The following is a 288,358-nucleotide window of genomic DNA, read 5'->3' as shown; positions in this document are numbered from 1 at the left end:
TACCTTTTGGGATGATACATCATATGTCTTGGTTCATTGTATGCTTATGAGCTAAGTCTCAGTTTTGGATCCGTATCTTTGTGAACTGACACCTACTTGTGTCAAGTTTTGGTAGTGACAGGAACACTTTGCCCCGTTGCTTAGGGGGTGTGCCTACTCACTGGCAGATGTTTGTATGACATACTTGGGTGTTTGATTCATGCTTATAGACCATCGTATGCTTATGCTATGCCCGCATGATGCCGGCTTTGGTCTTGGCAGTATCTGATTGCCTTGGGATCCGATTTTGGCACTGTTAGCTCTCTTTTACTGAAATCTGAAATTTATTACAGCAAGCATGTATGTATGGACTGACATGGATTTTTCATGCTGAAACACTCTGAAATGATGTACTTTCACTAGTACTTGGTGGGCAGCAACTTTGGTTCCACTTTCTTTGCCATTTTTTCTCGATTTTGGTGATTTTTTTGTCATTTTCTGCAGTAAACAACAAGTAGTTTTGAACTGTCTACAATCTTCCAGCCTGCATTATGGTGAGTTCGTCCACTGATCATGCTATTTTCAACATCACTAAGCTTGATGGTACGAATTACTCTTATTGAAAGAGCCAGATTTGGCAGGTGTTGGTGCAGAAATCGCAAATCAACCTTTGAGGTTAAGCGGGCATCTGCCTGTAACTATGCCAAATGAGGAATGGCTTGAGCTTGATGAGTTATGCAAGTCCACTATTGTATTGTCTCTCACAGAACAGGTTCACTATAATGTCTTTGAGGAAGAACAGAGTGCATGGCAATTGTGGGAAAAGATCAAAAATCTATATGACAAAATAAGTCTAGCGAGTTGGATGTATTGGCTGAAGCAGCTTATGGATCTGCGCATGAAGGAGAATGTGACTATGTCTGCTCACTTGAGCCAGTTCCATGCTATACTCAAGAACTTGACTTCGCAGGACATCACTTTTGCAGAGGATGTCACTCCTCTTTTCTTACTTGGTACTCTTAATGAGTCATGGGATGTATTTGGCATTGCATTATGTGCCTCTACTGCTACCTTGAAATTATCTGATGTTGAGAATGCTCTTCTGCAGGAAGAGGTTAAACATAAGAATTTGGATGCCTCTCGTGTGTCTCATGCTATGACAGTTAGAAACAGGAATGATGGATATGGAAAGCATGGCATTGGTAGTGGCGGTGGACGGAATTCTCAGAAATCTCGGTCCAAGTCTCATGGGGAGTCACATAGCAAATCTCGTGGCAGGAATGCAGATGTTACTTGTCACACCATTGTGGGAAAAAGGGCCATATTAGGCCACAATGCCATGAATTGCGCAATGAAAGGCGCAAAGATAAGGGGAAAGACAAAGTGCAAGATAAGTCTTCTGATGATTATATCCTAGCAGCTTCTTCTAGTGCTTCGCAGATGACAGAGGTACACTCTATGTATACACGGTGTTGGCTCTTGGACTCAGGTGCGTCCTTTCATGTGACACCTTGTCGAGAATGGTTTCATTCATATCGTACTGTTTCGAGTTTTGTGTGCTTGGGTGATGACAGCTCTCTTGATATTGTGGGCATTAGTGATGTTAGGCTGCAGTTTCCTTCTAGCAACAGTTTTGTTATGCAGGATGTACGTCATGTACCTACTTTGACACGCAGTCTCATGTCAGCTGGACAGCTTTATGATGCAGGATATCATGTATGTTTTGGAGACTCTGCATGGAAGATCACTCATGGCAGACTTGTGATTGCGAGAGGTGCCAAGGCTGGCAGTCTCTACCCCTTGATTGTATCAACTTCTTCCCTTGATCATGTTTTGTCTATGCGTTCTATCCCACATGTATCTCTTTGGCATGCCCGTTTTGGCCATATGTCTTTGAAGGGAATGAAAATGCTTTCTGGTTTGCAGTATTTACCGCCCCTTGATTATGCATGTTTTGATTCATGTGAGCATTGTCTTTATGGCAGGCAGACTAGGTCTACGCATAAGAAGTTTGGTAGGCCACACATGAGTGAGCCCTTGGCATTGGTACATTTGGATGTCTGTGGACCCATGCCTTGTCAGTCTATGGGTGGTGCAAAGTATTTTGTTACGTTCATAGATGATTTTTCATGGAAATTTTAGGCTTATCCCATTAAGTTGAAATCCCATGTCTTGGCTGTGATTCAAAGATGGCTTGCATTGGTTGAGAACCAGTCTGGGTATAGGCTAAAATGCCTAAGGACAAATAATGGGGGTGAGTATGTCTCACGTGCTTTTGAGCAGTTATGTGATGAGAGGGGTATTAAGCATCAGTTGGCCGTCCCCTACACCCCCCCCAAAATGGTTTGGCTGAGCGGATGAATAGAACCATCCAGGAGTGTGTACGCAGTATGCTTAGCCATGCAGGCCTACCACAGAGATTTTGGGCTGAGGCAGTTAGTACGGTTGTGCATGTCATAAATAGATCACCCTCTAGTGGTTTGGATTTCCAGGTTGCAGAGGAGGTATGGACTGGCAAACCTCCCTCTTATGCGCATCTCTGTGTCTTTGGATGTGAGATATTTTGCCATGTGCCCAGGGATAAGAGAAGTAAGCTGGATCCCAAGAGTGTCAAATGCATTTTCCTTGGTTATGGGGATGCAGGTGAGATGGGTTACCGTCTCTGGGATCTGCAGGTGCGAAAAGGCATCCGCAGTCATGATGTAGTCTTCCATGAAGATAAAATGCATAGGCAACCTGAGAGAGTTATCGAGATCGGCAGGGTCGTATCTCAAGAGGAGCAGAGAGCTCCCGCACAGCTAGTTGGACAACCTACAACTGCAGTAGATGCTCATGGTCAGGGTGTTGGATAGGCAGCTGGGTAGGCAGCAGAGCCTGCCGTGAGATGGTCTACTAGAGACAGACGTCCACCTGATAGATTTCAGCCCTCGATGCATTATGTCTTGGTTACAGATGCAGGAGAGCCTTTCACTTATGATGAGGCTATGCGCAGGGGTGACAGTCACTCCTGGAGAGGGCTATGCAGTCTGAGATAGACTCCCTGCATAAGAATGACACTTGGGATTTGATTTCCTTACCTACGGGCAAGAAGGCTTTGCCATGCAAGTGGGTGTACAAGCTAAAAAGTACCCCTGGACACCCCAAGCTGGCATACAGGGCTAGATTGGTAGCAAAGGGTTTTAAGCAGGAGCATGGTGTGGACTTTGACGAGGTCTTTTCTCCTATGGTTAAGATGACCACCCTGCGCTTAGTCTTGGCTTTGGTTGCTCAGCTTTACTTGGATTTATACCAAATGGATGTCAAGACGGCTTTCTTACATGGGGACTTGCATGATGAGATTTATATGGAGCAACCTAAGGGCTTTGCAGAACCTAGCAGGCAGCACCTAGTGTGCAAATTGAAGAAAAGTCTTTATGGCTTGAAACAGGCACCTAGGGAGTGGTATCATAAGTTTGATGCCTTTATGCAGTCACAGGGCTACAGTCAGAGTGCTATGGATCCGTGTCTTTACACAAAGAAAGCCCATGATGGTTCTTTATTGATTTTGGTACTCTATATGGATGATATGCTGATAGCAGGGAAAGCTCATGATGAGCTAGATGCTCTTAAGGCTCAGCTCAAGAAGAGCTTTGAGATGAAAGATCTGGGACAGGCCGCTCACATACTTGGTATGTGCATTAGACGCGACAGGCATCAGGGACTCCTCTACTTGTCATAGAGTAAGTACATTCATAAAGTCCTTGAGTGCTTCCGTATGCAGGACGTAAAGCCTATTGGCTGTCCATTGCCTTCTTATGTGAAGGTATCACAGGTTGATTGTCCGCAAATAGATGAGTAGAGGGTTGAGATGGCCAAGATTTCCTATGCATCCACAGTGGGCAATCTTATGTATGCCATGATAGCCACTCGTCCAGATATTGCCTTTGCAATTGGTGTTGTGGCACGGTATATGGCTACACCTAGCAAGAAGCATTAGGATGTCGTGAAAGGTATCATGAGGTACCTAAAGGGCACTGCAGATATGTGTATATGCTACGGCAGCCAGGATACAGGAATCGTGGGGTACACTGACTCTGATTATGCAAGACATGCAGATAGTAGGAAGTCCACTTCCAGCTATGTATTCACCTATGCTGGAGGTGCTGTTTCTTGGATGTCTAGGGTGCAAAAATGCACGGTCCTTTCTACTATACAGAGGCAGAGTATGTTGCAACCACTGAGGCTTGCAAGGAGGCCATTTGGTTGGGTCATTTAGTTGCTGACCTTGGTATTGATGCTATCCCTATACTACATTCGGATTCTATGAGTGCTATTCAGTTAGCCAAGAATCCGGTCTTCCATGCGAAGACGAAACACATTGAGATGAGGTATCACTTCATATGTGGGGTCATTGAGGACAAGTCTGTTGATCTTTTCAAGATCTCGAGACCAGGATCCTGCAGATTTGCTCACGAAAAGCCTCTCTATAGAGCGCTTTGCCTTCCTCAGGAGGCTGATGGGCGTGGGATGAGATGACATCTTTCCTCATCTTGTTGTACTATCTTTTTTCTTTTTCTTTTCACTCCTCACTGGGGCAGATTCGCCTTTAAGTGGGAGGTTGTTGGGGGTAAAGGCGCCTCTGCCTAGCCGCTTGTGTATTACTACACTGACAGTCACCGCCACTGCACACTGCAGGTGGCGGGCGCCCGTCACCATCACTTTATTCTTTATTCTTTTAGTGACAGTTTGAATAAAGGAAGGCTAGATCACACATTGTGACTATTGGAGTTCCAATTTCTAGTATCACCCTTTCTTGCTCTTACTCTCCTGCCATAGCTCTCGAGTCCAACCTTCGATCCGTTGCTCCCTTTCACATACCAACTACTCATCTCATCAAAAATAACATCCCTGCTAACTTTGAATTCACTTGTGACATGGTTATAACAATGATACCCTTTGTTCTCCAATAAAAATACATTTTTCAACCTTTGGATCAAGCTTCTTTTGTAGCTCATCTAGCACATGAACATATGTAATACAGCCAAATACTTTCAAGTCTGACACATCGCGGCTTCTTACCTATAAAGCATTCTTCAAGGGGTCATCCCACTGAACTGCAACTATGGGAGGGAATTTTATTCATAATATAGACAGCAGTATGAACATCTTAAAATAAAAAATATTTAATGCCCATGAAACTTCTGCAATATGCCTATTTTTTCTTTCTGCAACTCCATTTTGTTGTGGGATATACCTATAAGTAAATTTTCTATTTATCCCATGAGACCTCAAGAAGCCATTAAACTCATTAGAGAGGTACTCTCCCCATCCATTTGATCTCAATCACTTAACTTTCAAGCATGTTTCTATTTCAACAACTAACTTAAAGGATTTGAAGTGCTCAAATACATCACTCTTTTCATTCATGAAATATACCCATAGCTAGTTATTTGCTACCACCAAGAGATACATTCTGTGTAGGGCCCCAAACATTTGTATGCACAACATTATGTATATTTCTACTCACTTCTATGTCATGCAAAAAGGGTTGTCTTGCCTGCTTACCAAACTAACATGCTTCACACACTTTATGAAATTCTACAACTCTAAAAGAAGGCAACCCTGTAGCCAAATCTTTGGACTACATTGATTTCAACATTTGCACATTTGCATTTCCAATATATTTATGCCATATTTCAATGTCTACAACCACTCCTTTTCCTTTAGCATATATAGCAGCATTCATTGTAGGAATTCTAGCATCTAAAGTGAACATACGACCAACCCTACTTCCTTTTGCAACTAACCTGCACTTGGCATTAAACTTTTCTACAAAACAACCTTTTGTATTAAATCAAACTTGCAAACCTTGCTCTACCATTTGGCCAATAGACACTAAATTGTTTGTGATTGATGGCACATGTAATACATTTGTCAGACTTTTTGTCTAGCGGTCATGCAAAGACAAGGGAATCTTTCCAATGTGTGAAATTAGGTGGCATGAATCATCACCCATCTACACATAACCTGGATTTTGTAAGCCATGCATCTCTCCAAACCATTCAACATGACTGATCATATGAGTAGATGTACTTGAATCAATATACCATACATCATTATGTGTTCCCTTTCTTATAATAGCAGTCATCATATACTGCATAACAAGCAAATGCTCATTTTTGTCATCATCCTATTGTGAAGACGATGCATAATTTCCTTACTACAATTTACCACTACGAATATCATCCTTCTTAGCATAACAATGGGCTATAATATGACTCATTTTGCTACAATAATTGCAAACAATAGCAGAGTTTCCAGAACCTGTGTTCTTCCATCCACCTCTTCCTCTAGAGTTCCCCGTGCCTCTAAAGTTTTCAGGGCCTCCTGAAACCTATATTTCACCAAATTGATGATTTAACCTATTTTGCTAGTTATCACTAGCAAGTCCCATACCACAGTCTCTCAAAGAAGATCTACCACGTCCCCTTCTTCTTGAACTTGAGTAAAATTATTTGACCTATTCACCATCTCTTTCAAATGAGTCACCCTATGCATATTAATCTCTTCGGTAATCATGAGGGAGACCAGCTCATCAAAATTTGGAAATGGCTTTCGTACATATATAGAAGTGACGAATGATTTCTAAGCCTTTTCATTATTAAGACTACCCAAAGTAGATCAAACTAAATCATCATCACTAGGCATTACATCAATCATTAAAGCATCATTTGCAATGCTCCTTACCTTCAAAACATATTCAGTGATAGAAATTTTTACTTTCTTCAAGGTATTCAACTCTTGCTTGAGTTGAATCTTTCGTGCCTTTGTATTTATTGAAAACATGTTCTCAAAAATTGCTCTTCTTACATGTTTCTTGCTTGCTCAAACAACATTTCTTCTTCTGCTTCACTTCAATCTTCAAACCATCCTCTCTTAGTAGCACTTCTCTAATACCATGTCAAGAATCACGTGGTGGGGAGACTTGCTTGAGCTGCAGCCCAAACACACACTATACACACAAGAGAAAGCTCACTCAAGAACACAAGAAGAGAGATGGAGGCCAAAACATTTTCTTTCTAGTTTTTTATTCTTCTTCCATATGTTATACAATATATACCAAGTATAGATAAGATACAACATAAAGGAAAGTGACCTACTAAGTCAAACTGTGCATAACTGACTATACTAATCGACTAGCACTATATCTAAGCCAACTGTAGATAGGTGTAACAAACTAAATATAATAAGTGATAAGTTAGTGGCCATGTGAGGATATGAGGTAGATTCCTTCTCCATCTTCTTTCTCTCATTCTTCTCCATCTTATTCTCTTGTCATTGGCATACTTAGTGGTGGATGGGAAGGAGTCACAACATTGGATTGTGTTGTTTGGGTTGTTGTGAAGACATCTTTGAGACTTTAAGCTTTTTGACTACAACATGAGAAGGTAAGTTGGTGAGCTTCATGAACCTCAAAGCTAGTCTTGTATTCTTGCTTTTTTATGTTGGGGAGAATGGCAATGGTTAGTTAGAGTGGAGTATTGAGAGGACAAGGTAAGAGAGTGTCACCAAAATGAGTTGCGACTTCTGAAAGAATAGAAGTCTATCCCCTAACTATTGTGTATTTAGTCCAATACTCTCCTCTTTCTATTATCTACTTTCCTCACTATATTCTCTCTCTTTCTCTCTCCTCTTTTTACTCTACTTTCTCTCTTCTTTCTTTACTTTAGTTATCCACTATTTCCTCTCTCTCCTCTGTATGCTGCTTTATATTCTCTCTTCTCTCACTTTTCTCTCTTGTCTCTCTTATGTCTTTTTAACTCTCCTCCCCCTTTTATTTCTCATCTCTCTCTACTCATCATCATAGGCATTTTATTAAAAAATTATTTAATATATATTTAACTATTTAATATCTATTTTGTATTGAAATAATAGTAAAAAAAAATTATTTTTATATTACTTATTTAATTTATTTAACTAATAAAAATATTCATCTCACATTTAACTATAAATTCATTTAAAGTATTTAATTTATATGCCTAGGTATGCTCAAAGATAGAGGCATGGATACAACATCAACTAGCTACTCACTTAAAGAGCTCTCCTAACTACCTCATCAATTACACTATGTTCCTATGTCAAACTCATTTTATATGTTAATATAATTTATATTACTATTTTCTCTCTAAATATTCTCTTCTCTCTTTACTCTTACTCTCTCCACTTTCATTTCATATGCTAAGTTAATTTATATTTCTCTTTTCTCTCTAAATATTCACATCTACATCTACTCTCTCTTCTCTCTCCCTATCAAGTGATAGAGTTACTAAAAAGCTATCAGATGTATTGTCTATCCTAGATATAAAGAGGAACTTACTTTCTATTGTGGCAATCACCAATCGTGGCATGAAGGTCCACTTTTATAAGAGTGCTACAAAAATAACAAATACTAATGGTATAATTGTTGAAAGAACAACTTGAAGTAACAACTTGTATTAGTTTACAACTTACACCATAGAAGTTGGGATTCACACAAGCAAGATTTGGCATAAGAGGTTTGGTCATCTAAGTATTTCTACTCTAAAATAAATGTCTAAGTATAAATTGAATGCAAATTTACCTCTAGTAATAATAGATTTGCTAGATACATGTGATGGTTGCATGATGGATAAGCAGTATTGATAGCCCTTTCCATAAGAAGTAAAAAGAGCACAAGCTCCTCTAGAGCTTGTACAAACATATCTTTATGGAAAGATGAAGACAAAAGATGTGGGAGGTTTCTCTTACTTCATAACATTGATTGATGGAACTACAGTAGGAGGACATAGGTATATTTCTTGAAGACCAAAGATGAAGCCTTTTTAAAATTCAAACAATGGTATGCTTTGGTAGAAAAATAATCTAGCAACAATCTAGGGAAACTTAGATTGGATATACGAGGTGAATTCACTTGACATGAACTCATAAAATATCACAAGGACCATAGATTAATAATCAACTCATTATGGCACATACACCTCAACATAACCAAAGCAAAAGGATCATGTCATAATGGAGATGGCAATGGTTATACTCAAAAGAAAGAATCTTTCAAACATATTTTGGACTGAAGTAATAAACATTGCTATTTATATCTGAAATCACAACTATAGCTCTACAAGCCTTTATTGGTAAGAAATTTAGCTGCTCATTTTAGAATCTTTTGAAGTAAATCTTTTGTGCACATGCTAGATGCTTCAAAAACCAAGTGGAAGTTAAGGAGCCAAAAATACATGTTCCTTTATCCATCTACAACCCTTCTAAAAAGAAGGTCATCATAAGTCATGATGTGGTACTTGTTGAGAAGCCATATCAAGTGGAGGAGGAAGATTCTTCTTTAGTCACCCAAGAAATCCCTAGTTACATCATCCACAACCACTAGATGTAGGTCAATAAACCCCTGCCATGCTTACAAGGTACGAACACCTTCAACATGATAAGAATGAGCATAATGAGCCCAAAAAAAGGAATTCTTGAAGTAAATCTTTTGTGCACATGCTAGATGCTTCAAAAACCAAGTGGAACTTAAGGAGCCAAAAATACATGTTCCTTTGTCCATCTACAACCCTTCTAAAAACAAGGTTATCATAAGTGATGATGTGGTACTTGTTGAGAAGCCATATCAAGTGGAGGAGGAAGATTCTTCTTTAGTCACCCAAGAAATCCCTAGTTACATCATCCACAACCACTAGATGTAGGTCAATAAACCCCTGCCATGTTTACAAGGCATGAACACCTGCATCATGATAAGAATGAGCCTAATGAGCCAAAAAAAAAGGAAGCCATTTGCTAAATGGGTAATTCAGCTCTTAGATAGCAAGGATCCACTAGTAATAGAGGACAAAAGAAGCTTCAAACCTTGTTGCCCTGCCTGCAGACTCTTCACAGTGAACTCTTCTACAACAACCAACTTCAAGCTCTTGCACTGCAGAAATCCCAAGCTCCCGATTGCTTGAACCAAGCTCTGATACCACTTTGTTGAGTTAGCTACAATGGAGCTTTTGTGTAGAGATGCACGTTGAGAGAGAGAAGAGACAGAGACACACGATTTGTGGTACTAAAGAGTGTACCTCAATAATGATTTTAGATAGGTATATGTGCTATGTACAACCTGGCCCTTACATGTGGAAATATGGAAGATCCAAAGTGGATAAAAGCTACGCAAGTGAAACACAATCCTCCTATCCAAGATTTCCAATGTTTGATACCTTTTGGATTTCATTACAACATTTTGGAGCTAATTTTGTAGCCAACTAAGCCTTCGAACCATGTTGATATTGATTGCCAATGTCAAATCATCATGAGAAATCTTAGAAGGTTTTGGTGTCTTCAAAAACATCCTTGGAAATATCTCGCAAAGTGCAAAGTGCTTAGTGGAATCATGCTTCATTGGTGAACTTCATGTTCAAAGTGCAATTCGAGATCAATGTCGTGCAACCAATCATGCAATGCAGCATAGAAAAGGATGGATGCATATAAAAGGATCATACCTATCCTAGCTAGAGTGCATGTGTGAGATGCAAGAATGCAAGCATAGTTCCTTGATGAGAATTAGAATCTTTACTCTCATTTCACCTCTCAATCAAGGAAAATATTTCTCTACTCCACTCCCTCAAAAATCATAGTCACTCCATAAAAAAACCAATCATTTGATGTTTGACCATGAGAACAACACCTAGGCTCATATGGATGTTGAAGTCATTCATGACACTCCATTCACCTTTTCACCTCACCTTCTCTCAATCAAGTGTTCTTGATTGAGCGATGGAATTCCCAATAGTGCATGTGCAAGGAACCTACATGCTCAATGTGAATGGTATGCTTGCCACATTGTTTGGATTTTCTTGGCAACTCCTAACATGACCTTGTGTATATGTAGATGATGTGATTTCAGAAATCTTATGAGTGCTCGAGTAGCAAACTCATGTACTCATTATGAACCCTACTAGCAATGACATTATGAACCCTACTAGCAATATCATTATGAACCCTACTAGCAATGACATTCAGACTTATGTATGGCCTTGATTTTTACTCAAATATTGCACTTCTAATAACAAGGCTTCTAATAGTGATAAGTATTGGAATTATGTATCCTTTCATGGATGCATACTAGTCTCACATCTCTCTCACATATATAGAACTATGATTGGGAAGAACAACCTCATAATGTTAGACTATGAAGGCAGTATTTCTAGTGTGTTGGTACCATACATGTATGGGTTCTAGCTACAAGAGGTTGTATTGTATGCTTTGTTCACTCCCAACATGGTTTGGTGTCCCCACTAATAAGTCCTCTTAGATTCTTCTAGTTTCCCTTGTGTATATTTATTTCCTATGCAAAATGGCATCTAATTTACCAAGGTTTTGTGGAAAATGTGGAGAGGATGCCAAAAGATTTTTTGAGACCTTAGAAACATGTTTACTCAAAGGTATCAAAGACCCACCAAGGTTTTTGCAAGTCTTTGTATTTTTTTATAGAATGAAGCAAGATAATGGTGGCTAAGATATGAGGTAGATCAACATGCTACTATGATGTATGATGCTATCAAGAATACTTTTCTAGAGTGTTTCACAGTGTGAGAGGATCCTAAGAGGAGCTACATCAAGAAGAAATCTAGTTTGTGGATCATTTTGCAAGGCCTTTTGATAATTTGTGGTCAAGATAGTGTGACAATCTAGGGGAGGGCAAACCACCCTCTATATTGAAGAAAGCCAATCTATGTTAAGTCTAAATAAGAGCCTACATGTAAATGTTGAATTAAAATGTCCCAAGAGTTTTGAAGTTGTTGTATCATTGGCTAAAGCAAAGGAGTTCAAAGTGTTGAAGCTACAAAAGCTATTTTCTAGTGACGAGCATTCGACATCTTTCTATTTTGGTAAGCAATGTGTGGCACCTAGGCCTAAACCACCTATTTTCATATGAAGTGATACTTATCTTTCTCAGACTATGTTCATGAGAAAAGAGAGAAACCAGCTTTGACTTTTGGTCCATGATATCTATCAAGTGAAAAATGTAAGGGATGTAGTCCCTACTAGAGACCTATATATGTGTAAGGAAAAGAATGGAGAGCCTTTTGATGAGGCAAAATCAAACGTACTAAATATTAAGGAAGAGAACTAATATTGATGTTCCTTCTATTTATGCTTGTTTTATACCTAAGTCATGTAGTCTTGATGATGATGAGCATGTTGCTAACATGTGTTTTCTTGATCCTGTTAATGAGAAGGTAACTTTCACAAAGCCTCTATCTTGCTAATATGTGTTGTCATGATTGTGTTAATGAGAATGTAACTTTCAAAGAGCCTCTATGTTTAGAAGTCATGGATGCAGATACACAAGTTGTGGATGAGAAAGAGGAGGAATTTGATATGCCTAACAATAGAAGGATCACAAGAAAGAGCTTTTGTCTAATGATATAGAGTAAGGAAGCAATGTTCTTAAGGAAGAGCGATGCCATAGCATTGCAAGGGAAACAACAAAATTCAATGTTTATATGCAAGAAGAAGATGTACATGTGTGTGTCTTTATGCAAGAGTTGGATGTTGTACGGCAGTCAACATAGTGTCCCACAACATGTGCAAGGATAGAAGTGTGTAAGATTATACAAAGGAAAAGTATTGCATTCACAAGGAATCCAACCTCTAATTGGCATGAACAAGCATGTGATATGCTAGATAGATGTCCTTTTGATGCAAAGAAGCTGATGGTGAGTCAAGCAATGAGGAGACCAAGGTTTGTGTTTGATTTTAACAGAAAAAGTTTTAAGGAGATATGTTGTGCAAGTATATACATGTTTCAGCAACTAGATGTCACAAATAACATGGTGGGGGGAGCATAGTTGAGCTACTACGTTGTGAACACACATAATACATAAAAGAGGAAGCTCTATCAAGAACACAAGAAAAAAGATAGAACCTAAAGCGTTTTCTTGCTAGTCTTTCTTCCTTCTTTCACTCATAATATAGTGTATACAAAGTATAGATAAGATATAACATAAAGAAAAGTGGCCTACTAAGTTGAACAAGGCATAACTTACTATGTTGACTAGTGTTATAAGTATGTTATGTGTAGATAGGTGTAACTAACCAAATATAATAAGTGATAAGTCAGCAACCATGGTAGGATCATGGATGTGTTGTGTATACATGTGGACTCATCTAACCAAGTGGTCCATTATCAATGTCCACACATGTTGAGCTTGCCATCTCAACACTTCCCTCAAGCTCAATTGCATCTTTGCAATTCCATGAAAGCTTCAAAATCCTTGAAGTTTGTTGGCATCTAGTGCTTTTGTAAAAATGTCAACTACTTGATCTTATGTACTAACATACACCAAGTCAATCTCACTCACAAGTACCTTCTCTCTCACAAAGTGGTATTGTACCTCAATGTGTTTTATCCTAGCATGGAACACTAGGTTTCTAGCTAACTATATGCTACTTATCTTGTAATAATGAATGACAATAGGACAATCTTCATGTACATGCAAATCACCTAATAACTTTTGTAGCTATACGACCTCACACATGGCCATCTTAGTCCCTCTCTATTCATCCTTTATACTTGATAAACCAACTATTGGTTACTTTTTTCATTTTGCTCCTACGAGTAATCGCTACACTACCAAGAGAAAATGGCAGTCTTTTAATTAGCCCTTCTATCAAAATATAGTGTGCATTTGTATACCCAAACACCTATATACCCTTGCCTACCTCATAAAAATTTCCATAATGTAAGGTGGACTTCACACACCTCAACATATATCTAACTACATCCCAATGAGGCTTCCTCAGTACCTATGTAAATTGACTCACAAGACCAATAGCATAGCTCAAGTCTTGTCTTGTGGTATTTATATATATTAAAATCCCTATTATCCTCCTAAACATAGTAGGGTTTTCTATCTCATCCCCAATATCAACACTCAACTTTATATTTTGCTCCAATGGAATTGAAAGAGGCTTACATGTTGTCATGCCATACTTGAATAATGTATGTTGCCTTGGAACAATCATATACCATCATCACATCTAATCACCTCAACACCATGAAAGTATTTGAGCTCACCCAAATCCTTCATCTCTAACTTTTGCTTTAAAAGGCTCTTAACATTATCAATCCCACTATCACTATCACTTGTAATAATAAAGGCATCCACATATATGACTATGATGACCAAACTTACATCACCTTTCTCACATAAAGTGAGTGATATGCATCATACATATAAAAGCCAATGTTGACAAGATACTCTCCGATCTTGTCAGACCATGCTCTAGGTGCTTGCTTTAGCCTATAGAGCATCTTTTTTAATTTACACATATACATGAGATGCTCTAAATCCTCATAACCTGTCGGTTGCTTCGTATATACCTCTTCTTAAAAATTACTATGCAAAAGAGTATTCTTAACATCTATCTGCAATAAACACCAACCTTTGGCTATCAATTGTTATCTTAGTAACTAGACTAAATGTCTCTTCATAGTCTACACCATATGTTTGTACGTAGCCTTTTGTAAACCAACCTTGCTATATACTTTCTAATAGAATCATTTGTATTATGCTTTATTTTATAGATCCACTTATATCTAATAGCTTTATTTTACTTGGCTAATGATGCTAGATCCCAAGTCCTATTGGCCTCGAATATAGCCATCCCCTCATTCATTGATGCATCCCAATAAGCATAACTAACAGTCTCTTCAAACTAAGTAGGTTGAACATTCTAAACTATCTTTACCATATAAGTATAATGATGAGCTACATACCCCTCAAACCTAAATATTTTAATAGGATATCTCATCCTACTAAACCTACATACCATTGGATCACTCAATGGAGCCTTTACATTACCATGTGCCCTCTATCGACTTGGTTTCCTCACTGATGGAATATCAAGCTCATAATCCAAAATATTTGACCATTAGAGCCTCCATCAAGAGAATGACTAATAGATGTATCAGTATCATCTAACACTTTCTTCTTTCCTTTGTCATTACTTGCAACTAGTAAAGACACTAGAAGATATAAAGCTACTCCTTAGTCTCCCAAACCAAGGACTAAGTATAGACTTACTACCAAATGATCTCTCTGGCCCACTAAGGCTCCGTGATTCTTGATTTTCTGTATGCATATGTTTATCATAATCATCAACATCATTCTGTGCATCTCCATTAGTAGATGCATACCAACTTTTCATCTCATCAAAAAAATCATCCCTACTCACTCAAAAATCACCATTGACAAGGTTATAACAATAATACCCTTTCTTCTCAATAGAGTATCAAGCTCTCAAACACTTCACTCTTTTCCTTCATAAAATAAACCTATAGTTTCCTAAAGAAATCATTAATGAATGTAACTAAATACTTACTACTACCAAGAGATACATTTTTCGTAGTCTCCCAAATATCTATATGCACAACATCAAGTATGTTCTTCCATACATATTTATCATGTGAAAATGATTGCCTTTCTTGCTTTCCAAATTGACATGCTTCATAGGCTTTATGTGATTCTACAACTCTACATGACAAGTGTGGAACCAAAACCTTTAGGCCATATTAATTTTAGCCTTTGCAAATTTTCATATTAATATATTTGTGCCATATTTCAATGTCTACAACCAAACTTTTGGCTTTAGCTTACATAGTACCATTTATAGCAAGAACTCCAGTATGTAAAGTAAACATCCAGCCAACTCTTCTTCCTTTTGCAATCAATCTACACTTATTATTAAATTCTTCAACAAAATAGCCCTTCGCATTAAATCTAACCTATAGTCCTTCCTCTACCATTTGATCAACAGATACCAAACTCTTTGTGATGGACACCACGTGTAATATATCTAATAAATACTTTGTCTAACCATCATCTAAGGACAAAGGAAATTTTCCAATGTGTGGCATTGGTGATTGACATGAATCATCACTTATCTCTATATAATCTAAACCTTATAAATCATATATTTTTTCAAATCATTCAGCATGGCTTGTCATATAACTAGATGCACTTGAATCAATATATCATGTATCATCACATGCCCCTTTCCTTATAACAACATTCATTATATGTTGCATAATAAGAAAGCACTTATTTTTGTCATCATTCTATCTTGAAGATAATACATAATTTTCTCATTATAATTTTTTGTTATAAATATCATCATTTTTATCATAATAATGGATTGCAATATGACATCTTCCATAGTAAAAATAAATCAGATTAAAATTACTAGAACCTCTATTTTGCCATCTACCTCTTTCTCTAGAGCTTCCCTCGTCTTTAGAATCACTAGTCTCCTAAAATCCGCATGTCACCAAACTATTGATTTCACCTATTTTTGTCGGTTACTACTAGTTAAAACACATATTATGGCATGTTGAAGAGGATCTACCATATCCCCTTCTTAAACTTTAGTAAAATACTTTGACTTGTTCACCACTTCTTTTAGATGATCCACCTTGCATATTGATATGTTAATTCATCAATGAGAGAGACCAAATCATCAAAATCTAGAAATAGTTTTTGTACATACATAAAAGTAATAATAAAATATTTTGAAGCCTTCTCATTATTAAGGCCACCTAAAGTAGATACAAAATTATCATCATCATCACGCTTTGCAACAATAACTGCTAAGGCATTCGTAATGCTTCTCACCTTTCAAATATACTCATGTAGAGATATCTTTCCTTTCTTCAAACTATTTTGAGTTAAATCTTTCATGCCTTTGTATTTATCCAAAATATATTTTCAAAGGTTGTCCAAGTTTTATGTGAGTCTTCTACATTTTTAGTATGCCCCAACATAGTATTATCAATAACACAAACAATCAATACATTACTTTTTTCTCTTTTACATTCTATTTTTTCCACACATGTATTTCTTCTGCAGTCTTGCAAGATTACTTAGCTTTGGTTTCTTTTCTTCGTGTGAAACAAACTTGTAGGGGCCTTTTCCAATGACAAAGTTCATCACATAGAACTTTCATGATGGATAATTGTTCTTATCTAGCTTCTTAATAATAGGATTTCTACTATTGTCAATTATTATGACAAAATTGAGTATTAAACAACAAGCAAGTCTTTTGCAACCTTCCATAAGATGTGCATAGCAATAAACTAGGCAACCTTTTTCACTAACTTTTCAATAGTACATACAATTTGCAACCTATTTATTGATAAACTTAGTGTTTACTTCCTGAAAACCATCTCAAAACTTATATATTTGAAACTTGTAGCATGTATATGTGAGAACAACTGACACAACTGAAATTATCATAGACCCTAAGATTTTATTCTATAAGCTTACAAATCTAAAATTAGGAATGAAATTGCCTTGGATAGCCAAAAACACAACAATCCAATGTGTTTTCTCTGCCTTACTTTCAATGCCTCCAAAGGCACTATCCAAGGGAAAGACACAGAGAATGGGAGATCTTCTTACTAATTACTTCTTTACTTGAATCTTTTCTCCTTCTCCTTCACTTTAGCCTTTAAAACTAGCCTCTCTTAATGGCACCACTCTAATATCGTGTCACAAATCACGTGGTAGAGAAGAGACTTGTTTGAGCTATTGTATTATACACAATATATATAACAAGAAGCTCACTTAAGAATAGAAGAAAAGAGATTGAGTCCAGAATGTTTTCTTGCTTGTTTTTCTTCCTTATTTCACTCATAATATAATGTGTACAAAATTAGATAAGATACAACACAAAGAAAGTGGTCCACTAAGTCGAATACTACATAACTAACTATACTATTCAATTGGTACTAGAATTATACCAATTACTATAGGTATGTTTAACTAAACAAATATAACAAGTGATAAGTCAATGGCCATGTGAGGATTATAATGACCACTAACATTCTAAGTGTGGACATGCGGACTTATCTAACTAAGTGATCCATCATCAATGTCTATATGTGTTGAGCTTGCCATCTCAGCATTATGGGGGGAAAGTTAATGATATCAAGACTTTTATGGAAACTCTCAATTTATCCTAGTACATATATATATGACATGATTTTGGAAATATTAAGTGCTCTAGTAGTGAAAATGTGTGTACTCATTATGAACCCTAGTGGCAAGGACATTATGATTTTATTTTTTAGGCTTATATATGTCATTGTTTTTTATTGAATTATTGTGGCTTCTAATAATGCTTTTAATAGCCAAAAGTATTGGAAATATATACCTTGCATAGATGGGCACTTGTGTGGCATGTACATACTTATGATCATAAAGAAAAGCCTCATAATGTTAGTCTATCAAGGCATAGAAAAACAATCTCTATTAGCCTTAATGAGTTGAGCTTTAGAAGGCATGTGTATGGGGGCTAGTGGATGATTTAAAGAAATTATTTTAAGCCTTATAAAAGGCTAACAAAAATAAATAAACGTGATTATATGACGAAAATTGTTACACTATTGATGTGGAATAATTTCATGGAGTGTTGACACTTGGATAGTAGATTACATTTGGAATTGAAATAGAAAGCTAGACAAGTAGGTTTGAGCTATAGAATATGCAACATAACACATGTTATTGATATGGATTAGATAGGTGTATCTATTTCCTATTGCTCATGATTGTGTAGGGTGGAAGAGATGCTCCAATTTACTACAAATAGCATGCCATTTGAAGAGAAAGGGGAGGGAGAAGAGAATGGTAAAAGGACAACACTATAGTTATACCTGGCTACTATTCTTCTTCATGCAATGAAATAGGCTACTATTATTCTTCTCTTCCTTCACTCTACATGAGTATGTGGTTGCCATTATTCTTCTTTACTTTCCCATTTAGAGTAAATATGTTGATCAAATGGGATGTCCCTTTTCCTCTTCATGCTCTCTAAAAACAATGTGAGTTCCATGAAATGACGTACTATCCTTTTTCCCTTCACCATTTTCCCATGAGAATTGGTTTGTTAAGAGTACAAGAGAGTGATTTGAAGTACCTTGAAGACATAAGCTACTAAAAGAACAAATATATTTTGGACTTTGAAGTCCAGGATTGAAGCGTTTACCTTCTCAAATGTCATGGAAGGAGATGATTGTTTTTTAGGGATATATTTTATGAAATCATGTGGGGTAAGAGCTTACAAGAAATTAGGGTTATGCATTGCAATTATTATATGACATCCTGCAACTTGTATCAGCTAGAGATTATGTTTTGTAAGATGGATTAATGTGGTGATCCAAGTGCTGCTAGGGTTACTTCTTTTCTATTTTTGGAAGTCCTGCTAGGGCTTTTTATGGTGGTTCGTGGGCTGTTGGCCCACAAGTTTTTGTGATATTTTGATGGTGTTTTGGTGGGCTTACAAAGCTCACTTTGAAGAGTTTTGTCGTAGATTATATCAAACATTAGTGGCTTTTGGCCTAGTTTTTAAAGATATGATTAATTTTGTACTTGGTTTAAAAATGTACTTTTGATGGTCTTAGTGTAATGCCCAACATCTCTTTGTATCAAGTTGGCCTTGGGCCTTGTGCATAATATGCTTATCCCCACTACTTGGAGCTTTTTGTGGCTATGAGAAGAAACTTGCATATGTTCTTTCCAAAGTTGCTTAATCCTCCTTAAGGGACTCTTTCCTTGTTAAATGTACCTTGCATGCTTACATGCTCATGATTCTTGTGAAAAAACATCTAGCATATTCCAGTGTTCACATCAGTACCTACTTTCTAATGTAAATGATTTCCTTGAAGATAAAGAAGGATGTACCATGTACCTTACATTGCCATGATTATCAAAATGATGTAAATGTTATCCAAGGATAAGAAAGAAGAACCATGAACCTTTGCCTCATTGAAATGAGTTGCTTTGACGTATTGTATAGGTTTTAGTTTGGAACCTTGCAAGTGTAAGGTGGTGCTTCTATTCTAACATGCCATTAGTGAATTTGGATATTTCCAACAAGTTTAAGACTCATGGTTAAAACTTTCTCTTTGCTATAACTCTCACATCATGGCTCTTAATTTGGTGTTCAATAGCTCAATACATTCCATTTTTCATAAGGTTTCCAATTGTGTATTAGATGGTAGCTTTGGGTGACTTGAAGGCATCTTTTTTTTAGTTCCAATATTCTAAAAATAAAAAATGGGACTTGACAGTTTCCCAAATTCACCAAAATTGTGTTTTCTTGGGTTGGTTGGGTGGGTGAGTGGGAAGAGATACATGTTACCAAGTGTGCTATTGGTTCACTATTGCTAGTGTGTTAGTACTATACATGTGCATGTTCTAGAGATAAGAGGTTTTGTTATGTGCTCTACCGACTCCCAACAATATGTTGGAGCAACTAAGCTTTTAATGCATATAGCTACATTAGGCCTTATGCATACAGTGCTCAACTATGTTGTGTCATGGAAGTTCCAAAAAAAGGAAACGACCCTCGAGTGTAGTGAATTGATAAAATATGCAACATGATGTGCACATTAACCTATAATACTATGAATATGCAAGCATAAAGGCAAGAAAATTTGCTTGATCTCTAGCATCAAGCAACTCTATTCAAAAGTTTAGCATCTACTTGTAAAAAATTTTGAAAATCTTGACCAAAATTTTATGTGCATCACGTAAAACAAAAATCATATCAAAGCATCCTAATCTAAGCACTAAACAAAAAATCCTATGCTACATAAACACAAAACAAGTAACCATACATGCAACCAAATAGCAACCAAATAGCTCTACCACAAGCAGTACAATTTGCATGAAAATGCATAACAACGTCTCTTTTTTTAGTAATAGATTTTTCTTTTTTTTCTAAATGAATGCAACAAGCTAAGGTGTGTTTTAACACTAGTTTTTCATCAAGAGCTTGGAATATGTTCTCATTGGAAACTCATAGTCATAATTTCCATGCTCTCCACAATCAAATGCCTCTTGGGTTCCACCCATATCATCTCAAAGCTAATCTCGTGTCAATGAAATTGGTTGAATCCATGGTAGTGTTTGAAGCACATAGCTTAATGAACCATCAAAAACATGATGCTTTGATTCTAGAAAATCCTACTACATGGTAGACAAGAGATCGAGTGTCTCTTTGGAGTCTTCAAATACTTTGTTGCCTTTAGATGTACATATTTTATGTGGTGTGCCTACCCTAAATTATGCTTTGGAATGTACCATGTGCTCAATCACTCATGCAACTCAAAGAAGTGCATATTAAAGAATAATGCTATTATGCAATCCAAACACTTAATGTAGTACACAAAAAGATGGATATAATCAAAAAATCACATATAGCCTATGCTATATTTTGCAATACTAAATGCAAAATGCAAACACATGATTAAGAATTAAAGTCCTTTATGCTTACCTCTTCACACTCATTAAAAGGAAATTATTGCTCTCCACTCCGATCTCCCAAGAACTCATATTGCTCATAAAGAAGAAATGGGCATTTGATGATTGACTAAAAGAACAACCCATTATCATGACTGATGGCATTCTTTAGGGCCCTCAAAATCAACCAACCTTCTTATTTACTCAACATGGAATTTGTATGAGTGGCAAAATATCCTAATTATGTGCATGCAAGAACAATACATGTACAATGAAAGGTGCTCTCTCAAGTGTGCATACATCTAATACTGCATATGGATGGAGTGGCACAAATTGCATGTTGGGGAAACTTACTTGAGATGCTACATTCAACACACGTAATCCATGTAAGGAGAAGATTACTCAAGAATAGAAGAAGAGAGATAGAGGCCAAAATGTTTTCTTCCTAATTTTTTCTTCTTCTTTCTCACACAATATAATGTTTTCTTGCTAGTTTTTCCTTTTTTTTCTCATACAATATAATATACACAAAGTGAGAAAAGATAAAATATAAAGAAAATAGCCTACTAATTCAAATAGTGTATATTAACTAGTTATACTAATTTACTGGTGCTATAACTACACCAAATGTATAGGTAAATGTAAATGTAACTAACCAAATGTAATAAGTAATGAGTTAATGGCCATGTGAGGGTCATACAGACCACTGACTTGCTACGCATAGATGTGTGGACCCATCTAACTAGGTAGTTTATTATCAATGTCCACACTCGTTGAGCTTGTCATCTCAAGACTTCCCCTCAAGCTCAAGTGCATCTCTACAACTTCAAATAAGCTTCAAAATCTTCAAAATTTTCTACACTCAATGTCTTTGTGAAAATATTAGCTACTTGCTTATGTGTGTTGACGTACATCAAGTTGATCTCACTTGCAAATACCTTCTTTCTCTCACAAATTGCCAATGCATCTCAATGTGTTTTTTCATGGCATGGAAGACAAGATTCCTAGCCAATTTTGTGCTACTCATGTTGTCATTATGAATTACAAAAACTAGGGCATCTATCTACACATCCAAATTAGCCAATAACTTTTGAAGCCATACCACTTTGCATGTAGCTTAGAATGCATCTAGCTTCCTAAGTATCTCAATAAACCAATTCACAAGCCCAACATCATAACTTAAGTTTGGCCTTGTAATAGTCATATTAATCAAACACCCTATACTATCTTCCAAAGCATAGTAAGTTCTTCTCTCTCCATCTCCAACATCAACACCAAACTTTGAATTATGCTCTAATGGCACTAAAAGAGACTTACACCCTCTTATACCATACTTGGATAATGTATCCATGCCATATTGTCTTTGCGGAGAACCATATACCATCATCACATCTTAGCACCTCAATACCAAGAAAGTACCTCAACTCACCCAAATCCTTTATCTCAAATTTTCACTTCAAGAGGCTCTTGACATCAACAATCCCGCTATCATTATCACTTATAATAACCAAGCATCTATATAGATTACTATAACAACCAAACCTCCATCTACTTTTCTCACATTAAGTGAGTGAGATCACATATGTATACAATTGCTCTAGAATTTATGTAAATCATTGCCATGTTGATATATTAATTACACTCATTTTTCTTCACCCTTAAGTAAGTCATAAGTGACTGGATGATTCACAACAAGGACAAGGATTTTCTATTTTCTCGCCAATCCACTCATAAAAATATATAGCCTTATGAGCTCATTGGGACCAATTAAAACCAAAGTGGCCCGCAAAATCTATGAAAAATGATAAATTGGCCTATTAGGATTTCTTCAATCTTGTTAAACCATACTCTAGGTGATTAATTAAGCCCCACAGAGAATCTTTTTTTATGTTCACACATACATGGGATGCTCCACATTCTCATAACATGTTGGTAGAGTTTGCATATTTTCATATGTACTTAAAATTTTATGTAAATAATTACTATGGTGACATGTTTACGCTTATTTTTGTTGACCCTTGAGCAAGTCACAAGTCATCTACTAATCGATAAAAGCTCACAAGGGTCTTTTATTTTGTTGTGAGGTCTAGTAAGAAAAATATATAACCCAATGAGCTTATTGTGCCCAATTAAAATCAAAATGGCTCCCAAATCTATTAAGAAGGATTTTGAGGGTCGATTGGGATTTCATTGAGAGCTTCTAGAGATTCTCTCTCTCTCTCTCTCTCTCTCTCTCTCTCTCTCTCTCTCTCTCTCTCTCTCTCTCTCTCTCTCTCTCTCTCTCTCTCTCTCTCTCTCTCTCTCTCTCATGGTAGGAGGGCCTACTGATTGGCATACATTATGCATTTGGCATATGCATGTCATGAGATAGTCCTCTCTTACCATTCAATATGTGTTTATGTGTGTGTATGCATGCAAGTATATGCTTTGTGTGACAAGGGGAGCCCTCTCATTGGCATGCATTGTGAACCTAGCATATGCATGTGATGAGGACTAGTAAGGCATTCCTCTCTTGTCACTCACTGTGTATAGGTACATATATATACATTATTCCTCTCTTGTCACTCATTGTATGTGCTCGCACACTCCACGCACACATGCATAGCAAGAGGAAGCACATCGATTGGCATGCAATATGCATGACATGCAATCATTGTTCCTATGTTAGGGTTTATATATATGTGTATTGTGTTGGACACATAGATTGGCATATGTCATGTATTTGACATATACATGTCATGTCATGACACCTTAGTCTTGTGAATGGGTATGCACACAAGTTGCTTCTCAATTAGGCACTTAGTCATGAATTTGACAAGGGTGTGTATGGTGAACTCCACATAGATGTGACCTTTTAGTTATGACATCTTCTGTTTCTTCTTGGGATATTGATAGACACCTAGTCATGAATTTGGCCAAATAATGTCCTAATGGGATACACTAAGATAATAGAGTAATAGTCATTTGGTCGTGCATTCAATGAGATAATGTTGCAATTGTCTTGTATTATTGAATGGGATGGGTAATAAGGTCAAATATTTGGCTACCCTCAATGATGTATGATTTCAATAAAGACTTGTAATATTTTTATGTTTTTGACTTAAAATTGTGTTGTAATTTATTTTGCACTTATGATACTATTATATGAAGAAATAAAAAATTAATAGAAGTTATACAATCTAACATTGAATATAGAATGTGATACCTATCAAACATTTCATGATAACCATGAATTCCAAGTGTGATTAACTTATCATAATTATATTCAGTATCTTGGACTCTTAGCTCCACTATATCCATATGAGGTATCACACTAGACTTTGATTCTCTCTCTCTCTCTCTCTCTCTCTCTCTCTCTCTCTCTCTCTCTCTCTCTCTCTCTCTCTCTCTCTCTCTCTCTCTCTCTCTCTCTCTCTCTCTCTCTCTCTCTATATATATATATATATATATATATATATATATATATATATATATATATATAAAATCATAATGAGAAAAAGGAGTTAAAACAAATGCCATGAGGCATATTCTTCAGTGGATTCCATGAGCTTTTGCGGTGGATTTCGTAAAACTATATTTATTTACCGAGACTCGTACACAAGGTGGATTCCTTGTGCGAGAAGTTGACGAGGACATCTATCCTTTTCGGGTATCATGTTAATTTAATGTGCACATGGGTGATTCCACAACGGGTGATTTCGCAAAATACATATTAAATTAATGTATGTTTACGAGTTTAGAGTGCACTCGTATTAACTTAAGGTTAGGACAAAGTTCCAGCCTATTTATTTATTTTGTAGCAATAGACTGCTAGGTATTCATTTTTATCGATTTAATTTTATTATTTTCTAACAGTTGGGAATGCTTTAGTTGATGTGTAGAGCAAGCAACGGTGGCATTGGGAAGCATCGGGCAATGGTGTGTATTCAGATTACCTAGATGAAATTTTCATTTTTTATGGGCATGTGCCTTATCATTAAAGGTGTGGCACTAATATTTATTTAGGCGCGCTTATTTATTAAAGCGTTGGACAAACATTTATTATTGTGTATGCACATAGACGCTCGATTTAAATATTTTATTATTGGACATTGTATTTGGGCACATCCCGATATTTGGGATGCCCAGCCGATTTATTCTTTATTTGGACAAAAGCAAACACAAAAGCCAAAAGCATGCTAATTGTAAATTGGGCTATTTTTTAGCTTGGAGATTAATAAATTTATAAATAAATGCCTTGTGAAGCACTCACACAAGGCATGGGGGAAGATTGTACCCAATTTGTCTTTTTGTCTCATGTCGTGCAAACTCTCTTCTTGCTTTATGGAGTTTTAGTAGAGTTCTTTGTTCTTGGGGACCTTCCGGCGTTCACTACGCATACATCATCCGATTTGCGCACCAAGGATCTTGAAGTTAATGCTACTTGGTTACCACTCTAGAATGACTTCTTCACTAACCATCTAGCCCCCTCTCCTAACATATATTCTTTGGCCCCTGTTGAAGTTGAAGAATGTTAACTAGTGATTATCAAGGTCGCACCTTGGGTTGTGGCTTGATAATTGCTATGTTCTAACCACACATTTGAGAAATATGAGTACCCTTGTTTGGCCTAGTAAAAGTGATTGAGGTAAGCTTAGTATACATTGTGTTAATCAAATCATTCAAAGATTGTTCTCTCATTTAGGAGTGGTGATTGTTTAATTACATAACTCAAAATTTTTGTTCATTCAAGATGGTGCCTTATCTTAGTGCGACCTTAGGGATAGGGAACTCTTGACATTGGGGTTGAAGCTTATCATTCACCATCTAGCCTTAATGCACTTTCAGTTGCAACCTTCAATTAACAAATGGTTAGGTTAAGCAAATGAATGGGAGCTAAACGAACATGGATTCTTCATTTTAAGACAATTAACATAACCTTTAAAATAGAAATGAAAATGCTAGGTATGAAGATATTAAAAAAATAAAGTTACAAGTGACTTAATTGTTTCGTCATCTTCTAAATGATATACCCTCACATTGACAAACAAGTTTTGCTTGCATCTTGAATCTCTTTGTGATTTTACATGGAAGGTTTTATAAATTCACACTCACTATTGCTATCATGTATGCTTACAAGTAGTACCATGTAATATAAATTTGATAGTTCCTTAATGGCCCTATTCAGAATAAAGAAGTCAATATAGAAGCTATAACTAAGGGAATAAATATTTTAAGCATAAGACTTGGCTACAATGCCACAATTGACTATTCAGCCTCTTTAGACATTCACCTTCAAATAACATATAGTTTTTCCAAAATGGCCATCTTCAAGTTCCAATTAGTGGTTACTAATTTAAGCCTTTTTAGCTTTCAAGATCTATTAGTTATCCATAGACAAAGTGACTAACAAAAAAGTTCTACCATAACCACTCGATCATTACAATGTACAACATTCTAGCCCATTTCCTCATCCAAATGCATGGATATTTTTCAAACACGGAATTATGAATTTTTAATCATTACAAGGAGAATTGATATATTTGATATTGACAATAATAGGACACATTTGGGAATGATTAGACATCCTAGATATGCATAATTTACGAATGGAGTACATAACAACTTTGAGTAGTGAGGTAGGAATGCATGTAATGATGTTCTATAGTTCTTTAAATAGGGGGATGATTTATATATTATGCTTTTACAATAGGAAATTCCTAAGCTTCCTTTCCTTCTCATTTTGCCTCTCTTTGTCCTCCTAATGAAACATTCATATGGTCAAATCCACTTATGTGGTAAATGTGCAAGTATGATAGCCACATAGATGGACTAATTTAGACTTGATGAAGAGCAACATGTTATAGCTTGTAATGAATGCTTAGGAAAATTATCGTGTGTATTAGCATTAATGGATATTGTAGCTGAACAAGAAGGTTAAACTTCTATACAAGCTAACAATTATAGAAGGATGACTATACAACCTTGTTGGTACTAATAATGTTTAGTAATGAAGCAATATATTGTAGGTCAAAGATGCCTCGAAGAGAAAATATCTCAACTATAATGAGGTGGTAATATATCAATAACACGCTAGAACATGTAGAGATAGACAAAAGTTTGGTGTTCTAGATTTATACTTGTAGAAAGAAGCGATGAATATCTGGCACCCATCAATGAATATCTGGCAAATAATAAAAACAGCCAATCGGCACACATTTTTTATTTTATTTTATTTTTTTAAAGAAAAAAGAAGCGATAATTTAGAAGCTAGATTGAAGATTTTTGATGTAGTAGATTAATATCTGTGTAAAAGAAGCGATGCAGGGTGGTTGTAAGCATAACAACCTCTAATACCCTCCGAGGATGTAAGACTGTGTGGCGTCGGCGTGGCGCATTCGAAGGAGGGCGTCCGCGGGGTGCATCTCTTCCTTATCGTCGTCGTCGCCGTCGTCGTGGGTTATCTGCATCAGATTCTCTTCTACCAGCCCCACACCATCCTTTACCTTCCATTGCTCGTCAGAAGCCCACTGCAAATTCGACCCTGCACTTGCCATCGTTTTCACCGGATAACAATTATTCACAGCTACATTAATTTTCCCGCTGCTGGGCGGCTAAATCCATTACCCTACTCGCCGCAGCCAGCAGAAATATACTCACACCATAGCGCTTAACGTAGCGGCCGTGGACCTCTCTGCATTTTGATTACCTTTCTCCCTCAATTGCAGTCGAAACAGCGCAGACTGATCATCCTGGCACATAACCAGCTGCCTCGTCTCTGAGCTCATTCCTGATAGAGGACCATAAACAATCAGGCGAGAGGAAGAAAGGATTCTGACAGAATCACAGTACTGAGAAAATGTATGATTGTATGTGTACAGATCCTATTCCCGGTATCGGAAGTGAAAGCGCATGAGTGTATGTGTACAGATCCTATTCCCGGTATCGGAAGTGAAAGTATCTGCGGATCCCATGGAAATTCTACCTAGCAAATCGCTGATTATCCATGGAAAGAAGACGGCAGCCATGGCCAAAGAAGCTCCTCTGCAGACCTTCATGGTGTGTGGGATAAAGATATAATGAAATGGGGTTCACTTTGTTCAATTGCCAAGCTCGTCCATTTTGGCAAGGCTGTAGGAGGAATATGTGCATTACTTGAATTTTGAATCACAGAAACAGCTAACATATCTTATCAACTATTCAAAAATAACCCAAGAAAACCAACAACAAAGGAATTTACCATGCAGGGAAAGCTCCTCAAACAGCAAGGATCGAGTAGTTTTTCTTGCTGTACCTTCTCTTTCTCCTTTAAAAAATCTATCTCTTTTAGTGATAGGACCCTCCATTGCTCTCCATGCCACACCTTTAATCCTTAGCCTTTTCCAAGTCAAAAAGGCTACGTGCACTTGCAAAGTTCCAACTTCCAACCTTTTATTTTGTTTCTAACATAAGATGCACATTGGAATGCCACAAAGAGGAGAGGCGGCCAACCCCCTCTATATGTCAGCCCAAAGAAGCAAGCAATAGTCACATTCGCATAGTTCCTATCGACAAATATGATAGCTCATAAGCTAAACTAGGCGCTCCACACCTAGACTCAGTCCAGCGCTTCGCGCCGGGGCGGGCGCGATTTTTGCAAGCGGGGGCGGGTGCTGGACGCGTGGCACCCACCCTCGCGTTCTCTTTTTTTCTTGTGCGGGAGGTGGGGGCTGCCACGTGGCACCCACTCCCCACCTCTCGTTAACTAATAGTAAAGATGAACAACATAGCTTGATAGAATCCAAGAGGCCCTACCAAGGGGGGAGGACCCACTTGGGTAAGAGAGCAAATAACTTTTTATATCCCTTGATATTTTAGGTCCCTTCATTTTTAGCATTGTAAGTATCAACATTTCCCACCATAAGTTCATGATCTCTACTAATTACATTCATGAAAGCCTAATGTTCATTCATCCTACATTGGGAGAAGACATAGTATACCATAATCTAATTTTGAGTGTGGATTTGTTCACAAGTTGAGATGTGAAAGAGAGGAACATGAACATGGAAGAGAAACTAAGCTATACTCAATGTCTTGTGCTTCCATTTATTAAGGATTATATTAAACTAGCATTGAGCTCGATTACAACACCAAGTATGAAATCACCATCAACTTGATATAACTTCCTACAAGTAGATCTCCTATTGACTAGTCCAAGTTGTGGACCATGGTGAGATGACTTACGTACTGTTGTTAAATGGCCATGGCTCACTATATACAACCAAGTATGAAATCAACATCAACTTGATATAACTTCCTATAAGTAATTATTTTATTGAATAGTCCAAGTTGTAGACCACAATGGGACTACTTAAGTGTGGTTAAGTGTCAACTTCCATGTAGCTTTAACCAAATTTAGTATTGTTCATTATGTAGAGTAAATGACAAGTTGTTGCATCTTGATGATTGCAGTAATGTTATTTCCTACCTTACAATTCTTATAGTGGAGAACCCAAGGAGGTCCTTATAGAACACATTTGTAAATCATACCACTTCATATACTCCTCCATGATGTGAACATTCTCTCATTGAGTAATACCCATGTTTTTTTTTTTAATGGCTCAAGGTAAACGCTCACTATATTCCTTCTTTTTAAACTAGCACCATTTCTTTGGAATGCATGGCAAGCTAACCAGTAACGTGTAAAATATTAGGCATAGGCTAGGTGCTCAATGATCACTTGATCCTTGCTTCAATCTATGCACAACATGATCATATTGTGGTTTCTTTGTATCTCCATGATGGAATCCTCAATATATAACCATATTCCAATGATTAAGAGTCCATCAATGAATACATCTCTCAAAAAGCTTTATGTGGTTTAACACAAGTCCAATGTTTGTTAACAATTTGATACACAATTATCAAATGGAGTTGCTAATGACAAATAAACAAGTGAAAATATCCACATAGCTAAGATATGGGGTTTTACTTGGAGAAATTAACATGCAACTTAAGTTCCTTGATGAAAGGGGTAAATAATGGTTGGCTTGAGGTAAGCAATTCATCCAAGTTTGATAAAGGTAGTAATCATTCTCTCACATGCTCTCATAGTCTTCAACTCTGGATCCAATCTTCAGTTGCTACTTTCTTTGATCAAAAATCTAAGAAGCACTTCTATTCACCTCTTTCTAAGGAAGTAAGACATCTCTAAGGTGCTAACCCATTTAATGGAACCCATAAAGATATATATAGAAGGTTGCAAGGACGTACAAGAGCTTAGAGAAGCTAGAAAAGGCAAACAAAAGGTAATGAAATCACATAGTCAATACAAATCTCATATCAGTCAATCAAAAACCATCCAAAGAGTCTCAAATCACAACTAAACATATCCATCCATAATCATAAGACCTCAAACAGAAGGGAAACATGGCTCTCAAGAAGCAATTAGAACCAAATAGGACCTAGTAGTTGTCAAACAAAACATATCATAACATTGTAAACCACACAAAAATGACAATGAGCTTTCAATCCATCCAAAATCTTTCCAATACAATCAAAACTAGTCATAAAAGAGGAAAATCCCACATAAATTCCCATCAAATAGCTAAGAAAGCTTCAAAAATAGCCAAAAAATCAAGCATTTAACATATCCCCACACTTAGCTAGGGAGCATCCTTGTGGCCTTCTAACCTTAAAAAAATCATCATTTCAAGCATATAGCATATCCCCACACTTACCTAGGGAGCATCGTTGTGGCTTTGGAAAGAGGTTGAATAAAACCCTTCTAGCTAGTTATCCTTCCATCTAGAATTTATTAGCACTAATGCGAACATGACCCTAAATAAATCTTCAAAAAAACATGTATCTTAAATAGGAATGGAAGGAAAATGTAGTTATCCATTAACCATCAATCATTAATGAAATGTATCAAAACAAACTTTTAAAGGATATTATAGCTTTCTTTCACATTTCCATCTTCAAAAATAGCATATAGATGTCCAACTTTAACCACCATAATCATGCTTATCGTTATGGAATACCATGATCCTCCAGAAAATCCACACTTTCAAAGAGGATCACACACACACACACACATACATAAAGGATAGATATACATTCACAACAATCTAAATGGCATCCCAAACTAGGGGAAAATGATATTTGCATTATATCTCAAAAAGAATATACAATTAGGAAAGTTCAATACAAAATTCTCCTTTTGAAAGCTTGATGGTTTTTGAACCACTCCAAAGAATGAGTCTCATCTGTAAAAGATGGAGGACGGGTTTGAAGAAACTGCAAACAACACATCCTTTTTAACATGACAATATAGTGGTAAGAAAATGAATAAGCATGAAAATACGATATATCCAATTGTTTAAGATGAATATCCACATTTACATTCAAACAAAGATTTGACACATTGTTTTGATCACCATGAGGGTATTTGTACATAAAGGCCAAATACCATGAAAAATGGGTAGCTAGTCAAACAAAAGATCTATAGATTCAGAATGAAATCATGTGAATTAGAGATAATTATGGAAGGCATTAACTAGAGTGTCTCAACACCCTAGAATAATTGGCCAATTAACTTAAGGACCATTCAATGAATCTTTTAGGCTCCATGCTCGATGATGAGGCATTGTAGAATCAAATCCTTGATACCCAAGTAGAACTGAGGAGGATTAGAGAGAAGGGAATTGGAAGGAGAAAATAGTACTGAGGCTAATGAATGGAGAAGGGGATAGGAAAAATCATAAAACAAAGACAATTATAAAAAAATGGATTTGGGAAGACACATTGATTTGGAAACAAGTGCGGTTAAGGCATAAATCGGGAAGGTAGATAGAACAAGGGAAATAGGTGAAGGAATAGGAGGAGTAGATGAAAAGATACGATTAGCAATATAAGCACAAGGGGTAAAATTAGGTATGTGGGATTCATGGAAAGGTTGAAATAATAATGGAGGAATAACATGGGATTGAGACTAAAATAAAGAAAGATAAGCTTCATAATGATGACAAAACTGCTAATAAATCATCAAAGAAGGTACATCAAGACCTAGAACAATGAGAATAGGCCTCAAAGAAAGTAGAATCAAACAATGGATGTTGAAAAGATAAGAGAATAGATCCATCCTTAGTTGGTTTTGATCCTTTGGGCTTTTCCTTGGTATTGGTTAAGTACCAAAAAATCACAAGAGGATGCTAAGATACTTGAGAATAACTCTTCACATTAGACAAATAAGATTGAAAAGCTTCATAAATTTGCAACTTAAGGTGACAAACATATACAACTACTTGAAGGATGGCAGATTCACCCATATACCATGAAACCATCATCATTCAGAATAATCAAATCACCTCTAATATACATGAAGGACATTAGCATGTAGTAATAGAATCTTCAAGTACCATTCTAAGCACCTTAGTCAACAAAGAAGATGACCAAGCATCATCCCTCCACTGGGGTAGTAAGATCCATAGTAGACAACTTACTAGAAAATGCTAATCTTTGTTAATAATAATGGATCTAGAAAGAGTCATTTGGGGGAATAAAATCCACAAAATGCTCAAAGTACCATGAAGAATATCCACATGATCTTGCAATATTTCAACCTTTGCTTGAAAGAGGGGACAAAAAGAAGCACTACGTGGAAGAGCAACAAAATCTACTAAAGGAAGTGAATGAACTAGTAGAACATTTGGACTTTATTGAGGAGCTGAAAGGAATTGATTTAACTATTATTGCAAATCCTGAATCTACCTAGCCTAATTACAATAGTGGCTCTAGTAGATTGTAGATCGACATCCTAAGTAGTCATTTGAGACTTTAAAGTTTAAAACTCTTGAGCAAGGGTATCATGTTCAATAGTTACAAAGGCTAGTTGAGTCTATGGTGCAATAATTTATGCTTATAGAGAAGCTATCTCAGCCTTCTGAGCTTCCAAAAATTTACTTGAAAACTGATTTTGGCAAGTAACATCAATCAAAGTCTCTTGAGTGGAAGTTAATTGAGTGAAAACATCGTTTAGACTGGCATGAAGATCATCAATGGTTTAGTGTATTTCAACATAAATGGAAGAGTATAATTTTTGAAGATGAGATATAAGTTAACTCAATAGAAGACTAGATATCCCTACATAGAAATGGAATAGAATTGCCTACCACAAGGCCATGGAGGGAGGGATACGTTACTTCAACTATACTCCCACGCTATGCTAGAAACAAATTTGTATAGTTAATAAGGCAAGAAGATAACTTTGTGATGTAGCAAGGATAGAAATAGGAGGGACTATAGTAGTTGTTGAATGAAAGACCCATTTTAAGTGTTTGGTACGTATGAAATCACCAAAGGTGGTGCAAAATTTAGTATCAATATCCATTGGAATGGGATCAAGATGCTTCAAAGGTGCTGCAAAAGGGTTAGCAACAATAGGATAGGCAAATCCTCTAAAGGAGCTAAGAAAGTAAGAAAGACATACAAATATGAGCCATAGGTGATATTAACAACATTACCTTGAGTCACTTTCATGAAGTGCTAGTTCATTTTAGAGAAAAGGTGCCTACACTCCAATTTATCACATGGCCCTTCAATATCCATTGAGAGGCATTGAATAGTTTCTTAGATGAATAGTTACTAGGGGTTTTGGCAGGTATGCTTGTAGTACAAGAAGGATATTTCCATGCAGGCGTTCTTTTAGACAACAAAGGATTTTAGTCTCTATATATACCCTACTTTATAGCCCCAAAGTCTCTATATACCCTACTTTCAATGCTTCAAGATAGCAAAGTGCTTCAAAGTCAACAATCAACCAAGAGCCTAAGCAAGATGATAATACCCATAAATAATTCAACAAAAAATGGCAAGTTCGTACCTATGGATCTTTTTAGAGAGCACAAAGAGAAGGGTCTATGTTTCAAATGCGGTGAAAAATATATGAATAATCATGCATCTAAGTGCACTCACAAGAATATCAAATCCAAAAAATTACAATATCATGGTACTCAAGGATATGGATTAAGAGACCATTAAAGAACCAACCATGACTACACAATATAAATTTGAAGAGCATGATGAGGATCTTCATCCAAATCAATATTAAGAGATTGTTGATGGATTTCAATTTGACCCTACTGGGGACAGATTTACTTATTGCTACCACTATCTTTGTTGTATTTCCACATATGCTTGGACAAGTTCTAAGATCCCTAATGCACTTCATATGAAGGGTACCATTCATGGAAAGGATGTGTTTATCCTAATAAATGTTGGTAGTATGCATAATTCTATAAATAAGCCAATTGTGAACAAGTTGCATTAGTTTCCCACTTATTTATAGCATCCATAAGAGTGCAAATATCTAATGGTGAAGAGGATATTAGCCCTCAAATGCATCCACACATTCCCATATAGTTGACTGAAAATTATGAAGCAAAGGTGAACCTAATTACATTGGAAATGGGACCCATAGATGTTGTACTTGTGTGTGATTGACTAATGTCCTTAGGAAATATTTCAATGCATTTCTTACAGTTGCACATGGAGTTTGCCATTCATGAGCAGCCTATCTAGCTTCAAGGAATCCCTAGTAAATCTCATTTTCAACTTATTACCATAAAGCAACTCAAGAAGGAGTATAAGAAGTGCTCTAAAATTTTTATTTTATATCTAAATAAAGAGGTTGAGGATAAATCCAAGAATTCAACTAAGCATCTAGCTTTGAAAGCTCTAGTGAGGAATATAAGGATTTGTTTGAAGTGCCTAGTGTGGAAAAATAGAGTGGAAGCAAAGATTGAAGTGTGCACAAGAGGGAAAGAAGAGCTCACAAGTACAAGAACAAGTCTTGTTTATTCAGTTGCTCATGAAAGTACAACTTGGGTCACTCTGACTCATCAATTGATGTAGACCCATGGACTATTTATATAGCCCTAGCTGGCTAAGGCTAGGGTTTTCCCTTTCCCTCAGGACCATTCACACTCAGCTACCCTTATCCCCTCTAGTATAAGGAGAGTTCGCATGCTTACACTCTCAACACCCCCCCTCAATACCAAGTGGCATTGGATAAATCATGACTGGATTCCCCCCCCTTAATCCACAATGATATGCCTTTATAAATTAGGCTACAAAAGATGGTTATAGGTAGAGAGTTAACAAGGCTCAAAAGAGTTTATCTTCAGTGGATTGGGAGGCAAAGTTAGCCTACAATTTCTTAGGTGGTTCTGGAATACTTGGACACTTACTAGTGATATGCCCAATCTTTTTGCATTTATTGCAATTCATTTTTTCTAGGTGCTTCTTCCAGCAATTACTTACAATATGCCCTTTTTTCTGATAGAAGGAATATTTTATAGAAACTGTACGAACTAACACTTTCTCACAAAAAGTAGATGCTGAAGTGCCTTTATTATGGTTCCTCTTCTCTTCATCTAGACATGACTGGATGGTGCTTGCCAAAGTTGGATTAGGGATATTGGTAAGGGTAGTAACAAGGGTTGGAAAGACCTTCTTTACAGACTTCAAAAGGATGGCAATGGCATCTTCATCATGAATTGGTGCTTGAACGGAGGCCAGTTGTGCCATGAGCCCCTTCATATGTGAAATAAACTTACTTAGGTCTTCTCTTTTTTTATACTCCAAGCTAAAAAATTCAATCTTTAGAAAAATCTTGGAGTTCTTCCCTGTAGCACCATAGAGTCTTTCAAGCTCATCCATTTCTCCTTTGGCAGTGGAGAGTTGGTCAATATGACGAATCAGGGATTCATCCAAATGAAGCATGATAATGGCATGAGCTCTTTCATCGTCTTCTACATCAAGGGGATTTGATGTATCAATAACTTTGGTCCCTTTTATGAAGGGCCAGTAGCCCCATTCCATCGTTTTATATTTCACTAGGACTTGCCAGGGATGGAAATCTTTTCCATTAAACTTGCGAATTTGAGGCCTTACATCTACATAAGCCATGGCCATAATAGGAAGGTCTTACCTATTGCCCTAGACAATGGCAATGTCTAGTCCTTTACAGATGGCCAAGTACATATCAACTAACAAAATTGATGGGCTTACAAATGATAACTAGCTTTAAAACTGTAAGGATGAAAAAGGTTGGAAATCATACATATGTAATATCTCAAGGTAAGATTTTGGCAATCCTTTCCTTCGAACAACCCTTGATTTAAGTTTTATTATTTTCTTAGGTTTCAAAGAGGTGAACTTTGATTGTACTTCTATCTCCTCTCCACCTTGTGGTTTAGTGTACGAACATTTGGTTGAGCAAGGTCGATTAATGACTTCGACACTTGGTGAAGAGTCTGAGGAGATTTCAATCACATCAATATTCATGTTTCAACATATGGCAATAGCACTAATGTCACTAAAGGCCTTTTCAGTGCTTAGAAGGACTCATCTCAAGATTGAGACGTTTAGGTATTTACCTTGTCAAGCATGGTGAGATACTTGACTGATTACCGATGTTGAGAGAATGCTTCTCGATGAGCTTATGATGTCCTCCGAGTGTTGAAGCTATTTAGAAATCAGAAATACACTTTATAGCATGTGCTTCAATTATTAAAATCACTGTTAATGATTCCCAGATTGAAAAAAGTGAAAAATAGGAAGCTTGAAGCTTCTTGGCTATGGCTGCCACAAAACCCACAATTAGGGTTTTGGTCACAGTAGACAGTAGGAGAAGAATTAGGACAAACCCTCTTACGTGAAGATGGTCCACTATAAGGGCTACAATAGCCCTATGATATCCAAGAAGATTGCACCGCCTATAGGTCATGCCATGCTCTGGAACTTCACATTGTCCAAACTACGCCATTTCCTGGGAATTGAGCAATGTTGCTCTCCACATCACCTAATCCCCACATTTAATGCAACATGCTAAAGTGCCCTTAGCTAAGGACAATATCTCCAGAAGGAATCATGAGCTGAAATCCTCTCCTTTGCTCTCCCTAGATCCTCCAACAAAGGTGGGTCTAGCTGGCTATGGTGGAAAAGAAGGTAAATGAGAAGGAAAAGGATCTTCTTGTGCACTTATGTGTGTAAAGAGGTTGAGGGAAGCTGAAGGATCAGATATGGCTCTAATATCATTTAGAAAAACAAAGTGGAAGCAAAGATTGACGTGTGCACAAGAGAGAGAGAGAGAAGAGCTCACAAGTACAAAAACAAGTCTTGTTTATTCAGTTGCTCATGAAAGTACAATTTAGGTCACTCTCACTCATCAATTGATGTAGATCCATGGGTTGTTTATATAGCATCAACTGGCTAGGGTTTGGGTTTCCTCTTCACCTCAGGACCATTCACACTTAGCTATCCTTACCCCCTCCAGTATAAGGAGAGTTCACATGTTTACACTCTCAACACCTAGTTCATTACCTCTCAAGAGAGGAGTGGATTACCTTATTGGTTTGGAGTCACATTCAAAACTAGTCAATAAGCCACCCTACAAATTGTCTAATGTGTGTATGAAGAATTGGCCAAGAAAATCAAGGAGCTTCTAGAGATGGGTTTCATGCAGTCTAGTTCTTCATTATACACTTCTCCAGTCTTGTTACTGAAGAAAAAAGATGGATCATTCAAGATGTGTTTTGATCATAGGGATCTAAATAAGATCTCAATGAAGAACATGCACCTAATTCTCAGAGCAGATGATTTGCATGATGAGCTCAAGGGGGCTAATTTCTTTACCAAAATTGATTGAAGATCAAGATATCATCATATCCGTATGTAATGAAGCTAAAACAACCTTTAGGATTGATTGTGAGTTTTACCATTTCTTGGTGATAATATTTGGGCTTACCAATGCTTCAGCTATCTTCTAGAGTCTAATGAATAAAATTTTATAGCCTTTTCTCTTTCAGTTTTTCCTTGTTTTCTTTGATGAGACACTAATTTATAGCAAGACACTAAAATATCATTTATTACATATGCAAAAGGTTTTTAATGTATTGAGGCATCACAAACTCTTTATTAAGGAGAACAAGTGTTCCTTATGCCAATAGAGATGGAGTACTTAGGGCACATTGTTTAAAAAAAAGGAATACATGCTGATCCTAAGAAGGTGCAATGTGTCAGAGATTGACTAACACCTACCACCACTACTTTGCTTTGACTAATAGGTTGAATAAGCTAACCTTCTTTTGGGGTGCACTTGCAAATTCAAGCTTTAATCAATTAAAGGAACTTCTTACATATGTTCTTACTTTGGTATACCTAGATTTCTCTAGAGAGTTTACCATATAGTGTGATGACAGTGGTTATGGTATGAGGACTGTATTGCTACAAGATCATGGAGGTATTGCCTTTTGAGAGAGAGTCACAAGCCTACAAATAAGGATATGGCTATGCATGTCTATGACCAAGAGATGTTGGCTATTCTTCATGCAATAAAGAATTGGTACCATTATTTGTATGGTAGTTGATTTAGAGTGCAGAGTGATCATAGGGTCCTAAAGTACTTCATTACTTGATCAAATCTCACTCCTAAGTAGTGTAGGTGGGTAGCTACCTTGCAAAATTATGATTTTGACATCACTCACACAAGGGGTAAGGACAATGTGGTAGTTGATTCTCTTTCTAGAATGTGAGCATGTAAAGTTTTTGACATGTTGTATGATTTATTTGGATACTTCTATCAAAATTTATGGCATATTTTGTTCAACAAGGCTTATTTATATAGCAAGCTATCTATTCATTACAAGCATTGCATTCAAATGATTGTCAATTCAACTCTTTTATAGTTATAAAATGGTACCGCTTTTCCTTACTATGTCTATGGGATACAAGGTAATTCTTCTAGGCTATTGCATGTCCCTTACCTTGCTACTCCATACAAAGAGGCTATCATAGGAGTGTGAATGTATAATTCTCAACACCCCTCCTCAATCACAACCATTTAAAAAAACACTAAGTATATAGAGATTGTCATAAGTAGAACCTTGCTAAGTGTAGATGTGGGAAAAAAACAACCATATAAAGCTAAAGGCTGTCACAAGGCCCCACTAAGTGTGTAGAGTTTGTAGTGCACTAATTACATAAGGATTATAGGGCTTATGATTGGAGCATTAATCCAAGTACATACGAGGCTTTAAAAAGTCAATCTGAATAGTGGGAATAGAAGGACTAATGAGGCTTGTTCTGCTCTTGAGTGTCTTCTTCTTCTTGGTCTTCTTCTTCTTTGATAGTACAAGGTAGACCTTTTGTGATCTTTTTATAGCATGGAAAAAAAATTTCAATGTGTCCAATTCTTTTGCACAAGTCACAAACAATATGTTTCTTTCCTTTGTACTTGTTGTTGACATAGAGTAGTTTTTCTTCCTTTGCAATGCTTACATCTTCTTTACCTTTGATCTTTTTCTCTTCTTCAAGAAGTGATGTGTTGATGTTTTTAAACTTTGGATTCAACACATTAATTAGTGTGGTGGAGACATTACCAAATTTTGGAGGAATACTCTTAAGCAAGACTCCAATGTATACATCTTCATCCATTTTTAAGTTAATCCTTGCAAGTTGAGTTAGCAGACTTTCCACATAATTAAGATGGATTGCAAGGGATGTATTAGCCTTTCCATATAATTAAGATGGGTTGCAAGGGATGTATTAGCCTTTGTATCCAACATGAAAAAACTCAATCAAAAATCCATATTTTGAAGATTTAGATTGGGCACCAAACAATGTGTCCAATTATTCCCAAGTAGCATGAGATGTATCACATGTGTCTACATGGTAGATATAACTATCATCAAGTTCGAGCTTGATTATTGCTTAGGCTTTTGTCATCACTCTTTTTCCATCCTACTTCAAGAGCAACATCTCTAGGTTTCTCCTCCAATCCACTAGTTATTGGCCATAGACCTTTCTTCATGAGGATTAGCTTTATCCTTGACTACCATGTGTGGAAGCACGTTCTTTTGAAGCGACATGATGGTGAATCTTTGCCCATACTGGATGGTAGGAGCAACAACAAATCAACACCAAATATATCAGATCAGAACAGCAAATGAGTTGACAAGGATTGTCTCAAGAGACACAAGAGTTATTAGTGTTAAACAACACTAAATGAGTATCAAAAGGATATTATGCTTGAAGCTTAATATTGTTGTTGATTTCTCCCCTCCTTGGTAATTTGAAATCTAAATCTTGCTAGAGACTAAGTGGTATAGTAAATCGGAGTGGTAGTGACTTGGTTGAGCCAAAGGAAGTAAGAAAGTGAAGGGATTTATAAGCTTGAAGAAAAGTGTCTATGGTTGCCCCACAGTTAGGGTTTTGACAGGGGCTTGGTTTTCTCCTTCTAGCAGGTTGAGCATCACCATTGGGGTTGATGTTTGGTAATAAGAGAGCTTAGATACCATCTCCAAATGCCCTATGACCACAGGATAGATTGTGGCTTATTCATGTTGTTCAAGTTGTATGATCAGATGCATGCGCAATCTGGGCAGCGAGCAACAATTTCTTCAATGGAGTGGGAGGTCACCAATGTCAGGGATTGAGGTGCCAATCTAAAGTGCCTTGAGTCAAGGAACAAATCCCCATAAGAAAGCTTGTTGAGATATGGCTTGGCTGAAGAGATCCAAGAGCTCCAACAAAGCATAATGCTGGCTAGCTATGGCAATCAAGAAAGGTAGAGTGAAAATAGAGTGAGAGATGAGATCATCTTGTATAGTTGAGTTGACTAGAGGTTGTGGAGAGTTGAAGGAGCAATGAGCTAAGCTGAACCATACTCACCATAGCTTTGATACCATGTTGAGAGACATGGATCCTTGAGCAAGGTTTAGCTATGGTGGTTGGAATTCATGGACAGGAAGCATGATGACTTAGAGTATTACTCAAGTGAATTAGGTCCCAATAATAGTTAGCTTGGACTCATAAATGCAATCTTGAGTAGACATGGAAGAGACTAAAAGTACAAAGTACAATAGTGTTTGTAGAGGCGAGCTCAACCATCAAGACCCACAGATCGTTTATTGTTCAAGCATTTTAAGCTGAGCACTAATGGCTACCTCTCACATAGCCAATGTGCTATCTATCTCTACGAGTGTAGTGAGCTTACCTTTATGCCCAATCAAGTTTCCTCCTCTCCCGAGCACTCCGGTAGCTCCACAACCCAAGTGCAAGCTTCAGGCAAGCTCAATCCTCAAGCTCCACGCTCCAAGCTCCATTGCCGTGAGCAAGACAAGAGAAGAGAATAAAAGAAAAGAAAAGAGGAGAAGATGGAGAGCTTCTCCACCACGGTCCCTCACCCTCACATACTCACTCCCTCACACTCCCTCTCTCAAGCACAAGCTCAAGCAAGCAAGAACAAGAAGAAGAAAAAGAGGAGGAGGAGAGCTACTTTTGGCCACATACAAGAATGAGCTTCTCATTCATTTTTCAACTTTATATACAAAACCCTAAATCCTTTTTGGGCGGTCATCCCCTTATCCCCTTTTTTACATAGTTGCTCCCATTGTCCTCTTATCTTCCTAGCTTCCTTCCTACCACCCATCTACTTTTACAACTTGCACGTGTGAGAGCCTGTCACTCTTAAAATAAATCATGGTGCGCCTTGCTCTCTTTTACAAAAGTATTGACTTGCTCTTTTTCTTGTGCGCCTTTCTCCTTGATTTAGGACTTTTTTACACTTCTTGTGTTTTCATATTTTTTTTGGCACGCCTTCGTCTTTTGCTTTAGATTTTCTAGATTTTTCACCTTGTTCATTTAAGGGTTAACATTATCCCTCTCCTAGACGAGTGTCAGTCCCATGGCACTCACCGTCATAGGTACGAGACTTTGGCATATACACCAAAGACGTGGGTGAGGGACATCTATGGTTTGCCTTGGAGGATTTTTGGTGGTGGTACGAATGAAGGTCATTGGGGGCACGTTGTTGGCTTGGTTGACTGATGGTAGGGTTGTCAGAGTTGGTGACATGGCTGTTCTTTGTTGGGAATTGAACTGATTGCTGGCACATGTGTTGCTTTTTGGGGATTTTGCACGTGACAATTCCTTGGTGGGCTTGCATGATGATAAAGGACAAGAGTTCATAGTTGAGTGTTGATGAGGAGCTAACGATACTTTCATTGAAGTCTTCAATACCTGCAATTGAAAACCTCTCATATGGTCTCTCCCTACTAGGGGTTAGTGCAAGTTTTTTTATCATGCACAAGACGTAGTTTGATTAGTTTGGGAGACAGATTGACAAGCCAAGAGTAATGTCCTACACTTGAGGACCCAAACTGTGTATAGATTGTGGTACAGATATTATGTGAGTGCACGTGTATACTTAGATATTACATAGTTACAAGACTGTTGGTTTGGTTCCTTGTAGCAATGTGTGGAGGAAGCAAGGGTTCATTGGGGTGGAAAAATTTGTTGAAGTTGAAGAGAAGTACACTTGAAGGCTTGTTGAGACATCATTTGTGATTTTGTCAACACGATGTAGCATAATTGAGCTCATTGACGCCTTAACTTTTGGTAGTGGTGGCTACTTGTATTGTTTGAAGAGTACAATGTACTTTCCATGGTCTTTCATGCCTTACTCACCATTATTGATTGTGATGGTACTGAGATGGAGTGCAAAAAAGAATCGTGCAAATGATTCATGGTGACATGTCTAACCATAGGCGAGACAAGATCCCTAGGTATGTCCTTCCCTTGATGTGCCCTGAACAATTGTGGGGGATGTGTAAAGGGCTAGGGGACTAGGGATGGAGCTAGCTGACCAAGGTCACTAGACATACCTAATTTGAGGACCCCTAGGTGCTGTGCTATGATCGTGGGTGCCTTTTTCTTTTCTTTTCTTTTCTTTTTCTTTTCTCCCCCCCTTTTTTTAGACAATCAATGCAATACGTTGAGGCTATCAACCTTTCATTTGGATTGAGAAATGTCCAAATCCCAAGGCTATGAAAAATGGATATTACAAAGATGATTGTGCTACTAGCCTCGATGCTAAAGGAACAGTTGTTGAGATGAAGAGATACACTTGAGATTTTTTTAACCTCTTTTTGTAACATAGAAGACATCGGTACAATTGAGGTAGCGACTGTAGTGAGCTAGATATAGAGTTTGGCCAAGAAAGAGAGAGTAGCCAATGACTATGCTTTTGACCATTCTCAAATGCAATGTGTGCTTTTTGCAAGGGTTATTTTCTCTTCTAGCACAACAGGGCTTCCATTATGGCTCTTTGTTCTTGGTATTTTTGTTGTTTTTTGTGTAATGGCTCTTTGTGGGGTTGGCGGTCTTGTGGTGACTTGGACATTGAACGCTTTCATATAGAGACCTGTGTCATCCTATATCCACTTGATAACTCATGAGAGCGCATGCAAGTCATATGCTTCAATCATAATGAATAGGTGCAGCTCAAAAAGACATCACTTTTGAATCCCATAGTGTTGACCTCGATGCATGTCACCTGCACTTAATTACCATTGCTTGTGTGTGTGTTGGCATTGCTTTTTTGGTATTAATATATACATAGTCATAGAACACATTGTTTATTTATGTACACATTTATGAATCTATGTCACTTCGTGAGGATAAAAACCAATTGTAGAACTCATGATTGTATTGGAGTGTGGCACATGCATCTAGTAATCATGGCAGCCTACTTAAAACAATAGATATTTTGCAACATCGAGTAGAATGATACCTTTTCTAAGTCTACTCGCAACATGTAGCTCCTCCTCAGTGAGAATTTTATCAATCGGAGAGTTCTCTTGGCTAGTTTTGGCTAAGTCCATACCCGGAACGATAGTCACTACTCGAAAGGAAGTTGACAACACATAGGTCGGTGAGTCTCTTTGAGACTGCCATTTGGCCAATCACTCCTTTGAGACTGTCATAATCTGGGCTCCAAGTTCGGTCATTGTAGCATGGTTTTCAAATCAATGTTTTTCAAATTGACTTTGACCCTCTGATTATTGCTTTAGTTTCTCTATCTCGAAGAGATTTGGTTTGCAAAGCACTTCGTTGAATGTCACAACTAAGTGTAACTCGTCAGCTTCCTCGTCAGAGATGAGTCGCATGCATTCATGTAGGAGCTTGTCATAGTGCTCGTTAAGGTATTTTTGCTCTTCCCAAGATATTGGATGACAAATATTTCTCAAGTTTCTCCCTAGGGAATGTTCCCATGTCGGCAGGGACATAGGCACATTTGAATAATTTGAGTTTAGCATCCAACTCAGTCAAGCACTCTGTGACACTTCTATGTTCAATGAGGGCTTGCTCAGTTGCTATCTCATGTAAGGTTCTAGGAGATTCCCTAGGCTTTAGCATAGTTGGGGGCTCAGGCCTAGATGAGCAAGATTAGTCACCGCTCAGATTGCTCCTGTCCTCCGGGTTTCCATGTTTCTCTTGAGGCTTTGTTGCTATTGTTCCATGGTTCTCCTCAGATGTGACTAGTATAGTTTTGTCATCCTGTTGTGACAGTATTATATCCACTCTTGATTGGTCAATGTAAGTCATGTTGTTGGTGGATTGAGTGTTGCAAGAAATCGTAGATGGTAATGGTTGCTTTGACTTATCAAAACACACGGATGTGTCTAAGGTTTCACCACTATTATGAGAGATGGCAATGGGTTCATTCGTGGTGGGTGGACTCGATGCTTTATTCCTCAGCTCTTCAGCACTCTTGGCCTCAATCTTCTTGGCGTCTACAACCACTTGCAACTGCCATTGTTTTCATTGTTTTCTCCTCTTTTTCTTGGGCAATTGAGGTGTATCCTTTAAAGATTCAGGACCATGAACTAGGTCAGTCGTTGATGTGCTTGGTTGGGCCTCAACATTCTCTTTCTCTAGTGTGTCCTCATGGGACATAGCTACGGCCTGCTGAACAGCCTCACTAGCTTGTGAGGGTACAACTACCACTCTTTGTGGAGAGTTTAGCTCTTTAGCCAATTCTCTTTCGTTTAGCCCCTCATCTGATTGATTGCATTGGCAATTTCTCCTGGTCAAGCATTTGCTCTAGACTCTTATCCTTACCCATTGGAACATGTCTCCATTGCTTCTTATTAGAGCAGGTGTTGTGTTTAGAGCTGTTTTTCTCTTACTATGGAGGTTCGAGTGACTCTAGTGTAGAACCAAGAGATGGTTTAGGGTTCCTGTCATAGGCTTATTAGATGAAGCCAACTGAAGAAGTCAGGGTTGTTTTGATGGGAAGCATAGATATCTAGGATTTTAGGGTCTTGAGTGAGGCAAAAGACATATGCGCTAACATCAAGTACCATGCTTCCTGCTCCTAACCTGCTAGCCACATGTAGATCTTCTTCTAGAAGCAGTTTATTGTACAAGGGATGTTTTTGGATAGTGGTAGAAAGCTGGACCTCATGGACCATTGCCAACACTCTTAATGAGGTCGGGGCAACGTATGTGGGATCATGTATTGATGTCCAAAGGGCTTTCCTTTGCTCAGCGAGTGTCATTAGTCGGTGGCCAATTTTGGCTACCAAACTCTGGTTGTGGAGTACCATTTCTGCACAAAGTTACCTTGTCTTTTCCCTTTTTGTTTGATTACTTCAAGCTTTTCCTCATTTATCTCACATTGAGCAGTATAGAGTGAGGGTATCAAGTGCAATTCCCTAGCTGTGGCTTTTGGGATATCCTCCATGACTTCTTCAACAACAGCTACATAGCAGGAATAAACATGTTATTGCTTATCCCAAGCCAAGTTAGGAATTCGGCTATGAGCTTTGTGTGCTTTGGTATTGGCCTTCCAATGTCCACATGGACGTATGCATGCGTGATGGCTATTAGCTTGTGATCAAGCCTAAGCAAGCACTTCATTTCTAGTTCATTGGTCAGATGTGCTATCTCTTTGGCCAAATCTTTGAGAGATTTCTCCTCAAGCTTAGGCTTTAGATGCTTCAAAAGTGCTAGAGGTGTCAAGGATGCTGGTTGCGACACCTCTTCCACATGTGAATTGTTAAGGACACGTTCTGCAAGGAGCTTCATCATGGCCAAAGGCTATGACTGTTGTGATTCCTAATTGGAAGTAGTAGTGGCTAGTTCAGTGGACTCTAGCCACTATTGGTAGACTGCAGTGTCAATTCCTTAAGCAGATCAGAAGTGGTCATGTCTTTTGTTGCCCTTTGCACATTCACTTGTGCAGATCGAGCATCAATTAAGCTAATCACGGTGGATTGCACGGGCATATCCTTAGGCTAAGAGCTAAGGGTGGTATCATGTCCCGCATCTTGGACATTTGGAAACCCAAATGGAGATAGAGATTGGGATTGAGCAGTTGCACTTGACGACTATTTTTGTGCTTCCTATGTCTAGTTAGAGAAAGAGGGTGTAGGAGATTTAGGACTCCTAGGTGGACTTGGCAATGGCTGGAAGATTTGCTCATGGCTGTTCGATGATTCTGCCATTTGCTTTGTTGAGCAATAAGCCTTATCATGAGCAACATTGCGCCTGTGGTGCTCATTATCCTCTTGGAAAGTCAAAGGCTTCTTGGGCACTAATGGCCTTTATGCACACTCAACAGTTACATCTGATATCAGCTTGTTAAGCACGCTAGGTTGAGGATCTACCTTTCGAATAGTCATGTTTGGTTTCTTGATTTCAATCGTGAGGGGCTCAATCACTCTAATATTGTTGACTCGAGACTTGGATTTTCATTTAGATTTCCTCCTACGCTTCTTTGCTTTTGATACAATTTGGCCTTTAGGTAACAGAGGTGGTTTAGTAGGGGTTTTTGGTACTCAAATCCATCAGTTACCTACGTAATACCCTTGAGCATGTAGCAACACTTTGGATATCCATCATGGTGTTATGATGGCTCTCCTTCGACACCTTCGTCTATGAGGCTTGGGCTTCTTTTGTGGTCTTCTATGATATTTGTAAATCCAAAGCATGTCCTTAGTATTGTCTCCTAACCTTTTTGTTTCAAGCATTGCCTCACTTACTGGTTCTCTCTGTTCAACATGCACTTGTATCAACTCTTTTAACAAGTCCTTGCTCTCATCAATAGGCTTGCCTGGTATGTCAAAATGTTCCTTGTCTTTCCCTCAAGGTTTGATAAGGTTGCCCTTGCTAAAGGTTGTGATTATCCTCACACCCGGTAGTGTCAAGTGTATTCTCTGTGCTACATAATCAGCCTCACACTTCATCGCCCTTTTGAAGGGTCTTCCTAGGAGGGTTTCCTTTCCACAATTAGCACTATTTGGAGGAACAAGGAATAGGATAGGCAAGCTTTCAGTTTCAATAGTTACAAGGATTTTGCACGTCCTTATAAGTGCTTGTGGCTATCCCTCGTAAGGACTAAGAGTTGCATTAGTTGGTGTGAGCTCTGATTGGCCTAGAAGAGTCCATGCTTCATAGGTCAAGATATTAAAATCTACTCCTTCGTCAATGAGAGCATCAACACTATGCTCTGTTTTTGCGGTGAGTTTGACCCTAAGATAAGCAAGCAGTACTATGTCTTCATCTTCCGAGTCTTGGCTTATAAATTCAAGTCTTTTGATACATGCTTTTGAGTCCCCAACTGCACAACCAAATGTGGATTCTCCACTGATGTCTTGGGTCATCGATGTAGTGCCATTCAAGGTGCATCTATCGTCAGGACTGTCATGTCTAGTCATCCTCGTAGTTGTAGCTTGATAATGTTGCATTTCGCTTTGACTAGATGTAGTCCGAATGCAACCTATACATGTTTTTGTGGTGTGGCCTTTTTGCCCTTGTTGGCTAGGTTCTCACTAGGTTGGCCCATTGAGGTTCTAAGGTCTCTGTTTGCCTTTGTTTGGGTATGAGTTTTTGGTTGTTGTTTTGCAAGTGAGAATCTATGCTTGTGCAAAGTCATTACTACACTAGGATCTAATTTGGAGGATCTGTCATGGCGCGAGTTCTCTCTCCAACCTACTTGGGGGGTGCGGAGAGGGCAACCTCCTCTATGGGGGTCCAAGGGTCCAGTCCCCCCCGGCCCGTAGGGCTATTACACTATAGATACCATGCATGATTTGAAGGATTGTTTGTAGCCAAGTTTTGAACTACTTGCTCTAGATTTCAACCCAGTGATAGATCTATGATGTGCCTTCAGCTCTATATGGTCTCTGCGTGGATTTTAGGGTCTACATGTTAAATATTTGAAAATTTTGAAATTTGACCAACAACAAGTCCAAATTGCAAGGGCCAAATATCCAATTCAGCCCGTCCGAATGGCTGATGGCCAAATGAGAAAGGGTCGAATGTAACTAGTCTGAATGTCAAATTCAGCCAATCTGAATATGGTTGTCCCATGGCCGAATGGACGAACAGTAGTGGGCCGAGTGCAAAGTTGGTCCAAATGGTGAACTTGGACGTGGGCCACATGTTAGCTTGGTCCGGATTGAGTCAATAGGGCCAAGGGCCAAATTTTCACGTGTCTGAGTAAGATGGATCGAATGGTTGATTTGGCCGTGGCTAAGTCCTAAGTGTCCGAATGGTGGTGGGCCAAATGGCCGAACATAAGAGGACCCAGAGCCAATTCTAGGTCTCGGCCCAGAATCACCATTGCTCGAACAAGCTGAACACGGCACGATTTTGGCTGACACAACAATAAATCGCTCAAATCATATGATTTGGGTCACGGCCTATCGCACGCAATTCCAGATCAAACCTATGGATAAAGGGGAAGAGTTGTATATACTTGGAATAACAAATAAACTCCAAAATGCAAATTGTTAAACAAATCAAACCCTCTTGCCTTGTTATGATAGCAAAAACCCTAATTCTTATTTTCCTTCTTTTTTCTTTGTTTTTTTCTACCCTAATGCATCCAAATCACAAAGAAAATACCTAAGTTACTCCAACATGCTTTTCCAAATCCAAAAAACCAAAAATTTACTTGCTAAGGAGATTGAGTACCTCTTCAAACACCCTCGCTTCCTACCTATCTACCTGAAGCACCGATTCAGGGAAAACCCTACTTCGATGCTCGATTCCGAATGCACAAATGCTTAAGGCTTGAATCCATTGGTCCCAACAATGGAACCAAAATATAGACGTGTAATCACCAAGACCCACAGACCACTTATTGTTCAAGTGTTTCAAGCCAAGCACTAATGGATACCTCTCACATAGCCGACGTGCTATCTATCTCTACAAGTGTAGTGAGCTTATCTCCATGCTAGATCGAGTTGCCTCCTCTCCCAAACACTCTGATAGCTCCACGATCCAAGTGCAAGCTTCAAGCAAGCTCATCCTCAAGTTCCACCCTCCAAGCTCCATTGTTGTGAACAAGACAAGACAAGACAAGACAAGACAAGAGGAGAGGAAAAGATGGAGAGCTTCTCCACCATGGTCCCTCACCCTCACACACTCACTCCATCACACTCCCTCTCTCAAGCACAATCTCAAGCAAGTAAAAATAAGAAGAAGAGAGCTACTTTTGGCCACACACAAGAATGAGCTTCTCATTCACTTTTCAATTTTATATACAAAACCTAAATCCCTTTTGGGTGGTCATCCCCTTATCCCCTTTTTTACATGGCTGGCCGTCCCGTTGTCCTCCTACCTTCCTAGCTTCCTTCCTACCACCCATCTACTTTTACAATTTGCACATGTGAGAGCCCGTTGTCGAAGGGGTTTTGGTTGAAAGGTCGTATCCATGGGGAATCAGAGATGGAAAGAAGTAGAGATAGGAGATGGAAGAGAAGAAAAAGAATAGACATGAGGTAAACACGATAAAGACAAAGCACGATGAATCAAATCAATATGTATTAACAAAACCTCAAATCCATTGTCTAGGACTACTCAGAAGCAATCTCCAAGCATTAGATATCCTAGAGCTCCCTCGTAGACCAAAAACATGGATCAAAACAACAGATTCCTCTCTACTTCTCGAAACCCAAATCCGATGGCTCCATTGGCTCCACAAGGGGAGTAAAACCCAAGGACACCCAAACACCTGGTCTAGAATCTCCCAGTTCTCTTCTTCTTCTTCTCCCAATTTAAAGTGTTGTTTTCAACCTGTCCACTGCGATCGCAACCAACGTGATTTTTCCCATCTTTCTTTTTTACAAAAAATCCAAAACTGGCTAAAAAAGTAACTTGCTTTTTGCATGCCATCCTAATCTAGAACCTTTCCTAAATTTTTAGGCTTTTTACAATTAAAAATATCAAATATAGGCTAAATTTGTCCAAAAATCTAGTAGTTTTGGACCATCCATACCACAGACACTAGCACTAATGACTCAGATCACATTGACTCTCTACATCAATAAGAAAGTCGGATGATGATGCACTCCAGATTTTTTCACACTATGCCCGCGTAGTGGCACGACATTGGCACTCTTAAAATAAATCATGGGACATCTTGCGCTCTTTTACAAAAGTATTGACTTGCGCTTTTTCTTGTGCGCCTTTCTCCTTGATTTAGGACTTTTTTGCACTTCTTGTGTTTCCACATTTTTCTTGGCATGACTTCATATTCCGTTCCACTTTTGCCTTGGACTTGTCTTCTACTTTAGATTTTCTAGATTTTCCACCTTGTTCTGAGGGTTAATAGTGTTGCATTCAAATTATTGTCAAGTATACTCTTTTATAATTGAAAGACGGTACCACTTTTCCTCACTATGCCTATGGGATATAAGTCAATTCTTCTAGGCTATCGCATGTCCCTTTCCTTGCTTCTCCATACAAAGAGGCTATCATAGGAGTGATTGCATAATTCTCAATATCTTGGAGGATAGTATGGTAGAGGGATGGCTTGTCCAAGAGTCATTGTATCTATATCACTAGTATTTTGATTGCATAGCTATTAATATCCCTCTTTTCTGGAATCCAAATATAATCAAATAGTTGGTGAGACATGAAAATGCATACCATAACATTGTGGAAGCACTTTAGGGAGTTTGTCTCAAACTATGAATTTGTAGCACTTGAGTTTATATGGGAGGTTTTCTATTCTACATTTTAATACAAATGTACCTTATTTTGTAGATTGGTTGAGGGGGTCTTTAACTCAATTGTCAAAAAAACCCTAAGTTTATGAAGAAAAAGAATCATTGAACATATGTAAATGTAAGGGTTTTTATATGTCCTATGAGCTCATGACATCTAAATTTTCTTGATACAACCCCACAAGGAAAGCATAAAGAAAATGGAGTGAACATAAACAAGGTCAAGTACAAATAACTTAGGGCTTGGCTATTCCTCTATTTAAGTATGACTCAAGAATGGTAACATGACAGATTAACTTTGGCAAAAGCCATTGGTATCGAAATAAGTATAGATGAGTGAGAGTTTGTATGAGGATATGATTGGCATTTTCAAAAGTATTTTGATTACTGGTACATGGTCAAGACTTTCATGTTATGCACATTGATGAGATTCCATCAACATTTGATCATTGGTGGGTGATGACTAAATTCAAGAAATAGTGCCTAAAAAAGTTTGGCATGTATAAGATCTTGCATGCAAACATGATAACATTGGGTTGGAAATTGACTAAGAATTAAGGACAAGTTGCATGTAAGCCTAAAGAAGTGTTATTAACACTTTTTTAGCTTAATGATGTATATAAACGTGGAACTAAATGGTTCATTCTTTTAAAGTTTGAAGCATGGGAGCATATATTATAACTATCAATACAAAGGTCTTCCACTATCCCTTTCTTATAGCTAAGTTTAAGAAAGGATTGGATCATACCCTAGCAATGCTACTAAACCAATTTCCTTTCTTTTAAAAAAAATTGTGGCATGGGAGAGAATTTGTAAATTGGTTAATAATGAACCTTGTTAAGATTATTTACATTTGATAAAGTGTACCACATTTAAAAATCAAAGGGAAATATTCATTGGCACGTTCAAATAAAAAACCTTGCTTTCTATAGCTTTGGATTATGTTAATTATGTATTGAAATTCATCTTTACCTCAAGACTAGATAAATTTGAGCAAACTCTCTCCTTATGTTTATGTAAAAAACTCATTATGTTGCAAGTTTGGAATTTGAGGATGTGCATCTATTTGAATTTGATATTGTGGGACATTTTCTTATATGATGCATGAATTTCAAATTCAAAATCTTGCCAACTTCTAGTGATTGATGCATGTGTATGGATATGACACTAGTTACATTATGCTTGGTGGATAGATGGGATTTAATGTGCTTTCTATTTCTCATAAGTAGATTATTAATAGTTGGAGTAATGTAGAAGTAATGGTTTTTGTATTACTAATGTGGAACTTTTGGCACAATGATTATCAATTTATTGCCATTGGTGTATGGATTATTGCTCCCCAGTACTCTTATTACTTGTATACATTGGACTATTCATTATTTTTTTAACCTTTATATTATGGCCTCTTAGTAAGAAAATTATTTTTGTAAGGTTAGAATATGGTTTAGGCCTTGGCAATAACTAGAGAAAGCAAGGCATTCAAGCCAAGAAAAGCAAAATCTAAAATTAATGCATACTACTATTTTGAGCACAAAAAGCAACTCAATTCACTAAACACATGCATGAATGAGGTGCTTACCCCTCAATCTTGTGTTGCGCACTCTTTTCTCTTACTTATTATCCTACACAATGTCATGATATATTAGGCAGTTAAATTCTATCAAAATAAGTTGGTATTCCTTACATTAATTTTAATAGTTATTTTCTATAAGCCACATGATAGTGACTTGTTGCATGTGTGTATGTGTGACATTGGTCGCATTCGCAAGATTTGAATTTAATGTGTTTCGTATTTCTAGTGGTGAGCAAATTATTCAAAGTAGCTAGGGTAATGTTGATGCAATGATTTCTGTATTTACCAATGTGGCATTGACATGCAAGTGGTAAGAGGGGAAAACCCCACCAGACATAGCTCGATGAAAGAAGAACAAGAAGCACCTTCATAGCCTTAGCTTTTTCCTTTTGTAATATTTTTTTAAATAAATACAAGCAAGAAGATAAGTCAATATTTTCTTTGGTTTGTTTTATGAAGACATACAAACTAAGGGATGTTCCTAAGCCAAATATCCTTTGAAGCTTGCCTCATAATAAGTGCCCACAAGTAAAACTCGAGACGACTAAGATTTTTTAATGACTTTAGATGGGGAGCTACATATAGTTGTTTGCACTCCTAGATGTGCTAGGGACATTTTTTTGATTTATTGAGATAGATACAATTGTACTAACAAAAATGTGACATATTTAGCCCTCCCCCTAGTCCACAAGCATTCATGTGCCATGGCTAGCATGGATCACAAATAAAAGTAAGTTTTCTCACCTTGTACTACTTTGCACTGGCACCCCTCTGAGTGCCTAGATCAAAGATATAGATGGCATCTTCTTCAACCCATGCTAGATGCATTTGAAGGATTAAAGGAGGCATATTAACTTTATCCAAATCATAGGCCCATGAATTCTATGATTGGTCATTCCAACTACAATGCTATGCATAAACCACATTAGCATAGACTTCCCCTTGATTTGCTTGAAACACATACATGTCCCCAAGTTTTGTTACATGCCTTTCATATCTTGCAAGAATTTGTAAGCTTCCAAATACCAAGAACAAAGAGTTTGTGATATACCTTCACATCTCAAGAGAATCAGAACTCTTGAGAATCCAAGCATTGATTTCAATAAAGCCTTAAAAGTACCTTCACATATTGCAATCGACATATGTAGACCAACAAGTGCCATTGCTTCCTTCGACTTGATCTCCTTATCCATAAAGGAATAAAGGAATAAGGTTGATCATACTTTATTTGCACCATCTTTCTTCTCATCATTAAACATTGTATATCCTTCCTTGCCATCTTAAACACCATATGTATTTGCTTCAACTGTTCAACAAAAGTACATTGCGAAAATTAGAGGTAGACTTATCCCTTTGCATACCTTGGTGCTCCTCATGAGAGAGAGATTTTAGTGTCTTATGCAACATAACCATAGAATCAACTCTCTCCATAATAAGTGCTAACACATACTCCACAAGATAAGTGTCTCCATCCCATATTGGCCCTTGCTTCCATTGCTCACATGGATAGTTAGTTTTAAATGTGCAAGGAAAAGGATTAGGTAGGGATTCTGCCTCAAGCTCATCACTCTGTAGTTGTCTTTGCTATACAACATGCTTGGGAAACTCTTCCACATCAATGCACATTCTTGAATACAAGAAATTGCATCCATAATCAAACAGTGCTCTTCCTGTCCTTAATATAGCTTCCTCAACAAATCCATTTTTGCCTCTTCCAAAGTACCAACATCCTCCTCATCTTTCTTAAATGCACACTCCTTTATATCAACATCATTAAAAGAGATATCAAAGTTAAGGTCCTCTTCCTCCTTGCCATCATTATATGCATCCATTAAAGGTATATCTTTCAAAGTAGGAGAGATCATGGATGCATTCAACTTAGATGTACTTGCCACATCATCAACATCTACATACTTGTATTGTTGATTATCAAAAAATACTTTTCCAACACAAAGGACATCATCTAAAGTACCCTCATCTTCTTGCATATAGTATTGGTGCTCAACTTGACTTCCATCATCAACTATCTAAAACCAACTCATTAGTACCAAACTCAACACCCATTAAAGTATCATCAATTGAGTATGTAACCAACTCATCAATACCAAACTCAACAACATCACCACAATCACTATACAAAACCCTATCAACACAATGATATGATCCATCAAACTCGAAAGGCTTGGAGCTTTGAGTTTGAAATGACAGACTTGGGCTTGTTTCACTATATTGTCACTTGTACCAGAAGGACCTTGGGATGTTGCCATTGACTATTGTCGAGCATCCATTGATGTGTATACTTATGCATGCATGCATGTCTTCCTTTGAACATTTTTGGGACACTTTGCTTTGTTTTATGAAGACATATAAACTAAGAGTTGTTCCCACACAAAATATCCTTTGAAGCCTTAGAGTATGTGTTCACGAGTAACTCCCAACTAAGAGTTTGTGATGACTTTAGAGAAGGGGGCTATAGATAGTCGTTTACACACCTACTTGTGCTATCCTTACATCACCTTAGGAAATTTTTCTTCACTTATTGAGATAGATAGAATTGTAACGAAAAACGTGTGACAACACCTTTGGTACACATATTATTATTTTACCATTACTGGTGCATGTATGATTAGTATGCTCTTTTTTTGTATACACAGACTGTCCATTAGTTTTATAACCTTTATATTATGGTACTTTGGCAAGACAATTATTTTTGTAAGGTTAGAAGCATGATCTATGTCTTAACAATAATAATTAGAGAAAGCTCAACTTGAGAACTTCACCTAAAAGGGAGAGAGTGTTTGAGTAAGAAACCATGGCCAAGTGCATTATGAGTTTGAGCAAGAAACGCACTCTCCCTACTGTTGGGGGTAAAGGCGCCTCCGCCTAGCCGCCTGTGTATTACTACACTGACTGTCATCACCACTGCACACTACAAGTGGGGGGCGCCCGTCACCATCACTTTATTCTTTATTCTTTTAGTGACAGTTTGAATAAAGGAAGGCTCAGTCACACATTGTGACTGTTGGAGTTCCCATTTCTTGTCTCTCTTTCTTGCTCTTGCTCTCCCGCCATAGCTCTTGAGTGCAAGCTTCGATCCTTCTCACCTTTCAACTAGTATCAGAGCACGGCTTCCCGACTCTTGAGCTTGGCTCATGGCATTCTCAACTTCCTATTGACTCCCCACTGGCATTGGGTCTCCTTCCCGACAGCCATAGCTCATTTTCTTGAGCTCCTGTCACTCCCCAGCTTGCCAAGCTTCTTCCCGGCCTATTGAGGCACCATCAAGACATTGACATTGAGGTTGTGGGCAACCATAGCTCTCACCTCTTGGAGCTTCCTTCACCTTGATCTTGCTTCCAGTCTATCAAGGCTTGCTGAGGCTTGGTGTAGGCCTTCTTTGGCCCCCATTTGTGCCCCCTTTAGGCCCCATTGTTGACACATGGGACAGCAGACCCCCCCAGCCAGCTCACGTTTTTTTTGCGCGTGTTTCAAAATCTGGCCCAAAAATCACTATTTTTGTCATATCTCGGGCATTCAAAACCCGATTCAGGTAAGGTAAGAGTCTAACTTGGGATTTTGACACGCTCCAGATGCAATGGTGATGTCGAATTTTCCAAATTCTAATAATATAATATTTTGCAATATATTTTAGGTATGAGACAACATGTATTTGTATGCCTATGGCTTATGTGATGCTTCTACTGATGTCGATTGATTGGGGGATTGAAGCTACATGTAATGCTATGATTTTGGCCTGATTGTAGGGCTAGAAATACTCAATTTATAACAGTAAATGCATGCTAAATACTCTTGGATTGAAGCTATTTTTCATGCTTTGACATATGCCTATTGGTTCCAAATGTATGTCTTAGGTTATGCTATGATGTACTGATCATTGACGGACAACTTCGAGCTTGTCATTGGATCCAGATGCTTTTGGAAGCTTGAGCTTATTTCACCCCACACTTATTGACATTGGTTTATGCTTGACAGTGGTCAGTGCTTTGACAGTTACACGCTCTTTGGGTACATGCTTACTCGACGCCTACGGCTTGGTGCATTTGTCTTGGCACAGTGTACCATGTACTTGTTGAGCTTCAGTGCTCTCTAAAGACTTGGCTTGGATTCTCATTTGCTATTCCAGAATTTTGTATTGGATGTCACTTTGGTTGTCATAGATATTTATTGGGATGTATGTCTTGCTCATGGATGCTACCTACAGTTGCTTTGTAGCTGTCATGCTCTTGGGATGTTACTGAGGCATCGTCTTGGTTACCTATCTTTGGTACTCTGACTTGGTTTGATTGAGTTTTTGAGCTCATTTATCCGCCTCTTGTGCCAGTGGGAGCATCTTGTATGCTTGACCAACATTGAGCAGGAGGTTTATGCTATTTTGAGCATTTTGCATATACTTGAGACTTTGGAATCTCTTACACTGAAATATTCCATGGTTCATGCACTGATCTCTTGGAGTTTCTTTTGACCTAAGCTTGGGCTTTGCACTCTTGTGAGCATACACCTACTGGTGTCAAGTCTTGCCAGTGTTATGTATACTTTGCCCTATTGTCCAGGGGGTATGCCTACTCATCATCATCACTGACGAATGCTTTGGTGACATGTTTGGGTATTTGCTCAGGGTCCTAATGAATGTTTGGTGCTGATTTATGCTCGTTTATGATTGGTCATGTCTTGGTTGTCATTTATTGACTTGGTGTAGTGATTTGGTCAAAAACTGACTCTCATAGTACCCTGCTGTCATTTATTACAGCAAGCATATAACTCTGGATTGACATGGATTTTTCATGCTGAAATATTCTGAAATGATGTACTTTCACTAGTACTTGGTGGGCAGCAGCTTTGATTACACTTTTCTCACCATTTTCTCTCGATTTTGGTGATTTTTTTGTCATTTTCTACAATAAACAGCAAACAGTTTTTTGAACTGTCTGCAGTCTTCCAACCTGCATTATGGCGAGTTCGTCCACTGATCATGCTATTTTCAACATCACTAAGCTTGATGATACGAATTACTCTTATTGGAAGAGCCAGATTCGGCAAGTGTTGGTGTAAAAATCGCATATCAAACCTTTGAGGTTGAGCGGGCATCCGCCTGCAACTATGCCAGATGAGGAATGGATTAAGCTTGATGAGTTATGCAAGTCCACTATTGTATTATCTCTCACAAAACAAGTTCATTACAATGTATTTGAGGAAGAATAGAGTGCATGGCAGTTGTGGGATAAAATTAAGAATCTCTATGACAAGAAAAGTCCAGTGAGTCAGATGTATTGGTTGAAGCAGCGTATGGATCTGTGCATGAAGGAGAATGTGACTATGTTTGCTCGCTTGAGCCAGTTCCATGCTATACTCAAGAACTTGACTTCACAGGATATCACTTTTGCAGAGGATGTCACTCGTCTTTTCTTGCTTGGTACTCTTAATGTGTCATGGGATGTATTCCGCACTGCATTATGTGCCTCTATTGCTACCTTAAAATTATCTGATGTTGAGAGTGCTCTTCTGTAGGAAGAGGTTAACCGTAAGAATTTGGATGCCTCTCGTGTGTCGCATGCTATGACAGCTAGAGGCAGGAATGATGGATATGGAAAGCATGGCAGTGGCAGTGGCCATGGATGGGACTCTCAGAAATCTCGGTCCAAGTCTCGTGGGAAGTCACGTAGCAAATCTCGTAGCAGGAATGCAGATGTTACTTGTCACCATTGTGGGAAAAAGGGCCATGTTAGGCCACAATGCCATGAACTGCACAATGAAAGGTGCAAAGATAAGGGGAAACACAAAGTGCAGGATAAGTCTTCTGATCGCAGCATAGTGCATGCAAAGTCCAGTGTTAAAATTGAAGAGATCAATGTTATGCAGCCTGAGGATATTGATGATGATTATATCCTTGCAACTTCTTCTAGTGCTTCGAAGATGATAGAGATACACTCTATGTATGCACTGTGTTGGCTCTTGGACTCAGGTGTGTCCTTTCATGTGACACCTTGCAGAGAGTGGTTTCATTCACACCGTAATGTTTTGGGTTCTGTGCGCTTGGATGATGACAGCTCTTTTGATATTGTGGGCATTGGTGATGTTAGGATGTAGTTTCCTTTTGGCAGCAGTTTTGTTATGCAGGATGTACGTCATGTACCTGCTTTGACATGCAGTCTCATGTCATCTTGACAACTTGATGATGCAGGTTATCATGTATCTTTTGGAGACTCTACATGGAAGATCACTCGTGGTAGACTTGTGATTGCGAGAGGTGCCAAGGCTATCAGCCTCTATCCCTTGATTGTATCCGCTTCTTTCCTTGATCATGTTTTGTCTGTGGGTTCTATCCCACATGTATCTCTTTGGCATGCCCGTTTGGGCCATATATCTTTGAAGGAAATGAAAATGCTTTTTGGTTTGTAGTACTTATCGCCCCTTGATTATGCATGTTTTGATTCATGTGAGAATTGTCTTTATGGCAAGCAAACTAGATCTACGCATAAGAAGTCTGGTAGGCCACGCATGTGTGAGCCCTTGGCATTGGTACATTCGGATGTCTGTAAGCCCATGCCTTGTCAGTCTATGGGTGGTGCAAAATATTTTGTTACTTTCATAGATAATTTTTCACGAAAAGTTTGGGCTTATCCCATTAAGCTAAAATCCGATGTCTTGGCTGAGTTTCAGAGATTGCTTGCATTGGTTGAGAACCAGACTGAGTATAGGCTCAAGTGCCTACGGACAGATAATGGGGATGAGTATGTCTCACATGCTTTTGAGCAGTTATGTGATGAGAGGGGTATTAAGCGTCAGTTGACCGCTCCCTACACCCCCCCCCCCAAGAATGGTTTGGCTGAGTGGATAAATAGAACCATCCAAGAGTGTATACACAGTATGCTTAGCCATGCAGGCCTACCAAAAAGCTTTTGGGCTGAGGCAGTTAGTACAGTTGTGCATATCATAAATAAATCACCTTCTAGTGGTTTGGATTTCCAGGTTGCAGAGGAGGTATGGACTAGAAAACCTCCCTCTTATGCGCATCTCCGTGTCTTTGGATGTGAGGCATTTTGCCATGTGCCCAGGGACAAGAGAAGTAAGTTGAATCCTAAGAGCGTCAAATGCATTTTCCTTGGTTATGGGGATGCAGGTGAGATGGGTTACCGTCTCTGGGATCTGCAGGCGCGAAAAGTCATCTGCAGTCACGATGTAGTCTTCCATGAAGACAAGATGCATAGGCAACCTGAGAGAGTTGTTGAGATCTGTAGGTTCATATTTTAGGAGGAGTCGAGAGCTCCCGCATAGCCAGTTGGACAGCCTATAGCTGCGCTCATGGTTAGGGTTTTGGGCAGGCAGCTGGGCAAGCAATAGAGCCTGCTGTGAAACAGTCTACTAGAGACAGACGTCCACTTGATAGATTTTAGCCCTAGATGCATTATGACTTGGTTAAAGATGCAGGAGAGCCTTTCACTTATGATGAGGCTATGCGCAGGGGTGACAGTCACTCCTGGGAGAGGGCTATGCAGTCTAAGATAAACTCCTTGCATAAGAATGACACTTGGGGTTTGGTTTCCTTGCCTACGGGCAAGAAGGCTTTGCCATGCAAGTGGGTGTACAAGCTAAAAAGTACCCCTGGACACCCCAAGCCGGCATACAAGGCTAGATTGGCAGCAAAGGGTTTTGAGCAGGAGCATGGTGTGGACTTTGATTAGGTCTTTTCTCCTATGGTTAAGATGATCACCCTGTGCTTAGTCTTGGCTTTGGTTGCTCAGCAGGCACCTAGGGAGTGGTATCATAAGTTTGATGCCTTTATGCAGTCACAGGGCTACAACAGGAGTGCTATGGATCCGTGTCTTTACACGAAGAAAGCCAGTAATGGTTCTTTATTGATTTTGGTACTCTATGTGGATGATATGCTGATAGCAAGGAATGCTCATGATGAGCTAGATGCTCTTAAGGCTCAGCTCAAGAAGAGTTTTGAGATGAAAGATCTGGGACAGGCCGCTCACATACTTGGTATGCGAATTAGATGCGACAGGCAGCATCAGGGACTCCTCTACTTGTCACAGAGGGAGTACATTCATAAAGTCCTTGAATGCTTCTGCATGCAAGACGTAAAGCCTATTGACTATCCATTGCCTTCTTATGTGAAGGTATCACAAGCTGATTGTCTATAGACAAATGAGCAGAGGGCTGAGATGGCCAAGATTCCCTATGCGTCCGTAGTGGGCAGTCTTATGTATGCCATGATCACCACTTGTCTAGATATTGCCTTTACAGTTGGTGTTGTGGCACGCTATATGGCTACACCTGGCAAGAAGCATTGGGATGCCGTGAAGGGTATCATGAGATACCTAAAGGGCACTGCAGATATGTACATATGCTATGGCAGCCAGGATACAGGAGCCATGGGGTACACTGACTCTGATTATCCAGAACATGCAGATAGTAGGAAGTCCACTTTCGGCTATGTATTCACCTATGCTGGAGGTGCTATTTCTTGGATGTCCAGGGTGCAGAAATGCATGGCCCTTTCTACTATAGAGGCCGAGTATGTTGCAGCCACTGAGGCTTGCAAGGAGGCCATTTGGTTGGGTCGTTTGGTTGCTAACCTTGGTATTGATGCTACCCCTACACTGCATTCGAATTCTATGAGTGCTATTCAATTAGCCAAGAATCCAGTCTTCCATGCGAAGATGAAACACATTGAGATGAGGTATCACTTCATACGTGGGGTCATTGAGGACAAGTCTATTGATCTTCTCAAGATCTCGATTGACCAGAATCCTGCAAATCTGCTCATAAAAAGCCTCTCTCCAGAGCGCTTTGCCTTTCTCAGGAGGTTGATGGGCATGGGATGACATGATGTCTTTTCTCATCGTATTGTACATGTGTACATGTTGTGATGTCTTTTTTTTCTCTTTTCACTCCTCACTAGGGCGGAATCGCCTTTAAGAGGGAGGTTGTTGGGGATAAAGGCACCTCCGCCTAGCCGCCCGTGTATTACTACATTGACAATCACTTCCACTGCACACTGCAGGTGGCGGGCGCCCATCACTGTCACTTTATTCTTTATTCTTTTAGTGATAGTTTGAATAAAGGAAGGCTCAGTCACACATTGTGACTGTTGGAGTTCCCATTTCTTGTCTCTCTCTTTCTTGCTCTTGCTCTCTCGCCATAGCTCTCGAGTGCAAGCTTCAATCCTTCTCACATTTCACCTACCACATACATGTCACACATGCAAGGAAAGAGGACATGCGAGGACTATCTAGAGACTCGATCTCAAGAGACTCGATCTCAAGAGACTCTGAGGTTTAATGGGACATGTATGGAAATGAAGACATATACTACTCATCTAAAAATGTAAAAGTTGATTATGATGAAACTTTTAAAGCCTTTGCATTGACATATAAAAACCCAACAAAGCAAAGAAAGACCTCATGTTGGCTACTTAGATGAAGGTTCACAAAGCTACTATGGCTCTCCTTATGGAGGCTCTATGTGCTCGCTATTTTGATTTTTCTGCTTCATGTATTTCATGGGAGGCTACCAATGGAAAAAGAGTTTTTGAGATGGCTTGCCTCTTCATTCCAAGCTCATTTTTCCTTGCTACATTTTTAAGTTCACCAAAAGAGACTCCTTCCAAGTGGTGATTGGCTCAAAGGTTGAGCAAGACAAGGTGCTCTCTTGCTTTGTGGGATTCAAAGGGAACTCGGTGAAAACTATGCCATGGTCCATTGGGTTCTCTTTGTCAAAAGTCTTGTTGTTTGATTGCCTAATCTGGGTGTCCTTTTTAGGCTTTCACTCATAATTTTTGATACCAATGTCAAGGATATTCCTAGGTCCCTTGGTAAGGTATATTATATGACCTTGTGCTCATTATCAACTCAAAGGGAGATCACAAGGCTTGCAACTTATGGGGCTGATGAATTAATCCACTAGAGATACTTCATTTTCTACAAGATCCAAGAGATTTGGAGCTTCTATGTGAAGTTAATTTTTTTTAATCTCCTAATTCATGTTACTTGTCCCATCAAGTTGAGCACTTTGCAAGAGAATGCCCTAAGAAACAAAAAGAGAGAGATAGCAATACCTATCAAACCACTCAGGTTTCCAACCCCTCAAAGGGAGAGCAACTATAAAAAACAAGATCAAAAGCCTCAAAAAAGTAGCTAAAGCCGAATGTTGCTAAGAAGTCTCCATCAACCTCAATGAGACAACCTTTGTAATAGAGAGATGGCAATGCTCATTTTGACATTGTTCTACATATAAAGAAAATCAACAACCAAATGTATGGATGTGGTAAAGATCACAAAGATAAATTGCAAGTTAAAGACAAGGTTGATAACAACAAGATCTCCCTCAAGAAGTTAGTCAAGAAATTTATGGGGGGTTCACAAATTTGTACACCCCTTTTGAAGCCTTGGGCTCTATATTTGAACATTCCCCATTCATATGCTATTGTGTTGCTCATGCAATATAAGAGGCATGGGTAAATTTGCTGTGCTTTATAAATTTGTACACCCTTTTGGAAGCCTTGAGCTCTCATATTTGAACTTTTTTCCATGCACAAGCTATCCTATTGTCTCTTGCTTACTATCCCACAACAAATCATTTCTTAAACATAGGCTTGTATTTATGAGTGGGATGAGTGAATTTATTGGAGTTAGTGTAAATTTTAATGACCTTGATTGGTTTGGCATAAGTACATATGCTCCTAAATGTTAATGACCTTGATTTGTCTAATATAAGAGTCTACACACCTAATCATAGTAGCGAGAGGGGGGGATCTATGGCTACACTTAACTAAAGTGATGGATGTAGAAGAAGCCCTTTATAGATTGGAATATGGCTTTAAATGAGGGGGACAAGTCGCATGGAGGGGATTTGTTGATGGCATCCAAAGACAATGCATGGATTGAGCTACAAAGGAGATTGGAACTAGTTGATGTGGTAGCTATCTCCAAAGGTGACACCTTGAAACATTACACTTGGATGAATAAGCAAGAGGTGGTTCATGGAGAGCCACTTGCTTGGATTGTGTTGTCACCATGTTGGGTGGTTGGTGGATAGCTCAAGTATGAAAATGGTAGTAATAGCTTAAAATTTTAATTTTTTTTATCACTTTCTAACACCCTTAAATTTTCTGGAGATATGTTACAAAGAGGTCTACCATCATTCACCTTAGTTGTGCGTCCCTCTCTCATTAATTTCTGGAGTCAAGAATTATCAATGTTTGGTCAAGAACCCCCCTTGTTGAAGATCTTATTGTTTGTTGGGATTGATATAGCTATATGAGTTTGTAAAGTATATGGTAGATAATAGGCCTAGAGAAGAAGAACGAGATTCCTCTTTGCAATGTAGATTCATGGTACTCTTATCGTTGTTGTTGGTGTATGCCATTAGGAAAAAAATGGACTAGAAAATGGGCTATTAAAAATATTATAGTTTTGGGCCCTTGGAATTGTCTACTTTAACCTTGGGAGGCCATGAGAATAAATACAATTTGTAGAGGAGGGAGCCCCACTCTTGAATTCATATTACAAAATAATAATAAAACTACTTGATTGCACATTACAAATGATGATATCTAAATTATGTGATGCAACAAAAAATATAATGTTTTTCAAATTAATGCCAACACACTTCTATTTTATACTCTCCTAGATGAGTGTTAATTCCATTGCACTCGCTGTTGTAGGTAGCATGCTTTAGCTTACACCAAAAACATGGATGCTAGGGATCTTATGGTATTAATCATGGAGGATTTCTAATCTTTGTTGATGAATGATGCTTCTTAGTGATTGGCAATTGGAGGCATGTAGTGCTAATGGGTAACAATGGTACTAAATATTATGACATTCTTATCCCATTCTTAACTGGTAGTTAATAAATGGTGGATTACTATTGAGCGACAAGAGGATAGAATTGAAGGTTATAGAAGAAGAAAGAGTTGGTGTAGAAGAAGAGGTGATGGCACAAAGGTATTTGCAATCTTATGTACCTGCAATGAAAACCCTCTCGTGTATTCTCCCCCTTGGGAAAATTGCTAATCTTCTTCTTGTGCATAGGAGATATTTTGTTAATTTGGGAGATGTGTTAAACTCAAAGCAAGCTTGGAATATTATCCCACACTTGACAACCGTACATAGGTGGTTGTGCAAATATTATGTGAGTGCATGTGTGTACTTAGATATTACTTAGAAGACGGCTCCATTAATTCTTCATAGTTATGTAGTGAATGAGGCAAGGGATCCTAATAGTCAATGATGGGAAAATTTGTTGGTGTTGAGAAAATGATTCTTGGAGAAGATTATGGGGAGATGCCATTAATAGATTAGACAAAGCATTATATCCAAGCTAAATGATTTTGAAGGACAAGGTTCGTAGTGGTCAACTACATGTGACAGTTGAAGAAATTGGTTTCTTTCTAAAGTACCTTTTCACCTTACTTTGTTGTTATTGTGATGGCATTAAAATAGTTGGGAAGTAGAGAGAGAGTTCAAGTGATTTAGGGAGACATGTCTAACCATAGGTGAGTCAAGCTCCCTAAGTATATCTTGCCCTTGATGAGCCTTGAGTAAGTGTGAGGAAAATAGGAAAAGGGCTAGGGGGTTAGGGATGGAGCTAGCTCACTAAGGCTACTAGACATACCTAAGTTGAGGACCCCCATGTATGGTTCCATGATTGTGCATGTATATTTATTTATTTATTTATTTCTTCTCTCTTTTTTCTATTTTTTTCATTTTTACATAATAAATAAACCACTATCATACGACAATGTTTTCATCCTTAAAAGAGTGATTAGAAAGTATTGGAGATTGAGAGGCTAATCTCGTGAGAGTGATTTTAGCTCGTCATATCGTCGATACATTAAAACATATAAGTATAAGTTGAGTGTTGAGCCAAGAAAATTGAAGTGTGAGCCCTGATGTGGAAAAAATTGTTGTTGATAAAGAAACATAATCAATGATGAGGATTGAGAATTTTGGAGGTGCCATTACACATCCTTTCCTATAGTAGAAAACTTGAGGTGGTTGCCAATATAGGTTTTTCTTAAAGAAGTTAGATGCTTAATATTGATTGTCTTCTTGTATGCTCTTGAGGTTAATCAAGGCTCATGAGCATCCTTGTGTCTTCAACATTTTTGCATTCTTAAGCTCTTCTTAAGAATCATTAACTTTGCTGCTTCATTTGATATCTTCTTTAGGCTTAAGCATATTACTTGTTGCCCTCTTTTGTCCTGCAGTCACTTGATGAAACTTGAGAGAATATGTGTTAAGTTCAAAAAAACAAAAATTTGAAAAGTTGAATGAGATTTTTACCACTTGTTGGTGCCAAATTTGTTAGTAGCTCACCTTATTGGCTGTTGTTGATCACTGATCTTGCCCCACACACAAAAATGTTGCAATGCTTCAGAGCATCACACGGGCTGGATATCTTATTGTATGTAATTTTTTGAGCTAAAAGTAACTAGTATACAAAATCAGTTAGTGTTAGATATGTACAAAAGATAATATTCTACAATGTTATGACTTTGCTAGTTGTAGACATTTGGTTTGTACTCCAACACTACAAAAGGTTCTAAATAAGTTGGGTTGATTGTTAAGTTACAAAGGTAAGTAATCTAATTGCTAAACAAGGAGGGTCCTACAAAGCAACTAATGACATATAATTTCTCTTATTTAGAAATGGGCTTGAGAAATTTTATTTTTATTTAAGTTTGTAGGTTGCTAATTATTCGTTGTTTTTTGCAATAGAGGTGTACAATGGGATGAGTACATAGGACTACAATTGCTCCTTAGCAAAGGTTTTCAAGAATTCTTATTGGATTACAAAAAAAATGCTCATTTTCCTTCAAAGTGGATACTACTATGAGACAATCTTGACCATGTCATCATCAATGAGACCCATGTCAATCATTGCAAAGGCCATGCCAAAGGTTTTGAACATTGAGTCTAGTTGGAGGAAGCATTTGGCAACATTGATTTTGGTTTACTTAGCCACATCCTCTACCATCTTGTAGATAGAATGACACTTGTAACTTATTTTAAGGCCAACAAGAGGTGATGGCTTAAAGGTGCTTACTTGAGCAACCTTGTCAACATTCTCCTAAAGTTTAGCCTACTTAGCTTGTTCTAACTAGTGGATTGGTTGGGTAGAATCTTTAACAACTGTGGGCTTAGGATAGGAGACATTTTAGGTGAAACACTTTACTTTATATCATTAGATGAATATGTGAGTTGTGTAGCAATAGTGGAAGTAGTAGGTAGATTAGGTTTAATGTCACTCAACCTTGGATTAAAACACTAAAAGAAGTTAGGATTGTATTGAAGTAATGCATAGGTATGCAAGTCCTAGGTAAGACAAAAAACCCTTGAGAATTGGCAAGGGTGCCTTATTGAAAGCTATGATTATTTTGACACTTGGTAGAGTTAAGTATATATAACGTGCTTCATAAATCATGTTAGATTTAGTGGTGTGCTTGAAAGTTCTTCCAACCAAGACTTCATTCCTCACATCTTCTTAGTTTCGAAGCATGTGAACCATGATGGGTATCCTTTAGTTTCTATAGGATGTAAAACATGATCGGTATGCTTTTAGTTTCTATAGTTATGAGAATTTGGCATTTGCCTAAGAGGGAATATGGAAGCATGTAAAACATGATGGGGATGCTTTTAGTTTCTAGAATCATGAGAATATTGCATTTGCCTAGGAGGGAATATGGATATCCTCCCTAAGGTTTGATAGTTGTATTTGTTGGTATGAGTTTTAGTTGTCTATCCATGTATCATAGGTTAGGATGTTAAAGTCCGTTCCTTCATTGCTGAGAGCTTCAATGATGTCTTGTTGTCTTGTGATCAATTTGACCCTAAGATAGGCATGTCGTATTGATTTATTTTTGAGTCAATGTTTATGGCTTTGATCTTCTAGATTGAGATGTTGAGTGCAATATGCCCAAATGGGGTGCTACAATGCCACTAGATGCCTTGTGTTTAAGACAATCTTAATATATATGATTGAACCTACACACTCAATTCATTTGGGGTCATTTGTGTTGGAATGGCTGGATTCTTATCATTTTGGATAGTAGTCGGTCACATGGCTTAGTTGATGGGAGGTCCAACAAGTTATGAGTTTGCATGACCATGTGATAGATGACTTTTGGAGTTGCAAGTCATGAGATGACTACATGACATCCATGTGTATGTTGGCCACATACTCTCTATATTTTGAGTTGTATTTGAACCATATTTTTGCGGAGTTGGACAAGGACTTCCATGCCATTGTGTATGAGTTCTATTTCTGAGTTCTGGTCATTTAAGGAGTCCAATGGTTACTAGTTCAAAGTAGAGGGTGCTCTTATATCCAATGGAAGTGACCCTCATAGCCCTTAGTACTCTTACATTTTGATGGTGCATCTTCCTCATCTTGTTGTTCTATGTGAGTCAACTAGTTAATGGAATTATCTCCCATCTAGTTTTGACAAACTACTCAAGAAAGAGGCCCTTGAGAGCTACAAAGGGTGATTGCTGAGTAGGCTTGCATCCCACACTCTTTTTTTTCACCTAGGCATAGACCTAGGGCTTGAACTTACTTTGTAATAGCATCAACCTCACTATCCTGATTGATTTTTCATCATATACTTAGAGTATTGTCCCAAATCTAGTGGCTATTGAGTTGCTTAGCTAGAAGGGGAAGATCTAAGATCAAGTCCTGAGATCATCATGTAGCTTTTATGTTTAGAAGCATTCTCCTAGTGCTATCCATTTTAGCTTGCACATTGATATCACCTAGCCTATTGAGGGTGTTAGTACCCTACTTCTTTAGTTCTATGATTTTCTACTTCATTACTTTAGGCATCAAGGTTGAAACATTGAACTTTGCTACATTTTTTAGGGTATCAAGGGTAGCCATGGAGGTCATTTGAGACCTCCCCAAAAAGTCCAACTCTAACCATAGTGCTATATAAGACACACATGGTTTCTTGATTGACTAGTTCAATGACCTTGTCAATCCATTTTGAATTTGGGGTATACTTGATGTTGGGTGTTTCTATTGATAGGCTAGGGCTAGGGCTTCTAGTTCCTATGGGAGTTGGGATTTCTAAGCTATTTCGTAAATGCATGAACTTGCTTGATTCTCTAGTCTCATAATTAGTTAAATAGGTCGTGTCAGGCTCAAGTTTCAAGGGTTTATAGAGCTAGTTTAGGTTTGTTCATGTAGTGGTTGTCCTTATGCTTAATCAAACTTTCCTTCTTTAAGATATGTTGAAAAATGACAAATGATGTATGCTCAAAGAAGAGATATCCTGAATCCCATATACACAATGAGGAGAGTGGAACAACCCAACTACTATAAAGCATTGTGCTTAACTATTACTTTCAAGATGAGTAATGCAATATCATGATACTTTGTACTTTCAATTAGTGTCATTGTCATTATTAGTCTCTTACACAAGATTGTGTTTATGAGTACGATCTTCCATCTTGGAACCTAATTCACTTGTGTAACATTTGGTCTGGTCATTGTCCATGTCACTATGAACCTAGTCTTCATTTTCCAACCTTCATAACTACCATGCTCTAGATCCATGTTTTCAACATGGTATCAGAGCTCAACTGAGCATGGCACAACTCCATACTCCGCTTTTCTAGTCTCTCTTTATCTCTCATCATCTCTATTCAGCTCACACCTAGCTCATGACTCCATTTTTCAACTTCACCTTCATCTTAACCTTGTGTCTGCCATAGCCAGCCTGCATCCACCTCTATTTGAGCACTTAGATCTCTCAAACCAAAGCATATCTATTCATGCTCTCTTAAAGAGAATTGTTCCCCAGCTTGAGGCACTCCTTACTATTACATCAAAGCTCAACATTGTGCCCTACAAGACCCGACATTTCAAAAAATCTCAATCGCCACCCAATTTGTGCATGTGCTTGTTCATACAGCCTACGCCATGCCTACAATCCGTGATGTTGACGATTATCATGGGGAATTTGAAGCTTCACACCTAAGCTCTCTCCCACTCAAAGGGTTTCCCAAATGATCACCTGTATGAGCTGCACCAAAAGAAAATTTAGTCTCCTGTCTACAACCCTAACTGTGAAAGCCATAGCCAAAACTTCAAAGCTTGACATTCTCACTGTTTCTTCTCATTGAAGATATCAATAGTGATTTTAATCACTGAGCTACACTCTCTGGAGCTCACTACAGATTTGGAAGTGCATGAGTCATCCACAAAGATTCAAGAGAAGACCAAAACTCCATACCCATTTCACCTCAAGCTTTCTTTTCACTTCATTTTCACACCTCTCTTAGCTCAAGGAAGTTCTTGCAACTCTGATTTGGTGACTCACTCAGTTTTCAACAAGTTCTTTCCCATCAAATCAGAAAGAAGGGGAGAAATCATCAGCAACATCAAGGTTAACATAAAGATATTCAAATCTTTAAGCATAGTATCTATTGATACTCAACTAGTGTTATTTGGCACTAATCTACTTGTGTGTTCTTGGGCAACTCACTTTCTGGTATTATCTTAGCTATTTGAAGCTGATCAACATGATAGAACTCAAGCAAATAGCCAAGTTTAATGGACAAGGCTTTCATGCCTAGAAGGATAAGACCATGTACCACCTTATGTAGAAGGACTTGTGGGATTTGTTTGAGGATGATGCAAATAGCAAGAAGGAAGATGGTGAAGATGGGTTCATTGAAGAAGATTAGATCAAGACAAAGGAGTGGAAAGAGATGAACAATAAGGCTCTAGGCATCATTGCATGGGAACTATTTGATGATGTATCGCACCATATCTATGGTATCAGAGATGCTAAAAAGGCTTGGGATGAGCTTGACAAGATCTTTGGAAGTCAAGCCAAAAACTCTAAGGTCAAGTTGTTAATGCAATTCTATAAGCTTGACATGAAAAACATCACTTCAATGACTATGCATATTAACAAATTCAAAAGTCTAAAAACTAAACTTGCCACTTTAAAGAAAACAATAGGTGAAGATGAAGCCATTGCTGGACTCTTTGCTAGTGTAAACCAGGATTCTTATGAAAATCTTGTCTCTATTCTCAGAAATGTACCTAATTTATCATAGAAAGATATTGAGCACTCTCTTCTTGATAAAGAGAATAAATAAAGAACAAGAATGCAAAAGATGGTGTCCCATCATTTAAGGAAAATCTCTTATACACCAAAAGAGTTGCTGGAGCAAAAGGTCAAGGCCAAGGATTCAACTTCGACAACAAAGATCAGATGACATGTCATTATTGGGGTAAGACTGGCCATATAGCCAGTGAATGTTTCCACCGTAAAAGAGCACAATAAGTGTAGAATGGTAACTGCCATAATCAGTTCATGAATGAAAGAGAAGAAGAAGAAGATGCTTCTGCCATCAACAACAACTTTGAAAAATTGTTTTAAAGAAATTATCTTTCCCATAGTGGATCTTATGTTTTTCCATAGTGGATTTTGTTTCCCTTAGTGGATTTACTTTGCAAAATAAAACCCTTGCCAAAGATGTAAAGTTTCAAGCTTTAACTTGACTAGGCTACCTATGAGCTAGTCTCCCGGGCCATGTCATCATGTAAGGGAGGCAAAAGCCAACAAGTATAGGAACTCATCATTTGAAGGGGGGTGTTGAGAAATGACAAATGATGTATGCTCCAGGAAGAGATGTCCTGAATCCCATATGCATAGTGAGAAGAGTGGAACGACCCAACTACAATAAAGCATTGTACTTAACTATCACTTTCAAGATGAGTAATGCAATATCATGATGCTTTGTACTTTCAATTAGTGTCATTGTCATTATCAATCTCTTACACAAGATTGTGTTTATGAGTCCAAGCTTCCATCTTGGAACCTCATTTACTTGTGTAACGTTTGGTCTGGTCATTGTCCATGTCATTATGAACCTAGTCTTCATTTTCCAACCTCCATAGCTACCATGCTCTAGATCCATGTCTTCAACAAGATAAAGATGTGGGCAACAATGCTTGAAGGTGTAGTAGTGCACAATTAGACTTTCTCCTTTCAAAAAAACAAGTGAAATTCAACCAAACTATCTCCTTTCAAACAACAAATGATATTCAAGCAACCTTTTTCAAATGAATGGAATGTGATCTTTGCACAGAGTTGCAGTAATGGCTCCTTTTGCTTGGTCTCAACTTCTTTTGCATGGGTGGCTTATATGTGTAACCCTAAGCTATGACTCTTGTTGATACCCTAAAGTGGATGCTCTATTGCTTAGCACTTACATGGGTTGATGCACTTAGTGCTGCAGACCTAATTAATGTTGGATCCTTGAGTGTATATTCTCAGCCTATGGTGTGCATGAGTGATTGGTCTCACTTCTTGGCTCTAAGGGAATTTGATCTTGGGTTATGTGGTTCTTAGGGTATGTTATGGTGAGCATTGTAAATCTAGTGGCTTTCTATATAAAGTTATGCTGTGGTAATGATCTAGAATGCTAAGATGCCAATTGAACTACATGATGTGAAGGCTTGTGTATATACTAACTTAATGCATGGTGTGGTTAATGTTATGAGAGTAGTTCTATCCTAAGCGGTGGACTTACTAGGAGTTATGGTGTAGCTTGGAGACTCATAAGAGTCTCAAGTGAAGCAAAGAGGTGTCTCCCTAGTTGCCTATGTGAGATGGCTGTAGCTATGTGATGTGTTGTAGATCCTAGCTCCTAGCTAGAAATAATGCAAGTCCTAAGGGTTCTAGAGTTTAGTGGTTGGAGCATTCCTAGGGTATGACCTAAGTTTGCATAAAGTGGAGGACTGAAGGATGATTATATGAAAGTGTAAGTAGCAGGAGGAACTTTTTTCCTTACAACATTGGGCCTAACACCAAATTTAAGGATGCCTAAGTTGTATTCATGACCTTGAATTCCTCACACAATTTGTCTAGGATTTGAGTTTTGGAAATGGGATCCATATGTGGAAAAGTATCTTAAATTTGGTTCATTGCTCCATTACAACAACTCAACATTGGTCCAATACACAAATGGTCTAAACTTGACTTGAAAACCCCAGATACCAGATTGGGTTCAATACTCAAATCTCTCTACAATTTGTGCTAAAAGTTCTTATCATGACATGGGTAATATTTGTTGAAGGGCCACCATTGAGCGGCAAACCAATTGGTTGGGAGTTTGTGTGAGTTGTGGGAGGTTAGAGGTTCAAAACCTGCAATTGGGTGGATGTGTGAGTTGTGGGATGCCAAAGGTTTAAGGGGACCCCCAATTGGGCACTTTAGTAAGAACGATGGATGTTATCTCCATCAATGAACATAGTCACAAGGCACAAAAATCTCATTAGAAAATAGAATTGTTGAGAGGTCAAACATCATTCATGTGATGGGGGGGTGGAAGCAACACGTGAATGCCCAGTAAACCTCAATAAAGTTCAGAAATATCTGGAATTCGGCTCCTGATATATATTTAAATATAAATATGAAAATATTATAGGCAAAAGTTGGGACTTGCTTACTAGTTATAATGCAGCATCCGTTGTAGCGATATACAGTTCAACACCTTTGCCTTAACCGAATTTTCTGTAAGCTTACAGAAGAGGAATGGACTCCTACCTTGGCAGGTCTGTCAGCTTGCACTTAAGCCCAGGCTTCAGAGCTCCCTTGTTCTTCCCCTGCTCCTGTGGAAGAACACTGACCCAAGAGAAGAGGTTCTCCATTGCAGAAGCACCTGGCTCGTCTTCCTTCCTGGGTGAGATTCTTGTGCACCGTCTCCACATTGATCTTAAGGTGCCTCCCAGAGCAGTACACAAGCTCCATAATCCAGTGCTTGCTCAAGAAACGGTATGCTTCGGACTAATTAGTTTTAGTCATTACTTAGAGTCCAGTAATTAGTTCTGATCGTTACTTATAGTCCAGTAATCAGCTCTAATCATTACTTACAGTGCTTGGGACTAGTTAGTATTTATCATTACTTACAGTCGAGTGATTGTCCAAGAACACCATTTTGTATAGTTGCTATGTATCAATCAGCTTTCATCACCATTGTCTACTTACAGTTCAATGATTGCCCAAGAAACTGGTAGTTCTAATCATTACTTGTAAACATTACTTACAGTCAAGTGATTGCTTGAGAGTCATGGTAAAGTAGGGAAGATTGTGGACTGTCATGGGTTTTGCTTGTTTTATGTTGGGGGTTCTTCACAACATTACTTTGGTGTGCTCATGGTGGTTCATGAGAGATCTCAGCAGTTCCTTGTCAAGAATGATGTGCATGGTCACTTTCTGGTGATTGAAATTTTGTTTGAAGAAGAGATCCTATTGCTGGTTGGTCTCTATGCTCCAAATGATCCCTCTTCTAGACGTGATTTGTGGGATAGATTGACACCATGTTTGACTCTTCGTAGATTGGGTTTGCTGATGGGAGATTGTAATATGCGTGTTGATTCGTCACAGTCTACTTTTGAGCATGCGATGATTGATACTTGTGAAAGCAGTGCTTGGCACAATTTTGCTTTGAATATTCTCAAGCAAGATCTTTGGTCTTGGCTATGCCCATTAGATTTAGGATTCACTTTTCATTTGGCATAGCATGTGGCTACATGGTCTAGATTGGATCGTAGACCATTGTTCATATGTGCAAAAACTACTTTTTGGGCTTTGGATCCTCGTACAACTTTTTTGCTTTGTTCAAGAACTAGGTTTTACTTGACATCCATGCTGGTTTGGAAAGTAACATTTGTGAGGATGAGGTTACGGATGTCATATTGCATTTACCATTGCATAAAAGTTTGGGTTGGGTTGGCCTCACTAATGAATTATTTGAGACCTATGCCACTCGTTTCGTGAAACCCTCAATCGCCATGTGTCAATAGGTTTGGGAAATGGGGGTTATGTGAGCTGCATGGAAAGAGGGAGCTATTAGATTGATCTTGAAAGTACCTTCTCTATCAATGCTAAAACAATGGAGACCCATCTCCTTAATGGGGTTGATGTATAAAATTTTCTCAAAAGTGTTAGCCAACCACCTTCATAAGTATCTCCCTGACATTGTGCACCTCAATTAGGATGGATTCATCAAGGGAAAATAACATCTTGCCAAATGTATTGAATGTGCAGATGGGAATTGACTATGCCAAGCATTCCAATCAAGAGGTGGTATATTGGTTACTTGGATTGGTCCTTAGTTGTAGAGCGTATGCATATTATGGGTTTTGGTCCATATATGCCTCACTTGATATACACTAATAATGCTCATGCTTCCTTGTGGGTCATGTTGAATGGTGGCATCATTGACCCCTGTTCTCTTGCACGCTTGGTTAGATAGGGCTGCCCCTTAAGCCCTCTATTTTTTGCTTTGGCAACCCATTGTGAACTCACCATGTTATTCCATTTGGTGGTCTCTGGGTAGTTGACGGGTCTATCTCTTTCTTTTGGACAACATTTGTTGCTCAGTCATTATAGCAGATGACACGTTCATGATCCTACATGTAGAAAGGGATAATCTTTGTAAGGCATTGGATGTTTGGAATCTTTTTGGGCATTCTTCTGGTCCCCATGTTAATGTTGTGTAATCCTCCCTTATTAGTTGCATTGCATCTAAGTTTCAATCCTTGGGATGGTGGCACCTTGTGGTAATGTTGCTAGACACCTGGGGTATCCCTTGGTGTTGATGATCAGCCTAAACACTTGTTGGAATGGATCTCAAGAAAGTTGGAGGTTAAATTTATTTATTGGAAATCTCAAGCTTGGCCCTTTCATGTACGTCTTGAAGTTGCACAGGCCATCATACTCCCCATGCTCACTTACGTTTTACCACTCTTGCCTTGGAATATCACTTCCTTCAATGCTCTTTCCAAACACATCTGTTTCATATCGTGGAAAAATGACTTCTTGCATGTAGGTATCTCTTGGATCTCTTGGAGTCATATTTGCACTCCGAAAAGCATGGGTGGTGGGGCTACTTTGCGGAGACCCATATGGTGGCTCTTCACGTGAGATTGCACAATGGAAGAGGAAACACGAACCTAGAGAGAAGGGAAGAAGAAGAAAATCTGCACTGAACAATGAAGGAATGTTGAATACAAGGATTGATCAGTCCCTGCACATAGCCCAAGGTGTCAGTGAGTGCACTGAATCAAGCTGATGACAGATGGCAACACTAGAAGATAGAGGAATACCCAAATGTTAGAGTGTATTGGAGTCTGCAAAACAGAATATGAATAGCCAGCTAGTTGAAAGTGGCTATATATAGCCAAATATGCCATAAACTAGCCAACTGCCATAAATGCTGGCAGCCCTGCTAAAAATGCTGACAACTAATTAGAAAATGTTGATGTGCCAGATTGCAGCCATCTGGGGCAGTGTAGGTGCCAAACAAAGGAAAGAAATGCACACAAACTTGACAAGAAGAAGAAATGCATGCTCTGGAATGAGCTGCCTCCTCTATCAAAACACATGATAGACATGTCAGAGCTCCTAATGTCCCAATCATCAATATCCCATGTAAGCACAACTTCGTCATGGTTGATAGGCTCCCAATCATTTGGAAGAGGAGTAGGAGGTTGGGCCACTCAATAGCTCCTAAAACCATGTACCATAATCACTTCTATACAAACCATTCTTTCATAACAATGCTCCAAGTTAAGTTATTAGAGCCATGAATTGCAAGAAAACTAGCTCGCAGGCGAAAAACGGCGCAGTTTGATTCGTATGCTCTGTATAGTCACCACGTCTCGCGATCGTGCCCAGGTTCAGAGTGCTTTGGAAGCTCATTAACCAAGCTTCATTCTCATATAAACATTTCTTGAAATGGTTGAGTAAACAATGCACACTAAGTAAAAACCAGGCTGCTCTCTGAAACCCTAACACAGTCCTCCATAGCCAAGAATACTCATGCTTTTTCCTCTTCTTCATTTTCTCTCTCCTACCACTTGGATTAAGACTTGGGAAACGGAATCCATATACCAAACATGAGATAGTTGCGTATAACAGTGAGTCATTGACTGTATGAGCATTGGCACCGACTCCCTCTCTCCAACAAGAACTGCTCTCGAAGAGTGCAAGTGAAAAATGAATCATTGAGGAGGAGGGAGTTGTTAGCAGTCATGTTTGTCATGCCTTGTCATCTCTTGTATGTGCACCTTGGTCTGAGTTAGATGAGGGCTTTAGGAGCTTTGACGTGTATGTCACTTGTTTTGACAGAGGAGGTAGCTCATTTTGGAGCACTTAGTTTATTACCTTTCACTGCATTTTTTCTTTCAATCAGAATCTTGTATGCATTTCCTAGGCAGTTTTTGCATTTGCTAGTTTGCCTCATTTGTCAGACATTGTCCACTATTTTTGGGATTTTTTTGTGCATTTCTGGCATTTTTACCAGCATTAAATGCTGGTTGGCCATATTTTTGCCCTAGATTGCAATCGGCTAGATTTGGGGTTAGTTGGCTATATATGGCTTGTCCCTCCCACATTCATTCATTTATCTTTCTCCTTTCTTGGCAAGTCCACACTCCAACTTCGTCATCTTCCTTTGTCTCCGATGCTACCGTCATCATCAGCTTGATCCGGTGCCCTCACTGATGTTGTGGGCTGCTTGCAGGGACTGATCAGTCTCCTTTCGCTTTCCCGTTTGTATCAACATTTTCTCTTTTTTAGTGCAGATTTCATTATTCTTTTCTTGTAGTCTCTTTCTATTCCTTTGTCTCTGTGTTTCCGTTCCTTTCCGTTGCACACTCTCACATGGTATCAGAGCATGATATCATTGCCTAAGAGAGACACAGAGGTGATTTCTTGCAGAGGAGACCACTCCAGACTGCCAGGTGGCATTGCCATATCAGTGTTTTACTGAAAATGCAGCTTTCTTCTTGAAGGTGACGGCTTCTTTGTGCAGGCAACAATGTTTCTCCCCTAGGTGGACCCTCTACAGCGACTGACTTGTGATCCTATAGCTGTTTTTTTTTATTTCAGGCCTATCTACTGCCAAAATGCAAATTTCTTGTGGGTGTCCAACCACCAATTTTGTGGCTTTGATGATATAGATAAGGAGCTTTCTCAGCACTCCTCCGAATGATGGTGAGATTATTGTGCGGATTGTGAAGAACGGAGGTCACCTAGTCCGTTTGTTCAGGAACCCTCTCCGCCCCATTCTCTCCATGTCTAGAAGGCTTGTTCTGCTGGCCTCCATATGCCATCCATGGCACTCTATTTAGGTGTCCGTACTCCCTTCTTTACCCAAAGAAGACCAGCTTGATGGTTCAAACTACTCGCTTTGGTCGTGTAAGGTGAAGTGTATCCTTGATGCCTTCGATCTTTGGGAGTTTATTACCCACCCTATTCCTTGTCCTGTGGAGGATCCCATTGTTGGATCATGGATGGATCGTGCGGCCTTATGGTATTGGCTCAACTTTGTAGCGTGATCTTTCCATTTTATGAGCTTACAAGATTCTGTCCTAGTGCATGTGCGCAGATTGTAGAAAGTAGCGGATGTGTGGTCAAAGCTTGCTTCTTTGTACCATCATAAGATATTTGCTCACTGGATTGCTCTCGAGAAAAAATTACGGATGTTTGCTATTGATGATTCTTCTTCCATGAAGGATCATCTTAACAGGTTGGAAGATCTGAAGGATGAGCTTGCGTCCCTTCGTAGGATGATCTCTTTAGAGGATATGGCTATGATTCTTTTGAATCAGCTACCATCTCCCTTCTTTGATGTTTTTCTACACGAGCCTTCTTACGTCAAGGACCTGTGAGAAGCTTCTATGGAAGGAGCTTGTCCCACTTGTTTTGGAGCATGATGAGCGTGCCAAAGAGGTTGCCAGTGGATCCACCTCCATTAAAGCTTTGGTTGTAGGTTTAGGAGGGGAGAAGATGAAGAAAAGAGAGTCAAAGTCTAACAGACATGAGAGTTCTTTAGGCTCTGACTCTGATTTGGAGAAGCCTAAATGCCCATACTGTGAGAAGGGGATACATCAAGAGGAGAAATGTTGAAAGAAGTACCCTCACCTTCATCTGAGAGCGAAGCCCATGCGACCCCGATGGTCACCCTCATGTATTCATCTTATTCTATAATGAAATGACTATTTCCACTTTAAACATGTATTCTATGATCTATTATTTAATGATTTATGGTTTTTGTTATTTAAAAGATCATCTTAAATTTTTTTCATACTAATATCGTACCATACCTTACAAAATCATAAGGTTTTTGTTATTTAAAAGATCATCTTAAATTTCAGCGTGGGACCTATATGTTCAAACAGCCCCTTCCAAAAAAATTGGTTTTTCGAGGGTCTCAATCTCTGATGATCGACTTTGGCATGCCATGATACTTAAACATACATGGCAAAAATATACGTGCTGTCAAAAGATGATGTATCAGCGAGACAATAAGGTTTGCGGGGAGGAACAGGAGTGGACTCGGCAAACATGGAGAAGAGAAGTGAAGAGAGAAGAAACTTTGATAAATGGAATGATCATAGTTACCAGGAACGGGGAACGGGAATGGGAACGCGACCCCCCGGAACGGGGGGAACGCCTAAAGTTAGGGAACGGGAACGGAGGGAACGGCATATATATATATATATATATATATATATAAAGAGAGAGAGAGAGAGAGAGAGAGAGAGAGAGAGAGAGAGAGAAAGACGGAGAGAGAGAGAGAGAGAGAGAGACCTGGGAAGAGCGCGAGATCTGACGATGGCGTCCCTGCGTCGCGCCGTCCTGCCCTCGCCTGATCCTGCGCGCCCGCTTGTCCCCTTCATCTGCGCTGTCGCAGCGTGAAGTCGTGTCCCTCTCCCTCGAAGCGCCCGTGTTCCGCCCTGTTGCTGCCCGGCGTGACGTCCCGCCCAGTCGCTGACGTGCCCAGTTGCTGCTCGCGTTCCGCCCAGTCGCCTGCAGTCCTGTGCCTCCTCGACCTTCTTTGTGCTTGTTCCCTGCGCCGCTAACGACATCCATCGCGACCTGTTCTTCACGCCCTACGCCTGCCGCCGCCTTCTTCGCTTGGCGCCCTGTCCACCACCGCCTCTGACGCCCTGCTTTAAACGCCCTGTCCACGGTCGCCCTTGCTGCCCTGTCCCTTGACCTCGACGGATTCCTGCCCGGCACCTCAGCCTGTCCCGTCGACCTTCCGCCCCTGCACGGTGCCAGGTACAGCTCAGCTTTTATTAGCTGTCTTTGCAGAATACACCCCTGGACAGCGCATCTGTACAGACCAGCGGGCGAGAGAGAGAGCGGGCGAGAGACAGGGTCAGTCCTCCTTCAAGATCAAATTGTCATACGATGGCTGGTTTGGATCTGGATTTCATCGACCAAACAGTGGCAGCACTTGGCCCGGATTCTGATGCCGAGGAACCTGAGGACATGGTTCCGTGCAATGAAGAGATGCCCCCTGGTCCTGATATTCAGCCTGCGGGTAAACGTCCCAAGCATACTCTGGAAGAGATAGGTGTTCCTCAGGATCGTTCGTATGCTCAGGTTGCCTCGGATCCTGTGGACTCCCAGGATGTTGACTGGGAGCATTTGCTGGAATTTGCCAACACGTTGCTTGGCGATTACGTTCAACATAATCAGGAAGCCTTTTCCGACTCAGCGCCTGAAGATGTTCTAGACGCCACCGTGGACCCAAAAACTGTCCTGCGCTCCTTTTCAGTATTTTATGATCGCGCTGTGATACTCTTCTTCACTGGTCGAGTCCCCCTGCTTTCCCGTATTCGCCAGTGGCTGCACAGTCTGCTCCAAGGGGAATGTGTTGAAGAGATTTTTGTTGGCTCCCGGGGGTTTTTTGAGGTTCTGTTGAAATCAGAGACGCACCGTGCTGCTCTCCTGTCTAAACTGCCTTTATTTTTTGAACGCCGGTTGGTTCATGTGGTTCCATGGCGTCCAATGGCAGATTTCCAACGTCTGCTGCAACGTGAATGCCCTGTATGGGTAGAAGTGGAAAATTGCCCGGCTGTTTATTGGCCACTCTTGAAGGATGCTATGGCCGCGGTGGGCACTGTTCTCGTCCCTCCCAGTCTCCGGACAGTGAATCGCAACCGCTTGTGTATGCTATGGGACACTGCAAGAAAAAGGCCTGCTTGGTTGCGCCTTAATTGCTCGGGCATGCATCCGTTACACTTTCGATTGAAATGGGGCAATTTCGCAGGGCATTGCTTTTCCTGTGGACAGTTGGGGCATTTCATGGCTGAATGCCCGGAACAGCAACATACCTCCGATGTTGGCCATGCAGCGCTGCCCACGGAAGATATGGTGTGTGATGCCCCGTCACTGGATACTATCCACCAGCCCCAGTTCAGGCTAAAGGTAAACAACAGCTTTCGGGTCTAGATTCCCGTGCCACTGATTGGGTGGAAGTACGAGCAAAAAAAGGCAACAGGGTTGTTGCTGGCATGGAAAATACTGTGTCTACTCCCTCACAAGATTCCATGCGTACATATATGCGGCGGAAGGAAATGTTGTCTTCTGAGCGCGCTGCCCCTGCTATGGTTTCCTCTGCCCCACGTCATCAGCCTGCCAGGAAAATGTATTCAGATCGTCCAAAGGGTCCCCCTGCTAAGCTGGCGTTTGATGCCAGAGGTAATGTCATTACCCCATGGGACCGTCGTTACCCCCGCTTCAACCCCAAGCCAGCAGATATGCCGTCTACTTCCAAATCTGGTCCTCAGAACTCTTTTGCTGTGTTGGCGGATTTCTTGGACGAGGGAGTCCTGGACATTCTTGCTGACAAGGTCAAATCAAGGCAAGCGGTGCCTCGTACATGATTTGGTTTTAACTACACATGAAAATAGCCACGTGGAATGTGCGAGGCATTTGTTCTCGCCACAAACAACATGCCATGTGGGCGGTATTGCACGAAAATCAGTGGGATGTCCTGTGCGCTGTTAAGCACAAGAGTCACGGTGAAGCCGGAAAAGTAGTGGATTGCAATGGCTTTCGACTGTTCTATGCAGGGACTAAGGCCATGCATTATTCGGGGGTGCTCATGATTGTACATGACAAATATCAGCCTATGCTTATTAAAAATGATGTTCATGGCCGCTTTTTGGTGATTGAAATTTTATTCCAAGGGGAGATCTTATGGTTACTCGGCCTCTATGCTCCGAATGATTCGTTATCTCGTCGGGAGCTTTGGCAGACTTTGCAGACCTCCTTGTCACTTGGTAGACGAGGCTTCTTCATGGGGGATTTTAATATGTGTGTGGATTCTTCCCAGTCCACATCGGAGCATTCGGTGATGGACGCTCCTGAAAGTCGTATGTGGCATGAGTTGGCTCTTTCTGTTCTTAAGCAAGATCTTTGGTCCTGGCTACACCCGTCTTCTACAGGGTTTACTTTCCATTCGGCTCAGTATGCAACAACATGGTCACGACTGGATCGTATGTATATCATGCAGAATGATGACTTTCTTCCTGAGATGCTCGACATCAAAGTGTTGCAGCAATATGCTTTGTCAGACCATTTCCCTCTGCAGCTTGAGCTGCATGCACAACCCATTGCACCTTTCAAGCGATTTCTGGACCGACTCCCTTTGCGCTTCAACTCATCTTACCTGAAGCATGCACTCTTTCAGGGCTATATGCAGCAATTGATTGACCGATTTCTCTTGGACTTCTCTTCTCAGGGCACTGCGTCTTTTGAAAGATTGCTCTCTAATGTACAACGGATTGCTCGACAGTATGGGATTTATCATGCCTCTCTTTGTCGACAGCGTCGCAAGGCAGCAGAGGATCTGCTGGCTTTGGTTCGTTCTCTGCTGGTCGACACTCCGGATGATGCATTTCTGCTTGCACTAGACATGCGGGTGGCTGATCTTATTAAAGCTTTCCAGTTAAAATCATATCAGCAGGCCGAATTGCAACATCTGACGGAAACTTTGCAAGATAGTGCATGTCAGACCCATAAGTTCTTTCGAGCGCTCCATGCCTCTCCTGCTCGAGAAAATATGACCAGACTGGAGGATGTAGAAGGCCACCTTATCCTGGATCCGCAGACTATTGTGCATATGTGCAGAAATTATTTCCATGACCTTCTCGGTTCCACCTCTCCCCCTTCGGCCCAAATTACTCAGGCCCGTTCGGCTTTTTATGACCTGGTCCGTAATCAGCTTCCGCAGGACATGCAAACTACTATGGAGTCCGATATTTGCGAGGCAGAGGTTATGGACGTCTTGTTACACTTACCCAAGGATAAAAGCCCGGGTTGGGATGGTCTCACTAATGAGTTCTTTGAAGCTTTTGCTACCCAACTGGTGAAACCTTTGCAGGCCTTGTTCCAGCAGGTGTGGGAAACGGGGATCATGCCTTCCTCATGGAAAGAAGGCCTCATTAAACTGCTTCCAAAAGTTCCTTCGCCATCTAAGTTGACACAGTGGCGCCCAATTTCTTTGATGGGCTCAATATACAAAATCTTTTCCAAAGTAATGGCGAATCGGCTCCATAAGCATCTCCCGGCCATTGTGCACCCTCTACAGTATGGTTTTATTAAGGGCCGAAATATCCTGCACAATGTATTGAATGCTCAACTGGCAATTGATTATGCCAGGCATTCCAATCAGGAAGTCGTACTGATTCAACTGGACCTGGAAAAGGCTTTTGACTATCTAGACTGGTCCTTCGTTGCTGAACTTATGTCTGCTATGGGCTTTGGTCCGCGGATGTCTAGTCTCATATACACTATCAGCACTGCAGCGTCTTCGCGGGTCATGCTGAACGGAGGTGTTACTGAGCCCGTTGTCCTTGCCCGCTCTATCCGGCAAGGATGCCCTTTGAGCCCTCTATTTTTTGCCCTTGCCACACATCCAGTTCTTTCGATGTTATCTCATATGGCAGCCTCTTCTCAGTTGGCAGGACTGTCACTTCCCACAGGACAGCACTTCATTGGCCAATCCCTGGCGGATGATACTTTTATGATTTTGCGTGCGGACAGGGATAACCTTCGAAGAGCCTTGGATGTTTGGGCCCTTTTTGGTCAGGCGTCCGGCCTTCGCATCAACGCACTCAAATCAGCCATTCTCAGCTGCACGGAGTCCGATTTGCACTCCTTGGACTGGCAGGGTCTGGTTGTTCCTCGTGGCTCCATCGTCAGGCACCTTGGGTACCCTTTGGGTGTGGATCTTCCCCCAAAGCAACTGCTGCAGTGGATTTCTCAGAAAATGGTGGCTAAGTTTATGTATTGGAAATCTCAAGCCTGGCCTTTCCATGTTCGTCTCAAAGTGGCCCAGACTATTATGTTGCCAATGCTCACATATTTCTTACCTTTGTTGCCCTGGACTACTACGACTCTCAATGCTCTTACTCAGTCCATTCGTTTCATGCTATGGAAGAAAGACTCATTGCATGCAGGTATTTCTTGGATCTCTTGGTCGCATGCGTGCACTCCTAAACGCATGGGTGGCGGAGCTATTTTAGATGCCCAAACTCACATGCAGGCACTCCGTTGGTCGCTTTTCCGCGCCATGTGCTCGGATCATCATCCATGGGTCGATATAGCCCGTTATTTCCTTGAGGGCCAGGGGCTTCAACATGGCAATACCCAGATCCGGAGTTCTTGGTGGCATGTTCTTAATGCTGATTCGCGATTCTCCAGCTCTTCTTCGTTGCTGCTCACTCATTTGGTGTGTTCTTGGAAACACGTCCTCCAGAAGGCCCAGTGGCATCCAGCGGAGGATCGCTTGGCTGCTAATTCTTTTCAATTGGAGTTGCTGGCAGTTTCCCGTTTACTTGCATGGGAAGGTAAACAGGACCTCAGACCACAATTCAACCGGATGGCCCGTTTGGGTTTGTCTTCCGTTGCGGATGCCACCCTTGCCAGTCGTAATGTGCTTATATCTTTTCGTACAGCCAGGCGGCTTTTCAGGATCCCTCGTGGTTACAGGCCTTTATGGGAACAGCTTTTGCGGGTGCTCCAGTGCAGACAACCCTTTCCTGCCCTTGCTTCAGATCATCCCTGGCAGGATTGGGACCTACAAGGCCGGCTGACTTTAAGCAAAGCCTCTGCTAACCAAGTGTATCATATTCTGATTAAAGATCATCAATGGCTCGTCACCAAAGTGAATGCTTTATGGGGATTACGTAAATCCCGGTCATGGTGGAGGGAAACTGTCATGGCGGGCTGGTTGAACAAGACACCCTTCAAATGTAAAGTTTTTCTTTGGCGAATGATGGTTGGTGGTCTTCCGCTTGCTTCGGCTCTCTCCAAGCGACGAATCTCCAATGGCCACTGTTTCTTTTGCACCACTGCTGTGGAATCTGCCCGCCACCGATTTATTTCTTGCCCCATCGCAAAGAAAGTCTGGTTATTTATGTCGGCTGTCTGGCAGGGAGTGGTTGGTTCCACCCTGCGCCCCTTTGATTGGGTTTTCGGTCAGCCCAAATACCCCGCTCCTGCACAGCCACATATGAAGCTCGTGTATCATTTTCTTCGATATTGGGGCTGCTGGCATAACTGGACCGTCCGGAATGCTTTTCTTTTTGACTCCGCCTATAATATTCAGCGGCATATTGCTAGGCTTAAGGGCCTCTTGTATTGGCAGTTGGATCTTCTCCGGCATTCTGATTTGCTCTCTAGGGAGGACTTACGCCCCTGGCATAGGGCAATTTCCTCTGCATCTTTGCCATGAAGTTGTAACTTGTAGCACTTAGAACCTCTTCACATGATGACGTAGACTGTCGTCATGTATCTTGTAATCAAGTAGTCTTGTATTTTTTTCGTAATTAATATAATTACCTTTTACGAAAAAAAGAGAGAGAGAGAGAGAGAGAGAAAGATTTACGAAAAAAAAAAGAGAGAGAGAAAGAGAGAGAGAGCTCATAGATTAAGTTAGTTGGAAGATTGCATGGTGGAAGTGAGAAGAGTGGCATGATATCATTGTTGCATCTTGCTCACACCAAATCTGGACAAATCCCCAAATTTTCCAAGTCCTGCGTGCACTAATTTCAGTGAAATTGAAAGAATTTCACTAAAATGTGAAAAGCCCCAAAATTCCCGGGTAGATGTGCACCGACTTTGCAATTTCTGAGTCAAATTGTCCAATTCTGTGTTAAGATCCCCAGATTTGAGAAAAGCCCCAAATTTTTGAGCCGATTTTGAGCAGATAAGAGATCTTGTGCTCACGCATGCGAAACCCCGTCAATGGGTGAAGGAGATTTCAAAAAAAAAGATTGAAATTTTGAAAAAATCTACGGGTCAACGGACCCGTCAGTCGTGCGCTGTGACGCCCGCCTTTCGCCGTTACGTACTGGTCGCCATGTCCACCGTGCAGTCGCCCTGTCGCGTGCAACTGTTGCCTGTTATGTATTGCACAGCAGTCGCCTCCAGTCGTCTGTCCACGCTTGCTGCAGTTCCAGGGAACGGCCGTTCCAAACAGGGAACGGTTGCTGGAACGGCCCGGAACGGTGCGGAACGGGCAGGAACGTTCCATTGGCGTTTCGCTGGTAGACACATGCCGGAACGCGTTAATCCGTTCCTAAGGCCCGGATCGGGCGTTCCCTGTTTCTATGGGAATGATAAAGTTCCGAATCATGGAGTGAATGTGAGCCACGAACCACGAACCGTAATGTTCTCCTGAAGGGGTGTGTGGGTAGTGGAGAGGTTGGAGAGAAGAGGTGACAGACTGAATGAATAAGCCGTGAGGAATGAATGAGAGAGTGGCCTATAAATAGGCATAGTCAGTCTAGGATGGCGCCCCTTTTTGGGGCTGCAAACCCTAAACGCAAAACGTAGAAATGTAAAAACGCAAACTGCGGGTAAAGGGTGAAGGGTTTCTCAACACCCCCCCTCAGGCCCAAAAAGGAAAACAAGAGAAGAGTGAGGTGGAGATGCAATGCTGAAGAATGCGCATGCAACAGGTGCCACTTGGACAGTGTCCCTCGTGGGGAAATTGTTCACTTGCCCAAGCGCCCTAGTACAAAGATGATGAAAACATGCAATGCATAGGAGGAATGTCGGACTTTGTGTGGTGCCAAGAACCATAAGGATATGCACGTACTCGATCTCGGAAGGTAGCTCCATGCTAACCAAGTGACCAAGGCAAGAAGAGAAGAGGAGGAAGAAGATGTAGAGGATCCCTAAGATCCACGATTTCCACCGGAAAGGGAACCTGCAGTAAAGACCAGTAGACAGAGTGAATTAGAGAACTCGAAACATAACCTCGGGAGAGAAGCCACTAGCTCCGTGCATCCATGCTGGAAGGAATACGAAGGCCTCGTCACCAAGTTGCGGCTGAAGCTCCGAGGTCCCGATCTAGGTGGTACCTGAAGATCCTGGGTATCAATAGAAGCGATGACTAGCCATCCCAAGAAAGTAGAGGATGGGTGAAGAACTTCATGTGGAGTAGGTTCCCCCTTTGAGGTGGGAGGTGGAGCTGAAGTCGAAGTAGAAGTAGATGCCCCCTCTGAGGGCAAAGAAATAACATCCCCCTTTGAAGTAGATAGGGAATCCAAAAACTCATGGATCACGGACTCCGAAATGTCTGATGACGAAGAAAGTGCCGCTGGTCGCGTTGAAGAAGGTATTTGGGGTGCCGAAGAGCTCCCAAAGGTAGCCTCTCGGACCTGAGTAGTCGAGGGTGGGGAAGGGTGGGGCTCAGAATGAGCAAGAGGTGGGCAATAGTCGCTGTCTCTTACTGGAGCGGACTGGGTAGTTGAAGAAGAGGAAGGAGTTGAGCAGCCACTGTCTCTCGAAGGAGCGGACTGATGAGGTGACAATATTAAAGAATCATCGTCTCTCGATGGAGTGGACTACAGATCCGTAGGTCGTGGAAGCCACTGTACTGGAAAATAAGTGGGAGAAGACTACCGCTGGCATTGCGACGATCTCAGGAGGTCGTAGCGCCAATCGATCCTTCATGTGCTCGAAAGGACTTTGTGTGTATCGGATGCATCTTATTGCCTTGAGCATAGTACTCTGATAGCCGATGCAGAACGATCTTTGTGGCCCAAAAAGGAGAGGTGGCACAAGGAGTGCCTAGTGGAAGACGTATATACTCCGGGGGGATGGGGAGCAAAGGTCAAAGTTGGCAAGTATGTGTGGTGTGTCCAGTGATGCCACAGTAGGAGTACCCAATAGTCTGGTTATCTGTTGGTAAAGAAGCCATGGATACCAGTGTGCCTTGCTAAAGAAGGAAGAGGTCAGCCACCATGAACCACGAACCGCAATGTCCGCCTGAAGGGGTAGGAGGGTAGTGGAAGGGCTGGAAGTGAGCTGCCAGTGGGAGGAGGATGTGACCAGTAGTAAGAGATTGCAGCTAGTAAAAAAATGCAGGTGAGGAGAGAGAAAGATTAAAAACGCAAGCAGGACAACATGTAGGAGAGAGAAAGACTAAAAACGCAGGGAGGACAGCTTGCAGGAGAGAGAAAGACTAAAAACGCAGGCAGCAAGAGAGAAAGACAAAACGCAAGCAGGACAGCCTGCAAGAGAGAGAAAGACTAAAAACGCAGGCAGGATAGCTTGCAAGAGAGAGAAAGACTAAAAACGTAGGCAGCAGGTGAGAGAGACTAAAAACGCAAGCAAGACAGCCTGCAGGAAAGAGAAAGACTAAAGATGCAGGGAAAAAACAGCAGCAGCAGTCAATATGCTGAAATCAGCTGGGAACAGTATGTGATAGGCTGGAAACAGGTGCGAGACTGTTCTAGACAGCAATGGCCAGCTTGGACCGTGATGTCCTCCGCGTTTGGGGTGTGGGCAATAAGCTGAAATACCTAAAATCTGCAAAAACGAGATTTTAATGCAGCAGAAGAAGAAGAGAAGTGGAAGCCGAACCGGCCACCGGTCTTTGCCTTTCATTGGAGTGGAGGATCTTTGCCGTTGTTTGAGTAGATTGAGCTCTGATACCATGTCAAAAGATGACGTACCAGCGAGACAGTAGGGTTTGCGGGGAGGAACACGGAGTGAACTCGGCAAACATGGAGAAGAGAAGAGAAGAGAGAAGAAACTCTGATGAATGGAATGATGAAGTTCCGAATCATGGAGTGAATGTGATACAAGGGAACAAGGGTGCCGTAGCATAAGGAAGATGATGATTATAGCCACAAACCACGAACTGGAATGTTCTCCTGAAGGGGTGTGAGGGTAGTGGAGAGGTTGGAGAGAAGAGGTGATGGACTAAATGAATAAGCCATGAGGAATGAATGAGAGAGTAGCCTATAAATAGGCATAGTTTAGTCTAGGATGGCGCCTCTTTTTGGGGCTTCAAACCCTAAACGCAAACGTAGAAATGTAAAAGTGCAAACTGCGGGTGAAGGGTTTCTCAACATGCCATATAATCAACCTTTATTTTCTTTCTTGCCAGAATGAAATGGACTTGTTTACTAAACCTGCAAATGATTGTCCATATCCCACTATTTCTTTAAGCGTTTGTATTCTAGGAAGCTCAAAGATAAAGTTCATAGCAATGCTCTGCCAAGGCCTATTTGGAATAGGCGAGGGCTACAATAAACCCGGCATCTTTTGCCTATCATACTTCACTTTTTGACATGCAATGCATGTTGTGACAAACTACTCAACGTCATGTCTTAAAGAGGGTCAATAAAAGAAATGCTCCGTTGCTCTAATCGTAGCATCAATGCCTCATGTCATGCATAAGGAGGAGTATGACTCGTAGTGATCACTTTAGGTCTTAATTGCTTTGTGATACACAATCATCCGTACATCATTAGAAATCCATCTTTGAGCACAAAGTGCTCATGCCTCTCTATGGTCATTGCAAAGCTGATCATATACATTTGCAAAGTTTGAATGAGCAGTATATTGATATTTCATGGCATCCAACTTAGTGTGCTATAGCATAGTGACAATCAAAATCTGAGGCTTATGTGACAAATCATCAGCTACCACATTCTTTTTTCCATCTATGTGCACAATTTGAAAGTGAAACATAGATAAGAAGTTGGCCCATTTCATGTGCTTCTTAGATAACTTAGTCCGAGGCAAGAAACAATGCAATGTCTAATTGTTTGTTTGCTTTGTGAATCAGCCCCTAAAGGTAGCGTTTCTTGTCAAAAGTGCATGAATTACAGTAAGTAATTTTTTCTCATTAACTTGCAAATTTCTTTTTGTACCATGGAGATCACAACTCTCATATGCCACAACTCGGGCATCTTCATTAAGACAGGCCCTATGCTATTCCCACACGTATCACACTGAACAACAAATGACTTTTTTAGATGTGGCAATACAGGCACATGATCTAAAGTCATATTTTCCTTTAACTTCTAAAATGTTGAAATTTTAATTGCTAGCACATTCTTTTTCTGCAAAGCATACAACGGAGATGCATTTTTAGAAAAACTGTATACATTCTTTCAGTAATAGGAGCATAGACCTAAAAAGTTGTGGATCTCATGTATATTCCTCAAAGGTGGCCATGAATGTATTGCCTGGACCTTTGTAGAATCCATATGAATACCTTCAACTGGCACTATGTGCCACAAAAAGTGGATCTCATGTAAGAAAAAATCACTCTTCTTGTCATTATGACAAGCTTATGCTTACGTATCTCATTGAAAACAATATCCAAATGCTTTCTATCATGTCATCAAAGAAGGTGCCTACAAATGCCCTATGTGGCTTAAAGATGTGATCCGTCATCCAATTAAAAGTGATAGGAGCATTCGTAAGTCCAGAAGGCATGACAAGAAACTCATACAATCCAAAAGATGTCTTGAAAGTTGTCTTAGCTACATTCTTGATCTAATGTGAATTAGATAATATCCACTTTTCAAATCTATACGGTTGAATATGGCTGCCCTCTACAATCTATCTATAACATTGTGGATCCAAGAGATTGGAAATTGATTCTTTATTGTGATTTTATTCAAAGCACGATAGTCAATGCATATATGCTATGAATCATCATTTTTTTACACCAAAAGTACTAGAGAACAAATGGGAGATGAGCTCGGTTAAAGCAACTCTTTTTCCAAGAGCTCATTCAACTGACTCATTATCTCCTCTTGTTAGACTGGACTTATCCTGAAGGGTGGCTACTTCCAGGGATAAGATTATACCATGATCTTTGTCTTTTCAGACGGTAGCTGTTGCGGAAGTGATTGAGAGAAACAATTAGCATATATTTTTAGAATTTTAATGTGATCTTTCTCTAACTTTGGCATGTTTCCAACATTTTCATTATCAACCTTATACTTAGTAAAGACTAAGTACACTGAAAGGTGATTTTTCATTACTTTGGATGTAGCAGCAACCAAGACAACAGGGATAGGTTCCCCTTCAACTTTACATCCAAAGTATGGGTCTTGTCCTTATGCTAAATAGTGATCACTTTAGCATGCGAATCAATCATTGTATGCACAAGACGGCACCAAGGCATCTCAAGCAAGACATTGCGTGCCGTACTAACTTGTGCCTTGGGTTCCATCTTATCCTTTCTAATAGCTAGACGGGTTGCCTTGTCTGTAGAGATAAAATTGGCTTGTGCTCCATTATCAAAGAAAATCAAAGCATGTTTATCTTTGATTTTGCCCCATGCTTTACATAACTCGGTAGCATCATCATTGGGCTAATCGGTAACAATATTTCCAACTGATGTTTTGTGCTTCTTACCCTTGGGTCTCCTTGATTTTTTGATTTTTTGATTTTCCAGCTTGTTGCCTATTGGGACAATCCTTAGCCACATGACCCTCTTGTTCATAAACAAAGCATTCATTTGTAGCCCTTAATTCCCTACCTTGTATAACTAATTTCCAGCCCTTGCTGTTTTGATATCTTTTTAGGCTGATTTTCAGATCTGTCCCTTTTCTCAACCTTCGACAACTTCTTATTCAGCTATTTCCCACTTCTTGGAAGCTTGAATCTTTCCCATGCAACAATGCATCAGTTGTAGCAGTAGTCTCTATGAGCTGAGATGTGCTAGACATGGTGGATTTAATGCAAAAGCCCACGATTCCCTTAGGTAGCCCATATACATACTTTTCCACTTTCTCATGAAGAGGAAGTGGACAATAAGAAGTTATTCGCAACAAGGCATCCCAAAATGTCTTATCATACTATTCTAAGTTCTTGCATTGTTTTGCATCAAGCTTGTTCCAAGTTGTCATGATGTCCCTCTAAATGTACTGGTCAACCAATTTGATACAAACATTTGCTTGAATTGTATCCATGTTGATGGTGCTCTACCTTACATTAAGAGCATGAACTATCATTGCAATGCATTTTCCTCAAGAAAGTGGTTGCCTTCCAAATCTTAGAAGATTTGGTGAAGTTTCCCTTTGAATAGGTTGTATCAAACAATTGAATAAAAATCAAGGCTTTCAAGCTATCTTGTGTACCATTGAAGGACTCAAACTTCACCCGTGGATGGAGTGATTGCAAGAAGCGAGGCATCATCAACATACTGGTCTCATGTCCACTCGACACTTACTTTTTGCGGGCCGTAGATACTGGCAAGAGGGGGAGGAAAATGACGGGTGTATTCATCTACTACCATATTCGGCAAGCTATCATTGAGGTATGCATTTTTCATTGCCTTTTAAATTTGTTTCACTTTCTTTCATTATATAATTTATTAATGCATAACTATCTATCTCCCTATTCTAATTTCTCTCTATCTATCTATCTTGATTCTCTCTTTCCCCCTGGGCTCCAACCCCATCTCTCTTTATTCTTGAATCTTGAAAGACTCAACTCTCGAGTATTTCTTTCTCTCTCTAATCTCCAAGTATTGTTAGTATACTTGTAATTTATAAATTGTGGTTGTAGGTGGGCCCCTCGAATGTGGTGCAAGTTGTTACTAACAATGCATTGAATTATTGGTGTATGGGCCGTTTGCTTGAGGTCGAGTTTCCCACGATTATGTGGACTCCATGTGCAAGTCATTGTCTGGACTTGCTCATGGAGGACGTTGGGAAGCTCAAGTGAGTGAAGAGAGTGGTCCGCAAAGCTACATCAGTTGTCACCTTCTTCACGGTAAAGGTAAAGGTGCTTGCGATGTATTGTGAGCATAGCATACTAGAGTTGAAGAAGCCTTTTTCAACTCGCTTTGCTTACATGCGTTTATTGTTGGAGCGTCTTTATGAGGTGCAGTCCGCCTTGTGCCAGACAATGGTATCCACTTTATGGAATGAGTGGGATGAGCATGAGATAGAGGAGGCTAAAGCCATGCAGCGCTTGTGCCTTAATGAGCAGTTTTGGCAAAAAGTCCGTGCCATCATTGTCGTGAATCCCTTTTATAGGGTGTTACGTATGAGTGATTGCGAGGGGTCCACTATGGGCCTTCTTGTTCACTTCTTTAGAGCTACATTGGTGGAGGTATGTGCTTGTACAGTGATCACAGAGACATAGTGTGCACATGTTTTAGAGATAACAGAGAGGAGATGGGAGTGGATGCATAAGCCCATCCATGGTTTTTCCGCATTGGTTTATCCAGCCTACAAGTTGCCGGTAGTCATGGATGATAGAGAGTTCCGTTTGGACAACTTGCTTATTTGACTTGTGTGGTACATGTGGATGACTAGAATGCAGTGTTGGAGGAGCTAGGATGCTATGCAGATTAGAGAGGGCATGTGGCTTTTGGTTCTCCCACTTGTTGGAGGAGAGAGTCACTTGTAAAGCCTTATTTTGGTGGCAAAACTTTGGATACGCATTGGAGACTCTTCAACCCTTAGCCATGAGGGTCCTTACCTAGGATTGCTCTTCGGGTGCATGTGAGAGCAATTGGAGTGTCTATTATCTCATTCACACAAAGATTCGCAATCGACTTAGCACACGATAGCTAGAGCGGCTAGTCTATTGCCGCACTAACTTACGCATGATGAGGGCTATGATGAGCATGGATAGTTTGAAGCAGGTAAAGTTTAAACACTTAACCATAACCCTTATAATTTGTTGTTTTAACTTTTAAATTTTGAACTTTGAAGTTTATACTTTACAATTTAGACTTTAGCATTTGCAACCTTATGTGTATTATGCAGGTGAATGTTGATACATTCAAGTTGAGGGGCGACACTCTTTCGAGTGTATATTAGGAGGTGGAGGAGGAGGAGGAGATGATTTTTGTAGAGCTCTATAGAGAGCTTATAACAGCAGATACTCGTGACACTAGCAGTCAGTGTGCTTGTGGGCGAGGAGTTCGAGTAGGTGGTAGCAGGGGCATGGCCATTCGACGCCTTCCAACATTGAGGAGGGGCGGTTCGAGTGGCTTGCGGACATATGTAAGGTGGGACTCTAGTAGCTCACATCTTGTGCCTCATGATGACATGCCCCCTTTGTTTACGTAGTCGCCACCTAGGGAGTTATCATTTGATAATGATGGTAACCTTATCAGTGAAGATGAGTATGAGTGTGTCTCATCATCCGATGCTGAGAAGTCATCTTCAGACTCTCTTAATTAGCACTCCAATGGTTCTGATGATGATGATGATAACGATAGTGATGTCTCATCATAGATTCATAGGTCTCTCTCTTTTTTGTATCTACTATCATTGTATCCACATGCATGATGCCACTATGACATACTAGAGTCTAGACTATAGTTGTATCGCATGTTTTGCGCAGTCCATGCTACCGTGATAGTCACCTCATTTATTCATTTTATTTTGTAATGAAATGGCTATTTCCACTTTAAACATGCATTCTGTGATTTAATGATTTATGGTTTTTAAAAAAAATCATGTTAAAATGTTTTTCACACTAATATCGTACCGTACCTTATAAAATCATAAGGTACCATTTACTATCGTATTTTATCGTGCCATACCGTATCGTACCTGACAACTATGTATTAGAGTACAAATTTTGACTTCCAATCAGGTGCCATGGGCCCACCAATTCAATGGATTTGATAGTATATTAGCAATGGAACCATGAAACGAGCCTTTCTCCTTGGAGAGAGTGTTAATGACATGATTAACCGACAATTATAGCTAGTATAAAATTCACATAAACTGAAAATCCAAATGTTACCACTTAATCTTAGACATTGGACATCCTATTGGCTCCAAAACTTGGTGTCCCTTGTGGTATTTCTTTAACTCGTATTGCAAATGAATGGAGTATAACTAAGATTCTTCAACCTCCACTAATCGAAGTGCTTCTTGCTGTCAAATGACCAGCAAGCCTTCAAATCAATTTGTTCCTTGATTTGCTAGGGGATTGACTTTTACCCATGCTCCAAATTCAATGCTGGCTGACTGGCCACTTGAATCCTATTGAAATACACAGATTTCAGCTTTGAAAATTCAAGCTTGAAGCCATGAAGCCTTCAAATCTAGGCAAGCTTATCTGAGTGGCTATCAAATCCTAATTTTTGCTGTAAATTAGGGTTTACAGCAGAGATTCATCCACAGTCTCCATCTCCAATGGTTGGATTGTTGTAAAACTTGGAGCAAAGTTGGAAAATGTGTGGAGGAAGAGAGAGACTAGTGTAGCGAGAGAAAATTCAGAGATTTGTCTGTGAGAACTTGGTTAATTGAGCTAGTGACTTGGTTTTCCAGGCCCAAACGGATTCTCCAACAGCAAAGGGAGCATAAAAGGCCATAATTTTGGAGAAAGTGCATCAACCCAATCAATAGCTTCCGCTGGTCAAGAATATGCAACTGCTTTCACTAAAATGGTCTCCAATGGTTGAGAAATGGCCCCAAAAGCAAGCAACAACAGCATCAAAACCTCTCTTTTCAATAGCTCCAAAATGCAAAAATGAGATTTCCTTCTTCCTTTAGCCCCAATTCAGCTTTTCTAAATTTGCATGGTCAAGTATTGCCAAGTGGTAGCCTTCTAAATTGAATTTCTAGCTTTATCAAGCCCATTAAATTAATTTAATAATATATATTTTGAAAATTAATTTAATAATTATTTATGTGCTTTAAAAAAACTAACTATCCAATAATTAAATTGGCTAGCCAATTTATCACCCAAGTGATCTTGAGTTCTCATTATCCTTGAACTAGCATAAATTATCAATAAATACCAATTCCCTAGTGTCACCAGTGACATGATGGCTAATTAAATGTTCTAGGCCAACTTCTGACACCCGGAACCACCTAGTACCTCTCAAGCATAACTTATTACAACTTTTGTCTTTGGCACCAATTGATATCTTGGGATCCTAGGTCCCACACAATGAAATAATTGACATGCATCTCACATGTGCAAGTCACATTTGCACATTTGATTAACTTTTAATCAAATGCTAAGCAAAGTAATAAAATTTCAGGTCCTCTTGACAAGATGTGCCGTATGGGGGAGTTTGGGGAGAGGGAGGTGGTGGTGAGGGAGGCGGGGGGTGATAATGCTTTTGTGGTGGGGGCAGCAGCCACTATGGGCCTTGGTTGGTTTGGGGGGGGTTGCTACCAAGATGATTGGCCCTTGGTTGGGGCTGCTAGGGCCTTGGTTGCCCCCTACCCTAGCAACATTGAACTCTAATGAGGCCTTCATCCTCCATCTAGGCGGCTGCCTTTTGAGTGGGCATGTGCACTTGGGAGTTAGAAGCTTGCTCACCGAAAACATGGCATCTAAGGCATTGCCCAAGGTGTCTTGTGGCTTTGACTTGTTGGCTGAAATGTGTTCTTTCAGCCTCAATCTCTAGAACCTTTGGTATTTTCTTGATATCTTACACTGCCACTTGTACCTTGGGAACCTATGCTCCCATCACTGCATCGGAAAAGGAGCTGGGCAGCAAGGTGCCAAAGAGTTGCCCAAAGTCCTCCACTAATTGTTGGTACTAGACCATGAGCCTAGGGAAGAAGTTTGGGAAAGCATTGGTAGAGCCCAAAGTTAGAGACCTTGAACTAGTGTACCTTGGAACCATGTAAGTAACTTTCTCAGCAAATACAACCGGCGAGCTGTTGATAGGGTCATGTGCTATCTCTGCTGAGGTTAGATGCACCATAAAAATGCCTTGGCCATCAGCACCACCTCCGCTATCCACAAGGTATTGATGCTCAAGGTGGACCTATGCCAATCCCGAAGTTGTGGTATGGAAGGGGAGCGACCCATGACCTGCCCGTAGACTTCTGTCTCCTCTAGCTCCTTCTTTTTAACGCGAACTTCTTGAAGTTGTTCCTCGGAGAGGATGACTTGCAAGGTGTTTGACCGAGGAGCACTTGTGGAGTGTGCTGGTGTTGGGTCACAAGTTTCCGTTGCTAGTGTTTCCAAGGACCACCTGAGTGAGTTGCTATATGTCCAACAGAATCCTTCTATAGAGTGAGGGGGTAGTGGTGATAGTTACCTGTTATACAGCCGATGGAGGGAGGGAGGAAGCAGTGTAAAGGGGTTGAGGTGGTTGGGGCGGTAGGTAACGGTGGGGTGGAAGTGCTGGCAGACAGTGTGAGCTGGGGGACCAGGTGGGTTCAGGGAAGGTGGTGGGAGGCGGACAAGGCAGCAATAGGATAGGCAGTTGGAGGCAGGAAATTGTAGCAAAAAAGGTAAGGGAAGCACCTAGGGCCAGGTGATCAGAGGCAGTCGGGATAGGGAGGGGGCAGCATGCGAGAGGCAGGCAACAGGGTTGCAGGCAGCACATGACAGTAAGATCAGGCAACAGTGGCATGGCTGGGGGGAAAAAGCTGTGGCTGCAGGCAGGCAGAGGCTGAGGATGGCGGGTGGCAGCTCAGGCTGGTGGTTAACTATGCAGTATAGGTTGAACACATAACAACTTCCATCCAAAACTTGTGAAGAAGCTCTTACATGTAAGCATATATTGTGACATCTCCATAAGAGACTGATTTTTCCTTTCAACCATATCAATTTGCAAAGGTGTGTATGGACTTGTACATTGATGAATAAATCTGCCCAGTCATAAATGCATTAAACTAATGTGCGTATACTCTCTCCCCTCTATTAGTGCCAAACAAACACCTCTGATTTGTGCTTTATTGGGTATACTGGTCCACGGCCTTTAAAGTCATCGATGAAGGTTACAAAGTACAAGTATTCCCTCTATGGATGGGATCCATATTGGACCAGCTGTGTGCACTAGCTGTAGTTTTTGGATAGCTCCTGTGGATCCATCCTTGGGAAATGATGTACAATGTATCTTGCCAAATACACAACTGGCACTTTCAACGAGGGCAAGTCAATATCATGTCATGCCTTTTCAGGCAACGCAAACTGCCATAGTTGAAGCGACCAAGCTGAGCATGCCGGAACTTAGTGTCATCAATGATGTTTTTGGGTTCTCTCTCTTGGTTCAATGCTGTGCAGATGTAGGGGTGATCAAGTGGACCTTGCATTGAGAAGATGATGGATTGGTACAAGGGTCGCTAAAGATCATAGGTTTGATAGTAGATAGGATGTCATCACTAGTAGCAAGTAGGTGGTATGGGCATGATGATTGTAGGTGGGCAAAATACTTTCCTTTCGTCTAGCCATCCAATGCCTACTTGGGCTTATGTAAGTACTGCTATTGCCAAACCTGGAAGTCCTTTTCTTCTCCTTCACCAAAAATGGCTGCTAAGGCTTGTCTTTGTGCTTGATTGCAAGACCAGGAACAAAATCGAAGTAGGATGGAGGCAATTTGTTCCTAAGACTTATGGGCAAGTTTGGTGTCAATTGCTGCCAACTAGTTAGGTCCTTCAGTTGATTAACAAAGAAGATTTCAAACTTTTCTATCATAAAAGTCTTTACTTTGTCTACAAAATCATCCAGATACTTTCACATTTGGAAAAGCAAAATGATTATACGTTCTGTGGTCATGATGATCAGTGCAAAAACTGTTTTGTTCAGATGCCACATGGTAATAGGAGAGAGAGGAACAGATAATGAAAGGTAATTAATACAATTAGCCTTTATGAAAAAAAAAGAATGCGATTTGAAGTTGAATGGATCGTTTGATGATGATGGAGTTGCATATTTAGAAAGTTGTTCCCATGGTACACTGCTACTATCCATGGGTTTAAATGATGAAAGGTTGGTTGTGAAAGGAAAATGTGGAGATTACAATACCTCATAGATGTTACTTCATAGAGAACAGCATTATGAGAAAAAAATTTTCTGCAGAGATATAATGACTGGAGTCTGTTAACTGACAAATATATGGTTTGGATGTAGGGTTTTGCAAATACAGGCACCCATAACAGGACTAAATCTAAAGGAAAGGCTAGAAGATTCAACTTTCAAGCTCAAGGAGGCGATAAGGTTTTTGGTCATAGTATCGTTTGTTTGTGCTTTGTACATAATAAGCATCCAAGTTTCTGCTTTAGCTATGTGGACAGGGGATTCCCCATAAGTTTTCCTCTAACCCTTGTTAAACAGTCATATGCTTCAGATCAGTTTATGCCCCTTAAAGAAAAAGCTTCAGGTTTTCCTACATTTACATTGTTTGTTTCAAAATTCATCTCCAGGTTGGATGTTAACTGTTGTGCATGGTAATCAAGTCAATGGAGAAAGACTTATGGAATGGAGACTTTGTGTAGTGCTGTTGACTTAGACATTAGGCAGAGGGAGCTGCTGCTTTGTTTTACTTATAAAAATTTATCAGGTTTTCTGTCTTTCCCCCTTTCTTTCTCAGCTCCAGCTCTCTCTTTTTTTTGTGATTAAGTGTATATTAATGTTAGAATATTTACATCTGGCCTTCAGGCCAGCCAAGAAAGTCCTATCAAGCACAAGTCAAAACCAAAAGGCTACTATAAAATAACACATAAATATCATGCTGAGTGCAAAACAATCGGACTAGAGTGAACAACATCTGGCCAAGGAGCAGCCACATTGGGGAGGACAGCATCTGCTGCAATCATGGAAGAAATCTGCCATAACAGTAATCCTTGAACCTGGGCTACATGACCTTAAATACCCAAGGCAGAGTTGAGAATAAAGGCATTACGGATACGCCAAATATATCAGAGAGCTGTTCATTTGGGGCCGCCTTTTTCCGCTTTGCCTTGCGTCTTTTAAATTTTCTTTTTGCTTTCTTTGCAGTAGGGTTAACATTACCCCCCTCCTAGCCGAGTGCTAGTCCCATGGCACTTGCTGCACTTAATGAGGGCTCGGGTGGTTGAAGGGTTGCCATGTGGGTTGGTGATGGGGCTTTATGGAGATTGGATAGAGAGAAGAAGCATCAAAATTGGATGATAGATTGCAGAGGCCGAGAATAGATTTGATAGGGTAGTGGGGGCCTTTAATGCCAATGGTTGATCGCCATTGTTGAGTATACCTGAAAAAGAAAAAGGGAGTGCACTACTTGGGGGTGTGTCTACCTCAGTGTGCAGTGCTGCATGGTGTCCGTGCTAGCAAAAGCATTCCGAGTGGCCCAATTATGTCAACATCCCCGGAAATTTCGTGAGATCAGGCAATAGAAGCACAAGATTTAAAGTCATCTTTTCCTTTAATTTGTCAAAAGCTAAAATTTCCACAGCTGTCTACATAAATGGGACACCTTTTGCAAAGCATGCAGTGGAGATGCAATTTCAGCAAGGTTATGCACATACTTCCTGTAATAAGGACGTGGACCCATTAAAATATAGATATTGTGCACGTTTCTTAAATGTGGCTAGATCCATACATTGTTGAGCTAAAATAAGCATTATATATGATGAATTAGCCTCTTAAAACAGCCTAAAAAATGCTTAGTTAATGAAAACCCTAAAATGGTGTGTGGTTTGAAAGAGTTTTAAAATGGTGCATGGTACAAGGTCTCGAAACTTTCTATAAATAGATAGGCTTCCCTCTATTTAGTCCTATCTTGTTTTTGTCAATTTCAAGCCCTTTAGCTTTGCTGCTCACATCTTGTTCACGGAGGACATCTTGAAGCTGTCCATTGCTGTTTGCATCAGTCTGCGCTTGCTTCCAACCTCCACCTTGCTGTTTTCTCACCTCCAGCCATCGCCTTGCTGATCCGGCTCCATTGCTGCTGTGTTTGCAGCATGGCGAATTCTTTCCATATGTGGCAACTGCTTTTGGACCACTCCCTACTGCTAGCAACTATCCACACACTATTGCTTTGATGTTTTTGTTGTCCCATGGCCTGGAGAGTGCTCTGACATTTGCATTTTTATTTTGTTGCTATTGCCTTGGTGTCTGGCACTATTTTGAAGGTTGCATTTGTAAATACTCTCTCTCCTCATTGCTTATTTGCCACTAGATCTGACATACTTTGTTGCATTTGTTGGTGTCTGACATTTGGAGGCTAGCTTGCTATGTTTCGCGATTTGTCAGGAGTAGGACACTCATTCTCACTTAGCACCTCTACCTTGGTCCTCCAGACACAAGAGTTCGGGATACTGTTTTCATTCTCTGCACAGTTTGTTTGCTGCATGAGCATTGTATATTTAGTAATTAGTCATTTGATAGAGGCCCAACGTGTGGCTATGAGGATGTTTAGGGGATCTTTTCTTTTCTCATCATTGGACATCTTAGTAGGATCCCCACTCCAGATTACTCATGGGCGCAGTAGACCTAGGGACATTCTCACAGATGGAAGTTGATTGCTAGTATCATAGCCTAGTATATTTGGATTGTGAGATGCAACCACACTATCGACCTTCTAGATGTATGTGTAGTGGAGACTCTATCAAGGATTTGGACAGAGATAATTCATACTCTTCACAGGAGATGGCAGAAGATGCAATGCAGCTTTGAGAGGATGAGGAAGAGAAGAGAGGTTTTTTTGTGTGCATAGAATCTAGGCACTTTCTTCCATATTGCTCCTCATATGGTTTGGCATTACAACCCACTAGATTGGTTGTTCACATAACCATTGTATTTGTGATGTACATACACCATGAATCATCCTTCTTTTACACCAAAAGCATTGGAGAGCAAAAAGAAGATTAACTAGGCTAAATCAGCCCTTTTTCTAACAACTCATTAACTTGGCTCATTTTCTCCTCTTACTAGGCTGCACTCACCCCATATGGTGGCTTATTTGGAGGGCTAGTGCCAGGGATCAAATCTTTGGCATGGTCCTTCAGCCTTTTTGGAAGTAATTGTCGTGGAACTGATCGAGAAATCGGAAATGACATGCAATCCTTATCCAACTTAGACATATTCTCAGCATTCACATTATCGTCTTTATCCTTGACAAACGCCAAGTATGTTGTAAGATGATTTTTCATTATTTTAGACACAACTGAAGTTGATACAATAGGGACTAATTTTCCTTTTAGTTTTACATCCAAGGTATGGGCCTTGTCCTTGTGCTGAATTAATCACTTTTACATCGGAGCCGGTTGTTGCATACACACAATTGCACCAAGACCTAACAAGCAATACATCACAACCTCCAAGAGGTGCAATAAAAAACTCTTTGCTGTCCTTATAACTTTGTATATGCAAGCGAAGCTTCTCAATCAAAGTTGTGATTGGCTTTGCAGGGCCCTTATATGCCATACCAACTTCTCCCATGGGTCCATCTCATCCTTTTTGATATAGACGGGTTGTCATGTTTGTGGAGATAAAATTGGCTCGTGCTCCATTATCAAAGAAGATTAATGCATGCTGATCTCTGATTTTCCCCTATGCTATGCAAAGGTTAGAAGCATCATCATGGGGAAAAGGGATGATTACTAACTATATCGTGAACTAAATCAATGGAATTTTTTTGGGATTTTCCTCTTTGGGATTTCCCTTGTTTTTAGCTTTTACAATTTGTTGCCTATTTGGATAGTCCTTTGCCATGCGACCCTCTTGTTCACAAATAAAACATTTATTTGTAGCCTTTAGCTCCCTATGTTGTGCAACCGATTTCCAAGCCTTTCCTTGTTGTTTTTGTCTCTTATCAGCCTTATTTTTAGATTTTTCCTTCTTATCAACCTTTGAAAACTTTTTGGATGGCTTCTCATCATCATCCTAGAAGCTAGAGCCCTTTCCACACAACAAAGCATTGGCTGTACTAGCTCTCTCTATGAGTTGTGACATACTAGTCACGGTGGTCCTTATGCAAAAAATCCCGATTCCTTTAGGCAGCCAACAACAATACTTCTCAATTTGCTCATGAAGGGGAACCGGACGATTAGAAGTAACGGATTGCAATGCATCCCAAAACTTCTTATTGTACTATTGTAGGCTTCTTCATTGCAATGCATCCAACTAATTTCAAGTAGTCAAACATCCAATTTAAAAGTGCTTATCAACCAATTCGAAGCAAAATTTTTCTTAAATTGTACCCATGTTTGCAGTGCTCTATCGTGCGTTAGAAGTGTGGATCACGACTGCAATGCATTGCCCTTCGAAAAGGTGGTTGCCTTTTGAATCTTAGAAGATTTGGTGAAGTTGCCTCCATTTAGATCTTTGTTGTGAAAAATGGGCTGATCTTTGTTGTCGCCTTGCTAGAAGAGCCCTTGGAGTTATTGCCTTTAGGCCATTGGGGTTGAACTATTGGTGACTTGCTCCAACATCCTTCTCTAAGTGGCAACCTTCCAATTGCATTTTCCAATAAATTTCAGCCAAATTAAATTGATTTTAGACGATTAATTTCAAAAATTAACTTAATTATTAATTCTTGCTTAGGAAAATAATTTGAGCTGCCAACAATTAAATTGACTAGGCCAATTTGTCACCCAAGTATTCCTAAGCATTTATTAGCCCTTGAATTGTCATTAATTCACTCATGTCACCATTGATATTAATGGCTAATAAAATGATCTAGGCCAAAAATTTGTCAGCCAGGAACCACCTAGTACTTGTCAAATACAACTTTTGCAAATTTTGCCTTTGGGATCTCACATTTGCATGTTTGATTGATACTTAATGAAATGCTAAGCAAAGCATGGAAGTTTTAGATTCTTGTGATAGAAGGTGGGAGAAATAGGTTGCAAGTTGTTAGAGAAGAAGAGGGTAGAGACTAGAGAGTGATTGGATTGATCATAGGGGTGGGTGGAAAATGCCTGTAGCATTCCTATTTATAGGTGATTTGTGATGCATTTGTCCTACCTTGTATTGTAAATGGAAAAATACAATAAAGCTTTATGGGGGTTGTTAGTGCAAACTAAACTAAAAAAAAATAATGCAATACAATTGAATGTTAATGCATGTGATGATTTTTGGTCGCTTAACAAGTTACAACCCCTTCAAAGCTCAAAAAGGTGCCCTAAGAGGGGATGGAGGGACATGCTCCACCCAGAAATGTCTATTAAATGTATGGCAAGAAGAGGCATAATTGGATCTCCATGGAAGGAAAGTTAAGGGAAATTTAATTGAAGATGAGGGAGATGGTTGTAATCCAAGAAAGGAAGGACTTCACACATCCTCAACTATCACCTTGTCTATTGTTCTTCCTTAGAGGTTTCCTTTTTGGACTTTGGGAGAGAGGCCACTAGCTCCATATCCATACTGGTGAGTAATTGAAGATGTGCAATCTTGGGCCTTGAGAGAGAGGACACTAACCGTGTTTCCATGTTGGATAAGATGCAAAGGTGCATGCATTGTGACATGGTTGGAACTTCCAGGGCTCCGGTGTTGATAAATCCTATAGATCTTGTGTGTGGATGTTGAAAATGGCAGAGAACTAGGCCAAGGCTCGTTGCCAAGGTGTGTGAATGTTTGCATGATGAATAATGACCCATTTGAAACTAGAAGATTCCCTTCTAAAGCCTTGTCTGAATCCCCCTCTAAAGGAGATAGGGAATATGAAAACTCATGAATCATGGCCTCCAGTGTGTCTAGTGAAGGAGGAATGATAGTTGCTAGAGCTGAGGAAGGTACCTGAGGCTGTGGTGAAACAAAGGTTGGATACTCCTAGAGGTATCTTCCCTAATTGAGTAGAAGAGGGATGGGAGGCAGGGCTAGCATGGATCCACTCAGAAAGAGAGGGGGGCATGCCATGGATAATCTCCTTGGTAATTTCATCGGAGTTGGTGTCTGTGGAGTCATACAAGGCAGTGGAAATGTGTAGTTGTGGAGCTATGGGTGGGTGACAATCTCTATCTCTCAAGGGAATAGATTATGGAGCCAAAGGTGGTGGTGAACAGCCATTGTCTCTTGATGGAGGGGATTGCGAAGCCAAGGGTGGTGATGAACAGCCATAATCTCTCGATGGAGTGAATTGCAAGGCCAAGGGTTGTGGCAGCCACTAAACCAAAAAGTAGGTGGGGCAAAACCTCGCAAAACCTCTGTAGTTGATTGCAGTGGACTCCAACTGAGGTCTCAGTGCATCTTGTTGCTTGAAAGGGCTTAGGGCACGATGCACATCATAAGCATCTTATTGCCCTAAGCATAGATGCTAATAGCCAATGCAAAATTATCTCTATCACTTGGAACGGTGGCACAAGGAGTGTTGGTGGGTAGATGCATATACTCTAGTAGCGTAGGGAGGAAATGTCGATGAGGAAGTCTTTGTTGGAGTGACTGTTCTTGCTGCAGTAGGCGCACCCAATGGTCGAAGCCCTCTCATTTGGAAAAGAAGCCATAACATGAGTGTGTCCAACTTCTAATAGGAGGATGGGAGGGGCTAAGAAGATAATGGTATCTCCCAAGTGATGCAATAGAATGAAGATTATGAGGTAAATTTCATGCAAAAGGATGGCTTTGAGTTGCTTCTTCAGAGTGCCTCTCGTGTCTTTGTCTCAAGGCTTACGAATATTTGTTATTGGACTAGAGGTAGAATGACCTCAAAGGGAGACTTTTCCTAGAAGGGTAGAGGGGAGATCTTTCCCCTTCAGCCTTGGGGTATGATTGAGGATACCAAGCTCTCAAAGCTTGGAATGCAGGGGAATTTGCATCTATGGGAGTAGGTTGTGGGGGGAGTGCTTTGGTGAGGTTGGTTGAGACATCACTAAGAGTGTTTTTGCATGTTCTTGAATGCCAAGATTTTCGAATCAAGGCTCATGTGTGAATTGGGAGCATGTGGCTTAGATACCTTGTAAGGAAATGGCAGAGCGAACACAAAATGTGTGACACATGATCAACACTATATGATGAATGATCAATGCAGGTGAAGGTGTATAGGTGATGAATGATAAAAGGGGCCTTGGACATCTTTGCCTCAAGGACCATGGCAAAGGTGAGCTTAAAGAGGTATCAGAGATGCCAAAAACAGCTCCAAGGCAATGTTGTACTTGGGGTGGATCCCAAAATGCAGCAGCAGCAGTCCATCATGAGTGATGATAATGTACATAGCAGTGGAGGCAGCAAAACACAGTCCTTTGGGCAGCAGGATATCAGTGTAGACTCTGGGCTGGCAAAACGTAGGTAGCAGGCTGAAAGTTGCTGCCCTGGATGATAGCAATGATGCAACAGGGCAGGCTGGCAGCAAAATGCAGCTGCCCCTCCTCTGGCCATGAAGATGTAGGTGAGAAGACTCCAAAACAGGGTGGCAGCTTTTGGGCAGCAGGCTGCAGCTTTTGGATACGGTGGCAGCAAACAAGATGTTGATGCCTGATGGCTTGAGCATGAAGATGATAATGATGAGGGATGAAGTGGGACTGGCCACAACATAAGAGTTTAATTAGGCTGAAATGCATGGTAATTTTCCATTAATTGAGGCCTTTAATTTTACTTGCTTAATAGTTGGAGTGTTTAAATTTAGATTGTGGTACATTTCCTATTATAGCTTGTACTTGGGAACTTTGAGCAGATATATCACAACATTTTTTGGTCATTTGCTGATCCTTTCATAAGTATGAGATGAGACACTTTGTGGGTTTGCATTGATTGGAGATCAAAGCTTCATTGTGCTCCCCATTAGTTGCTTCACAAAGTAGGATGGTCCAACTAGCATGTGTGAAAATTGATGGTCAAAAGTCACCTATCTGCTTGCATATTGGAGGGAAGGTTGCAGAAAGCTAGGAATTGAAGGCAAGGTATAGAGATTTATTGATGATGGTAAGGTGCTTTATGAGGTGTTCAACATTGTTGATTGAGCAATGCTAGTAGGTTCAGTGGAGAGAGACCTAGGCTATCATTATTAATACGATCAATTTTGTCATTTTTCTTATCCAAATGAGGAGAGATCTGCTAAGGCCTAGAGAATCTCCTACCACTAGTTTGAAAACCAAGGCTTCCCTAAGATTATTGACGTGAAAAGTGAGCTATATGGATTTTTCTTGATGAGGGGGAGTCAACCATGATACCATCTCATTTGTCACAGGTGTGAAGGTCATCAGGAACAAGTTGGCAATAATCAACTTTCTTATTAACAATATGCCTCCTCAAATGACAAAAAGGTTTGTGACTTTACTCTTAGTTGGGCAGTCTAATCAGCATCTTCAAGTTGTGCTGAGAGGAATCGTAAGTATGGAGGAGGCATTTATAGTGGCATACACATGCCCAAGTAGAGGGCTTTTAAGAAGGAGAAAAGGGTAAGCCAACCTAGGTGAAGTGCTCTTATTGTCAGATCAAGGGTTACATTGTGGATATTGGTAACAAAAAAAAGGGTGTTAGCCTGCCATATTTTGCCAGTTTGTCATCTCCTGGTTGTTAGCTTTGTAAGAGTCTGATGGAGACATTGGAGCTTTGATTGTGTTTTTACCATTTAGTTTGTGTTTCTTCCCCCAAATAGTGTCAGGTGTGTTCACATAGTGTATGTGTTCATTTTCTAGCCCAACTAGAGGTTGCGCAGCACGATTATCAGCGATCATCCCTAGATGATGCCACACTAGCATTTTTGTGTGCATTCATGGCTGGTTGGCCAGTTTTTGATTTGGCCAACAAAGCATATTTTTGGCCCATTTTGGGCAGTTAGCTACATTTGGGGGCATTAGGCTATTTATAGGTCCCCACTAATTGGTGCAGATCATCTCCAATGCTGCCATCATCATCTTCAGCTTGACCTGGTGCCCTCATTGATGTTTTGGGCTGCGCGCAGGGATTGATTAGTCCATCATTGTATTCAGCATTGTTTCTGGATTTAGTGCAGATTTCTGTTCCATTCTTGCTGTCTTTCTTGTCCTTTTCTCTCCGTGTTGGTGTTCCTCTTCTATCATGCACCCTCACACGGTATCATTGCCTAAGTGAGGACATGGAGCTTCTTGATAGAGAAGACCACTCTATTGTTGTAAACATAAATTTTCAGCCTGCTGTTACCTACAGAAAACACAGATTTTTTGCATTCTACAGGTGCTTTTGACAAAGGTAGACATGATTCTATCCTTATTCATGTGTGCAAGTTAAATACGGCGGAGGAATTGTGGATATTGCTTTCTTCTCTCTACTATCAGAAGACTCTTGCTCACGGTATCACCTTGGAAAACAAGCTTCACATGCTCTTGGTTCATGACTCTTCTTCTATGAAGGATCACATCAACAAATGGAGCATATGAGGGATAAGCTTGCATTCTTTGATGGATGATATCTTCCAAGAATATGGCAATGGTGTTTTTTGCCCAATTGCTACCTCCTAAGTATAAATGATATCTTTTGCACCATTTTTTTACATTGAGAGTGCGAGAGACTCTTCTTTGGAAGGAGCTAGCCTTGCTTGTCTTGGAGCATGATGAGCACCTCAAAGAGATAAGAGCTAGTGAATCTCACTTTACTAAAGCATTACCAAAGGTGCAAGAGGGGGAACAAGAAAGCAAACAAAGATAAGAAACAGGATGACAAGAAGAATGAGAAAAAGTCTAAGCCCAAGTGTCGGAAGTGTCCAAACTGTGGGAAGGGTACTCATCTAGAGGAGAACAACTGGTAGTAGAAGTACCCCCATTTGAAGCCAAAGGACAGTTAGAAGGGCTCGAAGGATAGCCCTACTACTATTGAGTCTATGAGGTTGTGGATACAATCCTTGCTTCCTCTACTGAGAAGCCATGGCTTATCGACAGTGGGATCACTTTCCATGTGACTTGCTAATAGGATTGACTTTAGGATCTTCATTCTAGAGGGGATTAGGCACCATTGGTAACAACTCTTCCATGCCAGTTCGTGGAGTGGGGACTATTCCCCTTTTGCCAGATCGACAAGCTTCAATGGCCAAAGTCCTTTATGATCCGGACCTTGGTTTTAACCTTCTTTCTATCCATGGCTTGACATACCTAGGTACTTGCATGATCTTCACCTAGGATGCTGTGACTGTTTAGGATTCTTCCACAGGCTCTATTCTTTGGATAGGTATTTAGGAGGGTGGGCTTTATAAGCTCACCGCACTTGTTGCATGGACTTTTCACGAGCTTGGGCTACTTTGGCATGCATGTTAAGGACACTTGAATTTTGACTCCATAGGCAAGGATTATCAAATGAAGTTAGTGGAGAGACTACTAGATTTTCCTCCTATTCACACATTGTGCCCTAACTGCTTACGAGGCAAGTAGTGTAGGCAACTTCATCCAGAGGTTGCTTCTTGGAGGGCTACTTGATTGCTAGAGTGGGTGCACGCCGACTCATGTGAGACCATGGATATGGCCTTCCTTGGGAAGGCCAAGTATTTGATGTTGATTGTTGATGTTTTCAATAGATATACGTTGTTGTAGTTATTGGAATACAAGAGTGAGGCGTACCCCAACTTCTTCCTACTAGAAGTTGTTTGTAGAAATGCAAATGACTTTCAAGGTCTAGATATTCGGGTTGACCTCAATAATGAGTTTATTCTATTGCTTTTTCTAAGTTTTGCAAGGATCACATCATTTGGATGGAATATTCCCATCTAAATACACTATTTGAGAATGGTGTAGTGGAGCGTGCCAATCAAACCATATTGGAGATAACTCGATTGATGTTGTAGCATGGAAGTCTACCTCACTTTCTTTGGGGTAATGCGGTTGCTACAATGGTACATATTTGCAATAGATCTCTGGACTTCAACATTGTAAGAGATGACTCCTTAGATTTGGAAGACTTTGAGTCCTTATATCTAGGGATGGGGCCTTCATCCACAAGTTTGAGGCTTGAGCACACCTTAGAGCTAACAAGATCTAACATCTTGGATCTTGAATTGGCTGTTTGTATCTCCCATTGTCTAGCCACCTTAGAGTTGCATGGCAGACAGCCTACCCAACTTTGTTCTTTTGACTTTGGATCTTGGTTAGAGATGATAGCTCACCTTTGGAGATGTAGTGCAAAGGTGCGAAGTTCTAGCATATGTAGATTGTGTTTTGGCTTTATGAGATCACTATTGTGGTTCTTGGACTTTGTAGGAGCTAAAGAGGTGTTAGGATCTAGGGTTTCATGGACATCTCTACTTGTGAGTTGACCTAGGTTTTGGGCAGACACATCAGAATACTTTGCCTCATTTTGGGCGTGGGTCTGGGCCCTCAGTAGTCTTTACTTCAGGGTACTTGGTGACATTTTGTGGCTTCTATAGAGTTTCAGTTGAGTGTCAAGTATACCGTGGCACCCTCTTGTACACATTGGCATCTCAGTTGATGCACACTTCATTATTACTCACATTGTCAGACACACAAGTGCATGTGTCCCTCTTTTCTCTTTCAGCTCTCATGGATCTCCATCTAGGTTTCCATCATGAGGCCTTTATTCATGCTGTCACATTTTTTACATATTTGCTTCATCTGAAATATGAATGTAAAGGGTTTGTATGTGCCATGCTTGGATGCTCTACGGTTTTTGGGTACATTACAGGTGATGAAAGAAATTCGGTATGACAGTCTCTATACTATGTTAAACTTTCTTCTGTTACAAAGTGAATGAGGTAAGGGCGCCACCTAGTCATGGAAGAGCGGACTAAGACGCTATGCAAGAGAGAGAGGAGCTTGTGAGGGAGAAGAGAGGAAAACTGAGAGAGAGAGAGAGAGAGAGAGAGAGAGAGAGAGAGAGAGAGAGAGAGAGAGAGAACTACAAAAAATAGATGAATCAATAAAACTTAAAAGGGCACAAGAGATGGAGAACCCTCAAGACGTAACCAATATACATATAGACACCAATAGCATGGGCTTATTATACTGTAGAGCATGCATAAGCTATAGTAAGGGAATGAACTGCATAAGCTTATGAGAGAGAATGGGGAAGGCTCAATAGGGCTGAAGAAGGCCTTTTGGCTCTCTCTTGCAAATTACAAAGGAGAAGGCCTCTTTATATAAGCCTTGAGGGTGTTTAGGGAGGAGGTTAAGATAGAATAAGAATTAACACCACCAAAGCTGTATTAAGACGGTTCCACCAATATGGAAGCTCCATCTAGATGTTTTGTTGACCAATTTTGTACTTAATTAAGTTCCATCATAGGTGAGTTGTCTCCATTCTCCCTTCTATAGCTTGAGTCCAAGAGCTCTCCTATAAAAAAATATAGAGAATCTTCATAAAATAAGATCATATCTAGCAATAATGGAGAGAGAGTAGTGAGAATTTATACATTACTACTGCAATTAAGGATGATTTGATAGTGATTTAAGAGGGAAATTCTAATGGTTTATTAGCTTGAGAGAGAGGAGAAGAGAGATCCGAAAGGGTTGGGAGTCTAATGAATGATGTTTTATGGAAGTGTTAAGTGTGGGGAAGAAAGTGTGGGTGTGTATAAAATTGGGAGGTGGTCTCCACCATAGTTGGAAAAAGTTGGTGTCCACCATTTTGGCCATATCTGCTTACTCGTAGCTCTAAAAAATTATAAAAAATTACTAGCCGAAACTTCAACTCACGCGCTCTAACTTTCATGTTGAAAAGTTTTTTTGGATCGGAGTGAAAGTTTTTTAAAAAATCTTACAAAATCATGTGCCTGATTTTTCTTCCACTAATGCTTCTAAGAAGGGTCCCATTTGTTTGAATTATCATAAGGCTCCAAAGCCATGACATTATGAGCCTCACCTGCCCTTTGGATGGCTCCGAATCCATTTCATGTCTTTTCTTTTTACATTACATATTTTTCCTTCACCTTTCCCATTAATCTTTACTCTTTACCTCCCCTTGGTAAACCGGTTCATGAAATATTTCTATCCAGTGATTTCTTGGATTTCCCGAGAGGTTGTTTCCACCCTCTTATTTATTTCAAACCTCCAAATGTACAAAAAATCAACACGTGTTAGATAAATATTTATGTCTCTAGATATTCTTTTTGCATTTATGCCTCTAGACACTCTTTGATATCTTGAGTTGACCCCACCCTGATGTGATAGGGTTTTAAGCTCCATCCATTTACCCTGGTCTTGTGCATTCCCTCAATGTCTTGAAGTTTATAGGAGCCATTGTTGAATTTTTTTGTGATCCAAAACGGTCCCTCCCACTGGTAGAGAAACTTGCCATCCTTTCTTTTATGAAAGCGATTGTCATATCGAAGCACTAAAGATCCCTCCTTGATGTTTTTATTTGTTAGCTTCTTGTTGAACTTTTCTCTACGCTTCTCAGCTTCCTTTTGATGGCTTCTTCACAATCCAATTATAGCCTCTCTAGGTCCAATAATCTTTGATGTAACTTCTCCTTTTGAGAGCCTACTGTGCTACCTAATTTTACCCGAAGGCTAGGTAATTTTACCTCAATAGGCAAAAGAGCCTCTTGTCCATAAACTAGATGAAAAGGCGTGAACCCTAACATGGTTTTGAAAGAGGTTCTGTAAGCCCATAGAGCTCTACTAAGGTGCTTGACCCAATCCCAGGGCCTTGAATGTACCTGTTTCTTGATGATTTTACAAATCATTCCATTCACCAATCCATTGCATTGAGGGTAGTAAGGGGTAGAGTATTGTCGTTGAATATTTAGCTTTTGCATGAGTTCACCCACCACATTAGCTCTAAACCCTGGTCCTCTATCTGATAGTATTTCAAGAGGGGTACTAAACCTACAACAAATGTGGTCAAAGATGAATTTACTCACTTCCTTAGCAGTGATTCTTCTAGTTGGCATAGCCTTGGCCCATCTAGTCATGTAATCTACCCCCATGATAATATACTCTTTTTCTGATGAAGTGTGTGGTAGAGGCTTTATGAGATCAATTTTCCACTTCTCAAAGGGTCCATAGACCTTGATTTGGGTTTGGGGTTCTGCTATGAGCCGTCATGGTCCTGATTTCTGACATTCTTCACATATTTGACACCAATATTTGACATCTCGGTGTAGACTGGGCCAAGTAAAGCCGGCTTATAGAACCATTCTACTAGTGATGTCGTGTGCAAAGTGGCCTCCACACACATCATCATGGCAAGCTTTTAAGATTTCTTCAATTTTCCATTTTGAAGGCACTTTTCTAAGCACACCGTCCTTACCAAGACAATACAAACTATTATTTACCATGCGATATCTTGTAACCTTCCGAGCTAGCCACTGTCTTTCTCCCTTAGTCAAGTGTTTGGGAGCTTCTCCTTGCTCTAAGAGGTGTAGAATATCTTCTAAGTGTTCCTTGCCTTGCTGAAGTGGGAGTTTGATAGCCATTGCTCCCACCATTGACTCGTTCAGCTTTGATGATGCTAGATGGTCGGCATCCTTGTTCTGGTCTCTTGCCATATGATATGCTTGTGCCTCCCTAAATCTTCTCATAAGAGATTTGGCCTCTCTCATTTTACTAGAGAGGTTTGTATTTTTGCATGCCCATGTACCTTGCATTCGCCTTATCAATAGCATGGAGTCTCCAAAAGCATTCAATCTCTCGATTGGATTACTAAGACACCAACAAAGACCATGAATTAAAGCTTGATATTCTATCTCATTGTTAGAGTGAACACCTTCCAAGATGATTCCTTCACCATAGATTTTCTTTGCTAAAGGAGAGAAAACAACAATGCCTGTGGTTGCCTTATCTTTAGTTCTCTTGTATGCACCATCAAAGTAGAGGCTATAAGCATCTGCAAGAGTCTTTATGGATGGGGGTGGTGAAAGGTCATTTCTTTTCACACTGAGATTTTTCTCATAGCACCTGTTTGTCAAAATATCAGCCATGCATGCTCGAGCTGTATTTTCAACCTGCATTGTATAATCAAACTCTTGAAGTCGGACCATCCACTTTGCTATTTTGTCAGAGATTTTCATATGATGTAGTGCATAGGGAAACATATCCTCCACAGTGATGATCACAAACCTCTTTGGAAGCAAATATGACTGAAATTTGGTTACTGCAAACATGAGGGCCAACACTAGTTGTTCCATGGAAGTGTAAGCCTTCTCTAAGGCTTTCATGAGGCGGCTGGAAAAATACACAGGCCTCATGAAAGATGTTTTTGGATCTTTTTGTAGGAGAGCAGCACCAATGGCCTCTTCTCCCATGCTAGGGTTTACAAAGAATGTTTCGTTCCAACAAGGCTGGAGGATTATAGGAAGTGACCCCAATATTTTCTTTATCTCCTTAAAATGTCCTTCACTTTATTCATTCCATACAAGTGTTTCTTGGCGTGTCAGTTGCTGCAGGGGATATATGGCCTGAGAGAGTAAGTGTATAAATCTATCCAAATATCTTAGCTTTTGTAAGAAGGAGACTAATTGTTTGATGGAGGTTGGGAAAGGTAGAGCTAGCTATGTTTCTACCTTTTTTGGATCTATCTCAATTCCTTCAATTGACACTACATGTCCTAGTAGTGTAGCCTTGCTTTCCCCAATGTGACATTTATCCGATCATATCTTCTAGGGTAAGGACAATTGTACATGCCATGTCTATTTTCTCCACAGTTGTAACACATCTTCCTTGCTTGTCGCCGCATTTGTGGTCGATTTCGACCATTCCCCTCGATAGGTCTTCTTGCACTTTGCACAAGATTCACTCTCAAACCCTCTAGTTGATTAGTAAGATTGTTTGTTTGTTGGTCATATCTTCTTGATCTCGGCCTGGTGCATTAGATACATTTGGGGAAACTTGAGAGGCCTCCATAGTTGTGATGTTGTTTCCCAAAACTGCTTGGCTATCTTGGGCTTGGTAGAGAATCTTTCGATTTTTTTCCCTAGTGATTCTCAAAGTATATTCAAAAGTGTTTGAAAATTTCACATTTACCTTCTTCCTGAGCAAGGGATACAAACTTGAAATAAATCAATCCTTTTGAAGACAGTTCGGAGCTCTCTCACCAGGATTCAGTGAGTTTGACTATTGCCCCCAAAGTTTCAAAAACCCTTCCTTATAAGTTGCATAACCATAAGGATCACTTTGATGGAGGGCCAAAAGCTGTTGTCACAACTCTTCAGCTGAGTTAGTTTGTTGAAATCTCTGCAAGAAAGCTGCATTCAATGCGTCCTATTCAGCTCTTTGGGCCGGATTTAGAGTTTGGAACTACATTCTAGCTTCTTCCTTGACCGAAGGAAAAGCCCTCAACTTTAATGCTTCATCATCTATCCCAGAGATAAAGAAGGCCATCTTAAGGTTGTCTAAAAACTCCACTGCATTTTTCCCATTGCGCCCAAAGAAGCTTGGAAATGTCATGTTGCCTTAGTAGAGTACAAAGATGAATACGTCTAGACTTAAGTTGTATTTTATGAGGGGAAGGATGAATGGGTTCACAGATGCATTGATTTCAGCAAGACATCTAGGCCCTAGTATTCTTCTAATAATGCCTTGGAATCTAAGCTTTGTGCTAGCTATAATATGTACAGTTTGCATAGCAAGAGGTTGGATTGGTCCATACAACTTGCGGTGATTGATGAGAAACTATTATAATAAAATAAAGACATGTACATTGAAGGATGCATTGTAGTCTAGCATTGGGAAGATTATAGGTTTTGGTGATACAAGAATATCCCTTAATCTTTCAGCCCCAAAGTACATGACAAGACGTTGCTAGAAGAAAATCTTCCTACTGATGCATACATTAACTCGGATGTTTTTGTATAGAGTGGAAGGTGTAGAAATTCGGGCCATTATTATTATTCATAAGTGGAGACTACTTAAGGGAGTAGAGGGAATGCACTTTCTTGAATTATAAAGGATTTTCCCCAAAGTATTTCTTTCTGGAACCCACCAACTTTGCTATAGAGAGAATTTGCTCACTAGTGATTGTTCTTGCCTTAGTGTGTTCATCCTCGGCGACATATATTTCATAAGGTGTGATGGCTATCTTTTCAACCACACCCAACCTTCGAGCTAGCAACAGTTGAAGGTAGTCTCCATACTTTGCATCTCTACAAAACTCCACACTGTTCATGCATAGTTGTCTTCCTTTGATGTGGATTAGGCTAGAGAGAGAGAGATTTGATGATTTGGAGACGAGGACCTCCCGGAAGGGCCTTCATTTTATTTGCAAAACACTCACTACAATTATGAGAACCTAGTAATTGATGGCAACATGATTTTTTTCATTGTGAGATAATTGAATTTCTAAGATGAACACCTTTTACCCGCATACGTGCCGTCATCTGATAGGCATACTTCCTTTCTTGGGCTTCCTTGGGAGACTATTATGGGAGTCGTGGACTTCGACCAATTTCAAAAAGAGTTGGTGAAGGCATTGGAGAAGAGTCACTTGGAGACTTGTTGTAGAGGATGTACCACTATGTGTTGTATCGTCCTGTATAAGGAGATAGAGAATTGTGGATGAGAATGTCCTCAGTGGGGACACCAATTTATGACGAAGGAAATTCGGTATGACAGCCTCTATACTATGCCAAACTTCCTTGTGCCACAAAGTGAATGAGGTAAGGGCACCACCTAGTCATGGAAAAGCGGACTAGGACGCTATGCAAGAGGGAGAGGAGCTTGTGAGGGAGAAGAGAGGAAAATTGAGAGAGAGAGAGAGAGAGAGAGAGAGAGAGAGAGAGAGAGAGAGACTACAAAAAATAGATGAATCAATAAAACTTAAGAGGACATAAGAGATGGAGAATCCTCAAGATATAACCAATATACACAATATGGACACCAATAGCACGGGCTTATTACACTGTAAGGAATGCATAAGCTATAGTAAGGGAATGAACTGCATAAGCTCATGAGAGAGAATGGGAAAGGCTCAATAGGGCTGAAGAAGGCCTCTTGGCTCTCTCTTGCAAATTACAAAGGAGAAGGCCTCTTTATATAGGCCTTGAGGGTGTTTAGGGAGGAGGTTAAGATAGAATAAGAATTAACACCACCAAAGCTGCATTAAGACGGTTCCACCAATGTGGAAGCTCCATCTAGATGTTTTGTTGACTAATTTTGTACTTAATCAAGTTCCATCATAGGTGAGTTGTCTTTATTCTCCCCCCTATAGCTTGAGTCCAAGAGCTCTCCTATAAAAAAATATAGAGAATCTTCATAAAATAAGATCATATCTAGCAATAATGGAAAGAGAGTAGTGAGAATTCATACATTACCACTACAATTAAGGATGATTTGAGGGTGATTTAGGAGGGAAATTCTAATGGTTTATTAGCTTGAGAGAGAGGAGAAGAGAGGGGAAAGGGTTGGGAGTCTAATGAATGATGTTTTATGGAAGTATTAAGTGTGGGGAAGAAAGTGTGGGTGTGTATAAAATTGGGAGGTAGTCTCCACCACAGTTGGAAAAAGTTGGCGTCCACCTTTTTGGCCATATCTGTCTACTCGTAGCTCCAAAAAATTATAAAAAATTACTAGCCGAAACTTTAGCTCATGTCTCCAACTTTCATGTTGAAAAGTTTTTTTTGGATCGGAGTGAAAGTATTTTTAAAAAATCTTACAAAATCATGTGCCTAATTTTTCTTCCACTAATGCTTTCAAGAAGGGTCTCATTTGTTTGAATTATCATAAGGCTCCAAAGCCATGACATTATGAGCCTCACCTACCCTTTGGATGGCTCCAAATCCATTTCATGTCTTTTCTTTTCACATTATACATTTTCCCTTCACCTTCCTCCATTGATTTTTACTCTTCACCCCCCCTTGGTAAACCGGTTCATGAAATATTTCCATCCAGTGATTTCTTGGATTTCTCGAGAGGTGGTTCCCACCCTCTTCTTTATTTGAAACCTCCAAATGTACAAAAAATCAACACGTGTTAGACAAATATTTTTTTGTGATTTTCTCGGATAATAGGCGCAACTACGGTAAATTGAGAGTTTAAATATCTTGTATGCAATAATGGCAACAAGAAATTTGCAGTGCTTGCTGATATTACCTTGTTGATTTGAGAAAATAAAGAACCTTATTTTTCAGTCAGAAAACAGCAGTCAAGCAATTTCTTAACAAGAAAGATTTTGTAAATGGAAAGATGGCTTTTAGCAGAATTCGGAACCTGCTGCTTTGCATTAAGTTGAATTTGACCTTGAGAGTGTTGATATATTGTCTTGTAGGTTATTGCAAAGGTCGATAAAGAAGAATCTCGTTATACAGTGAAGATAGAGATTTCCTCAATTCACGAGTATGAGTCTCTCTATATGCGTTGGGTAAGACGAAAGAGCAAATTGGAACAATGTTACTATCACAATATTAAGAATGATTGCAAATTGAAGCAAACTTTGTTTTTATACCTGTAACATAGGATATAGCTATGTATGCAATACGTTTCTTGTGAAGATCATTACGTGTGATTGGCTGGTTAAGTAACACAAAAACTAGTGGACCATAAAAGATGTCTAAAATGCATGTAACTTTTGTTTAACAGTTGAAGTTGGCCTGTTGCTCACAAGTTCTGAAATTTTATGAAGAATAAGATGTCGGAGGAAAGTTTTGGCATTGTGAAAATACATTTGTATGGCTAGTTTTCTGGTTGGAAGTGAACTCTACCTTCCCATTAATGACCATATTTTCATGTTGTGTCCTCCAAAAAGACACCCTTCAGTTCTGAATCCTGATAAGTGCTGTATGATTATACATTCTCTTAACTCCCAGTAACCATTTGACATTAACATTAGCTATATAGAGGCAGGGTACAAAGAAATAAAACAAATATTAGTCAATGCTGAGAGAGCCACATGAACCAATTGATGCACTAGACACATGCATGGAGCATCATAAGAGCTTTGGGTGGCAATACAAATGCTAAATAGTTTCTAATTGTCTTGGTTCAGGGTCTTTTCAGGTCAAATTCTTCAAATGCAGTTGTTCTTGACATGCAAAGCATCCCTGAAGGGACTGTGAAAGAGTAAGGAAAACAGCAGATCTTACCATTAGGACGAAGCTGTAAATGGTTTTCTAGACAACTGATGTCTTGTCAGTTCTGTAGAGGTGAAGTTTTGCTATCTCAATTGAGGCGGTTGGAGTCTGGCATACACTGTTTGGAGTTTGACTTACCGTCAAGCTACTCACCTGTTTTTCTCACTTTCTCACTGTATCATCTCTCTGATTCCAAGCAAGTGTGGATAAGGTATGTTGGTCACCTTAAAGAATCCCCAGAAAAAGAATGCAAGATTGATATTTTGAGGTTGTTTGTAAGAACCATTTTAATTTGCTGAACGGCTCCTTACAGGAATGTTAATTACTCAGACTTCCTGTTCCCTGTGGGATTGGGAAGAGGCGAGACAGAACCCCTAGGACTGACAGCACAAACCGATGGATCCTTAAACTTCTCTTTGTATTCCAGGAATGCCCAAAATGTGATCTTATGCTTGTACAAAGCTGGCTGTTCACAGCCCTCTGTAAGTCCTACATCGATTGAATGCCTGCTGTGTGTCTTTTCATGGATCGGGTGGAAGGTTTTGATTTTCTTGGAGAGGTCTGTTTTTGATGATGCCAATTGAGTGGCTGAAAGTATGTTGCACAATTATTGTTTGGGCAAAACACCACGAAGAATTTGATACATGTGCCATGGTGATACTGCATGACAACTTGAATGAACATGCAAAAAAAGCTAATCAATGTGTGTAGTATATATTGAATCGTAAGATGATAACTGGGGCTCTCTTGTGTGTTTGTAAGTTCGTTCATGCCGTCTTCTTCTTGTGAGTGGTTAACATTAGAAAAAGTAGGTTCGGCATGGTTGACTTATACAATCCAGACCTAGTGGTTAACTATTTTTAATCTTGACAATGGAGAAATTTTCAAGTTAAAAAGCTGGTGTAACTGATATTTCATGAGGCTGGTTAGTTTATTCAAGGTTGTGGGAAACGTTAGTTTGGTTGGTACAGCTACAGTACCCTTGATGTCATTGTTTGTGCAGCTCACAAGATACTTCACATTTTTTCTAATGGTTTGACACACCACCCATTACAGCTTTTATGCCATACATCATTTTCTTTCCTGTTCTCTAGCTGTTCTCAATTACCAAGCATAAGTTTCCCTATCTTTATGCTTTTCATTACTGGAGTCTTTGATGTCTGTTGGCATGATGGCCCAAGCTCAAGGAATGTTAATACTTGAAGAAATGTTCAGAAATGTTGGGATATAATCCTGACTTGTAATTTGCAGATGGAATTGGAGCTTCAGAGCTCAGTAAATCGGACTGGACACCTCTGGCATGTAGAACTTGATGATGCTGATGCTTTTGACCGCTATGGATATCGATGTAAAGTAAGTGCCAACAAAGATGTTGAAGTACGGGCTTATACCAGTTCGGTCAATGCATTGTGTGGTCTTTGAGTTGTACTCTTTTTGATCTATGCAAAACTGATTCGAGCACAATGGATCATCTATCTATTGACCTTTTGGAATACTTGTCTTCTTCAGGGAGAGAGCTCTTGGGAGAGAGGCAGTCGGTTCCATTCTCATTGCGTCCTCCTAGACCCATATGTCAAAACGCTGGCTCCATATATAGCTGGACAGGGTCAGCTCTATATTTCTGGAGCTGTAGTCTTCTTGATTGTTGCTCACCAAACTTTTAAGCTGTGTCATTGGTCCCATTCGTTACATGTGTTGGTGCTGTATGTAGATAGTCTTTCACAACCAGCCTTAGTACTTGGGATTTTGACTTAGTATGTTTGTGTTTTATGCAGATAGTCTTCCTCTACCAGCCCCAATACTTGGAATTTTGACAAAACACGAGTCTCAATTTGATTGGGAAGATGATACTCACCCGAAGTAAGAAACAGGAAAATACCTTCTTTATGAGGTCTTATCTAGTGTTGTTTCTGTAACCAACATTTAAAGTTGATCATGTGATGTGTCTTTGTAGCATTGCTTTGGAGAAAATTGTGGCATACCGTGTACATGTCACAGGCTTCACTGCTGGCAAGTCTAGTGGATTGGAGCAAGATCTTCTGGGAACGTTTGATGGATTGCTACAAAAACTTCAACATTTTAAAAACTTAGGTAACATTATTTCCACTTCTGTTGCCTGAGTTTTGGTACTGTGTCAGTCACTCTTTTAATTCTAATGTTTTAAACAATACATGCGTGAATTGGCAATAGGTGTAAATGCCATTATTCTTCAGCCAATCTTTGCATTCCAGAAAAGAAACTCGTATGACCCTCTCAGGTAATGTTTCTGAAAATTTATTTTGTGCTTTCTTTGGGGATAGGATGGCAAGTTTATGCCAAGATTTGGACTTATTCTGTCTTAACATAAGTTTTAGAATTCATAATGGTTACTAAACTTTTATTTAGGAATTGAAGTTGTTACACACAAACTGTTCTTTAGTGCTTTCTACTTGGAGCTCTTGTGTACCTCTCCTTTCATGTCACAATGCACTAATGTGCACCTACAGTCGATCCTCAGCTGCTCTTGCCCAGTGTGCAGCCTACAGGGTGTCTCACCTGATCACTGTGCAACTTCCATGACAATCTGCTTGCTTCTCTGCAGCTGCTTTCCTTCTCTCTGACTCTCTAGCAGTTGCTGCTATCTTACTGCTTCCATATCCTTCCAATCTCCAACCTGATTCCCTCTTGCGTCATCCTATCAGCTTGCCAGTTGTTTTACTCCATGTCTCTGCCTTACCTTCTCTCCTGCACATGACTGTGTCCCCCCTACTTATTAAATCACTTCTGGCTGGCATTTTCAGCCATTCTCTGTGTTTTCATGTTTTGCATAAGTTAAAGGATGCCACAACAGCCTTTCACCTTCCAACTGGTTATAACACTATTGTTACAATGAGAAGGTCCATCAAGGAAACGAGCATGCCAGGTGGTGTTTACAAATTGTTTCCTCATAGTCAATGTCAGGTCCTAGAGAATCCATATAGGGACAATGTAAGTTGTGAAAGATGATTAATGTCGCATTTTCTGGTCATTGCTTGCCCTTGCACATAACTGACATGGGCTGCTAAGTGAGCATATCTCCTCTGCAATGATTGCTAGGTTGCCAGGTCATATATGTGGATGATTGAACAGAGACTTACACAATGGAGGATGGAGTAGGTGGCCATGGCTTGGGCATGGCTTGACGGGGTTTGTAGACGAGGCTCACGGCTGCATTGATTGCAGTGAGAACTAGTTTATAGTACTTTTGAAGCAATACAGAGCTTGCAATTCCCATATTTAGAAAGGAAAAACTTCTACTTCTCCTCAACCTTTCTCTATCCAGCTCCTTTTTCCACCATGTCAAGAGGAAGAGATAAGGTGTTTGCATGAGGTTAAAGATACTGCCAGGTTTTATTTTTAGTATGGTTTTCATATTCTGCATGCATTTGCCTTTCTGCAATTTCACTTCATATTTTCTTTTTATCTTCCTCTAAACCTAGTAATGTGATAGTACTACTAGCCAGATGGACTTCAAGCAATAGAAGGTATCCAGGATCCTTCTGTGTGAAACTATTAATTATTGTTTACCTTTTCTTCTGAGAGGAGGCCAAAACTGGTCTCCCAAACATGAGTTACAGTTCTTGCCTTTTTGTTATCTTCATTGAATCTCCTCTGAGTTTCCCCCCTAGTTTCCTATTGTAGCCTCCTACTGCTTATGAAATTCATCTATGTGCATTCTTGCGCATAATAGATGTGAATATTACTGACCATAGATTTCATACCAGCATTTCTAATGTTTGGCTTCATGCCAGCTTTTTTGCACCCATGGATGTCTTTGGACCTTTGAAAACTAGCATGTCATCTAGTCTGTCCATGAAAAGAATGATCAAAGAGCTTCACAAAAACGGCATTGAGGTAACATTTATGCTTTGAAGTAACTTGCTAAACTGAAGCTTTATGTTTGGTACCTTACTTGTACACTAACCCTTGAAATGTTTCCTTCCTTCAATAGGTCATATTGGATGTTGTATACACTCATACTGGTGAAGGCAATGATGAAGAGCCTAATATTGTATCTTTTCGTGGCATAGATAATGCAACATATTATGTTCTCAACAAAAGTTCTAGGTACATTTGGTGTACCCTTATCTGGCAAATTTAGAACTAAAACTCTGTAAAGGGGCTCAGTCACAGACATCACATTTACTGGTTGAAGACTGTGCAGACTTGTTTGTAGGAATGCAAGTAGTCTCTATCAACTGTTGTATGCCATGCACAAAAGTGGCTAAAATTTGAGTGTTCTTTTGTCTCATTTAGTTTAAGATAATATTCTAACTAATAATGCCTTTATTAGAGTTGTAGGATCTGATTCTGGAGCAAGTAATCGCTTCAATTGCAATCACCCTGTTGTGCACAGCATGGTAAGATAGTTGACCTGATTTTTCATGATGTTCTGTGGCTAAGACAGTCATTTGATTACAATGATCATCAAAATGTTTGCTTATTTGTGTAGCGGGAGAGTTGATTTTTTTCAGTGCTATGACAGATACTTGATAGCCTTCGGCATTGGGTTATTGAGTACCATGTGGATGGGTTTTGCTTTGCCAATGCATCTGGGTTGACTAGGGGTCCTCATGCTGAAGAGCTGACCAGGCCATTACTAATTGAAGCAATATCTTTTGATCCAATGCTATCGAGGAGAAAACTTTTTGCGGATTGTTCTTTTCTTTCTAAAAGAGTAGACAAGGTATCCGACTTTCCATTGGTTTTAAACAAAGGCTAACTGAGCCTTCTAGAAAGGGTTAAACATTGATTTGATGACTTAGGGAATGTGATGATCTGCAACCAATAGATAGGCCTTACATTGGCACACAATATTTGCTGCATATCATTAAATTCATTAAGGGACCGTTCATATTTCAAGTCTCAAGGCCTTTAGTTCTGTTCTCTAAACTGGAAGGTTTGACAAAGATATGACAACTCTTATCTATATGGCTTAAGATGAAATATGCAGGATCTCTCTTTTCCTCATTGGAAAAGGTGGTGTCTATGGAACAGCAAATACCAAGATGATATCCGTCAGTTCATTCGTGGTGATAAGGGGCAGCTAAGTAGGTTTGCAACGAGGCTATGTGGCAGGTAAAAATTTGCTCAAATTTGGTACAGGTGGATACACACAGCAATGCTGGACTCTGAATCTGTTTTACTCTGTATTCTGCATGCTTGTAGTGGGGACATGTTAGCTGATGGTCGTGGCCCTAGCTTCTCTCTGAATCATGTTACTGGTCCTTTTGGGTTGACACTTGTGGATCTAGTCAGCTACAGGTATTCTAATGGTCACTTGCTGCTGCTTGTATTCTTGACTATGGAATCAAATATTTGATACCAAATGGCATTGACATGACAACATATGAGTAAGGCCAATATGGCATACAAAGCTAATAAATGATGGTATACATTTCTACAACATTATCAGGACATGGGTTACAGATGTTTGTGCAGTCAACATGTACCATACCCATTTAATTATAGCATATGTACTTGAAATGAAGAGGACTGGAGACACGATATTCATTATCGAGGCAAGGTCATGCGCAGTGGTCAGTTTGGAGGCTCTACCCATCCGCTAGGTATTGGAGCCCACAGCAAACCGCATTGAGGTATGGGAGATCATAGGGAGTCTTATTGGCTGGTATATCTAGAAGGTGCGGTGTCAGAAGGCTTTCGGCGGAGAGAGACTCTCAATACAGGTGACCTTAGCAGAGCTTTGAGCCTCCATCATCCACTCCCTCCGCGGCCGATGGGATCAAGTGCAGGGCGAATATAGGGCTTGTCAAGAGTTCCGATGTCATTTCATGCGCACTTGGGGCGGCCAGGACCTGTTTTTCGTGATGCAGGTAGGCAGCCCCAGATGGCGATACACCCTCCTTCCATGGCTTCTTGCCCCCATCCCCCCCAAACCGCCTTGAGAGGCTTGTATACACGATATACTTGTGACTTTCATCAGCTCCAGCTAGTCTGTTGAGCGTGAGCACTCCGTTGTAATCAGTTTTTTTGAGTAATATAATCAGCCACTTTTTACTTGCAAAAATGAAGGGGACTGGAGAGAAAGAATAGAGGAGACAGAAGATTGTAGAAAGGAGAGAGAAATATTAGAGAAAAACCAGAAGAGAGAGAAAGAGAGAAGGGAAGCCATGTAAGCTGAAGAGATTTGATTATTTATAAATTGATGCCTTAATTGAGTCTCTTTGCACATTATATATTTTGTTGGTGTGACCGGTATTTTCCCCATGCTAACCCTTTATCTATCCCGTCTATTCCATCCTTTACATTCCATTCCGACCCCTAAGGTTTTTGCTCTAAAAAACAAAAAGAGTACTTATTGGTGTGGCTCAATAGTGGGGCTGCAGAGTACTACTCTATTCAGCATTACAAATGGTAAAATGTATGTGAGGAAGCCCAAATCCATGTGGAATTGGGGCATATAGTGTGTCTATGATATATATCATGGGAGAGTTGGCAAATTGTGAGTTTGGCTATCAATTCTTGACAGTTAGGGTCTCACAATAGTGGACAGCATGCTGTCCATAACATGTTTGCTATAGAAAATCGGCCATGACTTTCTATGGGAAGCTTCGAATGAGATGTATGATGAAGCTCTCCAAGTGTACTTTCAGTCTATATAGGTTACACTTGGTTGTCATTAATGCAAGGTAAAAACTTTTTCAAAACTGTGTGCTGTCAGTAAGCTGTCTATAGTCCAAACCGAGCCAAAATTAGCTAGTCTTCAGCCAAGATAGTATGTTTGAGATAGGGGAGCTCCTTCAAAATAGATGCTGGTCTCGAGGAAGCTTCTTCCAAGGGTAAAGCTTGCTATTTAATCATATATTTTTTGATTGACCGAGTTCTAAGTTTCTTTTTGCTTTGTAAAATGACTGCCTTAGGAGTGTACTGAATGATGCTCTCTTCATCCATGGGTGGGGGCTTTTTCATATAGTCCTTGGGGGACCCAATAAAAAATTTCAGCTAACTCACATGAAAAACATAATGAATCTTAGTGAGGAAGGTAGTTGGAATCAATAAGCCAAGTCACCCACTCTCTTGACTATTTTGTATAGCCCATAGTAGTGGTGTGTCAAAATATTTGCTAGAGCCATCCTTGAGGATGGAGTAGCAAGACGTGGGTGTTTTTAGGAGGACCAAATGGCCTTTTTGAAACTCAAGGGATTGCCTTTTCTCATCAACGTAGAGCTTCATGTGTTTCTAGGCCTTCTTGAGTTTCACTTTGCATTGATGAAGTAGGGCGTGCATGTGGTTCAATTCTTCTCTTTCAAGAGGATTCAACTTCTCATTGAATATGGCCGTAGGAAGGGGCACTGTGTAACCATACAAAGCCTCAAAGGGGGACACTCCAATGGGAGCATAAGTTGAGTTATTATTAGCGAGCTTAACCAAATGGAGCCATGAATCCCACACATATTATACATCATGATAAAATGTCTCAAGTAGGTCTCAAGCCACTTGTTGAAGTTTGGTGATCAGTTTGGGGTGATATGTTGTATGTCATGAATCACACGGTGGGGGGACTTGCTTGAGTTGCTACGCCAAACACACACTATACACACAAGGGGAAACTCACCCAAGAACACAAGAGAGATGGAGGCTAAAACTATTTCTTGTTAGTTTTTTTTTTCTTTTACATATAATACAATGTACACAAAATATAAATAAGATATAACGTAAAGAAAGTAGCTTGCTAAGTCTGACGGTGCATAACTAACTATACTATTGATTGGTGCCTTAACTATGCCGGTTATAGATAGGTGCAATAAACCAAATATAATAACTAATAAGTCAATGGTCATGTGAGGATCACAATGACCACTAATGTGCTAAGTGTAGACGTATGAATCCATCTAACTAGATGGTCCATCATGAATATTCGTACGTATTGACCGTCTGATCGTGTGTGCTGATATATACCAAGTCAGTCTGTCCTACAAGGGCATTTTCTTTTACAAAATGGTAATGCACTTCAATGTGTTTTGTCCTAGCATGGAACATTAGGTTCTTAGCTAACTGTATCTTGCTCGTGTTATCACAGTGAATGACAACTGGACCATCTCCCTGCACATTTGAATCACCCAATAACTTTTGCAGCTATATCAACTCAGATGTTGCCATAGCAGCACCTTTGTACTTAGCCTGTGTACTACTCGATAAAGTAATTGTAGGTTGCTTTTTGTTTCTTCACTTTAATTGCTGTACTACTAAGGAAAGACTTGAATTCGCTGGTAAATCTTTTGTCAGACATGCCAGTCTAATCTGCTGTGTATCCAAATTCCTGTATATCCTTACTTGCCTCATAAAAAAGTCCATAATACAAAGTGGACTTTACATACCTCAATATGCGTCTAGCCTCCTCCAAATGAGGCTTTCTAGGTATCTACCTACATAAACTAAATGATAAGGCCAATAGCATAACTTAAGTTTGGCCTTATCAAAGTCATGTAAATAAAACTCCCTACTATCCTCTTGAGCATAGTAGAGTCTTCTATCTCATCCCCAACATTAGTACTCAACTTCACATTTTGCTCCAATGGCAGTGAAAGAGGCTTATATGTTGTCATACCATATTTAGACAACATATCCAAGCCATATTGACTTGGGATATCCATATACCATCATTGCATTTGATCACCTCAATGCCAAAAAAGTACCTTAGCTCACCTAAATCTTTCATCTCAAATTTCTTCTTTAGTAATCCCATTGTCACCGTCACTTGTAATAATCAAGTCATCCACATAGATGACTATGATGACCAAATATACATCTCTCTTTCTCACATAACGCAAGTGATCAACATCATAAAGATAAAAGCCAATGTTGATAAGATACTCTTCGATTGTCAGACCATACTCTAGGTGCTTGCTTAAGTCCATAGAGTGGATTCTTTAACTTGCACACACATATGGGATGCTCTAAATCCTCATAATCTACTTGTTGCTCCATATACGTATCTTCTTACAATTCACCATGCAAGAAGGCATTCTTTACATCCATTTGCTACAAACTCCAACCTTTGGCTGCTGCTAAAGCAATCACATCTAATAGTTGCCATCCTAGCAAGTGGACTGAATGTCTCTTTATAATCTATGCTATATGTTTGAGCAAATAAACAGCCTAGCCTTATACTTGCTAACAGAACCATTTGCATTCTACTTAATTTTATGGATCCACTTACAATCAATAGCTTTCTTATCCTTAGGCAATGGTACTAGATCCCAAGTCTTATTGGCCTCTAATGCAACCATCTCCTTATCCATTGTTGCATCCCAATAAGCATGACCAACAACATCCTCAAAATAAGCGGGCTTAACATCCTCAACCACCTGTACCATATAAGCATAATTGTGAGTTGCATAATCTTTAAACCAAATCTTTTAGTAGGGTATCTGACCATGCTAGACTTGCATACCATTGGATCACTCAATGGAGCCTTTACATTGCAATGTGCTCTCTGTATACCTAGTGTCTTGACTGAAGGAATATCGAACTCATCATTCACACTTTCTGAATAATTGAAATCTCTATCAAACCCCAATGACTAGTAGATACATCATTATCATTTGATACTTTTTCCTTACCTTTGTCTTTACTTGTAACACTTGTAGATGTACTTGAAGATGTGGGGTTTCTCCTTAGTCTCCTAGACCAAGGGCTAACTATAGATGTAGTATAAGATGATGTTTTTGTTCACTAAGGCTCCGTGATTTTTACTTTTTTGTCTACACATAACTATCATAATCATCATCGTCATCATCACCATCCAATGCATCACTATTAGATGTATACCAACTGCTCATCTCATAAAAAATAACATCCCTGCTCACTTTGAACTCACTCGGGTAGGGTTGTAATCTAAAGTGGACATGTGACTAACTCTATTTTCTTTTGTGACCAATTGGCACTTATCATTAAAGTCTTTCATAAAACAACCTCTTGTATTAAATTGAACTTGTGGCCCTTGCTTTACCATTTGGATAATAGACACAAAATTCTTTGCGATGGATGACACATATAATACATCTGATAGACTCTTTGTCTGACTATCATGCAAGGATAAGAAAACTTTTCCAATGTGTGGAATTGGATGGCATGAATCATCACCTATGTGCATATAACCTGGATTTTGTAAATCCTATATCTCTTCAAACCATTCAACATGGCTGGTCATATGATGAGATGTACCTGAATCAATATACCATACATCATTATGTGCCCCTTTTCTTGTAACAACATTCATCTTATGTTGCAAAATAAACAAATGCTTATTTTTGTTTTCATTCTGTTGTAAAGATGATGAATAGTTTTCTTGTTGAAATTTATCATTGTGGATATTATCTTTCTTAGCATAACACTGGGTTGCAATATGACATGTTTTGCCATAATAATGATCAACAATATCAGATTTGCCAGAACATCTATTCTCCCATCCACTTCTTCCTCTAGAGCTCCCCTTGTCTCTAAAGTTGCCAGAGCCTCCTGAAACCTACATTTCACCACACCGGAGATTTAACCTATATTATTTGTTATTCCTAGTGTTGAGCTAAAAATGCGTTAGCTTTACTTAAACAACCCCAAAACTTGCTTGATTAATGAAGAAACCTTGTTTATTTAAAAGAAAACACGATCCTAGAGAGTTTTTGTGTCCCATAAGCACAAACCCACTTGGGAGGGCCCAAACTTTCTATAAATAAGTATGTTGCCCTCCATTCACTCTTTTAATCTCGTTTTTATAGATTTCAGGTATTTCAGCTTGCTACCCACACCCCGTTCGCGGAGGACATCTTAGAGCTGAAGCTGTCGATAGCTGTCTACATTAGTTGGCACCTGCTTTCCAGCCCTCTTCACGGAGTTTGAAGCTGATCCCAGCCAGGTGACTGTTCTTCTTGTATAGACCTACTGTCGTACAGTCTGCCACGTCATCGTAGCCCTTGCATTTGCTGCTGTAGCTGTCGTACTGACAATTTTCTCTCTCCTCTAGCTGCCGTCAGCTTCTGCAGGTTGTCGCCCAGTTGTTCTGCTTGTGTTTTGACAGATTTTCTCTCTCCTCTGTTGTTGCCCAGCATCTGCAGCCTGCGGTTAGCTGTTTTCTCTCTCATCAGCCTGCGTTTATTGCATATTCTCTCTCTTCTCTGCCGTCTACATCAGATCTAGCTTGTCACTGTTGCGTTTACTGGTTTTCGACACACGGAGGCTGCCTTGCTGCGACTCGGGATTCGTTCGGAGTACAACATACTCTCCAGCTCATTACCCCTGCCTTGATCCTTGAGATATAGGAGTTTGAGGTTCAGTATTCATTCACTGCATAGTGTGTTTGTTGCATGAGCATTGTATATTTAGTAGTTATATCACTTTAGTTATTTTTTGTGTTTATTGTCTTTGAGTTACCCTAACCCTAACAATGTTCTTTTATCAATATGTGCTTTGTCGTACGATTGTTATTTGTGCTTCTGTGTCAAAGTATCTCTTTACATGGTGTAAGAGCCTGGTACTCTCTGAGAAACCTAGGCCTTTGATCTGAAAGCTCTCCGCAAGAAGCTAGAACGACAGTAGGTTCAAATGACTTCAAACATATCAATACGAACTCAGTCTCCAGACCAACCTATGGTGAGAACCGAGCGAGAGTGGGCAGAAGAGCTTGCTCCACAAAGTTCCGACATGGTGGAAGACACTTCTGACAACATGGAAAAAAGACTATACAAGCTTTTCATTGAAGAATATCATGTGATCATGGACTATAGACGAAAGAAGATTGAGAAGCTCGATCGAAGGATTGCCCTTTAGGAGAAGCTACTCAATGAAGGTATGCATGATTTTCTCTCTTCAGATGTTGCGTATAAATCTAATGATATTGCAGGGCTGTCTAGACCTCCCTCAGCGATGGGCCTCCTTGTTGGAGAAAGAGATCTGGAGTGTGTTCCATTATTTCATCCTCTTTTGACCACTCTGGTGCTAGGCATTTTAGATTCGTCTTTTGTTCCTTCGTCTTTTACCTCTTCTACTTTGCAATATAATGGTAGAAATCATGAGGAAGATAGAGTATAATCTGTTGATTACGGAAAAGGTTCTCTTGAGGACCAATTCTTGTATGTTAACACACGCCATAGGGATTATAGAAAAAAGCTAGGTATCTCTTCTTCTACCCTTCTTTTCTATTTACTTCTCAAAATCAGAATGAATTTGGTGTTCTTATTTCTACATTGCATGGTGCATCATTATCATCATCATCATTTCATTTTAAATCTTTAAATGGTAAAAATGAGCCAAATGCATTTGCATCTCTCCCACCACAAACTCACCACTTCCTTTTATACCATTTACATTCTCTTTTCAAACACCTCATATTGCACATCACACCGCACCGGGGGGTTATGGAAACATAGACACCGTCTCTAGAATCTCATCCTTTCCTCAATCGGGTGGTGTTTCATCTTCTTCTCACACACTTACGGAATCATTGTAGCTTGGGTACCCTCCCTAGTCTCTTGCAAGTATGGATCAGTTGGTACCATAGCTTGCCTCTATAGCATTACCTAGTGGATCTTTTGGTCATTTTGCTGTGCCTTAACCGAGCTTTGGACAGGGATGTTGTGTCCCAGTGCCTCCAGCTCCATCTGCGTCTTATGGAAATCTTCATGTTCCAGTGCCTCCGTATCAATCGGCACTCATTGGACACTTCAAGCCTATTTCTGCCTATCCATCTTTTCTCCCTCATTCTTCCTATTAGACACACCTGTCAATATTGTGGGAGAGAAGGAAGGAGTCTCACTTGAAGCTTTCTTGCTTGCACAATGGGGGAATACACACAAGGGTGGAGGCTGAAAACAGTTTTTTTCTTCTTAGTTGTGTAAGCCAAAAGAACTCAAGTACAAAGAAATAGAAGAACCCTATATATGGGTCTCAAACCAAACTCAACGAGCTAAGGTGGCATACTAACTGAGCCACAAACTAGAGTAGATAAGGATAGCTATCATGTAGCTATTATTCATGGGCGGTGTACCAACCGCGTCTGCAACTGACAAGTCGGTGACATAAATACACAACGGTCACCCTGGCGTATCACGAGTGGAGCTCGATATCTCAACACTCCCCCTCGAGCTCAATCCCAATTCCTACACACCAAGCAGGTCTCTGAACTTGTGCAGCTTCTCTGCGCCCAATGCCTTTGTGAATATGTCGGCTACTTGATCCTCTGTGTTGACATAAACTAGATCAATAAGACCTAGTAAAACCCTCTCTCGCACATAGTGATAATGCACCTCAATGTGCTTTGTTCTAGCATGATAGATTGGGTTATTTGCTAAGTGTATACTACTCATGTTGTCACAATAAATGACAACTGGCCCATCTGTAGACTGATGCATATCATAAAGTAGCTTATGCAACCAAGCTACCTCACATGCAGCCGTTGCTGCACCCCTGTACTCAGCCTCTGTGCTCGACAAGGCAACTGTAGGCTGTTTCTTGCTGCTCCAAGTGACTGTAGCACTCCCAAAAAAGAACACATATCCACTGGTAGATCGTCTATCAGAAATACTACCAGCTCAATCAGCATCAGTGTATCCATGCAACTGTATCTGAACCCAGTCTCATAAAATAGTCCATACTGCAATGTGGACTTCACATACCTGAGTATGCGTCTAGCCGCATCCAAATGTGGTTTCCTTGGAGCCTGCATAAACTGACTTACCAATCCAACAGCATAGCTCAAATCAGGCCTGGTAATAGTCATATAAATCAAATTTCCTACTATGCGTCTATACATAGTAGGGTCTTCTAGAAGCTCACCTGCATCTGTGCTCAGCTTCACATTCTGCTCCAAAGGAACTGAAATAGGCTTACAGCCTGTCATCCCATATTTGGACAGCATATCCAATCCATATTGCCTCTGTAAGAGCTGTATTCCACTTGGTGATCTAATCACCTCAATGCCCAAGAAATAATGCAGCTCTTCCAAATCCTTCATCTTAAACTTCTGCTTCAATAGCATTTTCACATGAAGGATATCTTCATCACTGTCACCTGTCATAATCAAATCATCAACATAAATGACAAGTAGCATAATACCTTTCTCTGTTTTTCTCACATAAAGTGAGAAATCTGCCTTGGAAATCTGAAAGCCAATAGTGACAAGATACTGTCCTATCTTGTCAGACCATGCTCTAGGTGCTTGCTTCAAGCCATACAAGGCTTTCTTCAACCTGCAAACAAACTCAGGATGAACAGCATACACGTAACCTGGTGGCTGCTCCATATAGACCTCTTCTTGTAAATTACCATGCAAGAAGGCATTCTTTACATCCATCTGATGTAAAGACCATCCCTTTGATGCAGCCATAGCAATGACTGCTCTTACGGTTGCCATCCTTGCAACCGGACTGAATGTTTCTTCATAGTCAATGCCATATGTTTGTGTATACCCCTTGACTACTAATCTTGCCTTGTATCTGTTCACAGAACCATCTGCATTGTGCTTCACCTTATAAACCCACTTACAGCCAATTGCATTTTTACCTTTAGGCAAAGGTATCAATTCCCATGTAGCATTTGCTTCCAAGGCATCCATTTCTTCATCCATGGCTTTCTCCCATTTTTCTTTTCTCATGGCTTGCTCAAAAGAAGTGGGTTTTGGTTCCTGTATCACTTTGACCATATATGCATAGTGAATGGCTGTAAATCCATCATATTTCAGCCTATCCACAGGATACCTAGCTCTCGTAGACCTGCGCAAAGTAGGTTCACTCCCAGGTGCTCTTAAAACATCCCTGATCTTCCTTACTCCAGGTGTAACAATAGAAGGAATACCCAACTCATCATCAATGCTCTGTTCTGAGCCACTGGATTCACCATCCACATAAGAGTGACCTGTATTCACATCAAACATGGGCTGATCAACCTTCTCTTTTCCTTTTCGTGATACCTGCATATCACTATTTGCATTGCTTTGAGAAGATTCTCCTGATCTCAATCTGCCTGTCCATGGCGAAGAATGTGAACGACTGCTAGAGGACGCTCCAAGTCCACTAATATTTTGTGACTGTTGCTGTGAATTCTGTGCAGCATTACCATTTTGTGCATCTACATCATCAATCACATTTACTGGTTTATACCAGCTACTCATCTCATAAAAAACATCTCTGCTCACTGTAAACTTACGAGTAGAATGGTTATAGCATCTATACCCTTTTTGCTGCAGAGAGTAACCAATAAAGATGTACTTCTCAGCTTTTGGATCCAACTTGGATCTCAACTCATCTAGCACATGTACATAGGCAATGCAACAAAAAATTTTCAAATGAGAAATATCTGGTTTCCTACCAGTATACCTCTCCTCTGGAGTCATTCCATGTATTGCTGCAGTGGGAGTCCTGTTCATTATGTAAACTGTTGTAGCAACTGCTTCAGCCCAATAAAAATCTGGCAAGTCTTTTTCATTGAGCATGGCACGAGATACCTCTCCAATATGCCTGTTTTTCCTTTTTGCAATTCCATTTTGTTGTGGAGTATGACTGCATGAATATTGCTGTTTTATGCTATGCTCCTGCAGGAACCTTGCAAACTCATTTGAGACGTACTCTCCCCCTCCATCTGACCTTAGGCATTTTATCTGCAGGCCTGTTTCTTTTTCAACCATCGCTTTAAGAGTTTTGAAATGCCCAAAAACTTCACTTTTCTTTTTCATAAAATACACCCAAACTTTTCTGCTATAGTTATCAATAAAACTGACAAAATAATGACAGCCTCCAAGAGATACAGCTTTAGTTGTCCACACATCAGAGTGGATTAATTCCAATGGCTTCTTACTCTCTTGAACATATCTAGGAAATGGTTTCCTTGCCTGTTTTCCAAACTGACAGGCTTCACATACCTTATGCATTTCTGCAACCTTGAATTTCGGCAAACCTGCAACAATATTTTGGGCCTGCATTGATTTAAGTCGCTATACATTAACATGACCAATGCGTTTATGCTAGATATCAATATCTGCAACTACACCGGTCCCATGTGCAAACATTGCTGCACTCAATTCAGACATGTCTGCATCCAATGTAAACATTCTGCCCTTCTTATTTCCTTTTACTATCAAGCGACCTTTATTTTTCATATTCTCAACAAAGCATCCATGAGGATTAAATCTGACCTGCAAGCCCTGCTCAACCATTTGACCAACAGAAACCAGATTCTTGGTGATATTCGGGACATGAAATACATCGGACATGTATTTCTTTTTCCCATCCTGTATAGACAAATGAATTTTTCCAATCTGCACAATAGGATGTGCAGTATCATCACCAGTCTCCACAAATCCTGGTTTTTTCATTTTTCTTGCATCCTCCATCTATTCTGCATGACCTGTCATGTGGTTTGATGCACCTGAGTCAACATACCATACATCATTGCTTTCTTTTGCACTTGTCACAGAACTGTTCATGTGCTGCACCATAAACAAGTGCTCATTTTTGTCATCACCCTGTCTACTAGAAGATGCATAATTCCCTTGTTGCAACTTTCCATTCATCATGTCATTCTGCTTTTTATAGCAGTCTTTAGCCATATGACCCATTTTACCACAGTAGTAGCATTCAACATTACTGTTTGCATTTTGGTCTCTTTGCCATCCACCACGACCTCTTTGGCTCCCCCTGCCTCTAGAGTTACCACATCCTCCTCCATAGGACTGGTTTTCTTGAGTTTGCTGCATATTCTGATTTCTGCCACGGCCTCCAAATCGGCCTCCTCTACCTCTTTCAGCATTTGAGTAGAAGACAGCTTCTTTTGAAGTTCCTCTTGAAGAAGATGCACCACCATTTCTCTGTTCCTCAGAAATTAGAAGAGCAATCAACTCCTCAAAATCAGGAAATCTTTCACGAACTGAAATGGATGTCTGAAACTGTGCATAATCTTTTCCTAGACCATTCAAGGTCACAAAAACTAAATCATCATCTTCCACTGGCGACCCAATGGAAGCAAGTGCATCTGCACTCGTCACCTTCATGTGGTAGTCATTGATGGTCATACTTTCTCTTTGCACATTATGTAACTCTTGCTTGAGCTGCATTTTCTTGGCTTGCGTATTTGTGCTATACATTTTTGACAAAGTGTCCCATGCCTCCTTTGGCGTACTTGCATCTTGAATATGTACAATCATAGAGTCTGAAATGCTGATAAACAGCCAGTACATAACTTTCCTGGCTCTCTCATGCCATGCTTTAAATGCCTGCATTTGCTGTTGATTGGGAACATCAGGAAGAACTGGTTCTTCTTCATTTTCTGCAACAAATTCCCAATATCCTTTTCCCATAAGAAAATTCTTCATTCTAAACTTCCATGCTTGGAAGTTGTTCTTGTCAAGCTTTTCAGTGACAATCTGTGAAAGAGAATCATATGCCATTACAGAACACTGCAAAAAATTTTGTCACTGCAAAAAACACAGCTTTACCCTCATAAGGGAAAATCTGCAAAACTGGCGAAAGTGGTATTTGACCACACAGTCACTTCCTAGTGACGATTTTGCATCAACAGGCAACAGGGATGATTCTGTAACTCCCAATGACTCTGCACACAAGCATACAATGTAATTTCTACAGTAACTTTTCACCGACCTATAGAACAGTGGTCACACAGCATAAAACTGGGCATTTTCCTGAGTGCGTGCAGAAAACTTCCGCCTCCAAAACAGGCCCCGAAATGGCCTCAAATAAAAAAAACAAGGCCCTTTCCCGCAGCATATACTGCCCTCTTGCTTCACCGCGAAGGGCGTCTCAACCTGAGACAATGCACTTCTGCACTTTCCGGCTGTGCTACCTGCAGAGATCTGCTCCCAAAACAGAAAATGAAAGCAACACTACTCCTCTTACTAGAACACCGCGAGCTTGGCTTGCTTCCTTGAGCTCCTTACCACGAACAAGGCTCTGATACCATGTCAATATTGTGGGAGAGAAGGAAGGAGTCTCACTTGAAGCTTTCTTGCTTGCACAATGGGGGAATACACACAAGGGTGGAGGCTGAAAACAATTTTTTTCTTCTTAGTTGTGTAAGCCAAAAGAACTCAAGTACAAAGAAATAGAAGAACCCTATATATGGGTCTCAAACCAAACTCAACTAGCTAAGGTGGCATACTAACTGAGCCACAAACTAGAGTAGATAATGATAGCTATCATGTAGCTATTATTCATGGGCGGTGTACCAACCGCGTCTGCAACTGACAAGTCGGTGACATAAATACACAACGGTCACCCTGGCGTATTACGAGTGGAGCTCAATATCTCAACAACACCCACCACCACCATCTTACCCTCCACGTCCATCTATCCTACTTTCTCAACACCTCATGGTTTCACGTCATCTTGCGCCAAGTATGCTTTCAATGATAAGACTCGTTTTAACGTGTCAAATTTTACCACGTGGTCGAACTTGATGAGAGATGTGCTTGACTCCCAAAACCTATGGGATCTTGTGTAGGGGTTGGATTTCCAACCCGATCCTGTAATTGTTCTATACAAGGTTGTTTGCTCATGGAAGGCTAGGAATGCAGGTCTTATTGCTTGAGTTTCATTCTCAGCTTTAGCATTTTGACTTAGCGTCAGAGCGATGGGCACACTTGACTGAGTGCTATGCGGCTCGAGATGGGACCCGTCGTATAAATCTTGACTATGAGCTCCAACTCTTTAAAATCACTGGCCAAGATGACTTGAAAGTTAAGTTGGTTGAGTATCGGCGACTTCTTGCGGAATTCTCCACTACGGGGACTCCCAAGTCCTTTGATGATCAAGTCACATTGTTTCTGAACAAACTTTCCAAGAAATACTTCAATTTTGTTGAAGATACAGTTTCAAAGCCTACCATGCTTACTTTCCATGAATTTGAGTATCAGTTGTTGTGTTACGCACGGTTGTTCGATCAATTTCATATGAACTCTTCCTCAGAGGGGCTCTTGTTGCTCATTCTTAGAAGGGGAAACAAGGGAAAGGTAAAAAAAATCGAACCTCCACTCAAAATAAAAAACAAAATCAATCTGGAAAATCACAGGGAAACTCCCAGTCACAACTCAAACAAGTGTAGTAGAATGCACCTAAAAAGAATAGGTATCGTCAACATTGTCAAAAGGCTGGTCACTTTGATGACGAGTGTCGCTCAAAGGCCAGAGATACAACACCCAAATCTAAGTCTCAGACCCCCCCCCCCCCCTCGCTTAGTTGGGCAATCCCCAGCTCCTCAGTCGGACAACCCCTCAGTTGGACAACGTTTTTAACTCTAGAGGGCTTGTTTGACTGGTTTGCAGAGGTCCACATCGTCTCCATAGAGACAACAGATGTGAGTCTCATCCACATCTGTGAGTTGCCTCCTGACGAGGTTACCGCAGAGGCCCACTTGTCAAAGCTGAGTACTTGAGCTCCTATTTGGATTGTGGATAGTGGAGCTACACATCACATGATTCCTATCGAGGACATTTTCCGTACCCGAGTCCCTGTAGCTGGGCAAGTCCACGTAGAAAACAACTCCTTGGTCAAGATTTAAGCTCAAGTAGCGTCAGTTTTGCCATTGACAAGGGTTCGGATCTGGCTTCCTTGGACAATGTATACCATGTCCCCTAGCTTGGGGTGAACTTGTTATCTGTTTAGCAGCTTTGGTGGTTGGGGGAAGCAATTTTATTTACAATGACCATAGTCGAGATCCTTGACTCTCAGACTGGTTTAGTGATTGCTTGCGGTGAGGCATAGCCTAATGGCCTTTACTACATGACACACTTTCTGATTGAGCCGATAGCCGAGGGCTTCGTGTTCCATAGCTTCCAGGCATTAGCCACATCTCGGGAGCCTACAGACAATAAGCGTCTTTGGCACTTTCTCTTAGGGCATCTTGGTCATGACTCTCTTTATGAGTTATCCCGCCGTCAGCTGATTGAGGGTCTTTCCTGCCTAAAACTAGCTTGCGATGTTTGTAAAGCTTGTCAGCTCGGAAAGTAGCACCGTACCCCATTCCCTCAGTAGTCCACATGTTGTGTTGAAGAGCCTCTTAGATTGATTCATGTTGATTTTTGTGGGTCGACATCCACTGCCGCCTTGAATGGTGCGTTGCACTTTTTTTTAATAGTGGATGATCATTCCAGATACATGTGGGTGTACTTGCTCAAGTATAAGTCCGATGCTTTTATCTATTTTTCTGCTTGGGTATTCCTTGTTTATAACCAGACTGGGCATTGTGTTGGTTGTATGTGGAGTGATAGCGGTGGTAAATTTATCTCCCACGAGTTTTCCGAGTTTCTACTGAAGCATGGCATCTCTCGCCTGTATGAGACATTTTTTGGCTCTTAGCCTGTCATTTCCTACTTCAGAGTCTTCGGGTGTCGTGGCTACATACATATACACACATGCGTGATGATAAGATAGGAAAGCTCACTCCCTGAGCTGATCTCTTTATTTTTGTCGGATATTCCTTTGAAGCGAAAGCCTATCGTTTGTTTGATTCTCGAACAAACAAGGTGATCGTTAGGAGGGACGTCGTTTTTTACAAGAGGGATATTGTACAATCCTCTGCATAGGATTCCAATCCTATTTCTCCTTCCACATCATTGGAGATTGTGCCTACTGAGCTTGGTTTTTTTTTCGCTATTGATATTCTTGCAGATTCTTCATCTCCCAGGGCCCCCTCCGCGAGACCCGTTACCTCACTGATACCATCAGACCATGTGGGATTCGGGGATCCTACCACCGGATTCCGCTCCAGAGGGACCTAGAAGATCTGTCTGGTTTGCTCCTTAGGCTTCATTTGCGTTGCTATTTACTGCCGATTACATAGCGCATTTTGAGCCCAGGAGCCTCTTCAACACCCTTAATGGCGAGAGGCCATGGAGAAGGAGCTAGAGAGTATTGATCAAAATGAGACTTGGACATTGGTGGATCGTCCAAGCCACAAGAAAGTCATCGGGACGGAGTGGATTTTCAGGATCAAGCTAAAAGGTGATTGGACTTTAGATAAGTACAAGGCTTGCCTTGTTGTGCAAGGGTTTCGACAAAAGCGTGGTATTGATTATGAAGATATCTTTGCTTCTACCACATAATTGATATCTTTTTGGTTGCTTTTCACGCTAGCCGCTCACCACAGTTGACCGATATATTAGATGGATGTTAAGAGTGCTTTCCTGAATGGTTATTTGGAGGAGGAAGTCTATGTGGAGCAGCCACTGGGCTTTTCTTCAGGGAACCCGAGAGATAAGGTATTGTGCTTGTAGAAAGCTCTTTATGGGTTGAAGCAAGCACCACGATCTTGGTTCCATCGGATGGATGAGTTCTTATGGACTTATGGATACCATTCTACCCCTTATGACCTGAACTTAAATGTTCGATCCATTGCAGAGGGGGTTCGCCATATGTTGCTATAGATTGACGACTTACTCATCATGTTCAGGTTTTACTGCCATAGCAAACATCAAGGCAAAGCTTAGTGCTACTTTTGAGATGGCAAACCTTGGTTTGTTGTCTTATTTTTTGGGGATGGAGGTAGTTCGTTCTAGGGGATGCATGTTTGTGTTACAACAGAAGAACGCACTTCAGCTAGTGGAAGAGTACACTTCGGATTAGACACGGCCAGTGGCCACACCTCTTGATCCTACTGTCCACTTGTTGAAGGATACCCTTGGACAACTCTTTGATGCACATACCTATGACTATGTTGTAGGAAAACTTATTTGGTTAATTTACAATAGGTCAGATTTAGCTTACTCAGTTAGCATACTCAGTCAGTATTTCACAACACCTAGGATGTCACATTGGATTGCATGTCTACGGTGTACTTGTTCTTATGGTTTGACCTATGGTTTTGGTTTATATTTGCAGGGGTACATTGATTCTGATTGGGCAAGAGATCTTGACACTTGGTGTTTCCATGGTGGCTACCTCTTTACCTCGGGCACAGCTCCCATTTCTTGGTCTAGCTGTAAGTAGGAGATGGTGGTGGCTTCCACGGCCAAGGCTGAGTACGAGGCTCTCTCCGATGGCACCACCGAGGCCATCTACCTGAGAGTTTAATGGCGGCACTTCATTTTCCATGCGACTCTCCCACCGTTGTCTACAGCGATAATCAAAGTGCCATTGTCCTTGCGGGCAATCCGCATCAGACCAGAGACGTGGCATGTGGGAGTACACTTTCATTTTTCTAGAGAGTAGGTGGAGCTAGGCACTATTCGCCTCCTAGAGCTTGTGACTACATGCGACAATTTTGTAGATATTGTGACCAAAGTGGTCAACCAGCCGGTTTTTCAGTACCTGTTACCCAAGATCGGTTTGGGTACACCCTCCTCTACTTTTTCAGCTTGACCGGGAGAGGTTGCTTCCCTTTTGCTTTTCCTTCCAGTTTGAGAGGGGGCGACTTCTACTCTTGATAGTGACAGTGATGACGCTTACAAATTTTTAGACATTCATTTATTCATTTATCTTGTATTATGGACATTTGTAACTTCATCCGCATTGTCAGGATGATATGATTGTAAAAGAGCGCTTGGGCAAGTGAACAATTCCCTTGCGAGAACGCTGTCCAAATGACACCGTTGCATTATATCTTGCTTTGGCATGACATCTTGCATCACCCTTTGCATATCCCATGCATTGGCATTTTGTTCATGTAAACATGTATCTGTGCGTATTTATTCATTTTCGGTCTTTTGGAGTGGTCGACTCTAGATCCACCATATTCGTGGCATTGTCCATGGCAGTCTCGAAGGCAATTTTTCCTTAGCTTTCTTGCTTCACATATTTGCTATATCCACACCTTAGCCTTATTCTTTTACACTAACACCCAGTAATGGTAGGGATAGTATGCTTGTTTTGTGAAGGTCGTGGGTCTGACCATCTTTTATCATTCTCCTGTTTGAGGCATAGATACTCAATAGAACGAAAACTGATTTGAACCCCCACTTAATGCTAAATCTATCAAATTTAAAAAAAAAGGTCCATAGCTAATTCCATCCGCCTTTGTAGGGCTTGGTAGGCCACTAGGCAGCCGACGTGTACCCTTTGTCTGATGCCCTGTCCTCTTGGAGTGATCACTTGGGCTTCCTTGGTAAGATAACCATCGCCTCTGTAGTCTTAGTAGGCCACTGGGTAACCGCTTGCACCCCTTGTTCGATGCTCTGGCTACTTTGGGGTGGGACGCCTTGAGGTAAAAGATCTTTCTCGTGGCACCGTTGTTGGGCCTGAGAGGGAGTGTTGAGCTAAAAATGCATTAGCTTTACTTAAACAGCCCCAAGACTTGCTTAATTAATAAAGAAAACTTGTTTATTTAAAAGAAAACGCGATCCTAGAGAGTTTCTGTGTCCCATAAGCACAAACCCACTTGGGAGGGCCCAAACTTTCTATAAATAAGTATGTTGCCCTCCATTCAGTCTTTTAATCTCGTTTTTATAGATTTCAGGTGTTTTAGCTTGCTGCCCACACCCCATTCGCGGAGGACATCTCAGAGCTGAAGTTGTCGATAGCTGTCTACATTAGTTGGCACTTGCTTTCTAGCCCTCTTCATGCAGTTTGAAGCTGATCCCAGCCAGGTGACTGCTGTTCTTGTATAGACCTACTGTCGTACAATCTGCCACGTTATCATAGCCCCTGCATTTGCTGCTGTACCTGTCGTACTGACAATTTTCGCTCTCCTCTAGCTGCAGCCAGCTTCTGCAGGTTGTCACCCAGCTGTTCTACTTGTGTTTTGACAGATTTTCTCTCTCCTCTGCTGTTGCATAGCATCTACAACCTGTGTTTGGCTGTTTTCTCTCTTATCATCGCGCATTTACTTCATATTCTCTCTTCTCACTGCTATTTGCATTAGATTCAGCTTCTCACTGTTGCGTTTGGTGGTGTTTGACACCCGGAGGCTGCCTTGCTGTAATTCAGGATTTGTTCGGAGTATGACACACTCTCCAGCTCATTACCCTTGCCCTGATCTTTGAGATATAGGAGTTTGAGGTTCAGTATTCATTCATTGCATAGTGTGTTTGCTACATGAGCATTGTATATTCAATAGTTATATCACTTCAGTTATTTTCTCTGTTCATTGTCTTTGAGTTACCCTAACCCTAACTGTGTTCTTTTATCAGTATGTGCTATGTCGTACGATTTCTTTACACCTAGCACATTTTATGCCACGGTCTCTTGGAGAGGATTTACTATGTTCCCTTCTTGTAAAATGCTCAGATCTGTTCACCACTTCTTTTAGATGATTCATCTTGCATATTGATCTCTTCAGTGATCATGAGAGAGACCAACTCATTAAAAACTAAAAACGTCTTTTATACATACATAAAAGTGAAAGGTAATTTTCAGACCTTCTCATTATTAAGGCCACCCAAAGTAGATGAAAGCAAATCATCATTATCAGGCATTGTATCAATAGCTGCTAAGGCATCTGCAATGCCTTTTACTTTGAAACATACTCATTTACATATATCTTCTCTCTTTGAGTTGAATCTTCGGTGCCTTTTGTTTATTGAAAACATATTTTTGAAGATTGTCCAAGTTGTATGTGAAGTCTCTATATTTTTGATATACACCAATATAGTGTTATCAATGAATGTAGATAGCTAATACATTACCTTTTTTGTCTTTTGCATTCCATTCTTTTTATGCCTTCAATTCTTCTATAGTCACAATATTACTTAGCTTTGGCTCCTTTTATTCACCTAAAACAAACTCTTAGGGGTCTTTTCCAATAAGGAAGTTTATTACATGAAACTTTTATGATGGATAGTTGTTCTTGTCTAGCTTCTCAATGATGGGGATTCCACTGTTCTTTGTCATTATCATAAAATTGATATAAAACAAGTAATCTTCTGTAACCTTTCACAACAAGTGCCCAGCAATACAACAACCAGTCTTTTTTACTGATTGCTCAACAGTACATGTAATTTACAACTTGTTTGTAGACGAAACTTGTGTTTGCTTCTTGGCAAACACCTCAGAACTTACAGGTTTGAATTTTGTAACCTTTGCATCCACTTATGGTTGACACAATCGAGATCACATTATACCTCGAAATTGCTATTTGCAACCTTGCCGGTCTAAAATAGGTCTTGAAATAGCCTTAGATGGCCAAAAAAGCAGCAGGAAAGTTCTAAAGGACCAATATGCTAAATATTTAGTGCTCTCTTTGCACAACAAATCTAATAGCAATCTGAGATTTTTGCTCTTCTTTATTTCCGGTGCCTCCACAGGCACTATCCAAGAGAAAGAGTGGAAGAATGTGAGAGCTTCTTACCCATTGCTTACTTGCTTGAATCCTTGCTTATTCTCCTTCATTTCACCCTTCAAAACCAGTCTCTCTCAATAGTGCTGCTCCGATACCATGTGATGGAGGTCAAAACGTTTTCTTGCTGGTTTATTCTTTTTCTTTCACACACAATACAATACAATGTACACAAAGTATAATATAAGATACAACATAAATAAAAGTGACGTACTAAGTCTAACATTGCATAATTGTAAGTAGGTGCAATAAGCCAAATATAATAAGTGATAAGTCAGTGGCCATGTGAGGATCATCATGACCACCGACGTGCTAAGTGTAGACGTGTGGATCCATCTAACTAGGTGGTCGATCATCAATGTTTGCACGTGTTGAGCTTGCTATCTCAACATAAGATGGAGCTAATTTTATCTGCATGGAGCTGAAAACTATTTGCTAAATTGGCTCATTAATTTAGTATCTCGATCATGTACAATGATGTGCAGAAGCCAATGCAACTTAAAGATATGCTCCATAAACCGAGTGGCCACTTGAGATATTGTATATTGCGTCTTGGTGAGGATAAAGTGGGCTGCTTTGGTGAGTTGATCCCTTACCACATAGATGCTATTCCAACCTTTCTTGGTCGTGGGCGAGCCAATGATGAAATCCATTGTAATGCATGTTTGTCTACCCTTAGGGATAGGCAATGGCTGTAACAAACCCCTTGGCTTAAGAGTGCTCACTGTTATCCTTGTTTTGTTGGCATGGCATACATCTAGATATAAATTCCTTGACATCCTTCCATAGGCCCCTCTAGTCAAAAATCTTTGAGATTCTATTATATGTCTTAAAGCCACCCAAGTGATTGGAAACAGGTGAGGAATCCATCTCTTCTATTATCTTTGTTTAAAAGGAGAGGTATGAGGGACTACAATCTTGCCATGTGATCATATGAGGCAATTTTTAAGTTGATATTGGAAGTTCTCTTCCATAATACCTTGCTGTAATTTTTGAAAGATACAATTAAAGTTATCATTAAGTGAATAAGTTTTGCACAAAAACTACGATATCTCCTAAATAGTAGCTCTGATTAGGGAGATTTTTGGTTCAAATCGAAAGGAATGATGCCTCTTCGAGATGAGCTATAGGGCTTTTTTCCAATAGCAATATAGTACTTTTTGTAATTGACTTTCTGCGGTAGTTCTGAAATTCCTGCACCCAGTGTACTGCCAGCATTGACCCAAAAATCCACTATTTGGGTGCCTTATGGGCTGAAAAGCTTATGCAACTCAATGTCTAAAACATACATAGGATGCTAAGCATCATTTGACACATCCAAAGTCCACAAGCATGTGTCAGCTCTATATGCAATCTGTGTAAAGGTCTCAGTAACATACATTCCATATTTACTGCATACCCTCCAAACTCAATACATAGATGCTTTTTTCAATACATTTGTCTCATGTCTAACATTTTCATTCAAGATCTTGGCTATCCATTGAATGTACCTACACTTGCAACAGGTATTGTGGTCATCACACTTTAATCTTACCACCTCGCCTAATAGGCTGTTCTAATATTTTCTATTTTTGTAAAAAGAGGAGCTTAACCAAGTGGATTAATAAGGCTTGGATGAGATTTAATGAATTACCTCTTTAGTGTAGTTCAACTTCAGCCATAAGATGTATGGTGCTTGATCGCTCCTTGAAGCTTAACCCTGTGCAATGGTGGACCACAAATACTTATAAGCAAGCTTGAATGGGGAAGAATCTTCAGCTTCCTTGAGTGTTTGGTCCAAAAGATTTGCTCTCTCGATATGCTTGAGGTATTTGTGAGCTTGAAGTCAAGCTTTAATGGCTGCCCCTGCTGTCCACCATTAGGGTTTCTCCAAGAGGGCAAGAGATGTCAGAAGATGAGAAAGAAGGCTTCTGTTTGCTCCAAACTTGCTGCCCATGCATGGGAAGGACCTTGGGGAAAGAGTATGTCATAGTAGGGATGCTGGAAGAGGTGAAAAGGAGCAACAAAGTTTGTGCTACAAATTTTGGGGTTGCTTGGGAGCTCACAAATCTGCAAAAACTCATGAGTCCACTACTCAATCTTTTGCTTAAGATCCCTAGGGCTCAATGGTTGATGCCTTTTGTGCTTTGGAGGAGGAGGGGAGAGATCTAGAGTGATTCTTGGTTGTAGGATCCATGGGAGCTTGAGGAAGCTTAAGGAGAGAGAGAAGAAAGGGTTCTTTCTTGAAAAGTAACCGAGGTTTAGGCCTCCCCCAACTCCTCAAACTCCATTTTGATCAAAGACCTCTAAAATATGCATAAGAATTTGTGATGACTTGCTAAATTAGCCTTGTTACCTCCAAATATGCATCTAGCTCTTGTCATAGCTTTGCATATCCTTAAAGAAGGCTACCATCTACTTGTAGTACTCCTTGTGTACCTGAGTAAAATAGGGTTTTACTACTTGAAAAGGAAAGTAGATTTGAAGAAAAATAGGGAAGAAAGGACCAACGACCTTGCTCTGATACCAATTGTAATGAAGAGGATTGGAGAGGGAGAAGAGAGGAGAGAGAAGACTGTAGAAAGGAGAGAATAGGAGAGAGAAAGACTAGAGAAAGATAAGAAGAGAGAGAAAGAAAGAAAGCACCTTGAGGCAACTTTTTGTGTACTAGAGTGTCCTAAATGATTGGGTTGTGGCTACAAAGATTCTAGTGGCTAGTGAAATTGTTGTAGAGATTAACAAATTTGAGAAGCGAGCATTGTTACAAGGAAACTGAATCAATGTCTTAGATTGTGTAGCTGATTTCCCTAGGCTTGGGTGGAAAGCCTTAGCAGAAGCCCATCCCCCACATATAGTCTATCCCTATGATTGACGATGGGGACTTCATCATTGTCCAACATTGTTGTGGTAAAGGAAAGGTGCCAAGATTGACACCTTAGACTTAGTGGAGAGGAGGCCAATAGGCTGTATTCACACTTGAGCTGCAATAACCAAGCTCCCTCCTAGCACTTGACTTCTACCTCATGCACCCCTGGTTCTTTGGGTTGGGACCCTTTGAAGGGGCCCTTTGTACAACTAATTCTGTCCACTTGCATGTGTATCATAACAAACCCGGTCACTTGGTTACCCTTCTCTTTCTAGGCCTGATGATAGAATATCATCATTTGGTGGACTTCAAGTCCCTCATCGCACTATACTTCGTATGTTTGTTGTCTGATGCCATGACTAAAGTTGGTGTCTTGAAGGTTAGGGTTATAGTTACAAATTTTAGGAAGATCCTATAGCTGTTGAGATTGTAGCCGGCATAGCCCAACAAAGACCCTCCTTAGAAGGCAACTAATTTATTAAACCAATGTCTTGAATGTCAAGCAGCTGACCACCCTAGGTTTGGGTGGGGGCCTCACATGAGGATCCCATCCCTAGATCAGAGCCTACCCTTGAGAATGGTGACAAGAGATTTATCATGGTCCAATATTCTCCCGACAAGAGGAAGGTGGCATGACCGATATCCTAGGCTCATACATAGAGAGATGGTTGATCAGCTATGAGCACCAGTTGTCAGACCCTATCCTACAATAGTCAAGCTCCCCTCGTAGCACCTAGGTCCCAACCTACCCGTGTCGTGGAACACACACACACACACACCACACACACATACACAAGAAAATAACTCCTGACAATCGAGCTAAAAATTCATTAGCTTTATTAAAACAGCCCCAAAACTCACCCTTTTAATTAATGAGACCTTTTATTAAAAAGAAATGCATTCCTAGAGAGTGTTTATGTCCCATAACCACAAACCCTAATTGGAAGCACTAAAACTTTCTACAAATAGGCATGCTGCCCTCCTCCACTCAGCCACAATCTCGTTTTTGTAGCTTGCAGGTGTTAAGAGGTTTGCTGTCCACACCTCATACGCAGAGGATATCTCAGCTGAAGCTGTCCACATTGTCTTCTACCAATCACAGTCCAACATCCTCCTAGCCAGAAGAAGATGGCATGACCGATATCTTAGGCTCATAAATAGAGAGATGGCCAATCGGTTGTGAGCACTAGTTGTTAGACCCTACCTTGCAATAGTCAAGCTCCCCTTGTAATATATATCTACACCCTAGAGTTTATGTTTATTGCTGCACACTGCGTGAAACTTAGCATTTTGCTCAGAAGTGCTGTCGCCTACAGCTGGCAACCTTCAAATAGCTTGTCTTTTGCCTTTTCGGCTGCCAACTGGCCTGTTTGGAGCCTTCTTGGTGCTATATTTTGCTGATCTCAGCCTATTCCAGCAGCCACATCATCATTGTGTGCTGTGTTTGCAGTTTTCTGACTGGCAGCTTCTGCTTGTTTGTTCTTGATCCAGCATTCTAGTGCTGCATTTGCTGCTGCCAAGCATAGTTGAAGGCTGCCTTGCTGCATTTTTGGATCCATCAGAGCACAACACTCCCTCCATCTCATACTCTTTGGCCTGGTCCTCTAGACATGGGAATTGGGGGGTTAGCGTTCTTCTTAGTGTTGAGTGCCATTGCCTTTGTTGCATGTAGGGTTTCATTATCATTGTACTAGAAAGCAGGTTGAGTTGGGCACCACATTACCACCAACAGTTTGACAACACAAATTTCTTTAAAAAATCTTCAACATTGACACTTTTTCCTTTTGTACTTCCATTATTAGTACATGTGTATTGTAAAGGGCCCCTGTGAGGAAGTGAAAACCCGTTGAGGGCCTTACTCTCAAGTACAATGCCCTGCATATGTTTAAGCATACTCCTTTCCTATCTCTATTCAATATTAGATCTTTTCTCTCAGTTTGGATCCCTGCCTTGAGTGTTGGTTGGGTGTTCAATCACATTTGGATCCATACAAATGACAATACAATCCAACCCCATTGTTCATGGTATCATTAGACTCTACTTTCAACGCCAAAATCCTGGACCACCTCTTTGATCATTCTTGATTGGTTTGTGCTCGTAATACTACCCTTTGCTCTTGTTACAATTGGCATCTTCATCTCTGGTCTTTGTGCCATATTGTACCTCATTCTACACCTTAGTGGGGGTTCGTTGTACCTGTTACTCCATTTTCATCTTCATTGGACATTTCATTTATCATAGAGCTGATCATTGATTTTATTTTGAGGAGCTTTTTCTTTGTGCACTCGATGAACCCACTTATTGTCACATGCCCCTCCATGTGTGCCACTCTAGCCAAGCTCTGCTCCTCTATTATTCACTCACTCTCGGGGAGGGACTGTGGAGGCTGGCAGGAGATGAAGAAAAGTGCACAGGAAGGAGTGTAATAGTTGGGAATTTTCGGAGGTGAAAGGCAATTTTAGTGGGAGGGAAGGGGGCCTTCCTAATGATGATGTGGCCTTTTGGGGCACTTTATGCTTTCGTTTGAACTTAGTTTAAAGTACAAAATTGGACTGCGTGGTGTTCTTTTCGAGGGAAAGAGTGGTGGAGGGAGGAATTGAGGTTAGTCAAGAGAGGGAGGGAGGGAGCCTTTCTAATGATGTTCTGACCTTTTGTGACAGTGCAAATATCGATGGGGACTTGGAACGAAGGTACCAAATTACTGGCTATGTGGTCTTATCTCTTGCTACCCGTTTAATTTTTAAAAATTGGGGCCAAACTGAGTAGGTGGGCTGATCTGCAGTTGGAACTGTGGAGAAGAAGGACGTACAGTGAATCGGAACATACTGACACTTCGTGTTAAGCAGGTTGTTTTGATCTGTTTTCTGTTCCTAGTTGTGTAATTCATCTTCATCTGCTTTAGTTCCAGATCTAGCAGTTTTACATGAAAGGGTGACATTTTCCTGTTGTATTTACTGTCCAATTTAACACAAGGAACAAAAGAATGAGAAGGATGAGGATCATAACTGGGTGTTGCTAAATTGATTAACTTTGTGTAATGAGGATGTTGGGTTCATTAAAACAACTTGGCAGCTTGTGTGATTGGATATTGCATGCTATTGCTGGATATCTCTGCTTCATGTGATTTGTGTTGTCAATATGTAAAACTTTGTTCACAGCCTGAGTTTTTGAGATTCTACCCGCAATACACAACTCATTCATTGCAAGGAAGCTGAGTATGCAACCTTGTTATCAGGGATATCAAGGTTTGTGAAGCAAATGTGAAACATTAGCTGACTCTCAATATGGTTGCACTTACCCTGCTGAATGCCTAGTGTATCTGAGCAGTATGCTTCATGTAAATTATTCAGTACATCACCAGACCTTATGCGGAACTATTATGCAGAATGCCAAGTGAATCATGCCAATCTTGGCTCTTCAGACCCTGGTATTTCGAAAATTTCATCTTTTTTTCCAACAGGAGAAAGTTCTATTAATAAATGTCTTAGTCAAAAGAGACCAATCTAGATTACAATACAAGTGCTGCATAGCACATTTGTGTCAAATTTTCATGTCACATAGGTACCAATCATACTTTAGTCTATCCTTTAAAACATATAAATTTGCATGTGCTACATAAATCTCTCTTTGCTCTGACCATCTCCACTTTTCTCTCTACTTCCCTTCCTCCCCGCCACTTCATATGCCACTGGTTCTCTTTGTCATGGAATAGGCCAATAGTTTCATGGGAAACAAGTCTATGATTTCATGGGAAACAAACCTTTGGTTTCAAGTGAAAGAAAGTTTTTGGTTTCTCATGCAAGCTGTGGTATACTGAAATATGATTTGGTACAACCCTGCTAACTATTTGGAAAAGGGTTTCTGGATCCATGTTTGAGATGGAAAGAACCTTTCGAAAGTTTGTGCAAGCATACCTTCTAAACAGCATGAACGAGAATTCTGTTTCAGAATAGCATGGTTGTGAGGACAAGTGGGGTTATCAAGTACACACGGAACAAACTCCTTGAATAAGAAACGAAGGCTTGGCTTTATGTATGTGACAGCTGCTGACTGATTTGACATGGTCATGTGATGTCCAACCTGTGAGTGCAAGCATCCTCACATGGGATGCAAAATAGGATAGGGACAAGGGGCAAAGGACGGGGAGGGATTTCTGTAACTAATGACTGTATAGTCACATGGAATGGGATGTGGGATAGAGAGAAGCTAGACAGACAGGGGTAGATGGCATATCACAAGCGATGGTTACATTTGGAATTGAGAATTCTAGCTGTACTCAGCAGCCTTTGTCATGAAGACATGTATCTTTGAAACCTCACTTAATATGTGGATTAACTTTTAATCACATGGTTTAAAGTAAATGTTGCACATGTGAGGTGTAACTGGGGTTAGAGTAAATTTATGAGCCTGGGACTCCAGGAAATCACAGGATGTCAAAGGCAAAAGTTGCTATAAGTTATGCCGCACAGGTACTTGGTGGTATTTGGTGCAAGTTATTGGCCTAGGTCGGCGATGTTCCCTCCGCATTGGTGGATACACAATGCCTTTCGTGTCAGCTTGTTGAGGCCTTTTCATGGTGATGTGCTAGAGGATATGTCTGTTGAAATTCAGCTTGAGGTTGAGAAGCTAGATAAGATTTTGGTACCTAATGAGATTTTGACACATAAGGAAAGAAAGGTCAAAGGTAAAGTTTGCAGGAGATACTTGGTGAAATTTCAGAATTATTCACCAATGGATGCCAAATGGATGAAAGAGGATGACTTGACAGACCATTCTCAGTTGTTGCACCTTTACCTAGATGCCTTTCAGTTAGAGCTCCGTCGAGTTCAACCGAGCAAGGGTTTGGAGTATTGCCTGATGCTCAAGGGGGGAGGTAGCACTTCCACTCCTCCAATTATGGACAACTCTCGTATATAGTGGATCTCGGATATATTCAGCATGTATCCAAGGTATTGTGTTGACAATATGTTTGTCATGAGGTCACTACTTAGTGTACTAGTTACTGTGATATATGCAGATGAGTAAAAGTTTCACCCAGGCATTGGAACAATAGTTTTGCATGAGCTTATGATCAATTTGGTATGAATTTTGTGGCAATTTTGAGACAAAATTTTGATAAGTTTCAGCAGTTTCCTCGGCACTGGAACAATACTTTTGTATCAGCTTATGATCAAATTGGCATGAATTTTACCTCAATTTTGAGACAAAAATTCTGATCAATTTCAGCTTAGCTTTTGATCAGCTTGAGGGCCATTTATGGTCACTTTTGGGATTAGTTTTGCATCAGTTATTGGAATAATTTCTGTTCAATTTTTGCAATGAGTTTGTGATCAGTTTGGGGTCACATTTGTAACAGTTTGTGACCAGTTCTTAGATCGACAAGTGATCAGTTTATGACCGGATTATGCTCAGTTTTCAATGGTTTACATCTGGTTTCATGGATAACAACATATGTTATGACACCATTGATGTTTTAGCCATGATTTATGCTTGGTTATGTTATGGGAGCACTAGACTGTGCTTGAGAGACTAGGCTGGATGTAAGATTTGTTACAAGAATTCTATATTCAGGATAATCCCACATAGGGACACAAGGTACAATGATAACTTAACAAGGTATGGAAAATCCTACAACTTGGGATCGTAGGTATAGATAACATGACTTGATAGGATATGAAGGATCCCACAACCCGGGATTGTAGGTATGGATACAAGATATCAGAATTACAAGATATCAGAATTACAAGATCTCCCTCGATGGGGATGAACGAGATACAAGACAATACTAGGCAAGATCTCGTTCTACCAGATTACAAGGTAATGGAAGACAAGACAAGACTAGATACCATGACTAGACAATATTTAGAACTAGAACTTGAAGTTACTTACTTGGAGGTCTCGACTCCTTGAGCTCCCAAGACTGGCATTGGCAAGACTGAGGACCTCTATGGTGAGTCTCTCTTTTTATATGTGTTGGAGGGCGACTAAAGATCTTCTAAAATGTTCGATGATGACTCCTTGAGCTCCCAAGACTGGCATTGGCAAGATTGAGGAGCTCTATGGTGAGCCCCTTCTTTTATAGAGGTATTGGAGGACAGATTCTTAGCAAGTGTTGGGCATATGGAATGATTAAGCAACAATGCGCAATGTTGTATTAACTATGATGCCTTGTGGAAATTCTAGTCCACTATTTTGTTTTTGATGCATCTCGCAGTGCAATCAAGGATGATTGCAAGGATTTTAAGGGGAAGGGCTGTCAAGAGGACAATATCTTTAAAAGCTCACTTTACATATGGATTAATTTTTGATCACATGGTTGAAGTAAATGTTACACATATGAGGTGTATCTGGGTTTAGAGTAAATTTACGAGCCTGGGACCTGAGGAAATCACGGGATGTCAAAGGCAAAAGTTGCTATAAGTTATGCCGTACAGGAGATTAGTGGTATCTGGTGCCAGGTATTGGCCTAGGTTAATCATTTGGCCATATGTGTCAGTTGGTAACAATAGAGAAATTGTGTTGAATGGTACCTAAGGGCAATCTAATGGTCAAAGATGATGCAATGACACGCTCGGAAATGGAAGTTGCCTAGCGAATTTAATTACCGGTCACTCATTATTTTTATGGACACTAAAATAATTATTAGATTAATTTTCAGTATTTAAAGTCTGAAAATTAATATTTAATTATGTATAGTGTTGGAGATACCATTTGGAAAGACTGCCACTTGTTAAAAATGCCCATGCAAGATTGAAAACGTCTTTAGAGGCTGGAGAGAGGCATTTTAGTGCATTCACCCTATAAGAGAGAGGAAGGAGATGCTGTTAATCTGATCTGCAGCCATTGGAGGGCCTTATGAGGTAGCTAGGGACAGAAGAAGACCAATCTATAGTAGGAGACAGCATCTATAGGCTGTTGAGTCAGGATAGTAGTAGTAAGTGTATGATTTTCTTCAATTCTTCGTGAAGAAAGTGTGAATTTTGTCTCTGCTCAACATTCTCTCTCATCTCCCAACCTTTCTATTGTTGGGTTTAACTCATGTCTATGGTCATAGAGGAGTGTTAGTGATCCTCGGTAGGACACTAGACACTTTTTACTCACCTTACGAGAGGTTTTTTTCCCCAGATTTGTTCTCTTTTATTTTATGTGCTTGTGTTACACAATTTGGGCACTTATCATGCTTTACACCTTTCGGGTTATACTTTGTACTTGCATCTTAGACTCTTCAGATTATTGCATTGGGTGTAGTGCTATCACAAACATACACACACTCTCTTTAGTGTTAATTGTACTCTTAGCTAAGCTTGAGCTTCGATCTCTGTGCACTCTCCCTTCTCACATTTGGTATGAGAGCAACCCTTAGCTCAGATCGTGGCCACTGCCAGCTAAGTCGCCACATGTCAGCTGTTCTCAGCTTGAAGCCCTAGCCTCTTGGCATTTAGCTCCAGGCGCCATGTGCATTGCATTTAGCCCCATCAGCAACTCAACTTGTCAGTTAGTCTGCGCCTACCCCACCAGGTAGAGCCACCATCTGTGCCCACCACTTCAGTGCCAACAATGCCACTCCCTGTCCAGTGCCAGAGCAATGTGCCCCTTGTCTGGAGTAGGGAAGGCATTGGGGTGGATGTTATAGCCTCTAGTGAGTAGGCTTTTATGGCAAGGCAGAAGGGCAAGGACAACCAAGCTAAAAATGCTCTACAAAGCTTTGGGACTTCAGGTACTTCACAGAGCAACAAGAAATAGGGGGGCATGCAAGCCAAGAATGGCAAGTGCCACAATTGCAAGAAGCAAGGACACTACATCACAGAATGCAGAAAGCACATAGCCAAGGAGAAGGAGTTAGGGATGTCTGTTTTTTATGCACCTTTCCCTGCTATTGAGTCCATGTCTTCTGTTGCAGACCAAAACTATTGTTTTTACACATGCAATTATGACTCTTCTTGGGCTGATAGAGCATTTAGCTCTATTGAGGATGCGAGCACATGGTTCTTTGACAGTGATGCTTCTAGGCATATCACATATTGCAGGGATTTGTTTTCCTCTGTTATTGTAGCTCCTATTGGCAAGTCTGTGCAGTGTGCAAACAATGCATCATACCCTATTAGAGGCATTGGGGAGATTGTGTTGACAACCATTGACGGCTCTATTCTCTGTTTGCAAGATGCCTTATTTGTGCCAGGCATAAAGAAAAACTTGTTGTCTATTTCTTCTTTGGCAAAGTGTGGTTTGCAAGTTATCTTTGATGATGACAGATGTATGGTCAAAGATAAGAAACACATGACTTTGGTTGACTGGCATTTTATGTCATGGGTCATATGAGTTAGATGCTTATTCGGTTGATCAGTTGGTCTATCTAGTATCTACTCTCACTCTTGCTATGTTATAGGCAGAGTTCTGGCATGCTCGCATGGGGCATGTAAACTATGGTAGTTTGATGCTTATGCAACGCATATAGATGCTTGATAGTTTACCTCTCTTGGAGAGACGTCCTGAGCATATATAAGAGAGATGCATTTTGAGAAAATGCATCGTTTTTTAATTTTCCCATGATGTTGCTTTTAGAGAAATTGCCAGATTACAAATTGTGCACTTAGATGCATGTCGCCCTATGTAAATGAAGTTATTGGGTGGCTGTTAGTATTTTGTTGCTTTCATTGATGACTTTACTCGTTTTGCCTAGGTCTACTCTTTGGTGAAGAAGTCGGAAGTGTATGATGCATTTTTGGCTTTTGTAGCACTTGTTGAGAATCAATTTGGTTGCCGGATTAAGACTCTCTCTTTGGATTGAGGGAGGAATATATGTCCTCTATGCTGAATTCTTTTTTGAAGCAGAAAGGCATTGTCCATCAGTACATTACTGCTTATACTCCACAACAGAATGGGGTTGCAGAGAGGAAGAATCGGTCACTCATGGAGTTGGCCAGATGTACACTGAAAGCAAAGAGCTTGCTACATAGTTTTTGGATGGAAGCAGTTATGTGTGTTCCCCATGTTTTGAACAGGTGCCCCATCAAGGCATTAAAGAATGTCACTCCTTTTGAGGCTTGGAATTGTCGAAAACCTTCTAGTGGACATTTTCGTACTTTTGGGTGTCTTGCATATGCACACATTCCCAAGGTACTGAGAAAGAAGTTGGATAACAAGGCTGTTAATGCATTTTTGTGGGGTACACTAGTGAGAGTAAAGGGTATATATCATATGATCCTATCTCTAAGAAGGTATTTGTCAATAGGGATGTGGTTTTTGATGAAAAATCAGAATTATCCTTTGCTGGTTTTGATACATGTCAAGCTTCTAGCATTGTATTTGAAGAGCTGCTACCCATTTCTTTTGGTGATACAGTTGGAGCTTCAACAAGTGAACTTAATGTTCAGCCAACTACTCCATTGGGTAATGCAAAAAATCAGCCTATGGTTGGCTGATCTGAATATTCAGCAAAGTGCTGAATTTGAAGTTCAGTAGGAGCTTGTACACAGTCAGGAAGCTAGGCAGATGCCTAGATGGTATTTGCAGACTATGAAAGATAGTCATTTGGATGTTCCTATTGCTCTTCATACTAGAAGGCAAGCTCGTATGCATGATGATGCACATACCTTGGAGTTTGTTATGGCAATAGATACACTTGATGATGAGGAGCTTGAATGTTTTGAGGATGCACAATATAGTGTGCATTGGATGGCAGAAATGCAAGCTGAGTTTGATTCCATCATAAAGAATCAAACATGGGATCTAGTGTCCTTGCATGTTGGGAAGAAAGCCATTGGTACAATGTGGGTCTATAAGCTGAAAAGGAATGCAGTTGCATCCATTGACAAATATAAGCCTAGGCTTGTGGCTAAAGGCGACGCACAGAAGAAAGGCATTGACTATGAGGAGACATTTGCTCCTACATGCCGCATGACTATCATTAGGTCTATGGTTGCTTTGGTTGCCAATTATGGATGGACTATGCCACTGGCTTGATATAAAGATTGCATTTTTACATGGGAAACTTGAAGAAGAATTGTATGTACAACAACCCATTGGTTTTGCAGTAGTGGGATCCAAACACTTGGTGTGCAAGCTAAAAAAAGCTTTATATGGTTTGAAGCAAGCTCCTCAAGCTTGGTATGCAAAGATTGATGCCATTTTACTCAGCCAAGGGTTCATAAACAACTCATCAGAATTACACTTTATGTATGTAAAGAGGGGGGATCCTTGCTAGTCATATGCCTTTATGTTGATTATCTTTTGCTTACAGGGACACATGCCGATCGGATTTCAGCATTCAAACAAAATTTGCGGCAAACTTTTAAGATGTCAGACTTGGAGCCTTTGCACTATTACTTGGGCATTCAGTTCATTCATGATGCTAGAGGCATTGGATTATCATAGTCTAGATACATTGGTAGACTTCTTAAGAGGTGTGGCTTACAGGATTGCAAGCTAGTTTGTACACCAATAGAACCTAGACTCAAGCTGTCCCTGCATGATGATAGTGATTTGTTTTATATCCATACGTATGCTCTAACAGTTGGATGTCTCATTTACTAACACAAGGCCAAACATTCAATTTGCAGTTTCAACCCTGAGCAGCTATATGCACCAACCACACATATTACATTGGCAAGCTTTCAAGCGTGCTTTTTGTTACTTGTAGGGTACTAGGACTCTTGGATTGCTTTATACCAAGGGGGAACCGTTGCACTTACACGGTTATAGTGATTTTGATTGGGCTGGTGATTTTGATTCTCGTCACTCCACTAGTGGTAATTGTTTTTTTCTTGGCTCATCTTACATCTCTTGGCTTAGCAAGAAACAATCCACTATTGCCACATCGTCATGTGAAGTTGAATACAAGGCAACTTTCACTACCATAGTTGAATGTGTATGGCTGAGACGTTTGTTCGCTGATTTAGATGTATCTATCATGGAGCCTAGTGCTTTGTTTACTGATAATTAGAGTGCCATTGCAGTGGCACGGAACTCAGTGTTTCATGCATGCACGAAACACATCAAGATCCACTATCACTTTGTTAGAGAGAGGCTACATGCAGGTGATATAAGCCTTGTCTATTGTCATACCACCAGCAATGTGGTAGACATCTTCACCAAAGCTCTTCCTTGTGACAAATTTGAAGCATTCCACACTGCTTTAAATTTGATTTTCTTTGGTGGATGACCCTTGCATATTGATCACTCTTCACTGCAGGAGTTTTTGACTCACACTTACGCTCACAAAGGAGTGTTGGTGATCCTCAGTAGGACATTGGGGCACTTTTAACTCTCCTTACAAGAGATTTTTTCCCCTAGATTTATTCTCTTTTATTTTATATGCCTATGTTACATAGTTTGGGCACTTATTGTGTTTTACACCTTTTGGATGTAAACACAGTCTAGCAACCCTAAGGTTTAAGGGTTGTACTTTCTACTTGCATCTTACACTCTTCAGATTATTACATTGGGTGTCGTGCTATCACATACACACTCTCTCTTCATTGTCAACTATACTCTTAGCTGAGCTTGACCTTTGATCTCTGTGCACTCTCTCCCTTCTCACATCTACAACCTTGCTCTAAAGATTACAGCATTGGAATCACGAGAGGCTGAGAAATTTCAGTTTTCTTTGCTGTAAACCCTAATTTGCAGCAGCAATTAGGGTTTAGCAGTAGCGTCACGAAGTGTGCAAGAAATTGGAAGCTCCAAGACTTGGAATCAACATGGCTGAAGCTGTTTTCAGTCAAATTCAAGTGGAGGGATCAGCAAATCAATGAATTTGGGGCATTTTCCATCTCCATCAAAGCGGATGAAGGCCAATTGTTTGCTTGAATCAAGGGGAAAATTAGATTGAAGACTTGTTGGGCCATTTTGGAAGCAAGGGGAGTTGTGTTGGGATATAAAGGCCCGGTAACCTCCGTGTATATAGTACACGCACATTGTACATATGAACGCACCCTTAATGTGCCCCAAGTATAAATACATTTTATTCTTTGTGTACCAACACATTGTTGGTACACTCTTATCTTCTCGTACTTTCACTCTGCTCACCCTCTCTCCAGCCGTCACACTCCGCTCCTGTTCGATCGCAAGCTCTCTAAGTTGTGGCCTCACAGTCCAACGACTGGTATCAGAGCCAATAGAGCCAAGACTCTGCATGCTTTCAAGATTATGGCGACGTCAGACAGACGAGACATGTAGGCGTCAGTCAGACGGGCAGTTCTAACACGCAAGCGTCAGTTAGACGAGACATGCAGGCGTTAGTCGGACGGGCAGTTCCAGCGCGTAGGTGTCAGTCAGACGTGTCGTGACAGTCAGGCAGTTCCGGCTGGCAGACGCGCAAGTCGGACGTGACACAAAAGGCGGCGTCTCGGCGGCCCCGTTAGTTTCTTCGCGTTTTTTTTACAAGACAAATCAAATTTTCTGTAATCCCCTCATTAGCCTTGGCGGGTGTTCACACACCAGAGGCACAGCTTCAAAATTTGTGCAAATCAGGCCACAGAATTTGGGGCTTTTCTCAGATTTGGCATCATTCATGCCTGTCAGTGACTTTTGAGTCAAAAAGTGCAAACATCACGTGCGGTGACCTCAATTAAATTGGGGATTTTGCAAATTTTGTCGAAATTTTACCTTTCTTGGGTAAAATTTCTTGACATTGGATCCTAGAAATTTGGGGCTTTTCATGTATTGGCAAAGCTTTACTCAGCTGGGTCAGATTGGCGGACATTCATGCAAATTTGGACTTGAAATTTTGGGGATTTGTGCAGAATTTGGTAAATTTCTGCATTTTTTACCCGTGCAGTGGTTGGTTAATGTATAAATAGCAGAGATTCATTTCTGGTTGAGGAAAAACAGCAGGGTATTTTGCTGGTTCAGCTTGTGCTTCCGCAGATTAGTGCATTTAATCTTGTGTTCGTGATAAAATGGCTGCAACTTCTTCGAGTTCAGACATCAAGAGTTTGATGGTCATGGATTTGACCTTTGGAAAGACTGTATGTAGGGCATTTTGTTCCTGAAGGATTGTGAGGATGCTTTGCAAGAGGATAAACCCGCACTAATGTCTGATGTAGATTGGGCCAGAGTGAATAAAAAGGCTGTGGCTTACATAAAGATGGGTGTCACTGATGACATTCTGACAGGCATTAAGGGTTTAGACGCAGGTTATGCAATATGGGAGAAGCTGAAAACTACTTATGAGATCACCACACCTGTTAATCAGGTGCATTTAATGCTCAAGTTGGTGAATATGCGATTGGATGAGTCAAAGCCTGCAGCTGAGCACTTAAGTGCATTTACAGGGATTCTAAATCAGCTCAAAGATGCAAACTTGGACTTTGATGATAAGTAGAGGGCGATCTTTTTGATCATGACACTGCTGGACTCGTGGGAAACCTTGGTGGTTTCACTCAACAATAACCCCAATCTCTCATATGATGGGGTGAGGAGTTCTATCTTGAATGAAGAAATTAGATGTATGTCTAGTGGAGAAGGCAACAACTCAACTTATAATGTGAGAGGCAGGGCTGAAAAGAAATATGCATATGTAGGGCAGAGAAACAGGAGCAAGAGTAAAGGTAAAGATAAGAGTGACATCACTTGCTATCATTGTGGTTGGAAGGGCCACAAGAAACCTGACTGCAGGTACTACAAGAAGGAACAAGAGAGAAAGAAGAATGCAGGAGATAAAGAGAAGAAGGAAGAAAAGACAGATGCATTGGAGACATCCAAAGGCAAAGAAAAGGCCAATGTGGCCTCCAGTGTGGTCATAGAGGAGCTTTCAGATACAGAGGTTGATGTATTATGTGTAGTTGATTATGATGCCCTTGTATGTCACATGCAGAATATGCAGATTACCAAGACTGATGTGATTGATGTACTCTTGTCAGTTGATGATGGTGTCACTCAGACTTGGATTGTAGACTCTGGTGCCTCTTTCCATGTAACTCCTTGCTTGGAGTGTTTTGCTGTGTTTAATGCAGGCAGTTATGAAAAGGTGTACCTTGGAAATAACCATGCTTGCATCATTGATGGGATTGGCACCGTACACTTGTCTTTAGACAATGGTGAAGAACTTGTGTTGAAAGATGTCAGATATGTGCCTGGCATTAAAAAGAGTTTACTATCTGTTGGTCAGCTTGACTTGCATGGCTACACCACACTGTTTGGTGGTGGTTTGTCGAAAGTAAAAAAGGGTTTCATGTTGATTGCAAAAGGAACCAAGAAGGGCACATTGTATTGTTTGCACTGTAAAGCCTTGAATGACAAGTTTCTTGCAGTTGCTAAAATTTGCAGCCACTTGGAGTTATGGCATAAGAGATTAGACCATATGAGCCAAATAAGACTTGATGTTTTTACCTCTTTGAAGAGGGTTGATGGAAAAGGCTCTAAACTTGATTTTTGTAATGAGTGTCAGTTTGGAAAGCAAATAAAAAATTCCTTTTACTCTGGTGTCTCTCGTAAGTCCAATGTCTTGGACTTAGTGCATTCTGATGTATGTAGTATGCCCGTGAAATCATTGGGTGGTGTTGCATATTTTGTCTCTTTTATTGTTGATTGTTCCAAGAAGATTTGGGTGTACTTACTGATAAAGAAAAGTGAAGTGTTTGCTATTTTTAAAACTTTTCATGCATTTGTGACCACTCAGATAGATAGAAAGCTGAAATGCTTGAGAACTGATAATGGGGGTGAGCTCACATCGACTGAATTTAAGTCATTTTGTGACTTACATGGTATTAAGAGGGAGCTTACAGCCTCTTACAGTCCTCCTTCAATGGGGTGGCTGAAAGATATAACAGGACTTTATGTGAAAGAGTGCGGTGCATGCTGTCCACTGCCAATCTCCCTCATGTATTTTGGGGAGAGGCATTCAAAACTGCGGTTCACATTTGCAACCGCTCTCCAAATAGGTCCTTAAAAATGGCATTCTTGAGGAGGTTTGGTCTGGGAAATCGGCCTCATATGGCCATCTATATATATTTGGCTGTGATGCTTTTGTACATGTTCGGGATGAGCTGAGGAACAAACTTGACCCAAAATCCACCAAAGGCATTTTCATGGGCTATGGTGATGAGGGTGAATTTGGCTACAGAGTGTGGTTACCTCAGTCCAAGAAAATTATTCGCAGCCGTAATGTTGTGTTTAATGAGGCAAAATTGCTGAAAGGCTCTTTAGCCTCTAATGAAGATCTGAAAAATGTGAAATTTCAGAGTTTACAACCACCCATAACTTCAGAAAATAAGCCTCAAGGTATTGTACCACAGGCTGAAACTGATGATCAGCCGGTTACTTTTGAGCTAGATGATGATGGACAGCAAATAGAAGCACAAGGAGGTCATGGACAGCAAGATAGGCTTGTTGATTATGAAAATGCAGGTGCTGGAAACGAAAATGAAGGTGCTATACAGCATGAACAGCATGCTGAAAATAGTCTACAGCAGCAAATGAATGCTGAAAATAATATACCTCCTGATGTAGACCCAATTCCTGACAATGTTGATCATTGGGTACGCAGGTCTACACGCATAAGAAGGCAACCACATAGGTTTGACCCCTCTTTGCATTATGTGATGCTTACGGATGAGGGTGAGCCTCTTACATACAAAGAGGCCAAGTCATGTGAGTTTAGCAGTAAGTGGGAGCTAGCTATGCAGGAAGAGATTAAATCTCTATATGCAAATGATACTTGGGATCTTGTGTCATTACCAAAGGGAAGGAAGCCACTTCCAAACAAATGGGTGTACAAAGTCAAGACAGTTGATGGGAAACCCAAGTACAAGGCAAGGCTTGTTGCCAAAGGTTATGCACAAAAGGAAGGAATGGACTTCCAAGAGGTCTTCTCACTTGTTGTAAAGATGACCACTTTTTGTGTGCTTTTTGCTATTACTGTTGTTTTGGATTTAGAGCTGTATCAAATGGATGTAAAAATAGCTTTCTTGCATGGTGACATTGATGAGGAAATTTACATGAAACAGCCGGAGGCCTTTGTAGTTCCTGGAAAAGAACAGATGTTGTGTAAGCTAAAACGTAGCCTGTATGGGCTGAAGCAAGCACCACGGCAGTGGTATAAAAAGTTTGATACTTTTATGCTATCTCATGACTTTACACGCAGCCATGCAGATCATTGCTTATACATGAAGAAGGATACAGATGGCAGCCCCATAATACTTGTTTTATATGTGGATGATATGTTACTAGCTGGGAAAAGAAAGACTAGCTTGGATGCTCTAAAAAATCAGCTGAAATCAGCTTTCTCCATGAAATATTTGGGGAATGCAGAGCATATTTTGGGCATGAGGATTCGTTGAGAGAGAATGCAGAAATTGTTGTTTTTATCTCAAGAAAAGTACATTGGAAAGGTACTGGACAGGTTTAACATGGCTGAAGCTAAGCCTTTTGGGGTACCCTTACCTCCTTATCTCAAGCTTTGCAAAGCCAACAGCCCGAAAGATGACGTGGAAGCAAATGCTATGAAGGGAGTTCCTTATGCATCAGCTTGTGGTTCTCTTATGTATGCTATGGTTGCTACTCGTCCAGACATTGCTCATGCAGTGGGAGTTGTTAGCAGGTTTATGTCAAATCCTGGCAAAGCACATTGGGAGGCTGTCAAGTGTATTCTTCGATACGTTAAGGGTACACAAAGAGAAAGTATTTGCTATGGGCAGGGTGCACTTAGTTTGCAGGGTGGTTGTGATGCAGACATGGCAGGTGACTTAGACACTCGTAGGTCCACCAGCGGGTATGTCTTTACAGTTAGTGGTGGGGCTGTTTCTTGGTGTTCCAGGTTGCAAAACATTGTTGCACTGAGTACCATTGAAGCTGAATACATATCAGCTACTGAAGCTTCTGAGGAAGCTATATGGTTGAGCAGACTTGCAGATGATCTCGGCATGTCTATGGGTACTACAGTTTTGAGATATGATAGCCAGAGTGCTGTGTATCTGACTAAGAATGCCATGTATCATTCACGTACAAAGCATATAGATGTGCGATATCACTTCATCAGACAGATTCTGGAAGATGGTCAAATCACATTGACCAAGATTAAAACACAAGATAACCCTGTAGATGTTCCTACTAAAAGTCTAAGCAGAGCTCAACACGAGCATTGCATTCGACTAGTGGGAGTTGGTTAGCTAGAGGTTCATATTGGACCTTTAAGTGGGAGGTTGTTGGGATATAAAGGCCGGGTAACCTCCATGTATATAGTACACACACATTGTATATGTGAACACACCCTTTACGTGCCCTAAGTATAAATACATTTTATTCTTTGTGTACCAACACATTGTTGGTACACTCTTATCTTCTCGTACTTTCACTTTGCTCACCCTCTCTCCAGCCGTCACACTCCTACGCTCCTATTCGATCGCAAGCTCTCTAAGCTGTGGCCTTGCAATCCAATTGTACATGTGAACGTGCCCTAAGTATAAATATATTTTATTCTTTGTGTACCAACACATTGTTGGTATACTCTTATCTTCTCGTACTTTCACTCTACTCACCCTCTCTCCAGCCGTCACACTCCTACGCTTTTGTTCGATCGCAAGCTCTCTAAGCTGTGGCCTCACAGTCCAACAAGTTGGAATACCGAAAGGGATTGGGAGAATCCCATTGTACATCAACTTCTTCTTCAATTGAGTTAAAGGGGTGCTAGTTTTGGGGTCAGTAGGGTGTTCATTGTCCAAGATTGTAAATTATTTTGGAAATCTCAGTTTTGTGATAAATGTTACTGTTGTAACTAAGTTGTAATCAAGGAATTCCCACCTACCCATGGAATCCAACAACCTCCTTAGCACCACCCTCTGCTGCCCTGCCTTCTTCCTTCTGCCGTCCAGTTTTCTATCTTTGACTTTGCTCTACTTCCCAGCGTGTTTTGCCTAGCCTATTGCCTGCCTTCTTTTTGCACTCTTTCAGGCTTATTTATCTCAAGCACTCTTTTTTTTGTCCAACGATGGCAGATGCATCTTCAGCTTGCTCTTTCGTAGTGGTTGCCCTTTGTCACTTTCTTGCCAACCCTCTTCCTTTTCTTCAATCTTTCCCTCCTCGTGTACCAATTTCAGCCCAGCAATGCAGATGTGTCTGGAGTCCAAAGACACCACCACATATCAAACTGAAGGGGTGAACAAGCCTCACAATATATCAGCAGGTCCTCCCCCATCACCAAGGGACTGCAATGCAGCCCCTTGTGCACCCTCAACGAATATCCTTACAACTATTTGCGTTGCTCTAGATATTGAGCTTGCCCTAAGGACAAAGTGATGGGCCTTGAGGTGTGGCTTTGGCCCATGGTTTGTTAGAGATTGGCCTCTTTTTCACACTCTAAAAGACAATATCTAGATAGCTCTTAGTGGCAACCCTATAGGATTACTCAAGTTGCACCCTCAAAGGAAGGGATGCTTTAGTCTACTTGTTGGTTCCTTTGAGGAGATGGAGGCAACACTCCCACAAACCCTACTTATTCTTGGGTTAACAATAGCTTAATTTGATTGTTTGGGTAGAAGAAAGGGATTATTCTTCTATTTTTTTGTGCAAAAATGGTGTGGATAGTTATATTACCCAGAAGAAGAATACAATGAAAGACGAATCTCAACAGTTTAAGTCGGAGCTGTCTACACACCAAATCCACCCATATACAAAATCCTCAAAGGGCTATCTATGGAGGATGGGGATAGAAGCATAGTTATTAGGTATGAAAGATATGATATAGTATGGTGCGATAAAACACAGTTCAAATCGTACCTCATAATGTTATAAGGTATGGTATGATATTAGTATGAAAAAAAATCAACCTGATTTTCAAAAAAACATAATTCATTAAATCATAGGACACATGCTTAAAGTGAAAATAGCCATCTCATTAAAAAATAAGATGAATACATGAGGGTGGTCCTCGAGGTCACATGGGTCGTGTGCAACATGCGATACAACTAGAGTCTAGTACATACATAGCTGATGGATCATAGCGGATACAATGATAGTAGATATTAAAAAGAGAGAGGCCTTTGATGAGGCACCACTATCATCATCCTCATTAATGAGGTTATCATCATCATAAAATGATGGCTCCCTTGGTGCGACTATGCAAGCAGGGGGGGATAACATCATGAGGCATGGGATAGGAGCTACTAGAGCCCTGCCTCACATATATGGGCAAGCCACTCGAAGCACCCCTCCTTGATGTTGGAGGGTGCCGAATGACCATGCCCGTGCTGCCATCTACTCAAACTTCTCGCCCACGAGCATATTGACTATGAGTATTACGAGTATTTGCTGCTATAAGCTCTCTGTAGAGCTCCACAAAGATCATCTCCTTCTCATCCACCTCTTGATGTACACTTGGAATAGTTTTGCCCGTCAACTTGAATGTATCAACATTCACCTCGACAATGCATATAAGATTGTAAATACTAAATTTTAAGGTACAAAGCTTAAAACAATAAATTTTAAATATTATGGTTAGTGTTTACCTTCTTTAGACTACCCATGCTCATCATAGCCCTTATCATGTGTAAGTTAGTGCAGCAATAAACTAGCCACTCTAATTGTCATTTGCTAAGCCGATTGCGAATCTATGTGAATGAGAGAATTTGACAGTACTCTAGGTTTTCTCACATGCAGGGTTGCACTCGTATGTCGAACAGACAGGGTATCCGTACGATATTTTAAGCATGTTTTGGCCACGTATCCTGCGGGACAAGGTGAGCTATCTAGGGAGTTTCTGCACGAAACGGGCTGGGGAAAAAGGTGCAAACTGGGCACGATTGATCATTTGCGACACACACACGTGACACGTCACACACTCTTGCAAGTCTCGACTCTCTCCTCAGCCCTCGCTCTTGTCTCCAAGTCTCCAAGGCTGTATCAAGCTCCCATCCCCTCCAAGCTCCCTCTTCCTCTCTCCTCTTTCCCTCTTCTCTTGAGTCTTCCTCCCATCCTCTCCCTTTTCAAAGTTTGTTCTTCTTCCAACTTTCCAAGTTTCCCCGATCCCCTCCCTCTTCAAGGCTCAAGCATCATCTCACTCTCTCCTCTTCCCCCCATCCCCTCCCTCTTCAAGCATCACCGCCGATCCGAGTGACAAGTCTCGACTCTCTCCTCTTCATCGGGCCTCTGGCCTCGCCTCGGCACCATGACACGCGAGAAGCATGAGGCCTTCAACTTGCATGCCATCCATGTGGAGAGGGACACAAAGAAGTCCAACTCCCACAATTGGATATGTAAGTATTGCAGAAGAGCTACAGAAGTATTACAACCCGGCTTCTCCAACATCTTTCCAAGATGGGGGGGCAAGTCGCTCTGTGCAAGTCGATACCTCAACACATTGCGGATGAGATTCTCGCCAAGATGAGAGGGGGATCCACTAGAGGAGGAGGTGGCGGATCGGTGGCGGCGGTATCTACACCTATGCCTACTCATGAGGAAGCCTCAAATGTAGGCCTATCTTCGATCGATGCGGGTGAGGCCTCCACCATTGGTGGTGCCGACTCCACATCCGCTTCGGGCTCCAGCATTGGCAAAAGGCAAATGTTAGAGGCTCATGCAGTACTGGAGAGGCAATCCTCTATCTCTCAAGCTCCCGGTCATACACGTGGATCGGTTGCCTTTCTTAGAGAAAGGCAACGACAAGCCGATGTTGAGATTGCACGCACGGTGATCGAGTGCAATCTTGCATTCAACATCCTAAAGCATGAGCAATGGAAGAAGATGGTGAGAACCATTGCCAATGTGGGCCCATGTGAAGGATGGAGCGGTGTCTCATAGAATGATATGAGGACGAAGAAGATTGATGAAGAGAAGGAGAGGATTTATAAAGCCCTTGATCCTATTCGGGCTGCATGGAAAAAATATGGTTGCTCCATTCTCACTGATGGATGGAGTGACCGTAAGAAACGGGGTATCATCAACATACTTGTTTCATGTCCACTTGGCACATATTTTTTGCGGGCCGTAGATACCGGCAAGAGGGGAAGAAAAACGACCGGCCCATTCATCTACCGCGACATTCGGAAAGCTATCATTGAGGTACACATTGTCTTTTTAAAGTTGCTTTCATTATTCATGAATCATAATTAGAATTTTCAAGTTGTGATTCATGATTCATCTCTCCCCGAAGCTTTTATAATTTGTGCCATGTATGATGTGCTTGTAGGTGGGCCCCTTGAATGTGGTGCAAGTTGTGACCGACAATACATCCAATTGTCGACGCATGGGCCATTTGCTTGAGGCCGAGTTTTCTTCGATCCTGTGGACTCCATGTGCAAGTCATTGTTTGGACTTGCTCATGGAGAACATCGGGAAGCTAAAATGGGTGAAGAGGGTGGTACACAAGGCTACATCTGTTGTCACCTTCTTCACGGTGAAGGCGAAGGTGCTTGTGATGTATTGCGAGCATAGCAAACTTGAGTTGAAGAAGCCTTCTTCAACTCGGTTTGCTTATATGTGGTTATTATTAGAGCGGCTTTATGAGGTGCGATCCGACAGTGGTATCCACTCTATGGAATGAGTGGGATGAGCATGAGACAGAGGAGGCGAAAGCCATGCAGCGGCTGTGCCTTGATGAGCAATTTTGGCAAAAAGTCCGTGCCATTGTGATTGCTTTGACTCCCTTTTATAGGGTGTTGTGTATGACTGATTGCGAGGGGTCCACCATGGGCCTTCTCGTTCACTTCTTCAGAGCGGTATTGTTGGAGGTACGGGCTTGCACAATGATCACAGATTCTCAGCGCGCATACATTATAGAGATAGCAGAGAGGAGATGGGCATGGATGCATAGGCCCATCCATGGTTTTGCAGCATTGGTGCATCCGGCCTACAAGTCACCAGCGATCATGGATGACAGAGAGCTCCAGTCAGATCAGCTTGCATATTTGACTCGTATGGTCCCCATAGATGACCACAACATAGTCCTAGAGGAGCTTGGATGCTATGCAGATCAGAGAGGACATGTGGCATTTTCTTCTCCCACTTGTTGGAAAAGGGAGTCACTTTTAAAGCCTCTATTTTGATGGCAAAATGTTGGATATGCGTTGGAGACTCTTTAGCCCTTGGCCATGAGAGTCCTTGCGCAGGATTGCTCTTCGGGTGCGTGTGAGAGAAACTGGAGTGCCTATTCTCTCATTCACAGGAAGACTTGCAATCGTCTTAGCACATGACAGTCAGAGCGGCTAGTCTATTGCCGCACTAACTTGCGCATGATGAGGGCCATGATGAGTATGGGTAGTCCAAAGCAGGTAAACACCTAACCATAAAATGATAAGTCAAGTTTAATTTTTAAATTTGTGGGTTTCAACTTGTTACTTTATAGTATTATACTTAACAATTTAGTATTTATAATCTATTATTTTAGGTGCATTGTGTAGATGAATGTTGATACATTCAAATTGACGGGTGACACTCTTGCGAGTGTACATCAGGAGGTCGATGAGGAGGAGCAGATCTTTGCAGAGCTCTATAGAGAGCTCATAGCAGCAGACACCCGTGACACTCGTAGTCAGCGTGCTCGTGGGCGAGGAGTTCGAGTTGCCAGCAGGGGCATGGTCATTTGACGCCCTCGGAGACCGACGAGGGGTGGTTCAGGTGGTTTACAGACATATATGAGGCGGGACTCTAGTAGCTCTCATCTAGTTCCTAATGATGACATTTCCCCCTTGCCTACAGTTAGACCGTCATTGTCTAGGGAGCGATTGTTTGATGATGATGGTAACCTTATCAATGAGGATGGGTATGAGAGTGCCTCATCATTCGATGACGAGGAGTCCACTTCAAACTCTCTTGATGAGCACTAAGATGATGATGATGATGATAATGATGATGCTGATGATAGTGATGCCTCATGAGTCATCCTAGCCTCTAGACCTCAGCTCTCTCGAGTCTCACCTTTTTGTATCTACTCAGTACTATCACTGATGATTGTATCCAGTTTCACTCATTGATGATTGTATGATGTATCCAGTACACTGTACCGTTCGGCGTTGCCCGCATGTTTGTTGCTCGTATGTGATTGCGAGGGCTTTTTACCTCATGTATTTAGCATATTTTGTAATGTCACTGCTAGTTTCACTTTAAACATGTGTTCTATTATTTATAGTTAAAAAAATGAAGTAAATTTTTTTTTTCGGTACTAATATCGTACCGTATCTTATAAAATCTTAAGGTACCATTTAGTACCGTATTTTATCGTACCATACGGTATCGTACTTTTCGTACCTGACAACTATGCTAACATGCATCCAAAGAGCAAACTTGAGCAAGGATTCTCATGATTGAGGCCTGAAGGGACTGTAGTATGTATCCAAAGTTTTGCCACCAAAATAGAGGCTTCACAAGTGACTCTCTCCTCCAATACTGCATTGTGGTCATCCACAGGGATCACACAAGTCAAATATGCAAGCTGATCCAAACGGAGTCTCTATCATCCATGATGGTCGATGACTTATAGGCCAGATGTACCAATGTTGCAAAACCATGGATGGGCTCATGCCTCCATGCGTATCTTCTCTCTACTATCTTTAGAACATGTGTATGCTATGTGTTTGTGATCACTGTGCAAGCACGTGCCTCCACCAATGTTGCTCTAAAGAAGTGAATGAGAAGGTCCATGGTGAACCTCTTGTAATCACTCATATGCAACACCCTATAAAAGGGAGTCACAACAATGATAATGGCAAGGACTTTCTACCAAAACCCCTCATTCAAACAAGCATTGCATGGCTTTGGTCAACTTTGTCTCATGCTCATTCCACTCATTCCATACAGTGGACACCACTCCTTGGCATAGAGAGGACCGCACCTCATAAAGGTGCTTGAGCAACAACCACATGTAAGCAAACTGAGTTATAGAAGGCTTCTTCTACTCGTGTGTGTTTCACCTTTATGGTGAAGGTGACAACTTCAACTCGAGTGTGCTTCATCTTTATCGTGAAAGTGACAAATTGATGTAGCTTTGTGGACCATCCTCTTCACACACTTTGAGCTTCCCAATGTCCTCCATGAGCAAGTCCAAACAATGACTTGTGTATGGAATCCGCACAATCATTGCAAACTCGGCCTCAAGCAAATGGCCCATGTGACAACAATTTGATGCATTCTTAGTAACAACTTGCACCACATTTGAGGGGCCCATCTACAACCACAAATTACAATACTTAAAGGGAGAGAGTTGAGCCTTGAAACAATCAAGAGAGGGATCGGCTTGGGGGGAAAGAGAGATAGATAGAGGGGCTTTAGGAATCATGAATCATGTTCTTTAAGTTATAATTTATAATACAAAAATCAAAATTATGAAAGAAACAAATTTAAAAAGACAATGTATATCTCAATGGTAGCTTTCCAAATATGGCAATACACAAATGCCCTTGTTGTTTTCCTTCCTCTTTTGGTGGTGTCTATGGCTTGCAAAAAGTGAGTGCCGAGTGGATATGAGACAAGTATATTGACGATGCCCCCTTTCTTATGGTCACTCCATCCGTTGGTGAGAACGAAGCATTCATGTTTTGTCCATGTGATCTGATTAGGATCAAGGGCTCTATCAATCCTCTCCTTCTCTTCATCAATCTGTTTTGTCCTTATGTCATTATATGTGACACCGGTCCATCCTTCACATAGACCCACATTGGCACTGGCTTTTACCCTCTTCTTCCATTGCTCTTGCTTTAGGATATTGAATGTAAGATTGTACTCAATCACTGTGCATATAATTTCAATGTTTGCAAGTCGTTGCCTTACTCTAAGAAAGGCAACTGATCCATGCACATGATCAAGAGCTTGAGAGAGAGAGAATTGCCTCTTCGGTGCAGCATGATCCTCCACTCTCAGCCCAATGCAGATGTGGAGCCCCCACCACCAATGGTGGAGGCCTCATTTGTATCCATTGAAGATACACCCACATTTGATGCTTCCTCATTAGTAGGTATGGGTGTTGGTGCCGATACGCCACTTTCTTCTCCTCTACTAGATCCCCCTCTCATCTTGGCAAGAATCTCGTTCCTGATGTTTTGAAGGATTTCCTTGCATGGAGCTACTTGTCTCCTTGTCTTGTAAAGATGTTGAAGTTGGGTTGCACGAGCTGTGTAGTGCTTCCTACAGTACTTGCACATCCAATGGTGGGAGTTGGACTTCTTTGTATCCCTCTCCACACAAATGGCTTGCAAGTTAAAGGCCTTGTGCTTTTCATGAGTCATGATGCCCATGGAGAGGGAGAGTGAGAGAGAGGCTTGAGGGATAGTGAGAGGCTTGAGCCTTGAGAAGCAGAGGGAGAGTGAGATGCTTGAAAGTTAGAGAGGGTGGGAATTGGGATAGGCTGGAATCTTGATAGCTAGATAGCTTGCTTGAAGAGAGAGAGACTTCAGAATGCTTGTTGATTTGGTGTGGAAGTTTGAAGGGGAGGAGCACCTTTTATAGGCTAGAGAAGAGAGTGGAAGAAAAGAGGGATCCAAGGTGGAACAAGAGAGAAGACTCAAGAGTGTGAAAGAAAAGCATTCAAGGATAGAGTATGGGATCCAAGGGGGTTGGGGTGGCAATGGCCATCCAATGATCCAAGTGGCAAGTGGCAAGGACTCCAAAGTGCCATGCAGGCAAAAATGGGCCAAAAATGCACTACAGGTCACTTTTATTAGACCTAGGGCATGGTGGACAAAATAGCTCAGTTTTTTCATACGAAACCATGCAAATACAAACCATACGGTGTGTATGGATCATACAGTATGGACCTGCCCATTTGACATACGGAGGCGACTATGAATGCAAGCCATGTTAGAGGAGTATAGCACTACCAAGGGTTGCCATCCTCTAAAGTGAAAAATAAGCCATGGTCTCACCCCTAGTGTGAAGAAACTTCTTACGGAAGCTTCCATCGGTGCCAAGAGTTGTTGTAGTTGCTCCCTATGGGCCAGCAGAGTGGATGATGGATGATTAGAGCTTTGCTAACCTGGCATATATAGAGAGGCTCTTGTTGCTGAAAATCTTTTGATAGCATCTTTTATCACGATCTAAAATGGGCACGATAGCAGCTCTCTCATTGTAAGCTCACTATCAAGCCTGAAACACCCACCTGCCATGGCTGTGTGACCATGAGCGATTGAGAGAATACTAGAAAACCCTGAAACTAATTTAAAATGTGCGTTGTAGTCCACTACCTAATTGCCTAGCCCTGAACTCCAAGCAAGAGGTAACCTCACATAATAGCATCTAATATGCCAGACAAATGTTACTTGGGCACCTTTGATGAATGTCATGGCCTCTTATTATGAGCGATTTTTCACCGGTTAGGGATTTGATCCACCAGCACTCATCTTAGCATAAAACGTATCACTTTCACTCCACTCAACCTCACTTATATCGCACTAGACCTGTGAACTTAAAACAACTTGGACTTTCTCAACCACAATTAGCCAAAGGAAAAACAATTCTATGTTTCGTTGTGTGCAAAGGAATGCTTCATATGCAAGGTGTGTATGATAAGTGCTCAATCATTATTAATGAGAAAACAATGTAAAGGTGCAGCAAACAAGTCCTTTCACTTTCTCATAAATGCAAGCTACATGATGCACTGATGTAAGACTTCTCCAAGGCATTGAGTTCTTCAAACTTGTGCAAACTTAGGGCTAACAAAGAGCACATAATCATCCTAACCATGAAATGCTTCAGAAAATCAATCCTTTTAGTATGTATGATCAGATTTATAGCGTTTCTCCCTATGTAGAATGCAATGCACGACACTAGAACCATAGTTTTCATAAACTCTGATATTTCTAGTGTGATGTCTGATGTCTTTTTGATTCTATACTATGTCCCCAACTTTCCCTTAAGTATTCGTATTTTTTTGTAATCTTTTGTATTTTCTCTAAATTTCGGTCATTTTTTGAATTAATAATTTTAAAAATGCAAGAGGCCAGCTATTGTGATGAAAATAAAGAGTTCACTTGTATTCATTTCTTTATAAAAAAACTTAGCATTTCATAACCAAATAATGCCAAATCTCGGGTACTTACGTGTAATGCAGCTGGTAACACACTTGAATGCACTCCAAAATGCTCCAACAATGTGATCGAATGCTCATTTATCACATATGATCCATCTCTCATGTACAAAGACCCATCCCTCTTCTCACATGAAAACAAACTTTTTGTGCATAGAGAGGGAGGAGAGAGAGATACTGAAATCAAACTGGAGAGAGAAAGACTAGGATTTCAGAATTCTTTCCTTCGATTCATCGTGTGGAGTGGTGTCATTGCGAGGGGCTCAATGAGTAGGCCCCATACATGCATTCAAATGTGTCAAATATCGAAGATCAGATAGGCAAGATCAAGAAATGCATGTGCAGCATGGCCCCCTTCCGGCATGTGTTTTTCTTCATCCCTCATCTCTCCAAGATTTCATTCATTAAAAAATTGTATCCCTTTGCATCTTAGGCCACGTGCCCCTTCAAATTTGGACATAACACTTGACATTTGACCAGAAATTGTCCATAAAGGTTGCCGACAACGGTTCTTTTCAAAAACCATTGTGTTTTGACACAAAATTTCACCTCAAATGCCCAAAATTAACGAGCAAAAACTGGTTAGACACCTCTTCACTGCTTCAAAAATCTATTTTGCACTTTGCTACACCTTCTGCTTTAAACTGTCCCATGTCTTGCACCTCAGTTGCCTTGTAAAACAGACTACTTTTAAGCCTTAAATATTCATTTTCCGCTTCAAATGGTTCGCAAATCTGGCCAAAACACTTTAAAACCATGCAAAATGCGCCTTTAAATGCTCATTTCAACTTCCAGATGTGCCACCTTGTGAGGTTCTCGATGAGCTTTCATACCTTTGATTGCGATATATTAGGCTCCATTGCTTGGTAGTTGGGAAAAGTCTCTAGGCTACTAAGGCACATGAACTAGCCTTGATGATGGGGATCATATCCTATACCTTTGCCTCATATATAATGTAGCGGCCTTGGTTGTCCAAGTGCTAGCAAAAGTCCCCCCATAGATGCACCCCAAGTGCTAGGAACAGGCTTGCATTCTGTGCGCGTACGACGTACGATATTGCACTGTATGTCTATTTCATGTAGTACCATATGGTTTGTGTGTGTTTGAATTGTACCAAAAAGAAAAACGCCATTTAAAATGTCCTTTTGTGCATTTTTTTTTGAAAATTTGCCCTTTTTTTGGCCTATTGCATATTCAAACTTCTCTTCTTTCACACTCCTCCCTCTTTCATACTCCCTCTTCTCTTCTCTCACGCCTCAGCCCTTATAAAAGGGCACCCCCCTCCCCCTATCTCACCACACAAATCAGCCTCCATCTTCATCAATCTCCCTCTCTTGAGCTCAACTTTCAAGCCACTATCTTTTTCAATCATGCTACTCTCTCTCCTCCTATCCCTCCCCCTGTTTCTCTCCCTATCCCTTGCCTTCTTCCTCCTATCCTATCCCTCTCCCTATCCCTTTCTCACCTACTCTTCCTCTCTATCCCTCTCCCCCTCTCTCACTTTCAAGTTTCATTCACACATTTTACACCCTCTCCTTTTTCCAAATCCCTCTTCCTCTCTCTCTCCTCCTTTCTCCTCATTCTTCTCCAAAATGCCTAGGCCTCTTCATGATCTATCTTTAGGTTGCACATTTTATATGTGTAGACTGATTTTATATATAATTTTATATGTATAATGAACGCACGAAACATCTTTTATTCTTAAAATTTTTGTGTACGTTCCATACCATACATATGTGCATATTGAATGTATCGTACTAAATGTAGGAAACCACCCTGGCCAGCAAATTGTCCCCCCATTAGATGCAATGCAAGCTAGGCATTGTTTCATGGAGAAGATAGTAGGCACCTCTCCACACCAATTGTGTTTTCTCTTATGACTCTAGCAGTGTACCGAAGTCTGTAAGCATTGTAGTTAGTAGTACTTGTAGACTCCATCCTATTGCATCTCGGCCAACCAGCAATTGAATGGAAGATCCCCATGTGTCACAAGTGGTAGGAAGCAAGAGACTCTCCTTGGCCACCAACTATCTTTTAGGTATCGTTAGAAAGTCCTGTGAAAAGCATCTGTAATGCTCTTCTATGCCCAGTGTTTGTTGCATGATAGAGCCCAGTCCATGCCATCCTCCATTAATGTGTGTCTGCCAATTTGGGCTATGCAAGCAAAGAAGCGCACTAACCTTTAGGTGCCTTTGCTGAAGCAGACTAGAGCCACTCTCTTGGGGTCCAGTCCACCATGTTGGGAGGCTTGCCCACCTCCGTGGAAGGCAAGGCCTTGTTGCCCTTTATTAAGAGCAAACCGACCACCTTGCTACACAGAGTTGTTTGGGGGGCCACTTTTGACTCTATGGAACCTGCACTACAGTGCCCATAGGTGAAAACTGTGCTACCTACCTATGTCCTACCTACATGGACTCTCGATGAGGAGGGGCTAGTGAATCCTCGGGGATTGCTCTTGGAGAACCTGCTACTTGTTGAAGTACCTATGAATTTGCACCCTTGTACATCTCTCTCCAAGCTCTAACAAAGCAGGCAAGGTCAGCCTCCCACCTAACCAACTGGATGTGCGTGCACTCCAGCTGCATCCTGTCACGATCTCAGACTTGTGGCTTTGAGACAACTAACCGTCTGTCCATCTCCTCCTAGCAAACTAGGGTCCTGTACTCTAGGACCTCTCACAGACAATGCCAAACTTGTAGCAGGATGCAAAGGTGATTTGGGTAACGTGGTGGGCGCTAAGGTGAAGATCCACCTTATCTGTCTTGACATCCCTACAAGTGGGATCTCCATTTTTAAAAACCTCTTGGAGAAGAAGTTTTTGTGTCTAACTTCCCGGAGTGAGCCTAGACCACTAGCTTGCCTAGTAGGGTATAACTAGAACTTTGGATCAATTATCTGCAAACCCCCCTCTTTAAGGTGTTGGATGGTTTGCTAGGCCATCTTAGCACAAGAGTCCATGGACCTCTTTGAGCCAGACCACAAGAAATTCTAGACTAAGCTGTGTGAGTGAGCAACACATGATGGTGAGAAGTATCAAGAAGAAGCTGTATACCAGGCTGTAGTCAACAGGACCTGGTTGACTACTAGGGCCATGCTAACAAGTTAGAGGCAGGATGTGCTCGAGTAGGTTGGCTTCTGCTGGATGGAGCAGTGGTACAAATTGCTGGGCTGCTGTAATATCTTGGCCCACCTGGAATCCAAGGGCCAAGATATGTGTTTGTTTGTCCACTGTTTACCTACTTGAATCCTAAGTGGACACGCAAACCAGTGCTAGAGTTGCGCTGTGTAAGAGAACTGATTGACTGATGTGAGTTGATTTTTGGACACACTGTCGTGCAAAACACTCTCTCTCCAGTATGACCTCATCATCCTCAATGTAGAGGGCTGTGTTGTCTGCATTACTCAAAGTCCAACAACTTTGGCCCTGTTTGCTGGCAGCTTGAGGTCTCTCAGACCATGGACTCTTGATCGGACGAAGAAGGACATTAAAAGGTGTTGTATTGAGCTATCCCATCATCATTGTACACTTCCACCAAGCTTTGCCCTTGTGAAGTCCCCAAAGAATTGCCCTTATCCAGTAACCATGCATCATCCTTCATAAGCAAATGATATATTTGCTTTGCGGATGTTGCTCTAACATAAAGTGATTGTTAATTTCCCAATCTTGCCAGAATTTTTTCAAGTCCTGAGAAGGAAAGGTTTGCCAAACAAGCAAAGAATCCAAAATAGTTCCCCATAGATCATTGTACCCTCTAGGCACACAAGAGTTCCCTTGCACCGAATGAAATGACTGCAAAATATGGCTTATGCAACATGGCCAAGTTGCCTATCAAGGTGAGTGAGTCAGGCGGCGAAGTTGACAACTCACATGGCCAGGCCACAATATCTTAAAGCCAAAGTGTTATTGTACATATTTATATGTGACCAGTGCTGATTTATTTACACAGATTATGAGTTAGAAAGGCTTGCTGGAAAAGTAGTTTCAAGCCAAAATGTTTTTCTGTATGTTTATATTATCGCCAGTGTTGATTTCAATGTATATGTTGTGAGTTAGAAAGTGGAGTGGAACAATTAGTGGTGTGGGAATTGGTGGAACAGGAAGGTGGGAGTTTAAAAGCTATTAGTGGAATCAGACTGACCTTTTCTCATTGTTGCAACTGCTAGAGAAATCCTGCTTTTGTCAGTTTTTCCCATTGCTGTATACCTTTTACTTTATGCACTCTATTGATCTCGAATATCTGAAAAAATTTCATGTCTTAATCACAGTATTTTCAAGCCAAATTGGAGTATTTTGCTGTGTACAAATATCTTATGACCAGTGCTGATTTCTCTACATGGATTGCGAGCTAGAAAGTTTGAGCAGAACAGTTGGTGGTGTGCAAAACTGGGAAAGAGGGGGTGGGGATTAAAAGCTGTCATTGACTATTATTCTTATCTTTTTCATTGAATTGTTTAACAGGTCCGCAATTTCCTGATGTGTCTCTTTCTTTCCCAAGGGATTCCAGTTTTGAACATGGGCGATGAATATGGTCTTACTAAAGGTGGCTCTGTTTCAATAGATCAAAGGTTCATCACATCTTGATTGGAAAGTCTAATGATTGTGATGAAATTGCTTTGCTATTTTTAAAAATACATCTCCTTTGAAATTGCATATTCATGAATTAATGGAGTTATGACCATGTAGCCTGCAATGTCTTCTGAATGTGCAGGAAGGCATTCAACTGGGATGCTCTGAATTTGGAGTATGGCCGGCAAGTTACCCACTTGATTGCTTTGTTGGCAGCATTTCGTGAAAGAAGAAATGATCTCTTCCAGGTAAAGGTGCTAATTAGACTACAACTCTAGATAATCCAGTGCAGCTTATTTGGAAACTAGGTTCTGAAAGAGCAAGGGCTAGCAAAAAAAAACACCAGCATTGATAGTATTTGATATTTTGGCTTAAGAAAAGAGAATCCTAGTAATATACACTGCAGCCAAAGACTACTGTGGTAAGTGATAAGGGAGACATCTTCCAGGCTGACACCCCCAAGTAATATGTCATGTTGTGTGTGTAACACTTGATGAGGATATCCTTCATGGGCATGAGATATAATGTTTTGGGTCTCATAAGTCTTTTTGGCCTTTTTGAAGACATTGATGGAGCTAACATGCCACCATACAAACTCATCATAGGAACAGGGACTAGAGCTCAAGCTGGAGCGAATAAGCAGAGTACCAAATCATGCAGTGGGACCCAACTAAAAAGTTTAATAATTAGAGTAGGAGTTTACCAGGAAAATAAGAGGCTGCAGACGTCTATACAGATAAAGTCAGGCACATGCAATGCTGAAGATAGAAGGTAAAGTAGGTGTAGAGGCAGTGATACCATCAAGAGAAAAGCATCATGCATAGGAGCTCTATAAATAGGCGAAATTGAGGCTATACTCAAGCTCAAACTTGGAAGGCCTGGAATATTTTTGGATATGCTGAATGACTGAAGAAGGCTTCTAATCATGATACTTTTCTTATCTTTCTCTATCGCATCAAAGCCTTTATCATCTTGAAGACCTTGTAATTGATCTTGAATCATATATCAGAGATCAGAGAGCTTCTTTTATTGAAAGAAGAGGTGCTTTGAGGGGGTGAAGGGAGAGACCTGATAAGTCTGAAATATTACTTTTGATTTGTATGTTTGAGCCAATTTGATGGGCTCCTTGGAGTACTGCAGTGTTGTATAAACTTCTCTTCTCATAATATGGTCGGGTTGCTTCTTTGAGAAATCTCTTCTGAAAATCTCTGATTTGCACAGTAAACAAAGAGGCTTATAAGTGCTTCAATGGAGGATTGAAGGAAGGTGAAGGTCTTAGTGTGAGCGTTGTAGATACAAAGAGATGGAGTTTGTGTATTTGTCTTTGTCTTAAAGTGCTTGTACGTAGCCTGCAATTTTTTGTGATATATTATAAATCAACAAGAGAACCAGTGCTCTAGAGCTAGGTAGTTCTATTCAAGAGGTAGAGTGGGCTCTGGTGAGGAAGATCTTTAGTGTCTTCCCAGTGATTTATCCTCTGACTGACTGACTGTAGCCTTAGAGACCACTAAAGAATCATTTAAGTGGATTAGGTGTTCATTGTGGAAGATCTTTAGTGTCCTCCCAGTGATTTATCCTCTGAGGATCTGACTGTAGCCTCAGAGGGCACTCAAGAATCATTTAAGCGGATTAGGTACTCATGATGAGGTCAGTTTATAGACTATTGTATAATGGAGACATTGTCCAAAGAGAATGATTGCCCACGTTTGAGTGTTTTATGTTCATCATAGGACAAAACCTGGATCAGACCATCTGTGTAGAGGGTGGTTTAGACGTGTCATTTTCCAGACTCACCAGAAGATCATCAGCAGGGTGCTGTTTAGGACTTTTCCATGAGATCATGCATTTGGAGTTATGCTAGAGAGAGCATTTAAGGAATTAACTCACCTCATTCCGAAGGGTAGTGGCAAGGACAGATTGGAGGTCTACTGTGTGGAGACCAATTACCTTGCTTACAAAATTTTGGCCAAGGTGATTAGTTCCTATATCTCTACAATGATGTTAGACATCGTTTATCCTACTCAGATAACTTAGGTCTGAAAGTGTAGCATTCTTAGCAATATCTTTAACTCTTGGGAGAGACATCCTTGGCCTGATCCAAGTGAGAGGATCTTATTGTTTTGTATGACGGAGTTGATTGGGAGTTCCTGGAGGGGACCAGGCACAATGTTAGTAATGTGCTCTCAAGATTGGTGGGTCTGAGGTGCCAAAGGAGAGAGGTTCAACATATAGATGTTGGTTTAGACGGGTGTCCGTTCAGCATTAGCCCCTTCCCTCCCTGCTTTCATGGTGGAGATTCGTGAGCAGTTCCTTGACTGATAGATGAATTGGCATCCAAGGGATCAGACTTCCTATCTATGATCTTGCAATACTAAAGGATGTGCAGGTCATCAATGACAGGATCATAATTAGCATAAGTCAGCCAGTGTGAGAGTGTTAACATCAGATGGTGGGATGGTTATGGATGTGCAGTCCACTGATGACAGGATCATAATTAGTGAAAGACAGACAGTGTGAGAGTGTAAACATCAGAATAGCCTCGGGTACACTGTTTATGATTTTAACTGCCCAATAACCTATTTGATCCCAGGGTAAGGAATATCCGGTTACACCATGATGGGATGTTTAGGAGATAGCCATATGAAGGAAATCCATTCCTCAATGCTGATATACTCAATTGTGCATGGTCCTAGACTATGATGCTATCCCTTTCAAGTGCAGGAAGCACAAAGAAAATTGCCACAAGGCGTATGCACACAGACTTTTCTTTTGTGTCTACAGTGATGCTTCTAGGAACTGATTCAGTTATACAAATACTTCAATTTTCCTCAGAGAATAAATGAACAAAATCACATGGAAGGATTTGGATTGCAAACCTTGGCTAATTTTTATCCACTTGATTTTCCCTTTGCACTTGGGTTTATATGCCTTTTCTCCTAACTTGGGTTTGCATGTTTTTTTCCCTACGAGGAGAGAAATCTATTGATGCACACCTCAGAAAAAGCCTCGAGGCAAATATACAAGGCAATCTTCAAATAGGAAATCAACAATACATGGAAGGGTACAATCCAAAGTCTAATACCAGGGCTAAATGAAAAGCTAATTAGGCAGGCTGTAGAGGACATCTGATCAACAAGGCATCTGGACATTTGGTCATCCATTAAAGGTCATAATAGCACACATACATTAAAAAAGCTCTGCTTTCATGCATAAGAAGACTCCATATCAGATTGCATGTATATTTCTGTAGTCTTTCTACAAGGAATTCTGAATGTATGTCGTCTAGACTGGTTTGAAAACCCATGTTTGTATGCTGTGAGGCATATCCATTTAGAATTTGGTGAACATTTTGTTCTAAAAATTGTATTGCCATAAATACATTTTCTGGCACTACTATGAGAAAATCAAGGTATTATTGGAAGCAAGAGTGAGCAGAAAGTTTTAAATTTGTGAGAGTACTAAACTCAATTGAGTAGTGTCACTCCTTTTTAAAGGTGGTGTTGAGAAACCACTTCTTCAGTTTCTTTGCTTCAATTAGGGCTTTGCATTGACAGCCCCAAAATGGGCTGCGCCCTCATTCTGGGCGCTTTACCAGTGGGCACCCACTCAGTGGTGCACCACCCTAGATAGCTAAGGCCTATAAAAATAGGCTGCTTCTCCATGTATTCAACATTCTCTTCATTTTCACTCCATTCACTCTTCTTCTGTCATTGGACATCCTTCCCTTCTTTGTCCAACCTCTCCACTGCCCTCACACCCCTTCAGGAGGACATTGCAATTCGTGGTTCACGTCTACCTTCTCTCCATTATCATGGTGACCATATCCATCACCATCTTGGCGTCAATTCCCTTTGCCCCTAATCATTATGTTTGGCAGTTAGGAGGCGTCTCCAGTGCGCATTTGTCATCATCATGCATCTACTCCACATTTGGCGAATCTCCCACAAAGGTGTTAGATTTTGCAAGCTCCCACACTTTGCGTTGGCAGCCTTCTGGCTTCTGGGATCTGCATTTGCAGCCAGGCCATCTTCCTGGTGTTTGAGGATTGTGCTTCGCTCCCTTGACAGCTGGTGATCATCTTCCTGATCTTTGATGGTATCATAGGATTGCGTTCCGCTCCCTCCACAGCTGTCGTTCACCATCAGCATACATCTTCGATAGCCCATTGCCTGGAGGACTGCATTTAGCTCCCTTCACCGTGTAGATTCCCCCTAGGTGCTGCTGCTTGATTCAGACAGGACAGTGCAGTCATGTTCCGAGCTTTGGCTCTGCTGTATCAGCTTTCCTTCTCATAGCATGATTCCGTGCTTCATCATCTTGTTCTCATGTGTTTTTGAGTTTCTCTTCTAGGGTTTTCTGTACACATTCAATGTGTTTCTCCCCACGAACCCTACTATCTCTCTGCATTGTCACATATTCTGGCATGGTATCTGAGCATACCTTATATTCTGACAGGTGGTTCATTGAGCAACAAACATAATCCACACCAATTTTATACTTAAAATGAATGATGTCACTCCTTAAAGGTGGCTCATTGAACAACAAACATAGTTTACACCACTTGTCTAATCTGAAAGAGAAAAACATTAACCTCAAATGAATGATGTCACTCCTTTCTCAAGATGGCTTATTGAACAACAAACATAATCTGAAATAGAAAAACAGAACCTGTTGTTGATTAAGAACATTGCTATTATAACTGCCTTGCAGAGGACAGAGTTTCTCAAACTGGAGAATATAAAATGGCATGGTGTCCAAGTCACTGAGCCTGATTGGCAGAGTAAAGATAGGTATACCTAAAAGCTATCCTGCCTGTAATTGTCGGTTCTCATTCTCTTGCTTTGTTGGTATGAACTTAAGTTTAACAAAGCTCAGCTTGACCACTTAATTTTTTTCTATAGTGCATTTCTTGCAGTAACCCTCCAACCTGAACAGAACACCATGAAATCACCTGATGCACTTGGTGATGTTTATATTGCTTTCAATTCAGAAGCTGGCATCGTGTCTGCTTTCTTACCTGAGCCTCCAGCAGGAATGGGCTGGTGAGTTTATAACTTAAACAAATCAAAAGGACTCTTGGGTGTTACAATTTCTATTTGGAAAAACTCCTACGAAGATTTAAAGCTGGTTTATCAAGTGAGATGTCTTTCAAGATCTGTTATAAAGCATGTTCAGAGATCAGTTTCATTTTATCAAAGTAGTTTTCAGGACAAAAACACTTGGAGGAAACCATGAAATGTACACGTAATCCACATGTCATGATCATTAGCATTGAAAGGGCAGTTCAATATACTTTGAAAGGTTTTGACATGATGTTAAGTAAAAGGCTATATTTTGAAGAAAGCCATAAATCGCAGTAAAGATGTCTACACAAGTCTGAATACAAAAAGAGTACAAGAAAGCCTGAATAATTAGTTAAATAGGCCTAATATAATGGCGAATTTCTGTTTGTATCTCATCATGAGCAACTTAATCCAATATAGTGAAGAAGAAATGGCTTGCAGTGTGGACTGGGAACAGTTCATAAAAACACCTGGTTCTTTAAAAGTTGAAACACAAGAGCAAGAAAAAAGAAAGCTAAAACATCTATGAAAGACCTAATGGTTGTGATGTGATCTCTTTTCAAGGTTGGTGACCTTCTTTAGTTAGTGGCCCATTCAATTAGCAACCAACCAATGCTGTACCCTTTTAGGGCTCTGGTATGGATTCTTGGTCCATATGCCTTGGTGTTCAAAGGCACCTTGTCTATCGTTGCTTACATTGGATCTTGTGGCTAAAGCTCTAGTACTTACTTCTCCTCGAAGTTAGGTCTTGTGCATAATTGTCAGGTACGATATGGTATGGTACAATAAAATATGGTACTAAATGGTACCTTAAGATTTTATAAGGTATGGTACGATATTAGTACGAAAAAAAAAATCAACTTGATTATTTTGGACTAAAGATAATAGAATAGATGTTTCAAGTCTAAATAGCAATGCTATTAGAGTATATAAAATGTGAGGGTAACATGCCAAAATCTGATGCTACATGTGCAACATGCTCTACTGCTATCTACAACTTACAACTACATAGATGGGAGTGGATACATCATACATGAATGATCATATAAATAAGAGAAGTGTGGGCTTGAGAGAGAGAAGATTGAGACTCCAGAGAAATTGTTTGAATCTCAAATAACCTAATCTCATGGGAGAAACATATTAGTATAAGGAGCATTTAGCTCATCCCAAAATGCAATGCAATTCAAACAGGAAAAGATGTTCCCATCAAGTTGGTACCTTATGGTACTAATATGTAAGGTACAATGCCTAAAGTATGGTACAGTATGAAATCTTTCGTACTTGGTACTAGTGCAACTATGGAACTTGAGAGAGAGGGAGAGACTAGAGAGAGAGAGAGAGAGAGAGAAGTTTGTGTGTGTGTGAGAGAGAGAGGCTTGAGAGAAAAAGAGGGTGTGAGAAGCTTGAGAGAGAGAGAGAGGCTTCGAGGAGAGAGAAATAAGAAAGAAAGAAGAAAAAAAAGAAAGGAAAAAGAAAAAAAAGAAAGTTGTAGGCCTTGAAGGAGAGTGGCCAAAAAGTGTTCATTTTTTCGTACTAAATCGTACAGATACGTATCGTACTGTACGGATCGTACCGTACAAATCAGTCTGTACTACGTACGGAGACAACCCTGGTCTTGTGCTAAATAGTGGTCTATTTTTCATAAAGAAGATTGAATTAGTGAATTGAAATATTTACATAGGGCCTTCTGGCCAACCAAGTGGACCCAAAGATAGGTAGAAAACAACACATGGAGTCAAAAGGCTATAAAAATCAGAGGGCTACAATGGGAAGAGAAGGAAACCACAAAGCGGGCAAAACTTGGGTGGTGAGGATGATATTTGTTTGTGGAGCAGCCACCTCTCTAAGGATGACACCACTAGAAACCATAGAACTAACTTGCCACAATAACAATCCTTGAACATGGCCCACATGACCATGGATACACAAGGCCCAATAAAAAATGAATGTGTTATGTGTTTGCCAAATGTTCCAATGACCAGTCCAATGCAAAAGATGAAAAAGGTAGGTATGCTATGGGCCATGGCAATAAAGTGGCTTTGGATGGCATCTTGCTCAAAACCCAAGAATGGATGATTGTATCCTGATGTATACCTGAAGTCCGGAAAATGAAACCTCAGACTTGTCTAGAAATTGAAATAAAAAGATGAAGATTCTCATCACATAGTAGAGACGACACATCTATCATTGGAGATCTTATGGTGGTGCAACATATCTTGTGGGGAGGCCCCCGATAAAAGCCTCTATAAAAATAACTTCACTTTGGTAGGGAAGCTTAGACCTCCAAAATTGAAGCAACCGATCATGCCACCTAGCTTTATTATCTCAAGAAGAACAAACTTTATTTGCTCTCTCTATCTTATCCTCAAACATCTTATGGTGAACTTGATTTTCAAGATATTATCTGGGCACATAAAAGCTTAGTCTAACCAATGGAGATGAAGGCTGAAATACCATTGAAGCTATTCTTCTAAGTAGTCCAAATCTGCCTATAACCTTGAGGAACCTAAAAGTATTGATGGATATGATAGAAATAATAAACCAAAGTTTGACTACGAATGACAACATCCTGTATAGTTATCAAATCTAGTGGTGCCATCCTATTAAACTAATCATGTTCCATGTGCTTACCAAGCTAGTTAGGCAATGTAGATGTGATCGGAACCTCACCTCGCAATGAGTTAGCCTTCTTTGTAGAGTCAAGGGGATGCCAAGTAGTGATGGGAAGGATCTCTTGCTTGGAAGCAATCAAGTGTGAAAGAAAAAATAGAGTGGTGTTTTGATATCTTAAATTGAGTTTAGCACATGTTGCTAGGAGGCTTGGATTCAAAGTCGGACTATGTGAGATGGGTTCTTCCTCAATGAAAGCCATAGGGTGTCTACCAAAGGATGCTACTTCTCATATAAGGATTGTAACAAGGTGACCTAAAAAGCTGTCATGAATTTTTACATCCAACAAGGTAGCACCGCCCAAATGTTTTGACATGTAAAAGAGACCTATACTTGAAAGAAATGATTTCCATGCTTTTTCCATAGCATAAAATAGATGGTTTGCACCATTCTATGTTGGTAGAAGCAAAGGCAAGAAATAGGAGATTTGAACGTAGGTTTGTGGGGTGATAAAACAAGTGGCTTACCACTAGGGTGACCACTTGATTGAGAGAGAGGGAGAGAGAGAGAGCCTTGCACATTGAAATCCATGGGGGTTAGGGCTGTTTTGGATGTTCAGACCCATATGGCAGCCCTTTGTTGGTCTCTTTTGCAAGTGGTATGTGCTGGCCAACAACCCTAAACTCTTATTGCCATTTCTTTCTTGAGGGTTGGGGCCTTTGGTATGGTAATACAAAGATTCGGGGTTCATCATGGCATGTTCTTAATGCTGAGGTTTTTTTTTTTTGCAAACAAAGTGTGGCTAATTATATTACTTCAGAAAAAAACCTGAGTACAAGGAAGTGCTCATGCTCAATAGACTAGTTGGAGCTAATCAGAGTCAGAGATATATCAAGTACAAGCCTCTCAGGGCGGTCTAGGGCGGATGGGGGCAAGAAGCCATGGAGGGGGGGTGTATCGCCATCTCGGGTTGCCTGCGTACATCACGAAAAACAGGTCCTGGCTGCCCCAAGTGCGGATGAAATGACATAGGAGCTCCTGACTTGCCCTGGACTTGCCCTACACCTGATCGCATCGACCGCGGAGGGAGTGGATATTGGAGGTCCAGAGCTTTGCTAGGGTTGCATGTACTGAAAGTCTCTCTCCGCCGAAATCCTCCTGACACCGCGACTTTCAGATATGCCAATCAATAAGACTCCCTATGATCTCCTATACCTCAAAGGGGTCTACTGTGGGCTCTAGTACCTGGCGGATGGGAAGAGCCTCCAAACCGACCATTGCGCACAACCTTGCCTCGATACTGAATATCATGTCCTGCATCCCGGCCTCATACAGAAGGTGACATCCCTGGCTAAGTGCCTGCCAACAGAAAGCTCCCCATGAGATACATCCAAGGCTGGGTGCTATACGACAAAGGATGTGGCATGCTCCTCCGCACACGAGCTGCGCCGCCTCACACGACCAAAGGCAGTGCTTTAGGGTTTCCAGAGGCTGCTGTATGCAGTGCTTACAACCTTCCTCCTTCTACATCTGGGCAAGCCAGCTTCTCACCGCCAAGCCTCCATGTGCCAACAGCCATAAGAAATACGATACCCTCCTCGGTCTCTAGCTATCCCATAGGCGGCACTAGAAGGTTCGTCGGAAAGGCTTGGTGATGCTGTGCTCAGCCTGCCTGCTACGTGATGGTATCCAATCCATATCCTCCTGTATCATTATATGTTTGCCAATCCTGACAGTGTACTCTAGGAACCTCGGTGGCTTCTTGGCGACGGCAGTGGCTGGCCATAGCCACTCTCCCAGATCCCACTCCAGCTCATCAAGTGGCTTGCCCTCCTAGATCCAGAGGCGCCATTCCCTAAGCTCCACCGAGAAGACAAAAGGGTCCAGCCGCCATCTCTTTCCCTCCTGCAGGCCAATCACCCGGATCCTCCTCCATGACAGGATAGCTATCCCCTCATCCTGCTGTCCGCTGTTAAGAGCTAGACGCCCCCCCTCCTTTACGGTGAAGAAAGTCCCCAGTGGAGCGCCGCCCACTCTACTTGCCATCTGTAGGGGGATGCCTGTTGCAAAAACCTAGCGGCCCATACCTCCCCGAGCTCTATCGGCTCTCGTATCGGGGGAGCAAGCCATTCCTGAGGTATTGCTGTGTCTATCTCCCTTCTCCTCAACTCCACTCCCCTTTGGTAGCTTGATACTCGCTGCAACACCTCGTCCACCATCTTGTACACCTGCCCCCATGTCTTGATGGTACGAGCCGGGCCAACCTCCCAGCCAACCCATTGGATGTGGCGGCGTTCGCCAATCTATGCTTCTTTCCGACCTCTGACTCGGGGTTCTAGACCATCGGCTGAGGGTCTATCTCCTCCTGGCAACTTGGGGGGCTTTGGATTAGGGCCTTACAAAGTCCTTGCCACACACGGAGCAAACTACGTAGGAAGGGTGATCGAGGGGGGGGGGGGAGTGATCTGGGCCGATGTGAAGATGCATCTCAGGGATGGCCTCCACTCACCGCCAAGCCTCGGTCTATAATCCTAAAGACCCTTTTTGCAATAGGACCTTCCAGGTCTGTCCTCCTGGTGTGAGGCCGCGGACAACTAGCTTGCCCAAGAGGGCCATACTCTAATACTCTGGGTCTATGATCCCGAGCCCTCCCTTTGACCGATGTCGTATGATGGTCGCCCACGCTACCTTGGCCCTTGAATCCCTGGAGCCATCTGACCCAGACCAAAGGAAATCCCGCACTAGGCAGTGGGGCTGCATTACACAGGATGAGGAGAAGCACCAACATGAGGCGATGTACCAGGCCGTTGCTAGGAGGACCTGGTTAACTACCAGGGCTGAGTCGTGCTCCAATAGGTCTGCTTTCTCTGGATAGAATCGAGGACTGGAAGAAGCTGCTGGGCGGGAGCGATGTTGAGTCCCACCTGGAACCCTAGGTAATAGACGGTCTACCCTCTGCTCACCCATCTAAATCCCAGGTGGACGCCCCACTCTTTGGCCATCTTCTCTCGGACATTTCTGCCTGTCCTGTGTATGGAAAGCCTCCTCTCATTCCTTCTCTGTGAAAGGGGCTAGGAGGGAGCAACCCATCTTTGTGACGAGGGATGGGTTGTGATCCCAGACCTGCTGTTTGCAACGTTGTTCTCTTTGGCTGAGGCTGTCTCTTACTGGTAAAGGCATCGGTAATAGTCTGTGGCAATCCCCATCACCTCATCTGGGCTAGAGCGAATCCTCCCATACTGATCCTGAAGAGTTTGCGTATCTGCTCTCCTGAGGTGTGGGGCTGGTGTGCCTGAAAGAACTCCTTGCACATCATATCCCCCTTCCGTGCCCAGAAGGCTGTTGAAGTGTGGAATGAGAACTTTGACTACCTATTCTCTAGACCGGCGATGGTTGCTCATGCACGCACCTCCTGTGCGTGGAGAATGGGATCCCTTGGTGTCTCCTGTAATAATCTCTGCGTGGCTGCTAGGTCCCGTTGTAGTGCTCTCTCCTTCTCCTAGCACTGTTGCCTGGCCTATAGGGCTGCCTCCTGGCAGATACTGCTGGACGCGGCTAGGACCTCTACAACCTCCTCTGCGATCTGGCCCCTCCTGCCCCACTCCCTGGTCCAGATTTGCTCAATCTGACTCTTCACCTCCTCCCTCCTGTAGATCGCATCAAGGATCCGATATGATCGTATGTCTAGGGCAGATACTAGGGGGTCAAGTGCCAGGAGAACCGGACAATGATCGGACAACGTGGTTCCTACCAACTGCCCAACTTGGCCTCCACAAAAGCATCCCCACTCTCCTACATAGAACCTGTCCAACCGCTCTAGCAGGACTCTGCCTAGCCGCCTATAACCCCAAGAGAAGTCCAATGACCTCTCTCTCCTGTGGAAGGTTGGGTCTCTCCAAGCATTGCGTGCTCCTACTGCCAGTAGAAAGACCTTCCATGCTTCCTACTCCTCCCCACCCATGCCTTGGTAATTTTTGCCTCTGCCCTGCTAGTCCTCTAAAGCCTCCAGGTTGTTGAAGTCTCTTCCAACAATCCAAGAGTCCACCTTTGGGAGTCCTTCCGCGATCTCCACCCAAAACTTGCTGCGTGTCCTAACCTCAGTAGGGGCATAGACATTGAGGACTCCCAGGCATGAGTGCCCAATATCCAGTTTGATCCATAGAACCCTCCCTGCCACTATCGTCTCGTGGTCTCGTACACAAGCCGTGAGACTCGGGCCAATAGAGGTGTAAACACCCCCACTCCTACCATGGGCACCGATGGTGTACCTGGGCGAGAGTGAGCTTGTGCTCCCGTAGAAGTAGAATATCAATCCATCCGGCAAGAGCAGTTTGCAGCTCCTGCTAGACAATCAACTTTCTAGAACCATGTGCCCCAGTGTAGTGGAGGCTATTCAGATTCCAGGACGCAAGGTGTTGACTCACGGGGAAACCTGTGGCTGACCGAATAAACATCTGTGTGAGAGGTTTGGAGAAAGAATGCGTAGTTTGGTCCATCCGGTGGTGCTAGTAGATGGACCTTGCCGCTCCTAGAGTTGCATATCACGAAGATTCCCATCTCCAAGGGTATTGGAAACTCTCTGCGCTCTACAACTCTCAAGTAAGACCACGGCCCATTGCAAAAAAAACTCCTATGGTAGCAGCTGTGCTTGTTCAGGAAAGTGTTTTTGGAAGCATGAACAGAAAAACTAGTGGCTCTGTGGGGAGGGGAAGAGGGGCAAAACTACCAGCGAGTGGAGGATGACGGCATGTGGGGCTCCTCACCTCCCGTGGGGGGGGGGATGGGTGGGGGGTGGGTCACTTGTGTTGGGTGGGGGTCAAGGGGGCTGGACGGCGGGGGTGATGGTGGGGAATGGGGGGGGATCTAGGGATGGTGGGATGGTCGGATGCACCCGGCAAGTGTTGGGGGGGGGGGGGGGGTTGTGGACTAGGGTAAGGGGGGGAATCGTGGGGGAGGGGGGGGGCCTTGGATGAGGTGGCCTATGATGCCTCCGTGGGGGGTGGATGTGTGGGCCCGTGGTCCTATCGGGTGGGGTCCGCATGGTGCTTTGTCGATGGGGTGATGCTCGCCCTCCTGCGCCTTGTTGTCCTGGCTATGTCTAAGGGGCTAGCTATGGCCCCCCATGCCGTCTCCCCTTTGTCGTCTCTAGACCCGTGTAAAATCGTCCGCATCCACCTATGGGCCTGTCGGCGAAGTCGCCTTAGGTTCGAAGTACGTGCACTCTGCTACCATATGCCCAAAGTCATGGCAATGTAGACATTGCCTTGGTTTCCTAGTCACAATGACCTGTTGCCTGAAGGAGTGTCTGCCTGCCTTAATCTCTAGAAACTGTGCTATATTCTTTGTTTCTTTCATTGCCACCCGTATCTTTGGGACTCCTACGGCTGTCATTGCGTCCACGAAAGAGGCAGGAAAGACCGTGCCGAAGAGCCATCCGAAGTTTTCCACAAGTTGGCAATACTCTATCGCCAGTTTGGGGAATAGTAGGGTGACCGAGTGTTTGAGGAAGCTGTTGTGGAGCGCGAATGCCTCTGCTGTGAAGCAACTGTACCAAGGGACCATATGTATGACCCCCCTCATGGAGGCATAGGGTGAGGTAGCGAGTAGCTCACATGCTACGTCCGCTGAGGTAAGTCGTACCATGAAGATCCCTTGACCCATTAGAATTGCCTCTGCTATCTGTGCTGTGCCGATGCGCAACGTGGAGTGAAGCCCAATCCCGAAGCTGGGCCCTCGATGGGGAATGTCCTACTACCTGACTGAAGATCACTGTTTCTTTAAGCTCAAGCTCTGCGGCGTGGATGACTAAGAGTTGTTCCTCATATAGGACGATGTGCAGGGTGTTTGACTGGGGGGCACTTGTAGAATGCACTGGCGTCTAACCAGAGGTTTCCATTGCGAGTTCTTGCTAAGGACCTATCAATCTTGCTGCTGTGCTATCGCGGGAGGGGGGGAGGGGGAGGTTGTTGCAGAGGGAGGGAGTAATTGGGAGGGGGGGGGGGGGAAGGGGAGGGGGAAGGGACAAGTCTTTTTGTGCCGATGGGGGGGGGGGAGGAGGGGGGTGGACACTGCGGGAGGCTGGCTATGAAACGACACAGTGCGGGTTTGGGCTTGTTGGGTGGGGCTGGGGCCACAGGTGCAGGAGAGGTGGTGAGTCAGGCGGGGGGCTGTCATAGGGGATCAAGCAGGTGGCCAGGCAGGGGAAATCAGGCAGGGGGCTGTCGCAGGGGAGTAAGCGGGTGGCCAGCTGGGGGGGGGCACGGAGTAGAAGGCGGGGGGGAATAGGCAGACCAGTGGTGTTGGACGAGGGAGTTGGCCTAGCGAGGGAGCTAGAAGTAGCGCTGGACGAGGGAGCTGTTGAGGCGACAGTCAAATGGGGGGGGGGGGGGGGGCGGCAGAAACGCTGTGTCACCTGGGGGGGGGGGGGGGAGCGCTGGGGCGGCCACGGACAGTTGGCGAGGGGAAACACAGGCAATGGTGGGGGTGTAGCGCAGCATAGTAACACGAGGCTAGGAGCTAGACCTTCTACTGAGGTTCAGTTCTCTGCATCTACTTCAGTTCTTCTCAACCATTTGGTGTGTTCGTGGAAAGTGGTACTTTCCAAGGTCCAATGGCATCTGATATAGGACAGATTGGCTGCCAATTTATTGCAAATGAAAATTCTAGTGGAGTCTCGTCTGCTCTCTTGGAGGGACAAATTGAAGGAGAGACCTAAGTTTAATTGCATGGTTTTCTTTGGATTGGTCTCGGTGGCTGATGCTACCCTCTTACCTCGAGGCACATTGATGTCTTTTGGAACCATCAAACATGTCTTTTGGGTCCCTTGTGGCTGCTTTGATCTTTGAGCCAAGGTCTTCGGAATTTTGCAGGATTGCTAGCCCTCCACAGTCCTAGATTCTGATTGTCCCTAGTGGGATTGGAACCTTGCAAGGCGTTTGAGTCTTCAGCCTTCTTGGATTAATCAGATTTATCATCTCATGATCAAAGATTGCTCATGGTTGACCACCAAAGCCAATGCACTTTGGGGATTGCACAAATCTAAAGCTTGGTGGAAATTGACAGTGATGTTGGGATGGCCCAACAAGACACCATTCAAATGTACGGTATTCATTTGGAGAACGTTGGTGGGTGGTCTTCCCCTTGCATTGGCTCTTGACCACAAGAGTGTTTCCTATGGGAATTGTTTCTTTCGTGCCATTGCAATTGAGTCTTTCCTTCACAAATTGAAGATACATCTTCTTTTGCTAGAAAAAATTGGGCCCTTCTTTCTAACATTTGGCATATTGTGGTGGAGAATATGATGTGTCCTTTTGATTGGGCCTTTCGCAAGGCTCAATGTCATGGTTTGGCACAACCCCATATGAAGATTCAGATTCAGTTTCTCAAATTCTGGCGTTGTTGGCATATTTGGGATACTCGCAATGTGTTTGTTTTTTATGCTGCCTTGGGCATCTAGTGTCATGTTGTGAAACTTAAGGGACTTCTTTAGTGGCAGCTTGATCTTATTTAGTATGTTGATACCTTGACTAGAGGTGATTTAGTGCCTTGGCATCGAGCAGTCTCTTCATTAATGCTACCTTCACTTTCATACCTCTTTGCGCTCTTTTAGTCATGTGACTTTTGTACTCCTTTAGTCATTTGATATAATATAATCACTCATTACAAAGAGAGAGAGAGAGAGAGAGAGAGAGAGAGAGAGAGAGAGAGAGAGAGTCACTGCCTGCAGGTGTGGCTTCAGTCATCGCCCTGTCCATTCCCTGCCAACGTCTTCCCACCCCGCTGACCTCCCACTTCGTTGCTGATAGCGACTGCAGTGCCCTGCTGTCCTTGCTTACCCTACTGTCTGGCTCACGCCCGTCATCTGCCACCTGAATCTGTAGATCAGCTGCCGTCATCTCTGGGTTGCACTTCTCATCGCCATCCGCCTGATTGATAGCGACCATGTGACCTGCCCCATCACCTTTGTCTTCGTCTCGTCTCAGCTCAGGTAACAGATCGCGTGCGACAGAGCAGGGCAAACAGATTTCTTCTTCGCCTCAGCGAGAGCCAGTATCACGCGTTCGAGCTCTGCATGTGACCTACCCAACTGGTGCTACAATATGGCTGGTCTCGATATGGCCTTTATCGACCAAACGGTGGCAGCCCTTGGTCCGGATTCCAATACAGAGGAACCAGAGGATATGGTTCCTTGCACAGAGAAGATGCCCCCTGGTCCTGACTTCTAGCTTGCGGGCAAATGCACCAAGCATACTTCGGAAGAGACAATGGATCATCAGGATCGTTTGTATGCTCAGGTTGCTTCTGATTCTGTGGATTCTCAGGCTGTTGACTGGGAGCATTGTCAAGATTGTGGGAGAGAAGGAAGGAGTCTCACTTGTAGCTTTCTTGCTTGCACAATGGGGGAATACACACAGAGGTGGAGGCTGAAAACAGTTTTTCTCTTCTTAGTTGTGTAAGCCAAAAGAACTCAAGTACAAAGAAATGGAAGAACCCTATGTACGGGTCTCAAACCAAACTCAACTAACTAAGGTGGCATACTAACTGAGCCACGAACTAGAGTAGATAAGGATAGCTATCATGCAGCTATTATTCATGGGCGGTGTACCAACCGCATCTGCAACTGACAAGTCGGTGACATAAATACACAACGGTCACCCTGGCGTATCACGAGTGGAGCTCGATATCTCAACAAGCATTTGTTGGAGTTTGCCAACACTCTACTTGGTGATTATGTTCAACATAATCATGAAGCGTTTTCTGACTCTGGAACTGAAGATGTTCTGGAAGCCATTGTGGACCCGAAAAATGTCTTGCGCTCATTCTCAGTGTTTTATGAACGTGCTGTTATACTCTTCTTCACTGGTAGGATCCCAGTGCTTTCCCATATTCGCCAATGGTTGCAAGGTCTACTACAAGGGGAGTGTGTTGAAGAGATTTTTGTTGGGCCCCGAGGATTTTATGAGGTGCTGTTGAAATCTGAGAAGAATCATGTTGATCTGCTGTCTAAACCGCCATTGTTCTTTAATCGCCGTTTGGTTCATGTTGTGCCATGGTGCCCAATGGCTGATTTTCAGCGCCTGCTTCAACGTGAATGCCTGGTGTGGGTTGATGTGGAAAACAGTCCGGTTGTCTATTGGCCAGTGTTAAAGGATGCCATGGCCGTTGTGGGCACTGTTCTGGTCCCCCCGAGCCTAAGGGCCATGAATCGTAACCGTTTGTGTATGTTATGGGATACTGCTCGGAAAAGGCCTGCTTGGTTACGTCTTAATTGCTCTGGCGTGCATCCGTTGCACTTTGATTTGAAATGGGGTAACTTTGCAGGGCATTGTTTCTCATGTGGAAAATTGGGGCATTTTATGGCTGAATGCCCACTAAAGCAACTGACTTCAGATGCTGAGCATGTTTTGCCGCCCATGGAAGATATGGTGCTTGATGCTCCGTCGCAGGATGCAACCCAGCTACCCAAAGTTTTGGATAAAGGTAAGCAACATGTTTTGGGTTTTGATTCCTGTGGCAATGACTGGGTAGATGTACGTGCAAAAAACGGTAAAAGGTTTGATGCTAGCATGGCGGATACTGTGCCTAATGCTTCACAAGATTCCTTGCGTACTTATATGCGCAGGAAAGAAATGTTGTCTTCAGAGCATACTGCTCATGCTATGGTTTCTTCTGCTCCTTGAAATCAGCCTACTAGGAAAGTATATACGGATGGTCCAAAGGGCCCACCTGCTAAGTTGGCTTTTGATGCTAGAGGTAACGTGATTACCCCATGGGATCATCGTTATCCCCATTCCATCCCCAAGACAGTGGATATACCGTCTACCTCTAAATCTGGCCGTCAGAACTCTTTTGCCGTATTAGCTGATTTTTTGGATGAGGGAGTCCTTGACATTCTAGCAGAATAGGTTAAATCAAGGCAAGTTGTATCTCGCTCCTGATTTTTCTTTTTTGAATACACATGAAGATAGCCACGTGGAATGTGCGAGGCATTTGTTCCTCGTAATAAGCAACATGCCATGTGGACTGTATTGCATGAGAATCAGTGGGATGTCTTGTGTGTTGTTGAGCACAAGAGTCACGGTGAAGCAGGAAAAGTTGTGGATTGCCATGGTTTTCGCTTGTTTTATGCAGGGACACATGCGAGGCACTATTCTGGTGTGCTTATGATTGTACACGAGAAATATCAGCCTGTTCTTATAGAAAACTATGTACATGGTCGTTTTGTGGTGATTGAAGTTTTATTTGAAGGAGAGATCCTTTGGTTACTTGGCCTCTATGCTCCAAATGATCCTTTATCTCGCCAGGATCTTTGGATTACTTTGCAGACCTTGTTGTCACTGGGCAGATGGGGTTTTTTGATGGGGAATTTTAATATGTGTGTTGATTCTTCGCAGTCCACATAAGAGCATTTATGTGATGGACATCCCGGAAAGCCGCGTATGGAATGCGTTTGCTCTTGTCGTACTTAAGCAAGATCTCTGGTCATGGCTATACTCCTCTTCTACAGGTTTTACTTTCCATTCTGCGCATTATACAACTACATAGTCGCGGTTGGACCGCATGTATATCATGCAGGATGATGATTTTCTTCCTGAGATGCTGGAAATGAAAGTGTTGCAGCAATATGCCTTGTCGGACCATTTTTCTCTACAGCTTGAGATGCTTGCACAACCCATTGCACCTTTTAAGCAATTTTTGGATAGACTCCCATTGCGTTTCAATTCGTCTTATTTGAAGCATTCAATCTTTCGGAGCTACATGCAGCAATTGATTGATAGATTTTTATTGGACTTCTCCTCTGAGGGCAATGCTTCTTTTGAACGATTGCTCGCTAATGTGCAGCGGGTTGTCGGCAGTATGGGATCCATCATGCCTCTCTTTGTCGGCGGCGTCGACAAGCAGCGGAGGAATTATTGGCTTTGGTTCGTTCACTACTGGTGGACACTCCAGATGATGCATTTCTGCTGCCATTGGCTAGGCGTTTGGCTGATCTTATTAAAGAGTTTCAGTTGAAATCTTATCAGTAGGTCAAATTGCAATTGCAAAATTTGACAGAGAATTTGCAAGACAGTGCCTGTCAGAATCATAAGTTCTTTCGAGCTCTCCATGCATCTCCTGTTCGAGAGAATATGGCTAGACTCCAGGATGCAGAAGGTCAAATGGTCATTGATCCTCAGTCTATTGTGAATATGTGCAGGAATTATTTTCTAGACCTTGGTTCTACTCCACCTTCGGACCAAATTACTCATGCCCGTGCAGTTTTCTATGATTTGGTACGCAATTAGGTTCCACACGACATGCAAACTACTTTGGAGATAGATATTCATGAGGCGGAGGTTATGGATGTTTTGTTACACTTGCCCAAGGATAAAAGTCCTGGTTGGGATGGTCTCACCAGTGAATTCTTTGAGGCTTTTGCTACCCAACTGGTGAAACCATTGACGGCTATGTTTCAACAGGTTTGGGAAACGGGGTTCATGCCTTCCTCATGGAAAGGACTGATCAAACTGCTTCCAAAAGTTCCGTTGTCGTCTATGCTGAAACATTGGCCACCAATTTCTTTGATGGGTTCTATGTATAAAATCTTTTCCAAAGTAATGGCGAATCGGCTCCATAAGCATCTTCCTGCCATTGTGCATCCTCTTCAATATGGTTTCATTAAGGGCCGAAACATTCTGCATAATGTCTTAAATGTGCAAATGGCTATTGACTATGCAAGGCACTCTAATTAGGAGGTGGTATTGATTCAATTGGACTTGGAAAAGGGTTTTTCTTATTTAGAGTGGTCTTTCATTGCAGAAGTTATGTCTACTATGGGCTTTGGTACTTGGATGTCTCATTTGATCTACACCATTAGTGTTGAGGCTTCTTCGCGAGTGATGCTGAATGGTGGTGTTTTCGAGCCATTTGTCCTTGCACGCTCTGTGAGATAGGGTTGCCCTTTGAGTCCTCTCTTTTTTGCTCTTGCAACTCATCCGGTGCTTTCGATGTTATCTCATATGGCAACTTTTACTCAATTGGTTGGATTCTCTCTTCCTTTTGGACAGCACTTCATTAGTCAATCCTTGGCTGATGATAGCTTTATGATTTTGCGTGCAAACAAGGATAATCTTCGCAAAGCATTGGATATTTGGACTCTTTTTGGTCATGCTTCTGGCCTTCGTATCAATGCTTTGAAATCAGCCATTCTCAGTTGCACGGAGTTAGATTGCAGTCTTTGGACTGGCAGGGAATGGTTGTTCCCCGTGGTTCCATTGTCAGGCGCCTTGGGTACCTGTTGGGTGTTTTATGTTCGGCCAAAGCAACTACTTGTGGATTTCACAGAAACCCGCCGCTAAGTTTCAGTATTGGAAGTCGCAGGCTTGGCCCTTCCATGTTCGCCTCAAAGTGGCTCAGACAATTATGTTGTCAATGGTCACATATTTCTTGCCACTGCTGCCTTGGACTACTACATTGAATGCTCTAACTGAGTACATTCGTTTCATATTATGGAAGGACTCCTTGCATGCAGGCATTTCATGGATTTCTTGGTCGCATGCATGTACCCCCAAACGCATGGGTGGTGGGGCTATTTTGGATGCCGAGACTCATATGCTGGCACTGCGTTGGTCTCTCTTTCGTGCCATGTGCTTGGATCATCACCCATGGGTCTTTATAGCTCGTCATTTTCTGGAGGATCACGGGCTTCTGCATGGTAATACCCAAATTCGGAGCTCGTGGTGGCATGTTCTTAATGCAGATTGGTGGTTTTCTAGTCCTTCATCATCCCTACTTGCTCATTTGGTATGTTCCTAGAAATTGGTTCTCCAGAAGGCTCAATGGCATTCAGCGGAGGACCGCTCAGCTACTAGCTTTTTCCAACTGGAATTGTTGGCAGCCTTGCGATTACTTTCTTGGGAAGGCAAACATGAACTCAGACTAAAATTTAACCGCATGGCACGTTTGGGCTTGACTTCAGTTGCAGATGCCACCCTTGCCAGCCGCAATGTGTTAATATCGTTTCGTACAACCAGGAGACTTTTCAGGGTCCCTCGTGGATACCGCGACTTATGGGGTCGGCCTTTGATGGTACTCCAAAGTAGACAACCCTTTCCTGCCCTTGCTTTGGATCGTCCTTGGCAAGACTGGGACCTTGCACGCCAGCTGAATTTGGAAAAGGCCTCAGCCAACCAGGTGTATCATCTTCTGATTAAAGATCATCAATGGCTGCTTAGTAAAGCTAATACTGTATGGGGTTTGCGTAAATCTCGGTTATGGTGGAAGGTAACTGTGATGGAGGGCTGGTTGAACAAGATACCTTTCAAATGCAAGGTCTTTCTTTGGAGGGTGATGATCGGTGGTCTTCCCCTTGCTTCAGCTCTTTCCAAGCGTCGAATCTCCAATGGCAATTGTTTCTTTTGCACCACCAGTGTGGAATCGGCCCGTCATCGATTTATTTCTTGCCCTCTTGCTAAGAAAATCTGGTCACTCTTATCGGCAGTTTGGCGAGCAGTGGTTGGCTTCTCGTTAAGCCCTTTTGACTGGGTTTTTGTGCAGCCCAAATACCCCACACTGGCTCAGTTGCATATGAAGATCTTGTTTCACTTTCTTAGATACTGGGGCTGTTGGCACAATTGGACCATTCGGAATGCTTTTCTTTTTGATTCAGCCTATAATGTTCCGGGACATATTGCTAGGCTTAAAGGCCTTTTGCATTGGCAGATAGATCTCATTCGGCACTCTGACTTACTCCCGCAGGAGGACTTACTTCCCTGGCATATGGCAATTTCCTCTACATCTTTGCCATGACTTTTTGTAACCCTTTTGTCGTTTATTGCTAGAGAGAGAGAGAGAGAGATTTTACACATGATGGCTTAGAGCCATCGTGTATCTTGTAATCATGTAACCTTGTACCTTTTTTTCGTAATTAATACAATTACCTTTTTCGAAAAAAAAGAAAAAAAAAGAGAGAGAGAGAGTAGCTTGCCATCGATGTGGCTATGACCAACATGGTTGCAAGTCCTGTGATCTTGCACCTTGCATGAGTACAATCAAGTTGCTACCTGCAGACTGTGTGTAGAGGGATTTTGATTGCCTCTGTCAAGATTGGGACCTTGTAAGGCATTTGACTCTTGAGGCATCTTCAATTAATCAGATTTATCATCTCATGGTCAGTGATCGGACTGCCAAAGCCAATGCACTTTGGGGATTGCACAAATCTAAAGCCCAGTGGAAATTGACAGTGATGGAGAGATGGATCAATAAGATGCCATTCAAATATGAGGTAATCATTTGGAGGATATTCGTGGGTGGTCCTCCCATTGCAGTGACTCTTCACTCGGCGGTATTTCCAATGGGAGTTGTTTCTTCTATACCACTATGGTTGAGTCTTTGTGTCATAGATTCATCTACTTTGCTTTTGCTCGAAAGATTTGGGTCCTTCTTTTTGACATTTGGCATGTTGTGGTGGAGACTAGGATGTGTCCTTTTGATTGGGTCTTTGGCACGGCTAAATACCACGGTCTAGCACAGCCTCATATGAAGATTGTGTCTCACTCTCTCAGATTTTAGGGTTTTTGGCATATTGGGGTCACTTGCAATGTGTTCATTTTTTATGCCACCTCAGGCATCTAGCGTCATGACTTGTGTTATGAAGCTTAAGAGACTTCTTCAATGGCAAGTTGTTCTTATTCAGCATGCTGATATCTTCACCAGAGATGATTTAGTTTCTTGGCATTGGGGTGGCCTCTTCAATGACCCTCCCTTGACTTTTGTAATTATGTACTGACTAATATACATTTATGAGAGAGAGAGAGAGAGAGAGAGAGAGAGAGAGAGAGAGACGATGACGGTGACGGGCGCGAGCGTGGGCGATGGCGGATCCGATGCCCCCCCTGGCTGTGACGCGTTTTTCTGTGTGGTGGGCGGGAGTTCGGTCCTGCGCGCGCTTCTGTCTGCGGCGACCTTCTGCACCCGTTTTTCTCGTGAATGCCTGCCCTGTCTGCAGGCGCAGCCTGCAGCCTGCCCCTATTGCGCCTGTTTCGCGACCTGCTGCCATGTCTACAAGCGCCGCCTGAAGCCTGCGTCACTCTCGTCTGCAGCCTGCCTCACCTTCGACTGTACCTCGACGTGCTGCCCTGTTTGCAGCCACCGTCTGTAATCTGCTTCATTTTGACCTAGCTTTTGTGACCACGGGGGTGCAGCGCAAGGAGTGCCAGGCGTCCACAGAGCGGACGGGGTCCACAGGACAGTTTGACAGGCCACGACATTTGCAGAATCAGAGCAGTGAGCTGATCTGATCCTGTGCACACAGAGAGAGAGAGAGAGAGCGCAAGAGATAGCATTGCTCTTGCCTGTGCCCCCTGGCAGAGAGAGAAGACAGCAGTATGGCTGGCCTGGATATGGATTTTCTAGATCGGACGGTGGCAGCCCTTGGCCCTGATTCTGATACAGAGGAGCCGGAGGACATGGTGCCATGCACGGAGGAGATGCCTTCGGGTTCTGAACTGGCGCCTGCGGGCAAATGCTCCAAGCATACTTCTGACGAGCCAATGGGTCCTCAGGAACGTTCCTATGCGTAGGTCGCCTCTGATCCTGTGGATTCGCAGGAGCTTGATTGGGAGCATTTGTTGGACTTTGCCAATACTCTGCTTGGCGATTATGTCCAGCATAATAATGAAACTTTTTCTGACTCGGGATCTGATGATGTGCTGGAAGCCACGGTGGACCCGAAATTAGTCCTGCGGTCTTTTTCGATGTTTTATGACCGTGCCGTTATACTTTTCTTCATTGGCAGGATCCCAGTGCTTTCACATATTCGCCAGTGGATGCACCATTTATTGCAAGGGGAGTGTGTTGAGGAGATCTTCCTTGGACCCCGCGGCTTTTATGAGGTGCTGTTGAAATCAAAAACACATCGGGCTGAGCTCCTGTCCAAGTTGCCATTATTCTTTGATCGCCGCTTGGTCCATGCTGTACCATGGCGCCCTATGGGAGACTTCCAGCGCCTGCTCCAATGAGAATGCCCGGTGTGGGTGGAAGTGGAAAATTGTCCGGCCGTCTATTGGCCATTGTTGAAGGATGCGATGGCAGTTGTGGGAACAGTGCTGGTTCCCCCAAGCCTCAGGGCTATGAATCGAAACCGTTTATGCATGTTATGGGACACGGCCAGGAAAAGGCCTGCGTGGCTTTGCCTCAATTGTTCTGGCATGCATCCTTTGCATTTTCGCCTGAAATGGGGCAACTTTGCAGGACACTGCTTTTCATGTGGTAAATTGGGGCATTTTATGGCCGAATGCCCAGAAAGACAACCGTCTTCCGAGGATGTGCATATTGTGCTGCCTAAGGATGACATGGTGCCTGATGCCCCGGCACAGGAGGCCCTTTAGCCACGTAGTGTTGTGGATAAAGGCAAACAACAGGTCTTGGGTCTGGATTCCTGTAGCACTGATTGGATTGAAGCTCGTAAAAAAAGAGGTAAAAAGTTGGATGTAGGCCTGACGGACCCTGGGCCTAATGCTTCACAGGACTCCGTGCGCATGCATATGCGCCGGAAAGAAATGTTCACTTCACAGCATGCTGCGCGTACTATGGCCCCGTCTGCCCCCCGTAATCAGTCTACCAGGAAAGTCTATACAGATAGTCCCAAGGGCCCACCTGCTAAGCTGGCGTTTGATACAAAAGGTAATGTGATTACACCCTTGGATCGGCGTTATCCGCGTTCCACTCCCAAGGCAGTGGATTTTCCTTCTATCTCTAAAGCACACCGCCAGAATTCGTTTGCAGTATTGGCTGATTTTCTGGATGAGGGTGTCCTGGATGCTCTCGCGGAAAAGGTGAAGTCGAGGCAATAGGCGCCTCGCTCCTGATTTCCTTTTTTGAAGATATATGAAGATAGCCACGTGGAATGTCCGAGGCATTTGCTCTCGCCATAAGCAACATGCCATGTGGACTGTCTTGCATGAGAATCAGTGGGATGTATTGTGTGCAGTTGAGCACAAAAGTCACGGTGAAGCAGGAAAAGTTGTGGATTGTCATGGATTCCGTTTGTTTTATGCAAGGACACATGCTATGCACTATTCGGGCGTGCTGATGATTGTCCATGAGAAATACCAGCCTATTCTTGTTAAAAATGATATGCGGGGCCGCTTTGTGGTAATCGAAGTCTTATTTGAAGGAGAGATTTTATGGTTGTTGGGTCTCTATACTCTGAATGATCCCGCATCCCGACGGGATCTTTGGTCGACCTTGCAGGGCTCGATGTCACTTGGCCGAAGGGGTTTTTTGATGGGAGATTTCAATATGTGTGTTGACTCTTCTCAGTCCACTTCAGGGCATTCGGTAATGGATGCGCCGGAAAGCCGGGTGTGGAATTCATTTGCTCTGCGCGTACTTAAGCAAGATCTTTGGTCGTGGCTTCACCCTTCTTTTTCAGGGTTTACTTTTCATTCCACACAATATGCAACTACTTGGTCGCGGTTGGACCGCATGTATATCATGCAGGGGGATGATTTTCTTCCCGAGATGCTGGAAATATAGGTCTTGCAGCAATATGCATTGTCGGATCATTTCCCCCTCCAACTTGAGATGCGTGCACAACCTATTGCACCTTTTATGCAGTTGCTGGATAGGCTCCCTTTACGTTTCAACTCCTCTTATTTGAAGCATCCAATTTTTCAGGGCTATATGCAGCAATTGATTGAGAGGTTCTTGGTGGACTTCGCCTCTGAGGGCTTGGCTTCCTTTGCACGGCTGCTCTCTAATGTGCAGCGGGTTGCTCGGCAGTATGGGATCCATGATGCCTCTCTTTGTCGGCGACGTCGACTTGCAGCAGAGGACTTACTGGCTTTGGTCCGTTCGTTGCTCGTGGATACCCCAGATGATGATTTTCTGCTGTCACTAGAGATGCGTTTGGCCAATCTTATTCCAATGTTTTAGTTGAAATCTTATCAGCAGGCCAAGCTGCATAACTTGACTGACACATTGCAAGATAGTGCCTGTCAGTCTCATAAGTTCTTTCGCGCCTTGCATGCTTCTCCTGCTCGTGAAAATATGACTAGACTCCAGGATTCGGAAGGTCGCATGGTCACTGACCCGCACACCATTGTTAATATGTGCAGAAATTATTTTATGGAACTTCTTGGTTCTTCTCCCTCACCTTCTAGCCAGGTTACGCATGCCCGCTCGGTCTTCTATGATTTGGTCCGCCAGCAGGTTCCACTCGATATGCAAGCTACTTTGGAGGCGGATATTTGCGAGGAGGAGGTTATGGATGTTTTGTTACACCTGCCTAAGGATAAAAGTCCTGGTTGGGATGGGCTCACTAATGAATTCTTTGAGAACTCGGCCACGCAGCTGGTGAAACCATTGGCGGTTATGTTTCAGCAGGTTTGGGAAACAGGGGTCATGCCTTCCTCATGGAAAGAAGGCCTTATCAAACTGATTCCAAAGGTCCCTTCGCTGTCAACGCTGCAACACTGGAGACCAATTTCTTTGATGGGCTCGATATATAAAATCTTCTCCAAAGTGTTGGCGAATCGGCTTCACAAGCACCTTCCAGCTATCGTGCATCCTTTCTATATGGTTTCATTAAGGGCCGCAACATCCTGCATAATATTTTAAATGTGTAAATGGCTATTGACTATGCGCGGCACTCCAGTCAGGAAGCGGTATTGATTCAATTGGATTTGGAAAAGGCTTTTGACTATGTGGACTGGTCTTTCATTGCAGATCTCATGTCTGCTATGGGTTTTGGTATTCGGATGTCCCGATTGATCTACACCATTAGTGCTGCGGCTTCTTCAAGAGTTATGCTCAATGGTGGGGTTACAGAGCCATTTGTCCTTGCACGCTCGGTCAGGCAGGGTTGCCCTTTGAGTCCTCTCTTCTTTGCCCTGGCAAGTCACCCGATCCTTTCAATGTTATCCTCAATGGCAGCTTCTGCGCAGCTGGCAGGATTGTCTCTTCCTTTGGGACAGCACCTTATTAGCCAATCTTTGGCTGATGATACCTTTATGATTTTGCGAGCGGACAGGGACAATATTCGAAAGGCATTAGATGTTTGGACACTCTTTGGTCAGGCCTCTGGTCTTCGCATCACTGCCTCTAAATCAGCCATACTCAGTTGCACGGAGCCTGATTTACAGTCATTAGGCTGGCAGGGCCAGGTGGTTTCTTGTGGCTCCATTGTAAGGCATCTTGGATACCCATTGGGGGTGGATGTACAGCCAAAGGAACTACTGGAATGGATTTCACAAAAACTGGCGGCGAAGTTTATGTATTGGAAGTCGCAAGCGTGGCCATTCCATGTCCACCTCAAAGTGGCTCAGACAATTATGCTGCCAATGCTAACGTATTTTCTGCCATTGCTGCCGTGGACGCCTACTACTTTGAAAGCTCTCACTTATCCCATTCGTTTCATGCTATGGAAGAAGGATTCACTGCAGGCAGGAATTTCGTGGATTTCGTGTCACATACATGTACCCCTAAATGCATGGGTGGTGGAGCTATTTTGGATGCAGAAACTCATATGCTGGCTCTTCGTTGGTCTCTTTTTCGTGCCATGTGTGTGGATCATCACCTGTGGACCATTATAGCCCGTTATTTTCTTGAGGACAGCGGGCTACGCCATGGTAATACACGACTTCGGGCCTCCTAGTGGCATGTCCTTAATGCTGACTCTTGATTCTCCAATCCCTCTTCCCCTCTGTTACTGCACTTGGTCGGCTCTTGGAAAGTGGTGCTCCAAAAGGCCCGTTGGCATCCAGTGGGGGACCGCTTGCAAACTAACTCCTTTCAGCTGGAATTGTTGGCAGTATCGAGATTACTTTCATGGGAAGACAAACATCAGCTCCGACCGAGATTTAACCGCATGGTCCGTTTAGGTGTGACTTCGATTACGGATGCTACCCTTGCCACTCGCAATGTCCTGGCATCGTTTCGGACTGCTAGGAGACTTTTTAGGATCCCGTGCGGATATCGTGGTTTATGGGAATAGCTTTTGTCGGAGCTTCAGGATCGGCAACCCTTTCCTGCCTTGGCTGTGGATCGCGTCCTTGGCAGGACTGGGACCTTGCAGGCCGGTTCAGTCTGGAAAAGGCCTCTACTAATCAGGTGTATCATCTTCTCATTCAAGATAACCAATGGCTGGGTGTGAAAGCTAATGCTGTTTGGGGACTGCGGAAATCGTAGGCATGGTGGAAGGCAACGGTCATTGAGGGCTGGCTGAATAGGGCACCTTTCAAATGCAAGTCTTTCTTTGGCGGGTAATGATTGATGGTCTTCCTCTTGCCTCAGCCCTTTCCAAGTGTAGAATCTCGAATGGCAATTGTTTCTTCTGTACCACTACTGCGGAATCGGCCCGACATTGATTTCTTTCTTGCCCGCTCGCCAAGAATATCTGGTCACTCTTGTCGCAAATCTGGCGCGCAGTGGTGGGGTCCTCGCTCACTCCTTTCGATTGGGTTTTTGTGCGCCCAAAGTACCCCACACCGCCACAGTTACATATGAAGATCTTGTTTCACTTTTTCAGATACTGGGGATGCTGGCACATTTGGACCACGCGCAATGCTTTTCTCTTTGATTCGGCTTCTAATGTACCGAGACACATTGCCAGGCTTAAAGGGCTCTTGCATTGGCAGATCGATCTCATCTGGCACTCGGACTTGCTCCCTCGGGAGGATTTGCTTCCCTGGCATATGGCAATTGCCTCTGGGTCGTTGCCATGATTGGTGTAACCTTTTTCGTGGATTAGTACGGGGATTTCCCACACGTTGGCCTAGGGCCCTCGTGTCTCTTGTAATCATGTAATCGTGTAATCTTGTACTTTTTTTTCGTAATTAATACAATTACCTTTTATGAAAAAAAAGAGAGAGAGAGAGAGAGAGAGAGAGGGGGCAGCCTTGCGTCCCTGCCTTCTCGCGCAGCATCACGTCCACAGGCCTGCGGAGCTCTGCGCGGCCCCTGTGCGCAGGACTCAGGCAGAACAAGTGACAGAGAGACAGAGCGAGAGAGAGAGAGAGAGGGAATTGAGGTCGCTGTCGCCTGCGCTGGCCCCTGGCGCCTGCCATCGCGACCTCCACGCTGCCTACCTGGCCCGCCAACGTGATCTGCATGCTGCCTACCTGTAATCGTGCTGTGCTGCAGCGTGGAAGCCCTGACCAGAGTCTCGCAGAATCGCCAGGATCAAAGGGTGTGCTTGCAGAATACGTCCCTGCACAGGCCGGGACATGACAGTAAACAGGGATAGACAGATAGACATTTTAAAGGGCAGATCTGTGCCCAGGAGGCAGCAGATTACTGACGAGCAGAGACTGTAGACAGTACATTCTGCTGTTGCATGTGCAATTTACCCCTACGCACAGACAAAGAAAGCAGACCCGCCTCTGTACAGAGAAAGAGAAAGAAAGAAAGAAAGTTATATTAACGTCTACAACAGGCCAAGTTGGCCTATGAGACCAAAATGTTGCATACAAATGTTTGGGAGATTTCAAAAGTCCCAATTAAGCTAACATTTATGCTATGTTGAACTAAATTGAGTAGGTACAAAATGATATCTGGACTAGATACAATCTAGAGGTACTCCCAGTGCGGTGTGGAACTGCTCCTGGGGTGTTCATCCTAAGATGTCCCGCATGGCTCGGTCTAGCATGGAGAGGCTAAAGCGGCGGGGCAGGGCCCTCCGATGGCGGCGTAGTATCCCTTGTATCTTCGACCAGTGTCTTCTGTGGGGACGAGGGCCGGCGGGGCGTGGGCGCCGGGCTTTACCTCTCGCTGTGGCTATTTCTAAGGTGGTACCCGGGGGTCGGGAGGCCGGTTGGGCTGGTGAGCGCTCGGTGGTGGAGAGAGAGAGAGAGAGAGAGAGAGAGAGAGAGTGCGTGGGCGATGGCAGATCTGGTGCCCCCCTGACCGTGCGATGCGATTCTAGTTTGGTGGGCGAACTCTGACCTGTGCGCGCTTCCATCTGCTTCGTCGTTCACCTTGTGCCCGTTTTCTTTCGTCCTGCTGCCCTGTCTGCAGGTGCCGCCTGCAGTTTGCTTCTCTTTTGCCTGTATTTCGACCTGCTGCCCTGTCTGCAGGCGCCGCCTGCAGTTTGATTCACGTTCGCCTGCAGTCTGCTTCACGTTCGCCTGTATTTCGACCTGCTGCCCTGTCTGCAGGCACCGCCTGCAGTCTGCTTCACTTTTGCCTGTATTTCGTGACCACTGGGGCCCAGCGCAAGGAGCAACGGACGTCCACAGAGCGGACGGGGTCCACAGAATAGTTTGATAGGGCACGGCGTTTGCAGAATCAGGTATATCTCGTTTGCTGCCCCGTCAGTCATCTGCACGCCGTCTTCCCGTGGGTGGCTGCCCTGTGCATCTTGCTGGGCCGTGATAGAGACAGGGAGCCCTTACCTAGCAGCACGTGTTTGCAACTCTGCACAGATCAGTGAGATGATCTGCTCCTGTACACACACAGAGAGAGAGAGAGAGAGAGAGAGAGAGAGAGAGAGAGAGTGTGTGTGTGTGTGTGTGTGTGTGTTGCCCTTGGCTGCTTGCCCTGACAAAGAGAGAAGACAGCAGTATGGCTGGCTTGGATATGGATTTTCTAGACCGGACGGTGGCAGCCCTTGGCCGTAATTTTGATAGAGGAGCCGGAGGATATGGTGCCGTGCACAGAGGAGATGCCTTCGGGTTCTGAACTGCCGCCTGCGGGGCAAACGCTCCAAGCATACTTTTGATGAGACAATGGGCCCTCAGGAACGTTCCTATTCGCAGGTTGCCTCTGATCCTATGGATTCACAGGAGATTGATTGGGAGCATTTGTTGGACTTTGCCAATACTCTGCTTGGCGATTATGTCCAGCATAATCATGAAACTTTTTCTGACTCGGGAACTGATGACGTGCTGGAAGCCACGGTGGACCCGAAATCAATCTTGCGGTCTTTTTCGGTGTTTTATGACCGTACCGTATACTTTTCTTCACTGGCAGGATCCCACTGCTTTCCCATATTCGCCAGTGGTTGCACCATTTATTGCAAGGGGAGTGTGTTGAGGAGATCTTCCTTGGACCCCGTGGCTTTTATGAGGTGCTGCTGAAATCAGAGACATATCGGGCTGAGCTCCTGTCCAAGCTTCCATTATTCTTTGATCGCCGCCTGGTCCATGTTGTGCCATGGCGCCCTATGGCAGACTTCCAGCGCCTACTTCAACGAGAATGCCTGGTGTGGGTGGAAGTGGAAAATTGTCCGGCGGTCTATTGGCCATTGTTAAAGGATGTGATGGCAGTTGTGGGAACGGTGCTGGTTCCTCCAAGCCTAAGGGCTATGAATCGAAACCGTTTATGCATGTTATGGGACACAACTAGGAAAAGGCCTGCATGGCTTCGCCTCAATTGCTCTGGCATGCATCCTTTGCACTTTCGCCTGAAATGTGGCAACTTTGTAGGACACTGCTTTTCATGTGGTAAATTGGGGCATTTTATGGCCGAATGCCCAGAAAGACAACCGTCTTCTGATGATGCGCATGTTGTGCTGCCTAAGGATGACATGGTGCTTTATGTTCCGGCACAAGAGGTCCTTCAGCCACCTAATGTTGTGGATAAAGGCAAACAACAGGTCCTGGGTTTGGATTCCCATAGCACTGATTGGATCGAGGCACGTCCAAAAAAAGGTAAAAAGTTGGATGCAGGCCTGGCGGATTTTGGGCCTAATGCTTCACAGGATTCCGTGCGCACGTATATGCACAGGAAAGAAATGTTCACTTCACAGCATGCTGCGCGTACTATGGCCTTGTCCACCCCCCGTAATCAGTCTACAAGGAAAGTCTATACAGACGGTCCCAAGGGCCCACCTGCTAAGCTGGGGTTCGATACTAGAGGTAATGTGATTACACCCTGGGATCGGCGCTATCCCCGCCCCACTCCCAAGGCTGTGGATTTTCCATCTACCTCTAAAGCGGGCCGCTAGAATTCTTTTGCAGTGTTGGCTGATTTTCTAGATAAGGGTATTCTGGATGCTCTCACGGAAAAGGTGAAATCGAGGCAACAGGCGCCTCGTTCCTGATTCTCCTTTTTTGAAGATATATGAAGATAGCCACGTGGAATGTGCAAGGCATTTGCTCTCGGTATAAGCAACATGCCATGTGGAGTGTCTTGCATGAGAACTAGTGGGATGTCTTGTGTGCGGTTGAGCACAAAAGTCACGGTGAAGCAGGAAAAGTTGTGGATTGTCATGGATTCCGCCTGTTTTATGCGGGGACACATGCTATGCACTATTCGGGCGTGCTGATGATTGTCCATGAGAAATACTAGTCTGTTCTTATTAAAAATGATGTACAGGGCCGCTTTCTGGTAATCGAAGTCTTATTTGAAGGTGAGATTTTATGGTTGTTGGGCCTCTATGCTCCGAATGATTCCGCATCCCGACGGGATCTTTGGTCGACTTTGCAGAGCTCGATGTCACTTTGCCGAAGGGGGTTTTTGATGGGAGATTTCAATATGTGTGTTGACTCTTCTCAGTCCACTTCAGGGCATTCGGTAATGGATGCTCCGGAAAGCCGGGTGTGGAATGCCTTTGCTTTTCACGTACTTAAGCAAGATCTTTGGTCTTGGCTCCACCTTTTTTTTCAAGGTTTACTTTTCATTCCGCGCAATATGCAACTACTTGGTCGCGGTTGGACCGAATGTATATCATGCAGGGGGATGATTTTCTTCCCGAGATGCTTGAAATGAAAGTTTTGCAGCAATATGCATTGTTGGACTATTTTCCCCTCCAGCTTGAGATGCTTGCACAACCTATTGCACCTTTTATGTAGTTGCTAGATAGACTCCCTTTACGTTTCAACTCGTCTTATTTGAAGCATCCAATCTTTCAGGGCTATATGCAGCAATTGATTGAGAGGTTCTTATTGGACTTCGCCTCTGAGGGCTTGGCTTCCTTTGCACGGTTGCTCTCTAATGTGCAGCGGGTCGCTCGGCAGTATGGGATCCATCATGTCTCTCTTTGTCGGCGACGTTGACATGCAGCGGAGGACTTACTGGTTTTGGTCCATTCGTTGCTGGTGGACACCCCAGATGATGAATTTCTGCTGTCACTGGAGATGCGTTGGCTCATCTTATTCAAGTGTTTCAGTTGAAATCTTATCAGCAGGCCAAGCTGCATAACTTGACTGACACATTGCAAGATAGTGCCTGTCAGTCTCATAAGTTCTTTCACGCCTTGCATGCTTCTCCTGCTCGCGAAAATATGACTAGACTCCAGGATTCGGAAGGTCACATGGTCATTGATCCGCAGACCATCGTCAATATGTGTATAAATTACTTTATGGATCCTCTTGGTTCTTCTGCGTTGCCTTCTAGCCACGTTACGCATGCACACTCGGTCTTCTATGATCTGGTCCGCCAACAGGTTCCACTTGATATGCAAGCTACTTTGGAGGCAGATATTTGCGAGGAGGAGGTTATGGATGTTTTGTTACACCTGCCTAAGGATAAAAGTCCTGGTTGGGATGGTCTTACCAATGAATTCTTTGAGAACTCGGCCACCCAGTTGGTGAAGCCATTGGCGGTTATGTTTCAGCAGGTTTGGGAAACAGGGGTCATGCCTTCCTCATGGAAAGAAGGCCTTATCAAACTGCTTCCAAAGGTCCCTTCGCCGTCAATGCTGCAACATTGGAGACCAATTTCTTTGATGGGCTCGATGTATAAAATCTTCTCCAAAGTGTTGGCGAATCGGCTTCACAAGCACCTTCCAGCTATTGTGCATCCTCTCCAATATGGTTTCATTAAGGGCCGCAACATTCTGCATAATATCTTAAATGTGCAAATGGCTATTGACTATGCGAGGCACTCCAGTCATGAAGTAGTATTAATTCAATTGGATTTGGAAAAGGCTTTTGACTATGTAGATTGGTCTTTCATTGTAGAACTCATGTCTGCTATGGGTTTTGGTACTCGGATGTCCCGATTGATCTACACCATTAGTGCTGCGGCTTCTTCAAGAGTTATGCTCAATGGTGGGTTTACAGAGCCATTTGTCCTTGCACGCTCGGTCAGACAGGGTTGCCCTTTGAGTCCTCTCTTCTTTGCCCTGGCGACTCACCCGGTCCTTTCAATGTTATCCTCAATGGCGGCTTCTGCTCAGCTGGCCGGATTATCTCTTCCTTTGGGACAGCACTTCATTAGCCAATCTTTGGCTGATGATAGCTTTATGATTTTGCGGGCGGACAGGGACAACATTCGAAAGGCATTAGATGTTTGGACGCTCTTTGGTCATGTTTCTGGTCTTCGCATCAATGCCTTTAAATCAGCCATACTCAGTTGAACGGAGCCTGATTTACAGTCATTAGGCTGGCAGGGCCAGGTTGTTTCCCGTGGCTCCATTGTAAGGCATCTTGGATACCCATTGGGGGTGGATGTTCGGCCAAAGAAACTACTGGAGTGGACTTCACAAAAACTGGCAGCAAAGTTTATGTATTGGAAGTCGCAAGCGTGGCCATTCCATGTCCGCCTCAAAGTGGCTCAGACAATTATGCTGCCAATGCTAACGTATTTCTTGCCATTGCTGCCGTGGACGCCTACTACTTTGAAGGCTCTCACTCGCCCCATTCGTTTCATGTTATGGAAGAAGGATTCATTACAAGCAGGTATTTCGTGGATTTCATGGTCACATACATGTACCCCTAAACGCATGGGTGGTGGAGCTATTTTGGATGCTGAAACTCATATGCTGGCTCTTCGTTGGTCTCTTTTTCGCGCCATGTGTGTGGATCATCACCCGTGGACCATTATAGCCCGTTATTTTCTTGAGGACAGCGGGCTACGCCATGGTAATACACGACTTCGGGCCTCCTGGTGGCATGTCCTTAATGCTGACTCTCGATTTTCCAGTCCCTCTTCCTCTCTGTTACTGCACTTGGTCGGCTTTTGGAAAGTGGTGCTCCAAAAGGCCCGTTGGCATCCACTGGGGGACCGCTTGCATACTGACTCCTTTCAACTGGAATTGTTGGCAGTCTCGAGATTACTTTCATGGGAAGACAAACATCAACTCCTACCGAGATTTAACCGCATGGCCCGTTTGGGTGTGACTTCAGTTGCGGATGCTATCCTTGCCACTCGCAATGTCCTTGCATCGTTTTGGATTGCTAGGAGACTTTTCAGGATCCCGCGCGGATACCGTGATTTATGGGAACAGCTTTTGTTAGTGCTTCAAGGTAGGCAACCCTTTCCTGCCCTGGCTGTGGATCATCCTTGGCAGGTTTGGGACCTTGCAGGCCGGTTGAGTCTAGAAAAGGCCTATGGTAATCAGGTGTATCATCTTCTCATTCAAGATCATCAATGGCTGGGTGTGAAAGCTAATGCTATATGGGGATTGCGGAAATCGCAGTCATGGTGGAAGGCAACTGTGATGGAGGGCTGGTTGAATAAGACGCCTTTCAAATGCAAGGTCTTTCTTTGGCGGGTAATGATTGGTGGTCTTCCTCTTGCCTCGGCCCTTTCCAAGCGTAGAATCTCGAATGGCAATTGTTTCTTCTGTACCACTACCGTGGAACCGGCCTGACATTGCTCGCTAAGAATACCTTGTCACACTTGTCACAAGTCTGGCGCGCAGTGGTGGGGTCCTCACTAACTCCTTTCGATTGGGTTTTTGTGGGCCCAAAGTACCCCACACCGCCACAGTTACATATGAAGATCTTATTCCACTTTTTCAGATATTGGGGATGCTGGCACATTTGGACCACGCCGAATGCCTTTCTCTTTGATTCGGCCTCTAATATACCGAGACACATTGCCTGGCTTAAAGGGCTCTTGCATTGGCAGATAGATCTCATTCGGCACTCGGACTTGCTCCCTCGGGAGGTCTTACTTTCCTGGCATATGGCAATTGCCTCTGGGTCTTTGCCATGATTGGTGTAACCTTTTTCGTGGATTAGTACTGGGATTTTCCACACGTTGGCCTAGGGCCCTCGTGTCTTTTGTAATCATGTAATCATGTAATCTTGTACTTTTTTTCGTAATTAATACAATTACCTTTTACGAAAAAAAAGAGAGAGTTGTTAAAGTGGTGATACAACATTGCTGGTCTGGACATGGATTTTATTGACTAAACGGTGGCAGCTCTTGGTCCGCATTCTGAAACAGAGGAACTAGAGGATATGGTTCCTTGCACAGAGGAGATGCCACCTGGTCCCGACTTCCAGCTTGCGGGGAAACGCACCAAGCATACTTCGGAAGATACAATGGATCATCAGGATCATCGGGAACGTTGTTATGCTCAGGTTGCTTCTGATTCTGTGGATTCTTAGGATGTTGACTAGGAGCATTTGTTGGAGTTTGCCAACACTTTGCTTGGTGATTATGTTCAACATAACCATGAAGCGTTTTCAGACTCTGAAACTGAAGATGTTCTGGAAGCCACTGTGGATCCTAAAAATGTTTTGCGCTCATTCTTAGTGTTTTATGAACGTGCTGTTATACACTTCTTCACTGGTAGGATCCCAGTGATATCCTATATTCGCTAGTGGCTGCAAAGTCTCCTACAAGGGGAGTGTGTTGAAGAGATTTTTGTTGGGCCCCGAGGCTTTTATGAGGTGCTGCTGAAATCTGAGAAGCATCGTGCTGATCTGCTGACTAAACTGCTAGTGTTCTTTGATCGCCGTTTGGTCCATGTTATGCCATGGCGCCCAATGGCGGATTTTCAGCGCTTGCTTCAACGCGAATGCCCGGTGTGGGTTGAAGTGGAAAACTGTTCGGCAATCTATTGGCCAATGTTAAAGGATGCCATGGCCGTTGTGGGCACTGTCTGGTTCCGTCAAGCCTAAGGGCCACGAATCGTAACCGTTTGTGTATGCTATGGGACACGGATAGCAAAAGGCCTGCTTGGTTACGTCTTAATTATTCTGGCATGCATCCTTTGCACTTTCGTTTGAAATGGGGAAACTTTGCAGGGCATTGTTTTTCGTGTGGAAAATTGGGGCATTTTATGGCCGAGTGTCCAGCGAAGCAACCAACTTCAGATGCTCAACATGTTTTGCCTCCCATGGAAGATATGGTGCTTGATGCTCCGTCGCAGGATATTGTGACCCAGCCACCTAAAGTTTTGGATAAAGGCAAGCAACATGTTTCGGGTTTGGATTCCCGTGACAATGACTGGGTGGATGTTCGTGCCAAAAATGGCAAAAAGGTTTGATGCTCGCCTGGCGGCTACTGTGCCTAATGCTTCACAAGATTCCGTGCATACTTATATGCGCAAGAAAGACATGTTGTCTTCAGAGCACACTACTCATGCTATGGTTTTTTCTGCTCCTCGCAATCAGCCCACTCGGAAAATATATATGGATGGTCCGAAGGGCCCACCTGCTAAGTTGGCTTTTGATGCTAAAGGCAACGTGATTACCCCATGGGATTCTCGTTATCCCCGTTTCATCCCCAAGACAGTGGATACACCGTCTACTTCAAAATTTTTCGCTCAAACTCTTTTGCCGTATTAGCTAATTTTTTGGATGAGGGAGTCCTTGACATTTTAGCAGAAAAGATTAAATCGAGGCAAGCTTTGCCTCGTTCCTGATTTTCTTTTTGAATACATATGAAGATAGCCACGTGGAATGTGCGAGGCATTTGTTCTCGCAATAAGCAACATGCCATGTGGAGTTTATTGCATGAGAATAAGTGGGATGTCTTGTGTGCTATTGAGCACAAGAGTCACGGTGAAGCAGGAAAAGTTGTGGATTGTCATGGGTTTCGCTTGTTTTATGCAGGGACACATGCCATGCATTATTTTGGTGTACTTATGATTGTACATGAGAAATATCAGCTTGTTCTTATTAAAAATGATGTAAATGGTCGTTTTGTGGTGATTGAAGTTTTATTTGAAGGAGAGATCTTATGGTTACTTGGGCTCTATGCTCCAAATCATCCTTTATCCCATCGGGATCTTTGGAATACTTTGCAGACCTCCTTGTCACTTGGCAAACGGGGTTTTGTGATGGGGGATTTTAATGTGTGTTGATTCTTCACTGTCCACATAAGAGTATTCGGTGATGGACGCTCCGGAAAGCCGTGTGTGGAATGCGTTTGCTCGTACCGCACTTAAGCAAGATCTCTCGTTATGGCTACACCCTTCTTCTACAGGGTTTGCGCAGTATACAGCTACATGGTCGCGGTTGGACCGGATGTACATTATGCAAGATGATGTTTTTCTTCTTGAGATGCTGGAAATGAACATGTTGGAGCAATATGCTTTGTCGGATCATTTTCCTCTACAGCTTGAGATGCTTGTACAACCCATTGCACCTTTTAAGCAATTTCTGGATAGACTCCCTTTGTGCTTCAACTCGTCTTATTTGAAGCATTCAATCTTTCAGGATTATATGCAGCAACTGATTGATAGATTTTTGTTGGACTTCTCTTCGGAGGGCAATGCTTCTTTTGATCGATTGCTCTCTAATGTGCAGCGGGTTGTTCGGCAGTATGGGATTCATCATGCCTCTCTTTGTCCGCGGCGTCGACAAGCAGCGGAGGAATTACTGGCTTTGGTTCGTACTCTACTGGTGGACACTCCAGATGATGTCTTTCTGCTGTCATTGGCTATGCGTTTGGCTGATCTTATTAAAGAGTTTCAGTTGAAATCTTATCAGCAGGCCCAATTGCAAAATCTCATGGAGAATTTGCAAGATAGTGCTTGTGAGACTCATAAGTTCTTTCGAGCTCTCCATGCCTCTCCTGCTTGAGAAAATATGACTAGACTCTAGGATGCAGAAGGTCAAATGGTCATTGATCCGCAGACTATTGTGAATATGTGTAGGAATTATTTTCTAGACCTTCTTGGTTCTACTCCGCCACCTTCAGACCAAATTACTCATGTCCGCTTAGTTTTCTATGATTTGGTCCGCAATCAGGTTTCACATGACATGCAAACTACTTTGGAGACAGATATTCGTGAGGCGGAGGTTATGGATGTTTTGTTACACTTGCCCAAGGATAAAAGTTCTGGCTGGGATGGTCTCACTAATGAATTCTTTGAGGTTTTTGCTATCCAACTGGTGAAACCATTGACGGCTATGTTTCAGCACGTTTGGGAAACCAGGTTCATGCCTTCCTCATGGAAAGGGCTTATTAAACTGCTTCCAAAAGTTCCTTCGCCGTCTATGTTGAAACATTGGCGATCAATTTCTTTGATGGATTCTATGTATAAAATCTTTTCCAAAGTGATGGGGAATTGGCTCCATAAGCATCTTCCCGCCATTGTGCATTCTCTTCAATATGGTTTCATTAAGGGCCGAAACATTTTGCATAATGTCTTAAATGTGCAACTGGCTATTGACTATGCAAGGCACTCTAATCAGGAGGTGGTACTGATTCAATTGGACCTAGAAAAGGCTTTTGATTATCTAGATTGGTCTTTCATTGCAGAAGTTATGTCTACTATGGGCTTTGGTACTCGGATGTCTCGTTTGATCTACACCATTAGTGCTGCGGCGTCTTCGCGAGTTATGCTGAATGGTGGTGTTACCGAGCCCTTTGTCCTTGCTCGCTCTGTGAGACAGGGTTGCCCTTTGAGTCCTCTCTTTTTTGCCCTTGCGGCTCATCCGGTTCTTTCGATGTTATCTCATATGGCAGCTTCTACTTAGTTGGTTGGATTATCTTTTCCTTTTGGACAGCACTTCATTTGTCAATCCTTGGCTGATGACAGCTTTATGATTTTGCGTGCGGACAAGGATAATCTTCGCAAAGCATTAGATGTTTGGACTCTCTTTGGTCAGGCTTCTGGTCTTCGTATCAATGCTTTGAAATCAGCCATTCTCAGGTGCAACAAGTCAGATTTGCAGTCATTGGACTGGCAGGGAATGATTGTTCCGCGTGGTTCTATTGTCAGGCATCTTGGGTACCCTTTGGGTGTTGATGTTCGGCCAAAGCAACTACTAGAGTGGATTTCACAGAAACTGGCAGCTAAGTTTCTGTATTGGAAGTCATAGGCTTGGCCCTTCCATGTTCGCCTCAAAGTGGCTCAGACAATTATGTTGCCAATGCTCACATATTTCTTGCCATTGCTGCCTTGGACTACTACTACACTGAATACTCTTACTCAGTATATTTGTTTCATGTTATGGAAGAAGGACTCCTTGCATGCATGCATTTCATGGATTTCTTGGTGGCATGTATGTTCCCCCAAATGCATGGGTGGTGGGGCTATTTTAGATGCCAAAACTCATATGCTGGCACTCCATTGGTCTCTTTTTCGTGCCATGTGCTTGGATCATCACCCTTGGGTCTTTATAGCCCGTTATTTTCTTAAGATCACGGGCTTGTACATGGTAATACCCAAATTCGGAGTTCTTGGTTGCATGTTCTTAATGCAAACTCCCGGTTTTCTAGTCCTTCATTATCTCTGCTTGCTCATTTGGTATGTTCCTAGAAATTGGTTCTCCAGAAGGCTCAGTGGCATCCAGCGGAGGATTGCTTAGCTACTAACTCTTTTCAACTGGAATTGTTGGCAGCCTCGCGGTTACTTTCTTGGGAAGGCAAACATGAGCTCAGAACAAAATTTAACCACATGGCACGTTTGGGCTTGACTTCAATTGCAGATGCCACCCTTGCCAGTCGCAATGGGTTGATATCGTTTCGCACAGCAAGGAGGCTTTTCAGGATCCCTTGTGGATACCGGGATTTATGGGGACAGATTTTGATGGTGCTCCAGAGTAGACAGCCCTTTCTTGCCCTTGCTTCGGATCGTCCCTGGCACGACTGGGACCTTGCAGGCCGGCTGAATTTAGAAAAGGATTCAGCTAACCAGGTGTATCATCTTCTGATTTAAGATCATCAATGGCTGGTTACTAAAGCTAATATCTATGGGGATTCTGTAAATCTCAGTCATGGTGGAAGGTAACTGTGATGGAGGGCTGGTTGAACAAGACACCTTTCAAATGCAAGGTCTTTCTTTGGAGGGTGATGATTGGTGGTCTTCCTCTTGCTTCAGCCCTTTCCAAGCATCGAATCTCCAACAGTAATTGTTTCTTTTGCACCACTAGTGTGAATCGGCCCTTCATCAATTTATTTCTTGCCCTCTTGCTAAGAAAATCTGGTCACTCTTGTTAGCAGTTTGGCGAGCGGTGGTTGGTTTCTCGTTAAGCCCTTTTGATTGGGTTTTTGTGCGGCCCAAGTACCCCACACCGGCGCAGCCACATATGAAGATCTTGTTTTACTTTCTTAGATACTGGGGTTGTTGGCACAATTGGATCATTCGGAATGCTTTTCTTTTTGATTCAGCCTCTAATGTTCAGGGACATATTGCTAGGCTTAAAGGTCTCTTGCATTGGCAGATAGATCTCATTCCACACTCTGACTTACTCCCTCGGGAGGACTTACTTCCTTGGCATATGGCAATTTCCTCTGCGTCTTTGCCATGACTTTTGTAACTATTTTGTTGTTTAGTACTTTATAAATATAACATCCATCACGAAAAAAAAAAGAGAGAGGGAATGGTGAGGAGAATGTAATAGGTTGTTCTGAGAGCCTGCAGGCCTCATGTAAATATTTCCGGTGAGAGAGAGTTTATGTTTGTTAGCTCTATGCTGACCTGATGGTCTATTGTAAATATTTATTTCTTAATACAATTATCTTCACAAAAAAAAAGAGAATGGTGAGGAGAGAAGCAATGGCGGATCTGGGCCCCCCTGACCCGGTGACGTGCCTACCTGTCCTATGCACTGCCTGAGATCTCCCCTTAGACCAGTGCGGCATTCATTCTACCCTGCTCTCAACATTGAGCCCTGCCTTCGACATCTCGCCTTTCCTACCTATGAATACCTTGCCGACCTGCTGAGCCAACTAGCATGTGACCTATCTTCTTGGGTTGCCCTGTTGTGTGTGTGTGTGTGTGAGAGAGAGAGAGAGAGAGAGATGGCCTCCCGCAACAGGAATAATGCCTGCATGCTTTGGGATACAGGGAAACCTCGCCCGTTGGCTTGAGGTTCTGGGATTGCAAACGTTGGTTTACGAGCTGAAATGGGGTACATTTGCTGGTCACTGTTTCAGATGTGGCCAATTGGGCCATTTCATTTTTGAATGTGATAGAAGTCTGGATGTTTTGCAGAGTTCAATGGTTCCTGACACGGATATGCATGAGCATCATCCCCAGCAAGTGGTTCAGCAGCCAGAAGTGGATCATGAGCCGCTTGTCTAACACGGACATGATGATGGAAAGAAGAATGTGTCTCAAACTGGTATAGAGCATGCAACACTTTCAATTGGTCAAAATTTGCCTTTGCAGGATCATTCTTGGGTTACTGTGGGTAGATGCAATGCTAGACAGGAGCCTTGTTTGTCTCATGCCCACCAACCTCTGTTGCCTATCACTCAAACTTTTCAATGTAGAGGTAGGGGTTTCTACATGAAACCTCAACCCTTGCATTCTCTTGCAATCGCTGTGGAGGATAAAAGGGCTTTTAATTCTGCTTTGTGCTTTGATCCATGAGGGAGGCTTGTGCCTCCTCGTGATGTTTAGAGTTCTCAGCAAGAGCAGTTTCCTTCCCGTGATTCGATTGCTAGTCTGCAGAGAGTAGATTTGGTAGATGTGATGTGAAGTGAAATGGAGAAATTTCAGGCACAGTTGATGTCAAAGGGAAAGGGAAAGGGGAGGTTCAGTAGTTTTCTTTCTCTGTGTTATCATGAAAATTGCTTTATGGAATGTGAAAGGTGTTTCTTCGGGCAATAATCAACACTGTGGAGCATAAACAATATGCTTTGGCAAGAATTACCTATGTATACAAGGATTATTCAATTTTTTTTAGTGGACATGTTCCACTTGAATCTGAAGTTATGTTGGCCGTCGAATCATCCGTGCAACCATATTTGGTTTCTTAGGACCATCGTGGTAGATTTATGATTCTGGAAATCCTATATGAGGGAGAGGTTTTGTGGCTAGTGGGGGTGTATGCTTGTTCTAGTGCTCAAGAACGTCGTCAACTCTGAGATGATTTGCTTTGCCGGGGCTTTGTTATGGGTGGCTTCAATGCATGTGTATCTATGGATTAGGCGACTTCATAGCACTCGGTCATGGATGGTCCTGAACGACAGGCGTTGGGATGCTTTGGCAACTGTATCCTTGAAATAGGACATGTGGTCTTGGTTGCATCCTTCTCAGGCCGGATATACTTATCGCTCTCTTCATCATTCAAATACTTGGGCCCAATGAGATTGGATCTATATTTGTCAGAGTGATTCATTTCTTCTTGAAGTTATTGATATGTGTCTGGAGAGACAACATGTTTTGTTAGATCATATTTTTTGGTCTTAAAGCTGAATCACAGATCTGTCCATGCCTTTAAGGCCCTCCTTGCCCATTTGCTTCTTCGTTTCAATCACTCTTTTCTGCTACAAAATCAGTTTTTGGAATATATTCAGCAATTGATTACTTCTTTTAGCTCCAGGGATCTCATTGAAGGGATGTAAGCTTGGGCTATATTTAGGGATAATGCTCGATTGTTATCTCGACAGTATAGTATTCAGCATGCTTCCTCTTTACGGGCTGAATTGCAGCTTGCGCAAGCATTGTTGACCCACTCATTGTCTTTGTGTCAGTCGCGGGACTCAGATGATGACTTGCTCATATGCATTGAATGGTTGAAAGACAGAGTTCAATCTTTACAGGAAGTGGAATATGCCAAATACAAATTGTTGGCTAGAGTGGAAGCTTTACACGACAATAACTGTCAATCCCATAAATTTTTAGCTCTATTGCATTAGAAATATGCTCGTGAAAATATTGTGCGTTTGATGGATGAGCAAGGTGTTATGGTGATTGAACCTACTTCCATAATTCAGATGTGTGTTGACTTTCATAAATCGTTGTTGGGCCCATAGGAGACTCTTTTAGATGCGGTTCTTTCTGCTCGTGGATATATTTGCAATTTGGTTGGTAATCAAGTTAAGCTAGAATGGGTTGATTTGATGGAGGCTGATATTTCAGAGGAGGAAGAGGAAGGAGTGTTGTCTCATTTGCCTCGAAGGAAAAGCCTTGGTTGGGATGGGCTTCCTAATGAACTGTTTTCGGCCCATGTGGAGCAACTTAAGGACCCATTGTCTTGTCTGTGTCAGCAAGTGTGGAATTCTGGTGAGATGCCTTCAGACTGGAAGATTGCGGTCATTCGGTTATTGCCCAAGGTTCCATCTCCATCCTCCTTGAAACAATGGAGACTCATTTTTGTTATGGGTTCTTTATATAAAATCTTTTCTAAAATCATTGCCAATAGGTTACAGAAAGTATTTCCGCAGTTGATTCATCCACGCCAATATGGTTTCATTAAGGGCTGGAATATAATGCACAATATTTTGAATGTTCAACCTGGGATTTGACTATGCTAAAGCTTCAACCCAGCAGGTGGTTATGCTTCAGCTTGATATTGAAAAGGCATTTGATCATGTTAGCTAGTCTTTTTTGCGGCAGCTAATGACCACCATGGGATTTGGGCCTCGTATGATTTGTCTTGTGGATACTATTAGTCAAGGTGTTGTTGCCCGCATCGCACTTAATGGAGGAGTCACAAATGAAATTGCCTTGACCCGGTCTCTTCGACAAGGCTGCCCTCTTAGCCCTTTATTGTTTGCTTTAGTCACTCACCCGATGCTTTCATTGTTGGGCAAGTTGGTTGATCAAGGGGAGATTGTTGGTTTGACTCTTTGTAGTGGGGCCCAACTTTTGTGGCAATCTTTGGTAAATGATTCCTTCATGTTTCTTAAGGCTGATCGCTCGAATGTCAATTGAGCAATTGTTGCATGGAATATTTTTGCTATTGCATCAGGACTTCATATTAACACTAGGAAATCTACATTGCTTTCTTTCATGAAGAATGATTTGCAGGCCTTGGGGTAGAATGGAATTGTGATTTCTAAGGGAAACATAACCAGACATTTGGGCTATCCTATTGGTGTGGATGTAGCTCTCCGTACATTGCTGGATTGGATGTCATCCCGTATTCATGATCCGTTGATGTACTGGAAGTCTCAAGGCTGGCCTCTTCATGTGCGACTTAAGGTTGCTCAATGCATCATGATCAACATGATCTCGTTTTTCTTGCCTCTTCTTCCTTGGACCTAGAAGTCTCTTTTTCAACCTATCCGATTCATTGGAAAAAGAAAGGGAATCGCTTGGGCGAGGTGTGGATTTCGTGGTAGCACATTACTACTCTTAAAAGGATGGGGGGAGCAGCTTTGTTGGATGCTAACTTGCATATGGTAGCCTTGAGACTAGTTTTCATAGAAAAGATTGAAAACTCTATTGGCAGCACGGTAATTCATGCTTCTTGGTGGCATGTGCAACTCCACAAGACCTGTAAAGGTCTCTCAGTCTTTTCTCCTTTCTCATTTGATCGCCTCTTGGCAGACGATGTTATGTTTTTCAGTTTGGTGCCCTCCTGATTCTTGAAAGGAGGAGAATTCGTTGCAAGGTGAAGTGCTAGCTGCTTCCAGGTCATTGGATTGGCCTCGTAAAGATTTGCATAGAGATAAGTTTAATCGGATGGCTCGTTTGGGGTTGCAGACAATCCTTGATGGTGTCATTCTTGGACAAGCCTATCTTTATTCTTTTCGGCATATCCGTCAGCACTTCTGGGTACCTTGAGGTTGTCATGACATTTGGTTGTCTATATAGAAACACACCAATGTACAGGTAGTAGGATGGGAAGAGAAGAGCAGCCCACAGGAAGATGCTAAGACACTTGCTGACAAAATTGGGGCTTGAGATGTACCTATTGTTAGTGCCTGGAGAGTGGGGAAAGAGGACTCTTAAGTCCAAGGCTCTAATTCTTCGCTTTGGAGATAGAGAAAAAAAAGGCCTTCCTCTCTAAGAGGAGAGCCCTCAAGGGTGAGAAGATTTATTTGGATGAGGACCTTATCTCAGCACAAATAGCACATTGCAGAGAACACATGCCCAAGGTATTGGAGGCTCGCAAAGAGGGAAAGTGGACTGTTTATAGGGATGGACGAGTCATCATCATTGACAAAAGACCTCAAAGGGATAGTGCAAGTAATGAAAAGAGATGATGATGCACGATATTTATGGATTAGGATACATGTAGGAAGACCACGGGATATATTCATCGCAATATGCTACTTTCCTCTTGCAAATTCTACTTATGCCACATGAGATGGATCTCCCTTTGATGTATTTTATGAGGATATCATGAGATATGCTAGCATTGGGGACATATTATTAGTAGGAGATTTCAATGCACGCAGTTGAGATAGACAGAGTGACTTTTATATGCATGATAATGCCATGTTCAAAGAGATCGACATAGATGAATAGGCCTACGCAGGAGAACCCAAGATAAAGAAGTGAGTACCTATGGGACATACCTATTGACTTTGGGAAGTGCACATAGACTAGCCATCTTAAATGGTCTCCCACAATGGCCAGGATTTGACAATTTGACATGTTGGAATCACAAAGGAGGGGCAAGTACTTTGGACTACTTGATAGGCTCACGAGCATTGATACCAGACATCCAAAACTTTAAGATATCTAAGAGACCAATTGGCATAGTAGCAGATCATGCTATTTTGACACTCATGCTCTCTTTTGTACATATGAAACATGAAACGCCATGCCTCTCTAAACATCCCAAATACTACTTTACAGAAGACACCTCACATATCTACAGTGGTTCTTTGTAGACCAGTTTACATACATTGAACTTGAGTAGATCGTTGGAAGAATGTACAAGGGATTTGGCAGAGGCTATACATGGATTATCCATGTATGCATTCCCACATGCCTTGCCCTGATGTAGACTCACACGATCTATTGCTCCCCAAAATAGCTGGTATGATGATGAGTGTAGAGTCGCTCAAGCTCGCTTACAGAGAGAAGTGGAGCTAGGCACTCAGACACATCGCCAAGCAAAGGCGTGAAGAACACCTTGTGCGGAAGAAGAAACGAGACTACTTAGCGAAAAGCAGAAGTAGAGATATATCATCTATTTTTGAGGCGGGATAGCAAGAGTGCATGGAAGATGTTTCATGAAAGACAGCCCCCCATACAGATTACATCACCAGATGCTTGGCTTGACTATGGGAGACAACTATATGACTTGCCAGGAGAGCCACCTATGTAGCCTCCACAAGCTTGTAGGCCAACACAGTGGTCTTTCTTCACATGGAAAATGGTTAGGGATGCAATTTATAGATTACAAAATGGAAGGGCACAGGATGAAGATGGACTAGTAGCAGAACACTTCTCAGATGCTTGTGGCATATTAGCACCCATATTAGCACATATGTTCAATAGAGCAATATGTGAAGGTTTCCCTATGAGTTGGTCAGACAATACTATAATTCTGCTATTTAAAAGTGGTGATCCCCTAATTCCTAGCAACTCAGGACTATCATGATTGGTCATAATTTGGCCAAGACATATGGATCTATATTGGAGCATGAACTCAGTGAGTGGGCTGAAATGCAAGGCATGAGAGCACAAGGACAAGCAGGTTTCAAACGAGGATATACCACACTGGACCATATCCTCACAGTTGGAGCCATTATTGAGGAAGGTCGAGCCTGAGACAAGAGGATCCATTGTTTCTTTGTAGACTTTCGCAAAGCTTTTGATACAGTGCCTCGTACACGCATCATGCAGAGATTGCAGGACATTGGAGTACTAGAGGGTATACGATGGGGTGTCTATGCATTATATGAGGTAGGGATAGGTCATGTACAAGCATGTGGGGGGCTATCAGAGAGGATTGACAGTACCATAGGAGTGAAACAAGGATGTCCACTCTCACCTATATTGTTTTGTCTATACATAGATGAAGTGTCTGATTACATAGACCGAGGAGGAGGAACTGGAGCCAGCCTGGCAGGGGTGCTAATACGATATTACTGTATGCAAATGATATTGTTCTTATTTCAAATTCACCAAAGGGATTGTAGTGCCATCTAGATGCTTTGCACATCTTCAGTAGAGATAAAGACCTCACAGTGAACCTTGGGAAGACACCTTCTCTGGCCTACGTTTTTTGTTGAGAGGGGCATCAAAGGCACGTCTGGCACGTGGATACGCAGCACTAGGGGCACTTGAGAGTCAATGTGCTCACATGCAGTTCTAGGAGCTCTGCACCAAACTCTGGTTGTTTGACACACTAGTCACACCTAGATTACTATATGGAGCATAGGTATGGGGTTGCAGCTTGTACCACAGGCGTCTTAGCCCACTCATTGATCAAATTGGAGTAGAGAGGGATTATTATGATGGTTGAGATAGTATGGAAAGGCCACTGATCATGATGATAGAACACATGATTAGGAGTAAGCCCTCCACCCCACATCCCATTGTCTGAGCAGAGCTAGGGGCAACACCTATAGTTATGGAGGCACTCTTCAGGGCAGTGACCTTTTGGCACAGAGTATGGAAACTTCCATGCCATAGATACTCTAGATTGGCACTAACCTCATCTAGACAACTAGCGGCAGGAGGGGAGAAGAACTGTTGGTTTTCATAGATGGCTATTTGGATGAGCCTACATGGTTTGGATATTGACCGTCTTCCATCTTTGGATTATAGCCTTGACTGGCCTACACTTTCTCTCAGCCGATACCATGTGATCAGAGCTGATATCTTGAGGATTGAGACAACAAGGACATGGATCCATCCACCACTTCCTCTAGGATCGAGGATGGAGTTCTACAAGAGTCATTTCTTGTGTCTCTCTGATGATGGTTTCACTATTCAGCCAGCATATATGGACACTCATCTCTCCCATAGCATACGGGTTGCTATCAGATAAATTCGCACCTCCTCACATAGGATTCAGATGAGACAAGCAGGTGGACAAATACCCTAGCAGAGGATAGGACTTGCCAGCTTTATGGTCGAGAGCCTGAGACAGAGGAGCACTACATATGCAGATGCACATTATACTATGATATACGAGGACAGTACCACTGCCTCTTCCCATCATATAGTTATTTTCAGTATTGTTTCATAGGCCACCCACTTATTTGTAATGTTATCTCTACCTTACTAATGAGATGACATTAGACATGGATATACGTTGGATTTTGTCTCATAGGGCACATTGGCCTTACGTAGACGTTAATATATCTTTCTTTCTTTCTTTCTTTCTATACAGGATAGGCTTTTGAGGTTCTCCCCTTTGCCAGTATTACAGCCGTTGTCTCCCTGGCGTGATTGGAAGTTTGTGTTTCCTCATGATTTTGAGAAAAGGTTAGCTAACTAGATTTATCATCAAATGGTGGAGGCCAAGAGATGGGTCATGGAAAGACTAATAAAGTATGGCATATTCATGATAGCAAAAAGAAATGGCAGGAAAGATTCATCTAGCTCTGGAAGTCTAAGGTTCCCTATCAGGGTAAAGTGTTTATGTGGAGGCTACTTATTGGGGGTCTTCCAACTAGCGATATGCTGCGTGCCCGCAAGATCTCTGCTGGTCGTTGTGTGTTCTATACTACGTGCGATGAAACAATGCTTTATCTTTTTGTCTCTTGCCCTGTTGCTAGACAAATTTGGAGTTGAGTTTTGTTTCCTGTGTGTGGTCTACGGCAACTCAGCACCGGATATCAGTTTGTTCATGGATTATGGGAAAGGTGATTTCCTCGTCTTCTTTGCAGTGGCATATTTGGTGAACTCGGAATGTCTTCATTTTTAATTCAGTATCAGGTATCCATGGTCATGGAGCCCGTGTTCGTGGTTTAGTGTTATGGCAGATCTCCTCTATGGTCTCAACTGATCTGGTTCTTCTTGACATTGTTGCTCCCTGGCTGGATATTGTTCTCTCCACTCCAGCTGTCCTTTCTGAGTGACATTTCTGTGTTAGACTATTAGAGTTGTGGTAGACTTTTAGTTGTATCTATGTTTTTTTCTTTGCTGACCTGATGGTCTGATGTAAAAAATGTGAGACTTGTATCCTCTCTGTTTGGTTGGCTTGAAGGCTAGATATAAACATTCCAATATTAATATACAGTTATTCACGGAGAGAGAGAGAGAGAGAGAGAGAGAGGAGGGGACGCGATGTCGCCGCCTGCACGTTCCGCCCTGCCGTTGGTGGTCTGACCTGTCGGCCCTGCCCGCCATCGCTCTTGCCCACCGTTGGCCGTTAGATCTGTGGGTCTTGCTCGCCGTCGGTGCCCGTCAATCCTGCCCGCTGTCAGACCTGCCCACCATCAAATCTGCTCATCGGACCTGCTCGCCATCAAACCCCCGTCCGACCTGCCCGCCATCGCCTGTCAGCCGACGTTCTGCTTGCCCCAGACTCGTGCCGGGTCCATTCTGCCCATGCGTATCAGTAATCCCCGCTTCTGCCTACCTGTAAATACCCTGTCGACCCCTGGTGCTTGCTGGCCGTGACCTTCCGTCCACTGGTGCCCTGTTTCGTGTGAGAGGTGCTGGGTCCGTTCTGCCCACGCATATCAATGATCCCCGCCCTTGCCTACTTGTAAATACCCTGTTTCGTGTGTGTGTGTGAGAGAGAGAGAGAGAGAGAGAGAGAGAGAGAGAGAGAGAGAGAGAGAGAGAGAGTGCACACGTGAGAGAGAGAGATGACGGGCTGCTGCTCCCGCGCCGTGCCGCCCTGCCCTCGCTAGGTCTGGCGCGACCTGCGGGCGCGTTTTCCTGCGCCGCCGCCGCCTGCAAAACCCTACCTGTCGCCACCCCGCGTTTGCCTCACGCGCGTCGTCGCCCCTGTTCGCCAGGCGTTCGAGTTCGTCACCACCATCGCGGCCTGCGTCTCTGCCTCGTTCGACCAGCCACGCCTGCGCCCTGTGCTGCGGGTGTCATCCCTGGTGCCGTCGTCAGGCAGTCCTGCTCCTGGAGCCGGCGGGAGCAGTCGCCCTGCCCCTGGAGCTCGCATCCTCTGTTCTGGCCGCCCTGTCAACGCCCAGCTGCCCTCTCGCTGCTGCCCTATTCAGGATAGCATCCTCCTGACGCCCTGTTCCCGGACGCTGCCGACGGACCCCTAACCGACATCCCAGCCTGTCCCGTCCTGCTGTGGAGACCGCCCGGCCTGTGTTTCGCCTGTCTGCCCCTGCACGGAGACAGGTAAACCTCGGTTTTCATTAGCTCTTCTTGCTGAGTGCACCCCTGGACAGCGCCTCGGTACAGGAAAAAGGGAAAGCGAGAGAGACGGCAAAACAGAGGGTCAGTCCTCATTCGAGAGCAAATCATCATCTACGATGGCTGGTTTGGATCTGGACTTCATAGATCAAACAGTGGCAGCACTGGGCCCGGATTCTGATGCGGAGGAACCCGAGGATATGGTTCCATGCAATGAAGAGATGCCCCCTGGTCCTGACATCCAGCCTGCGGGGAAACGTACCAAGCATGCTTCGGAAGAGATAGGCGTTTCTCAGGATCGGTCCTATGCCCAGGTTGCTTCGGATTCGGTGGACTCTCAGGAAGTGGACTGGGAACACTTGCTGGAATTTGCAAACACTTTGCTGGGCGATTATGTTCAACATAATCAGGAAGCCTTTTCCGACTCTGCACCTGACGATGTGCTGGATGCCACCGTGGACCCAAAAACGGTCCTACGCTCCTTTTCGGTATTCTATGATCGCGCTGTGATACTTTTCTTCACTGGTCGAATCCCGTTGCTTTCCCGTATTCGCCAGTGGTTGCAACATCTGCTGCAAGGGGACTGTGTTGAAGAGATTTTTATTGGCTCCCGGGGTTTTTTTGAGGTCCTGTTGAAATCAGAGACGCACCGTGCTGCTCTCCTGTCGAAACTGCCTTTGTTTTTTGAACGCCGATTGGTTCATGTGGTTCCATGGCGTCCAATGGCAGACTTTCAGCGTCTGCTGCAACGTGAATGCCCGGTCTGGGTCGAGGTGGAAAACTGTCCGGCTGTTTATTGGCCGCTATTGAAGGATGCTATGGCCGCTGTGGGCACTGTTCTGGTCCCTCCCAGTCTCCGGGCTGTGAATCGCAACCGCTTGTGTATGCTTTGGGACACTGCAAGAAAAAGGCCTGCCTGGTTACGCCTCAATTGCCCTGGCATGCACCCTTTACACTTTCGATTGAAATGGGGCAATTTTGCAGGGCATTGCTTCTCCTGTGGACAATTGGGGCACTTTATGGCCGAGTGCCCGGAACAGCAACCCACTTCCCATAATGGCCATGCTGTGCCACCCATGGAGGAGATGGTGTGTGATGCTCCATCACTGGATGCTACTCATCAGCCCCAAGCTTTGGCCAAAGGTAAACAACAGGTTGCGGGTCTGGATTCTAGCGCCAATAATTGGGTGGAAGTAGGTGCAAAAAAAGGCAACAGGGTTGTTGCGGCCATGCAGAACAATGTGCCTACTACATCTCAAGATTCCATGCGTACATACATGCGAAGGAAGGAAATGCAGTCGGCTGAGCGCTCGGCTCCTGCTATGGTTTCCTCTGGCCCCCGTTATCAGTCCGCCAGGAAAATGTCTTCGGATCGTTCTAAGGGTCCCTCTGCGAAGCTCGCATTTGATACCAGAGGTAATGTCATTACCCCGTGGGACCGTCGTTATCCCCGGTCCATCCCAAAGCCAGCAGATATGCCGTCTACTTCCAAATCTGGTCCGCAGAACTCTTTTGCAGTGTTGGCAGATTTCTTGGACGAGGGAGTCCTGGACATGCTCGCTGACAAAGTCCAATCGAGGCAAGCAGTGCCTCGCACCTGATTTTGCTTGGAGTATACATGAAAATCGCCACGTGGAATGTGCGTGGAATTTGTTCTCGCCACAAGCAACATGCTATGTGGACTGTGTTGCATGAAAATCAGTGGGATGTCCTGTGCGCTGTTGAGCACAAGAGTCACGATGAAGCCGGAAAAGTGGTAGATTGCCAGGGCTTTAGACTGTTTTATGCTGGGTCACAGGCCATGCATTATTCGGGTGTGCTCATGATTGTCCATGACAAATATCAGCCTATTCTGATTAAAAATGATGTTCATGGCCGTTTTTTGGTGATTGAAATTATATTCGAAGGCGAAATCTTATGGCTACTTGGCCTCTATGCTCCGAATGATTCCATATCTCGTCGGGCGCTTTGGCAAACTTTGCAGGCCTCCTTGGCGCTTGGTAGACGGGGCTTCTTCATGGGGGATTTCAATATGTGTGTGGATTCCTCCCAGTCCACATCGGAGCATTCGGTGATGGATACGCCGGAAAGTCGTATGTGGCAGGCGTTGGCTCTTGACGTCCTCAAGCAAGATCTCTGGTCCTGGTTACACCCGTCCTCTACAGGGTTTACTTTCCACTCTGCCCAGTATGCAACAACATGGTCGAGATTGGATCGTATATATATAATGCAGAATGATGATTTTCTTCCTGAGCTGCTCGAAATAAAAGTATTGCAGCAATATGCCCTGTCGGACCATTTCCCTCTGCAGCTTGAGCTGCTTGCACAACCCATTGCCCCGTTCAAGCAATTTCTAGAGAGACTCCCTTTGCGTTTCAATTCGTCTTACCTGAAGCATGCCCTCTTTCAGGGCTATATGCAGCAATTGATCGACAGATTTCTCTTCGACTTCGCTTCTCAAGGCACTGCGTCCTTTGACCGATTGCTCGCTAATGTGCAGCGGGTTGCGCGGCAGTATGGGATCCACCATGCCTCTCTTTGTCGGCAGCGTCGCAAGGCAGCTGAGGACATGCTGGCTTTGGTTCGTTCTTTGCTGGGGGACACTCCGGATGATGCCTTTCTGCTCGCACTGGCCATGCGACTGGCGGATCTTATTAAAGAATTCCAATTGAAATCATATCAGCAGGCCAAACTGCAACATCTGACAGAGACGTTGCAAGATAATGCATGTCAAACCCATAAGTTCTTTCGAGCTCTTCACGCCTCTCCTGCTAGAGAAAATATGACCAGACTTGAGGATGCAGAAGGTCACCTTATCATGGATCCGCAGACTATTGTGCAGATGTGCACGAATTATTTCCGTGACCTTCTCGGCACCACTTCTCCACCCTCAGATCAAATCACTCAGGCCCGTTCGGATTTTTATGACCTGGTCCGCAATCAGATACCGCAGGACATGCAAGCTATTATGGAGTCGGATATTGGTGAGGCAGAGGTTATGGACGTCTTGTTACATTTGCCCAAGGATAAAAGCCCGGGTTGGGATGGTCTCACCAATGAGTTTTTCGAAGCTTTTGCTACCCAACTGGCGAAACCATTGCAGGCCTTGTTTCAGCAGGTGTGGCAAACCGGGATCATGCCTTCCTCATGGAAAGAAGGCCTTATTAAACTGCTTCCAAAAGTTCCTTCGCCATCTACGTTGACACAGTGGCGCCCCATTTCTTTGATGGGTTCAATGTACAAAATCTTTTCCAAAATAATGGCGAATCGGCTTCATAAGCATCTCCCGGCCATTGTGCATCCTCTACAGTATGGTTTCATTAAGGGCCGAAATATTCTGCACAACGTATTGAATGCTCAACTAGCTATTGATTATGCAAGGCATTCTAACCAGGAGATGGTACTGATTCAATTGGACCTGGAAAAGGCTTTCGACTATCTGGATTGGTCTTTCGTCGCTGAACTTATGTCGGCTATGGGCTTTGGTCCCCGGATGTCTCGTCTAATCTATACTGTTAGCGCTGCGGCATCTTCGCGAGTCATGCTGAACGGAGGTGTTACTGAGCCATTTGTACTTGCCCGCTCCGTCAGACAAGGATGCCCTTTGAGCCCGCTATTCTTTGCCCTCGCGACACATCCAGTTCTTTCCATGTTATCCCATATGGTAGCCTCTTCTCGGTTGGCCGGTCTGTCGCTTCCTTCAGGCCACCACTTCATTAGCCAATCCCTGGCGGATGATACTTTTATGATTTTGCGGGCGGACAAGGACAACCTCAAGCGCGCATTGGATGTTTGGGGCATCTTTGGGCAAGCCTCCGGCCTTCGCATCAATGCGCTCAAATCAGCCATTCTCAGCTGCACGGAGTCGGATTTACAGTCCTTAGACTGGCAGGGTCTGGTTGTTCCTCGTGGCTCCATTGTCAGGCACCTTGGGTATCCTTTGGGTGTCGACGTTCCACCAAAGCAGCTTCTGCAGTGGATTTCTCAGAAAATGGTGGCCAAGTTTATGTATTGGAAATCTCAAGCCTGGCCCTTCCATATTCGTCTCAAAGTGGCCCAGACAATTATGCTGCCAATGCTGACATATTTTTTGCCATTATTGCCCTGGACTACTACCACTCTCAATGCTCTTACTCAGTCTATTCGCTTCATGCTATGGAAGGACTCATTGCATGCAGGTATCTCCTGGATTTCGTGGTCGCATGCCTGCACCCCTAAACGCATGGGTGGCGGAGCTATTTTAGATGCCCAAATTCACATGCAGGCACTCCGTTGGTCTCTCTTCCGCGCCATGTGTTCGGATCATCATCCATGGGTCGATATAGCCCGTTATCTCCTTGAGAGCCATGGGCTTCTACATGGCAATACCCAAATCCGGACTTCTTGGTGGCATGTTCTTAATGCTGATTCGAGGTTCTCCAGTTCCTCTTCGTCGCTGCTCAATCATTTGGTATTTTCCTGGAAACGGGTCCTTCTAAAGGCTCAGTGGCATCCAGCGGAGGATCGCTTTACTACGAATTCTTTTCAATTGGAATTATTGGCAGTCTCGCGTTTACTTGCATGGGAAGGCAAAAATGAGCTTAGACCACAATTCAACCGGATGGCTCGTTTGGGCTTGTCTTCGGTCGCGGATGCCACCCTTGCTAGTCGCAATGTGCTTATCTCATTTCGTACAGCCAGGAGGCTTTACAGGATTCCGCGGGGATATAGGCCTTTATGGGAACAGCTTTTGCGTATGCTCCAGAGCAGACAACCCTTTCCTGCCCTTGCTTCAGATCATCCCTGGCAGGATTGGGACCTACAAGGCCGGCTGCCTTTAAGCAAAGCTTCTGCTAATCAAGTTTATCATATTCTGATCAAAGATCAACAATGGTTACTTACCAAAGCCAATGATTTATGGGGCCTACGAAAATCCCGGTCCTGGTGGAGGGCAACTGTGATGGAGGGCTGGTTGAACAAGACCCCCTTCAAATGTAAAGTATTTCTTTGGAGAGTGATGATTGGTGGTCTTCCGCTTGCGTCGGCTCTTTCCAAGCGACGAATTTCCAATGGCAACTGTTTCTTTTGCACCACTGCGGTGGAATCAGCCCGCCATAGATTTATTTCTTGCCCTGTCGCAAAAAAATCTGGTTCTTTTTGTCGGCTGTTTGGCAAGGAGCGGTTGGAGTCACGCTGCGCCCCTTTGATTGGGTTTTCGGGCAGCCCAAATACACCACTCCTGCACAGCCACATATGAAGCTCATGTATCATTTTCTTCGATATTGGGGTTGTTGGCATAACTGGACAATTAGGAATGCTTTTCTTTTTGACTCCGCCTATAATGTTCAGCGACATATTGCGAGGCTTAAGGGCCTTTTGTATTGGCAGTTAGATCTTCTTCGGCATTCTGATTTGCTCTCTAGGGAGGACTTCCGTCCCTGGCTTATGGCTATTTCATCTACCCCCTTGCCATAACTTTGTAACATGTAGCACTTAGCCCATCTTTACATGATGGCCTGGATTGGCGTCATGTATCTTGTAATCAAGTTATCTTGTACTTTTTTTCGTAATTAATACAATTACCTTTTACGAAAAAAAAAAGAGAGAGAGAGAGAGAGAGATCTGTCTTCCGTGAGCTCCGGGCGTTGCATCCGACCTGCACAAGTAGTGATACAATATGGCTGGTCTGGATATGGCTTTTATCGACCAAACGGTGGCAGCCCTTGGTCCGGATTCTGATACAGAGGAACCAGAGGATATGGTTCCTTGTACGGAGGAGATGCCCCCTGGTCCGGACTTCGAGCCTGCGAGCAAACGCTCCAAGCATATGTCAGAAGAGACAATGGGTCATCAGGAACGTTCTTATGCTCAGGTTGCCTCTAACTCTGTGGATTCTCAGGATATTGACTGGGAGCATTTACTGGAGTTTGCCAACACTCTGCTTGGCAAGTATGTCCAACATAATCATGAAGCTTTTTTTGACACTGGAACTGAAGATGTTCTGGAAGCCACGGTGGACCCGAAAAATGTCTTGCGCTCTTTTTCGGTGTTTTATGACCGTGCTGTTATACTCTTCTTCAATGGCAAGATTCCAGTGCTTTCCCATATTCGCCAGTGGCAGCACCATTTACTACAGGGGGAGTGCGTTGAGGAGATTTTTGTTGGGCCCCGAGGCTTCTATGAGGTGCTGTTGACATCTGAGAGGCATCGGGCTGATCGTCTGTCTAAACTGCCATTGTTCTTTGATCGCCGTTTGGTCCATGTTGTGCCATGGTGCCCTATGGCAGACTTTTAGCGCCTGCTTCAACGTGAATGCCCGGTGTGGGTTGAAGTGGAAAATTGTCGGCTGTCTTTTGGCCTTTGTTAAAGGATGCTATGGCCGGTGTGGGTTGAAGTGGAAAATTGCCCGGCTGTCTATTGGCCTTTTCTTAAAGGATGCTATGGCCGTTGTGGGAACTGTTCTGGCCCCCCCGAGCCTAAGGGCCATGAATCACAACCGTTTGTGTATGTTATGGGACACTGCTAGGAAAATGCTTGCATGGCTTCGTATTAATTGCTCTGACATGCATCCTTTGCACTTTCGTTTGAAATGGGGCAACTTTGCAGGACAATGCTTTTCGTGTGGAAAATTTGGGCATTTTATGGCCGAATGCCCAGAGAAGCAACCATCTTCAGATGATGAGCATGTTGTGCTACCTATGGAAGACATGGTGCTTGATGCTCTGTCACAGGATGCAACCCAGCCACCTCAAGTTCTGGATAAGGGTAAATAACCTGTTTTGGCTTTGGATTCCCGTGGCAATGACTGGGTAGAGGCACGTCCCAAAAAAGGTAAAAAGGTTGATGCTGGCCTGGTGGCTACTGGGCCTAATGTTTCACAAGATTCCATGCGCACGTATATATGCAAGAAAGAAATGTTGTCTTCAGAGCACGTTGCACATACTATGGTTCCTTGTGCTCCCCGTAATTAGTCTACGCGGAAAGTATATACCGACGGTCCAAAGGTCCCACCCGCTAAGTTGGCTTTTGATACCCCAAGGAATGTGATTACACCATGGGATCGTCCTTATCCCCATTCCATCCCCAAGACAATGGATATTCCGTCTACCTCTAAAGCTGGCCGTCAGAACTCTTTTGCCGTGTTAGTTGATTTTTTGGATGAGGGTGTCCTTGATATTCTAGCAGAAAAGGTTAAATCGAGGCAAGTGGTGCCTCGTTCTTGATTTTCTTTTTGAATACACATGAAGATAGCCACGTGGAATGTGCGAGGTATTTGTTCTCACCATAAGCAACATGCAATGTGGACTGTATTGCATGAGAATCGGTGGGATGTCTTGTGTGCGGTAGAGCACAAGAGTCACGGTAAAGTAGGAAAAGTTGTGGATTGCCATGAGTTTCTCTTGTTTTATGCAGGGACACACGCCGGGCATTATTCTGGTGTGCTTATGATTGTACATGAGAAATATTGGCCGGTTCCTATTAAAAATGATGTACATGACCGCGTTGTGGTGGTGGAAGTTTTATTTGAAGGAGATATCTTATGGTTGCTGGGCCTATATGCTCCGAATGACCCTTTATCCCGCTGGGATCTTTGGAATACCTTGAAGACCTCCTTGTCACTTGGCAGACGGGGTTTTTTGATGGGGGATTTTAATATGTGTGTTGATTCTTTACAGTCCACTTCAGGGCATTCGGTGATGGACGCTCCGGAAAGTCGAGTGTGGAATGCGTTTGCTCTTGCTGTACTTAAGCAAGATCTATGGTCCTGGCTATACCCTTCTTCTATAGGGTTTACTTTCCATTCGGCGCAGTATGCAACTATATGGTCGTGGTTGGACCGAATGTACATCATGCAGGACGATGGTTTTCTTCCTGAGATGCTGGAAATGACAGTCTTGTAGCAATATGCCTTGTCCAACCATTTCCCTCTCCAGCTTGAGATACTTGCACAACCCATTGCACCTTTTATGCAATTGCTGGATAGACTTCCTTTACGTTTCAACTCCTCTTATTTGAAGCATTCACTCTTTCGGGGCTATATGCAGCAATTGATTGATAGATTTTTATTGAACTTTGCCTCTAAGGGCACTGCTTCCTTTGAACGATTGCTCTCTAATGTGCAGCGGATTGCTCGGCAGTATGGGATCCACCATGCCTCTCTTTGTTGGCGGCGTCGATACGCAGCGGAGGACTAACTGGCTTTGGTTCGTTCTCTGCTGGTGGACACTCCAGATGATGAATTTCTACTGTCACTGGCGATGCGTTTGGCTGATCTTATTAAAGAGTTTCAGTTGAAATCTTATCAGTAGGCCAAATTGCAAAATTTGACAGAGAATTTGCAAGATAGTGCTTGTCAAACTCATAAGTTCTTTCGCGCTCTGTATGCCTCTCCTGCTCGAGAAAATATGACTAGACTCCAGAATTCAGAGGGTCAGATGGTCACTGACCCTCAGACTATTGTTAATATGTGCAGGAATTATTTTCTAGATCTTCTTGGTTCTTCTCAGTCACCTTCTGACCAGGTTACGCATGCACGTTCAATCTTCTATGATCTGGTCCGACATCAGGTTTCACTTGATATGTAAACTACTTTGGAGACAGATATTTGTAAGGAGGAGGTTATGGATGTTTGTTGCGCCTGCCTAAGGATAAAAGTCCCGGTTGGGATGGTCTCACCGATGAATTCTTTGAGAGTTCTACTACCCAAATGGTGAAGCCATTGACGGCTATGTTTCAGCAGGTTTGGGAAACAGGGTTCATGCCTTCCTCATAGAAAGAAAGGCTTATCAAATTGCTTTCAAAGGTTCCTTCGCCGTCAATGTTGCAACATTGGAGACCAATCTCTTTGATGGGTTCGATGTATAAAATCTTTTCCAAAGTGCTGGTGAATCGGCTCCACAAACATCTCTCGGCCATTGTGCATCCTCTTCAATATGGTTTCATTAAGGGCTGCAACATTCTGCATAATATCTTAAATGTGCAAATGGCTATTGACTATGCAAGACACTCTAGTCAAGAAGTGGTATTGATCCAATTGGATCTGGAAAAGGCTTTGACTATTTAGACTGGTCTTTCATCGCAGAACTTATGTCTACTATGGGCTTTGGCACTCGGATGTCCCGCTTGATCTACACCATTAGTGCGGCGGCTTCTTCGCGAGTTATGCTAAATGGTGGTGTTACAGAGCCCTTTGTCCTTGCACGCTCTGTGAGACTGGGTTGTCCTTTGAGTCCTCTCTTCTTTGCTCTGGCGACTCATCCGGTTCTTTCGATGTTATGTTCCATGGCAGCTTCCGCTCAGTTAGCCGGATTGTCTCTTCCTTTTGGTCAACACTTCATTAGTCAATCTTTGGCTGATGACATCTTTATGATTTTACGTGCGGACAAGGACAATATTTGCAAGGCATTAGATGTTTGGACGCTCTTTGGTCATGCTTCTGGTCTTCGTATCAATACTTTCAAATCAGCCATTCTCAGTTGCACAGAGTCCGATTTACAGTCATTGGGCTGGCAGGGATAGGTTGTTCCCCGTGGTTCCATTGTCAGGCATCTTGGGTACCCTTTGGGTGTTGATGTTCGGCCAAAACAACTACTACAGTGGATTTTACAGAAACTGGCAGCGAAGTTTCTGTATTGGAAGTTGCAAGCTTGGCCCTTCCATGTTCGCCTCAAAGTGGCTCAAACAATTATGTTGCCAATGCTCACATATTTCTTGCCATTGCTGCCTTGGACTCCTACTACTTTGAATGCTCTCACTCGGCCCATTCGTTTCATGTTATGGAAGAAGGATTCGTTGCATGCAGGTATTTCGTGGATTTCGTGGTCGCATATTGGCACTTCGTTGGTCTCTTTTTCGTGCCACGTGTGTGGAGCATCACCCGTGGGCCGTTATAGCCCGTTATTTTCTTGAGGACCGTGGGCTTCTGCATGGGAATACACAAATTCGAAGCTCCTGGTGGCATGCTCTTAATGCAAACTCTTGGTTTTCGAGTCCTTCCTCATCCCTGCTTGTTCATTTGGTTGGCTCCTGGCAATTGGTTCTCCAGAAGGCGCGTTGGTATCCAGCGGAGGACCGCTTACATAATAACTCTTTTCAATTGGAATTGTTGGCAGCCTCGAGATTACTTTCATGGGAAGGCAAACATGAGCTCAGACCAAAATTTAACTGCATGGCCCGTTTGGGCTTGACTTCAGTTGCAGATGCCACCGTTGCCAGTCGTAATGTCTTCATATCGTTTCGTACTGCCAGGAGGCTTTTCTGAATCCCTCGTGGATACCATGATTTATGGAAACAACTTTTGTTAGTGCTCCAGAGCAGGCAACCCTTTCTTGCCCTTGCTGTGGATCGCCCATGGCAGGACTTGGTCCTTGCAGGTCGGTTGAATTTGGAAAAGGCCTCGGCTAACCAGGTGTACCATCTTCTGATTAAAGATCATCAATGGCTGGTTACTAAAGCTAATACTGTATGGGGGTTGCGGAAATCTCAGTCATGGTGGAAGGCAACTGTGATGGAGGGCTAGGTGAACAAGACACCTTTCAAATGCAAGGTCTTTCTTTGGAGGGTAATGATTGGTGGTCTTCCTCTTGCCTCGGCCCTTTCCAAGCGTCGAATCTCTAACGGCAATTGTTTCTTCTGCACCACTACTATGGAATCGGCCCATCATTGATTTATCTCTTGCCCTCTCGCTAAGAAAATCTGGTTGCTTTTGTCAGCGGTTTGGCAAGCTGTGGTTGGTTTCTCGATGAGCCCTTTCGATTGCGTTTTTGTACGCCCAAAATACCCCACACCGGCACAGTTGCATATGAAGATCTTGTTCCATTTTCTTAGATACTGGGGATGGTGGCACAATTGGACCACTCGGAATGCCTTTCTTTTTGATTCCGCCTCTAATGTTCCGGGACACATTGCCAGGCTTAAAGGCCTCTTGCTTTGGCAGATAGATCTCATTCAGCACTTTGACCTGCTCCCTCGGGAAGACTTACTTCCCTAGCATATGGCAATTTCCTCTGTGTCTTTGCCATGACTTGTGTATCTTTGTCCGCGTTTTGTGTTGACAGTTTACACACGGTGGCTTAGAGCCATTGTCTATCTTGTAATCATGTAAACTTGTACATTTTTTTCGTTATTAATACAATTACCTTTTACGGAAAAAAGAGAGAGAGAGAGAGATTCAATGCTGAACACGAAGGTTTCACACCATGCTAGAGCTAAACATAGCCTTCCTAGAGTAGGTGGTGGATGCCTTGGGGCCTGATTTAGATGATGAAGAGCATGAAGAAAGGGTTCCTTGTATGGAGATGGTTGCTCCTTGTTTCGAGATCTAGTTCGGCTCTAATGTGCAACCCCTCGTTGAACCTAGTAGACATGTCACTGATGCAGTGATGGAATGCAATGAGCACATTCTTGAGGATGTAATACCAAATTCTCAAGGCCCTCCACAATTTGAGCATTGTGCTCACTCTTGTGCATAGGTGACTTTAGTAGTGGGGAGTTCGAGGACTTGGACTGGGAACATCTCTTGGTATTTGCCAATATGTTGTTGGGTGAATATGTTCAACATAACTAGGAATCCTTTCTAGACCAAGATAAGGAGGAGGTTTTGGATGCTACTCTTGATACGAAGAGTGTGTTGCATTCTTTTTCGACTTTCCATGAAAGAGGGGTTATCCTTTGTTTCATCGGCAAGATTCTGGAGCTCTTCTGGATCTGCCGCCAATGGTTTGACTCCATTTTGCAAGGCAACTGTGTAGATGAAATCTTTGTTGGTCCACAAGGCTTGTATGAGATAATGCTTAAATCAGCAAGTGCTCAGGATGATCTTTTGGCTAGAGTTCAATGAGATAAACCATTTCACTACAAAATAAAGGGCCCTCTTGGCCTAACAAAATCAAACATTAAATCCAATACAGATGACCCTCTTGGCCTAATGAAATATAACCGTGAAGCACACCATTTAGCAACCTACTGTTGAAAGCAAACCCTTGGTCCCCGCATAAACCCTATTGAAGCACAAAATTAGACCAAGGGGATGGCCATTCAGGCCCTACACTAAATGCATTAAATTATTAGCTAACCCCCTTGCATAAATGGCAAGGGATATGCGATGAATATGTTGTTGATCAATTTGATGCGTCCATGACATAATAGAAAGATGGTCCCCTTGCCCCTTCTTTTTAGGCCTATCCCTAGTGCAGCTTATTCCTGACCTGCTCTTGTGACAGGTCTGCTGATGCTTCGCCCCCATGCCTCGTGCTTTTCTGCCACCAGTGTTCTGTGCGCTGCTGCTGACAGGCCCCTTCATGGCAGGCCAGATTATGGACTGCATGAATTCACCTGCTGTAGCTGGGGGTCCGGACATGGATGTGAAAAAATTATTCCCCGATGGACTAGGGAATGTTTATAATATGGTCAAACAAGTTGACTAGACTACCTTCTTGGTCTATAAAAGGAAGACCCCTCTAAAGCCATTGTCAATCTATCTTTCACCTATTTAGAGTTCTTCTAGATAGCCTTAAGCTCTTCATATATCTTATATCAAGATCACCATTTAGCCTTCATAGTGGAAGCGTATAGATGACGCAATGGAACAAGATATGGTGCCCTACACTGACGAGATGGCTTTGTTCCCTCCTGATGTTCAGCCTTCTGTCAAACGCAGCAAGCATGATAAATTTAGATTTGCAACAGCCAAATTGGAAATACTCAAGAGGTTCTTCACTCCTTTTTTACTTTTCATGAGCAAGGCATTATCCTCTTCTTCACTAGTTGGATTCCTATGCTTGCCAGAATTCGTCAGTGGCTGACATCTATCCTTCAGACTGATTGTGTGGAAGAGAGCTTTGCTGGTTCACATGGCTTCTATGAGGTTGTGCTTCCTTTTGCTTCGGCATGGGATCTCCTCCTCAATAAGCAGCTGCATTCTACCTATGAACAGCCCATTCAGCAGTAATGTTGGTTGCTGCCATCTATTGCAGTGGTGATGTCATCAGATTTTCTGCACATATTTGTGTTTTGATCTTCTACAGCGGGTGTCTTCTTTCAGCTTTCATAGCCTGCCTATTTAAGCTCATTTTGATCAGCATTTTCAGGCTTTTGGTCATCCACAGCAGACATAATCTTCAACAGTCACTGGCTGCATACTGGAAATCATCAGCATTTTGCCTTTTGGAGTTGACATCCTTCCTCTGCTGCTGTCATCATCATCAGACTGCAGTTGCCTTCACCTGGAGCAGTCTCATATTTGTCATTTACACTCCTCTGCCCAAAGGACTGCATTTTGCTCCCTTCACAATGCAGATTCCATTGCAGGTGCTGCCACCTGGTGAATCAGGGAAAGTGCAGTCATCTCTGAGCTTTTGATTGGTGTCATCAACTTGTCTTAGCTCACCTTGGTACCATTCTACAAGGCACAGAACACTGAGGCTCCCTTTTATTCATTACATTCATTCTCTCAGTTTCTGAGTTCTCTTATTGTCTCTGTGTTCGCCGTATGCACTTTGTGTTTCTCCTGCAAACCCTACTGTTTCTCCACACCTTCCTCAGAATTAAAACCTCTGCTCACATTTAAAGTTTTTATTGCCACAACTTATGATGGGTACCTTTCATTATTTGTTTATTGATTAAGAACTTCAACAGGTTGTTCTACATTCATACTGGCCAGTAACATAAGCAAAGTCTTACCTGTATTCATGATAGGTATCGGATTGCAGACACCAGCCTTCCTTATCCAGACTGTTTTGTTGAAGATGGAGTTCCAATAGAAAGGTCGAAAAACGAAAGGTATTCTTTGTGTATCTCGGGTGTGACACTAAGCCAGTGCTCTGACAAAATAAGAAGCATGCAGGCTGGCCTTGTGCATTTTTGGCATGTTGACTTCCCCTGATCTTCATGTTCTTAATGGAGCAGGTCAGCAAGATCCTATAAGGTCCAACCCCACAGCTCGATACTCCTTGAGGCGAAAGTGCTGAACTGATTGGCAGTAGAATCCAATTTCTTTATAGTTTAATGTGCAAGCTACACTCAGCTTCAGGTGATATGATGACCTTTCTGTCTGAAAGTTATTGTTGCTGTTTAGTGGATGTCATAATGGACAGTAGTTTCACAACAAAAAGAATGTCTTGAAGTGAAGTTCAGTTTATCTTAACATCCTGATAGATGGGTTAGTATGCGTCTCTGAAAGAGTAAATACTGGATGCTCCACAGGTGTAATAATGCATAAGCTCAAGTACCAATAAGGCCATGAATGGGATCTGTCAAAATCCAATGTACAGTGCCAACAGCTGTGTCAAACAGAAGCTAGATGACTGTATAACAAAAGCTTCCATCTTTGAAGGGTGTCTCTCTCTCTCTCTCTCTCCCTCTCTCTCCCGCACACAGTCTACTAGGTGTCATCTATTCATTAGGGCACAGTAACCATTTCTTTCCTTGCAATTGAACAGTATGTAGGAATTGATACGAAGTTTACCAGACCTGTGTAGGCTGTGTCGAGGTAGCTGTGTGCATGAATGAAGGTGCAGGTTGCCGAAGGACATATCGGGCACGTTGGTACCTTTTTAAAATGTATGACTCAAAAAAAAAAAATAAAAAAAAATAATAATAATAATAATAATATATATATATATATATATATATATATAACAGTAAAAAAATACTTTTAACGTTTAAAAAGTGAACACTTCTAGAGAAAAAGTAATGATCAGCTACACCACTAAAGAAATTGTGTGATGGCACACTCAGCTAGCAACACAAACTTGTGTAATGGCATAGTCCACTTTGTGCTAACGGCGGGAATATGAACAATGCTTTATATATATATATATATATATATATATATATATATATATATATATATATATATATATATATATATATATAGTCAAGGCTTGTTTTTGATGGAGTGAAACTGCTCTACATATAAGGCGCATTACTATTGTGGTAATTTTACTCTTCTATATGGTAACATCCCAGATGAAAACAAAGTAGGGTAAAGGGGCTAAGAAGACAATCCTTATTTATAGCTTTTTTTCCTAAGCGAGTTACATAAATGGCTTCTAATATGTCATATGGAGTTTAAATAAAAAACTTTTGAGGCATTTTGATGTTTTTATCATGCAGTCCTAGTTATAAATGAAGGGTTCATAAAAGAGTGACAATGAATGGTCAATAGAGTGACACTCAAGGATACATTGTTTAAAAGTTTTATAAAATCAAAAATATTAAAAGAATTACATGGCTCCATTGTTTAATTTATATTAAACTTATATGTGATATGAATAGATCTATATGATAATCTTGAGTGGCTAAAAAGCTTGCATATCTTTTGCAAAATTGTCACTCAATGGGGGTGGGGTGTGTTTTGCTTTTGGGGACCATCATTTTATCGGTCCCTTTATCCTATATATTTCAAATCACCTTGAGGCACATGGTTTGAGAAATACTTTGCTTAGAGCTATACATTTCTTCTCCTCGAAATTCTAATTAAAGCATTTTCAACTACTTGTTTTGTTAAGCTTCTTGTTGTATTGTAGTTTGTTAGCATAATTGTGTGTGTGTGTGTGTGTGTGTGTGTGTGTGTGTGTGTGTGTGTGTATAGTCAATAATAAATAATTTGGTTACAGATGAGTAGTTTAAAATACTTGTCCAACGTAGTAGTTAACGATAAAGTAATTATCAAATATTGTCAAACAATTACATAATGTACAATGGTTAAATAAAAAATGGGTTAGATCGAAGTTTTACAATCATATTGGAGTTCTTTGAATGCTTAAAAAGAAATCTCAAATATTAAGGAAAAAAATATTTTTTTCTCGTACTTAATCTTGAGATGTTTACTTGATATTTAGGTATTTGTGATTTGACAGAATTGCCATGTTTGTATATTGTAATATTTTTTCTTGAATATTTTGTTTTTGCTTAGAATCTTATGTATAGAAACACGAAACTTACATGAAATTTACTTAATTTAGAATGTGCATGAGTTAAAGCACCAAAGAAAGAAATAATTCAAGTACGTGTCTTGCTTGAGATTATGTTTTCCTTGGCTCTTTAGAAAAGTCAAAATAATTAAACAAAAAATTCATTGAGAGTGCATAAGGCAACAACTTAATCTTTTATTGCTTGCATACAATAATTAGAATTTAAGACTAGTATATATGAAGTATCGCATCGATACGCGCATAGTGTAAAAACAACCTTAGCGTGTATCGTCATTTGATTTTTTTTTAAATCTAGAGAGTCAATGTTATATTAGTCGTTAATGTCAGTATCCGAAGTGTGGATGGTTTAAAAGTACTAGATTTTTGGACAAGTTTAGTCAATTTTAGATATTTTAGATATTATCTCTTGTAAAAATTTAAAAACTATAGAAAAATTCTAGAATAAGATGACATATAAAAGAAAGCATATACCTTTCAATCATTTTGGAAGGATTTTATGTAAAAAGGATAGGTGAAATATGACGTGTGATCGTAGTTTTTAAGCAGTAAATAATACTCTGAATTAAAAGATGGAGTGATCTGGCCAGGTGTCTTGGTATTTTACATCTCCTTTCGAAGCCAATAAAAGCATCCGATTGGCGGTCTAAGTAACATAGCAGAATGTATTATTTTATGTACGTTTTTGTTTAGAAGAGATTTATCTTCTTATAATGTAAAAATAAATTAACAAGCTTTATCTTTGTGAGTATTTTTTTTATATATTTCATTTCTTTGAGTCATTCTCTTTCGTTTACTCCTCTCTTTATTTGATCCCTTTATCTCCCTGATGTCAGGATGCATATTCCACGGTGGATTCCGTGAGGTTTTACGGTGGATTCTGTAAACTTAATGACCGGGGTTTATATACAAAGAGGATTTTTTGTGCGAGAAGTTGATGGGGACGCCTGTCCTTTTCGGGCGTTTCATTAATTTAGTATGTACATGGGTGATTCCATAACGGGTGATTCTGCAAAATGCATATTAAATTAATAAACGTTTATGAGTTTAGAGTGCGCACTCATAATAAATTAAGGTTATGATTTATTTCTAACCAGTTGATTTTTTTATGTAGGTGAAGACTGCTAGGTATTCACTTTTGTCGGTTTAATTGTATTATTTTACTAACGATTGTGAATGCTTCAGTTGATGTGTAAAGATAGCAGCAGTGGCGGAGGAAAGCATTGGAGTTTAGCGAGTATTCGACCTTTGGATTATATTTTGATATGCGCCACGCCTATATTTTATTATGTCTATTGAGACATCGATTATTGATTATTATTTTGTATGCGCCTATGCGTACGGATATGTTATTTTTATTTTAGACATTGAGATTGGGCGTGCCAGACTCTATGGGCACCGTCCATTAGCTTTATTTTCCTATTTTTGTAGAAAGCAAACTCAAAAGCTAAAAGCTTGTCATATTTTTGTAAATTGGGCTATTATTGAGCATAAAGATGGAAATATGCTTTGTGAAGCGCTCACACAAGGCATGGGGGGAGATTGAACCCAATTGGTCTCTTGCTTCTTGTCGTTCATGCTTTTACATTGTTTTTTGTGCAAAAAGGTAGAGTTCATTGTTCTTGGGGACCTTCCAGGATTCATTATGTGAGCATTCTGCGATCGATTTACATACCAGTGGTATTAGAGCAGAGCTGAGATCAAGAGCTTTCAATCGCTACCAATCTCGGGCGAAGGCGGAGCTCCAGGAATGATCGGGCTCTACAGTCAATCTCATCGCGAACCGTCGATACAGACAGACTTCTGGCGATCAAGAACCCCTGTTTTTACTGTCAAATCGCGAAGGACCAGGCTCTGCAGGCGGAGGACCACACATCTATCTCCTTTATCAAGTCGTGGAAAAACCAAAGATAAGCTTGCTTCATATTCAAGTTAATTGCTTCATCAAGGCTTAATCTTAAGCTTAGAAGCTTTTAAAAAGCTTCAAGCTTCACAAATTTCAATCGTGATATCAGAAGACCATTCCGATTTTTTCGCGCGGCGAAAAAAAACGGCCCCTCCTCCCTCCCACGAAATTGCGCCGTGCTGTCTCTTAAGCTTAAGCTTAAGCTATTAAGCTTAAGACTCTAAGCTATCTGCAAGTTACACAGGGCAACAAAGTTGACAAACTCCAGGTCCTGCACCGCAAAAGTCAAGTTCTGCAAGTCAAGTGGAATCAAGTCTTGCAAGTTCATTAAGTCGGCCTAAGTTCTGCAAGTCTGCAACTCTGCAAGTCAGACTAGTCAACTGGAGTCAGAACTAACTAGTGCTTAAAACTCCTAGAAGGCTTGTTCCTATGCAAAAACTCTGAACTGAAAAGTTGTTCGTAGCAAGGTGTTCTACCTATCTACAAGTTCGTTGAAGTACTTTCAGCAAATGAAGACGGAAATATTGCAGATTTTCTGAAAATTGAGAAATAAATATCCAAAGATACATAGCCTTGTAACCCCGCATTTGAGCTACGCTCATCCCGCTAACCTGATTTTGAGTGAGAAAGGTTTATTGAGTTTTACAGGATGACGACCCCACATATGGATGATCCTATGGCTGAAGACGACTTACCTGAGCCTACCATGGAACAAAAGATGGATCTAATCATGTTACAATTGGAAGAAGAGCGAAGGGCTAGGCAAGCATTGCAAGCGCAATTGACAAAACTACAAAGAGCGTCCACCGACAAAGAAGAACCACAAGCTGAAGATTTGATTCGACATACCATCGACGCCACTCTTGAAGCACAAACCATTCGCAAGGAATCAAAGATAAGTAAACGAAGTTTCAAATTTCGCACTTTTAATGGCATACGAGAAGAAAAGACTGTTTTATAATTCATTAGTCAGTTTGATGACTATTTCAATGAGGAAACTTATCCAGAAAAAGATAAAATCAAGTATCTTACTAATCATCTGATAGACAGAGCATCACTTTGGTGGACTGTAGTACACAAGAGCATAAAATGTCCTGCTACTTGGGAAGATTTCAAGAAGAAGTTCATGCAGAATTTCCTTCCAGTGCAATTTCATGAGAAGGCTATCAAGCAATGGGATTTACTTCAACAACGGGATCGTGAGCCTATTCCACAGTATACAGAGCGTTTTTGGAATGCACTCCTACAGTTACGCATGCTTGAAGACGTACCTAAGGCGATACATAAGTGGAAATATATGTCTGGACTCGCTGAAGTGAACATGTTCAAGCCTGCTACCCTTGAAGACGCCATCTCACTAGCTCACGACACTGAAGATAAGTTACGCGGAAGAGACAGACGACCACAGCAATTCCAAGCCAACGGTAATTATGGATCTAAACAATTCAATTCCAATTTTAGAATGTTTAATCCAAGTCGTTTATCATCACCATCTTTCCGCAAGAATTGGGCTAAACCACCTGCATTACCATCCAATGTCAATCCAAATTCTAAGCCTATTCCACAAGCAAATCCAAATGTATCCAGACTTTCAGCCATTGTAAATAATGTAACCAAAGCCAAGCCAATAGTATGCTATAAGTGTCACCAGCCAGGGCATCTTGCAGCAAATTGTCATTCAAAGAAGCCACCGGCGCATATTAACTATCTTGGAGACATGGATGAAGACGAGCATGAGGATATGCCAGATTTCACTGAAGATGAGGATGATACTACTACTACTTCCGACACTTTACCAGGTATGCCTACTCCACATTCATTATTGACTATAAAATGTTTGGTGCATGGAAAGGAAAGAACTATCTTGCATGATGACGGTAGTACTCATGACTTTATTTCAGCAAAATTGGTAAAGGAATTAAAATTACAGACTGTACCTACGTATTATCGCATAAAAGCTGCATTTTTAGGCACTAGGTACAATGGCACACAAGAAGTACAAGATTTAGAGATTCAAATTGGTTCATATATTGAAAGAAGAAATTTCTTAGTTGTCCCATTACAATCAAGCGACATTATCTTAGGAATGCCTTGGAGACACTAGCATAATCCAAATATAGATTATTCCACACACACAATGAATATTAATTTTCAAGGAAAATCCATTACATTATATGGTATGCATGCATCTAATATTTTTCCACTGCTTTCGCATACTCAAGCAAAACGTGCATTACGCAAGAGTACTAAATCATATCTCATTTGGGTGAATGAATTGCACGCAAAGGAAAATCATATGCACCCTAGGCATAAGGAATTTCTTGCATATTTTAAAGACTATTTTGTAGAAGACCTACCACCAAGTTTACCACCTTCACGACCAGAATACCATAAGATTGATTTAATCCTTGGCACACAACCACCTTGCAAAGCACCATATAGGCATAATCAAATAGAGCAAAAAGAAATCCAGAGTCAAGTTGAAGAATTACTAAATAGAGGCTTAATTCGACCTAGCAGTTCTCCATTCGGTGCACCTGTACTCTTAGTCAAGAAAAAGAATAATACCTATCGTATGCGTATTGACTATCGAGCTTTAAATAAGATCACTGTAAAGAATATGTATCCTATACCTAGAGTTGATGACCTTATGGACAAATTGCAAGGATTTTCTATATTTAGTAAAATTGACCTTAAGTCTGGATATCATCAAGTGAGGCTAGATAGATCTGACATATTTAAGACCGCATTCAGAACACAATTTGGCCATTACGAATTCTTAGTCATGCCATTCGGATTAACTAATGCACCTGCTACTTTCAGTAGAATGATGAACCGTATCTTTCTGAAATATCAGCATTGTGTGATTGTTTTCTTTGATGATATTTTGGTATTTAGTCAAAGTGAAAAAGAGCATTATGAGCATTTATCATTAGTTTTTTAATTATTGAAAGAAAATCAATTGTTTGCAAATCTTGAAAAGAGTGAATTCTTTAAGACAGAAATAGAATATTTAGGTCATATTGTATCAAAAGAAGGAATAAAAGTTGATCCTAAGAAAATTGATGCAATATTGCATTGGCCTGTTCTTAAAAATGTACATGAATTACACTCATTCCTTGGTCTTGCTAGTTTCTATAGGAAGTTTGTACGTAATTTTTCATTATTTGCTTTACCATTAACCAAACTACTTAAGAAAGGAATTGTTTATCAATGGACTGAAACTCAGTAGAAATCCTTTGACTTACTGAAACGTGCATTAACTAATGCCCATGTTCTACAATTGCCTGACTTTAATAGACCATTCTTTCTAGTTGTGACCGATGCTAGCGGATCAAGAATAGGAGCCGTACTAATGCAAGACAATCATCCAATAGCATATTCTAGTTCTAAGCTAAAACCCTATGAGCTCAAATATTCCACTTATAATAAAGAACTATTAGCAGTTGTACAAGCATTAAAACAGTGGAATCACTATTTAATGGGTTCAAAATTCATGATAAAGACCGACCAGCAAAGCATTAGACATCTACTTAGCCAAACCCAAATTTCTGACCGTCATATCAAATGGGCTTCCTTCATTCAAAGTTTTCATCCTATCATTCAATACCAACCTGGAAAAGAAAATGTAGTTGCTGATGCATTGAGTAGAAGACCTACAATTCATAATATTTCTATCATATCTTATGATTCTTTGATTGCTATGAAAGACACATATCACCAGGATATTACTTTTCATTCTGATTGGCAAAAATTAGTTCAAAATAATTTCATTCCTGTTGATTCATTGTCATATAATGATGGATTTATATTTTTTGAAAAGAGACTGTGTTACTATTCCATTCCGATCTTTTGTTTTGAATGAAATTCATTGTCCCTCATATCAAGGTCATAGAGGTATCATATCTACATTACGCATGTTAACTGAAGATTTTTATTGGCCGCATATGGATGCAGATGTATCTAATTTCGTTTCTGAATGTTTGATTTATCAAAGAATAAAGAGACAACATGGTAAACAGTATGGATTACTAATGCTTTTGTCTATTCTATCTAAATCTTGGGAACATATTTCTATGGATTTCATTACTGGTTTACCAAATACTAAATCTAATCATGACATGATTTTGACAATTGTAGATAGATTTAGTAAGCAAGCATATTTCATTGCATGTAAGAAAACTTTAACAGCATCACAAGCAGCACAGTTATTTTTGAAAACTGTTTTTACTAACCATGGATTGTCAAAAGTGATTATTTCATATCGTGATTCTAGATTTTGTAACAATTTTTGGATAACACTGTTTATAAATCTAGGCACAAAGATTGATTTTTCATCTGCATTTCATCAAAAAATAAATGGATAAACAGAAGCCACAAATAGCACCATTCTAGATCTTTTACGTACATATACTATCTCTAAACCTCAGACATTGAATACTCATTTGCATTTATTACAGTTTGCATACAACAATACACCGCACACATCTACAAAGAAAGCACCTTTTGAAGTCATTTATGGATATAGATTATCTACACCTGTTGCATCTTTGTCTAATAGAATTCAGAGTGCTGATGATATTGCTACTATGCATAATAATATTTTTGATGAGGTTAAGGATATGATTGCTAAAGCCCAACAATCATATACTAAACAAGCCAACAAGAAAAGACAAGCCATGAATTTCAAAGTTGATGATTATGTTTGGCTTAGAATAGAAAAGCGTAGACTGCAAAGTGTAGATAGACATCCAGTTGTCAAATTAGCTCCTAGATTCTATGGACCATTTAGAATCATTCATAAGATTAATGATAATGCATTCAAGTTAGAATTGCCAACTCATTGAAAAATTCACAATACATTTCACATTAGTTTATTGAGACCATTTAGAGGCCAATTACCTATCCACCCTGTTTATGAAAACCCACCTTTATTAGAGGAAGAGACTGAAATACTTGAACCAGAAGCCATCATAGACACTGACTACATGACCACTAGAACTGGCCGAAGGTATTCTAGATATCTAGTTAAATTTAAGAACCATCCTGTAGACGAAGCACAATGGATGCACGCTAAATGCTTTCCCCACTCTGTTAGCTCCACATTGAGCTAATAGCAATTGAGGTCAATTGCTATCTCACCCCGGGGGTATGATGCCAAGAGGCATATTCCACGGTGGATTCCGTAAGGTTTTACGGTGGATTCCGTAAACTTAATGACCGGGGCTCATACACAAAGAGGATTCTTTGTGCGAGAAGTTGATGGAGACGCCTGTCCTTTTCGGGCGTTTCATTAATTTAGTGTGTACATGGGAGATTCCATAGCGAGTGATTCCGCAAAATGCATATTAAATTAATAAACGTTTATGAGTTTAGAGTGCGCACTTGTAATAAATTAAGGTTAGGATTTATTTCTAACCAGTTGATTTATTTATGTAGCTGAAGACTGCTAGGTATTCACTTTTGTCGGTTTAATTGTATTATTTTACTAACGATTGTGAATGCTTCAGTTGATGTGTAGAGATAACAGCAGTGGCGGAGGAAAGCATTGGAGTTTAGCGAGTATTCGACCTTTGGATTATATTTTGATAGGCGCCACGCTTATATTTTGTTATGTCTATTGAGACATCGATTATTGATTATTATTTTGTATGCGCCTATGCGTACTGATATGTTATTTTTATTTTGGACATTGAGATTGGGCGTGCCAGACTCTATGGGCACCGTCCATTAGCTTTATTTTCCTATTTTTATAGAAAGCAAACTCAAAAGCTAAAAGCTTGTCATATTTTTGTAAATTGGGCTATTATTGAGCATAAAGATGAACATATATATAAAATACATGCTTTGTGAAGCGCTCACACAAGGCATGGGGGGAGATTGAACCCAATTGGTCTCTTGCTTCTTGTCGTTCATACTTTTACATTGTTTTTTGTGCAAAAAGGTAGAGTTCATTGTTCTTGGGGACCTTTCGGGATTCACTACGTGAGCATTCTGCGACCGATCTGCGCACCACTCCCAGTTCGGAGTGTTCACTGTCTGAAAATAGAGATCGCATGCCAATTGTTTTTACCAATCCTTTTTACATAAAATCCTTCCAAAATGATTGAAAGCTACATGTTTTTTTTACATATCATTCTATTCTAGAATTTGTCTATAGTTTGTAGACTTTTATAAGAGATAATATCCAAAATACAAAAAATTAGCTAAACTTGTCTAAAAATTTAGTATTTTTTAATCATCCACACTTTGGGTATTGACATTAATGACTAATATGACATTGGCTCTCTAGATTAGTAAGAAAGCGAAGTGATGATACACTCCAGTTTTTTACCACTGCGCGTAACGGTACGACATTCAACCCCTTCTAACTTGCATATCATTTGATAGGTGCCAAAGTCTTACGGATCTGTAGTATCAGAAGAAGTCGGTCACAATATGAAAAACTCTAAAGTGCGGCTTTTTTATTGATCTAGAAAGTCAATGCTATATTAGTCATTAATGTCAGTGTCCATAGTATGGATGGTCTAAAAATTTTAGATTTTTGGACAAGTTTAGCCATTTTTTATATTTTAGATATTATCTCATAAAAATTCAAAAACTATAAACAACTTTTAGAATATGATAATATGTAAAAAAAAAGCATGTAGCTTTCAATCATTTTGTGAAGATTTTATGTAAAAAAGATTGTCAAAATTGTGCGGCGTGCGATTGCAATTTTCAAGCAGTGAATAATACTCTGAACTGGGAGATAGAGTGATCTGGTAGAATTTTGGCCAGTGTCCTAGTATTTTACCTTCACTTTGAAGCCAATGAAAACATCACATTGGCCGTTTGAGCAGCATAGAGGAATGTATTATTTTATGTACGTTTTGTTTACAAGAGATTTATCTTCTCATAATAAATGGATATGCTTCATCTTTATGAGTATTCTTCTACATTTTCTATTTCTTTGAGCCCTTCTTTTTCATCTATTACTCTCCTTGAATCTTCCTTCACCATGTTGTCTCTTACCCCCTTAGTAGACTTTCAATCCCAAATGCTCCGATAGTGAACACAACTAATTAAAGAGCATATTGAAGACTTTGGTCTTTTTGTTTCTTCACAATCATAAGACAATATGTTGCTCCACCAAGGTGTTGAAAAAGGCTAATAATTAGTCAAGAGATGCTAAAAAAGAGGCTAATGAAATTGAGTAAAGATGCTAGAAAGTGGAGATTGAGCAAGTATTAATATGAACATTTGATATCATAACCCATACATATCCACATTTAAACATACATATATGTTTATATACACACATGTATAGAGACAAATATATAATAATTATATATGCATATTGACAAATTTTCTTTAATGTGAGTATTTACCTAGACATGGACAGTTATCATTGATAGGTGTGGAATCTAGCTCAATAATTAGGTTCAAGTGGAGGTGTTGAGATGAAAACACTGCAAGTGTACATGAGTGTTGAAGAACTATAAGTTCATAACTATGGTAAATCGAGAAATCCAAGTGATCCAACTTGTCCATTGTATTCATATGATTTTCACTCATAATTAGTAAACATGATACATCTTTGTGTGTTTGTGGATAGTCCACATCATTGCATACTTGTTGTCACTAGTTTTGCATATAAAGGTAATGCGCTTTTGAAAATATAAAAACAAAGATAAGAGCAAGTGGCATTTATGTGTAACAAGAAAACTTGATGTGACAAAGCTTTTTACCATAGCATTGACTTTATATAACAATGTTTATCTAATTGGCATATGAGGCATGATTGTTGCTATAAAGTAAAGGTTTATCTACGTACTAGTTATATGGATTCTCACTTGATGTCTCATTCACATAATCATTAAGATTTGAACAAGGGGCTTTTATATGCTTCTTGCTTGCATGGCATGTGCTCGTATAGGCCACACACAAGGTCATGAGATCCCCATGTATATCTAAAAGAGTATAAATGTTGAGTCACAATTTAATATCTAAAGAAGTAGAAATGCAACCTATTTTAATGGATATTGTGGGGATTGATGTGGTCTGAGAACTCATCTCAAGATATATATCTAGGGCATAAATCTCAACACTCCATAAGCATCTAACTACCATCAGTATATAAGAATATTGGTGACTTGCATATGAGAAAGCTATTACTCATGCTCATCTCATTAAAAATAAAATCCCCACTCACGTTGAGCTCACTAATGATGTGATAAGAGTTATTATGTCAATGCTCTTTCTAATTTATACAGCATCCAATCAAGATATATCTTTTAGCCATGCTCAGATATATAGCATAGACTATGAAGAGACATTCCTATGGTTGTATGTATCTAAAGTACAAGCATATGTAAAGTGTCCTTAAGTTGAGGGTATCTATCACTGGAGGATACCACTTGTAAGACTTTGTGAGAATGGAAGAATAGTAATGAAGGAAAAGATAGTAGGTAGTTCCTGACCATCACTACTTGCTCCATCCTGTTTTTCCTCTACTTTAAGTTTTTCAATTAGTATCAGAGCTGGTGTGGAAATGGGTAATCATCTTTAGCATGATTATCTTCAGCATGATCTCTGGGCCTACTCATAAACCAACCCATCTTGCCCAATATTGTCGAGAGCAAATGCCACTAGAAATGTAGTGGCCATGTTCATGGCCAAGGTTGTGTTGAAGAAAAAGTCAAGCCCTTTGAAACCTGTTCGAACTGGACCATGTGTAGCGACCATATATGGTTGTAAATAGCTAGCTACAATTGTGGACCTTGGACCCGTGGCTAAATGCTGAAAGTATGCAATAATAGACAAAGACAAAAAAAGAGAGGACCCCACGATGATAACATTCCGTGAGCTTCTAGTTTTAGTGTATCGCAAATTGGATAAACCAAGGGCTATAAGTAATGTCCACATGACACATAGCAGGGCAACAACTAACACTTGAGGTATCATTGCAATGAATGCACCAATCTTACCAACAATAGACATCATAATAAATACACATGCACCAACTCAATAGCTCAACAACTTTTCATCTTTGTGACTGCAATAGTGTGGACGTTCTCTATCAAAGTGGTTGCAACTGTGCCAATGCCCCAAAGACCAGCCAAAATACTGGTCAAACCCTCTAGCCCAATAGCTCTGCTAACAATCCCTGGAGTTGGAGGCCTGGCAACCACAAGTAATGATGAAGCATGATATGTGCCAACTGATTCTATAGATGCTACAACTAATGTGACCACCATCACAACCATAATCTTCCAATGAAAGGTTGGATTACCCCATTGGAATGGGTAAGGAAACCTGAACCATGATGTTGTTCTAAATGCATCAACGACTGTCAAATGTGGCAGGAAGGCATAAGCAACAATGAACCGACTCGGCAGTTTAGTAATTATATTGTCATCATATTATCAGGTTCAATAATCACTTCTCGTAATCAAGGTCAGTTGCCATTTGTTACAAGGCATTTTTTTGTCCATCTCTTCCGAATTCTAAATTAGCAGAACACTTGTTATAAAAAATAACTAAGGCCTGCTAGCCATATGGACATATTGAGCATTACGTCCAGTTTGCACCATATTTGTTGTTGATAAAATAGTGGCACAATCTCACAAATGCATGTTGTGTGAACATCATGACGAATCTAAACATTTGTTCTGAGAGTGTGTAGAAGTCAATGGCAGTTTCTATGCAATTTACGGGAGGCTATTTGGAGACCGTTTTTTTGCTAAAAAATTATGGGAAATGTTTTATAGCTTCAACTTGATATGTACTTCTAGCTTGCCACAAAAAAACAGTAGAAAATTTGCAGGAAAAATGGTCTATTTTAGACCCGTGTTTTGATGCATTTTGGGTCATACGGACTTCGTTTGGGATCCGAATTGAATGTTTCTTGTTGGGAATTGAATGTATGACATGTTGACATCATGGATGGATGCATATGACAGTTCTTGGATACGTGTGACAGTCATATTGCTAGAAGCTATTTTTACATGCATTTTTGGGCGGTTTTTTTTTAAAAAAATTGGTCTCAGATTGGACCATTGATGTTCCAAATTGGGGCATGTTGTGCTGAATATCATTTGTGGAAAGTTTTTATTGCTAGTTTTTTTGAATTTGTAGTATCCATAATGTCTGACACAACACAAATCACTCAGATTGTAGGTGACAAATTGACCAAAGACAAGTATAGTGTTTGGTCTTATAGGATGGAGAATTTTTTGATGGGTAGAGGTCTATGGGACCTCATAATAGGTGATGATGAATGCCTAGAAGTTCTTGAATATCTAACTGAAGAGCAAAAGAAAGCGTATAAGGATTGGATAGGGAAGAACATGAAGGTTTTACATTGAATCTCCGTATGTATTTTTAGAAGCTTTGATTCCTTATATAAAAAAGGCAAGTACTTGTAAGGAGGCATGGTAAATCATAGAAGAAATGTATGGAACATGTATAAGGGCTGGTAAGATACAACTCAAGCAGAGATTACATGGTGCATGGAGAGGCAATCACAGTATTAGTGACTATGTGGCAGAAATCAAGCAAATTGTTGAAGACCTTGCATCCATTAATGCACTTGCTGTTGATGATAATGATTTAGTGTCAGTGACACTAAATGGACTTGGACCAGCCTTCAAATCTTTGGATACCTCTATTTTAGTTAGAGGAGGCTCTATGCCTAACTTTGAGGAGCTTATTGGATTGCTACTTATAGAAGGAATCAAGTTGGGATTGAATGCATCTAGTAGTGGCAAAAATGCAAGTGGAGACAGTGTTTTCTATCACTAAAGAGGTCATGGCAGCTCATCTAAAGCTAGAGGCTCTTCACTTGGTCATAGTAATTATGGTTTTGCTCGTGGAAGAGGTAACCTTGGTCATGGTGACTTCATGGATAGAAGCAAAGGGAGATCTTTCCGTAGAGGTAGAGGACGGTCTAGTCCTTCACAAAGAGATGGTGCTTGTCATTATTGTGGACAGTTTGGTCATTTTGAGAGGGATTGTTATCATAAACAGAATGCCATGTCTAGGGGTTATGGAAGGACCCAATATAGCCACTATGCAGGCACTTATGGTAGTACAGGTTATGGCCCTAGATGTGGATTGCTTAGAGGTCACCTATTTGATGTGGAGCATGTGCTTGGGAGCACGACTCACTCTCCTTGTGAGAGAATGACTTGTTTTTGGATACTCATCATACTGAGTGGTTTGATAGCAAGGAGAAAATTAAGAATGAGGAATATGTTGCCACTAGTGATGATACTTTACGTAAAATTACTCATATTGGTAGTGTGCCACTTGTTACTAAAGATGGGATTGCGAATAAGCTTGGTGATGTACTTTATGTGCCCACAATAACTAAGAACTTAGCATTGGTTGGTAAATGACAGATCAAGGATTGCAAGTGAGATTGAATAAGTTTTGATGTTTCATTGAGGAGTTCCATAATGGAAGAACTGGCAGGGTGATTGCGCATGGTAGAAAGAAAGGGAGATTATTTGCTTTGGATACATGTACTTTAGTGATTCAAAACTCCATGTATGTTGAGAAAGGACATGGGCAAGACAAGGATTTGGAACTATGGCATAGAAGAATTGGTCATGTAAATTTACAAAGATTGAAGCAAATGCAATCGAGATAGATCGTACATGGTCTACAACACATTTTGGATATGTGAATTTTGATCATGTATGTGAGGCTTGTCAATTTGGCAAGCAATTCAAATTACCATTTCCAAAGAGGGGGAGAATAAGTAGCTATCCTTTGGAAATGGTACACTCAAATATTTGGGGCCCATGTCAAAATGTTTCCATGAGCGCAATATGTACATTCTATATCAGTTTCATTGATTATTTTAGCAAAATGACTTGGGTGTACTTTATGTAGCATAAAAGTGAAGCATTTGAAAAGTTTTTGGAATTTAAATCTATGACTGAAAATCATTTTGGATGCTACATAAAATATTTAAGGTCAGATAATGGTGGAGAGTACATGTCATATGAGTTTTGTGACTTCTTGAGAGATCATGGTATCAAAAGGCAATTGACATGCAAGTACACACCTCAACAAAATGGTGTGGATGAAAGGAAGAATCGAATCATTGCAGATGTTGCAAGGGCAATGATGAACCAAATGAACATGCCATTGTTATATTGGGCAAAAGTAGTGCATACTGCAGTTCACATTATAAATAGAACACCTACGTCCTTGACTCATAATATGTCACCATATGAGAAAATGTATGGCAGGACACCCACTATTGTATACCTTAGAGTCTTTGGATGTGTTTGTTATGTTCCTGTTCCGGATGATTTGAGAAAGAAGATGGAACCAAAGGCTGTAAAATGCATTTTCCTTGGATATCCTGATGAGAAGAAGGGATACAAATGCTATGATCTAGTGAGTAAGGAAGTATACATAAGCAGGGATGTCAGATTCAGTGAATATGAATCGTGGTATAAGCCCAAAATTGCAATGGATGTTGATTCCTATGAAAGCAGTGATGATGATGGCTATGGAAGGAAAATTTCAGCAAAAAACTAGGCTAAAATGATCATGTGGAAGATGCTTCATGACCTCAAGAGAATGTGGAAAGTAGTGGCAGTTATAGTCCCATGGAGTGGTAGGTTGAGAAGTGCACAAAGGAGTGCAGAAGTTTCAAAAGGAAAAAGACCTATGGCTAAAATTTTAGAAGATGAATCTATAGATGATGAGTATGGCATTCCGCATGTTAAAACACCTAACACTAGAAGTGCAAGAAAGTATGTTCCACCACACGCTAGATCAGTTGAGACACATGATAGTGTACCTCAATTGAGAAGGTCAGAAAGGGCAAGGTATCCAATTGATAGATTGACTTATAATGGGTTCATGAAGATGCATTATGCATACATGGTTTCTTATGTACAACATGTGGAGCCTACTTTCTTTGAAGAAGCAGTAGAGAGCAAAGAGTGGAGACAAGTAATGGATGAAGAGATGGATGCACTAAGGAAAAAAAAAACTTGGGATCTGGTGAAATTACCTCATGGAAAGAAATCCATTGGATGTAAATGGGTTTATAAGGTCAAATGTAAGTCGGATGGTTCCCTTGAGAGGTATAAAGCAAGGCTGGTTGCAAAAGGATATGCATAAAATTATGGTTTGGACTATGAAGAAACATTTAGTCCAGTAGCTAAAATGACGACAGTGAGATCAGTGATTGCCTTAGCCTATATCTATGGTTGGAAGCTTGATCAAATGAATGTGAAAAATGCAATTTTTAAAGGTAACTTAGAAGAAGAAGTGTACATGGATAAGCCAGAGGGCTTTGCAGATCCAAAATACCCACACGATGTATGCAAGTTGAAGAAGGCTTTATATGGTGTGATAGAATTAGCAAATTCTTATGCAGTATGGGATATCAGCAGAGCAAAGCTGGTTATTCACTTTATGTGAGGCATACAGAAGATAATGTGGTTGTTGTTGTCATCTATGTTGGTGACCTCATTATTACACGTACATTTGAGAGGGAGATTGCTGAAGTCAAGCATGGATTACATAAAGGGTTTGATATAAAGGACCTTGGTTTGTTGAGATACTTCTTGGGTACTAAGGTTATTGACAACCCTCATGGTATATGACTGATACAAAGGCAATATGCATTGGAGATGTTGGAAAAATATGGCATGATAGGATACAAACCAGTTGATACATCATTGGATCAAAATATTAAGTTGATGGATGATGGATCTTATGTTGAGGATGTCACTATGTTTAGAATGATAGTTGGTAGTCTTATCTACTTGACCATTAGAAGACCAGACTTGAGTTATGCTGTTGGATTGATAAGCCAGTTTATGCAAAAACCATGCAAATCACATTTGGATGTAGTGAGAAGAGTTCTTAGGTATGTGAAGAAGATAGTTGGCTATGGCTTGTTTTATGAAAAAGGAATCAAGCCTACATTGTTTGGATACTCAACAAATGCACACTGGGAAGGTAGCTCTATGGATAGAAGATCTACTAGTGGCTATGCATTCTCATTTGGTTTAGCCATGGTAAGTTGGAGCAGTAAGAAGCAACCTATAGTTGTTCTATCAAGCAGTGAAGTAGAGTATACAGGCATTGCATTGGCAGCATGTGAGCAGACATGGATGAGATTGCTTTTATATGACATGGGGATATTGATGGTGGAGTTATTGTGTATTGTGACAATGTTAGCAGCATTATGTTGGGAAAGAACCCAGTCTACCATGCAAGGACAAAACACGTAGAAGTACTTCAATAGGGAAAAAGTAATTGATGGAGAGATTGACTTGGTCCATGTGAAAACAAATGACTAAGTTGCTGATATATTTACCAAAGCATTAGGTAAAGATAAGTTTGAGTACTTCAGGAGTGCACTTGGAGTCTTATGTGTGCAAGCTCATTCTAAGCTTGAGGGGGAGTGTTGATAAATATGACATATCCTAAGTCATATCCTATGATTCTATGTATCTAAAGTACAAGCATATGTAAAGTTTCCTTAAGTTGAGTGTATCTATCACTGGAGGATACCACTTGTAAGACACTGTGAGAAAGGAAGAAGAATAATGAAGGAGAAGATAGCAGGTAGTTCCTGACCATCACTACTTGCTCCATCTTGTTTTTTCTCTACTGTAAATTTTTCATGTGTGAAGCAAAAGCAACCCAAAAAATACAAAACACAACCAAAAATCAAAACTCAAACTTTTCTTGCTTAAACAAACCATGTGATATTTTTGTGGATTGAAGATACATTATGCTTTTAGGTTGTGTGTGTGTGTTGAAGTGAAAGCAACATAAAAATGCAAAACACAAAACACAAAATTCAAAACTCAAAATTCAATTATTTTTACTTGACCAATTCGTTTATCAATTATGTAGATGCGACAATTTGATTATAGATGATTGGCATTGCGAGCATTAAAGAAAGAAGAGTTAGCAAAACTCAATAAACTCAAAACTCAAAAATACAAAACACAAAATATAAAGTGAAAACTCAAAACTCAAACTTCCCTTACATGAATAATTTGTGTCATACTATTGTGGATTGAACATGCATCATGCTTACCATAGTTTTTTGGTTGTATGTACATTGAAGGAAGGAAAGTGGTCAAAACTCAAAGCACACAATGTAAGAATCAAATATATGACTATAATTTCATTGTTTGGTCTGTTGTTACTTGTTATAATTTAGTAGTTAGGATCCTTTACACCTAAATTTAGAGTTCCTTTGCACTAAAAGATTATCATCATCATAGTTCATACTCACACTAAAAGTTTACTCACATTCATAGTTCACTCACATCACCATTCACCCACACTCACACTCGCATCCATAAATCCTAATCTAATCATTCACACTCACATCCATAAACCTTGATTTAATCACTCACACACGTACATCTAACCACTCATGCACACTCATATCAATGATCACTCACACTATTCTTCAAAGTTCAATCATACTTGTTTTATTCACTCATATTAGTCCACTCACACTCATATATCCATAAACCATAATCTAATCACTCACACTTATACCTAAGATCACTCATACTAGTTCACTCACACAACCATTTACTCACACTCACACTCATATCTATAAGCCCTAATCTAATCACTCAGGCACACACTAATGATCAGTTACACTCACATTAGTTCATTCACACTCACACTCATACCCGTAAATCCTAATCATAGTTCATTCACATTACCATTCACTCACTCACACTAACACTCACATCCATAAACACTAATCTAATAATTTACACTCACATCTATAAATCATCATCACTCACACTAACATTAGGACACTCACACCTGTAAACCCTAACCACCATTCACTCACTCACACTCACATTAGTTCATTCGCACTCACACTCATATCTCTAAATCCTAACCAAAGTTCACTCAACTCGTAGTTAACTCACATTCAAAAGTCACGATCCAAAAATACATCACATTAATCCACTTATCACTTGCACCACCCACTTGCACCACTAGGTTTGCACCACTTGCACTACCCTCACAACTTGCGTTACCCAACTAGGACTTGCATTTACACCACCTAGGCTTGCACTACGTACCTACACTTTTCCCACTTGCACCCACTTGTAGCATTAAGTTTGCACTACCTCACCCCATCAACTTGCACCATCTACACCTTCCACTTGCACCACCTAGGTTTATATCACCTACCTTTATGTCACCTAGGTTTGTACTATCTAGTTTGCACCACCTGGTTGGAACTACCCACACTTTGCACCACCTAGTTGCACCACCACCCTTGCACTACCTAGGGCTTGAACTAAGCTTGCAGAGCCTCCCATCTTGCACTACCTACCTTGTATCACTTAGCTTGAACAACCTAGTTGCACCACCTCACGACTTGCACCACCCATAAACCTATGACTTGCACCACCCTCACATTGCACTTGCACTGCCCACTTGCACCACCTAGGTCGCTTTGCACTTGCACCACTTGCACTACCCTCATGACTTGCACCACCCACCTAGGGCTTGCATTTGCACCACATAGGCTTGCATTATCTACCTATACTTGCCACTTGCACCACCCACTTGCACCGCTAGGTTTGTATCACTTGTGCTACTCTCATGACTTGCACCATTTAGGGTTTGCATCATCTCACATTGTGGAAGCTCATGCTCGACTGTCAATGCCCACATACCACTTATTGTTTCAAGAGTTTCAAGCCAAGTGCAATGGCTACCTCTCCTATAGCCATGCATACTCTCACATCTACGAGTGTAGTGAGCTTACCTTCATGCCCAATTGAGTTGCCTCCTGCCACAAGCTCTCCGGCAGCTTCACAATCCAAGTTACAAGCTCAAGCAAGCTTGATCCTTAAGCTCCAAGCTCCATTGCTGCACCTCCATGAGAAAAGAAAAGAGAAGAGAAGAAGAAGAGAGTAGAAGATGGAGGGATTCTCCACCACTGACCCTCACCCTCATACACACATTTCCTCACTCCCTCTCTCAAGCACAAGCACAAGAACAAGCAAGAAGAAGAACAAGAACAAGAAGAGAGCTAGTTTTGGCCACACATAAGAATGAGGTTCTTCATTCACTTTTGGCCTTTTTATACATACCCTACCTCCTCCTTGGGCCCCCATCCCTTTTTCTTTCCCTATTCTGAAGGGTGAACACTAGACGGCATCTTGATGTTCTTCATGAGCTACCTTGTGAGGAGGCCTAAGAGACTTGGTAAGGAAGGTTTTGCTCTACAAGTAGCCTTTTATGTAATACATATGTTTAGGGGTGTCATTGACAGGAAGGGGTGACTGTACTTGGTGAAGTGACTGTCATTCATATCTTCAAGGATTGCCATACAAAAGGAAGGTTGGAGCATATCCCTCATCATGAGACAGACTATCGTGGAACTATTGATTCTTGCATTGAGATAAAAAGAAAAGTGGCGATAGCCTAGCCTCTTCTATTGTGGGATTTTTCTTGAGTAAATTCTGAGTACCCTGAGACAATTATAGGTAGTGATGCATGTGGGATCAAGGTAGGATGAAAACTTTTTGAGAAAGTGCATGATGGATGGGAAGATGTCTCGCTCAGTGAAGATTAAGCACTCTTGTAGACTCCCTATATTCACATTATAGATCTTGGAAAAATCATACTTGCCATGCACATCCAGGTTATAGTCTACCCCTATTCTCTACGGATATGACATGTAGGTGGGATCCTTGCACTCCTCCAGTATGATGCTATAGAAGGCCATCCAAGAATCAAGGTTGGAGTCCCAAACACATTGCCTGCATTTCCATTGGGCTTTGTATCTATTGAGGATCTTTAGGATCTCCCAAACCTTGCCTTACCAGTAGTTCGTAGGCTCTTTTTGCCACCTTGTAGGGTATTTTTCTCCTTCATCAGTCCATCAGTTTCCTGGTTTTTGTACAAGCCTGATCACTTGCTCCACTACTCTTAGAGACATGACCCTATCTAAGGAGCAAGGGTAGTGTAAGGAGAACTAAAAAGGTGGGCATTTATTCTTCCACTACTTTGCCTAGACAACTAGTTCGTGGGCCTATTTTATAGGATAGCATGGATAGCATTCTTCTCTTTGTGGAATCTTGACTTCAAGAACTTACTACAGTTGGGCTTTTAGCCTCCTCTATGCTTGCTCCACCATCTCTCTTCTCTTCCTTTTTGCTTCCATCACTCTTTTTGGAACTACGCTTCACTCACGATCTTCAAGTGGAGTCTTGTACTGTGGTGGGCTAGGTTCACGTGGTTGCTCTTTCTCATCTTGGCCTTGTCCAAAGTCTAGCCCCGCTTCCTACATTGGCTCTCTTAACTTTTCAATAGGGCACTACATGTATTGTTCCTACTCTCCAAACTCTAACTCTTCCAGCTCTGTCAAGAGCCTAGCTTGCCTCAAGTATTGTTGTTGTTGCTCTGTGCTTATTCTAGTGTTGCTATGGGGGTGCACTCCTAAAGACCATACCTTATGGCTCTTCTTGTAATTTTCAACTTCCTTTTTAGCCCTTCTACTATGTCCTCATCTTCAACTTGGGTCAAATGCAACACAGTATTAAGTAAGGCTTATTGTTGGACTTTTATACTTGCCTCCACTACTTCTGCCCTTGCTAGTGCCATGATTCATTCACTTTCCGCCAAGACAAGGTGTTTGGCAAGGTCCCTGAGCCTTCCAACACTCTTTTCTTTCCAAACCCTAGCCTTCTCATCCATCTTTTCTATGCCTTGAGTTTGGTATTGAGAGAGTATCATTACCATCTATGCCTGCTCCTTCCGGGTCTCAAGCATCTTCTCCTTATACTATCTATGGCGGTTCAGTTTCTCATCCAATCATTCTTGCTCTTGGAGAGTCACATGGAGTCGGTTCTGCACCTTTGCTAGCCTTTCAGCTTAACACCTCATCTTTCTATACCCTGGCATTGTGCAGTTATTTGAGTAGTTGTTCCTTTTGCTATTTCTCCATATGGAACTCTATATAGGCCTGGGTCTTCACTCTTTCTAGCTCCTCGGTGAGCTCATCTCCAAATTTTTTCAATTGCTCGAGGTGCTCCTTCATGTTCTTATTTTTTTGTAAGAGGGCTGAGAAAGCCATCTCCAACCCTATCTCCTCCCATGCCTTTGCATCATGGGGCTCTTTTGTGCTCTCTTCTTTCTTCTTTGCCTCCACTTCTTTCTTTGCTTCCAACTCCTTCAGGTTGGCACTAGCATAGCTAAGAGTATGGATATCATTAAATGATATTTTAAAAAGATTTTTGGGTTGTACCTGATGCGAGGAGGCAAGAAGGCCATGAGATCTCTGAATTCTTCACCATCCATTGAGGCACAAATGAACAAAAGTGATGCATTGAGCAAAAAGATTTGATTTTAGTATTTCTCTCTCCTCTTATGGTTTGTTCTTATGGATCAATGTAAAAGAGAAGTGGGTGGGTTGAGACGGATGATTTTGATTGTGTGATGATACACGAGTGTAAAGGAACATGAATTGAGGTTGGACGGATAATCAACAATGGCCATAGAAAAGCATCAATGGGCCTCCAATGTCAAATAACATACGTCATAATGTGTGGTTTTATGAGCAAAAGGTAGATTTCATTGTTTTATGATCAATTTTGGTTGGAAATGGTTAGAAATGATTGTATTTGATTGTCCATACTCTGATTGATTAGTCATATTGAAGAAATCATAAAAAATGAAGCGTATAATAATTTTATGCTAAACACCCAAAACCTGAGACTATGCTGTTTAAGGGAAAATATGCGGTCTTTTTGGGTTTTGGTGCGCATATGTTATTCCTATGGATTGAAACATGTTAAAAATATCATTCTCAATATAATCAATCAATCTAAATAAAAAATTTAGTAATTATAAGTAAGTTTCTATAAATAAATAAATAAGAAAATTTAAATATTTAAGTTTTTCATATTAAAAAAACAAAGAAAAATAAGATTTATGTTTGTGAACGTATGGTAGAGCTGGAGCATGAGGTTTAGCCTCAATTGAGCCCTATCTCTTTGTTGAAGTGAATTTATATTGCTTTCAAAAAAAAAAAAAAACATGCCTTCAACTTATCAACGCATGCAAAATTTTAAACATTAGGGAGAATGGGATTTTTGAGTGGTTAAAGTATGTCAAATTTTGATGTTTTATGATGCATATCATATAGGGTTCGTTGTTGTCTAAAATAAAAAGAGTCTAGTAGCACGAGAAAGCTCAGTACTAGACCTAAACAATGAAGTAATCATGTAGTAGAAAAAAATCATGAAAAGAATCGTCTTCACACTTTCACATTGATGATTGCTAATGAATAAACTTGTTTGAGCACGGTGGTCATACACAATTACATTTGCACGCACCATATGGTATCATATCCTAGATGTATAGTACCTGTTTGTATAAGTGATGACATACACTGAGAGTGGGAGGTACCCTACGCCATAGGACTAGATATTCGATTCCTTGGAGTTTGTTCAGTGAGGATTATTCATTATCTCCTAGATTGATTTATCAAAAGAGTGGAGTTTGTTTTGAATGTGTTTATGTTCATGGCGCTTCTTGGGGCTAATCCCGAAGGTGGTGTAGGAGAGCTATAGTGGAACTGTGACGATCGCCCGAGGGGCACTCCCTTTGTGTGTACTTACATGATGTATAACACTACTATGTTCAAGGACTCCCTTTGAGGAGTGTGGGGAACGATATTTGTTGTGCTACAAAATCGTACAAACACAAAGTTCTTAGACGCTCCTAGCCACAAGACCATGTGTGGGGTGGTTTTAGGTGAGTAGTAGAGGCCCAACTAGTGCCTTAGAGCTAGTGTCATGCCCATTTTAGGTCCTGATAGGTGGTGCGTCTGTCGGGAGCTGCTAATAAGTAGGGGTTTTCGAATCTCAGTCAATAGGGACCAGTTTATGCCAAAAGATAATGAGATAGATTCAAAAGACTGTCAAGCTGAGCTTTAGAAGCAAGAAAGAGATGAATAGGTTAGATAGAGGGCTTAAATTATTAGAAGATATTATCTACAAAGGAGTGGTCCAATATCCTTACAAGGGCAAGTTCTTAGTAGCCTTAGTTCGACTCATAGTCTGTTAGGAGGAGGATGCTCTAGCACTTTCTCTCTTCCAGTTGGTTCATCCACTTTGAGTGGAGTAATAGTTTTGATCATTCAAACTTCTTTAGAGAATCTAGTTGTTACTATGATGCAACCCATTGCAATCTCAACACGGACCCCAAACTTGCTAGCGTTAGGGTTTTCTCTGTCCATTTTTAATGGGTTAGTAGAGGAAGATGCGAAACTTCATATCAATGAATTCCAAAAGTTAATGTTTAGCTATCGAATTTAAAATGGACACTTGATGATGTTCTTTAATGTGACTTTGAAAGGACAAAATAGAGTATGATATCACAACCTAGAAGCTAGAACCATAACTACGATTGACCTCTTCTTTGCGACCTTTCAAAGAGAGTTTTTCCCCTAAAAGGGAAGGTCACTGCCTTTGTGTCCTCAATGTAACATATCAAGAGCCTCACGAGAATGTTCATGGATAAGCCAAGAAACTAAAGGAAAGTTACAAACCTATATTGCATTCAGATTCTATGAGTGCCATTGAGTTGGCCAATAATATGGTCTTCCATGCGAAGACGAAACATATTGAGGTGAGATGCAATGGAACCAAGCTTTAATGATTGACAATTTAGGGCTAACTCGTATAAAAACCTACATTGAATTTCATCAAGAACTATGCTCATAATCCTTCGCTTAATGCATTGAATTCAATCTATAATATGAAATGCATTCTTCCTTAAATACAACCTTCGATAAAAGAAGTCCATGCATGACGAATGTCATAAGACTATTATTGACTTAATCCGTCCTACAGAATTTAACCCAACCTAGGATGGAATCAACATCGCATGCAATATGCATGGTACATAAATCCCTTTCATGCAATCCAACTACTTGGACAACATCAATGGACGTCAATGATTATCTCATAAGAATCATAACTCAGAGATTATTATCTAAATTCATTATGCGATGTTTTCTTTTGTGAGGAAATCAAGGATGCATTTGGACAATTCCTCCTTTTAACCTATGCAATATGCGTTCGGGATTGCAACTTGGAAGTGCAAGCATTTTTCAAAGGCATGACATGCACTAACTTCATAAACAAATGGATAATTGCGTTAAAAAATTCCTGTATGACTTCATTCGCGAGGTCATTGAGGACAGGTCTATTGACCTTGTTGTCAACATTTCGACTGAGCAGAATCCTGCAGACTTGCTCATGAAAAGCTTGACTACCGAGTGCTTTGCCTTCCTCAGGAGATTGATGGGCATTGGATGAGATGACGTCTTTTTCCTCATTCTCTTGTACATGTGTACATGTTGTACTGTCTTTTCTTTTTTCTCTCTCTCACTAGGGCAGATTCGCCTTTAAGTGGGAGGTTGTTGGGGGTAAAGGCACCTCGCCTAGCCACCCATGTATTAATACACTAATAGTACCCACCACTACACACTGCAGGTGGCGAGCACCCGTCACAATCACTTATTCTTTATTCTTTTAGTGATAGTTTGAATAAAGGAAGGCCCGGCCACACATTGTGGTTGTCGGAGTTCCCATTTGTGTCTCTCTCTCTTCTTGCTCTTGCTCTCCACCATAGCTTATTTCCAAGAAAGCTTCGATCCTTCTCACCTTTCAGCTTCAACAATCTTCCCTTTTTTGTCAAATTCTGGTGGTTTAATTTGTTTGACAAGAAACTTCTTCTCTTGTGCCTCCATCGAGCTTAGTGCAGAAACAAGATTTTGGTTCTATGCTTGGGGTTGTATTTGGTTTTCAATTTAAACTTCTGTGTTAGGACTGCATTTAAATACCAATATACAACTTAAATCAATGCACAAGTTATTTTTCATCACTACTATGCAACAAATCAAACAATCGTAAAGTTCTTATTTATCCATAAAGAAGCATAAGTCTCTAGTACAATTATTCGAGATCAATAGATAGAGATTGGATAGGATGATTTTCTTTTCAAGAGATACATCAATACCAGGTTAATAATTCCCTATTGAATTCACCTACAGGGACAGAACAGTAATATAGATAGGGGGAATGGATTCTCAAGAAGCGGTAAGTCATGGGAAGTTTAGGAAATCCCCGTTTTTGATAGCCATGACATTCATTTTGCCCCATTACTTTAATTCTGTGTGCTAGCAAGACTTTGACCACCTCCTCATAGATATAGCGATTATGTTCTACTTGTCGACGTCCGATGTGTAGGATCGAGTTCACACATGCCTCATGGAAGATGAATATCTTGATGATCTTCAAGTCCTCCAACCACTTTAGCCTCTTCAAAAGTTTTTGAAGATAGGTGAGTCGGTTGGCATCTATGTAGTAGTAACCCGTGCTCCAAGTCCAACACCATTCCACATACAACGTGAAGGGTTGTAGAGTCGATCTAGGATCCTTATCATGTCGGATCATTTGCAATAACTTAAAGAGTTCATAGCCATCCTAAACATGATATGAAATATGAGGAACATGCTTCATGCCTCGTAGGTCTGGAAGCAACAATAATCCACAAGTGATGATAGGAAAAAAAATATTTTCTAGTGAAAACATCACTTCACTCTTCCCGGTTTATTCCTATCCTGATTGTTTTATTCGTTGGTTTATTTTGATACAAACTATAATGTACCCACCTAGTGGTGGTTGAGGCATGTTTTTTGTGGCCCAATGAGAGACTCTAATCTAAGCGACACCGCCCGTCACTTCCATGGAATGTTATGAGGTTTCTCACCCTAGGGTTTCTCGAGTCCGCCTTGCAATGGAACGTTCATGGCTGCACCCACTAAGATCAATCTGAAACTTGGGTTCTTGGTGGTCAAGGTCTCTTGAAAACATTCTAGCATCGGGTCCTTGACATACTACTTTATGCAGGGATGCCCAATCCAAAGATGACCCATGGCGCACTTGGTTCAAAAAAGAGAATGGGAAATGAGAGGGATACACCACTCAACCTCTCTACCCGTAGGGTATAGTCCCATTCTGGTCCCCTAAAATGACATGAGTCAGGTTCTAACCTATCAATACCTACATGTCATACAATCGTAGAACCATGTGGAAAGCCTCCTAGTTTTTTGGGACCACCCTGCGATAGGATGGGGACCTGTCGCAGTTCCACCCACCCACTTTCCTCAATAGTCATTCTTTAGTTTTCTAATTAAGTCCTATCACATTTATGTATGACATTTAAAATCAGCTTTCTTAATTAAGCCTTTTAGAGAACAAGGTTCATTCACGTAACTTATGGCACTAACATGAAAACAATTCAAACAAGTTCCTTGGAAGTTAACTTTATATTAGCATCTTAACTGAGATACAAATCTAGTCCAAAAAGGACAATTCTCGCAATCTGTGAGGATACATATTAATTCCTCCAAGTTTTCGCCTTTGCACTAGTAACAAGGCCTCAAGAAACCATCTCGAGTCATGTAGATTATTTGAGGAGGACCCGGAGAGGCAAGGAATTTACAGCCATAGCCCCCCCACCATCCAAGCGTCCTCCTACATTCAAACTAATGCACAGAGAGACCTTTCGTGGTGGGTGGTCCATATTCCCATCACGGTTATTTACAAATCCCCTTGGATAGGGTTGACAGCCAGCTAGGGGTGGCTTGGCGTGCCCTCCATGAATTCAATCTATTTCATTATTCAAAATTCTTTTATGAGCTTGGGTCATACATTCCTTTCACAAATAGTGATTCTAGATTTACAAGCACAAACAACAATGAAGGCGAGTGCTTAGGACATCTGCTAAGGTGCAGTTCCTATTTTTGAACGCTTAGCATTCACACTTCTTGGGTCTTTCTTGCCCTGGTGTCAATTGCCATGACCTTTTGAGGACTAGAGAGAACCCTCGTTCCCACCTCATTCCTATGTGGTAGGAGTCAGCAATTACACTATTGGATGTATATCCGATAGTTTTCGAATGGTAGCTGCCCTAATTTGCTAGCGTTTAGTCCCAGGGTTCTTGTCTTGGGATCATAGGTCTTAAATAATTCAACCTTGGATTTTAATTGGTTATTTGCAACCATTTTTCTCCTTAGAAACTTATCGGGGTTTCTAAGTTTACCCTAGGGTTTCACTCCCTTAAGAATTCGTGACAAAAATTTTTGTTCACTCCTCCCGCAAGTCAAGAGTAAACTAGGCTCTTTTGAAATCCTTATAGTGCTTGTAAGCATTGACTATCACTTGGTGAATGGTCATTCTTTCATGTGGATATGACATTCGAGTTTTCTTCTATTGGCTTTGAGTTGTATCATAATTTAAAACATTGATATCTCCAAGGGAGTTTTGGACCAACGAGCGTGTCTACTTGACTCTAAGTTAGTATATGATCATAATAATAATTTGAATTATTTAAATTAAATCCTAACTGAGTTGAATTAAACCCTAGCCTTATTGGGGGTAAAGGTGCCTTCGCCTAGCCGCCCGTGTATTACTACACTGACAGTCACCGCCATTGCATACTCCAGGTGACGGCGGGTGCCTGTCACCGTCACTTTATTCTTTATTCTTTTAGTGACAGTTTGAATAAAGGAAGGCCCAATCACACATTGTGACTGTTGGAGTTCCCATTTCTTGTCTCTCTCTTTCTTGCTCTTGCTCTCCCGCCATAGCTCTCGAGTGCAAGCTTCGATCCTTCTCACCTTTCAACTGGTATCAGAGCTCGGCTTCCCAACCCTTGAGCTTGGTTTGTGGCATTCTCAGTTTCCCATCGACTCCCCACTCGCATTGGGTCTCCTTCACGGCAGCCATATCCGACTCCTTCGAGCTCCCGTCACTCCCCGGCTTCCCGAGCAACTTCCCGGCCCCTTTGGGCACCCTCAAGGCATTACATCAGAGGAATTGCTTCATTCTCCATAGCTTTTTGTATTGCTTTTTAGGTCACATAGGCTGTGAACATTTTGGGGCAGCCACCATTGAAGCTCCCTTACTTCATATCTATATTGCCCTTGATCAAGACCCCTTGAGGCTTGTTGTGTGCCGCCTTGGGCACCTACTTAAGCCCCTCCTCCACCCCATTTATGCCACGTGGGCTACAGGCCACCCAAGACAGTAGCACACTATTTGCACCTGATTTCTAGGCTAGCCTCCATCTGCATCACAGGGTACTCCTGAAGCTCCAGACCATTAAGCACATAAACAGGCTTCATCTGAGGCATTTGCATATGCTTTGATGCTTGGTATCGAAGGTTTGAGCATTGACATTGCTTATGGTCTGATTTAGCACTGTTTTGGAACTATCATAATAGTCCACATGAAATTTATAATAGTGCTACAGTAACATTTGATGTTTATGCTTGCCCAGCATTGTCATTTGATGCCCGGTTGGTCCTGTATGATGCCTACATGTTAGGGGAATGTATGCCTGCCTATTTTTTGGCAACCATTTGGAGCTGATTTTGGTGCTGAAATTTCTCAGTTTTGACAGTCATTCTTGGCTGTGATAAAAGCGGGCTGAATCTATTACACATGCCTTGGGTTATGCCTATTGGTTCCAGCCTATGTCTTTGATATATGCCATGAAGTATTGATCTTCGAGGTATGACTTCAAGCTTGGATTTCATTCCGGATGCTTTTGTAAGAGCTTTAACATTACACACTCATTGACATGGTTCATGCTTAAGAGTGGTATATGCTTTGACAGTGATGCTCCTTGGGTTTATGCATACTCGTTGCCTATAGCTTGGTGCTCATGTCCCGGTTGATTACCCTATGCATACTTTGAGCTTGAGTGCTCATTGAAACTCTACCTTGGATGCATTTTGGATTATCTGGAGTTGTATTGGATGTTACTTGGCTTGTCAGAGTTTGGATTGGGATGTACTCGATGTCTTACATGCTTATGGATGCTACATACGGATTCTCTACCACCTACATGTTTGGGATGTACTATTGACGTATTGTCTTGGACTTATGTCATTGGCACTGTGTCTTGCCTTGGTTTGAGCTCTTGATCTCATACATATGGCTTTTATGCCAGTGGGAGTATTCTTGAATGCTTATCAGACATTGAGGAGGCGGTGCTTTTATGCATTGAACAGTTATATGCTATTGAGCAGTCATAGACACTTGAGACTTTGGGATTTCTTACCCTTTGGGATGATGCATGGTTTATATATCTTGGTTCACTGTATGCTTATGAGCTAAGTCTTAGATTTGGATCCGTATCTTTGTGAGCTGACACTTACTTGTGTCAAGTTTTGGTAGTGGCAGGAACACTTTGCCCCATTGACTGGGGGGTGTGCCTACTCACTGGCAGATGTTTGTATGACATGTTTGGGTGTTGGATTTATGCTTATCAACTGTCATATACCTATGTTATGCCCGCATGATGTCACCTTTGGTCTTGGCAATATCTGATTGACTTGGGATCCGATTTTGGCATTGTTAGCTTTCATTTACTGAAATCTGTAATTTATTATAGCAAGCATATATGTATGGACTGACATGGATTTTTCATGCTAAAATATTTTGAAATGATGTACTTTCACTAGTACTTGGTGGGAAGCAGCTTTGATTATACTTTTCTCACCATTTTCTCTCGATTTTTGGTGATTTTTTTGTCATTTTCTATAGTAAACAGCAAGCAGTTTTGAACTGTCTTAACTCTTCCAGCCTGCATTATAGCAAGTTCATCCACTGATCATGCTATTTTAAACATCACTAAGCTGATGGTTCGAATTACTCTTATTGGAAGAGCCAAATTTGGCAGATGTTGGTGCAAAAATCGCAGATCAAACCATTGAGGTTGAGCGGGCATCCGTCTGCAACTATACCAGATCAGGAATGGCTTGAGCTTGATGAGTTATGCAAGTCCACTATTGTATTGTCTCTCACAGAACAGGTTCATTACAATGTATTTGAGGAAGAACAGAGTGCATGGTAGTTGTGGGATAAAATCAAGAATCTCTATGACAAGAAAAGTCCAGCGAGTCAGATGTATTGGTTGAAGCAGCTTATGGATCTGCACATGAAGGAGAATGTGACCATGTCTGCTCACTTGAGCTAGTTCCATGCTATAATCAAGAACTTGACTTTGCAGGATATCACTTTTGCAGAGGATGTCACTCCTCTTTTCTTGCTTGGTACTCTTAGTGAGTCATGGGATGTATTCCGCACTGCATTATGTGCCTCTACTGCTACCTTGAAATTATCTGATGTTGAGAGTGCTCTTCTGCAAGAAGAGGTTAACCGTAAGAACTTGGATGCCTCTCGTGTGTTGCATGCTATGACAATTAGAGGCAGGAATGATGGATATGGAAAGCATGGCAGTGGCAGTGGCAGTGGCCGTGGATGGGATTCTCAGAAATCTCAGTCCAAGTCTCGTGGGAAGTCACGTAGCAAATCCTGTGGTAGGAATGAAGATGTTACTTGTCACCATTGTGGGAAAAAGGGCCATATTAGGCCACAATGCCATGAATTGCGCAATGAAAGGTGCAAAGATAAGGGGAAAGACAAAGTGCATGATAAGTCTTTTGATCGTAGCATAATGGCTACAAAGTCCAGTGTTAAAATTGAAGAGATCAATGTTTTGTAGCCTGAGGATGTTGACGATGATGATTATATCCTTGCAGCTTCTTCTAGAGCTTCGCAGATGATAGAGATACACTCTATGTATGCACAGTGTTGGCTCTTGGACTTAAGTGCATCCTTTAATGTGACACCTTGTCGAGAGTGGTTTCATTCATACCGTACTATTTCGGGTTTTGTGCGCTTGGGTGATGACAACTCTCTTGATATTGTGGGCATTGGTGATGTTAGGTTGCAGTTTCCTTCTGGCAGCAGTTTTGTTATGCATGATGTACGTCATGTACCTACTTTGACATGCAGTCTCATGTCAGCTGGACAGCTTGATGATGCAGGATATCATGTATGTTTTGGAGACTCTACATGGAAGATCACTCGTGGCAGACTGTGATTGCAAGAGGTGCCAAGATTGGCAGTCTCTATCCCTTGATTGTATCAGCTTCTTCCCTTGATCATTTTTTGTTTGTGGGTTCTATCCCACATGTATCTCTTTGGCATGCCCGTTTGGGCCATATGTCTTTGAAGGGAATGAAAATGCTTTCTGGTTTGCAGTACTTACCGCCCCTTGATTATGCATGTTTTGATTCATGTGAGCATTGTCTTTATGGCAGGCAGACTAGGTCTACGCATAAGAAGTCTGGTAGGCCTTGCATAAGTGAGCCCTTGGCATTGGTACATTCAGATGTCTGTGGGCCTATGCCTTGTCAGTCTATGGGTGGTGCTAAGTATTTTGTTACTTTCATAGATGATTTTTCACGAAAATTTTGGGCTTATCCCATTAAGCTGAAATCTGATGTCTTGGTTGTGTTTCAGAGAGGGCTTGCATTGGTTAAGAACCAGTCTGGGAATAGGCTAAAATGCCTAAGGACAGATAATGGGGGTGAGTATGTCTCACATGCTTTTGAGCAATTATGTGATGAGAGGGGTATTAAGTGTCAGTTGACTGCCCCTACACCCTCCCCAAGAATGGTTTGGCTGAGCGGATGAATAGAACCATCCAGGAATGTGTACGTAGTATGCTTAGCCACGCATGCCTACCACATAGCTTTTGGGATGAGGCAGTTAGTACAGCTGTGCATGTCATAAATAGATCACCTTCTAGTGGTTTGAATTTTCAAGTTGCAGAGGAGGTATGGACTGGAAAACCTCCTTCTTATGCGCATCTCTGTGTCTTTGGATGCGAGGTATTTTGCCATGTGCCCAGGGACAAGAGAAGTAAGCTGGATCCTAAGAGTGTCAAATGCATTTTCCTTGGTTATGGGGATGCAGGCGAGATGGGTTGCCGTCTTTGGGATCCGCAGGCGTGGAAAGTCATCTGCAGTCATGATGTAGTCTTCCATGAAGACAAGATGCATAGGCAGCCTGAGAGAGTTGTTGAGATCTGCAGGGTCATATTTCAGGAGGAGTTGAGAGCTCCCACATAGCTAGTTGGATAGCCTACAGCTGTAGCAGATGCTCATGGTCAGGGTGTTGGACAGGCCACTAGGTAGGTAACAGAGCCTGCCGTGAGACAGTCTACTAGAGATAGACATCCACCTGATAGATTTTAGCCCTCGATGCATTATGTCTTAGTTATAGATGCAAGAGAGCCTTTCACTTATGATGAGGCTATGCGTAGGGGTGACAGTCACTCCTGGGAGAGGGCTATGCAGTCTGAGATAGATTCCTTGCATAAGAATGACACGGGATTTGGTTTCCTTACATACGGGCAAGAAGGCTTTGCCATGCAAGTGGGTATACAAGCTGAAAAGTACCCCTGGACACCCCAAGTCGGTATACAAGGCTAGATTGGTAGCAAAGGGTTTTAAGTAGGAGCATGGTGTGGACTTTGATGAGGTCTTTTCTCCTGTGGTTAAGATGACCACCCTGCGCTTAGTCTTGGCTTTGGTTGCTCAGCTTGACTTGGATTTATACCAGATGGATGTCAAAATGGCTTTCTTACATGGGGACCTGCATGATGAGATTTATGTGGAGCAGCCTAAGGGCTTTGCAGAACCTGGCAGGGAGCACCTAGTGTGCAAATTGAAGAAAAGTCTTTATGGCTTGAAACATACACCTAGGAAGTGGTATCATAAGTTTGATGCCTTTATGCAGTCACAGGGCTACAACAGGAGTTCTATGGATCTGTGTCTTTACACGAAGAAAGCCTGTGATGGTTCTTTATTGATTTTGGTCCTCTATGTGGATGATATGCTGATAGCAGGGAAAGCTCATGATAAGCTAGATGCTCTTAAGGCTCAGCTCAAGAAGAGCTTTGAGATGAAAGATCTGGGACAGGCTGCTCACATACTTGGTATGTGCATTAGATGCGACACGCATCAAGGACTCCTCTACTTGTCACAGAGGGAGTACATTCATAAAGTCCTTGAGCGCTTTCACATGTAGGACGTAAAGCCTATTGGCTATCCATTGCCTTCTTATGTGAAGGTATCACAGGCTGATTGTCCGTAGAGAGATGAGCAGACGGCCGAGATGGCCAAGATTCCCTATGCATCCGCAGTGGGCAGTCTTATGTATGCCATGATAGCCACTCGTCTAGATATTGCCTTTGCAGTTGGTGTTGTGGCACGCTATATAGCTGCACCTGGCAAGAAGCATTGGGATGCCATGAAGGGTATCATGAGGTACCTGAAGGGCACTGCAGATATGTGCATATGCTATGGCAGCCAGGATATAGGAGTCGTGAGGTACATGACTCTGATTATGCAGGACATGTAGAGAGTAGGAAGTCCACTTCCAGGTATGTATTCACCTATGTTGGAGGTGTTGTTTCTTGGATGTCCAGGGTGCAGAAATGCATGCCCTTTCTACTATAGAGGCCGAGTATGTTGCAGCTGAGGCTTGCAAGAAGGCCATTTGGTTGGGTCATTTGGTTGCTGACCTTGGTATTGATGCTTTCCTTATAGTGCATTCGGATTCTATGAGTGCTATTTAGTTAGCCAAGAATCCGATCTTCCATGCGAAGATGAAACACATTAAGGTGAGGTATCACTTCATATGTGGGGTCGTTGAGGACAAGTCTGTTGATCTTCTCAAGATCTCGATTGACCAAAATCCTATAGATCTGCTCACGAAAAGCCTCTCTATAGAGCACTTTGCCTTCCTCAGGAGGTTGATGGGCGTGGGATGAGATGACATCTTTCCTCATCTTGTTGTACATGTGTACATGTTGTACTATCTTTTTCTTTTTCTTTTCACTCCTCACTAGGGCAGATTCGCCTTTAAGCGGGAGGTTGTGGGGGGTAAAGGCGCCTCTGCCTAGCCGCCCATGTAATCTACACTGATAGTCACCACCACTGCACACTGCAGGTGGCAGGCGCCCGTCACCGTCACTTTATTCTTTATTCTTTTAGTGACAGTTTGAATAAAGGAAGGCCCGATCACACATTGTGACTGTTGGAGTTCCCATTTCTTGTCTCTCTCTTTCTTGCTCTTGCTCTCCTGCCATAGCTCTTGAGTGCAAGCTTCGATCCTTGTCACCTTTCAAGCCTTACTTATCATATAGGGTTTCATTTACTGAATGGCCTCTTGCAATTAAGTTAGCAACTTACATGCGTATCTTAAACATGTCTTCTAAGATGAATCTCTATTATGTAGTGCAACCAAAACTATACATGGTGCCACACAAATCTAGATGCAAGTCTTTCCTGAGTTGATGATACGATGCGAGATTCCCACTCATGAAAATTCCTTCTAGTGAATTCATGCAAATCATAAAGTGTGACTTATGTATTTAAATGCGAGTGTACATGAGTTCATTATACCTAACATAAATGTGAGTTAATTCACTCTAATGGTTCATAGGATGATGCAATTGACTTACACTATATATTTATATATATATTGGCAACCTAAGATGCACTTGCAAAAAACTCATGCCTAGTTATAATTCATCTTAGTGATGAAACATCCCATAGATGCTTAATAAATTTGTAGTAAATCATGGGTATTAAGCCGTTAAAACTACCTCTCCAGTTAAGAAATTTACGCAATGCAAAAGTATGATTCTTTTTATGATAACTATGCTTGTTGTTTTGTTCATATGACTAGACATCATAATGGTACCTAGTTTTGGAGTGTCGCATCAGCGTTTAAACCCAAAAACCCTATTGTGTTAGCGGTGACATCCTTTCCTGATCCTCCTTTTGTGGTTGTGGCTTTTTTAGTTACTTGGGAGATTTTGCGCTTTGGGGCCATTTTGGAGCTTGTAATGCGGCCTTCTCTTCTCTCAAAGCACTCCTTTGTGTCAGAGTTTCCTACGCTTTGCCTTGACTTCCACAACCTTTTTGCCAACTAGAGGGCAATTGATGGAGAGATCTCGGAAATAGTGATGGGGAGAGAGGGTTCTTGAAACTCCTTCCAAAAGGGAAAATTTCCTTGACACTCCTCTCTTTCTCTCTCTCTCTCTCTCTCTCTCTTTCTTTCTTTCTTGCTATGAGATTCCCCTTTCCTCTCCCTCCCTCCCTCCCTCCCTCTCTCTCTCTCTCTCTCTCTCTCTCTCTCTCTCTCTCTCCCTTGCTATGAGATTTACCTTTCCTCTTCCTCCCTCTCTCTCTCTATCTCTGTCTCTCTCTTTCTCTCTCTCCTTCACAAAATTGGTAGTAGGGAGGGAAGAAGAATAGTGTGTTCCTTGCTTAAGGATGGTGGTTTTTTAAAGGGGTGAAATGGGTAATAATTTGGGGGGGGGGAGGGGAGAAGGTGCTGTGCTAAGGAGCCCTTAGATCCACTCCATGGTCAATGTACCTATTGCCATGCATCCTAAAAACAAGGGATAGGGGGGTTTTTGGGGGTGGCACACATGTGCCCCTCCCCCCATCAAAATCATCATCACATTTGTTGTTGTAGCTCCACCATTGCCACGTTATCTCCCCCTTGACTGTCATTACGATCTTTTTCTCCACATGTATCAACTTCGTGTTCAACTCCCCCCTCCCTTCGCCAGCTCGCAGCGTTGATAGGGGGATGTAAATAAATTTTGTATTCATTTGTTAAAAAAGGGGGGTCTCAGGGCCACAACCGCGAGGTATTACATTTAATAAGAGTTCTTTTTGCCTTACTCTATTTCTTCCTTGAAAAAATTCTTGCACAGTGTTCTTGCAACAAGCGATCTCTGTGAAGGATGGCTTGCATCTCGCAAAGTGTCCCTGCGACAAGCAACTTTTCATGAACTCCGTGCATATTTTGTGTGACACCCGATGTGAGACCGTCACTTCTGATCATCGAGATGGAAGATCCACCTTCATCATCAATAGCTTGTTCCTTTTCGACCGTTGAGATGAAGACTTTGTTACAAACTCTTTCTTCAACCATTATGATGCAAAATTAGCAAATGCAATTATCTATGCAGTAGTAGTAGTAGCAGTAGTTGCATCAGTAGAGTAGTTGGATCAAGAACGGTTCTTGTATCAAGAACGGTTCTTGTATCAAGAAACATGAGCATACACATGGTGTGACTAAGGTGATCGAGGCTATGGGTAGTAAGTGAAAATTATTTGATGGCCAAAATGTTTCAGCCTACATTAAAGCCTTTGAAAACCAGATGCGCTTCTTTAGAGTTTCGACCAATTGGAGCAATTATTTCTTATGGCTTGTCACACCTGCTTTGTGGGTTAGAGTGACAAATCTGTTTGTACATGACTCTACTTGGGATTTAAGTTCTTTCAAGAAAGCACTTACAGATGAATATTTTTTGGAGGATTATGGTATTGCGATGTGAAAGACATTCAGAGAGTGGGTTTATCAGCCCAACAAAGGACTTGTTACTTTTGAATTGTTGCGGGAGTTTGAAGAGTGACATAACCAGTTGGATGCACTAGAGCAAAGAGCTTTGGACTCACAAAAAGTGGAGTTATTTATACTCGTGGCTGATCCTACACTTCAGGATGAGTTGGGAGAACTACAAGAGGACCGTACGCAGCCTATGGGTTTGAAGATGGCTTGGCAAGATGTTGTCGATGTGGTTTTTATACTGACAAAGAGGCAGAGATGGAAGGATCGCTTGTAGAATGGGATGCAGTCACCACCAGGGATGTCTTCTCCTACAATGACTTCTCCTACTTTTGTTGCACCATCCACTACTTCTCCTATTTCTCAGTGTGTGTCTATGCCTATGCCTATTCCTACTATGGTTGTTAGACCAACTGCAAAAATGACTGTTGAAGATATGATAGAGGAGATATCAAAGAACTTAAAAGTTCTTCAAATTAAGATGACTAGAATGGAGTAGTAGCCACTTAGTCCCTCTAGTTTCAGCCCCAACTTCTTCTACACTTGTAAATTATTCCAAGAATGATCATGTTTGTCGTTGCATGTGGTGTGATAGTCTAGATCATGAGTGGAAGGACTGACAAGATTTTGAAGAGGTGAGAAGGCTGAAGTTGGTAGTCTAGAAAGACAAGATGATATGTTTTGGAGATATAGAGCAGCTGATCAAACCAAATTTTGGTAAGGGTGGTATGAAGAAATTGTTAGAGGAGTCTCTTTTGCACTCTTCTTATGTGATGCGAGAGGTGGCAAGAGAAGCTGTTGCCTATGGTCTTCAATTAGAGAAATTGTGAAAGGACAAATCTCCTTTATGGTCCTATGCACTACATGCAAAGAAAAAGGGAAAAGCTTCATCATCTGAACTTTCAACCATAGGTGATGCAATTAGGAAAGGATTGGATGGGATGATCGAATTGATGTCTTTTCTATCTATGCTTAAATGGCAAAATCTCAAGGATTTGAAGCACTTGTTGAGGAGAAGCAAAAAAGAGATAATGATCAGCCTAAAGGTTCGAAGAGGGTGACTAGGAGAAGTGATCTAGTTTCTCATCCTTCTTCTTCACAACCAAAGCAGAATATGGATGATGTTTAGAAGCCGAATGTACAAGAAGATTAGAAAGCCCTGAAGACAAAGGATCCGAAGCTAAAAAAGAAACATTGATTCAAGTTGCTTTTCGATATTGAGATGATATAGACTTGAAGAAGGTACTTGAGGATCAGATTCTTAACTGCAAAATTGAATTCACTCTTGGAGAAGTCTTGGGGATCACCAAAAGAGAATTTCATGATGTTATCATCGATATCACTAAAAGAAAATGATAGGTTATTGAAGAGCCCAGACATGATATGATCCATCGAGAGGCCTTAGCAGTTTTGCTGAGGCTATTATCTATGGCTTGCAGATTGAGGAGATGGATTCTAATGAGGAGATTATTGAAGAGTCTATAGATGGAGCTTTATGTATGCAGTCAAAGAAGACTCTTCAGCCATTACTTCAACCCCCATACAATATGCGGAGATTGATGACACACCTAGATTGGTGCCTTGTAGCCATTTTTCTCGCAGTCACTGGGTTCGTGCGACTAGGATGTAGCAGTCAAACATGGTGAGACAAAGACCCCTTTTGTTGCTCTTTTGGATCACGGCTCCGAGATTAATGTCATAGTGTGTGGATTGTATGATACTGATAGATTGCTAGTTGATGTGGATCATGGTTGGCGCATGTGTACGGCCAACAATACTACATAAGATTTGTATGCTGCTTGTCCAAATTTGAAGATTTCTATTCGAGATGTGGATGAGACTTATTATTTCTTTGTGCAGAACTCTTGTTCCTATCCTATTCTTTTGGGGCAGCCATTCATTACTGAGTCTCGGATGGAGACTAAGGTTTTGGGCAATGGGTCTACTTATGCATGGAAAGAAGGCTATTCAATTTATGACAGTTTGTGTCAACCATCGACGGCATAAGGATTCCTTGAGGGATTCCCCTCTTCTAGTAGGAGAGCTAGAGTTATTGTGTATCTAAAGTATTTTGTTCTTGCTTGATAATGTGATTTTTCCATACCTTGGGTTGACCAGATAGATAGAGATGCATATTTCTTGATAAAATATAGAGCATAGTTGTATAGAATATGCTGCATAGTTAACAAATAAAGAAATTCTATTAGAAAACCATATATGAGTTAGACAATAAAGAGACATATATATGAAAAATTCTTACCATATAGTGAGTGAAATGTCGATTGCCCCAAGCTTTTGTCATTGCATTTTTGAAAAGGTTCAATTGGTTTTTGAAGTCTTTGAGATCATCATCATTCCACTCAATTTTATCACAATAAAAGAATATTTTTTATAGTGTTTTCCAAACATTGGCTTTTCTATTCTGAGCTTTTCCATTATCAACATGATCCTTAAGTGCATAATGTAGGCACTTCTACTAATTGTATCTAATAGTTGAGCCACCATTCCTAGAGTTTATCTTACCAAGTATCCCATGAAAGTCTAGGAACTTCTAGCCTTCACTCCACCAATAGATGGCTTTTTGGGGACACAATTGCCATCCTTAGACTTTTGAAAATCTGGTTCAATAGCAACATTACCACCATGCAAACCAATTGCAGATAAGACTTTTTCAATCTTTGTTATATTATTTGTTCTAGTAGTTGATAATGGCTTCAGCTTCCATCCAAATCCTATATAAAGATGAAGAAGCTTTTCAATTAACCTACAAAGTGCATGAAGTGTATAGATATGGATATTCACTAAAGGAATATCTAGGATTATTTAAAATGTGGATCCTTGTTGTGCCTAGAGGGAGCTCTATTCCAATTTCTTGAGCTTAACTCTATGGCTGGGGACATGTAATATAGGCAAGGAGATCTAGAGTTGGCTCCCTTTGATACATTGTACATACATTTAAGTGTCTTTAAGTCACCAGTTATGTGTCACTTAATCTTATAGTTTCCAAATCCTTCAACAAATAGCTCTTCTCTTGCTTGTTGTCTTTTAATAACATCAAGTATTGGTGTTCGATGAAAAATTCAATACAGTTTTGATGAAAGTGCTCTATTCATCAAGGTTACAGAGACCCTCTCTAGTTTTGTACATTTTAGAATCTCACTTTCATCAAGTTTAACCACAAATCTAGCCACTCCTTGTGCCTCTTCTAGTGGTGACAAGTCATATAATCTAATCATTAAACATTGTAGGGTGGGCAAGTCAAGGAAAATATTGTTAAATTCATTAAATACAACTTCCTTTTTCTTGCCCCTTAAAGTTAGCCTTGATATGGAAAGGCTCACCTAGAATCTCCATCACTTTGTTATTTACTCTCTGTCTAATAGTTCAAACCATAGTCGGCCTTGGAAGTATGCAATTATGCACTTGTCCTTGCTTTATATTTGACCGTAAAAGTTCAAAAAGTTGTATATAAGCATCTCGACTAATACCAATATTATCTAGTGTCTTCTGAACTAACTCAATATCCAAAGAATGATCCTTTATAAATGACTCCAAGCATTGTTTCTTTACATTTTTAAATTCTTCCTTTCCAAAATATCATTTGAAACTATTGAAGGAAGAAGATGATAATAAAACTGAGATGCTTTCAAAGAATTTCTTTCACTTGCATTCGGTTGAAGAAGAGACCTAAACAAAATCAACATCACAAATCAATACAATTAATTATAAACAAAGTCATATTTTATATTTTTAAAGTGAAAAAAATGTACATTGCTGCTTGGATTCTTTTACCATGACCACCTCCTCCTCGTTTGAGACTCTCAATATTTCCAAGAGCCTTTTGTCGATTTTGAAGGCCTGAAATAATTTTCTTTTTTTGGTAAAATTTGATGCATTTCTCCAATGAATGAATCCTTTGTTGATATCCCTCTAGCTTCTGTAGTAACTCATTGTTATGTTTTGATAAAAGATTGTTCTCCAATTTGAGGACATCCTTTTTTGCAACAACCCGGTTAAGTTTATAACCTAGAAACCCATTATAACCATCACCAATGATCCTCAACAACGAATAGCTATTATAGAAAGACAGAGTGCTATTTTTGCTAGGATCTTTGGGATATAGCTTGCCATCTAACCAAAGATCAAGAATCTTCTTTCCTTCAAACCTGAGTATATGTTTCATAGACTCTATAATAGTAATGGATTTTGTTCTCTTTCTTATTGGTTCATACTTACTATTCAATTCAATATGAAGATGATAGAGAGGTATTTTACTAGAGCTATCGAGATCATTGGATGACTGATTCATAACTAAGGATGTGATTAGAAGATTGGATTGAAAAACTATGCAAATTAGAAACAAGAAGAAAAACGAAGAAGATACTAGTAAGAATGGGAAAGAATGAAAAGAGTGAGAATGGAGGGAAGTCATCAAATGTTGAACAAAATTCAAATTGAATATTAGTTTTCACTTTAATGAGGATGAGTAAGATCTTCATTATGACAATCTTTGTCACCTTTGTGGTAGCCTAGATTTCTAGGTTTGATGTGACCATGAGAATACCACAACAATGACTTATTAAAAATTTTTGATGTATTTATTTACCAAAATATAAAAGGTTTAAAAAAACTAAAAATTTATTTTATTTCTTAAAATATTTTCTCTCTCTAGGATCGCTTACAAGGCATTTTCAAGACCTCAAAACTCCCATAATGGTTGATCCAAAGACTGCAATATGGGCACATGCTTTGCATGCAGCTGAAAAGAGGAAAGTTATTGATAGTGAAACGTCTCATGTAGGGCAAAAAATTCATGATATAACTAGTTGGGAATCACCGGTAGATGCATATTCAGTGTATGCATATTTAGCAAAGGTGCAAAACACGAATGCACTTGTGGAAGAGAAATGAAGGAGATATGAAGATAATGTAGGGACATCTAAAAGAGTGACAAGAAGAAGTATGGATAAGCCTAAAGCTACAAACCAACCACCTCCGAAACATGTTATGGAAGAGGTCAATCAAGAGCAAAAATAGGATAGTAAATAAGAGGGCAAAAGAAGGGCGAGTAGCTAGGACATAAGCTGCAGTCTAATATTGAGACATCCATGGATCTTAAGAAGTTTCTTGAAGAATGGATCTTAAATAATCTGGTGGAATTCACCTTGGGAGAGGTACTTGGCATCGCCAAGTGGGAATTTCATGATGAAACCATTGACATAATTAAGAGGAAGTGACAATTCCTTGGTGATACCACTAGTGCATTGCTGCAATTTGAAGACGAAACTGGTTTGTTGGGTATTCTGGCTGAAAATGAGCATGATGTAAGTATTGGTTTATCTATATAGGATGCTACTAATCAGTGGTGGAAAGCATGTGGAAAAGAGAAGAAAGTGGCTGAAAATGCACTGGCTTGTAGCAATATGCATGGTGGAGTAAGGCAGATGCAACAATATGGGGAAGAGACTCTAGGATTTATTCCTAGAAGTCATTACACAAGAAATCACTGGGCTAGGGTTACCATTGAAATGGTAATGAAAATAGGGGAGTGTGAAACTCCTTGTGTTTACTTTGCTTAACCACAGGTATGAGATCAATGTCATTGAGTGTGGATTGTATGAGAATAGTGCATGGCATGTGGACACTAATCATGGTTGGCATATGAGGGTTGCAAATAATTCTTCAGGGGAGCTCTATGGTGCATGTCCTAATATAAAAGTGATGATTGGTGATGTACAAGAAGAGCAATACTTCTTTGTGTAAGATAATTTCTCATATGCAGTGATTTTGGGATAGCCCTATATTACAGGACTGTGTATAATAACAAAGGTGCTTGATGATGGTTCTGCTTATGCAAGAGTCAGAAGCAAGGATGGGAGGAAAGCAGTCAAATTTCTTACCATTTGTATTAATCATCATAGGAATTGGAATATGCTTCGAGAATCTCCTTTGCCTCCAAATGCAAGGGAACTTCAAGACCCGCATTTTCATTGAGCACTTCTGTAATGTGGGGCTATAGTAGTACTTTTCAAAGGATGTATTTGCCTCTTGATGGAATGAAGCATGCATTTACTATTGGTTATTCTCAATTTACAGCAAACAATTCATGTTCGTTTAAGCCTATGGAAGCCATGTGTAAGGCTGAATGTAAATCTATGAAATAGGCTATTAAGAAATTGAGTGCATTGGGGTTGTTAGTTGAAAATGAAGGCATTGTCTCAAGCATTGGGTTTGTATGAAAAAGTGTCAAGTCATCCAAGCTTATGGAATCCTAAAGATATAGGTCATTAGTTTACAACTAAAACATTACAGGAATTGAAAATTAGTGCAGAAGAGTTTCTTTTGCCTGTGAAAGAGACTACTTTATAAAGATGTTGGCTAGGCATGGAAAAGCATTTGCATTTCAGCCAACTGAAGTAGGTTGTGTGGATTCGAATGTTGTCTTTCCTATGGTAATATTTATTGTGACACATGTACCATGGCCTATTCTAGTGCTTAAAGCTTACTTTCTAAAGCTAATGGATTTGCTAAATGAAAAGGTTTGCATGAAAATCTTGGAGCCCTCTTCAGCCCCATACTCAAATTGTTGGTTTACTGTACAAAAAAAAAGGGTTTTGAGATTTATTCAAGACATACAGCCGATGAATAAAGTGACATAAGAAATGTGGGTACAGATCCTATGGTTGATGAATTTGTAGAGGCTTTTGCAAGTAGAGAGATCTATTCTTTGGGTGATCTTTACTCAGGGTATGATTAGTTTCAACTTGCAATTGAGAGCAGGGATATCACAACCATGAAGACTCCCTTGAGGTTAGTATGGATGTGTACTCTCCCATAGGGTGCAACAAACTCAATGGCACGCATAACAAATGCTATGAATAGGGTACTCAGGGATTTTATACCATAATTGACAATGCCCTTCTTGGATGATGTTTCAATCAAAGGGTGTGCAGTGGATGAAAAGAATGAAGACATGGATGCTCATGGGTGCAGATAGTTTGTTGCAGACCATATTGTGGATTGTGAAAGAATTTTGATGCGTCTAGAAGAGGTGCATTTAACTCTTTCTGGTCAAAAGTCAGTCTTTGGAGTTGAAGAGGTTTTGATTGTTGGGCATATGTGTGGGCCCTATGGGAAAACACCATCACCAACAAAAATAGATGGAATTGATAGAATGCAAGATGTATGCATGAATGTATTAGAGGCGCATAGATTCTTGGGTGCATGTGTATTCTATTTGATATGGATCCCTCACTTTGCACATGTAGCTGTTGATGCTCTATATGAGCTCTTAAAGGTAAGAGATTTCATTAGGAAAGGAAGCATAAAAAATCAATGAAGAAATTGAAGCAGCTCTTGAAATCAGCTCCTACATTAAGAAACACCAATTATTCACATGGAAATCCTATCATTATTACTATTAATATAAGCCCAATGGAGATTAGATGGGAAATTGGGCAAGATGATGAGGAAGGGCAAAGATATGCAATTCTCTTTGGTGCTAAGTATTGACTGAATGATAGAGAAGGTATCCACATGTAAAA

At 41.5% G+C, this 288,358-nt stretch overlaps 2 protein-coding genes and 2 pseudogenes across 16 annotated transcripts; 3 read left to right on the top strand and 1 right to left on the bottom strand.

Annotated features, from left to right (window-relative positions):
* Positions 1 to 25,886: 25,886 nt before the first annotated feature.
* LOC148012304 (uncharacterized) lies at positions 25,887 to 28,454 on the bottom strand. 2 transcript variants are annotated; one of them, XM_087669007.1, is made up of 4 exons: positions 28,258 to 28,453; positions 27,982 to 28,062; positions 27,621 to 27,816; positions 25,887 to 27,456 (listed from the first exon to the last, which is right to left on the bottom strand). In XM_087669007.1, the coding sequence occupies exons 1-3, from the start codon at positions 28,328 to 28,330 to the stop codon at positions 27,623 to 27,625; spliced, it is 348 nt and encodes a 115-aa protein (XP_087525133.1). In that variant the 5' UTR covers positions 28,331 to 28,453; the 3' UTR covers positions 25,887 to 27,456; positions 27,621 to 27,622. The 2 variants fall into 2 exon arrangements, with proteins under 2 accessions (XP_087525133.1, XP_087525134.1); XM_087669008.1 differs by lacking the exon at positions 25,887 to 27,456 and having other exon boundaries at positions 27,480 to 27,816; positions 28,258 to 28,454.
* Positions 28,455 to 73,180: 44,726 nt separating this feature from the next.
* LOC148012301 (isoamylase 2, chloroplastic-like) lies at positions 73,181 to 252,361 on the top strand. Of its 14 annotated transcripts, XM_087669751.1 has the most exons (28): positions 73,186 to 73,509; positions 91,952 to 92,122; positions 98,656 to 98,742; positions 117,564 to 117,656; positions 118,281 to 118,354; positions 118,436 to 118,576; positions 118,679 to 118,847; positions 119,617 to 119,718; positions 119,875 to 119,971; positions 120,141 to 120,225; positions 120,320 to 120,456; positions 120,556 to 120,622; positions 122,136 to 122,238; positions 122,336 to 122,451; positions 122,678 to 122,744; positions 122,870 to 123,070; positions 123,338 to 123,462; positions 123,553 to 123,648; positions 149,122 to 149,151; positions 149,244 to 149,307; positions 177,868 to 177,974; positions 178,118 to 178,223; positions 182,686 to 182,765; positions 182,877 to 183,017; positions 242,347 to 242,430; positions 242,557 to 242,680; positions 245,420 to 248,288; positions 252,000 to 252,361. In XM_087669751.1, exons 1-26 carry the CDS (start codon positions 73,270 to 73,272, stop codon positions 242,621 to 242,623), a joined length of 2,850 nt encoding a protein of 949 aa, XP_087525877.1. In that variant the 5' UTR covers positions 73,186 to 73,269; the 3' UTR covers positions 242,624 to 242,680; positions 245,420 to 248,288; positions 252,000 to 252,361. The 14 variants fall into 14 exon arrangements, with proteins under 14 accessions (XP_087525886.1, XP_087525885.1, XP_087525882.1 ...); XM_087669752.1 differs by lacking the exons at positions 245,420 to 248,288; positions 252,000 to 252,361 and adding an exon at positions 242,854 to 243,081 and having other exon boundaries at positions 117,564 to 117,631; positions 118,292 to 118,354; XM_087669750.1 differs by lacking the exons at positions 245,420 to 248,288; positions 252,000 to 252,361 and adding an exon at positions 242,854 to 243,081.
* LOC148012303 (uncharacterized) lies at positions 166,563 to 167,506 on the top strand (annotated as a pseudogene).
* LOC148012302 (uncharacterized) lies at positions 167,604 to 169,073 on the top strand (annotated as a pseudogene).
* Positions 252,362 to 288,358: the final 35,997 nt, after the last annotated feature.

Source organism: Lygodium microphyllum, chromosome 27, assembly GCF_053477565.2.
Source record: "Lygodium microphyllum isolate KBCC chromosome 27, Lygodium_microphyllum_v1.1.10, whole genome shotgun sequence".
Taxonomy (NCBI): domain Eukaryota; kingdom Viridiplantae; phylum Streptophyta; class Polypodiopsida; order Schizaeales; family Lygodiaceae; genus Lygodium; species Lygodium microphyllum.
This window is presented reverse-complemented; position numbering and strand designations above follow the sequence as displayed.

Bases quoted from the DNA above. Each gene is read 5' to 3' on its own strand.
- LOC148012304 (XM_087669008.1), bottom strand. From the start codon at position 28,330: ATGAAGGTCTGCAGAGGAGCTTCTTTGGCCATGGCTGCCGTCTTCTTT. The intron at 28,063-28,257 runs GTAGAATTTCCA...GTCCTCTATCAG, and splicing joins GATAATCAGCGATTTGCTAG to GAATGAGCTCAGAGACGAGG. The intron at 27,817-27,981 runs GTAATCAAAATG...TGGCAAGTGCAG, and splicing joins ACTGCAATTGAGGGAGAAAG to GGTCGAATTTGCAGTGGGCT.
- LOC148012301 (XM_087669751.1), top strand. From the start codon at position 73,270: ATGGACTCCTACCTTGGCAGGTCTGTCAGCTTGCACTTAAGCCCAGGC. The intron at 98,743-117,563 runs GTTTTTGGTCAT...ATTGTCTTGTAG, and splicing joins AAGCTCAAGGAGGCGATAAG to GTTATTGCAAAGGTCGATAA. The intron at 118,577-118,678 runs GTATGTTGGTCA...GGCTCCTTACAG, and splicing joins TCCAAGCAAGTGTGGATAAG to GAATGTTAATTACTCAGACT.